The sequence below is a fragment of the Halichoeres trimaculatus genome, unplaced genomic scaffold, assembly GCF_033239565.1.
Source record: "Halichoeres trimaculatus isolate MK-OKI-2021-1 unplaced genomic scaffold, fHalTri1.1 fHalTri1_scaffold_4, whole genome shotgun sequence".
NCBI classification, from domain to species: Eukaryota; Metazoa; Chordata; class Actinopteri; order Labriformes; family Labridae; genus Halichoeres; species Halichoeres trimaculatus.
The window spans coordinates 19,215,122-19,452,324 of NW_027437182.1; the positions used below are offsets into that span (position 1 = coordinate 19,215,122).

The 237,203-nt window shown below is 41.2% G+C and overlaps 7 protein-coding genes and 2 long non-coding RNA genes across 21 annotated transcripts; 7 read left to right on the forward strand and 2 right to left on the reverse strand.

Moving 5' to 3' along the window:
* Positions 1 to 6,104: 6,104 nt before the first annotated feature.
* Positions 6,105 to 6,435, forward strand: LOC141788632 (uncharacterized). Its single transcript, XR_012598160.1, has 3 exons — positions 6,105 to 6,158; positions 6,251 to 6,295; positions 6,388 to 6,435. It is a non-coding gene; the product is annotated as an uncharacterized LOC141788632 (long non-coding RNA).
* A 1,054-nt stretch (positions 6,436 to 7,489) lies between these two features.
* LOC141788810 (uncharacterized) lies at positions 7,490 to 15,500 on the forward strand. The gene is made up of 22 exons (XM_074667891.1): positions 7,490 to 7,510; positions 7,625 to 7,678; positions 7,771 to 7,815; positions 8,104 to 8,157; positions 8,243 to 8,350; positions 8,434 to 8,487; positions 8,593 to 8,646; positions 8,770 to 8,814; positions 8,903 to 8,956; positions 9,310 to 9,354; positions 9,491 to 9,544; positions 9,960 to 10,013; positions 10,101 to 10,154; positions 10,289 to 10,342; positions 10,881 to 10,934; positions 11,037 to 11,081; positions 11,276 to 11,320; positions 13,670 to 13,777; positions 14,674 to 14,727; positions 14,952 to 14,997; positions 15,187 to 15,240; positions 15,393 to 15,500. Exons 1-21 carry the CDS (start codon positions 7,490 to 7,492, stop codon positions 15,210 to 15,212), a joined length of 1,128 nt encoding a protein of 375 aa, XP_074523992.1. The 3' UTR covers positions 15,213 to 15,240; positions 15,393 to 15,500.
* Positions 15,501 to 15,855: 355 nt separating this feature from the next.
* On the forward strand, positions 15,856 to 20,419 carry LOC141788811 (uncharacterized). Its single transcript, XM_074667892.1, has 19 exons — positions 15,856 to 15,978; positions 16,367 to 16,417; positions 16,857 to 16,910; positions 17,029 to 17,082; positions 17,371 to 17,441; positions 17,717 to 17,774; positions 17,976 to 18,029; positions 18,116 to 18,169; positions 18,261 to 18,314; positions 18,387 to 18,440; positions 18,537 to 18,590; positions 18,865 to 18,918; positions 19,001 to 19,054; positions 19,133 to 19,186; positions 19,274 to 19,291; positions 19,553 to 19,615; positions 19,776 to 19,928; positions 20,085 to 20,208; positions 20,301 to 20,419. Exons 1-19 carry the CDS (start codon positions 15,856 to 15,858, stop codon positions 20,417 to 20,419), a joined length of 1,320 nt encoding a protein of 439 aa, XP_074523993.1.
* Positions 20,420 to 20,546: 127 nt separating this feature from the next.
* LOC141788669 (uncharacterized) lies at positions 20,547 to 23,234 on the forward strand. The gene is made up of 3 exons (XR_012598162.1): positions 20,547 to 20,627; positions 20,728 to 20,934; positions 23,101 to 23,234. It is a non-coding gene; the product is annotated as an uncharacterized LOC141788669 (long non-coding RNA).
* Positions 23,235 to 25,126: 1,892 nt separating this feature from the next.
* soat1 (sterol O-acyltransferase 1) lies at positions 25,127 to 33,009 on the forward strand. 2 transcript variants are annotated; one of them, XM_074669051.1, is made up of 16 exons: positions 25,127 to 25,286; positions 25,790 to 25,935; positions 27,086 to 27,144; positions 28,076 to 28,224; positions 28,314 to 28,373; positions 28,466 to 28,573; positions 28,932 to 29,217; positions 29,321 to 29,399; positions 29,548 to 29,632; positions 29,717 to 29,762; positions 29,861 to 29,990; positions 30,101 to 30,198; positions 30,297 to 30,395; positions 30,545 to 30,680; positions 30,816 to 30,961; positions 31,065 to 33,008. In XM_074669051.1, exons 2-16 carry the CDS (start codon positions 25,791 to 25,793, stop codon positions 31,140 to 31,142), a joined length of 1,704 nt encoding a protein of 567 aa, XP_074525152.1. In that variant the 5' UTR covers positions 25,127 to 25,286; position 25,790; the 3' UTR covers positions 31,143 to 33,008. The 2 variants fall into 2 exon arrangements, with proteins under 2 accessions (XP_074525152.1, XP_074525153.1); XM_074669052.1 differs by having other exon boundaries at positions 25,142 to 25,319; positions 31,065 to 33,009.
* A 433-nt stretch (positions 33,010 to 33,442) lies between these two features.
* Positions 33,443 to 63,599, forward strand: abl2 (c-abl oncogene 2, non-receptor tyrosine kinase). 2 transcript variants are annotated; one of them, XM_074667877.1, is made up of 11 exons: positions 33,443 to 34,192; positions 51,156 to 51,320; positions 53,954 to 54,249; positions 54,359 to 54,631; positions 54,903 to 54,987; positions 55,114 to 55,291; positions 55,431 to 55,615; positions 55,705 to 55,857; positions 56,079 to 56,168; positions 56,995 to 57,177; positions 58,623 to 63,599. In XM_074667877.1, the coding sequence occupies exons 1-11, from the start codon at positions 33,976 to 33,978 to the stop codon at positions 60,437 to 60,439; spliced, it is 3,642 nt and encodes a 1,213-aa protein (XP_074523978.1). In that variant the 5' UTR covers positions 33,443 to 33,975; the 3' UTR covers positions 60,440 to 63,599. The 2 variants fall into 2 exon arrangements, with proteins under 2 accessions (XP_074523978.1, XP_074523979.1); XM_074667878.1 differs by having other exon boundaries at positions 51,159 to 51,320.
* A 1,158-nt stretch (positions 63,600 to 64,757) lies between these two features.
* On the forward strand, positions 64,758 to 102,108 carry osbpl9 (oxysterol binding protein-like 9). Of its 6 annotated transcripts, none has more exons than XM_074667960.1 (24): positions 64,758 to 64,909; positions 67,631 to 67,681; positions 73,679 to 73,757; positions 81,583 to 81,659; positions 85,186 to 85,281; positions 85,759 to 85,806; positions 86,626 to 86,655; positions 86,747 to 86,797; positions 87,313 to 87,351; positions 90,391 to 90,484; positions 92,123 to 92,227; positions 92,967 to 93,126; positions 93,353 to 93,465; positions 93,649 to 93,767; positions 93,976 to 94,061; positions 94,167 to 94,347; positions 95,944 to 96,028; positions 96,204 to 96,314; positions 96,405 to 96,468; positions 96,565 to 96,705; positions 96,810 to 96,888; positions 98,874 to 98,965; positions 99,097 to 99,232; positions 100,540 to 102,107. In XM_074667960.1, the coding sequence occupies exons 1-24, from the start codon at positions 64,799 to 64,801 to the stop codon at positions 100,612 to 100,614; spliced, it is 2,223 nt and encodes a 740-aa protein (XP_074524061.1). In that variant the 5' UTR covers positions 64,758 to 64,798; the 3' UTR covers positions 100,615 to 102,107. The 6 variants fall into 6 exon arrangements, with proteins under 6 accessions (XP_074524061.1, XP_074524062.1, XP_074524063.1 ...); XM_074667962.1 differs by lacking the exon at positions 64,758 to 64,909 and adding an exon at positions 65,270 to 65,351; XM_074667961.1 differs by lacking the exon at positions 87,313 to 87,351.
* A 9,952-nt stretch (positions 102,109 to 112,060) lies between these two features.
* Positions 112,061 to 127,014, reverse strand: rai2 (retinoic acid induced 2). Its single transcript, XM_074669070.1, has 2 exons — positions 126,871 to 127,014; positions 112,061 to 116,625 (listed from the first exon to the last, which is right to left on the reverse strand). Exon 2 carries the CDS (start codon positions 116,546 to 116,548, stop codon positions 114,947 to 114,949), a length of 1,602 nt encoding a protein of 533 aa, XP_074525171.1. The 5' UTR covers positions 116,549 to 116,625; positions 126,871 to 127,014; the 3' UTR covers positions 112,061 to 114,946.
* Positions 127,015 to 135,414: 8,400 nt separating this feature from the next.
* Positions 135,415 to 236,627, reverse strand: nhsa (Nance-Horan syndrome a (congenital cataracts and dental anomalies)). Of its 6 annotated transcripts, XM_074667981.1 has the most exons (9): positions 236,192 to 236,627; positions 153,260 to 153,412; positions 152,398 to 152,531; positions 150,540 to 150,602; positions 148,651 to 148,843; positions 146,020 to 146,151; positions 142,208 to 144,979; positions 140,585 to 140,708; positions 135,415 to 140,207 (listed from the first exon to the last, which is right to left on the reverse strand). In XM_074667981.1, exons 1-9 carry the CDS (start codon positions 236,469 to 236,471, stop codon positions 139,577 to 139,579), a joined length of 4,482 nt encoding a protein of 1,493 aa, XP_074524082.1. In that variant the 5' UTR covers positions 236,472 to 236,627; the 3' UTR covers positions 135,415 to 139,576. The 6 variants fall into 6 exon arrangements, with proteins under 6 accessions (XP_074524082.1, XP_074524083.1, XP_074524084.1 ...); XM_074667982.1 differs by lacking the exon at positions 150,540 to 150,602; XM_074667983.1 differs by lacking the exons at positions 152,398 to 152,531; positions 153,260 to 153,412; positions 236,192 to 236,627 and adding an exon at positions 151,081 to 151,318.
* Between the last annotated feature and the right edge of the window lie 576 nt (positions 236,628 to 237,203).

Sequence of the window (237,203 nt, forward strand, 5' to 3'; positions counted from 1 at the left end):
ACACAGACAGAGCATGAATCACTCAGCAAAGCAGAAACTGAAGACTTTACGGTCACTCAGAAAGACCCAGCCCAAAACTTTGGCGGAGAAGTACAAAGTGCCAGCCAAACTACTGCCCAGACTGGTTTTGTTTCATCTGAGATCAAAGAAAAAGAGGAAATCAAGGACAGATTGGAAATTGTTTTGCTAGAAACAGAAACAGAAACACAAAAAAGACTTGTTGCAGCAGAAAATGGTACTGGGAAGGAGAAGGGTGAAGATGAGATATATTTGGAGGTGGAGCAGAAAGTTGGGGGAAATAAAACTGTCCTCTCTTTGGATTCTAATCTGCTTTCGCCAGATTTGATCATCAAGTTTAGCACTGAAGACTCCCTCATCCAATCAGAGACTGAGTCTACTCAGAAAACTGTTGAGTCAGCCAATCAGCCAGTTACACCCACCCTGCAACGTCACAGAGCTGGATTCAGACCTGGGATCAGGGGCCAAAGAGTAAGACATTGTCCACATCTAAAAGTGTCTGATATTAGTTTTCAACACCTCAATGAAGCTTCCTTGAAGCTTTTAGGATTTAATCTTGCTAAAACATTAGATTTATTTAGGGTGACATTAAGGATAGAGAGTTAATTGGTGTTCAAAACATAAACAAACAAGAAAGGGAATTTTAATTACATTTGTATGATATTTTTATCTCATCCTTTTCTATGACCTTGGATGAAATTGAGTTAGCAGTGAGCTGATCTGATGTGTGTGTCAGTTTTAGCAGTTAAAGCTATGCATCTTTGTGTGAGTCTATGCCAGTAGTTAAATGGAAGAAGTTTAACCTGCTAAGCTAGAGGCTCCTGCCTTCAGCTATACTGTGGTACTGTAAAGCTTGACTGGGAAATCCAGCTGTTGTGCACTGCATACTATAATCATACTACTAGTTATCAATAAAAAAAAAGAAACTGGAAAAACATAACCCCAATATTATAAAATTAGTCTCAATACTGTTGAGGCAACCATATTTAACCATTTCAAACATGGGTTTACCCTTTTTCTATTAAATTACTACATTTCTGTTCATGAACTGTAGTTGTTGGTGATTGACCACACATAACTGTTTAACCTCACCTCACCTTCTATGCAGGGTTTGCAGGGTCCACCTGGACAAACAGGGCCACCAGGACCTAAAGGGGATAAAGTAAGTAAAGAATAAGGAATAAATCAAGAAATGATTTATGTTTTCGCTTAAGTTTCAAAAGATTGTGCTTAGCAGATAGCACCAAACCCGAAGTCTAATTTTGCTGCCTTACGCAGCTTGAAAACACTTTGAGTACAGTTTAAGTCATTTGGCTAAGGTTCAATTTTAGTTTACAGAATATCCGTGTGATCTTAAAGTGTAACGGAAACTAGCAAGTAAGAAGCAGGGTTGAGTTGGACAAACAGATGGAGATGCTAATGGTAACAGATCTAAGTGATGACAGTGCCATTGAAGTATTAACAGTAGCCTACTGTCAGATCAAAGTGATTCTTGGCTAAATATTTCACCAATTGTAACCAGTTAACAGTTCAAAACATTACCGAAGAGTAAAGCTCACTGGTGTCTTAAACTCTGATAAACGTTAAAATTGCTGTTAGGCCCTGAGTAGCTAACAGGGAAATACTAGAGGACGAAAGACAACAATGAAGCCACTGTATTACAGTAAAAACTCTTGCTGGTCATAAGAGATCAAATAAGAGTTAACATTAGCCTTATAATGACACTTTCTGTAGAAGCATTACTGGAAAAAACTCAGATTTGCAACCTGAATGTTAAGCTAAATGCTATCCACAGAGAGGGTTTTGGCCCCGACATTTGGCTAGTTGAGCTAAAGCTAACAGTCAGAATATGTGCTTAACTTAGCTATTAAGTTTGTGCTTAGCTAGGTGGCATGCCAAATAGCACTTTTCACACTCGGTGCTGCTGATATCTAGGCTCATCAGGGACAAAGGCAACTACAAATTCATTTTAAAGCAAGGTATTTATTTCTTTTTTCAATTATGTTTGCTTTTATTTTTTAAATAATGTAAATTCTAATGAATAATTTAGTCATGTATTCGCCAGGTACCAGTTATTAAATTATGCCATTTATGCCATATCAAAAAATGAAGATAAAAAAATATGACCCGTTTTATAGCCATATTCTTCCTTTCCTTGCATCTCAGTAGGAATCAGATGGACAATTTTCTTGTCTTGTTATGACAGTGGCCAGTAGGTACAGTTCCTGCCTCCATAGCACTGGTGTAAAACCAGGATTATTTTTACACATTATTGGAGGTTAGAATTTTTTTTTTTTTTTTTTATAAATGGGCTCTTGCCAAATTAACACTACTTGGCGCTAACTGAATATCACAGTAATCATTACCTGAGCTCAAAATGCAGAATGCAGCCAAACGTATTTCAGTTAATTCTAAAGGCAGCTTGTATGGAGTTTTTCTGCTCTCTAGTGGTCAAAACGACTTTATGCAGCCTCGGTCTGAGCTGAAGCCTTAAATAATATATATTTTTATTTCAAATGTTAGATTCTTGTCTATTAGTGTCCATGTAAAAAAAACAGTGTAACATTGAGCCTTTTAATCGTTCTCTCTTTTTTAAGGGTTATCAAGGCATTATGGGAAGGACGGGCAGGACAGGGTATCGAGGCCCTATTGGTCCTCCAGGGATGCCTGCCATTGTTGTGGTCAAAACCTCTGAAGAAGAGTGGGAGGCTTTCAAGGTAAACAGTTCAAAAGACTGTTTCAGTCACTTACTCATGTTTTACCGACTTGTCTGAATTTACAGTGAATGTGTGAATTCTTCAAGAATGGAACAAATAATAGTATGTCAATGCACTAGTTATTCAAATTAACTGAAAACATTCACAATATAGGGGAAAAAAAAAAAGAAACTCATATTTAAATGCTGCAGCTCAGACTGGAGTCCCTGAAAGGAAAACAGATAATAGTAACATAACTTCACTATCTGATATCTGATGGCATGTTTTACCACAGAGACCAATTGTTTGGTGAGACATTACTGGTTGAGTTATTGTGCTGGATATCTAATTTCACATATTAATAAAAACATTTTTGTCATGTCCTCCCAGAAAAAGAAGGTCTACAAAAAGTTGGTTTCTTCCTGGCCGGTAGGGGTTTGTCAAACAAAAGAAAGGATGCAGTTCTTTTCTTTTCAGTTGCTCAAGATACCTGAAACCCAGTTTGTTGAAATCATGCTAACCTGCTGAAATTCAACAAGTTGCAACAACAATGAAAAAGAAAGATGAGTAAAAATTAAATGAATTGTGTTAAAAACTCTGAAGACCTTTTTTAATCTATAGAAACGTAAGGGTAAACCTGGGCCTCCTGGACCTCCTGGTGACGATGGACCAATTGTGAGTAGCCAAAAACAGCGAACTATGTTAAACCTCACAATACCAAGACAATATCAGACAGGGATGGGCTGTCAGTAACCTTTTTGGTAACTCTGTGTTTCAGGGACCACCTGGAATTACAGGGAAGCAGGGACGAAAAGGAGTCCAAGGGAAAGTTGTAGGTATCTCCACTGTAAGAGCAGGTTTCAACAAAATTAACATGAAATATACAGCTGATGAAGTGAACTTCACAAGGTGAATGCCACTGTGTGTGTGTGAATGACTGGCTAAAAGTTACACGTAGCTATAAGTGTGATATTAGATGTGAGAATTGACCTTTTTTCAGTGCTTCCTGGTTTCCCAGTGCATTTTCCATTGTGTAATGAAAGTGTTGTTGTGGATTAGTGCTGAATCTATTTGGTGATAATCATTTGAGTCCTTGGTGGAAACAAAAGTACTAAAAATGAGGGACTTACCATGCACCATGCATCATGTATGATGCCATGTATTATGAATAAGTCCTCAAATTAGACATCATAATCTTTCTGACTAAACTTCAGCTACATCTTCATTGTTTTTTCTTCTTCTCTTTTTTCAGCCGAGCATTGACACGCTTTCATGTGGTGCTAAGTACTGTCAGACTTAAAGGGCCACAGCAGTGATTTAACAGATAATCATCAAGACTGTAGTCAGAGAGCACTCTAAGGGATGGCTAGCAAGATCTGTACCAACTTTTAAGCAACTCAGATGAGATCCTGATATTATTTTGTGAAAGACATCCTGATATCAGGATAAAGATCTGGATGACATTAACAGATGATATTTCTTTTGAAACGTGTTATCAGCAAGAACATTATCAACAACAAAAAAACACTAAACAAAGGCTTTAAACTAGAATATGATACAATAGCATTTAAGAAACTAATAAGTCTGTTGTCAGATGAGACAAACAGCTTTTCATAGCATGTTGTGTTTCAGGGTAGTCCAGGACCACAGGGTATGCCTGGCCCCCAAGGGAGGCCTGGAGGAGATGGGACCCCAGGACAGAACTCTGATCCAGGTCCTTCCGGCCTTCCAGGAGAGCAGGTACATTTATTGTTATAGGTTTTCAAACAATTTTTTTTTTACATTGTGAAGCATCAAGGGAAATCAAACCAACTGCTGCCCTTCCATAGGTTACTGAGTGCAGTTTTTACTTGTCCCCATAGGGTCCTGAAGGCTACAGAGGAGAGAGGGGCAGCAAAGGGGAGCTGGGTGAGTGGGTAAGAGTTGCCTGGATTTCTAATGCTATGACGACTTTAAAAAGAAATTAAAAAGATTAGTGCAGAGATATGTTTATATTAGGACTGGGATGATATGCTTTTCTCCCAATTTGATTCTTTTACTATTTTTGAGTGCCAACTCAATTTGAATTCTGATTCTTCGTTATTTCCAATTTTTCTGATATTTAGTTTAATTTTTTAGCACCCGGCCATGTGAAAAAGTTAAATGATGATGATGATAATGGTGTCTACAGATTATATCGGGAGACATATTTCTCCCCTAAAAAATCAGAAGGATCTGACATCTTAGCTTTTTCCAACCCAGTTTATAAACAGAGACTAAACCGAAGGATTGAAAAAAAAAAAAAAGATTTCTGAACAAAAAAAATCTCAAGTTCACATGTTTCTGTTTGTATGTCTGTGTGATCTGCTTTACAGTACTGTTGCTGTTAAGGCCTTGAACTGACCCATACTTTACGATATTCTTCAATTTCTTAAGCCCCGAGTATTACAAGTGTGCTAAGCAACATCAAAAACAAATTATGTTTCAATTTGTCACTACCCTGATGGACTGGATCAGGACTTAATTCAAGGTACTTAGAAGTTTGTCTTGTACACTGTCACTTTGTAGGGTTATCAAGGGGAGGCTGGACCGCAGGGAAACAGAGGACGAAAAGGAGACAAGGCCAGATTCTATGTTTGAAACACAGACACCCAATGATAGCCTCTGCACGAATGGGTAGATGATTTTTTTGTGATTCTAATTCATGTTTTTGCTGTAAACAGGGAAACAAAGGTGTCAGGGGAGTCATTGGTGTCCCTGGCTACATAGTAAGTATGGACAACTTTTCGGTTTAATGAGACACCACTTTGTTGATCAGTTCATGTCAGACCAATTTATGGTGGAACTTCTGATACACAAGTTTTTTTTGTTTTTGTTTGTTTTCGTTTTTGTTTTTCTTACTGTTACAAGCGCCATCTGTTACTTTTTGTTACGAATGGCTGCTGTATTGATCACTGAAAGACACTAACATGTCCAACTAATCACCACTTTTATTTGGAGTGAATTTTTGACACTCAACATTTCAACTGCTCTGTATTCACAGGGACTACCTGGAGCAAGAGGTCCTTCTGGTTTTCCAGGACCTCTAGGATCTCTGGTAAGATTCAGATGACTCCCCGTGTGACAGTAACCTGTAAACATATGATACACAGTTATGGACATATTCTCTGTTATGATCATCAAGCTCACATCTGTCTTTTGATAACATTGATTTTCATGTTTAATTTTGTGTTTTTGTTTTCTTCCAGGGAGAGATTGGATCTCTAGGTTTTGGTGGACCACCAGGCCCAGCAGTAAGTTCCTCAACCTAACATATGAGGGTATTCTCTCTGGAATTGCTGAACATTGATGTTGGATTAAATAATGAATTGCTCTTATTGTAAGGTTAACATTAATCTGTTTGATGCTCAGGGGAAAATTGGCCCCATTGGGTTAAAAGGTGTCGCTGGAGTTAAAGGACCTCCGGTAAGTTTACAGCTTAGCTGATGAAGTTTTTTTTTTCCTAACTGGCTCAAAGGAACATACATATGTGTGTAAACAAAATGTTTTACAATCAGGGTCATCAAGGTGAAATTGGTGCTAGAGGAGCTGCAGGACCGTTGGTGAGAAGACACTTTTTGACCTTAGAATTTAGTGAGAAGTTTATGACTTTTATCACTGAATGTCCAACCTTTTTATTCCTTTATTGTTTCAGGGAGAGCCTGGACCTGATGGAGTTGTTGGGTTTCCAGGGGTCCGGGGCCCTCAGGTATAAAAAGGCCTCAAATGCTTAGTATACAGCTGTCGATGGCGAGTCATACAGTCATGTTCAAAAATCAGTTTTCAATTGATACAAGATGTGTATTGAAAAACACATTTCTTTTTGGAGAGAAATATATTATCCCTGTGTATAACACGTACTACCAAGCCTTAGTACCTGGTACTTGGTTGTGGTTGGTCATCACAGTGCAACATTTTGGAGTAACAGCGGACTCTTGCTCCACCATTGTTTTGAAGAACAAAGGACACAGGGGACTAATTGCATTCATCTAATGAATAGAAGGAAATGTGGTAAATTTGACATTAGTTTGTTTATGGTGAGAACCAAGAAAGACTTACCCAGTGGAAAACGGCAGATATATCAACAAAACTGAAGCTAGCACCTGAAGAAAATACTTACCTGAGAACTGTAGGAGATAAGAGGATGCTGTAGGTTTAATTGAAAAGAAAGACTCACAGACCCCTGCAGTGATGAGGCAGAAATTCTCAATCACTGGCTGTGCTGATTCATGTGGTATGGATCACATTGTTTTACTTCACCACCAGTGGGAATGTTCAGTTTTTTGTGAGTATTAACAGCTCAAGAAGAATACAGTTCACTTCTATGGACACAGCTCATACAGTACTGTGAGAGTCACAAACTATCATCAACAAAAGAAGTAGTAGAAGTAAGGTATTTAATCAGGTAGTAAGCAGTATTTAATCAGTAAAATTTATTCAAAATTCCCACTTGGTGTAGAATAATAGATTCCTTTAGTAAATAACTTTGTGATAAGCTGGATAATGCAGTTTGTTGTACAGGATGAAGTCTATCCATTACATGAAGTAGTCTCTGTCAGGTGTGTTACTTTCATATAATTTAAATAAAGAAGTAGTTGTTTGAAAAAATATTGACAGTAGAGCCTAAAAAATAGGATGGTTTAAACATGCTGTATTGTTCAGTGGGTACACCCTCTGGTTCTGACTCATGAAGAAAAAAGTTGTTAATAAAGAAGAAAAAACTTTACTTACTTCCTCACAGGGAAACCCAGGACCAGATGGACCCGCAGGTCTCAAAGGTGACCCTGTGAGTACATAAAAGAACACAAAATAGAATCAAAAGTTGTAATTGTTGAATTTATTTTAGGACAGTTCTGTTGTCTTGATTTTGATTTCTTTGTGTTTTTCATTAGGGCGTTCCAGGAGATGAAGGGGAAATAGGGGGATCTGGACCGCCTGGACTTAATGTAAGACAAGACAGACATGCAGGGCAGTTTGCTGAGGTGGGTGACTTATGTTCAGACTTTTTTTAATGTGTTTTTTTCCTTCCTCATTTCAGGGAGCCAATGGGAATCCAGGAAACCCTGGACCCTCAGGTGACCCAGTAAGATTACTGAAAAGTTTCAGCATCGGTTGTTGCCAAAATATTCACAAATGTTTAACACTACATTTAGTCATTGTAATGATATTAGGCCATTATAGTAGAGCAGTCATTTGACTCCTGAACGCTGCACTAAATGTGGAAGTGTTTTCTATCTGGTGTGTGTGTGTGTGTGTGTGTGTGTGTGTGTGTGTGTGTGTGTGTGTGTGTGTGTGTGTGTGTGTGTGTGTGTGTGTGTGTGTGTGTGTGTGTTTGTGTGTGTGTGTTTGTGTGCGTATGTTTCTCTACCAGGGAGCAAAAGCCAATCGTGGCGAGAAAGGTGATTTAGGGTTTAAAGGAGACTTGGTGAGTTCAGTTTTTTTCTTGACTGTTGAGTTCATCGTCTTATTGATCTGATCAGTGAATCAGTTACCTGGTTGGGTTTGTGCAGGGACCCCCAGGACCTCCAGGTAAACACGGCCGTAAGGGGGGCCATGGTCCATTGGGACCTGAGGGGCATGGGGGACCAACGGGGCCGCCAGGACTTTTTGGACCCAGTGTGCGTGTACAGTACAGACAGTTATCAGTTTCATTAACACTTCTGTGATCATTCATTTTTTTAACTTTTCCTGATCGCTGCAGGGGCTTGATGGAATCATGGGAGAGCAAGGGAAGCAGGGAAATGATGGACTCAAAGTGGGTTTTATGAAAGCTGAATAATGTGCTATTTTTAGTTTGAAATCTACCCCAATTTTTTGTTTATGATCAAGTGTGCATATATTAATATTTGTGTTTTTGTAGGGTGATAGAGGACCAAATGGGGTCCAAGGACTTCCTGGGCCCCGAGGCGACAAGGTCAGGGCCACAGTAATTCTGAAATAGTGGCAACATTGCGCCCAAAGTCAAACTCCTACTTAAGTAGTTTAGTAGCAGTAGTAGTAATTTAATAATCCGATATGATCTTTTTTTCTGTCAAAGGGCCGAGAAGGCCGAACTGGATTTTCTGGATTGCCTGGTCCTTTAGTGAGTAAGAGTGAGTGCAGATTATTCAGCATGTAAGAAGATGTGCTGATCAGTTGTATTGATAAGGCTTTGGCTTTTATACTTTCAGGGAGAGATGGGAAAATCTGGAGAGCGGGGACCTGAAGGGGAACCTGGTATTAAGGTTCCTGTATAGCTACATTTTTTTTGTCATAGTTTATGTAACTTGGGTGTTCTGTCCAAACATTTATACTGTTTACATTTACAGTTTTGTTTCCTAGATAAATGATTTATTGGACATTCCTTACATGTCTAAAGCATTGTTGGCAGTTTCCAAGTTATTAAAGTCTTTATGTGACTCTATGGTGGAATCAGTCCTGTAGTCAAATTTTTGATTCTAAGTCTATTAATGCATCTTTTATTTAAGTCTATCCCTGACTGATATGTTAACGCACTGTACAGTAAAATCTGTTAAGCTGTAAATGCTGTTTCTGGTACAACTTTGAGTTTTTATATGTTTGCACATGTTTTATGCAGGGGAAACCTGGAGTTGTAGGAGTGACTGGACCCAAAGGCTTAAAGGTGACCAGAGTTAGTGAAATAATGTGAAGTTAAAGTCTTGAAATTTTTAAATCTTAGTTTTGTGTAAACTTGTACTTGAAAAATTAGAAGAGATTTTAAATCAAACCTGTTTGAACACCTTTTTGCACTGTTTTAGGGATTTCAGGGTCCTGTCGGTAACAAGGGACAGGATGGGCCTTCTGGAGCCAGGGTAAAATCAGCCAACAACAATTCCATATTTACATTTCTGTCATCAGATGGTTCCCTTACATAAACATCTTCACAGTATATTAACCTTGTTTCTGTAAATTTTCCCCTACCCCAGAGTGAAAATAAGCCTTTCTTTTTGAATTTGTGTGTGACAGACTTTTACCCAAACCCATAAAGAAACATCCTAAATTATGGCCATAGGCTTTTTTTCATGAAACAAAATAAAAATAAAAAGAAAGAAAAAAATAGGAATTTTCCGTAATTTGTCTAATCGTTCAACAAGCTACAGTTTACATGTTTTAAGTTATAATTCAGAGGGTTTTTTTCTCCCTCAGATGCTTACCTAACTCATTATAAGCACTACAGTAACAAGCACAGGGAATGATATGTGAAATAAATGTTATCTTTTTTATCAGGGACTTAATGGTGAAAATGGAGTGAATGGGAATATTGGACCCCCAGGACTGAAGGTGAGTCCAGCCCCTTGTAATAAACACTGACCCAATAAATTTACCTGCATTACTTTGTTATAAAGTGAAACGAAATCATTTCCTTAGGGCTTACCTGGAAAGAATGGAGCTGCTGGCCTCCAAGGACCTGTGGGAAGGAGTGTGAGTGTTAATCTCTCTTTGTATGAGTTTTTTTACTCTTTTCATCAAACAATCAATAGCACATGGAGTATAAGTGCAGGAACTTAAAATCGAGGGATATGTTGATAAGTTTTAACTTTTACGCCAACCAACAGGGAGAAGCTGGCAGCAGAGGAACAAAGGGTGCAACAGGAAAACAAGGGGAGAGAGTAAGTTAAGAAACTGTGTTCTGGTTTTGTTTGGATAGCTTGGCTCCGACTACTTATAATGCAAGCAAAAGAGAATCACACAGTAGGTCACAACACAACAGGAAACATACAGGTACGATATCATACCTTTTAGTACCATACCATAAGATATATCCATGATATATTGCCCAGGATTGTGGCAATAAGGTAATAGAGCTGTTCTCCAATTTACAGGATTTAAAGATAAGACAACCATACACTTATCATAATATTATATTGTCACAAGTGCCTCAACCTGTTAAGCATACTTGGAGGAGGAAAATATCAGTCATAGGCACTCAGTTATGATCACTGCCCTGCATGAGTCAGTGAAGTGGTGTGTTGCTAAACTTATATTTTGTCCAAACTTCCCAAAGCAGCATTACAAAATAAATTCATTAGGAGATAGGAAAAACAGTATGAGGATGACATACTGATTCAGGCTTTTTTGTTTGTTTGTTTTTACTGTTTTTAAAGGTACCGTGTTGTTGAAATTAAAAGGCTGTTGGTTTCATTTTAGGGTGTTAAAGGTCAAAATGGTCCCGGTGGGTTTCCAGGAAGTGAAGGTGTAAAGGTATACGTTTACTTAAAACATACATTAGGAAATATAAAAGTCAGTGTGATAAGGTGCAGAGTGCATATCTAACAATTGAATATGGAAACTTTTGTCTTTAAGGGTAAAAGAGGTGAGGAGGGACCAAAGGGTAAACAAGGCAGCCCAGTAAGTGAATAGATTGTGAGGCTAAGGATGAACTGCTGTGTGTGTGTGTGTGTGTGTGTGTGTGTGTGTGTGTGTGTGTGTGTGTGTGTGTGTGTGTGTGTGTGTGTGTGTGTGTGTGTGTGTGTGTGTGTGTGTGTGTGTGTGCGTGTGTGCGTGTGTGTAAATGTACTGATATGAGTCTTTCTGTGCACAAGGGTGAGAAAGGCATACCTGGGCCACAGGGATACAGAGGGTCCACGGTAAGTTGTTCATTTTGTTCATATCATCATAATGTTCTACTAAATCTTAGAGGTGCAGATGAAATTAAGAACTAAAAGAAGTATCTTGATATATAATGCCAATAGGATCAGTTCCTGTCATTGTTTGCTTGTGATGTCTTTTTCAGCATGTAGACATGTCACATAAATGAACTGCTATGCTAACTTCTCATTTAGAGGGAAAAATTCAGTTCTCTTCACAAGCTGTGCTTTGAAGGTGTATTCTTAGCAGTGGCGATTGCTCTAAGACTGCAAGGGAAGTTCAGCTTACCCTAAAATGTCCCCCAAAAAAGTGGTGATATGTTCTGCTGTGTGTACTTTTCATTAACAAAATGTGCACTACAGTTCCTTCATCTGTTGTTCAGAATCAGCTACCTATCACAGGTAACTGGCTCCACCTCCTTCTCATTCATTCCTGCAGCGTCTCAGTGCTTTAACACAGTTGGACGCTGAGCGTCTTCTGACTTCAGAGGAGAAGCGTAGAGTGGGTTGTTCCACTAGGGAAACTGGATGGTCACTGGATAAACGCTGGGCTTTGTCCTGCCCATCGGACACTCAGCGTCTCTGGGGGTCTATGAGGCAGTGGGCTGGCCTGAACGCTGAGCTTCTGCATGATGATTAGATGATCTGTCTGAGGCCAAATCCCTTTTTAATTGACAGTGAAATGAGCCAGTCAGTGATCTTGAAGTATAACCCTCCACCGGAGCATCTTCTCAGGTCAACATTCAGTTGTTCTGGACTGATCCGGAGGTTTAATCGATCCCCAGCGAGTTTACCTTTCTTAAAAACGACGAGGGTTGTGTTTAAAGATTCTCTCTCTTTTCACCAATAAGCAGCTACAGCTGTGGAGCTTCTCCCCCTGTCACTCACAATTACAGCCTGTTGTAGGCTCATATAGCAGCTCCAGCTGCTAACAAGCTGGCATGGTGGGTAGAATTTACGTTTAAATAAATAAACAAATTTATGATGTAGGCCAGAAAAAAATGAGCTTCCCCTCCTTGACTGACCAGCAGTTGCTACTGATTCTCTAATGGTGCCAATTCAGTTCATCTTCAGTAAGCAGTCAGTCTTCAGCATTATTCAGCTGCATGTGTGCTTCTGTGTTGGCCACTTTATCCTTCTCTTAAGAACATAATAGTAACTTTAGTCCTTTGATGGTGACGTCTGAATAGGTTTTGCCAAGTAGGGAAGCAGAAGGGGCCACTTCCCCAACAGAGGGGGCAACCTGGGTTCACCTCCAGCCTAAGGCCTCACCCCAACATTTCATTCCCACACTCTTCCAGTTACCTGCTCTGTCCACCTTCTCATCCTCTACATATGAAGGTGTAAAAGCCAAAATTTAATACTTAGTAAATTATTTTTAGAGCAACAGTTATTGTAGATTCCAAGACTATTTTTTCCTCTTTTTGTGTCCAGTTCCGAGCTTCACTTTCTCTTGGTATTACCTCTTGGGCTCAATACCTCACCCTAGTCTTTGTGTCCAGCCAAAGCTGGGGTCCCTAAACTTATCTTTGGCAAGTGGGCGGTGACTTACTTTACACCTCTGACCCTACATGGAAAAATAATTTCCACTTAAAATGTAATGAGTGGTGTCCTACACATCTGCTCCTAATGCACAAGAAAAACAGCAATAACTGCACATTCTAGCAAGTGGTTTTGACAGGACAAAGAAAATGTGACTGATATCTAATGGCCTATGCAAGCCCTTTGAGTCCTACTTTGTGCTCCTGAGTTGTTGGCTGAGGCAGTACGTAATCGCCTATTGCTGGGGTGGCCAACCTGTGGCTTGTGAGCCACATTTGGCTCTTTGCCTTAACGTGTGTGGCTCTTTGGTCCATCTATGAAAAAAAAAGTTTATCATTATGAGTAGTGGTGTGCAGATTGATCTAAAACATTGATAATTAATACTTGCATGATATGATCGATACTTCAGTTTCAGTTTCTCTTCCCTGCATGTCACTCTGGCCCTCTCCTTCCTCTCCTGCTTGTATGTAAGGGACCTCTACACAACAACGTTTTTTGGATAAAAAGCAAATGTTTTGTTGCGTTTCAGCCTCTGGTTTACATGGAAAAAGTGTTTTACCTGACCTTAAACGCAAACTTTGTGAGTGGATTTTTTCTGATACCCTGCATCCTCCGACATGTAAACAGCAATCTGGCATTTTCAGATAGCCATTCCTAACCATGTGTATGATGTGGCTCTTAGTTGTAACACCACAATTTGTGTGGCTCTTGGTCTCTGATTGCTTTGCCACCCCTGATCTATTGGGTTTGTTTTTTTCAATTTTTTCCATGTATGCCCGTTTTTTTTTTGTTTTTTTTGTCATCCAGGGTGTTCAGGGTAACATTGGACCATGGGGAGAAGTTGGACCTCGTGGCCCTCCAGGTGACCACGGACCAGTAGGACTAGTTGGTCCTCTTGGAGTGACTGGTTACCCAGTGAGTTTACTTTATAATTTTTTTTTGTGAGTTGTAAATAAAAATCCAAACCCAAATAAAGATACACAGAAGGCTAAACTGACTGAAAACGAAAAGATCCTAAAAGCAGGTTATAAAACTGGCCAAAATGACTAAGCACTTACATCTGTGTTCATGAGTGTGCCCTTCTTCTGAGACAAGCCGCTGCTTTCTTTATGAGGCCCACTTTAGAGATTATGTTTGCTGACGTCAGTTAACCACACCAGAGAGACAGTGTGATACAGTCAAGGCGAGGCAAATCAAATTAAACGAATCGAAATGGCAGACGTGAAAAAGGTCAGCTTTTATACAGAAGTTGTTTTTGGAGTTTTATTCATTCACTGGCTGCTCTTTTGGAAAAAAAAAACTTCCCATTGGATCTCATGAATTAACAGAAAATGTCTTTCTTGTCAGTTTTTTTTCATGGCACAACGGGGTTCTCTTTGTGTTAGTCAGCAGACCAGGTCAGGTTTAGTGCCAGGATGATGATGCTGCAGGCTGTGGTTCAAAGAGTCCAGCTCCGTCATACTCAGTTATTTTTCCCCAACACCAGGAGGTCTGAAGAATTCTCCATTTCAAGGGCACTTATATCAAGAGCCAATACAGAATCATATCGAGATCATGAAAATGTTTTGGGTTTCTTATCTCTGTTTTTCTCATTTTGAACAAATTTTATAAGTCCGCATCATTGTGTGTTAACACCTCTCTTAAAGGAAATACCACATTTTACACACTTTTTGATAATAAAAAACCAAGTAAAACCAAAGCATTATTGTTGAGTTTGTTCTGTATGTCCCCCCTAGCACAATTCAAGGGTAGTTTTGTAGGTAACAATGGAAGTCAGTCATGTTTAGATGCTTATTTTCTCTACACTCAAGGGTAAAGACGGACCTCAAGGATCAGTTGGACCAGCTGGTGTCAAAGGAGATAAGGTAAAAGTTAAACCATTCAGGGATCTTCACATTGTTTGTTAAAGAGCCTTTCAGAGAGGCAGCATGAAGAGGGGCCTCAACCCTTTATTATGTGGCATTTCCTGTCTTTCTTTGGATTTCTTGTCCACTAAAGATGAAAAAGCTTAAAAAGGCAGTGTGATGATGGCATGATCAGATTTTTAACTATCAACACTATCACTGTTTTTCTTTGCATGTTGTCCCAGGGTGTCAGAGGAGTTTTGGGTCAACCGGGAGCTGCTGGTCTCGATGGTGAGGAGGTAGATTGATTCGAATGTGATTGCCAAAGATTTTTTTTTCTTTTATTGATTTCCTAAACTGGAAGCAGACACTTGAATGTCTTATTAGAATGGTCTTTGTCTGCACGGTTAACTCTTCAGAAAAGCAGCTTTGTGGTATAATTGATCCTGGGCATGAGAAACTCTTTGCTTTTATATTCAGGGTGCAGTTGGACTAAGGGGAACTGATGGTCCAGCTGGACTTAAAGGCAAATCTGTGAGTAAATATCTATTTTTACATGTGTTCTTTTTGGTACATTTGTTTGATAGCCTTGTCTGTACTGCACAGTATATCAATAATATCCTGAATTAAGAAACATTGAGTTTTGATCTAATCCTAAAATCTGTTTACTGTACTTACATTTGAAGGGGGACAAGGGGGGCACTGGTGTTCCTGGACATGTAGGGCAAAAGGGAGCTGAGGGAGACAGAGGCGACCAAGGGCCACAGGGAACAAAAGGGCCTCCGGGAAAACATGTGAGTAGGAGTTGTTGAGATTAATAACTATAAAAAAATTATTCAAACTTCTTCAGACTTTTTTCTGTATAATTGACATACGTTAACTTCAGTTTAGACAGCCCTGCATAAAACTTTAATTTAGACTTATGAGTCACATGGACGTGTAGTTGAGTTTTTGACTGTGGAATGAAATATTTTTTTCCCCCTCTTTTTTGGCAACCTTCTTTTGCAGGGGTATAGGGGTGCACCAGGTGACAGGGGAAAACCAGGAGTTTTAGGGCTCAAGGTGAGTCATTCTGGTCACTCAGCAGCAAAGGTTGACCTGATCAGGAAAATCAGCTGTGAATCAAGAAATTAGAGTCTAAAATTTGTGATGATTCTGACACAGGGTCAGCCTGGCACCAGAGGTCTATCAGGTCTTCCTGGTCAGTTTGGACCAGGGGGGAAAACTGGGACAGCAGGGATTAAAGGTCAAAAGGGGCTTCAGGGACAAGCTGTGAGTAACTCAGATGGATTATGTGTTTTTAAAGGCTGTCTGATGGCTATTCATACAGATAATAAAATACTTTACACAACAATTAATATTTGTGCTTCATACGCTGAACAAAATCACCTTTTTGATGTTTGTAACACAAACAAAATCATGCTTAACCTTTACAGCTTAAACCGTATATTATTTGGGACCATTTTCACATTAAATTTCAAAGTTTGCACAAAAGGGCTCAGTCATACAGCAGCATATAGTCTTATGATTTCTTTTTTACTGTTTTATTTTATATTATTGGATCTATTTTATCTTTTTTTATTGTCTCGTGCCTTTGCTGTTAATCTTTGTAAATTTGCTTACCTGCGTCATACTCGCCCCTTATGGCTTCTCATTCCAGGGTCCCCCTGGCAGTGTTGGTCCTCCTGGACAAATTGGGCCATCATCACAGGTATGTTTTATAAAAAAGAGTTATCAGGATCTAATGCATTTCTGGCATAATATTCAAGAGAAACTTGAAGGGTGATGTTTATTGCACTTTGAAAGGATAGTGTTTAATTTCGTAAGATAAATGAGCAGTGTCCTACTGTGCAGCATGCAACACTTTGAAAATAACAGTGATAAGATTAAGCTAATTTTTTTTTATTTTTATTTTTTTGACCAAAGTATTAAAAAGTATGGGTTTTTTACTCTAAAATATACAAATACAACTTTTTTTAGGGTTTGCCTGGTAATAGAGGTGCTGATGGTAAAACTGGAAAACCTGGACCAAAGGTATAATGTATACATTTTTACTAAAATGTCAAGAAATGCTTCAGTGGTATATGCAATTATAGACTTTGAGTGCATAGGTTAAATGCTATCTTTTCTTATTTTTTTGTGAAACTCAGGGCACTCATGGTGAGATGGGGAAGCTTGGTCCTCCTGGCAGCAGAGGAGCCATGGTGGGATTTCTGTGTTTATGTGTTTCACACAATAAGCTTTAATAATTCTGTCAATCTTATATAACGAACAGCACAGCTACTGTAACAATGTGTCCTTGTATTTTTCCTGAACTTACAGGGAACCGGAGGTGAAAAGGGAACTAAAGGAGAGCCTGGGGCAGGAGGAAGATTGGTGAGATAGAATCTTTCCTCTCATAAGTCTTGGGTTTGAAATATTTTTAGCTATTGGAGTTCATTTGTAGAATAGAATAGAACTTAATTTGTCATTAAAACAAGTACAACAAATCTGCAAATTTATTTAGAAATTAATAAATTGATTAATCTACTTTTTAGTATCAGTCAATGGTATTTAAATGAAAAGTCAAATTTTTCTTTAGTAAGGTTTCTCAGGAAGGTGTCATTTATATGTTTAACTATTTTTAGGGGATAGTGGGAAAGGTTGGCTCCACTGGCACTCCAGGTGCCAAAGGCCCTGCTGGACCTGCTGGTCCTCCTGGTCTTCCAGGAGCTAAAGGAAGTCCGGGGTCAAAGGTAAGAGGAAGCTATTTATTTCTGATTAAAATTAAAAACCAAGAAAAAATGTAAATATGTGACACTGGGTATGATGCCTGTGTAAAGGGAAAAGGTGCCCTGCATGGCAGGAAAGGAAACAAAGGAGCACAGGGGAAAACTGTGAGTCTTACTGGTGTTTTACTTTATAATCTATTTACTTGTCGCTCAAATTGTCTCTGCAGTTTCCAATGTATGATTTTTATTGATGCAGAGTGCTGTGCTTTAAAGTCTCATCAATTGAAATCTTTCTGTAGGGATCAGAAGGCCTTCCGGGTAAACCAGGGCCAGCTGGAGGACCTGGAAAACCCGCAAGTATCCTCTTTGAAATTGGAATACACATATATATAATCAACACATCCATTGCTTCTGTCTGACACTGCAGCTCATTTCAAGTTATGACATTAAATAGCATGCAACCCAAAACCCAAGCACTGGTTAAACATAGACCGATCTGATGTAGTTTTTCCAGTAATTAATGTGACTACAACTGTTTGTTTGCTTGCTGATTTTCAGGGACAAAGTGGTTTGGACGGGTTACTGGGTGTTGAGGGTAATGAAGGAGATCCGGTAAGAAAAAATGTTGCATCATTGCTGTAAAAAAAAATTCTGCATTTGAACTTACACCGCCCCCCCTTTCCTGACTTATTTTTCAGGGTGACAGTGGTTTCACTGGAGCTCCTGGGAAACCTGGAATGCCTGGCAGAATGGTAAGCTCTAAAACAGACATGTATCATGTGAAACCCTGGGTGCTAGCTCCTCCCCAGGAATACATTTTGTAATATCAATGTACTCTTTCAGGGTAGACCCGGATCTGTCGGGATCAGAGGAAATGCAGGACCACCAGGCTTCAAGGTAAAGTATGTAATTTATTTAGTGAAACTTGCATATTCAGTATTTAACAAACTGCATGGTTGTGTCTTTAAGGGTAAACCCGGAGCAAAAGGTAAACAAGGGCCACCCGGACCAATGGGGCCCAAGGTATGAACCTTTGTTCATCAACCTGACAACAAGTCCAGTAATAGCTTTAAAAAACTTATTTTTTTGTGTCTCATTTGTCATTTATTGTCACTGCAGGGTATTCCAGGACTAAGAGGAGGGAAAGGAAAAGCTGGGATCACTGCTCCAAAGGTGAAGTTAGACACAAAATGCTGGACACCACTTCTCTGTCTTTTCTATGATGTGTGATTTCATATATCATTCTATTGTGTTAAAATCCATAATGTGCTGCTCTTTACTAAGTTATTGAGGTCGTTTTGTCATCAATTCTTTAAGAAATATCTTCTACAAAAGTCACTTGTAAATTAACCAAACCACCAGAAATCCAAAATATGCTTTAACCATGCAACACTTATTGGAGGGGTGGTTTTTAACAAGTTTTCATCCTTCTTCTCTTCATCTACAGGGTGTTCCAGGAGACATGGGAAAACTGGGACCAATCGGGCCACCTGGGCTTAAAGTAGGCTAAAAAATATGATCATTTAATACTTATAAGAAGACAACTGTTGTTAATCTACTTTATTTCTTTCATTTTTTTTCAGGGGAATCCTGGTTTGCAGGGGCTGAAAGGTCAGAGAGGTCCTAAAGGAAAGCAGGTAATATCTGTTTTAATTTTTGATCAACACTGTTTTGAACAGGTTGCAAGTTTTTAATCAAATGAGTGATTTTCTCAGGGGGATACTGGTCCTCTTGGTCCACGTGGGCAGAAAGGCTTTCTGGGATTACCTGTAAGTCACCGTAATATTCTTCCAGAGAAATAAAAAGTTTATCGCACAAATCCACTGAGATGATTTCTTTTCTGTTCTTTGTTACAGGGTCAGGCTGGAAAGAAGGTGAGAGACTGCTGATAAATTTTGGACTCATGCAGGTTTGCTGGTCCTCCCGGTTCTACTCAGGTGGCAGAATTGGATGGTTTTATTTGTTTATCAAAATAGCCATCAACCTCTCATTCAGAAAGCATGTTGGCTGACAGCTGTTGCTGCTAGCTTTAAGTTACTTCTGCATTTTATAACCGTCATTGTCTGCAAAAGAAAATAAATCTGTATGCAGAGATTTCTCAAGCTTGAGCCTTACTGTTTTTTGGGGCTTCACAGGGGATGAAAGGTGTCCAAGGCAGGGGAGGACCAAAGGGAGCAAAAGGAGAACATGGACCTCCAGTAAGATTTTTTTTCTCTCAAGCAACAATAATGAAGAAATCAAAGACAGCTAAACGCTATTGAAAATTCAACAGAATCTCACTTCAAAATTGGAATACATATTAAACTCGATGCAGAGAGGTTGTGCTGTACCCCTCAAGCAAAGTCACTTATTTTACAGGGGAAACCTGGTGCACCAGGAAAGCGCAAGTTTACACAAAAGCTGAAGCCAAAACCAGGTCAGAAATCTAAAACAGGGCAAAATTCAAGATCTGAATGGAAAAATGTGGCCAGAGCACCCAGCCTCCAGAATCAGAGCAGAAGACATCAAAAAGTATGTTCTTCCCAAGTACACATTGAGAAAATTAACCTTAATTGTTTTTTTATGCTGTCCCATTTTTTATTTATGCTGTGGAGCTTTGTTATGATTGATGCTGAATGATCGCATGTTCAGTCTGATTAGATGATGAAATAACTGATTTCTCTGTAGCGGCCCAGGAGAGGGTCTGATGGAGACAACTCTGAGGAGTCCTTCAGCTGGCCACAGGGAACTAAAGATGACCCTGCCACCACCTGCTATGAGCTTGGACTCATACACCGACATCTGACTGATGGTGAGGGTCTGGATGTGCTTCTACCCATGGTAGGTCAGTTCAGTTGATGCAGTGTTCAACAAAGAAAGGCCAAGTTACAAATTATCTTTCAGGTTACTTTTACATGGACCCCAACCAAGGCTGTCCCTATGATGCCGTGAGGGTTTACTGTAACTTCACAGCAGGAGGATCCACCTGCATTGACCCTTTACAGTCACAGGTATACACATAATCTGACCTGTGTGTACTAAATATGAGCACAGATTGGTTTTACTTTTTGTGATTTTGATTCATGTAAATTTAAAAAAACTGTAGCGCCAAACATACATTTGAAAAAAAATGAGTATTTTATTTTTCAGATTAAATTTAGTTGTGAGCCAGAAACGAGGTCATTGGAAATTCCTGTCCAGTGGAATATTCAGCATAATGGTGGAAAAAAGGTGAGATTGTAACACATTGCTGGATTTACCAATGAATACTGAGCAAATTAAACATAAGCAGGAATTTTCTCAGATTGTAAATAATTTCTGTCTCTGACAGTTTGACTATGCTGGTCTTGATGTGGTCCAGCTGAGGTTTCTACGATTACACAGCCACATATCCTTTCAGCGCATGACTATCAGCTGCACAGGAGACTCTGATTTGGATTACACATGTAATTTGTCTAAAAGAAGTATTCACCTTCTGGGAGACTCTGGCACTGAAATCTTATCACACCATACCACTGTGTCCAGGAATGGCTGTGGGGTAAGATTAAAAAACAAAGTTTATGTAACTTTACCCTCTTCTCTAGCTGTAAATAAATTAACCAAAATAACTATCACAGAAATGTGTTACGAGCTTCCTAGAGCTACCGTAAGGAACTTTTTCTGGATAAATGTGTACATCTTATCTCTTTGCTGATAAGTTAACCTTTGTAGGTCTCAAAAAGGCATTGCTATTTATCTAAATCAGTTTAATTAAAGACTTCAACTCCTCACAGGAACATTTAGAAATAAAACTAAAAACACAGATTCTGCAGCCTTGTTAAAGCTCACTGGCGTTGTATTTTCAGAGCCAAGTCCAGAGATAAGAAAACTCACACCTATCTTCACCTATCTTCAGTTGGTGCTTAATGTTCTCATTCAATCATTAATGGAATATACAGTGGGGAAAATAAAAATTGAACACGTCAACTTTTTTCTCATCACATTTATTTCCAAAGATGCAATTCAAATAAAATTTCTACTAGACATTAGTATTAATTCAAATAATCCACACATGAAAATAAATCACAACGTTCAGGTCCACAAATAATGATAATGTGGAATTAAGTGCAATAACACATGAAAAAAGTATTGAACACTCTAACTGAGACTCTATACTTGGTGGAGAAGCTTTTGTTTGCAATGACAGCTTCCAGAAGCTTCTTGTATGTTTCAACTAATCGCCCACACTGCTCAGGTGTGATTTTGGCCCATTCCTCTGCACAGATTGTCTTTCAATCTTGAATATTATTTGGTGCCTTCTGGTGAACCCTTTTCTTTAGTTCTTTCCACAAATGTTCAATTGGATTTAAGTCAGGTGATTGACTAGGCCATTCTAACAGATTGATTTTCTTTTTTGAAATCATTTGAGAGTCAATTTTGCCGTGTGCTTTGGATCATTGTCCTGCTGGAAGGTCCAGCCACGTCTCATCTTCATCATCCTGGTGGATGGCAATAGATTCATAACAAGAATTTCCCAACACATGGCTCCATTTATTGCTGTGTCAATTATATGAAGTTTGCCAATTCCATGAGATGAGAAACAACCCCATGCCATGATGCTTCCACCTCCAAACTTCACTGTTGGTTTAGTGTTTTTTGGGTGATGTGCAGTGCCGCTTCTCCTCCAAACATGGTGTGTGTTATGGCAGCCGAAAAGTTCAATTTTGGTCTTATCTGACCAGACAACATTCTCCCAGTATTCTACCGGTTGTCAAGATGCTTTTTAGCAAACTTTAAACGAGCTTCAACATGCCTTTTCTTGAGGAATGGAGTCTTGCGGGCTGAGCGTCCATAGAGGCCATGGCGGTGGAGTGCATTGCCTATTGTTTTCTCTGTAACAGTCGTACCTGCTGCCTCCAAGTCTTTCTGGAGCACTTTCAGGGTGGTCCTTGGCTCTTTGAGTACTCTTCTGACTATCTTTCTGACTCCCTGGTCAGAAATCTTGCAAGGAGCTCCTGTGCGTGGCCTGTTGATGGCAAGGTGGTGCTTCTTTCACTTGCAAATAAGGGCCACAACGGTGCTGACTGGAATATTCAGGTGCTTTGATATAAGTCTGTAACCAGTTCCATTCTGATGCTGAGCAACAATCAGGTTGCGAATGTCTTCAGAGAGCTCTTTGCCTTTACCCATCAACTGCTTGGTGAAAAGACAGCCTTTTTATAGGACCATCAATTTGCTCTAGCCCAACTGATGTTGGTTTGCACTAATTGGAAGTTCAAGTAATAATTACTGACAGTTTTCAGGTGGTATGGTGCATTTCCATGCCAAAGTATACAGCTTTTCCATGGTGTGTTCAATACTTTTTTTCCTGTGTTATTGTACTTAATTCAACATAATCATTATTTATGGACTTGAATGTCGTGATTTCTTTTCATGTGTGGATTATTTAAGTTATACCAATGTCTGGTAGAAATTTCATTTAAATTGCAGCTTCAGAAATAAATGTGATTAGAAAAAAGTTGATGCGTTCAATAATTATTTTCCCCACTGTAGATATGGAAAGTTTAAAGATCAAAGTTAAAACTGGATTAACGTTTTCAGATGTTGAAACCAACCAAAATATCCTTTTCTCATCATTTCATATTATTCTGCAATAAAAGTGTTGAGTTACCAAATTATATGACTCACATCTTCTTCTTATCTCTTGTTTCTGATCTTTTTGCAGTGGGAGATAAGTGTGACGGTTCAGGGGAGCACAGAGCTACATCGAGGTGATATGGAGTTACTTCCTGTCAGAGATCTGGGTTTAGACATGAGGTCACAACCTCAACTTGTCTCTGAGATCACCATTTCTTTGGGACCCCTCTGCTTCTTGTGACCCATGAGGGTTTTTTGTGCCCTTGAATACTGTAAATATCTATTTCATGTAATTTAATTCTGGATATATGGTATGTTTTTATTTTTGCTTTTTTTTATTTATTGAATTGTTTTTACCTGAATTGATTGTTGGATCTTATCATACTGGGAATTATATAAATAGTTATTAAATGTGTTATGTAGCAAGTGTTCCCATTGACTGTTTAAGGCGCAACAGAATCACTTCATCACAAAAAGGCCTTTTTAGATAAGAAAGAGCCTGCAGCCAGGCGGAGGTTCATATCATATTACATGGTATTATGTATGAGTTTTCATAAATGTATCCCTGTTTCTTTGAGTTAATAGTATTTGCTACAGTGAAGTCATAAGACGTATCAGGTTATGATGAGCACACACAGTGGCATTCATAACAAATTATAGCCCTTTACTCAGAGTGTGTTTCCAAACAAGTCGCTTTTATCAACACGAGTAACATCACAAATCTCAACTTATAGACCTGTGGTATAAAAATTTGGCACAAGATAGCCATATGTACAAAAATTACGTGTACACTGATTAAAATTCCACTTTCCATGTCATAAGTGACTACATATATTAACATGCTGCATTTGTCTTTTGAAACATTTGATTTTTTTCCCCCTGAATAATAAAAAAAAAAAGTTTGTTTTTGTTTTTCACACAGTTTATGGAAATGTCAGCTGTATTTCTTTCTCAGAGAAGACTGGAATACTGACAAGGCTTAACATGTAATAGCCCCAGGCTTGCTTGCTTCTCATGGTCTTCTGAGTAATAACTCAAGCAAGTCTCTGGATCAAAGTGTAATTTGAAGGGGTCATTAAAAATTGCCATCCATTCTAAAGCTTTGCACATGCAAGTTCATTGATAGATATAATCACATTCTCCAATATTACTCAATTTTACCAAGTACTTGTTTTTACTGAGAAGTGTTTTGAAATATATTCTTTAGGTTTTATGTATGTCAGTAGAAAGTATTGTGCTCAGTGAAATTCTGCAAAGCATCAGTATTTAAAACAAAAATAACTTCAGCTGTCAAGATAAGTTATTCCACTTACAATATAGAACATTGATCTGACAGGCCCTATTATTAATCTTGTTTAAAGATGCTTTAAGCCAACATTTTTATGATAAATTCCTTAAAATAAGTATTACATCTTGTTTTCAGAAACTTGCTTCATTGGCAGCCATGTATACTTATTACAATTAATTTATATTTCTGGCTTCCAACAACAGGCCTTCATGCAAGACCATTTACAAAGTGCAAATATGACAAAGAACTCTGCAAAACACATGTATAAACTTCAGCCTCTCTGAATAGGCACAGAGCAGAAACCACTTCACCCATCCGTTGTGTTGGGCAGATTATAAAAAAAAATCTTGGAAAACTATGCATTTGCAAAATTGGGAAGCATGTCTTATTCAACAACCTTCTCTGCCATGTGTAAAAAAAAAACACCAAGTACTGGATACTTAAAGTCTATATTTTAACAAAATTACATTACATTTCCTTTATTTGAAGAAAAGACTGATTATTTTCCCTTTGCATAAGTAAAGGGTTTACAAAATAAATGTACTTTTACTGAGGTAGACTTTTTAGTACTTGTTCTGCACTGGTGCAATTGAATGTTATTGGTGATCAATAAAATTAACTGCTTGGTTTTTTTTCGTTGTTGTTGTTTTTTTAATAAATACACAGCAATCCATAAATTCCATATTAATAAATAAAAATGTTTTAGATTTTATACAGCCATATGGTGCACTTTCTTTTTTAAAATACTGTCAACCACTCGTGTTGAGTCTCCTGACAGCGATGATCAACAGTGTGGGCGCCAGTGACGTCAGAAGGAGGAGAGACTTTCCACCAATCAGCGTGAGCTCCCGTGCTGCTCATCTCCCCCTGTTAATGCAATGGGAAAGGTGAGCGGCAGCACAGATTGTGGCAAATAAAGGAGTTATACATCGAGTGACCAACGTCTCCGGTGGACTCAAGAAGAGAGCAGCCGGCGGTAGAAGCGAGTAGGTTTCCTGTGCAGCAGTGGATATCTTGAGGTTTGCGTCAATGTCATGAATGTTTCTGTGAACCTGTTCGGGCAGCTGAGCCAGAGACGTCAACAAGTGAACTAATTTGACTACATGTTACCTGAGCTAGCAGCTGGGGGTAAACCAGGCAGAGGAAGCTTGGCTGTAAATTGAACTAAGCAGACATTAAACCAGACAGCTAATTAGCTCAAATCTGTGTGGTTGGCTGATAAATGACTTACCACCGGCCTCACTGCCTCAAGCAGCTGTGGAGAGCTAGCTCTCTGTTAGCTGAATATCTGATGGGTGACTGTGGCATCATGTGAGAGTGATTGCGGTAGACAACTGGATTTGTTTTCTCTGTCAGTCGAAATCCTTTGCATTTTCGTACATGAGAGAAAGCATAAGGGGGAGTAGCGTAAAAACCAGTCCCTTGACGCGCTTGATTTCCTCTTGCACTCTGATTCGTTTTGGCTAACCTAAGTTTACTGTTTCTGTAGGATGGCGAGTGACAGCGTCCTCCGGTCTCGCTGTCGAGCCATCCCTCAGATGCCCACCTTCTCTGACCTGGATAGCTCTTTGGAGGGGGAAGCTAATGAAGGAGAACATCAGCAAAGAAATGGGGACGCTCATATTACCAGCAATGGTAAGGAAATCTCAACTTCCTCATTTGTGTGGCCCAGACAGAGGACAGTGACCTCTTATGACACTGAAAGTGCGGATGTAATATGTACTAAGTTCAACCCTTACCTCACTTTTTGGGTTTTACCGATTTTCCACAGACCTATCTACCAATGATGCTGTGGATGATAAATTTAACTTGTGCAATTCTAACTGCAAAGGGTTAGAATAGAATAGAATAGTCCTTTAATGATCCTCCTTGAATGATTTTTTTTTTTTTGCCACAGCAGCTCACAAAAAGTGCAATAACAATAAAAAATAGAATAATAATAATAATAAGAATATGAAATTATAAATTTAAAGAAATATAGAAAAGTAGAAAAATAAAGATATATTAATATTTACAAATTTACATAGGAGCAAGATATGTACAAATTACAGTGAGTTACGGTTCTCATTATACCACGTCACAGAGAATAAGCTTTCATTAATTTTATCATCACAAGAAAAGATACTCTGAATGGTAGCCTATCATATCTTTGGACAAGCTTACCTGTCTATTTACTCAAAGTAAAGTTCAACCCATTGTTTCATAAACTTCTCTGTTTTTTTAGTCCAATATCTTCTTAGATGGGTGGAGTGCTGCTGCTGCCCATTTCTGTTTGTGTGACCCGGTGTGACCTCAATAACTTTCCAAACTTGTTCATCATCAGACAGCTGGCCCTACAGCAACCCTTTATATAATCACCTGAATACGTTCAGCTTTGTGGACAATACAGTGTAGCTGCTATGAACAATTATAGGTGTGTCTCTGTTTGGATGTGGCAACAGTAGTTCAAACAACCAGGATAAGTTGTTCCTGATTCTTTCTTGATTAATGTTACAGTGCTCTGAACACAAAGTCAAGCATTTGAACTTTTTAAAGTGTATCAATTGCTGTTGTGAAAATGGTCACTTATACATAATCTGTAAAATTATTGTCATGGCGCGAGCTGAGGTTTACATCTGTCAGGTCAAAGTTCTGCTGAATCAATGTGACCAGGCAACTCTATTTGCTCTGTTGTTAATTTAGGTGTGACAGCAGTAATTGCCATCATCATTTCCTGATGAGTGATGATCAGCATGTTGACATTTCATCCTGTTTTTGAACTTGCACATTTTTTATCCAATTTCAGGAAAAATTGAAGTGGAACAAGTGATAAGCAAAAAGCTTCAGCTCAAAAGGAAAGCAGAAGTAAGTAAGGAAAAAAAGAAAGATACGTCATATTTATTTTGTCATTGTGCTGTCAATGAACAGTTCAAGAGTAACAGATGATCCACCGTTAAGAAAAATGAAATGCTATTTTCTGTGTTTCTACAGTTTATGTACAGGTAAGTAGGGCTGCAGCTATCGAATATTTTAGTATTCGAGTATTATACTGAAAATCCCATCGATTAATCGAGTAATCGGATAAAATACATTTTTGTTTAGTTAAAGAGCAGTTATTTTTCAAAGAAAAAAAATTCTCTTTAAGAAATAGAATTTTCTGATACAGCATGTCAATAAGAGCACTTGCTTTGGTAGCTCCAAAGTTTGTAAACACACTTTGACACATTTTTTGTGCCTTGTACATCTCATCAAATCTTGCGGACCCAAATGGCACTCGTTTCGTAGAATGACCCATTAGTCTCCAAACTCCAGAATGAAGCTAGATTAGTTGCTAGTTGCTATTTTGTATAAGAGGTAGCTTGAGGGGTCTGAAAACTCTCTTAACATGGCCTCAGCTCTACTTGAAATACCACTCTATGATCTTTTTTAAAATTAAACGATTCCTCGAGGCGGAGAAAATGACTCGAGTAATTTTTGTAATCGAGTACCTCGAATCATTCGAGGAATCGTTTCAGCTCTACAGGTAAGTAGTAGTTGGTTTTTGTGAGTTACTCTGGTCTAAGTAATGCCCTGAAAAATCCTCATTAGACTGATATCAATCTCTCTTAATGTAAGATGTTTTTATGGTTCTGCATTTAATTTCCCCCCTCTGCCTTTAACAGCAATTTGAACCAGTGTTATGTGACTCTCTACAAATTGTCATCACGTTAACAGTGTTATTGTTTTTTTCGTGACCTCAGATGTTTCAAATTTCTCCCATGCTATCTTAAAATAATAACCCATTGCTTTTTCTCAGTACCTGAAGAGTGATCTGATGCGTCAGTTTGACAACCAGGTCAATGACTTCATGGACAGTCTTATTGAGGAGTCGGCCAGCCTGGAGTCTGCACCGCTACCTGCTGTCTTTTCACCTCGGCTGTCAGATAAAGAGAGGAGCAAACTCAGGTGCTTCTTTTAACCGTCAAAGCATATAAAGTTTGCACATTCTACAACAAGCTCACCGATGTGTTATCTCTTTTGTTTTTTCCCTTTAGGCATTTTCGGCCTCCCCATGGCCAGGGCAAGCAGTTTGTCAGCCGCAGGTCCCTTTTAGAGTAAGTCAGTAGATTAATACAGCACAGTGATAAATACACAGTGTGTATTTAGTGCTAATTTTTAGACTTCTGTCTGATTTTTTCTCCTGCAGTGAGCTGTTTGAGGTGAACCACATCCGCACGATCTACCACATGTTTATCGCCCTGCTCATTCTCTTTATCCTCAGTACACTGGTGGTAGATTTCATTGATGAAGGCAGGTAATGTAAAGGACTGCTGCAAATCAAGACTTTTTTTATTCCCCTTTAATTACTACTGACCAGAATTCAAAATTGGGCTTCTTCATCAGTAAACATCTAAATCATGGGATTATCTTTTTATCCTGGGTTTAAATACCAGTATTTCTTAACAACAGGTCGCACTACTTATCTGTAAATTAAGTGTGTCCCTCATGGCTAAATATATCATTACCAGTGCAGCAGAGATGCAAAACTGCTGTCAAACAACAACAAAATGTGATGTCTGAGTATAATTTCCAAAAAGCTTTAATTGAAGTTTTTCTCTTTACTGTCACTTTTATAAAATCTTTGATCTAAAACCTGCACTTTATCTCCTCAGACTGGTGCTGGACTTTGACCTGCTGGTCTATGCGTTTGGACAGTTCCCTCTGGTAGTGTGCACATGGATCTGTATGTTCCTATCAGTGCTTGTCGTGCCCTATACACTCTTCCACCTGTGGTCTCAGACTCAGTCTGGGTCTTTCAGTCACCCTGGGGTGTACAGTTTGCTGTTTGGCTCTGTATTCCTGCTCTACCAAGGACTTTGTCTTGGATTCCTGCCAACATATGTGGCAGTGACCAATGGTTTACCACCTGCATCCAGCTTCATCATCATCCTGGAACAGGTAGATGAGTGGGCTGTGTAGCTTTGCCAGAGTTGACTTTGTTGACTCTGTTGAAATGTTTCTGAGGTCACAGCGGTTTGTTTTCTAATTTGACTAATTCTAGGTGCGTCTCATGATGAAAACACACTCCTTTGTAAGAGAGAATATACCAAGAGTTCTGACCTGGGCAAAAGAAAAGACCAGTAAGTAACTTTTAAAAGGAATCAAATCTTTGTTTCTGTGTTTGTCCAAAACTGGTCCTTTTTTCCAGCTACAACTAATTTCTTAGTCTTTGTCTTTGTCTTTGCAATTGAATACTTTTCTCGATGTCTTTGTGCTGATCATCTTTAGGCCCTGGCCCAGTGGTCCCTCAAGTGTCTCAGTACCTGTACTTTCTGTTTGCACCCACTCTGATCTACAGAGACAAGTACCCCAGGTAGACAGACCTTCTTATTGTGCCTTTATTTTTCTATAAAGTAGCTCATATGTCTGGTAAGACCATGTTTCTTGAACAATGCAGGAATCCAATGATCAGGTGGAGCTACGTGGCTACAAAGTTGCTTCAGGTATTGACAGTTTTGTACCTAAAAGACTTTAATTCAAAGTTGCAAGAGAAAGGCGCCTATCTGTTTCACTCACAATTATATCCATTCCTATCACACAGGTCCTGGGAAGTCTCTTTTATGCCTATTACGTGTTTGTGCGGCTCTGTATCCCTCAGTTCCGCAGCATCAACCTGCAGCTTTTTGATGTTAGAGCCATGGTCCTTGGTGTCTTTAACTCCATATTGCCAGGTAAGAGAAGTCAGCTTTCCTGCTATGTTTCTCTCAGTGTCACTGTCAGTAGGATGCAGCAGTACTATTTTAAACTTATCTTCCAAAGTTATGTACTTCTTTCTTCACAGGAGTGCTGGTTCTCTTCCTGGGATTCTTTGCCTTCCTCCACTGTTGGCTCAATGCTTTTGCTGAGATGCTTCGCTTTGCGGACAGGATGTTTTATAAGGTACTAGTGCTGTCAAAGGTTGTACCGCTATTTTTAAAATAATGTTCACATGTGGTAGCAATTACTGTGACCTAAATATTTTTAATTTAACATTGCAGGACTGGTGGAATTCAACCTCTTTTGCCAATTATTACCGCACCTGGAATGTGGTTGTCCATGACTGGCTGTATTACTACGTGTACCGGGACTTCCTTTGGGTGAGTTTTTATCAATATGAAAAGCCACTTTCTGATGTCTTAAACATGTTTACCAAGTAGTTGTTCATAAAATACAAATGCATCAGACCAGACTTGTTTTACACCACTTTTTTTTGACTTGTCTGTTCTTTCTGTTATTGTATTTTCAGATTTCTCAGAAGCGGTTCAGACCGGCAGCCATGCTGTTTGTGTTCACAGTCTCTGCTGTGGTCCATGAGTACATTCTTGCAGTCTGTTTTGGCTTCTTCTATCCTGTTCTCTTCTGCCTCTTTATGTGCTTTGGAAGTAAGATAAACTTATTTTCTTGTTTGCCCTTTACAGTAACCATATGAGGGTTATTTGTTTTCTTTATGAAGCACACACAAAAAGGAATTCGTCTTGTCAGAATGCTCAATTTGTCTTCTCTTTGCTCTCTCTCAGTGATGTTTAACTTCATTCTGCACGACCAGAGGAAAGGTCCAATCTGGAACATCATCATGTGGACGTCCCTCTTCCTGGGGCAGGGAGTCATTATATGTTTGTACTCTCAGGAGTGGTATGCCCAGCGTTACTGCCCCCTGAAGGAGGTGACACCTGTAGTTGATTAAGTTATTATTATACCATCATTAAGTAAAGGGACAAAATCGGGTGCGTGGGTTGATGTGCTAATTTTTTTTCCTTTATTTTCAGTCATCGTTCTTTGAGTTACTAAAACCTCGCTCCTGGACCTGTGTGAGAAACTCCATACCAGACCTCGAAAAGCTGTGATCAATGCTCAAACTACCTGGGAGGACCATCACTGATTAATGAGGATAAATTTGACTCAACCTTTTGTTACCTTTCATTTTATTTTATTGCCTATTGGCCAAAAGATTCTTTACTCAGCAGCTCAGTCCAAGTGATTCCTGATGTTGTTGAGGTTTTTTCCAAAACCCATCTAAATTACAAGTTCACATAAAACCATATGTGAACTCTATGTTTAATAATTATTTATTTCTCAGAGGTATTTACTTAAAATTTGCCTTTTTCAACTGTGAAACTATTCCTTGTGCCAAACAGTGGCAGTGGCAAGCAGGATATGCCAGCTGAATATAAACATTTACAATGTCAGAATGGTTAGTATTTAACAAACGCTGCAACTCAAAATTTACACCACGCACATTGTGAATTCTTTAAAGTGTGATGTTTAGGAGACCTGTGGTCTAAGTTCTGTTCACTGCCAAGAAGATTTATTGAGAAAAAATGTTTTTGTATGAATGTATAAGAAGCAATGGCCTCGGCATAATATATGTAAGATTGCAGTCAACAACTGAGGAGGAAGAGTGCATCTGACATGGTGATATAGTTTGGGTATTTTTTTACAGTAATCTAAAACTTTAGAGAGTTTTTGTTTTATTTACTACAGATTGTGGTGCATTGTAACTGTACTGTTTTCCTAATCCCAAAGAGAATGCCTACTTTTCTGTTTATCTTCGGTTGAAAATGCACGCAAATGTTGGGTACTTATAAGAAGTCATGATACTGAACTCTTATTTTGTTGAAGAAAGTAGAAAATATTATTATTATATTATGAAAATTGTGTATTCTGTGATCGTTAAATGTGTTCTTTAAGACTTTTCCTTCAGTTGATATACTTTGAACCCATAGGGGGCTTTATTTTGATTATGTGACCTTATGAAGAGTTATGCAAAGGTGCAATAGAATTATTTGATACTACTGATACTGCTGCAGCTGGCTGCTGAAATGTTAAAACATTGAAATCATACTTGATTAGCAATAAGGGCTACAGTCTAAAGAATACACTAGATGAGACTGTTGGGATATTCAAATAACTCAAATATGATCTGAAAAAAAAGCAACTTGTCCAGCCAATGGAAAAAAATATTAATGTGTCTATGTATTTTTGTGTCTATGGTTCCTGTAACCTCAAAATATTGTATTTACACTTTTGTGCATTATAAAGGAAAACACAACAAAGCTAATGCACAATTAATGTTGCCAATTCTGATGTGCCGAGTTGCTGAGATGATGTATTTATTTGTAAATGATGAGATACACACAGTAAGGTTTAACCAGCAATCAAAACTCTGCACCTACAAAAACAATCTGACCACAAGAGGGCACCGTATCCAAAGCTTTTTTTTTTCATCCCCTTCCCGACTCAGTTTGGCTGTCGGCAGCAAGTGTGACTTACCCACGGGTTCCTTGTTGATTAAGTAGTATGTTGAAAAACATAAATACCAGCAACCCATTTTTTTTATACAGATTATGGCTTAGATATCGAGATCCCACGTGAATCTTGATGTTAACTGGTATCCTCAGTGGTTGAAGCTATTGGTTGAAGCCTCAATTTGGCTTTGAGATGTCATGAAAAACAATATTTATAGAAATGCAAAGTTTCATTAAGCAGAGACACTGTTGTGTTTGAACTTTTTTTTTCTTCATTTTTTGATGCAAAACTCACCACTTTTGCATTTAAATGTTCACTGTATTGTGCCTTTTTTTCTGGTATTGAAAAGCTCAGTGTGTCAGGTGGCAGTTATACAGGTTTGTATATTTTAAGTCATAGACAAATGTCTGATCTGTTCTTTATCAACTCCACAGTGTATGAGCTGAAAATAATAAATGAAGTATAACTCCTTTTTCTTGTGTTTTTCAAGTTATTTATAGATTTTATGTAGATTATGTATCTAATGATCCATGTTAGACATTAAGTACTGAAGTACTGCTATTTAAATTTTATTTACATACAACAGAAAAGTCACAAGTTGGTCTCACTGGTAAGGACTGAAGGACTGTTGTGACAGGTTCACTAATGTCTAAAATATCCTATGTCAAGTTCTAAAACCGTCAATTCAGTTTTTTTTTTCAATAAGACTTAAAATCTTACTATTTGTGGATTACTCTGCTTAGTTTCTGTTGTTACTCGGCTGAAATGTAATTACATTATGTTAAGAAGAAATAATTTAAATGTCTGTATTTGTGTTGCAAAATAAGAGCAAGGATTGGTTTCAGATATTTTGTGTTTTTTGGTGGGGGGACTTAATCGAGGCAGACAGTCCATACAGCGCCCCATCCAGCAGGAACCGGTGCACAGGGGTTGTTTGGGACCCGGTTGGTGCTGGTGAGGTGGAGGAGCACGGTGACAGGGGATCGCGGCGAACCCCCCGCCTTGTGCAACACATCTTCTGTTCTGCGGTAAAGATGGCGGCGTCAGAGGGGGCGCGTAGCGGCCGGACAACGGCAAAACGGTTTTGAAAAGCTCCGCATTTGACCGAATCCTACTCGCCGGGTGCTGTTAGTATCAGCTCGGATCCTATCTGGATCAGCGGGATTAAGAGAAACGCTGTCACGCGCCGGGGATGCGGTTTTATTGTTAAGGCAGGGTGGGTGGGTTTCACTGATAGCTGCTAACGTTAGCGAACAGGCTAGCTGAACGAGCTAATACGGGCTAGTTAACGTTAGCTCCCAGAGGAAGAGTGAGGAGAGGATTGAAGAAGTCTATTCGGGCCAGACTGCTCCAGCCTGTGGGAATGTGAACCAAAGGTGCGCAGGGGGTTTGCTCGCATCGTCCCAAACGTCCTTCCAACAAACTACCGCGATGGGACAGCAGGTAGGCCGCGTCGGTGAGAGCACATCGACCGGACTCCAGCCACCACAGCCCCACGCGCCCCAACCGCACCAAGGGAAGGGGAACCGGGGGAGCGGCGCCGGGAGGAGACCCCGGGAACCCGGCAGTAGCACCGGGACACCGCCAGGAAGGGCTGCTGCAGTCAACGTGCCCGATCCAGGGATCAATATATTTGTGCAGCATTCAGGTATGGAGGAAATTACATTGATATCATTTGGCGTGTGTGACTGGGAAGTGCTCCGCTTTACTTTGATATTTGTTTGCTGCTGTTTAGCATCTGTTAGCTCATTCTGTGCTAGTTTGACAACGACGCGTTAGCGGAAATAGCCAATCCGCTAAACCATATCTCCCATTTAGTGATAATATGTCTGTTTCTTAATGTACAGACAGGAGGCATTCCAGTGAAGACATAGATAACAGACTTGCATTGATTTATATCGGTATGTTGGAGCATATGTGTGTGCATGCATGTGACCCAGTGATCCCGAAGGAGAGACAATGTTTTCGTAGAGGAGTGCTGTTCCCAGCCTGGATGATCATGACAAGAAGTTAGCTAGTTGTGTTTTCCTCTGTGATTTACTTGGTAAACAGCGATTCGTGCCTCGGGAGGTTAAGCAGCAGTTCCACCCCATTAACTCACGACAGCAGCCACCACAGTCTCACATTACAATAGCTTGTGCTTTTCACATGCTCACTTACATCCTCTGTCTGATTGTGTCTACTGTTACAACGCACTCAGCAAGATGACTGCACACTTTGATCCGGGGGGAAGTCTGCGTGAATTATTAAAGTCACATTCTTTCAATACACGAATACACTTGTGAAGAATCAAAGATTAAAGCTTCCCTTTTGTGAATATGTTTTTATACCCTGACGGTTATACACGTGACCAGTGAATTAATGAGCCTTGTACAGAACAGATCACACATATACAGAGGTGTGGCACTCCCTACCATTTACCCATGTTCCTGCCACCAAGCACTAGCCAGGCATTGATATTGTTATCTGCTCTGTGAGTCACGAGAAATGGCCCAGCAGTAACCCCTCCATGCTCTAAATGGCCTGCCTCCTTCCTCCCTTTAAGCATGCTTTATGAGTGGCTGACATGGGCTTCTTACTAATGGTAATGACAGGACACCCACAAGGTGATGCATGTAATCTCTACTCTCTCACTATTATGTCTTCTACTTGAAAAGGACTTCTTTTCATTGAAACTTCAGTTTGATGTGCATGACAATCTCGCACTTGTTCACACATCACTGACCCTTACACCTCACACTGTGAGATCCTGTGCCCAACTTCATCCGATGATTTTATTCCTTGCCTATTTGTGTCCTCCTGTGGAAGGTCACTGCACATGTGCTGAACTGATGTAGAACTACTGGCTTACCTTTCCTTGTTTCCACTGATACCCCAGCATTGGTTATAATGCCCAAAGACACACATAAAGGTTAAAGCTTAAAGTTTAATGTAACACATGTTTAATTCCTGGCTGCTGCATCTGTAAAGTAGCTTTCTTCTGCTTGAAGCACATGCACTGTCAGACGAACCTACTAAGTGCCCAACCACTCAGTGGCTGCATCGTTGCATTTTCTCAAATGTTCAGGCAGGAGTGGCCTTTTTATAGCAGCCAAGATGCAGTCACATTGCCACTCTGCTGAGAGACTGCTTCCCTTCAAAGCTCACAATAATAGAACAAAGATTCTGGAGTGAGCAAGCTTGGTGCTGTGCACTTGGTCTCATTACACTATCAAAGAGCCTTTTTCTCAGGTAGTCAAGTATTTTATAATGATGCATCATCGTCTTAGCCATCTTTGTGGTGGACACTTGGACATTTGTCTTGTTTTACAAATTGATTTGGTTATAAAGAATACAGTGCCTTTTAATTACAGTGTTGTTTATCCACTGGTTACTTCCCTATGTTAGCCAAGTGCCAAAAAAATCAAAAATTCTTCAAAGTTACAAATTAAACCTCGCATTTTTCAGCTGCAGTGAAATCCACACAACATTTTTCTTACCTTTTTTTGTTTTTCTTAGTATAGTGTGTGATATAATGGGTAAATGGGTCATTTAAACAAGCTACAGGATTGAACTTACATTCTTTTTTTTTGATTAGACACTGATAACTATAGTGTTAGTCGAACAGATGATGGGGCTTCATCATTGTTCTGTTGTTGATCATACAGTGAAGCCATGTGACCACATCTTGTACAGAGGAAGTTAAGATAAGAGGAACTCCACTGATTCCTTGCAGGGAAGTTGAAGTGTCACATCAGCAAAAGGAAGTACAAGAACAGGAATCAGACCTTAACTTGTTAAAGTGATTTTAATAATCCTGCTTTATAACTGCTCCATAACAGACTGGCATACTTCTGAGGCTAAATAATGCCTTCTTGGTATGTAATTGAAAGGTGCCAGTCTATGAGGAATGTGTTTTTGTCTGTTGAACTCGAGCCCCTGGGATCTGCCTGTCTTTTTAGTGCATATCAGAGGGTATCATCTTTGCACGTGTCTCACACTAGTTTCTTTCAGTGGTTCTGAAAACTCTGAGTCATTATAGGGGCCAAATTAGAAGATGGAGACCATCAGTGTAACTTGGTTGTAAATGTGTCTTCTACTCTGGTTTTTACCTCATCTCACTTTAACACCTTTGGACTGTCTTTTTGCCCACTTTAAAGGAGGTGAATCATGTCTTCTGTGCAGGTGTGCAGCAGTTCTTCCCACCTACCCTCCACCGTAGCCTCTGATTTGTACTAACTGAGTTAGGCAGGGACAGACAGAGAGCGCTGAGCCCCTAGGCTAATTTAATGAGTATCCTACCTTTGTAAGTATTGACAAGGGTGCAGAATTGGTGAATCAGTGGCAGCCACAGATTGATGGCCCCACCTCTTAAGCCCTGTCAGGTGTTGAGGGAGCTCCATCCGAGCAGTGGGTTCATCTTATACACACGCTGCAGTTGAAAGAGAGAAGAGAATGTTGTGAAACCATGAACATGTATGAGGTTTCACTGACGTGTCTCATCACATGCTTTCTTTTTTTTTTTTTTAAATATTTCTTTTATTAGGGCTATCAACATAGCACATTTCCATTACAATGTACACAATACCCTTTTTTTCTGTCCCCCCTGAACAACCAACATGTTAACCCGACTCCCACCAAGATATCAAAATAACAAAAATAAAACAAAATAATAAGAATAAAAAAAAAACCATTGTGAATACTAAGTAAAATAACAGTGAAAAAATGATAATTCTTATAATAAATTACACTTAAAAAGATAAAAATTAATAAATAAATTAAAAAAAATAATAATAACAATAAAAATGAAAAAAAAAGGGTACAAGACAGCTAAGCACAGAAATAAGATTTGCTCACTGTGATTGTCAAACAGTACATTAGTCATCCAAAGACCTTAGAGAGTCCATCACATGCTTTCTCAACATAGCTTGTGTCTTGTTTGTTAAAAAATCTGTTTGTCACTTGATGGGTAAATTGACCGTACAGAACCAGCAGCAACTCTTCTTAAGGTTCTTTATAGCAACAAAGCAATGAGCCAATCTATTTTCATTCCAAACAGATCGTAGAAATTGGGGCAGATGAGTGGGTTTGAGCACGTCTTGGCAGCTGTTTTGACAGTATATGTAGAGCCAGCCGCCGTACCTAAAGTGCGGCAGTGTTAAAGCTGCCCAGAGGAGAAGAGAGATGCCTGGATTCAGGATCCAAAGACCTAAGCTGATTTGCATCATGGGTGAAATTAGATTAGAGACAAATCCACTTTTCTGTGGACCCTATGTGCTTAAACCTCAAGTGCTGAGATAAGTCACCCAGCAGCCACTGTGATATCGAGGGAAAATCAAGGTTTGGGTGCTCTAGCTGCTATTGATGAGATCTAAATAAGCTTAATAGAGAATATCCTGGGGTGAAGATGATTTAAAAGTAGTTTGTGAATGCCTGCTATTTACCACTAGGAGGAGCCATGGCCACACCTCCTTTGGATGGAACTGGCCTGAAATTAGGGCAAAACTGATGAGTCTAGCTGATAGTCTCCTAGTAGGAATAAATCAGAGCTAATGGGTGTGTTGAGGGGGCATGACGCTTCTGTGCAAATCATTTTAACACATCAAACATGTTTTATGTCTGGAAACTGCATGTAGCATTGTGGATTTCTTAACGGTTGTTAAATAATTTACATCTCTCTGTGCCCTCTTCCAAAGCAAGGTCTGTACCACTACAGACTGCCAAACCTCTCTGTCCCCAGCTTGATCCCTGCTCTTAGCACTTACATCTTACCTGCTTAGCCTTGTCTGTTTGAACCCTGTATGTTGCAACAAGCCTCAGTTTAAAACCTAGAAAGCTGTTAAGTCATGACTCCTCCTTACAGAATGTCTTAATGTTTCTGCAACAAACGCACATATGAGAGATTTGTCTGATAAGTTTGTGATCATATTAATAAAATGGATGCAGTAATTAAAAAAGGTTAGCTTTCTAATTGTGTTGTGACTGCGTTTGTCCTCACCAAAACTTTCAGTTGTTGTCTCAAACTTCCGCCTCTGCTATCACCCAACCCTTCTGTAGTTCCTTAAACCATAGCCCCAGTTTGTATTCCCTTGCCTCCACCTTCTGTGTCACATATCACCATACAGTGAAGAATTATCTGAACAGTACGCAATTGGCTGTGTGGATGGTGAATCTATCCCCTGCATCTGTCAGCTTATAAACACCAACCGTTTTAAACTTAAGTAGGGAGAAGTCTTGCCAAATTGTTGAAGTGGCTTCTGGTCAAAGTCACAGTTTTTACTCTGAAGCTGCAATAGTGCAGCAGTGGAAAAAAAAACTGTATGAGCTAGAAAAAGGGGGGTGCTCTCTGTGCCAAGCTAGTTAAGCATTGATTTGCTTCCAGGATCAGTCTTTTGCTGCTGGCATTATCATTGCTGCTTATCTGCTGGGTTCCAGGCTGGAGACTTGGCTTGAAACACACACTTGTGCACACTAACGCTAAACACCCACGCATGCATGCTCATACACACACACACACACACACACACACACACACACACACACACACACACACACACACACACACACACACACACACACACACACACACACCAATGCTCTATTTCTTTCTGTCTACTTGTTTTGGTGGTGCAGCTCTTACACAGGATTATCCAGAATGTCCTCCTTCAGTGTAATCATCCGACAGCTGACTGGTCAATCAGAAAACAGTAATCTGAATGCTTTGTGGGGCTTCTGTCCTTAACTATCCTTGAAAGACACAACTCAAAGTGTAGCAGTTTAACAATGACATTTAGGGCAAGAGAGAATTTAGATTAGTATCGGTGTGTATGCTTGTTTCTTCATTGATAAGTTGATATATATAGTCCCTTCTTACAGAATGTATATTGCAGTAAAAACTGCTTGTCACCTCCGCAGAGGAGGTTATATTTTTTGGAGTGAGTCTGTCTGTTTGTGAACAACATAACTCAAAAAGTAACAAACGGACATAGATGAAATATTCAGGAAATGTTCTAAATGGGATAAGGAAGAAGTGATTAAATTTGGAGCTGGATCCCAGGGTTGCACAATATACCAATACTGAGAAAGTATCACTACTCCCTGTTTTCAAAAAGTAAACAATACCATGTGTTTTAAGTATTGATACTCCCAGGCAGTTTTTTTTTATTTAGACATTTTGACTCAGGCAACTTGTGAGTCTGCAGCCACCGAGCTGGGTCCTCTCTCCTCTCTAAGGAGAGGGCAGAGACTTGCTCTCTTTCCAAAGTGTGTGTTTTGTTGTGAAGTTAGACAGTGAGCCAGTATTACCTTTGCATGTCAATGCTTGGCTGTTTTCAGTCCGACGAAATTGTTAACGTGCATCTTAATTATCAGATCTTGTGCTGGCTACCTCACAGTTTGATTTTTTTGAGCTGCTTGCAAACATACTGACTGTAGGGATGCACAATTTTGGATTTTTGCCGATACTCGATATGCCGATACATCGAAACCCCTTTTGGCCAATACCGGTACCGATAATCACGAGTTTGTTTGTTTTTTTCACTGTAAAGAAAGCTAAGTCTATCCTGTACTGGAATTTATATGTTACTCTAATTGTGACGGTCTTATTTGTTAAAGAAACACACATAAAACAAGTCAAAAAAACATTTGATTTTACCATGAATAAGAAATGTATTATTACCATTATTACCATACCAAGTTGCTTTTGATTATTTTAGAGCTACTGTAACAACCTGGTGACAGACACAGAGCTCTGCAGTGCAAATAAATGAAGTGCTACATTTTATTTAAGGAGCTTATTTTTCAGATAGAAAATAATAATAATCCTAACTGAATAGCACCTTATCTGCTGTGCCTATTGGCAGAAATTTTCATATCTGCCGATACCGATAAACGTGTTTTTAAGCTTTTATCAGCCGATACAGATCTTGTGCCGATAATATCGTGCATCCCTAACTGACTGAGTTACAGACATGGCTTCATGTTCCAGCGCTCCTGTGAACCAGCCGCAGCTTGTTGAGAAAGCTGGTGCACGGAGCAAAATTTGGCATTACTTTACTTTCAAAGTCAACAGTCGGGGCAGCTTCATCAGCTAATGCACATCTCAAAGCCCGTCTGTAACGCATACTACTGACACACAAGGAGGAAACACTACAAACATGATGCAGCGCCTCACCGTTCAGCATCCTCACCTCCTTAAAGAGCAAGAGTGACAGATTCAAACAACGTGCCCAAACACAAAAGTCATACGACTGTCAAATACTTTGTGATAGCAAACTAGTTCACTACTGCTAGTAGTTGACAAATAAATAGTGTCATAAACACACAAGCTACATGGAGCACACGCAGCTCTGAGTCACAGAGCTGTGTGGTGTTGACACGGTTTAAATAAGTGACAAGTAGTTTTCTAACTTTAACGATAATAGAAACCTGTTGGAGACGCTAGAGTGTTGCATCTGTGAAAGAGCTTAACGCTAAACACTTTTTTTTAGAGTATTCATTAGGGATGGGTACCTTTCACATTTGAAACGATACGATACCGATGCCCGGTACCTGGCAACCGGCACTGGTAGTCAACGGTACCAATTTTTGGTATTTTTTTGTGTTTATGTGGTAAAAAAATATCAATTTGTTTAATAAAAAATGTGTTTTTTTTAATCTAACATATTTATTCTTCAGTATATAACCTTGCAATGTTGTGTTCATGTCTAGCATGGAAAATCTCTTACTCTTCCACTCCCTCACAGTGACAAGGATGCATTTAGGTACCTAAACATGGTACCTTTTCATTTTATGTGAATCGGTACCAGGTACTTTTGACAGAATTCGGTCGGTACCTATAAAAGTACCTAAATCGGTACTCATCCCTAGTATTCATGTTAAAAGTATACACACACAGTGTAGGCCAAACTACTGTGTGCTGAGCATAAAAATAATAGTCGGCTGTTCAAGTCTGGCAGGGTAATTTTACCTCCTCATTTTTGTACAACAATTACTATTTTCTGGTTTTCTATTTAGTTGAATTATTCTTGAGAGTAATAAATGAGTTCAGGTTCCCTTCAGGAATTGATTCTGCATGTAATCTATAAAACTACAAATCTCCCTTAGCCCCACAGACATACAAACAGATGTCAGAAAACTCACCTGAGGCAGCCTTCCCCTCAAGCTGCTTATTCTATTCATTTTCTAATGTTTTAGGTTTGCCATGGTATCGATTAAGTATTGATATCGGAATATTTTAGGCAGGTATCGTAACGAATCATAATTTTGGTATCATGACAACACTACTGGATCAAGGATTTTTTAAAAGGATTCTTTGTCAATGTGAGATAGGGACATTTTCACCATATGTGTATATAACTCCACGATAAATGGTTGGATTGCTTTGCAAAACAATACAAGACAAGGTCACCATAATTTCTGACAGATGTAAAAGTACGATCTAGATCCTAGCAATATTCTGGAAACTAAGATCTGGAATATGAAATATGTACTGGGTCATCATAATTTTCAACACTGTCAGGAAACAAATTATCATACAAACCTGCAACCTAACACAAAATTAAAGCAGACAGTCTGCCTCAAAAAAGGATCCTAAAACAGTCAAGTTCTGTTTGAAAGAAAAGTCGATCTTAAACCTTGGCTCTGGTCAGTCCTTTAAGCCAATGTCAAGCAGCTTTAACGTATACCCTGCGGTGTTTATACACACCACACAGATAAACTGCTGACACCCAGATTAGTCTGTCTAGTTCTTTTGTAAATCTCAGCTGAAAGAGGGAAGAAAATCAAGCAGGATGCAACAAGAATAGTTACTCCAGGCCTTGGAGATATCACTGTGTAGAACACACCTTTTGTAAAAGCAGGGAGTTGTCTGCATTGATACACACCTCTGCTCGGCATCAATCACATTCATGACATAATACACTGGACAAGAGCAGGCAGATTTGTAATAGACCATGCTCCGGCATCAAATGTAATCACACTGGCTTAATATTTCCATTCTGTGATCTTTTGTGTGAATTTGTGATTAAAAGGGAAGGATTTCTTCTGTTCAAGCAGGACTAAAGTGATAAACCATGTACTCAATCCAAAAAGCATGTTTCTGCTTCTTCTGTGCAATGTTACACATCCTGAATAATATTTGAACCTCAGCTGTTTTGTATTCTCCATCAGTCAGAGAGAGCAGAAGGAACTCAGGTTAACTGTCCAGTGTAGTGTTTCCCATATGTGTGAAAATGACCACTCTCGTCTTAAGCCTTCATATGCCATTCATCCTCGCTGCTGTCACATAAAGGGGTACTTAGCATTGTTGCCAGCACATCTAAAGGAAAGCACTTAGAGCCCATTATTAACCCATAACAAGCCCTGAGAGAAGCAGGGCAGGGTGAGCCGTGGGTTAGGGCTCCATTCCTCTCCATTGGAGGATGATACACAGATCCCTTAGGTCCACACTGGTGTTTGTCCACTCTCTTACTGGTGTATTTTCATGTAGACAGCAGACACGGAGGCTGTATGCACAGAGAACATTCACAGGTGTTTCCGGCCGTGGCTTGTTTGTGCATGTTCCCTCACTTACTCAGAGAGGTTTGCAACACCAGGATGTGTTAAAAGACAGAGGTCTGACAGACATGGAGACATTTGAAGCTGAACGTGTTGTAATGCATGAACTGGGGCTACAGGGCAAGTTCAAACATGGAGGTGGTTATGAAGAATTACGTAAATAAAGTTGAAAAGTGTTTCAGAGGTGATGTATTTCTGTAGAAAATTTTCTGTCCTCACAAACGGGAATATCTCTCTGAGCCGGCCTCTTGCCCCACGCCACCCCCCACACACGCACTTGTGATGTTGCATTAATGAGGCTATTGTCCTTTGTCCAGTCTCCATGAACAACAACTGTCTCAAGTCGCTCCTCTCCAGCCAAAGATTCTCTATTGACCCTTCCTCAGAAGGACTGACTTAACATCTTTTTAGTGACATGTAGACGCCACAAGTATGTTTCCTAATCAACAGTTAAACAAATATTTAATCATGTGGAAAAATAAAAATGTAAAAAATCCTAAGTAAAAAATCTGTCAAAATTGACGGCTTGAATTCCTTTTTCTTAGAGATGGACAGTGTGGAACATTTTCTTTATGCAACACTGCTTTGAGTGGGTGGCTGAAGCTCTTGTGTGGAAATAAATGCTACAAACAAAGGAATAGCATCCTCTGTAAATAGCATCTTTACATAGCATCTTCTTCTCATAGCATCTTTACTTAGTGTAGCTAAGGAGGGGTGCACCAATCAATTTTCTGGCTGATCACCGATCACTGTCTTTAAAAAGCCTGACCTGTCAATACTGATTCGGGCCAGTATCAATTTTAATTTTTTATAACTGGCAGCACATACCTTCAATGCTCCAACCTTATTTTATTGAAAATCATTGAACAAAACCCGTGAAGCAATAAAGTCGCTATGTTTTAGCTTAAACAACCAATAAAGTGTCCTGAGTTTAAGGTCTCAGAGCAAAAAGCAACAATGGCTGGCTGTCAGACCTGTATGCAGGGTGTCCGCGGGGTCTTAAAAAGTATTAAAAGTTGATAAATCAGTTGTAGGAAAATTAAGGCCCTTAAAAAGTATTAAAAAGTCTTAACCCTACTGTTACGATGTATTAAATTTTATTGGTGTTCAAGCTTTGACCCCAAAGACAGACAGTTCCAAATATCTGCCACGGAAAAAGTCCATCTCAAAATATTTCTCTCTAGATCACAAGAGTTTCTCAAGCCTCCTGAGAAAATTTCTCAGACTTTTGATGACCTGAGATCTTGGATTCCTAAGATTTAGAGAAAGCTTCCCCAGATCTCAGTTGTTTTGGAACAAATTTTCTTTGTTCAAATCACCTTTTTACTGAATACAACGCGATGAGATAAGATATTTACCGATACAGTTACATAGCGCTGTTGTTTGAGACGTGACAACAAGCAAAGTTGTAATTTTGTGAGGCACCAGCTATGTGTAGTGCTAGCAGCCCAACAGGCGGATCTCGTGATGGTGTGATGGTTTAGAAACCGCCAGTAGCGCTGATAGAAAGCAAATCACACAATCTCAAACACATGTCCTAAATTTTGACAATGATGAAATACAATTCTTGTTTGTTTGTTTTTCTGCAAGTTGGCCTTGAATAACCACTGTTACTTTTTATGAGAATGTTAATGTCAATTAACCTGCCTTTAGTTTCATTTATTCTTTCAAGCTTTATTCCTTCTCAGTTTACCTAATTTATTGTGAAATGCAAACTACAACTGTCAAAGATTGGTTGCTAACAACAGCTTATTGTCATGACAAGGTCTTAAGACTTTTTGAAAGGTTTTTAAAAAAGTCTTAAAAAGGTATTGAATTCACCCTCAGAATATCAGCGTATACCCTGTGTATGGAAATTGGAAAAATATCTTGGTTTAAAAGTTTAAAAAATCTAAGAGAGTGGATTCAGAGCTAGAACCAACATCTTTGTGATGGCCATCACATTTTCTTTCTTTTAACTAACTGGCAAACATGAGCTGTTAAACAATATTTTTGTTCTTTTAATTAAAAATTCCTCCACTCTCTTCTTCAGTATGCATTTGTACTTGTAATCTCGCCTCTTGTCTTTTGTTTAGTTCTTTTTCTACAGTTTCTCCCCAAATCTTTTTCACTGGTTCAAGAGTGACTTTCACAAGACAACTGAACAGAAATAAACTGAAACAATTTGATCTTGAGTGAATATCAGAAGATAAACAAATACTGGTGTTGCGTTACATAGTTGAGTCTATCTGAATCTCCCAGGCTCCAGCACTCCTTCTTTTGTAAATATCGGTGACTCTTCACCTTCTCTGTCTCTGACTCTGCCACAGGATCTGGCCAGGCCTGTCCCGTTGCCTTGTGTAATGTCTTGTGTATGTGGGTCTCATCCGCAGCATTGTCTCAGGTTTTTGTCTGGGCTTCCTGCAGGCAACCAGCCATCTCTCTCCTCACCAGCAGCACCACTGCTGTGCTCTGTGGAGTTATTTCTAGATATCATGCTGTAATGTTTTGTTCCCTAGCAGCTAAAAATACACACTTACCTCGCTGGTCACAGGCGTCAGATATGATCCGTATTGTTTTTGATTAAGGTGTGTGAGTGATGTTGTGTTGTTTAATTCACTGGCACAAAGTGGTGGGTGTTTGAGTGAAAGCTTTATGGACTCATGGAGTCACAAACCCTCACACAAACAGCTGCAGGAGAAGCAGCAGCATTGTAGGGTAGCCGAAGAGATAGTGTCACCATTGATGTGTGTGTGTGTGTGTGTGTGTGTGTGTGTGTGTGTGTGGGAATGTCTTGGGGCCAGGGTCACCTCTGTCCCAGCTGTCTCAGGGGGCGCAGGCTTAGCATGCCCCTCAGACTCGCACATACCCTCTCTTCTCCGTTCCACACAAAGCCGTAGTTTCTTCAGAAGGCACATGTGCTACACTTCACAGCGCACACACACTCAGAGGCACCCGCATGGGCACACGACATACCCAACGCACACCAAATGCTCGCTCAATCAAGCGGCTCAGCACATGAGGTCCGAGCTCCATGAAGTGGAACAGCATCTTGCTTTTCTTTGTGGGATAAGAGGGATTAGGAAGCAATTAAAGAAATGTGATCAGCGTAATGAAACTGGATCGTGTTTGAAAACTATTGAGTGTGATTAGGCGATTGGAGCACCAGATGACTTCACTATCTGTGTTTGAGTTTCTCTTTGAGTCTGTTTGTCAGGGATGGCAGGGTTTGAGGTCCTACAAACACGAGACCTTTGACAAATGCATTATATCTCTATTTCATTAAAGGGGACATATAATGCTGATCAGTGATTTAATGCTTACATATAAAATGATAAAGTTGAAAACAAGACCTTTCACCCCCTGAATTTTCAAAAAATGAGATATTGTATTTTTCCGATATCCTAGAACGAGATTTGATGCCTCTGAAAATAGGTCATTGACATTTGGCTTCGAGATTTCGACCTTCATGACGACACAAGGATCCTCTCTTTTTATTGGAGTAATCTGATAAAGCAGCTTCTCCTCTGTGAAGTCAGTTAGTCACACAACCGCCACCAAGGGATACACCCACCAAGAGCTGAGTATAAATAAAGCTCCCTACTAGCTCTGGCTAACTTGACTGAGTGCTAACATAGCGACGAACTTACAGTAGAGGCGATCTTTAGACTACACTTTCAGCATGATGGATAAAACAGACAGAGAAAAGTGAAGGAGCAGGATGGAGCCCTGTTATAGAAATAGTTTATTGGTGAAGTCTGCCTATATTTCCACGTATAAACTATACATGTTACAGTACCGGTTTGACTCACCTGATGATCTGTGTCGAGGTGGATTTTCTTCCTCCTGAGCTGCAGAACCGTCCGGGTCTGACTCGGGGTCCAATACAAAAGGACGTATCCTGCACTCTGCCATTTTATTAGTGCTATCAATGCCTTACGGTGACATTTTGGCAAACAGCAAACTCGCTCGGTCTGCTCCATTCAATGTGGCGATTTTGTAAATACTGCCATGCTGCAAAAACCGCCCCCTGGCTCTACCCCCTCCGCCCCTCTGATAGAACTGACCAATCAGAGCACAAAGGGCTGTGACGTTGCAAGGTTACTGGAGGTCATTCTCGAAACAGAGCGTTTCAACGAGATCTTCAGAATGGCCTAAAATGAGGATATTGAGAACGCTATTGTGGGGCAAGGAAGTAACTAAATGACTTGTGCTGAGGGCAGAAATGCTTTACAGGCATCCTAGTCTGGCACAGTGAAAAGGAGAAACAAGCATGATATGTCCCCTTTAAACACATTCCCGAGCAGAGTGCTGCTGCTGTGATATGAAGCCGTGTGAGAGGAGCAGTTGGCTCAGGCTGCCTACAGCAGTTGCAGTCATGCACATTTACACACATTGACTCATACACACACACACACAGGAGAAAAGCGTTGGTCAATAGGAACCCCCCTTTGCCCCCTTAAGGGAACAAGACCAGCCATCTGCTGTTGGCCACAGTGCTGGTCCAGGCCTCACGCTGCACATAAACACACACGCACACACACGTCATGTTCATCTCAACTTTCCCCCATGCCATACATACTGCCCTGCCCCCCAACCTGTGTATATACATGCCCCCCTCTTTACCACACAGCTTCCTTGCTCTCCTCTCTGCCACGTTTTGCCATCTTTTACTGCGCATTAAACCACAGAGAACATCAGTCATGGATGTCTGTGCTCTCCAGATGGACCCTGGAAATCTTGACTCCCTTAGGCCACATCAAAGCTAGCCGGGAGTTCCCAGCAGGAGGCTGCAAGTCGCTACCATTACTTCAGAGGTTTAAGAGGTTTGATTCAAGGACGGCGTGGGTAAATACTTTGTCTGGGGGGTCTCTGTCTCCTTCAGCTTGCCTCACATTCAGCAGTTGTATTCCCACAGTGAAGAGGATGGTTCAGAGAATTGACACATGCTCCTTCAGTCTTTTTTTTTTTCTTTGCCACCAGAATGAGCATTTGTGCTTCTCAAGCTCCTTCATCTGTGTCTACGTAGACACAGTCATACTTTAAAACATTTGTGCTTCTCAAGCTCCTTCATCTGTGTCTACGTAGACACAGTCATACTTTAAAACAAACAGATCAGTGTCAGCACTGCGGATCAAGGAAACCATATTGTTTCTTTTAATACTGGGACTAGTAGCTGACCAGACCAGGAGAGGAGATGTACTGGGAACTGTGGCTGAGCCAGGTGACGGCCAGTGCTGCTCTGCAGTGCATGCTGGTCCAAAACAAAGGTGGGAAAATCTTAAATGCAGATATAGATTTGATATAAGAAAACTGAGCATAACTGAGGTTGAGGCTGATTTGTTGAAGATTCCTGCTCTTGTGCTTGACATGTGCCATCCATAAGGTGTCAGATAATGCTTGAAATGCTTGATTTCTTACCACCCTTAAAAACAGGATGACAAAGTATTAAGAAAAAAAACAAAGCTTTGGACTTGTATGATTTCCAGTGAAGTCCCTGTGCCTTGTTCATGTATTCACTTATTCTTGTGTGGTGAAAAATGTCTGGTGTCTGAAGTTTATCAAGTGTCTGCCCTCACTTGTTGATGTCTGATCTGCGTGCAATTGTTCACTCACAAGCTGAGTCTAGTTTTATAGTTGTCAGATTTGTGACAGTTTTTTCTGCACTTGTTTCATGTCATCCAAGAATCCACAGAATGAAGTATGTTATGTAATATTACCTCAGACTAACTGTTCACTGATTTTAAAGGGGCTGTGAGGAGTTTGAAAGTGATCTTTAAAAAGCCTCCCTCCTAATGCCTAATGGTAATCCACACTTTAAAATGAGATTATCAGCACCAATATTGCTGGTTTCAGGTTATATTAAATTGTTGCTTCTTAGCTTCCAGTTCAGGTTGAGCAGGATTGGATTGATTTATGGCACGTCTTGGTCTCTATGACAACACCACGCCAGCTGACGAAGTTTAGTAGTGAGAATGATTTCTTTGATTAATTTTATAGTGATGGTAGACACAAGAGCCTAACTGTCAGACAGAAAAAGAACAGAAGAGCAGAAGAAGGCTAAACGAGAGAGTGATACAGCCTGAGCTAAAGGCTAACACAGTGGCTAAGCTGTTTGTGATGAAACCCACATGCTACAGTTATTCTGCAGTGGTCTGCTCAAACTTTAGAGTCTATCAATAAAATGAAAAGTGAGGTTATGTTAGCTCTGCTTGGTAGACTGGCTGGATACAGCTAACCAGGATTTACTAACTTTCCACATTACGACATGTCTTAGAGGACTGGGCTGTCAGCTGTGCTAAATGTAAACAGCTACTAAACTACATACAAACTGACAGTGTTAACTTGATGTCACATTAGCCTATAGATACGTCTGAGCACCGCGCTGCTGTTGTCTCTAACATGTTTGCTTGATGTCAAATAGTTTCAAACCGTAGCGCTACGTAACTGTACCGATAAATACCTTACCTCAGTGGGTTGCATCCAGTAAAAAGTTGTCTTGAACAAAGAAAGTTTTGATTCAATCTCAATTTGATTCCAAAATAAACACAAGCCTCGCTAAAAATAATTTACGACAGTGTGAGGAGACTCCGGGCCTCAAGGTGGCGAGGGAGTGCAATTAAAACAGATCATCTTCATAGCATCTTTAAAGACTGGAATCCAGTTGTTTCATTATCACCAACAGGTCAGACTTTACTGATTATCACAAGTCGGGAAAGTGTCCTGAGATGATGCTTGTTATGATTTGGCGCTATACAAATAAAGACTGATTGATGGTTTATATTTCATGCTTCACAGCGTACTTTGATCACAGCAAACGAACCAGCAAAATATGGTTTGAGGCAAAAAGAATGTTATATAAAAATGCATGCTAACTTGTGCTTGTGATTACAAAAATAATTTATATTAAAATTGGGTGGTACTGGGTCAGGCTCGCCAGTGAACACAATGTCATGCAAATGCTGGAGGACGAAGAGAGTGTGCGAGTCATTCTGCTGTTAAAGCTCAGCCTCAGTAAGTCCACAGCAGATGATGAGAACCGGAAGAAATAGTTAACAACTACTAAGCAGATTTGTCTTTTGATGTGGGTGTGTGAGTGCAAATTCATACTCATATTCACATTATTGTTTCACTATCTGAATCTTGTTGGATGTATTTAAATGTAATTTTAGCCGCTGTTTAAACATAAACAACCGTATAACCTCTGTTCACAGCCCTCATGTTAATTTAGTAATTTTTTCCTCAAGATTGCAGAATGCCCTCAAACTAGCCATAGACATAAATGAACATTTCCTTTTGCATTTTGGATTGCATTTTATTTTGTATACTTGTCATTTTAGCCTAGCATCTTGACGTTTTTAGGAACTTTAAAACACTTTGGCTTGGTGAGTCTCTGTGTCCACTCTCACCTTACTTTGAAGCAAGAAAATAAACGTTTAATCACAACGTTCAGAAATGATGTCTAAGTTTTCTGAACCTCAGTCCCAGATCTCCATTCTCCATCCCCTCTCTTCCACCACCCTGCTCTCCCACCCGCTCAGCAGCTGTTCAGACATGCAGGGACTTTGGCAGCAGCTGTTGAGTGTAGCCCCGTGTTAGCTACGCATGTAGTCGTTCATCATTGTGTGTCTGTGGGTGTGTGGCATAGCTATGGTAATCACTTTGTAGAGGGAGAGTCTAGCTCCTCCCTCTTTCTCTTTGTATATACACTGTTACAGACACCCTCCCTCTTCAGATCTTACCTGACTTGAGTTAGACACGTCAGGTTCTGTATGAAGTGGTAACAGTTCTCTTCAGAGAGTAGTTTAGTTAAAGTAATGCTCTTGAGGTGCCTGCAGGCAAATAGCAGTTTTGATGAAGAGTGGGCGGCTCTAAGTGGTCGTGGTCTCCACACAGGACACAGGCAGGGGAAACTTCCTGGACAGACAGGTAGATCATCTGCCAAATGGACTCTTAAAATTGTGCTAAATGTAATCTTTACAATTTGGCTGGAGGACTTTTGCTTTACTACTTGGTTAACCTTGCAAAGAAATCATATCTCTGTCTAATTTTCTTCTCTGTCTTTCTCTCCCTGGCCCTTTTCCCTTCATCTCTAGAAGCTCTCCACCGGCCGTTCGGCCTGGACTCTGCGGCCCTGACAGAGGCGGTGCGCTGGAGCTCCAAAGAAAACCTACTGGGGGCGGCTGAGAGTGACCCGAACCTCTTCGTTGCACTTTATGACTTTGTCGCCAGCGGAGACAACACGCTCAGCATCACCAAAGGTAACTTGTTTCTGTGTTTTGGCTTAGATTCACTGTAAATTAATTCCACAGCTGATTTATTTATAGTTTGACTGTTATTATATCATATTGCTTGAACAAGTCTTGTAAAACTCGTCTGCTTTTTTTCATCACTGAGGATTGTTGCTAAGCTACATAATCATACTCCTGTTTCCATTTGTCATGGATCATCCACACCTTCCTGAAGGAAACTGTTGATGTGTTGCAACAGGACAGGGGGAACCTGAAAAAGCAGTGAGGAAATGATTGGCAGGTCAGCTACTCCTAGGATTTTAGTTGAATGGGTAAAAGTGTAGTTATGCTACAGGAATGTGATGTGTCAACAGAGCCAACACCATAAGTTTACCACTGTTGTGTGATGTCATTGGGTATCAGGGCTCTTGGCTTCATCACCCACCCACATACACGTCACATTCCTCTGTCATATCATGCTTCATATTCATTTTTCTTTTTCTTTATGATCCACCTGCCCAGAGGGGGAGTGATGTCAGGCCTTTAAAGGACTAATGTTGCCTGAAGGCTGTTTACTCTGTCACTTTACATGAATGATGCTGAACTGTGTCCCAGACCTGTCACTTTTATTTCTCTTATTTCCTTTACTTCATTCTGAACCCACCGTTGTAAATGGGTCAAATATGTAAGTGTAGGCTTGATTAATGATCCAGGCTTCTCCCCAACAGATCTAAAGCATCAAATCTGCCATAGTGTGAAAATTATCCATCATTTTAAGACTGCCACTGCAGCTGTCCAGAACGGAAATGATGTTTAGACCCTGACTCATGAACTGAATCTGAGATTTCTGCCCACATGTATGCAAGCACATGTGCACTCCCAGGCTCAATGTCCTTTCCTTTCTGTCTAGCTTTTTGCTATGGCACTTGGAGACACCATGGCACGTCTGTAATCCTGTATTAATATGGAATATTTTACACTGTGATAATAACAGGTGAGCAGGCAGAGGCTGAGCACAGAGAGGGGGGGCTTGGCAGGGAGTGTCCAGGGTTGAGCGCTTCTTCTTAATCTTGCTGAGCCAAGCCAGAGTTTTTGCTTTAAACATTAATGGCTGCTAGTGTGAGGCAGCAAGGTAGCTAGCGTTTCCAGTCCGACAAAACCTTTTTTTTTTATAAATGTATTTATTGTGCAGACTTTAAAAGACATCATTAACAGTGTACAAGTATATCTCCAAGTGAGAAGTCTGACATTTTTTTTCTTTTCAAGACATTACTCCAAGATCTTAACAAAATAATACTGAACAGAACCTGAGTGACAGACAAAACACAAAATATCCCTCCATCCCCACTAACCCACCCACCCAGGTGTGCTATGCTCACTATACAAGATAAATAGAAAGAAATGATAATTTAAGGAAAATAGAAAGAAAAAAGGTATATATATAAATAAATATATATAGAAACAAATAAAATAAGGGGGCGTGACAATGATAACAAAAGTCTGACAAAACTTAAGCAGTAGATGTGATTGACAGGAGGGCTTCTGTCTAACCACTGCCTTAGCTTTAAATGTTTGGTTTTTTAGAGCTAGACCTGATGCTCTAGTTTGTGGATTTATGTTAAATGTCATTTTAATCAGGTTTAGAACGAAAACTGCTGCCACTTCACTCATTTGGTTAAGACCAGTCCAACTCTGTGTTTTCTAACACAGAAACTCCATCTGTTGTCCAGGAAACAAACAAAAACCAACCTGGTAGTGCTGTGACCATCAAAAAACATTATTCACAAGCTGCTTTTGGATTGCTGTGTAATTTGAACCGTTGGTTTTAACTCATCACCTCGAAATAGGAAAAAAAAAATCAAGTCCTTGGTGTGATAGCTAAAACCCTGACTGTTATAAACGGCTTTGAGTCTGTTAAGCCTTTAAACACATTAATCGGTTGCTAAACCTGGATCAAATTGAAATGTCTGAACCAACACGTCTCACAGCTAAAGTCTCTAGCATTCCTCTTACATATGCAGTTTTATCTAAAACAGTAAAATGCCACGTAGTTGTAACATAGGACATAAAAGGGGTAAAAGTTTGTGATGAAAACAAAAATAAAGAAAGAAAGATAGAAAATGCATGTTGGTGTGCAGAGGTAGGTTTCTGTCTCCTTCATCCTCTTCCTCCTGTTCACTGCTTCATTCACTGTCTCCGACAGATCCGCTCCTGCACCTTCATGTCTCCTGATCTGACGTCAGACAGAGACAACAGACCAAGTCTCTACATGCATGGTTTTGCCTAGCCCTCTATGACAGATATGCAGTCCACCCAGCTCTGTCATTGCCTCACTGCTTTTGATCTAGTTTCACCACGACCAGTTTCTCCCATTTATGACCTCTTGTTACGGCATTATGACCATCGATGTGACATAATGAGATATTTCATTGCAGTTTTGGACTTCTTGAGGATTTTTAATGAATGCTAAGTTAAATCTCATAGCAGATCTTTAACTTAATCATTTCAAGAAAGAAAAATAAAGAACTGTAATTTTCTCCTAAATGAAACCAAAGCAGTTAAAATCTGTTCACTTTTACACTTTTAATCCCTTCTTTTCATTGGGCATTTTAATCGTCTTCACCAGAAGAGCTTTTCTTACGAGTTGTCCCACCTTTGTCCAGGTGAGAAGCTGCGTGTTCTAGGCTACAACCAGAATGGAGAATGGAGTGAAGTGCGCTCTAAGAACGGCCAGGGTTGGGTGCCCTCCAACTACATCACGCCAGTCAACAGTCTGGAGAAACACAGCTGGTACCATGGACCCGTGTCACGCAGTGCCGCAGAGTACCTGCTCTCATCCCTCATCAACGGCAGTTTCCTGGTCCGGGAAAGTGAGAGCAGCCCTGGGCAGCTGTCGATTTCTCTCCGCTATGAGGGGCGAGTCTACCACTATCGGATCAACACAGCTTCTGATGGAAAGGTAAAAGATAATGAGAGTATGGGGGAAATTAAGAGTTCCGTGTTGAGGCTCTGTTTACTGGTGTTATGATCTTTACATAACTTACAAAAACGCTGTCCCTCCTTCTTAGGTGTATGTGACATCTGAAAGCCGCTTCGCCACCCTAGCCGAGCTTGTACACCATCACTCCACTGTAGCTGATGGACTGGTCACCACCCTGCACTACCCAGCACCTAAATGTAACAAGCCTACAGTGTACGGCGTGTCACCCATCCATGACAAGTGGGAGATGGAGCGCACAGATATCACCATGAAGCACAAGCTGGGAGGAGGCCAGTATGGGGAGGTGTATGTGGGAGTGTGGAAAAAGTACAACCTCACGGTGGCTGTGAAAACACTAAAGGTAAGACGACCACTTCATTAGCACCTGATCTTACTTAACTATTAAGATTATTTTTATTATTTGTTGGGTGTTTTTGATGGTTGCTGCATCAGCAGCTGTTTTTTAGTCAAGTACTGACATGGGCCTAATAGTGGTTATGGATTGCCACCTGCTGGAGGACTTAGGCACTGCATCTGGCTGTCACTTAATGATGCTGAACATTCCCAGCTCTCCAGTGTGTCCGATTTACCAATTATACTCTTCTGTCTCCCTTTTTTTGTCATCATGGCAGGAAGACACTATGGAAGTTGAGGAGTTTTTGAAAGAGGCAGCCGTCATGAAGGAGGTGAAACATCCAAACCTCGTTCAGCTGCTAGGTCAGTATCTATGAGCAACACTGATTGTATGCCTCTCTTTAACCAAAACCAACTTTGATTAACTACCCTGAAGTGGCTTGGCAAACACACTCAACCACCAATCACTGACTTCTCCCCCTCCCACAGGTGTGTGTACGCTCGAGCCACCTTTCTACATCGTGACAGAGTACATGCCACACGGCAACCTGCTGGACTACTTGAGAGATTGTGACAAAGAGGAGGTGAATGCTGTGGTGCTGCTGTACATGGCCACACAGATCTCCTCTGCCATGGAATACCTGGAGAAGAAGAACTTCATACACAGGTATGGGGTTTTAGATGAGGTTTGTTTCTGTATACATGCATACAGGTCCTTGGAATTTTGCCCAACTTGTGTGTCAATAATTCTAACATCTGTCTCACTTTTTCCTCATTTTTTTCCTCTTTTATCTTCATTTTTTCAGAGATCTCGCTGCGAGGAACTGTCTGGTTGGGGAGAATCATGTAGTGAAGGTTGCCGACTTTGGCCTGAGCCGGTTGATGACAGGTGACACTTACACTGCACATGCTGGGGCCAAGTTCCCCATTAAATGGACTGCACCAGAGAGCCTTGCATATAATACTTTCTCCATCAAGTCTGATGTTTGGGGTAAGCAAAGACACACACACATAGTTTTGTTTCTTTTTAATCTTGTGGCTCATTCCCAAAGTGCTAATTTATGACACTCTGTCTCACAGCGTTTGGAGTGCTGCTATGGGAAATTGCCACCTATGGCATGTCGCCATACCCTGGCATTGATCTCTCTCAGGTCTATGACCTCCTGGAGAAAGGTTACCGTATGGAACAGCCTGAAGGATGCCCACCAAAAGTCTATGAACTCATGAGAGCATGTGAGTTTTAGTTCTCTTACCTAACTTACACATGCTAACAAAATGAAGCAAAGTTATTTCTTTTGTGGTTTTTTTTGTTCTCATACTTTGCATGCCTTATTGTCTGTATATTTACAGAGAACAAATAGATTACTTGATATGCAGGATCTGTACTTGTTTTATGACTTATAATCCAATACGATACATGTAGAAACAAGTGCCTTTGTCTGTCTCCATACCAGGCTGGCAGTGGAGCCCATTAGACCGGCCTTCATTTGCAGAGATCCACCAAGCCTTTGAAACAATGTTTCATGACTCCAGCATCTCTGAAGGTAACATAACCTGCTCTTATTCCCCATCTGACACAGCAATCTCAGCCAGTTTTGCAAAGCAACAGAGTTTTGTTTAGTAAGGATGTCCCGATCACGTTTTTTTGCTCCCGATCCGATTCCGATTTTATTTTGAGTATCTGCCGATCCCGATACTTCACGATTCAATCTTTTAGCAATGCATTAAGAAAAAAAACTCCTACAAGTTGTCCTTTGAGTTTTTTTAAAATTTCATTTAAATGAAGGTATCATTCTAGCCAACATAGATATAGCTTTTTTCCTCCACTTAGTGCAGCATTGGATCAACAAAATAAAAACAAAGCTTCTCAGTGGTGCACCACAAGATTACCTTGTGTGTGTGTGACAACAAGGTTGCAATTTCTGTGTGCGATTTTGTTGTACTTGTTATAATTAGGGTCCGAGGCCTGAGCTGAGGACACCTTCTAGTGACAAATAAAGTTCTATTCTAAAATGAATGATGATGAGCTATTATACACATTTTAATTAAAAACAAGAACTAATTCAGATTCCCTCTCCCCCAATCTCCGATTGTAAAAAAATGCCCCGATCAGCCCTGATTCCGATCACGTGATCGGATCGGGACATCCCTATTGTTTAGCCATATGATGTCCCAGTGGAAACAACATTTATTATATTGTCAGAACAAAGAAATGTAAAAAAGTACAATTGAATAGTTTATTTAAACACAAGACCTATGTACTAAGGATTAAATAATAAAATGTAAGTCTGTTTCCGAGCCAAAAATCTATGTGCTTGACTTTTCATGAACTGCTTTCTTATTGAGTTTTCCCCTTTTTGTGCTTCACAGAGGTGGCAGAGGAGCTTTGTAAGACAGCCTCCTCTGGTCACTGTGGACCTCTGCACTCCTTCAGTCACGAAATGCCCCTATTGCCTTCCAAATCTCGCACACTCCACAAGCACACGGAAAACAAGGAAAACATCGAGGGTGGACTTGATGGGCGGTCTGACCACGGCACGCAGAGTCACTCAGGTACAGCCCAGCATGCCTTCCTTGCTGCCATCCAGTCAAATGCACCACATTATAGTCCTGCAGGTATGCCGGAGGAGGTCCCTGATGCACAGAGCACACTGCAGCGTCGCCAAGCTCGCCGTCTAAAAAGAAGAGCCCGCATTTTCCTTCCCAACTGACCACCAGCATCCTATCATCATCATCACAGTCCTGGAGTTTGAGGCTTCTTTTTGTTTAGTCATCTTAGTCCTAATTTAAACATCATTAAACAATTATTAATTATCATCAAAAGATCCTCTGTGCACTGTATAAAAAGAGATAATATACTTGTGTTAACGTTTATATTTTCCTGTTTCCTGAAGCATGGCAAAGTGGTTTCATTCACTGTGTAATCCATGTGGTTTTTAAGTATTTTGCTAACACTTCATTAAGTATATACATTTTATAAATACATTTTCAGATCATGTAGCTCTCAGCTGAATCATTAGTCCTTGTAAGAACCATGTCACCGATTCACCGATTATATATAACGGTAATAAATTTTTTCCCCCATTTCTTACACCACAATTTTTTCATTTTCTTGATTTAGCTCATGTATTTATATTTTTTAACCCCACTATTAAATTTCCATCCTGTTGTCTGTTGTTTGTCTTGTCTTGTTTAAGTTATTTCCTATTTATTTCAAGAATAAAAATGTGTTGTTGATTTTTCTATTTATTGAAGACCTCTGTCTGCCCCGGTCTTTGTCCTGTCCTACCATCTTTTCAGTCTCTTCTGCTGCTGATTCCAGTTTCTTTAACTGTTTTGTTGAACTCCATGAAAATAAGTACTGCCCAAGCATACACAGCTCATTGACTCATAGTCCTTAAAAAGGTTTGATGTCAGCATACATAATGTCACAAAGCACAAAATGTTACAAACACATCAGGCGAAGTACTTGATGAGTGTTCAATTCTTATCTATTTACTTTGTGTTCATGACTAAAACAAGGTGTTATTTATTTGTTTGTGAGCTTGAATGAATTTGTTCACTATTCCTCCTGATTTAAAGAACAGAAACACAAAACAACTAAAATTATCTTACTTGTTGAGCAACAGCCCTTCTGGTCTTAGGGGTTTGCTGTATCTGTAACACATGCTTGAATAAGTATGAGTGTTTTGTCTGACTGGCAGGTCTTAAAACTTTTCATCCATTTTTTTCTGAAATGCTTTTTCATTATTCAGAAGAGTTCTCTTGAGTATTTCCTTGAGAGGAGAGAAAAGCTTTGAGAGAGTAAGAGAATAGTCTGTCTCATTACTACAGTATGAAACTGTCTACAATGAGTGACATAAATGCAAAGTGTAATGAGAGTGCTCTTATAACTTATGAGATCTTTAGCAGCCTTTTAACAAAGATGGATGTAGTTTTGCTGACTTAGGCCTAGATGTACTGCATAGTTTTAATCAGGTTTTCTCTTCTCTTTCCAGGATGGGCTGCTACGTTGTTAGGTGGGGAGGGTCGATCAGGCAGCTCCCCAGCTCTGCCAAGAAAACAGCAGCCCCGGGATAAGTCCGCTGCTGGCCTTTTAGAGGATACACAGGATATGGGCACATTTACACGAGACCGCAAGACAGGCTTCTTTAGCTCTTTCATAAAGAAGAAATCCTCCTCATCATCCTCCTCTTCATCATCACCATCCTCTCAGCTACAACAAAACCTTCCAACACCACCCAAAAGGAGCAGTTCATTCCGGGAGATGGAAACACAGCCTCATAAGAAATACGAGCCTACTGCTGATTTCAGCGCCCCCCCTCCCCTACCCCAGTCAGACAGTCTCAGTGGCTTTTCTGCCTCTCCCTCTCACTCCCACGGGGAACCCCCCCAGAGCCAGTCACGTTGCTGTGGGGCTGCTTTTGGACAGAAACCCTCCAGCGGGGGCTTTGGTTCACAGGTGTCCGGCGGCAGCAGTTGGAGTGGGTTGGCTGGTTTTTTCACACCTAGACTTATCAAAAAGACCCTGGGGCTACGGACAGGAAAGACAGCCTCTTCAGAGGAGGGTGGAAGTATAGCTGGAGGGTCCAAACCCTTCCCTAGGTCCAATTCTACCTCCTCTATGTCAGCCGGGCTGCCTGACCTGGAGCGAATGGCTCTGACTCTACCCAGAAACCGTAGTGCGAAACCTCCTCTGGAGAGGACTGCCTCCACAACCTCCCAGCCGGAGAACGGGGCTGCACGGCCCTCAGAATCTCTGCTGAGGAGGATGGATGAGGGCACCGCACAGATCAGGGAAAGGCCCAAAGCCAAGCTACTACCCCGGGGCACTGCTGCAGGGGCAAGGGCACCAGGGGTTGGAGGGGAGGTTGGGGATTCGGACAGTCTGTCTCGGGTCAGGGAGGGCAGAGAGGAGGGCCAGGGGGGTCTGGACAGGCAGCAGAGTTGGCCGTCCCCCTCTAAGACTTCCAGTTCGGCTGGTGCACCGACTCACAACCACAAAGTTCCAGTCCTTATCTCTCCTACGCTGAAGCACAGCCCAGCTGATGTGCACCTTGTTGGGTTAGACTCTCAGGGGAACCGCTTCAAACTGCTGTCCGAACACCAACAAGAACGGGACAGGCCCCGGCTTGTGAAACCTAAGTGTGCTCCTCCTCCGCCTCCCACCTTGCGCAGCCTGCAACACTCATACAGCGGCGATGGAGAGGAGCAGGTTGGAGGAGCACCCATAGAAGTAAATGGAGACACATTGAAAGGTCATAGGTCAGGGCGGATGTCAGGAGGAGCAACGACGGGCAGACCGTCTGTGCCACCACCACAAGTGCCTCCAGCATCTTCCTCCTTCTTACCCACGTCCAGCTCCACCACGACTCCCAATAAAATGGCCAACGGAGCCACCACCACTGCCTCCGCTGCACACACAGCCCTGTCCGCAGGTTCCAAAGTGGCTCTGCGGAGAACCAGGCAGCAGGCAGAGCGTGTGCCCTTGGAGCGTGTCAGCCGTGAGGCCCTGCTGGAGTGTGCCGAGTGCCTGAGCAGCGCGCTCCACGCCAGTTCTGAAAGCCCCGCCAGCAGCCAGGTGCTGGACGCTGGCCACCAGCTGCTCGACTACTGCTCAGGTTACGTGGACTGCATCCCTCAGATGAGGAACAAATTTGCCTTCCGGGAGGCTGTGGGGAAGCTGGAGCTCAGCCTTCAGGAGCTGCGGGCCTCGTCATCAGGAGGTGGAGGGCTGAGCAGTGTGGGGTCCAACACTGTACTGGACAACCTGCACAGCTGTATCAAAGAGATCAGCGAAGTAGTGCAGAGGTAGCCACTGTGACACCCACTGTCACCTTCAACTACCCAACAGATTACTTTTATTCCCTTTTTTATGTTTCCGCTTTTATCAACAGCTTTTTGGGGGAGGACATGAGACGAATCTCTTCAGTACCTCAGAGAAATCACTACAAAATGTAATCTTTTCATTGTTTACAAACAACAGTTTCATAAAATGCCAGTGTGGACACTAATTTTGCTCTGATATGTACATATTGAGAAATGTTTATACCAAACTAAATGTGGTTTGAAATGTTTGGACCCATGTCTCCACCTGGCTGTGTTTAAGGCTTCTATGTTAAATGAATGTCGAGTGTATCAGCTGTGTGTAGCCAGCACACAGAGACTAAAGACTAAGCTCATTCTGCTAATCTGTCAGTCTGTCACATACTGAGTGAGAAACATGCTGGTTAATCCCAGATTTACTGAGAATACTAAACTGTTTTTACTGAAGCTTGGCTGTGTTTCACAAGTGAGTAAGTCATTTATCATTTGTTTCAAGTATTCAGCTCGGTGTCTGGGAAACTGAGTGACCATAAGCCATTTTTAAGCCATAGCAATCTCAGAACAATTACATAACAACATTAATATCAGCATTCGTTATGATTCAAGGTTATGAGGTCTCAATTTAAACTTTTTATTTGTGAAGTTATTTTTTATTAATTCAATAGACTGTAACTTGCAGTATTGTTAGGTGGATAAACAAAATGAAAAATTTGGCCAAACCTGCTTGTGCTGCTACAGATTAAGGCTTTGTTTTAAGAAAAATCTTTAAACTTTTTAGATGTCAACATTCCCACAAGTCCACACAAGGTGAGACTGCTCAGAAGAGAACTGAAGGGATCATATGTAGTTTAAAGTCGTGTGCGTTAAAAGCATGTAGTTATGATAAAATGAACTCGCAGAATTACCAAAAACAGGCTGATTATTAAAGAACCCTTCATACTGTATTTTTATTTATTCCACACATATCTAAAGAACAGTGACTGAATGTGAGCTGTCTTATCAAATTCACAGCATTTTTCTTCGCTACAGTGTCACAGCTGATGCTCACAACCTAACACAGTGCCACATAAAGTAGGGGGAAAACCCCCAATCCCCTTCAGCATTTCAGTAATTGTGTCCAGTCGTCCTTGCACACTACATTTCTTCCTTGTATCATGAAGCGTAAAAGAGGGGAGAGCACAGGGTAGCGCATGAGCAGGTGAACTGGGACAGTATTTCTATAAGTGTCCTTTTGAGTATGGACAGTGCTGGATTCCCTGTAGCCTTGTCATGGCCTCAGTGCCTCTAATACTTCGAAGTATGAACACTGCATAACGCAGAGACCTACTTTACATGAATCACACAGTACTGATCTTTCAACAAACAAACTGCAGTATGTCTTCAGCACATGAGCAATTTGTACATTATTTGATTCAAAGAGAAAAAATGCTTTTTAGAATGTTGATGTATGAACTTGAATTTTAAATTATTCCTGTTTTTTTATTAAAAGCACAGACCTATTTTGAGAGAAAAGTTATGTAAATATTTGATTTATTTCACATCCAGGAAACAAAAGATTTATGTGTGCTTATAGCATAAAGAGCAATGTTTTTGACAGAAGAGATGTATCACAAGACTGAGGCTCATCCACCCAGAACTGAATATCTGCTTTATGAATGTATTATTCTTCCGTTCTGTATCCGGTTGAATTTCCATCTGCATGACTCTTGAATATCTTAAGGTGCCATTTAATATTTTTCTTTTATTTATTAGAATCTTTTATTGGCCCATACTTTCTGATTTCGGTCACATCAGTACTTTATTCCAGAAACAGCTGCTCTGTTCTTTTGAGCAAGAAAAACTGTGTACAGAGACACATATCACAGATGTTCTTATTTTCTTCACTTTGGCTCACATCTTAATGTACACTGGATAAGGCCTCAGACACATCGCTTCTTTGACACATGTAATGACACACAATGTAATCTGTTAACACTGCAGGTCCATAACACTTTCAAAATGCCTGTTAATGACACTTGATTAATTGCCAAGTAAACTTGTTTTTTGGTGAATTTCACATCATTTCATGATATTATGTGTCAGTATAGATGTCCAGTTTCTTGCCAAACAGTATCTTTTCAGACAAACTTATCATTCATTTACTTCACTGTGAGTTTCAATGAACACAGACTGAAAATGCCATCATGCTTTTTTGTGATTCTTGGTGCCTTTTTGTGAAAAAATAATTTATGTACAAAACACTTTCACTGCAAAATCTTGCAGCTATAGCAAAGTCAGTCATCAGAACAGTAGTTCATTTTTTATCATCTTAATCTGGAGGTTTTTACATTACATTACACTAAAGATCAGATGCAAACTTGAAACCAGAAGGTGCACTTTGTCAATTAAGATTATTTTTTTCTTTAAGTTACTAAGGCCATACACTCAAGGCCAAAACACTGTTAGCTCAGCCACACCTGGTTCCTGTCCTCTCACACATATAAGTCCGCTGCACTAAACACAAGCTGCTCTGTTTTTGTTTTTATCCGACTGCACAGCAACATTTGTTGAAAATCTTTCTCTTCATAGATGCCTAGCACCAGTCTGGCCTCTTTGGATGGCAAGTTTCTGTTGATTTGTCATGCATATCTGCAGCAGGTTTCCCAAAAAGCCTTATCAAAGACAAAGTGTCACCTCACAGAATAGAACACATTTTCCATCCTAGTTCTTTTTCCTCAGAAATAAATTTTTTGACCTTTATTAAGTTAACTTAAAAATAACATTGTTTTTCCCCTGCAAGTCGAGTATGTCATCCCATACTTGATGCTTAATTCAACCACCAGTTTCTGCTTGTTCTCATCAGTCTTCTGCATTTTCTGTCTTATGTTGCATGTATCTATTTTGTTTCTCTGTTTTCCGTCTCCCTGTTTTGGAGAACAGCTCTGAAGAAACGTGTGTACACGTCATTATACCAAAGGCCACTTCTTCAGTTGTACGAGTGCAATGTAAACAAACACATACAGCAAATGGAATATGTGAATCTGAACAGGGCAAAGATGTTAACATTAACTTTTTTATTGTACAAAACATATATTTTATGTTTTTTTGTTTTTGTTTTTTTTTTTATTTAAAGTTCACGTTATATTACTGTGAAGTTTTGCTTATCAGTGTTAAGCCTATTGTAAATAATAAAGATATTGATGAGTACATTTTTGGTTTTTCTTTGTTCCACATTTAAAAAAGAATTTTTGGTCCCACATTTCAAAACCCAGTCAGCCCTTTAAAAACACAAAGCACTGGGGCATTTACATTTTTTTAAGCTTCAAAAAATAAAAACTTGCACATAGGCCACATGACCCAAACTTCCACAGGGGGCTAAAATTACTGATGGTAATGAGCAATGGTATTGACTTATCAGCCATATCTGCTTTAACTCAGCAACTCATACCTAAATATGAGCCAGAGCTGAGCTAAGATATTACAGAGATGAAAAAAATGTTTTATATTTAATTTTGCTGCTTATTTTTAATGAATGAATCTAAAAATCTTTATACTGAAAACAGTAATATTTCCAAGAACATGGTAGACAGACTTTTCTGAGTAGGAACCTGTTTCAAACCATTTTTGATGTACGCTTCATCCCAAATGTTATTTGCAGTTTCTTTTAGAGGTCACCTGATGTCATCCTACAGTAGTTGAGTGACATTCTAATGAGTGGACTGTCATCCAACTTAGTCCAGAGTCGTTTTTGTCGTCTGCTGGTCTGTAGTTTTGTTGTCTCCATGTCTGCTGCTTGATCTTGTCCTTGTGAAAGACCATCTTTAAGGTTTTGAGGATGGAAGCTATGTGACTCTCACTGTATCCCTCTGTTGCACCCTCTTACCCTGAGTCAATTTTTATTTATTTATTCATTTAACTTTAATCGTTTTGTTGTTGCTGTTGTTTTATCACTTTTGAGGTACGTTTTTGCCATCCAGCCAGTACCATTGCAAGAGTATTGTAATGACACTGCAGAGTTTTCTTGATACTTTTCCCTATTAAATAAGGTGATTGTCTAATCAGTTCCTCATTAGGTAGAATTGGGTGTGCTTTTGTCGAACTTCAACAGATATTGGGATGAAATGGCTGTCACACATGTAAAGATGCTGTTTTCATTAGACAAAAAATGCAGGTTTTTTTAGCTTTTTTTTTTTTTTTTTTTTTTAGCTATTTACGGCATAGGAAGCGTCTTAGTACTTATTAATTTTTTTTTTACATTGAATACAAATTGTATGGGACATTTCATTTATCAGTGATGGGTGCAGCATCCACCCTGTGACGCCTGCCCGCACCTTATCCGACTCCTCCCCACCCGGAGCGTATTGTAAAGATGGCGTCTATCATGGAGGGACCGCTTAGCAAGTGGACCAACGTTATGAAAGGTTGGCAGTACCGCTGGTTCGTGTTGGACTACAACGCCGGTTTGCTATCATACTACACGGTAGGTTTGCTTCCACACCTTATAACGCTGACCTAACCCTTGGGTAGGTTTGACTGTAAAAGTGGGCTCTGGTTGTCAAATCAAAGTAGGATTAAGGCCTTGTGTTTGTCAGGAGTTGGGAGTCTCAGCTGGCACAAAGGGCGGGTCTCTGTGATGACAGAACCTGACGTTGACCAACAGCAGCGCTCTTTGAAGACCAACTGACGAATCAAATGACGTTATATTTTCCACTCTTCCGCTAATGAAGTTAGCCTGCTAGCAAAGCTAAATCCTGAAAAAACAGACTGGACAAAACGTTGTCGTGAACAGTTTGCTAGATTACATGAGAGAGATTTTTGTGTTTGAATGTTGCTGAGACCACTTTAGACTGCTGTTAATGGAGAAGGGGCCCAACACTGACTGGTTTGTTAGCAGAAATAGCTAACAGGACACCGCCAAAGGAGTAAGGGGCTCCCAGTTCGTCATTGATGTTTCCACCGACAACCAGTTCTCTGCATTATGTTTCTGATTAGTTATCAGTCAGATAATGCCGAGGGAAACGAGACGTGCAGCTGTCATTTTTATTGGTGACTGAGAAAGTTATTTTAGGGAACTCAAATATTCTTTCTCAAGTTAGAAACTTCAAGTGTAAAAAGCAATTTGTCTTTACTCTTTCATATCAGACAGAAGCAGGTTGAGATGATTTTATTGTTTGATAGGAATGTATAAACTGTAAGATAGTAGCTTGTGTCCTGACTGATAACTGCCCCTATCTCAAGTATCTGCTTAAAAGTGACCACTGTGATGGTTCAGAGACAGGGATCTTTTGAGTTAAGGTGTATTTTTGGGCAGGTCCCTGGTGCTCCATGTGTCACGTCAGCTTTGTCCCAGTTCAGACTCAAACTGCCTGAAAGCACAAGTCCCAAAAATGTGATGTGAAGTCAAGCCAGTCACAGAGTCTGGAGTTCAGACAATGAAACCGATTATTAGACATTGGTAGCTTTTGTTATACTGCGACTGAATTATTCTCTGAACGCCAACATCTCCGGACTCCGAGTTTGAAAAGTAAGGATCACATCCTTTTCTCTTTTACCTCTGATAGTTATCTGAATACCTCTGAGCCTTAGACTTTTGTTCAAACAAAACACACATGTAAGTTGTGATTTACATTGCTTGGAGGCACTTTCTCTGTCTTTCCAGTAGAGCCTGACCGATATGGGATGTTTGGGGCCGATGCCGATACTGATACTGGGGGCAAAAATAAGCCAATATCTGATATATCGGCCGATGTCCAATATATCGACCAATATCCAATATATCTGCAGATATATATATATATATATATATATATATATATATATATATATATATATATATATCTGCAGATATATATATATATATGGAAAATTAATTGATATGCAGAGTATATATACTGTATATGAACACAAATTATTATAATACCCATACGATTCAAGACAGAGACAGAACACAATTAAATTAAAACGAGGTACTTTAATTATAAAACTACAACATACAACATAAGAACTGTAGTGTAAAACAATTATGAATAAGAACAAGCTGTATACACAATAATAAATAAAGAGGTCAAATTGTAAACACCTTAAATAAAGAAGTCAAACTTAAAACACAGTAAGTAGAAAAAAAAGTCAAACTGTAAACACATAATGAGCAACTTACACGACATTAAAACGCCGTATTATGGTCTTACAGTAGATAATGGTAGACATGTGAATTAACAATAGCATTTATCTCTGTTTATCTCACAAAAAAGTAACTTTTGGGACGTTAAAACTTAATTCTATGGTCTTTCATTAGATAATAGTGGACGTGTGAATTAACAGTGGCATTTATCTCTGTTTATTTCAGCCCAACACTCAGACACACAGGAGCTGGAGCGACAGAATCTCAGCAGAGCAAAAATTCTTAGAATCGGCTACATTTTGGCTGATGTTGATTAATTGGTGACAGGCATAATCGGCCCAGGCTCTACTTTCTAGTGTATGACTTTCATTCAAATCTTATTGCCTATTTTAGTCATATTATTTTCAGAGTTGCTAAATTACAATACAGGATAGGATATACTACAGAATGGGGTTGTTTTATGCAACCGTTCAGGATAGGCTTGGACTGTCAAAATCCCTACAAGTGTTTGTGTTAAATGTTGCCTCAAAACAAAAACTTAGTGCTGCAGCTGTGGCATCTGTAAAAGGCCCTGTTGCTAAAAGTTTTGAAGACACAAAAATTGTCAATGATGGCTTTGTCCCAACCGAACAGTCACAGTTGGCAATGTGACTCCCTCCCTAAGCCCTGAAACCAAATATAATTCTGAATTGAATAGAGCAAAATGGAAAATGATGTGGCGTAATCCGTGCTCTTCAGAGATAAGGGACAGAGGTCAAACTGCTTGAAAAATCAATGATCATCCTGGTTATATGCAAACAAGGTTCATAGTAAATGCTGGCAGTCTAAACTGAAAATCTGAGGCACTCTGAACCAGTAAAGCGATCTATTATTAAAAGAGATAACATACCTGACATAAATGTTTTAAATGTTATCTTTTATCTACTGCCGGTGGCTTTCCTAAATGTCATTCTTTTTCACTCTGATGCGACAAAATATCCAGTCACCTGTCTGTCTGCTGCATAAATTAGAAATATTATTTCTATCAGACCCAGCCTGGAGTTTTGGTAACCTCTGATCTCTGCTGTTATTTCTTTGCAGTCAAAGGACAAGATGATGCGAGGATCCAGAAGAGGCTGTGTGCGACTAAGGGTAAGACTGTAATTATTTATAAATTAAACATACAATTTGCTGGTTTGCAACCCTTTTCTATTTGGAAATTGTGCAAAGACAACTAAAAAACACATTTTTATTGTTTTATGACAAAGAAAAAATACCAGCATGCTCATGAAGAAGAACATTTTTTTCTGAAAAGTTGGGACAGGTGCATGTATACCATTTGTTGCATCACCTCATTTTTTTAACTAGGGATGCATGATCCAACTTTTCTGGTTCCGATACTGATACAGATACCTGGGTTTTGGGTATTGACCAATACTAATACCAATCCAATACCTGCATTAAATAATAATCTGCATGCCCTACTGTGAGATAAGACTGGTACAGGTACATCTTGATCTGTAACGGTACATCCCTATTTTTAACAACACTCTGTGAGCATTTGGGAACCCAGGAGAGTCATTTCTGGACTTTTGAAAGTGAAATTTTGTCCAGTTCTTGCCTGATATAGAACTTCAGCTGTTCTAAAGTTCCTCCTGATGTTTATAATGGATGACCACACAAGACTACAGACAAGCCAGTTTAGCCTCAGGGCTCTCCTGCTGCTGTGATATGTACAGAATGTGGTTTAGCATGGTCTTGCTAAAATATGCAGGGTTTTCCATGAAAAAAAAAACATTGTGTGGATGGTTGCAATTGTTCTCAAAACCATTTAATTTAGCATTAAAGGTACCTTTTCAGATGTTTCCATATTTTTAACCTGCATTAGAGCCCATTGACCTCAACCATTCATTTCTTTGGTGTCATAAATAAGTATATTGTCTTTGCTCTGTATTTTCAGTTAAATATAGTCTTTTAGTTATTTACAAACCATCTAAATGTGTCTATCAATCTTTATCAACTTTTTTGGAATAGGTTTGTACTAGCTATTGTTGCCTGCTCTTTTGGCTATTTGGAAGAGTTTCTGTTGTAGAATATCTATACAGAGTATAGTCAAAAATATTTGCACATTTTTGCTTTGCTACTGCCTTCTCCCTAAACAGTATAATGCTGTTTCTTGCAGCTGCATACTCGACTCTTGAGCCATACTTTTTAGAGCTCAAAGTATGGGCTTTTACAATGTTTTCAGTATATTTTAATGTCCACTAGATGGCAGCAGTTACTCATCTTCTTCTGGGGACACAAATGGAGGGTGTTTGCAGGCCCTGAGGATGTTTATAGGACTGAGGGAAATTTGCTTTGACTGAAAGAATGAGCTCAGTTAAATGATGCTATGCCGTGATTCCTCCTTAATTATATATATTTTTTACTTTTTTGATTGTATGTTTTGACTCTCCTCTAATATATCAGATACTCAAGATCATGCATGTGAATTTTCCCACAGTATCAGTAAGGGAACTCATCATTTCATGCCTCAACACCTTTGCGATACCACAGGGCTTGTAAAGTACCCTGAGATCACACCTTTAAATTTCACTGAAGAGAGGAAACATACCCTGAAACTACCTGAAAAGAGGATCCAGTGTTATGTGTGGACACTGGGCAGGTAGTCATGTGTTGGAGGTTTCTGTTGAGATCAGTGTGACTCCATGCATTGTTAAAACAATTTGATGAGATACATCACTAAGCTGAAAAATCATTCTGTATTGACAAAATCAAGTCAGTCTAAGAACTTCTGAAAGCATTTCCTTGCTGACCTTGCTCTGGTCTTTTTGTTTTTAGCTCAGACCCTGAGAAGGAAATACTTTCGTCAACACATCTATGGGGCCAGTTTAGCTTAGCGGTTAAACCTTTTGTCCACCAACATACAGAGGACGTGGGCTTTACTTGTTTGACTTCAGAACACAACGTTTTAGTGCTTTCCATCTTTCATTCCTCTCTTTCTTTTATTTCATGTCCCTCTTTGGCTTTTATATCGAAATATGAGCATGAATGGTCAAAAACAAGTTGGTAACCAATGTGTAACTTCACCTTGAAACCCTTTATGTTTTGCCTCAGTTTAATTAAGGATCATGTCTGTTAAAAAGTTACTTTGTTCATCCTTATTAAGAGTGGACAGGACAGTGGAAAGAGAAGGAAACAGCATGAGAGTGGGGTGTGGAAAAGAGCCACAGATTGAATTCAAACCTGGGTCACTGCTTGAGGGCTTTTCACCTCTTAGAGCACGACACCTCAAATCATGTCTGTTTCAAAGATTAAAACAAAAATGACTATCTATTCTCGGATTTCAGTCATGTTTTTATACGTTTTTACTCTAGTGAGCTCTCATCTGAAAGTTCTAGTTTTTAACGTTTTGCCACAAGCAGCTGTCTATAGTCCTGCTGAACAAGGCATGTCTTGTCTTGTTTAGATGAACAGTTACTTTCAATGTTATGCTGTACTGCTTGTTTTTATCAAGTGTAACTGGGTTATTTGTTGAGCCAAAAAAATGAAAACACATTAGAAATAGCGACAGTGTATGAGATGTGTGCTGTGAAGAATTATTGAACTTAATTTATGTACGAGTTCATATTTTGTTGTCAGCATAAAGCAGCACTCTTCAGAAACTCTTGAAGCTGAGCAATATCAGCATTAAAGCTGCTGACTGGTTTGGAGCTGTCAAGGTGAGGAATCAGGGCAGGAGAATATCTTACTCTACTACACCATATGCTATTAATGTCTGAATAATTTAGTGGAGGTAATCACCATTCCATCACAGGCTGAAAGACAATGCAATCTTAGCTCAGTATGATTTCATAAACTTTAAAATAATGACCTCATTTAAGATCATGTAGACTTTTTGTCAGTTAAGTGCTTTGTTTAAACAAAATATGTATCAGAAAACTCAGTGAAAGGTTAAGACTGAAGAAAATAAATTTAAGACTCAAGACTCAATTATGAATCATGAAAGAGTAGAGATGGCTTGTAATATGTAATGTGTATGTAAAGAAGTGGAAACACTAATGTGATGATAAAAAAACAGAACCGTTACTAGATTGCCCTTTAGGAATGGGTACCTTGCACACTTGAAACGATACCTGGCAATCGGTACCGGTACTCAACGGTACCAATTTTCGGTGCTTTTTTAGTGTTTATGTGGTAAAAAATAACAATTTGTTTAGTAATTAAATATACATTTTTTTCAACTTAAGATATTTATTCGTCAATATGTAATCTTGTAATGCTGTTTTCCTGTCCAGCATGGAAAATCACCTACTCTTCCACTCCTTCACAGTCACAAGGATGTGTTTAGGTACCTAAACATGGTACCTTTTGATTTTACGTGAATCGGTACCTGGTACTTTTGACAGAATTCGGTCAGTACCTATAAAAGTACCTAGTTTGGTACCCATCCCTATTGCCCTTTAGACTGCCCTCCCTCTGAAGTTTGGCAATTTGTGTTTGTGAGATTATTTCTTTGTTGTAAAAGTGCTTCATGGCAATAAATGTTATAAGGTGTAATATTCTGTTTCTTTCTTTAAATGGTTGTAAATGGTTTGTAATAGGGATGCACGATATATCAGTATCAATATCGGTATTGGCCGAAGAGTCAAATAGTATTGTTTTCTATGACTATGTAAACACCAAAACAACGTAAGACGAGTGGACCCTCTTCTTTTGTGTCTCTTTTCTTGTCTTTGATCCAAAAAGCAAACAAAAAGTACTTTTTGGATCGTGTTCACCTCGGACACTCCTTCCTTTGATCCTTTCCATGATTTCCATCATCTTTTCTCACGACAGCGCCACTCTCTCTCTCTCTCTGAACTACCTTGACACATCATCTGCGTCAAGATTGTTTTGTTTTGTTTTTTTTAAACCAATATTGATATCTGTAAATATCAGTTATCAGCCATAACATAAATAATAATATCTGATATCAGTATTGGCCAAAATTTTCATACCTGTGCATCTCTAGTTTGTAAAAAATATGATTTTGTGGGACGAGCAGCAGAGCCCAATATGTGGGTTATGCCAGTGAAAGTTTTGCCAAATCTTTTTCTGCCAATGCCAGAACAGTTTCTTTTGCCCCCTTGCTGCATGTCATTCCCCTGCCCTCCCTCTTCTGTTCTTGCTCTGTTCACTGTCCCGTCTTCCCCAAACGACGGTATAAAAAGCTAAAAAATATAAACTCAAAAACAGTATAAACATAATTAACCACAAAATTCCACTTTGTATATTTCATCAGAGCTTTAATCTCATATTATTATGATTGAAATATTAAAGTAGTGTGACTGAATTTTTTTAACAGCCTCATTCTCACAGGATCATGGGTATGTTCCGTCATATTTAGGGCTGAATGATTTTGGAAAATAATCAAATTGCAATTTTTTTGGACCAATATTGCGATTGCAATTTAGCATGTGATTTTTTTTGGGGGTGTTTATCCTCTACATTATTTATGAAACACAAACAATAAACCGTTACATAGTATGACCAACACAACAAAGGATACTATCAAGTTCAACATATAATCAAGTCTTTCCTGTAGGCCAGGTCCACATGTTATGATGAAATGAGATGAACTGATGCATGAATTGATATGAACAACATATCTTCAACTATTGCAATCACAGTGGAATATTGACTGATTGATTTATCTTTAAGCAGAACAAGAGGCCTAGTATAAACAATAATCTAAAAAGTAAATATGAATCCTTTCTGTTATGAATCTCACACTAAATAAACTGCAGAAATGTGAACAAGACCAAATCTCTGGCTTAACCATTGAAATATGTCAACATGTGGAATGCACTGCTTTATAAAATGAAAAAGAAACACTGTGTGAACACGCATATCAAATGTATTAAAATCTTACTGTCTTTCATCAGTAACAAAACACAAACTTAAGTGAAGAAATGTAAATAAAAAAGTTTTGGCTCAACTACTGAAATATGTAAACTTTAGATTGCTCTAAAATGCACTTAAAAACACTTTTTTTTTTTTAAATTGCAGCCTCTTCGATTTGAAAATTGCATTTTATTATATTGCAATGTTGGTTTAAATTCGATTAATTGTTCAGCCTTAGTCATATTACAACTTTATACTCAAAAGCTCCAGTGTTTTTGTATTTCTCAGATGGCCATAATACTCTGTCATAAAAACACAACCATTGGAACAATTTACATCAAACATTTACTCTAACAATCATGACTTTCCATCTTCCTCCTTCCCTTTCATATTACTTATTCTTTTAACCATCAGCGTTTATCTGATTATATCAGAGGCCTTTCAAATAAACAAATGAACATGATAATCTTTTGTGGGGCACTTCTAAGCCTGGCTATATCTGTCCTGTGTAATAATGGCAGAAATAACCAAAAACAAAACAACGTTGGAAATTAAATTATCCTTTAGCCCTTAGCTTGTTTTACTGATCATATATGGTGTTTCAATGTCAAAACTTAATGAGTTTTATTTGAAATGAACCATCTCTCAGAGTTTAATTGATGTCCCTATGAGAGTCTAAAATGACAAGTTTCATTGCAGGTCGCATTTATGCAATGACCATGTACTGGACGGCAGGAAATGTTCTTCTGTTTGTATTTTTCCTTGCAGCTCCCGTAGCTGCTCTTTTATTATTTGCAGCTTTTGCTCTATGAGTCACACGCCCTGTTTCTGTTGCTAGGAGCTAATGTCCCGGCTAGCCAGCAGCCCGTTTCTCTGCAGATCTTTTCCTCCTGCTAGCTGCAGGTCCCCGGTGTCTTTTTCTCTCCACCTCTCTCCTCCTTCTCTCTCCCAAATCCCACCTCCTCCTGTTTCCCCTCCTTCACTCTCATGTTCCAAAAGGCTGGTCTCAGAAATGTGTATGTGTGTGTGTGTGTGTGAAAGACACACAGACGTGTTGTATTAGAGACATGATGAGGTAAGGAGACGCTGATCTCTTAGGGGAGTTATTGAGGTGCTCAGATGAAGCACATGAAAGAGGAACAGTGAGGAAAGAACATGTGGAGGGGATGAAAGGAAATGGAAAGTAGAGTATGACGTGTCCCCCTCACTGCCTCGCTCTCATGCGCTCTGTCTCACACACACACCCTCTCTCTGTTTGCCCAGGGAGCTGTGATCGGCATCGATGACGAGGACGACAGCACTTTCACCATCACTGTGGACCAGAAGACTTTTCATTTCCAAGGTAAGCAGCATGCCTTCTCCTGGAGCTCTCTTCACTGCCCTGGTTGCAGTCTCGGGCGCTCATCCCTCACCGATCTATACCTGCTCTTCATTTGCTCCCTCACTCTCTCCCTCACTCCCTCTCTCCCCGCCTTTAAAGACTTGGATTGGTCTGCTCTAATGCCAGGAAACACATCCACGCAGGCATCCACACAATGTCAAAGCGTGTGGTTAGAGTCTGAGCTTTTTCCTCCCCTCCTGGGGTTCTCTGAAGTTGGACCGACACGTTTTTCTGTAGATAAATGCGATTTGTTCCACTGCAAGCTGCACAGATTCTTCTGGAACAGAGAGAGCAAGTAAGGCTTTTTTTCCACTCAGTCCTCCTGACTGTGGCTAAGGAGGAAGATTACTGCTTGTGTGTCTCCGCAGTAGAGCCTCTGGGAATAATGAGGGAATACTGCTGAGCTGGAAGCTGAGCTCAGGTCTCTTCTGCTCTTCGACCTTCGCTACATCGCTGCTGCTTTCTCCGAACCGACTCACTTCATAGGGACACGATTGGCTCCTTGCTACGGCATCGCTCCCCCTCCCTGTCTTTCCTACCCCTTCCCTCTTTTTGACAGGGAGCAGTCCAGTCCAGTACACCGCAGACACCTTTTTTATTACGCTATCACACCACCAGGTCTTTAACTAACCTCCTCCACCTTTCCTTCATCTCTGTCCTTCCATCTGTCCATTTGTATCCCAACCCTGAACCCCCCTCCTCCTCACACTTCCCTACCTGCACCACCCACCGTGCACCTCCTTTCTTGAGGGTCACCAGCCACAGTCCATGGGCTCCGCGCCCCTCTCACCTCCTCCATGCCCTCTCCCATGTCTGTGTTCCGAAGCTGTATGCTGTGGTTCTACAAACGCAAGGGTAAGGAGAAAACCGTGCACGTCTCGTGCTTCGCATGCATGCCAGTCCCGGGCAGAAAGGATCAAGAGGAGCCGTTTGTTTGTTTGCCTTCTGGGATGTGCAGTTTTAGGGTGGAGCAGTTTGTTTTGCAGTTCTCTGGAGTTTATCGGTTTGCTATCAAGGTTAGAGGGCAGCCTAGAATGTAGTCATCATGTGGTCTGTCAGCTTAGAGGAGGGTGTGAAGAGTCTTTAATCAGACAAATGTTTGCAGAGATTGGGTGCGTTATTAAGTGGAGGATGTTTGTTGATACTGGTGTTTGTCCTGTTCTTTACTGGTATTGCTGGTTTGACGAAACATTGGTGGAATCTTAGTTTGATTAAAAAAAAAAAATCCCCTGTACTTTAATATGGTTTTAAGGATTTTTATGCAAAAGTCTTGAAATTAAAAATGGCATAATTTAATGTCCGGGTCTTTGAGATTTTCTGTACCACAGTTCATCTTTGACATAAGCTGTTGGTCTCAAAAAGCCTCAAAATATTAGTTTGCATATTATTAGATTTGTGTAATTGGCTCTTGATAGAAATTGTCAGAAATTTCCTGGAGTCACTCTAGATAAGTTATGAGTTATGACTAGAGCTGAAACGATTCCTCGAATGATTCGAGGTACTCGATTACAAAAATTACTTGAGTAATTTTCTCGAGTAACGATTCTCGAGGAATCGTTTAATTTTAAATTTCAAATAGAGCTGAGGTCATATTAAGAGAGTTTTCAGACCCCTCAAGCTACCTCTTATACAAAATAGCAACTAGCAACAGATCTACCATCTTTTCTGGAGTTTGGAGACTAATGGGTCATTCTACGAAACGGGTGCCATTTGGGTCCGCAACATTTGATGAGATGTACAAGGCACAAAAAATGTGTCAAAGTGTGTTTACAAATTTTGGAGCTACCAAGGCAAGTGCTCTTATTGACATGCTGTATCAGAAAATTATATTTCTTAAAGAGAAAAAATTTCATTTAACTGCTCTTTAACTAAACAAAAATGTATTTTATCCGATTACTCGATTAATCGATGGGTTTTTCAGTAGAATACTCGAATACTAAAATATTCAATAGCTGCAGCCCTAGTTATGACTTTAAAAGAAAAACATTTTATGATTAGTTGAATTGAAATTTAAGAGATTTGACATTTCTTGTGTAAGAGGAAACAAAACTTTCTGAGTAAGTTATATCAGCAGCTTCTCTTTTTCATTGTGGCATACTGTGACCTAGTCATCATCATTTCCTTCTAGAGAATACAATGAAATGTCTCCATAAGTCACATTTACTCCCCAGATTTCCCAAAGGAGCCTTCTACCATCTTATGTTTCACTACAACTGGAGGAATGGCCCCAGATGAAGCCTAGATTGTGCTCTAAACATGAGCTCTTGACGCATCCACTGCTGGCCTGGATATTAAAGGATGCACAGGATGCTGAGCAGGACAGGAGGAGGATCTCTCTGCTGCTGTAAACTGATCCTAGGACCAGTATGTTATGCAGTCAATCCCCCAGGATTCACATATATTTATACTCCATATGCTTGTGTGCTTTTGTGTATGGACCTGTGCTGGTGTGTGACTCAGGTTCAGAGTCAAGAGACCGGCTGATACCAGGTTTTTAATACCAACACGCCTGCTGATACACGGCTCAATATCAAAGTTTTCTTCACATGTTGGAGTAAAAGTTCATACTTTTACCAAAGTTGAGGACAGCTCAGTTCACAGGTTGAATTTAGTTCAGACCGGGCCACTGTGCTAGCCCGGAGTGCAGCTCTGTGCTGTCTTTCTATTTAGAGGAGCATTCATTATTCATCGGCCCCTCTCCCCCGGCGGTGCATCAGAGTTGCCTGAGAGCTTTTTTGCTTCCCATTTCCCTCCTCTTTCACTTAGCTTCTCTTATATACAGTAGCTATCAGTCTCCTTCCTCCATGTCAGATCAGCCTGTCTGCTTACAGCATCCGCTTAAGAGGAGAGACCCTACCCATGCTCTCTCTGCTGGTGTCCTCACCGTGATATCTCCTGCACTGTGTTCTTATGCTTTTGAAATGTCCTACCATAGTCATGTCTTTCCAGGTCTTCTGTATTATGTGAAATTGCTCTCAAGTACAGATCAAATCAATTGAATGTGTTGAATTTTCATTTTGTTAATTTATATCAGAATGTGAAGGGTCAAAGTGCTAAAAAAAATTGAGTTTGTCAACTAGGACTGCATATTACAGTGACCTCTGAGTATGTTCATCCTGTAATTGTACATCTCTTGACACCACATGAATTTGGATGCTACTATGATGACATGTTGCAGTCCTGAGCATCAGATCCTCCTGCAGCGCAGAATGTACTGAAACATTTCATCAGCCTCCCTGCAGACGACTGTCAGGAGGAGACAGAAGAGGGGAGGGATGAATAATTCACAGGGACCCTTTGGAGAAAAGACAAGCAGCATTATGGGGGGTGTTATCGAGGGAAATCTTTGCATTTGTGTATAAAGTAACACCTCTGGGATAGAGGGTTACTCTTGGGCTTCTTGTTTACACCACTAGTGCTATGAGCTAAAGGTGTAACTTCTCTGTTTGTCTGAATGTACACAGTGACACCAGCTGTCTTTGTTTACACGTCTATGACAATATTTTCTGTAGCCTTGGTGATGCAAATTCCAGTAGCTTTATTTATACCAGAACTAGAAAAATGCATGTCAGTCAGAAGAGCATCATGAGGTGGATACAATAACTTCAGTTATTTACTAATTCGGCTGCAACATGAAATGTGTCTCATGCAGAATGATCAGAAACCAAAATAGAAATAGTAACAGTGCCAGTGTAACTTTTCATGCTGGCTTAAGCTGCCAAAACAACATGTGGGTGTATCTAGAATTTTAATTTATAATAAGAGATCAGACAGTAAAATACATGCAATCAAAAGAATATGATCCTGTGCATAAAAGTTAGGAACCTCTCCAGAGGCGAACATGGAAAACTTTAAGCCATGCATTTACGAGAAAGAGTTCCAGTATTTCCTAATACTCTCTATATTTTTTTTTACATATATAAGTAAAATAGTAATTTAGTTTCTCTCTGGTTTACAAAGAGAGTCTTCAGTTGATAGCCTTTGAGATATTAATATATCACTACCTCTGTACTCTAATCCTCTTAATATATCATTACTAACAAGTAACTTTGAGGTTGAATCATTGTGTAAATCTGTATCTGTCATGGGTATACATTCAGAGACTGCTGGGGTCTGCTGAGGATCCAAGACTTCAGTTCAGTCAGGGGTTCAGTTAGCACCCATATGCTTTCTGTGCTATGACTGTGTTTAACAGATGGGACTTCCACTCTCAAAGGGTGGATCCTGGTGAATAGAGCTGAAACGATTCCTTGAATGTTTCAAAGTACTCGATTACAAAAAATACTCGAGTAACTTTCTCTGCCTCGAGGAATCGTTTAATTTTAAAAAAGATCAAAGAGTGGTATTTCAAATAGAGCTGAGACCGTATAAAGAGAGTTTTCAGACCCCTCACGCTACCTCTTATACAAAATAGCAACAAAATAGCAACTAGCTTCTTTTCTGGAGTTTGGAGACTAATGGGTCATTCTACAAAACGGGTGCCATTTGGGTCCTCAACATTTGATGAGATGAACAAGGCACAAAAAATGTGTCAAAGTGTGTTAACAGATTTGTGAGCTACCAAGGCAAGTGCTCTTACTGGCATGCTGTATCAGAAAATTATGTTTCTTAAAGAGAAAAATTTTCATTTGAAAAATAACTGCTCTTGTACTAAACAAAAATGTATTTTATCCGATTACTCGATTAATCGATAGGATGTTCAGTAGAATACTCGTATACTAAAATATTCGATAGCTGCAGCCCTACTGGTGGATCATATACAGTAGCTCAGGCGTGTGCTGATTCCTGTCAGGATTCAGCAGCTATAGGGTGAGATATGAATGTAATGACTTTTATGACTTTTAGACTTTTGTTCCCTGTTAAATTTGATAATGGGAGTAGTATAAGAAGCACTTTGCTCTCCTCTACACCACATAACTCATGAGTGTTTTTATTGGAGGTCAGTAAACAAGGAAATAATCAGCAATGCTGAAAGTATAGATACTTTTAACCCATTTAGAGCATCTTCTTAGGACCGGATCCTATCACAACTGACGTCTGAGTATCTCCAGACATGCTTGTAGCTTGTTCTGTTTCTTATTATATGTGCACTGCTCGTCTTCTCCTTCTGAAATACTTCAGTGGAAAAACATTTCATCGCTTATTTGAATATGTTTACTGCTAAAGAAAGAATGTTTCTGTCAGATGACAGCTGCTGTCATGGTTTGTGGTGCATTACCACAGGCTAACTGATTCTGCTAATACCCACCATTGTATTTAGATCATGGTTAACATGTGAGCTGCAGATTAGCACCAGTATTGAACTATGGGTCACACTTGGTACAGTTACAGTATTTGTTTTTGTTGAATGGCCCTGCCTCCCCCCCCCCCCCCCCCCCCCCCCCCCCCCCCAATCCCATCATGAATAGAGCTAAACAACATTAGCTGCAGTAATCTGTTCCTCTGGAGAGTCTGTTTGGCTGAGGGGAAAGTAAGAGGCGCTGTCTGAGTGGATTGGCCAGAGCCTGGGCTGCCTTTTAATGTCTTTAAAAGCTTTTCTGCTGTAGCGCTGCTCAGCCTCTGTGCTAGCACAGCCATTCATCTGCTCCACTGTCTTGTTAGCAGCTCTATGAAAAATGACTCTTGCACAGGATATAGTTTGCCGGCTAATTTGATAGCATATATCTTATTAAGTCCTTCTTTCACAGCTTTTAGAGCCCTTTTTTACACACCATGGTCCACATCCACAAGCAGAGTTGAGCAGGAGTGAAAACTTCTCCACATGCACTGACTGAAAACCTCTAACCCTCGAAGTATTTCCTGTGATTAAAAGAAGAACTTTGACCGGTGTTATAAGTATTGACAGTCTGTGCATCATTGGCCTTTGAAGTTTGTGTGTGTGTGTGTGTGTGTGTGTGTGTGTGTGTGTGTGTGTGTGTGTGTGTGTGTGTGTGTGTGTGTGTGTGTGTGTGTGTGTGTGTGTTATGGTCCATGCTGGTCCATTGTTTAATGTCACTGGCAGTCTGTTTGTTCCCTGTCTTTGCTGTGAGGGTGCAGCATTGCACAGCTCATTTTCGCACTGAGTTCCCAAAAGCTTTGTTTAAAACAACTATGTGAGAATTAGAAATTTGCATCACCGCCTCAAAGAGTCTATAACTTCACACTTTAAGAAAGCAAATTGAATATATTTTCTTTCTAAGTGTACATCTTACAAGGAAAAGATTTCAAAGAAATAAGTTTGAGTGCTAAGCTAAGTGTAGTGACTTGTTTGGATCTGCTTTAATCGTGAGGGTTACTGAAATCAGCAGAAAACAGAGTTCCCAACCTTGAGGAGCTTTAAGTAGTGGATTTGCTTTCTCTCTTTTTTCCATCTTTGATTTCTTCCTGAAAATTAGATTGAGGAATGAAAACTACTTCTTTTGTATACTGTGAGTAAACCACCTTTAGATTCGGGTTGTTGCTGTGATATCTTCCTGCCGTTTTTTCTTCCAGATGCTTAATTTATACTGCTAAAATTGCCTAGCTCAAAATGCGATATCCACAGTCCTTTTTCTTTCCAAGAGAAAAAAAACAAGGAGGATATGGTTGAATTTCAATTAGAGCCCGACTGATATGAGATTTTTTGGGCCGATGTCGATACCAACCTGATATCCAATATATCGGCTGATATCCGATAAATTGACTGATATTCTGATCTATCGGCTGATATATGTAATAAATTCATTAATAAATACTGTATATGAACACAAATTATGACTATCTATATGAATAGCTATTTCATCTACCATTTAATGCATGGGACTAAACTAGATTTTAAGTAACACTGTCGCTGCTTTCGAAACATGCAATAAATACAATTACAACAAAATACATTGAAACATTTTCAAAAATTATTTCAACCTAAACAATAATTTGTGAATTTACAGGCCCAGGTTAATCCTGCATGGCATTATGAAGTGAGACGCTGTGAAGTAGCCTTATATTAATTAACACACAGGAGCAGGAGCGACAGAATCTTATAATTGGCTATATTTTGGCCAATGTTGATTAATTGGTGACAGGCTAGGTGACGATTAATCGGCCTGCCCGATTAATCGGGCAGGCCGATTAATCGGGCAGGCCGATTAATTATGCAGACCGATTAATTGGTCGGGCTCTAATTTCAATGTGCTTTAAATATGTGGCTTTAAGGATTCTGTCACCTTGATAATTTACACCTTTGGGCTAGATTAGTCCTCTTCTAAAGCTTCAAGCCTGTACATGCTAAGCTAACTAGCTGCTGGTAGTTATTTGATGTTTTGCAGAAAAGAAGCCAAACAACAATTTCTCATAGTGCCTAAAGAGTTTCTTAACAGGAATTGAAGGGAATCTGTGTGGAAAGTCTCTAAATGTTATTTTGCTTTTGATTCCAGTCTACAAAGTGTCACGATCCTGTCTAAATCTGACTTCTTTTGTTCCTCTGATTTGATTTTACTGTTTTGTCTGGGTTCTGGCATCTGTGTTGTTTATGCAGCTGTAAAGCAGATTATGTCTTTCCTAATATATAAAATGGGCTCTTCAAATGAGGCTTAGCTGTTTGTTGAAGAAGCATATATGATGGATTGTAGATATTTTTAGGCCCAGCAGAAAATTAGCTAAGGATGAAATACATTTGTGTGGTTTTGTAGAATACACAGCCTCCATCACTGTATCCCCTGTACTCATGTCATTTCAGTGTTGTGTCTTGATACCATTTGTGTGTGACACGTGTAGCAGCTACTGACTGGAAAGCATGGCTCACTGGGTGTGTCTGTGCTTCTGCCCTCAGCCCGAGATGCAGACGAGCGGGAGAAGTGGATCCATGCCTTAGAGGGAACTATCCTCCGTCACACCCTCCAACTCAGAGTACGTAACCCGGCACTTTTCTTTGACAACGTTGTCTCTGAATTCACTTTCTTCAGTCAGAGGAAGAAGTCGTTTTGCTGTAGGGCTTCTCTGTGTTTGTCAGGATCTTTGAGGGTTTTTTTGTTTATTCTCTGTTGTCCTAAACAAACATGCTTCATACCTGAGCTGCTCACTGGTGTGGTGTGGGCAGAGTCCGAAGGTGAACAAATGTGCAAACTGTAAAGAGATCATGAATCTGTCTCTGTTATCAAAGCTTTCCCCTTAGATTTTTATTGCACCTCTGAGTATATACATTTGCATACTTTGAAAATCATGGCACAATAAAACGACTCCAACAGGCATGTCTTGTTTAAAACTCTGTAGCTGTATGAGATTGTTTTGCTGTACAGAGTCAGTGAAGCGTCTTGTCAGCAGAAATAGAAATGATGGTGACACTCATGCCATCATAAATTGAGCATGTTATGGCAACATGCGGCTGATTTGGACCAATGTCAGGAGCAGGCTACATTTAACGGAAAGACCGCTAACTCTTTGATTTACTGCGGACCTGCTGTCAGCTCGTGTTGTCCCTTTTTTATTTTTGTGTTGCTTTATTTACACTCCGAGCCAGCTCTTTCTCCTTTCCGTCCTGCCCTCCAGTTGTTTTCTTTCTGGCTAGCCTTATTTCCAGCTCTCCTCCCCTAAAGCAAACCTCCCTCCTTTTCCTCCTCCCATCACCCATGTCCAGCTCCTTCCACCCATCTCCTCCTCCTCCTCCTCCTCTTTCAACCTTATGACCAACCTTCTCATTCCCTCCCTCCCTCCCTCCTGCCTTTTCCTCCCGCCTCCCCTCCCTCTCCCTGTGGCAAATCCTTGTGACGTGCTACGTGTGCTTGGACACACAGACACACACACACGCACTCTTGCAGTGTTAGCGCGCTGCTGTCATTGCACCATGTGACTCAGTGGTAACAAATCTGAGACCTGCTTGTTCAACCAAACATCTGCCTGTGCTGCCTCAGCCAATCGGAGTGGCTGTTAATGCGTGTCCCTGTCAGCACTTGCTGCTGCTTTTGTGTGTTTTCTCTTCTGCCTGCGTTAGAGGAAGTGTGTCTTTCCTGCCAGGGGAGGGTCCTGGATTAACTCAGCTCTGTCTGCCTTCATACCACACCAAACGCTCAGCTGCTGCCGAAGGATCTACCGTAGCCACACTGGCTACTCTGCTAACTAATGGTCTAAAGGCTGCTGTACTTTGTACTAGCACACTGCAGTGGAGACTAAGAGGAGGAGAATGTTTTCAGTTTCTGTGTGAAGAAGAAGAAGAAGGAGGAGGAAGGGAGGAGGGAGGAAGAGCACCAACTTCACCACAGCTGCTAGTTTGGTTGCTTAAAGGAAGAGAAATACAATAACAGAGACAGAAAGAGAGAAAACAGTTTTGTGGCAGGCTGCATGGCTTGATGGTAGTGATATACACGGTTTAACGCAGCATGTCCATTGGAGCAAAGCACCCAGTAAGTAAACACACACACACTCATACACACACACAAAAGCCACTGCACCACAGCGAGGAGAACTTTAACGGCTGCAGTGCGCTGCTGGGGCAGCAGCATTTTAAAGTGGGTCACACTGCGTGGAAAGACAAATAGAAACACGAGGAGGGGGGAGGGAAGTGTTGTTTGTGGAGTCTGGGGTGATGGGGTGGGTTTGTGTGTGTGTGTTTATGTGTGAGACTTTGTGGGCCGCCCTTAAACATTCCCACTATGTCAGTTTCACATACACACGTAAGGGCGCATGGTCTGTGTGGTGAGAATGAGTGGAGGTGGAGGTGCAGACGTCTGGAAATATTTCAGGGACAGAGATGAAGTGAGGAAGACTGTGACGTGAGGAGACACTGGATGTTCATAAAACAACACCCTTTCCTGAGTTTCTGCTTCCAAACTTGGTGTGCATTATGTGTGTTGACAAAACATAAGTTCATGTCCTGGAGGTAATGATGCAGGAGCTGTCTTACTTCTCTGTCCTTGTCATAATGTGTGCAGTGTAACTCCTCCATGATGTATAAGGACTAGCTTTGATGTGGTGTCACATTGTAAAGTGCTATGATGTAAGATTGGAGGCCTTGAAAAGTTAATCACTCTATCAGAAGTTAAAATGACATAACTTTACAAAGAATTATAAGGATTATAAGATTTACAAAGTCTACACTTTATATTTAAATTCACACTTGTGAGAGTTTTTGAAATCTACTAATTTGGCAATTAAAATCTGGAGTGTTAATCTAGATTGATACGATTTTCCAGTCTAATGTGAGGAAGCAGGAGAGGGGAGTGAGTTGCTCACACAGGCAGAACTGTGCAAATCTAAAATAGAATTGACACTGTCTGTAGACTTCTGTGTCGGATTGATTTTTGATTTTCACTCAGGCCTTCGACTGGCCAGCTATATCCAGGAGTCATGCCACCAGTGAGAGCACCTTTGATCCTTTAGAGGAAACCTGACCGGTTAAATGTAGACTGCTGAGCTCACTCAGACTTTGTTCTCTATAAAGCTAGTATGTTTTTTGCTGTTTAATGGCTTTTCTTCACATTCCTCTTAGATCGTCTGTAGCTGCTAGGAAAGCTTCCAGCAGGGAAATGAGACGCCGCAAATCCAGAGCAGCAGTAGCGCCCAAAACGGTTTGAGAAGAGCTTGATCTGCTAACAGAGTTCTTACAGGCTTACTGTAATCTCAAAACTTTTTTTTTACAGATGTTTTAGTCTGTTTATATGTCAGATTATAAAGATAGCATTACTTGTTGATTCTCTGGGTGAATGGAGAGCTAAATGGCTAAGTTGACAGGCTACACATTTGGTGTTTTTCTTACTTAAGGAAGTCTGGTCTTTCAATACATTTATCCTGCTTTTGTTGTGTCTCAGAAAATCCTAATTATTCTTGGTTTCCGAAAAAGACAGATGCATGTCCTGCCTTTATTCCACTGGACTCTTTGTAATGAATTTGTCTGTGCTTGAGTTTCTGTGTGTGTGTGAAGTCTGTGTTTCACATCGGGCCTGAAATGCGGCTGGCTAATTAGCAAACAATGACTTCAAAGTCACTTCAGCTGGTTTACACATATGCTTATCTGTTAGTGACTAAGTCCCCTCCAGCCCTGAGAGACTTGATTCAGTTTTGTTGATGCCTGAAATACGCTGGCCTCCAGTCAGTCAGTCAGTCAGTCAGTCAGTCAGTCAGACAGACCTGCTGCTCTTTTATGTAGGCTCGCCTTTAAACAATAGTATTCATATCTCTCCCAGTACACTGCTGGAAGATTCTCCTGCACTGTTGATGTTTCTGTCGCCCATTTTGTGTAACAGTTCACACAGCTTACCTGGCCATGAGGTGACAGAGGCGAGCTCTTTTTTTATGAATGGCTAATATGAGATTACATTGCTAATATCAGCAGTGGTTGAGTGTTTTTTTTTTCTAACTTTGAATATGCAAACACTTGCATGGCGTTTGATGTGGGCAGGGCGGCACTAATTTTCTGCTGCATTTGTCTTTCCATCTTCAGGAGGCTGAGACAGGATTTGTCCCAAGTGTACAAGACTTTGATAAGAAGTTAGCTGAAGCGGACGCCTACCTGCAGATCCTGATTGACCAGTTAAAGGTAGGATTCAAGGATACACTTCATTTCTTAAATGTAGATATAAAAAAGTTAAAGACTCTTGGTGGGGGATATCTGCCACTCATTTAACTTAAAGTTTAAATGATATACAGCAGATCAAACTGTGACCTATCTTTGACTTTTATGATACCCTTTTGAATTTGTCATCATCACTGCATGACTTGCAGTTTTTGTCCTCTTGTTTAATCTCATCTTGACCTCACCAACTGCCCACCTCTTTAACAAAGCAGAAGTTATTAAAATAAGACTCGTGGCAGCATGGTGATAAAGCAGAAACGCTCCTATTTTAACAAGCAGCACACCCTCCCAAACAGAAAATCCAAATGGAATCAATGCAAGTGCCTTCCTGGGTGTTAGGAGCTGTCATGTCATTATCTCACTTGAAAAGACTCACCTTCTGACAATAACCAGCCCTCTTTCTTTCTCCTTCTCATGTCTCTTCTTTTCTGTGTCCCACAGCTGTTTGATGAGAAGATCAAGGAGTGCAAAGAGGATGAATCACGCAGGGTGAGTACCAGCAGTGCTGCTCTGTCCTTGTGCGTGTCAGCTCTCCGGTCGGCTGTTCTTACTGACATTAGAGCCGAGGCTAACGCCACGGGAGGCAGGCTGACACACAGCGCAGGGAAACAAAAATGATATGTGTCAGCGTGGTGCAGACAAATGATATCTGTCGCCATCTTCTTCTTGTTGTATTTGTTTTGAAATGACCTGTTTCTTCAGGAGAGGGTTTGAGAAAGGGAAATAAATCTGTAGGTTCAACCAAAAAGTGTCTTATTTTATCAGGAAAGTGTTGCTTCATACCAGTTATTTGTTCAAATAACTATATACTTCCTGTTTGGATTCATATCATTTGTCATATATGACTGACTTTAGCTTGATGAGATGTAACAGTGCTGATGGGTCAAAGTATAGATCGAGATTAAGGATCTTATTGATTCAAGGTTTAAACAAGAGCACTTCTTTAATTTTCAAAGCTTTCTGAGACATTTGTCTTCAGTAAAACAGTTATTTTTTGAATACACTTTTATTTCTGAGAAGTTATCAAGCAGTTCCCTTTGCTTCACCAGGAGCTGTGGGATTCACTTCCTCCATTACAATAATGTTGCTCTTTGGCCACTTCGACTTGTTTGTCCCTGATTTCTGCAGTGTAGGAAACAGTCGTGTGGATTTCCAAAGAACAACACAGCTGTTTTTGAGACACTGTCACCTTGATGTTTTCTACCAGCTGTTCTTTATTTGCTGTTGAACCGGTTGCATCAGCACTTCTGCTTCTGAACTTTGTGTGTTTCATTTGAATCTAACAGCTGGCTTTCTTTTTGTTTACAGAAAATTGAAAATTTGAAAGACACAACTTGTGTAAGTCCAAAGTGTACACGTTTACCTTCCTGCCTTTGAGTTTTTAAGCCATTTTGCTCATAGTTGAATTATTTCTGTCTTATTCTTCCAGAGCATGGTAGAGTCCATCAAGCACTGTATTGTACTGCTGCAAATCGCCAAGGTAAACACAACTTCTGTGCATGTTTGATCATCCTCTCTGTGGTTAGACTCTGCCTCCTCACTTTATTCAGTCTTCCTGTGGGACCATGTCACTGTGCACTGTGTTGGCCTGTGTGTGATTGTCTCTGGGGTAGTTCCCTGCTTACAGTTGCTATCTGGGTCGGTGGTTGATGAGGGTGTAGCTCAGTACTTGTTTCATCACATGTTCCATTCAGCTTTCAGAGGAAGTGGAGCAATCATTTCTGCTTCATGTGGTTGTTAAGTGGGATGTGTTGTTGAATTGAAGACTTTGAACACTCCTGAAAATGATTCCAGGAAACAACAACATTTCCTCACAAAAGTGCAACCCTGTCCTTTTTTGATCATGTGATGAAGGGATTACTGCATTTTGGCAAGTTGGTGAATATTATGAAGCACCATGTGGTGAGAGGGGTGGATCTCGATGCTACACATGACTATGATTTTTCAGCCTTACTACAAATATAGTCTAACATTGTCTTCTTTAAAAATTTAAAGGACCAAAGTAACGAACAGCAACACGCAAACGGACTTATAGTAAGTTTGACGTTCTCCGTCCATGACAAAGAAATTTAAATCAAATCAAACTGCTAACTTTCTCTTCCTGCTAATTTACTCTCCACTTTAGAATGCCAGATGAATCAGATCTGCTCAGTGCATGCACTCCAATGTGGATATAAACTATCTCTCTAGCTCTTTCCCTTATTTCTGCCAGCCCTTTCCTGATTTAATATCACCTGAGATCTGATTCTTTTAGTAATGGTTTCATGGTCAGGAACTATTCTTTTCCTCATCAGGTTACAAATGATTGTGTGGATGTCTGCCAACCTTTAGTACAAATACTTGCATGTTCTTGTAGGGCTGCAACTGTTTTTAGTGCCAACCAACCTGGCTGCTCTTTGCTTTCTTGTTAACAGACGAGAATAAGACGCCAGACATTACTCATGTTCAATTGGAGAGTACTGTCTTTATATTCTCTTCATAAAATGACTCAAAATGAATACAAAATCCATGAACAAATTGTGGACAGTAAAATCGTTGCAGCTCTACATCAGTGCAGAATGTGTGTATGAATGTCGAGTGTGATTTGTTTGCATGCCTGAATCTGAGACTATTGTCCTTCTCTTCACCTAATGATTAGAGTCAACTAATTCACTATTAAGTTGTCTTGTACACACACTGTCTGCTTATTGAACCGTACAGTACTAAGAGCTGAAAGGCTTTCTGCAGAGCACTTTTAGTGTCTCAGAGAAAGTCCTGTTTTTGTGTCTAGAGGAGTAACACTAGGAATATTGCATGTTTTAAACTATTTGCAATCACTGATTTGCAGATAAGTCACTCACAAATATTTTCCAAAGCTTTCACCACAAGTTTTTACATCTTGCTCACTTAACTCTTTTGGTTTTTACTATCACTGTCTACAAAAAATGTCCACAACTCAAATGAAGGTTAAACTGAAGGTAACATTGAAGTTTCCCCTTTTACATCTTTTAATGCTAAGGTTATGCAAGGATTGAAGAAGTGGTTAGGTCAAAAAAAAAGAGGTGAAGGAAATATGAGCTGATAGTTTAGGTCGCTGAGACCTGGACCAAGTCTTTCACCCAAAAACAAAAACTTTGTGTTTGTTTTGGACATTGTATTTTTAAGTGGTCTGAATGTTGTGTGGGTAACAAACCAACAAAGCATGAATCTCATACGAGCTGTACAACTCAAAGTCCTGCGCTGCTCCTGTAACTGACTTAATCTCACCATCATTAAGTACTGCATTATGTATTATAAATAGCACGGCCTAAGCTCTTTCTACACATCTGACAGCACATGTTTCTAGATGCTTTAATCTTGTGTGAAAGATGTATTTGCAGCTTTAGAACATGTGAATGTCTGTTACCTTATCCATGTGTCCCTAACGTGATGATAAAAGCTCTGAAGAGCAGCTTGTTTGATTGACCTGCTGCTCCACAGAATCCCTGGTGAGTGCAGGAATCACTTAAAACCAAGCACACTATGGACTTTATTGATATTATCTTAATGTGCAATGATTGATCTGAGCATGGCTGCATTTGGAGCTATCTACCACATTAATATTGTAGTTTTAAAAAATGATATGCGGATGATGACACAGCACTGTAAGCTGTGATAGGCTAACACTGTTTCATGCTTCATCTTTCATTTGCGAGGCCATCGGTTGGTCCCACAATGACAGGGCAATATTTCTATAATTGGCTATAATTAGTAGCCCTTGCCTTACTTTTTTAGAAGCACGTGGACAAAGGAAGCATCATGCACTGTTGAGGGGAGAGAAGGAGAAAGAGCGAAAGTAAGAACAATAAAAGAAGACGTGTGAACAGAGCAGAGAAATTTGACCAAGCTTAACTGCGTGAAATGCTCCACATTTATCATGAGTGGACTTTTTGTAGGGTGTTAAAATATTTGGCTGCACCTTTGGATACAAACATCTAATAGCTAACAAGATTTTCTCTGTAATCAGTCACTTTTTAAGCAATCTGCTACGTGTTGTACCCTGGGATTGTTCAGATCTGTAGTCCCACTTTGGCACTCTTTCAAACTTCTGCATATTTGTGTCTGATCCTGTTCTGACTCACTGTGACTGTTCCTGTTAATCTGAAACGAGCCCATCACAGCTTGCTGAGGGGAAAGAAGCTGTAAAAATCACAGATCACAGGTCAAGTTTGAGTAATAGGTTACACATAACATCGACTGGATCTCATTTCACAGCAGCCAAAAGCCCTGAGGGTGAGCTGTTGTGGAATACGGTCGATATAGTTTAGCTTTAGCTCCTGTTGTTGTTGTTGGTGTTCTGTCTGTCGGGTCAGTGGTTCCAGTGACCTCATTTCATCACGACTTCATGCTAATTTTTATTTGTGTGTGTGTGTGTGTGTGTGTGTTGTGAGTGATGCGGCTCTGCAGGGAGCAAACATGACAGTCCCCGCAGGTTTCACCGAGGGGAAATCAAGAGCCAGAGAGTTCAGACATGTTGCAGGTTTAGTCTGCAGCCTGCTGGAGTGAATTAACTCCTTGTTTGCTTGAGTTCAGGAGGTGCTGTTATTTATGTGTGAGACTTCTGCTGGTGTCGTTGCTTTGGTATTGATTTGATTAGGGGAAAACCTGAAAGTTCTGCTCTATAGCTTCTCTCTCCAGGAAATGGGCTGAAAGGAAATTGATCCGCTCAGGCTGGGTGGTACATATTTGATTTCACTGTTCTTGCTGTCAAGTGGGTAAACTATTATGCTGATCTAAAAGCTGCACAGAGGCCGTTAGGGTGAGAACTAACCTGAAATCTCATTTGGAAGTTGAAGGAAAAGGTGTCTAATTGTAGTGTCTCTAAGATCTGGTTTTGTGGTACCTGGATTTTCAAGCCTAAAGAGAGAAAATGCTGTACACCGTTTATAACCAACCCAAGAGCTACACTCTTCTTCACAATTTTGTTCTCATTAAAAACCCATTGAGATCAGCAAAGCAGGCAGTGGTGTAGGTATCCTAATATTGCAGTGTTGTATCTTTAAGAGAGGTGTCTTTGTTGTTGATAGCCATGCTGTTTTTGTTTGTTTCCCCCAGAGCACCATTAACCCAGTGGATGGGATCTACCAGCCCCCTCTGGACACTCCTGTAGACAACACCACGATGCCAACACAGACCACACTACCCACAGGTTCTACACATCATCCTTTTCACCTTTCATTTCACACTTAAAAGACACAGACCTATGTGCTTGATTTGTTTGCACCCCTGTGATATCACTGTGACAGGTTGACAACAGCTCCCCCTGTTGTTCATACCTGACAGATCTGTTCTGTGCTCCTCAGGAGATGAGAATAAAAAGCAGGGAGAAGGTTTTGCAGGCAACACCCTAGAAAATCTGTGACAATTTTTGGGTTCTTTTTTTAACTTGGTTTGAAAGAGTGTGATGAAACTTAATGCAGTTCTGTTCAAGGTTGTAATAGTTAACTAAAACGAAACTAAAAGGAAAACTAACATTTAAAATACATTGCAGTTAACTCAAACTAATAAGAACTACAAAAGAAAACAAAAACGATAAGTAAACTAAAACTTTATTATGTGTTCACAAAACTAACTAAAACTAACTAAAATGATAGACAAAATTTCCTTAGTTATTGTTTTTGACAATATTAATAGCCTTTAGGATTTAAATTAATCCGACACATTTTCCCAACCAATTTTACAACAGTTTTCGGCAGTTGTTAGCCCCATACGGCACCATCACAGCGACGTACTGGGACCTGCTTGTTTACTGCACTGACTGGCTGTGCGCTGTGCTGCGACAAAACGAAGTGGAGCAATGAATTAGAGCATCTGTATTAGTTTAATTTCATGTGAGTCTGACTTTATTGTTACAGAGTCCAAGTTTCTAATTATTAAAGCTCATATTAAATTGTTTTATATAATTTATGTTTTTATTATTTTTATTTAATTCATGTTGACATTATATTATATAATTTATGTTTATAGTTTTATATTAAGTTCATATTATTTTCTTGTGTTTAAGGCAGCAGCCAACAGTTCAGTATCAGCATTGACCGAGCAGTGAGCACTATGTTGGACTTGAAAATAAACAGTATGACAAAACATTTACTCTGACTTTTTTTAATCCTTCACCTGGTTAATAAGGTATGAAAAAACTTAAACTAAACCAGAACTAAGCCTTGTTGCAAAAATTAAAACTAAATAAAAACTAGAATGCCGGCTCTAAAACGACTAAAACTAAACTGAAATGAAAAAAAATGTCAAAACTAAATAAAACTAAACTATAATGACAAATATAAAACTATTTTAACCTTGGTTCTGTTACAACTTAGAGTTTTTACATTAAATTTTTCTTTTGATGTAAAATGATGCAAAGATGCCAAAGCCCTTCCACTTTATAACTGCTGTGGAAATTAAATGTGTTCAAGATATTAAATTAAAAAAAAAGTATCATGTTATTTATTGACGTGTTGACACAGATTCCATGTCTTTGATTTAATAATGTTTAAAGTCATTTTGGTCAGCAAATCATCGACTAAATTTAATACCTGTTCTCAGATCTGACTTTATTTTTGAGCTATTTCTGTCAGATAACTGTGACTAGACAATTTATGAAATGCTGCAGAAACAAACCATGCAAAGTAGGCCAGTCTAATTTGGGTCTCTTAATAGACTGTGTAATCCCCCTCACAGATGAAGCCTTCGTCTGCAGCATCTCAGAACATTTTCCCTGCATCCTGAGTTTGTGATTTGGCTCCATTGCGAAGCTTCCTTTTTAACTGGTGCCATTTTTCTCTCTCCAAAGACGCTTCTCAGGTGTGTAAATCAGACCAACGGCCCTCCACGTTACCTGTTGGTCCCGTCGTGACAGTGATGGGCAGTCTGCAGACCCCTACTCCCAACAGCACAGGTAAAGGTTCAGTCCACTTGTACATTTGTGAGCCATATCTTCAAAACTTCAAAGTCAGATATTAATTGAGGGGACAATACCTGCATTAAACATTTCTCTAGGATTTAAAATGATAATATAGAGAAGTTTTTGTTGCTAAAAAAAAATTACTGATTACATCACATGGTCTCCACCAGGAGCTAAACAGAGATTGTTTCGACAGTTGCTGCTTTTGTTACAAAGAATGAGCTCAAACGATTTATTTTCTTCACAGTTTGTATTTTTTTCCCAGCTGTACAGTTTGCATGCAGTCTGGTATCACCATTAGTTTACAGGAGCAAAAGTAACAGCATCAAAAAGATTAGTGCACTCCTCCACACCGAGCAGAGCTTTCAGGAACATAAAGTAAATAAAAAGCAAGTGAAGGCAGAGGTACATGCCTGTTTGTCTTCTCTGCTGAGGCAGCAGTGTGAAAACGCTGCGCTGTGCACTAAAAAGAAGCTGCTGCATGCTTGAGTGTGCTGTCAATATACTCTGCAGAGGAAGCCGTCCCTATGTTACTGACAGATTGATGATGCATTACGCAACCTGCTGGACTGCACTCAGAAATGAGTTGGCTGCAGTTGAGTGACGTTATGTTAATTTGTTCATGAACTGTGTGCTGTGCGAGTGAAGACGCAGGCTGAAGAGATCCATAAGATTTAACGGATGACTCCACGAGGGAACGCTCACATGTCTCCATTTCTTTTTCCTCTGTCAGGGAGTGGCCCGTCTGGCCCCAGCAGCGGCGTTGCCTCCCCGGCTCACATGCCCCTCCCCTCACACACGGTGCCAGACTTTTCCTATTCTTCCAGTGAGGACGAGTTCTATGATGCTGATGAGTTTTCCCAGAGCAGCACTTCCCCCAAACACTGCATAGAGTGAGTAAAGACTCGACTTGCACACAGAGAATCTAATACTTCTGAAATAATTGCATTTAGCTGGTCAGGTGGGACATTTTTGCTTGGGGCAAATATAAATCAAGCTGCCAGGGTAGCCTCAGTCTGAATGGTTTGTGAAAATACTGCACAAGCAGTCCCTCTTATTCTTTATCTCCACATCTCTTTTGCTTCCTGCCTGCTTCCTGCTCCCCTCTATCCACCTCAGTCCCTCAGGGCCTCCCGCTGCCTCACTCCTCACTAATGAAGAAACAACGTTGAAGCGGCCAGACACCACAGAGTCCTTGAACTCGTCCATGTCCAACGGCACCACAGATGCAGGTAAATATGGAAATGAAACAAGACTAACATAAATACGTAACATCTTTACAACTGATTTATTTGAGCCTTTTAGTGCTTAGCTGCTACTAACCTTACAGCCTCCCGGCAGTCTTCACAGCATGAGAACAAAAAAGTTAAAATTACACCAACCATGAAAAACCCATTATCTGACTCTGTCCTCAGATCCGTTTGATAGTCACGATGACCGTGATGACGACGGTGAGGGCGAGTCTGTGGAGGAGCACAAGAGTGTCATCATGCATCTTCTCTCGCAAGTTCGGTTGGGCATGGACCTCACAAAGGTAACCACCCCTGGCCACCATGTTTGGTTGCTAAGCCCAGCTTTCTCTTGATCTCAATCCAAATATATTTCTCTGTTCTGTCTGAATCTCTCAGCACGAAGGTCCTTTCGTCCTTTTACTCTGTAACATCATTTGTGCAAGCTGTTTCTTTTGAACAGCCCACACAGCTACAGTTTTACAGTTTTTCTCCTTCGTTATAATCCCACAGGTGGTCCTGCCTACCTTCATCCTAGAAAGGAGATCTTTGTTAGAAATGTACGCAGACTTCTTTGCACACCCTGACTTATTTGTAAGGTAATGGTCATCTCTTTCTCTCATAGATGCAAGCTGTTACATTACAGTGATATTTTTAGACTCCAAAAACTGAGAAAGTCAAGTCATTTGTGTTGCTTCCACCAGTATTGCTGAGCAGCCCGAGCCCCGGGAGCGCATGGTTCAAGTGGTGAAGTGGTATCTGTCAGCTTTCCATGCAGGGAGGAAAGGGTCAGTGGCCAAGAAACCTTACAACCCAATCCTGGGAGAAGTTTTCTTCTGCCACTGGGATCTACCCTGTGAAACAGAAGAGCCCTCTGTGAACACGGTGAGGATGCATGGTGTATGATTCTTCAGGAGTAAAACCTGCTGTGGTTGAGCATTTTAACATTTACCTACCTGGTCTAAATTAGATACTTTTTATTTTCTAAATGCGTCTAAAACATGCATTGTTTGTGTTTATTAGGGCCACAAATGTTAATCTGCTCCACAAGAAACTCTGGGCCACCAGTTTTATTGTGCATGGCTCCAGCTGAATAAACCAAAAAGCACATTTAGATGATAATCTACATGCTGTTTGATTAGTTTTATCTTCATTCAGAACTTTAACACAAGCCTGGATTTTCTGCTCTGAAAGAGCAGTGTTTTCTGTTTGTAGTAATTTTGTAGTGGTAGTACAGTCCTGTATCATAGGCTGTATATAGAGTGGACATCGTGGCTCCGCCATTTATCATTGTACGGTTTTGAAGCCAAATACCCCCGCCACTGGCACAGCCATTGTAGCAGTTGGCAGCCAGAGTCTGCGCAGTAGAGACGATGAGGGATTTCAGGAGAATCTGAGTGGAGCTGGGTGACAAAAATAATATTTTTTTTTTGTTCTTTCGAGAGTCTACTCACTTCTTGACTCTACCTCCTGACATTTTTTACAGTCCCCGAAAAAAATACACGAAAACAGCAGCTGTCAATCATCGTTACACCTTACGTAAAGCCTCATTTTTAACCTGGTATAACTACTGAAAACGAAACTTCTCAGAAAAAAAGAGGACTTGAATACAAGACAGCCAAATGATATCTTCAAATCACCACAACGATCAGACGTGAGAAACATTTCTACGAGGAGTATTAATTTTTTAAAGTTTGACCACAGCCCATCTGGTGTGGCTGGAAAGCCAGATTTTCTAACCTATACTGCAGCCAGCCACCAGGGGGAGCAGTTTTTGTGGAGACCTCACTTCGAGCCGAGCAAGCGGACGTCCATTTTTTTTTACAGTCTATGCCCTGTATCAGCAACCTTTGGTATTTGCTGGGGAAACAGTCTGTGAGGGGAGCAGAAGCAGGCAGAATGTAGACCACCAGAATAATATCACAGCCCCCATCAGCAGTAATTTGATGGTGATATCTTAGTGAAGATGCAGCTAACAAACTTTTCTAAATCAAAACATTCAACTTCAACAATCTGCCCCCCATCAGCAGTTAGATTTCCCAACTGCTTTGAATGTATCTGAAAATATGGAGCCACCTTTTGTCAAATAACAAGTAGTTTAAAAGACTTTTCCACCTTCTTTTTACTGACAGACTTGACAAATTTTGCACTTTTAAAAATGGTTATCATGATTGTTTTTCTCTTGCAAAGAAAGGATCCACAAATTGACAGTAAATTAAAACAAATAGATTTCTTCATGAGGCTAATACTTCTGAAGTAATCCAAAGTGAAGCAACTGGGCATCTTCTAAACTGAGACCTTTTGTAAACACTTCACTGAACAAAATGTCTTCTTTTGGGTTGTTACTCCTTTCCTCTTTTTGTTCAACTCTGTTTTGTTTTGAGTTAACACTGGACTGGAGCACATTAGTGTACAGTTTTAACTTTCACTCATGTTAAAAGCTCTTTTCTTCTCCTCCTTTCCCTCTCTTCTACACTCCAGGACACAGTATCAGACGGTCCAGTTCCCTGGTCTTCAGCCAACAGTGTGCGTTTTGTGGCAGAGCAGGTCTCTCACCACCCACCCAGTGAGTGTTGAATCCTCTTCTTTGAACATGTTTACACAACACTGTGAAAGCTGTTTGACAAGCAGGCTCATTAAACAAGTAAAGGGAAAGATATATAGTAAGGCAAATTGTTTCATAGACATCACCTCACTGACTTTTCTACACTCTTTTACACCTTCCTCTCTCCTTTCTCTAGTTTCTGCATTCTACGCAGAGTGTTTAAATAAGACGATCCAGTTCAACGCTCATATCTGGACCAAGTCGAAGTTCTTGGGCATGTCTATAGGTGTCCACAATATTGGCCAAGGTACTGCAGACAATGCTCTATACGCTTAAAAAAGATTACAACACTTTGGATTCACAATTTCCCCATGATCCACTGCTTCTCTTCTCTCAGGTTGTGTATCATGTTTGGAGCATGATGAGCACTACATTCTCACCTTCCCTAACGGATATGGCAGGTGTGTTTTATTGTTTTTTCCTGTCTGCATCATCCCTGAAATACCTTCTCCCCAGTCTTTGAAATGTGCGTCGCTGAACCAAGTCTGTGTGTGCAGGTCGATCTTGACTGTGCCATGGGTGGAGCTGGGTGGGGAGTGCAACATCTCCTGCTCAAAGTCGGGCTACAGCGCTAACATCGTGTTCCACACCAAACCTTTCTACGGAGGGAAGAAGCACAGGATCACCGCTGAGATATTGTAAGAGAAAGCAATGTTTCTCATTTCATAGGCTGATTTAAACATTGATGACTGTGACCTTGTTGACTGAAAATACATAAGTAAATCATCTGTTTTTAATTCAGTGCGCCCAATGACAAGAAGTCCTTCTGCTCAATTGAAGGGGAGTGGAACGGCGTGATGTACGCCAAGTGGGCGACAGGAGTGAGTTCATTTCTTTTTTCTTATCTTTTATGCTCAGTGAGATTTTGAAGGAACAATATCACATCAAGGGCGCCTGATTAGACTAACATTTCTTTTGACAAATAAAAGTTTGCTACTCTGAAGATAAACGCTTATTTTTCCAATACATTTCTTTTCTTTGTGATGCTGTTTTGATAATTGAAGGAAATATTTGTGGACACTGAGTACCTCTAAAACAGTAGTGAGTTGAATAAAATTGACTCTCCATTTTCAACAGCTGTAACATACTAACCAACAATGACGTGAAATGATCTGTAATGATCGAAACTCTTTACAAGAAGAGCGGGTCTCTAGATCAGCTGATGTTTTGTGAACAAAAATCAAACATTAAGATAAGTTATGGAGTCTGATCTCATATTAATCCACCATAAGTAGAGCACTTTGTCGCATTTGGCAAGTTACAATGGCAAGAAAAACCTGGAGAGAGATTGACTGACAAATAGAATAGAATAGAACTTTATTGTCATTATAACAAAGTACAGCGACATTGAAGTCACAGCAGCAATCAAGAAAACAAAAGTAAGAAAGTGTATAGAAAGTGAAAAAAGGTCCATGAGAAAATAGATGATGACAGCTTGTTCATCATTCTCCAGTTCAGCCAGCCTCCACCTCCACAGGGTCCAGGACTGAGCTTCTTCAGTCATGCTCCATCTCTGTCTCCTAGATCCTGTCTGTTCACATCAGGTGAAGCTCTTCCAATGTGGTGTTGGTGGCTGATGTTAGCTCTGTTAGCCATGTCTGTGAATAGCATGATGCTACTCTGCCTTCTGGTATTCCCTCTGTTGCTGGGTTAGCACGGCTAGCTCGTCCATCTTATTGGAGATAGATCTTACGTTCCCAATAACGATGGATGGAAGGACAGGTCCATGTCGTCACTTCTCAGCTCACAGCTGAGAACCAGCACGTCGTCCTCACCTTGTGGGAAGACATCAGGCCTTGCACCAGTTAGCATTGACTTGCTACAGGCTGCTAACAGCTGAGTTCACATGTAGACAATGTAGCCATGGTTACATGTAGGATCTCCAGACAAACACAGGAGAAAAAGTACTAAAAATATCACTGAAGCCACAAAAAGTTTGGTGTCCATGACCAACAAATGAGCCAAACAAAGTAATGATCCACTCCAAATACAAAGATTACGAAAAAGAGACGAAAAAAATTACAAGAAACAGACAAAGAAGAGAGAGCTGCTGCATAAGGCAGCCATAGCTAACAGGGTGGCGCCTAGCAACCCAATAATAATAACACAATAAAGACAAGGGATAAATAATAAGGACAATAAGGACAAAGGATCCGACAATGGTAGATGGAAAAACAGACAATAAAATTTTTTTTTAACATGAATCTGCTTGATTTTGTTTTGTACAGTTATCTTAGAAATTTTGTCTTAATTAATTTCATGACTGCTTTAAATGGTGTTGTGGATAGCCAGCACTGCTTATTATATATCAAAAGAATTTTAATATAGATTAATTTTTTCGGCTGCACGGTGGTGCAATGGTTAGCGCTGCAGCCTCACAGCAAGAAGGTCACCGGTTCAATTCCCCACCTCGGCCGGTGGGTCTTTCTGTGTGGAGTTTGCATGTTCTCCCCGTGCATGCGTGGGTTCTCTCTGGGTACTCCGGCTTCCTCCCACAGTCCAAAAACATGCTTACCAGGTTAATTGGTCACACCAAATTGTCCCTAGGTGTGAGTGTGTGCGTGCATGGTTGTCTGTCTATGTGTCAGCCCTGCGATTGACTGGCGACCAGTCCAGGGTGTACCCTGCCTCTCGCCCAATGATTGCTGGGATAGGCTCCAGCCACCCGCGACCCTAAAACAGGATAAGCGGTATAGAAAATGGATGGATGGATGGATTAATTTTTTCATTATTTTGTGTAGTAACTGCTCTACAAAGACTTTTGAAAACATGAATGCATGAAAAAAATGTGTTCTTTTGTTCCCAGGAGAACACAGTGTTCATCGACACTAAGAGGATGGGCATCATTAAGAAGAAAGTGAGGAAGCTGGAAGACCAGCTCGACTATGAGTCCCGGAGGTCAGAAAACAATCTGCTCCATTTGCAGGTTTTCATATCATGGAATGAATGATTCTTAAACAGACACATGCTATAGGAAAAGACCCTGTCATGTCCTTGTGTTTTTGATGTTCATCCTTTAAATTCACCAGATTGTGGAGAGATGTGACGTTGAACTTAAAGCTCAAAGACATTGATTCAGCAACAGAAGCCAAACACCGGCTGGAGGAGAAGCAGCGAGCTGAGGCTCGAGAGAGGAAGGAGAATGAGCAGCAGTGGGAGACCAGGGTGAGACTACCTGTGCTCTTAATGCATTAGAAACATTATCAATACAGTTTAAAAAAGACTACATATATATATGATACACTTCTGAGATACTACAACTTATCCCTTTACTGTAATAAAGCATTCAATGTTAATTTTTTTCATTGTTAAACTGCTAAATCCTGACAGAGCATTATGGGAAAGGACTGTATGATCAAATAAGTGGTTAACTAGAAATCCATGGAGCCAAATCAATTACTTTAATGTTTGGTATTGAAAATAAAATTTGGCATTGATAAACACTCTATGAAACTGAAAAAAGGAAACAATTTCATTGCAAAATGTGTATTATAAAACATTAAAATGGCATCAACACAGGTCATGGCATTGAAACGTTTTGCTGAAGTTAAAAACACAGACATCAAATGTTACTTATTATTTCATTTTCCAAACGTTTAAACTATATTTTTGATTTTAAATCATGTAATATTTATTTGATCAAACTGTTTTATCAATGACAGTTTATAATTTTAATGAAGTTTTTCCTTTTTGATCACACCTTTTTTTCCCCTTACTGTCTTTTCTGTTGTGACTTTCTGTCACTCCTTTGGTGTGAAGGGGATGGTTTAGGGCAGGGATCTCAAATTTGTGCCACGGAAGGTCAAGAGGCTGCAGGATTTCTTCCCAACCAAAAACTCCACCAGCTGGTTTCACTGACTAGTCCCGCTCTCTGCTCGAAGGTGAGGTAATCAGTGAAATCAGCTGGTGGGGTTTTTGGTTGGGAAAAAAACCTGCAGCCTCTTGGCCCTCCATGGCACGAGTTTGAGAATCCTGGTTTAGGGGAAGGGCCAGGTGGGCATGATTAGCATATTTGCATACTGTTAGCAAATAAAGCAGTACTTATAGCGGCCATAGACTGTATTTTACAGTTGATCAAAAAGGAAAAAAAAAAATTGAAATTATAAACTGTCATTGACAAAACAGTGAGATCAAATAAATATAATATCATTTTAATTCAAAAGCATCAAAATAAAAAATATATATAAAAAATAAAACATTAGACAACTGTGTTTTTAACCTTAGCAAAACTTTATTAGTACCATCACCTGTTTTGATGCAATTAAATTTTTTTTATGATACACATTTCTTTTCACAGTCTCAGGATGTGTTTTTCAATGCCAAATTTTATTTTCAATACCAAACTTTAAAGTCATTGTTATGGCTCCGTAGAAATCAGATTGAACGTAAAGTGTTTGAAGTGTCTGATAACTTTCAGGGTTATTTTGCGACCAACATTTCTGAGTGTTATCATTACTTGTGTGTTTCTGCAGCTATTCCACGAGGACGGGGAGTGCTGGGTCTATGACGAGCCTCTATTAAAGAGATTAGCCTCTCAGAGGCACTGAGAAGATTACGCACACGCTGACACACACACATACATATATGCATAAAGAAATGCACACACAACAGAGTCTTCATAAGAACTCTTTTGCAAAAAAACACTTCTTTTCCAAGCCTTGGAATGACTGATGATTGATTATGTATGTACACAGCTTTGCATTTGACTGTAAAATAATGATACGGAAATGATTGAAATCAAATGGAACAACATCTAAGATGTATCATGAAAATTAGTAAAGCTCCTCTTCTTATTCGGGCAATGTTGCTTCCACCGCCACTGACACCCACCATCCGCCAACATGAGACTCAGCAGTGCCGAGTGGACACAAGAGTGTCCGGTCTCATCTCACAGCCACACCCTTCATCAGCTCCACAGGACAAGCCAGAGCAGCACTCGTTTCCCAACATACACAGTTTTTTTGGGGAGGGGGCAGAGGGGGCAAGGGTGTGTGGTAGAAAATGTTGTAATCAAACAAACCATGATGACTAAAACAGCGCTCTACATCTCAGGGAATCTGGTGTCTGAGGAAAGAAAGCTGCTGCCCCCTCTCAGAGTCTGACAGCCTTATAACTGTGTGACGGATGAATCTTAAAGGGGCGGGGGTGAAAATCTCTGCCTGCCTGCAACTAGTTGTAACTGTTGTTTATATATAAATATACATATGATGGATATATAAAAATATATTCTTTTTTATTTTCAATGCTTTTTGTTTATTTTTCTTTCTGGCAATAGTGTAAAATATTAGAGGATATGAACATGGTGGCTTTACATCTTTAGGAATCATTCCATTTCAAGTTAATTTTGCAGCCTTTTTTTGTCTTTCATACTTTTCTGTGTTTCAAGTGTAAATTAGAGGCCAAACCCTACGCAAGCCATAGCATCTTATCACACTGATTGGGAGAGTTGTGGTTGAATTGTTGAATATATGCAATATATAGATCATCAAAGGACAAATTTGGATGTCCATTATGCCAAAAAAAGGTTTAGATAAAAGGCTAAAGGGACTTTCATTTGGGCGGAGAACAAACAATCCTCTGAAAATGTTTCCATGTTACCTGAAGGCATTAATGAACAAATGATTGTTTACATATTCTGACATCCGGCTAGAGCCGAGTCTGTAAAGTCGTTCTTTTTGTTCAATGCATCATGTGTCCTTGTTCCCTCTCTAAAACCACAGATGACAGAGTGCTCTACATCGATGGCTCAGTCTCGTATTGTCAGGACGAGGAGTGTGAAATAAATCAACGAGTGTAGACTTTTGAAACAGTGCTGCTGTTTCAGAGGGCTGCCAGACTCCAGCCTGTGTTCCTACTGTTCATGTTCTTGTAGATTTTTTTTGTTAAATCTCTTTCAAGATAAACAGTTTAAGGCAATATTTATCTTACTAAACACCACTGCTTTTTGAACCATCATCCACTCTCTTATTTACAGCTACATAGGTTGGAACTACATACAATGATATTTGGATGAAATGCAGAAATAAACTATTTTCACCTGAAATTACCCAAGAATCTCTCGGTGCTGTTGCTTATAATAGAAGCTTGTGTTTTTAAATGTTTTAAGGAGTAAGAATTTAAAACTTTATAACCATGTCTTAGATAAGTTTTCCCTGTGAAACATGCCTTTTGAGCTAGGGATCTATAAAGGTAAAGATATTTCTGGTGCAATTTGCTCATCGAATCCAAAAATCTGTTATATGTACCTGCAGCTCTTGAATCAAACTTCTTCCTAAAGCTGACAATTGAGTTGAATTGATAGTTATCATTATATATTATATCTCCATGGTTTTATTCCTGGACATGTAAGATAAGCCTGGCTGAATCAGACACCCCTGTTCAGAGACCTCTGAGGATTCCCAATATCCCCCAAAATCAGTTACGTACCGGTAATCCATTCACATTTGTGATTACATCAAGTAAACAACACATGATTTGGGTTCTTTCACATTTAGTTCACTTTTTTTTCATTTAAAATATTTAATATTTCCTACAATTGGCTAACCCTGTTATCTCAGACAACTATTCAACAAGGTGTGACTCACTGCTTTTCAGTTGATAAACATCACTCTGCCATATGTCCAACATGTTTTACAGTTTCCCTTGTATATGGTTGTCAAAAGATATCGCAAACAAAAGAGATGTTTTTATGAACCCAAAAAGTTATAAAGAGGACATAAAACCATTAGTACTATGGTAAAAAGCTTTTTTTTTTAATATATATGGAAGCCTATTTCACTAGGTATTTTGATTTGTTTGATTAATTCATTCATTTATTGTTTGTTTTTGGGGACAAGTCATCATTTCTAAAATGTATTTATTTATTTTATTTATTCAGTATATTTATCTGTTTTATTCATTTTGTTTATTTATTATCAATTTTTGAGGGGGCAAGTGTCCCTATTTTAGCCCTTAATATTTTTAAGTTCATTAAAGAAATTTAACGTTTGGTTAAGTTCATCTCAGTATTTTTTTCACTAACGACCAACAAGAAGTCCCTGTGAGCGTCCCCAGTGGGTATTCTCAAAACTGAACTTGGGGTCCAGTTTTGAGGTAGCCCAGTTCTTTGGGGGGGGGGGGGGGGGTTTCAGGGCAAAATACAATTGTTTTTTGCCTTTCAGCAAATGGGCCTTAACTTCACAAAAGGTAGCCTGGGAGCTCTATAACCTCTAGGATGTGTCAGTGAGATCCCTAGGAGCATCCCCAGTGGGTTTTCTCAAAATGGGGTTTGGGGTCCAACTTGCGGGAAAACCCGGGCTATTTTCTTAGGGCATAATAGGTCTGTGTTTGGCCTTTCACCAGATGGGCCGTAACTTCACAAAAGGTAGCCTTAGAGCTCTGAAACCTCTAGGGTGTGTCTGTGAGGTCTCTAGGAGTGTCCCCAGTTGCTTTTCTCATAACTGGGTTTGGGGTCCAGCTTTTGTGGGCTATTTATATATTTTATAAAAATTAGTGGTCTTGCTAATTTGTTAGGCACTGTTTGTAGAGACACTGATGTTTATTCAGTCAACATGTCCTCATATAAAAAGCTCCCTTCATACTTGAACTCACTACAGCTAAAAGATTTTAAAATGACAAAAAAAGGAGCAAATGATTCAGTCATTGTAAAAAAAAGTAATGCAGAAAAATAAGAAATTGCTTTATGGAAAAAAAAATTCTGCTGGAGACAAACACATACTGTAATTCAACTTCAAACATTATGGCGTTGGAGGAGTAATTCTTTCTTTCTGGACTGTCTTAATTTGATAATATCTTAGCAGAGCTCCGAAACACACAGGGCGCATCTCTCAACTCTGTCCAGCAGAGGGGGACTGTGTTCTATACAAATTACTCCTCCCAGTTTATATTGGTACATGAGAAACAATCATTCATCCATTCATTTTCTGAGCTGCTTATCCTGTGCGGGGTCCCCGGTGGCTGGAGCTTGGAGAGGTGGGGTACACCCTGGACCGGTCGCCAGTCAATCACAGGGCTGACACGTAGACAGACAACCATTTACACACACACTCACACCTAGTGGCAATTAAGAGTGTTAAATTTACCTGATGAGCATGTTTTTGGACTGTGGGAGGAAGCTGGAGTACCTGGAGAGAAACCATGCATGCACAGGGAGAACATGCAAACTCCACACAGTAAGGCCCACCGGCCAAGTTGGGAATCCAACCTGTGACCTTCTTGCTGTGAGGCTGCAGTGCTACCCGTTGCACCACCATGCAGCCCTGAGAAACATTCAGAGAAAATTAACGAGAAATAATGGCATTTGATAACAATTACCAACATTTTATGTTATGGCTGCATTCAGGTGATTGTACATGTGTAGAAAAAGATAATTCCCTCTTTCCACCAGGTGATTGTCTTCTGCAGAGAAGATTAAATTTTTCACCTTGTGAGACTTCAGGAACTCTGAATATTTGAAGGGATTTTTTTCCTGCTCTAAAGTCTTTGCCAATCCCATCTGGGTTAAGAGACAGCATGGTGTATGGACAGGTTGGTCTTTTATTAAACATCTGTCTCAAATGATGATTCAATTTCTAACCCTTTTTCTACAAAGTGTGTTTTACAGTGGCCTCAAGAATCCTTGATATCTGAACTTCAAACTGATCACTTATGATATGACTGTTGTATATCTGATGAGACTGACAGTTATATGAAAACAAACATGACTGGCTAATAATAAATAATAAAAACAATGATAACAATAACCGAAACACTAGCCCTAACCCTGACTAACCCAAACCATTAACCTAAATGTAACCCTAACCCTAACCCCTAACCCTTAACCCTAGCTATAACCCTAACCCTAACCCTAGCCCTAACCCTAACTAACCCTAACCCTAACCCTAACAGTAACCCTAACCCTAACCCTGACTGTAACCCTAACCCTAACCCTAACTGTAACCCTAACCCTAACAGTAACCCTAACCCTAACAGTAACCCTAACCCTAACTGTATCCCTAACCCAAACCACAACCCTAACCCTAACCCTAACCCTAACTGTAACACTTACCCCTAACCCTAACCCTAACAGTAAGCCTAACCTTAGCAGTAACCCTAACCCTTACAGTAACCATAACCCTAACCATAACAGTAACCCTAACCCTTACAGTAACTCTAACCCTAACCCTAACCATAAACCCCTAACCCTAACAGTAACCCTAACCCTAACAGTAACCCTTACTGTAACCCTAACCCTAACCCTAACAGTAACCCTAACCCTAACAGTTACCCTAACCCTAACCCTAACCCTAACAGTAACCCTAACCCTAACCCCGGACCATAACCCTAACCCTAACAGTAACCCTAACCCTAACCCTAACACCTAACCTTTACCCTAAACCTAACCCTAACAGTAACCCTAACCCTAACAGTAACCCTAACCCGAACAGTAACCCTAACCCTAACAGTAACCCTTAATATAACCCAAACCCTAACTGTAACCCTAACCCTAACAGTAACCCTAAACCTAACCCAAACCCTAACCCTAACCTAACCCTAACCCAACCCTAACCCTAACCCTAACTAACCCTAACCCTAACCTAACCCTAACCCTAACAGTAACCCTAACCCTAACAGTAACCCTTACCCTAACCCTAACCCTTACCCCTAACCCTAACCCTAACTGTAACCCTAACCCTAACAGTAACCCTAACTGTAACCCTAACCCTAACCCTTACAGTAACCCTAACTCTAACAGTAACCCTAACCCTTACCCTAACTGTAACCCTAACCCTAACACTAACAGTAAACCTAATCCTAACCCTAACCCCTAACCCTAACCCTAACCCTAACCAACCCTAACCCTAACCCTAACCACTAACCATAACCCTAACCCTAACCTAACCCTTACCCTAACCCTAACTGTAACCCTAACCCTAACAGTAACCCTAACCCTAACAGTAACCCTTACCCAAACCCTAACCCTAACCCCTAACTCTAACAGTAACCCTAACCCTAACAGTAACCTTTACCCTAACAGTAACCCTAACCCTTATAGTAACCCAAACCTTACCCTATCCCCAACCCTAACCCTAACGATAACCCTAACCCTAACAGTGACCCTAAGAGTAACCCTAACCCTAACAGTAACCCTTACCCTAACAGTAACCTTAACCCTAATCATAACCCAAACCTTACCCTAACCCTTACCCTAACAGTAACCCTAATCCTAACCCTAACTGTAACCCTAACCCTAACAGTAACCCTAACCCTTACAGTTACCCTTTCCCCAACAGTAACCCTTACTGTAAACCTAAACCTAACCCTTACCCTAACTGTAACCCTAACCCTAACAGTAACCTTAACCCTAACAGTAACCCTAACCCTAACAGTTACCCTAACCCTAACAGTAACCCTAACCCTAACCCTAACCCCGGACCGTAACCCTAACCCTAACAGTAACCCTAACCCTAACCCTAACAGTAACCCTAACCCAAACCCTAACCCTAACCCTAACCCTAACCCCTAACCCTTACCCTCAACCTAACCCTAACAGTTACCCTAACCCTAACAGTAACCCTCACCCAAACAGTAACCCTAACCCTAACAGTAACCCTTAATATAACCCAAACCCTAACTGTAACCCTAACCCTAACCCTAACCCTAACAGTAACCCTAAACCTAACTCAAACCCTAACCCTAACCTAACCCTAACCCTAACCCAACCCTAACCCTAACCCTAACTAACCCTAACCCTAACCCCTAACCGTAACCCTAACCTAACCCTAACCCTTACACTAACCCTAACAGTAACCCTAACCCTAACAGTAACCCTTACCCTAACCCTAACCCTTACCCCTAACCCTAACCCTAACTGTAACCCTAACCCTAACCCTAACAGTAAACCTAACCCTAACCCTAACCCCTAACCCTAACCCTAACCCTAACCCTAACCCCTAACCCTAACCCTAACCTAACCCTAACCCTAACCCTAACTGTAACCCTAACCCTAACAGTAACCCTAACCCCTAACTCTAACAGTAACCCTAACCCTAACAGTAACCCTAGCCCTAACAATAACCCTTACTTTTACTTAAACCTAACCCTAACCCTAACTGTAACCCTAACCCTAACAGTAACCCTAACCCTCATAGTAACCCAAACCTTACCCTAACCCTGACCCTAACCCTTACCCTAACCCTGACCCAAACAGTAACCCTAATCCTAACCCTTACAGTAAACCTAACCCTTACAGTTACCCTTACCCTAACAGTAACCCTTACTGTAACCCTAAACCTAACCCTAACTCTAACTGTAACCCTAACCCTAACAGTAACACACAACCCTTACGGTAACCCTAACCCTAACCCTAACCCCAAACCCTAACCCTAACCCTAACAGTAACCCTAACCCTAGTAGTAACCCTAACCCTAACCGTAACCTTACCCTAACCCTAACCCTAACAGTAACCCTTACTGTAACCCTAACCCTAACCCTAACCCTAACTGTCACCCTTACCCTAACAGTAACACTAACAGTCACCCTAACCCAAACTGTAACCCTAACCCTTACAGTAACCCCAAACCCTAACCCTAACCCTAACAGTAACCCTTACCCTAACAGTAACCCTTACCCTAACAGTAACCCTTACCCTAACCGTAACAGTAACCCTAACCCTAACTGTAACCCTAACCCTAACAGTAACTCTAACCCTAACAGTAACCCTAACCCTAACAGTAACCCTTACTGTAACCCTAACCCTAACCCTAACTGTCACCCTAACCCTAACCCTAACCCTAACAGTAACCCTAACAGTAACCCTAACCATCACAGTTACCCTAACCCTAACCCTAATAGTAACCCTAACCCCAACAGTAACCCTAACCCTAACTGTAACCCTAACCCCAACAGTAACCCTAACCCTAACCCTAACCCTAACAGTTACCCTAACCCTAACCCTTACCCTAACCCTAACCTAACCCTAACCCTAACCCTAACAGTAACCCTAACCCTAACAGTTACCCTAACCCTAACCCTAACCCTAACTGTAACCCTAACCCTAACCCTAACCATAACAGTATCCCTAACCCTAACTGTAACCCTAACCCTAACAGTAACCCTAACCCTAACCCTAACCCTAACAGTAATCCTTACCCTAACAGTAACCTTAACCCTCATCGTAACCCAAACCTTACCCTAACCCTAACCCTAACAGTAACCCTAATCCTAACCCTAACAGTAACCCTAACCCTAACCCTAACCCTAACAGTAACCCTAACCCTTACAGTTACCCTTACCCTGACAGCAACCCTTACTGTAACCCTAAACCTAACCCTTACCCTAACTGTAACCCTAACCCTAACAGTAACCCTAACCCTGACAGTAACCCAAAACCCTAACGGTAACCCTTACCCTAACCCTAACCCCAAACCCTAACCCTAACGGTAACCCTAACCCTAACCGTAACCTTACCCTAACCCTAACCCTAACAGTAACCCTAACAGTAACCCATACTGTAACACTAACCCTAACCCTAACCCTAACTGTAACCCTAACCCTAACAGTAACACTAACAGTAACCCTAACCCTCACTGTAACCCTAACCCTTACAGTAACCCTAACCCCAACATTAACCCTAACAGTAACCATAACAGTTACCCTAACCCTAATAGTAACCCCAACCCTAACAGTAACCCTGACCATCACAGTATCCCTAACCCTAATAGTAACCCCAACCCTAACAGTAACCCTGACCATCACAGTAACCCTAACCCTAACCCTAACAGTAACCCTAACCCTAACAGTAACCCTAACCCTAACTGAAACCCTAACCCTAACAGTTACCCTAACCCTAACAGTAACCCTAACCCTAACTGAAACCCTAACCCCAACAGAAACCCTAACCCTAACAGTAACCCAAACCTTACCCTTACCCTAACCCTTACCCTAACCCTAACAGTAACCCTAACAGTAACCCTAACCCTAACAGTAACCCTAACCCTAACAATAACCCTTACTTTTACTTTAACCTAACCCTAACCCTAACAGTAACCCTAACCCTAACAGTAACACTAACAGAAACCATAACCCTAACTGTAACCCTAACCCTTACAGTAACCCTAACCCCAACAGTAACCCTAACAGTAACCCTAACAGTAACCCTAACCCTAATAGTAACCCCAACCCTAACAGTAACCCTGACCATCACAGTAACCCTAACCCTAACAGTAACCCTAACCCTAACAGTAACCCTAACCCTTACTGAAAATCTCACCCCAACAGTAACCCTAACCCTAACAGTAACCCAAACCTTACCCTAACCCTTACCCTAACCCTAACAGTAACCCTAACAGTAACCCTAACCCTAACAGTAACCCTAACCCTAACAGTTACCCTTACCCTAACCCTAACAGTAACCCTAACCCTAACAGTAACCCTAGCCCTAACAATAACCCTTACTTTTACTTAAACCTAACCCTAACCCTAACTGTAACCCTAACCCTAACAGTAACCCTAACCCTCATAGTAACCCAAACCTTACCCTAACCCTGACCCTAACCCTTACCCTAACCCTGACCCAAACAGTAACCCTAATCCTAACCCTTACAGTAAACCTAACCCTTACAGTTACCCTTACCCTAACAGTAACCCTTACTGTAACCCTAAACCTAACCCTAACTCTAACTGTAACCCTAACCCTAACAGTAACACACAACCCTTACGGTAACCCTAACCCTAACCCTAACCCCAAACCCTAACCCTAACCCTAACAGTAACCCTAACCCTAGTAGTAACCCTAACCCTAACCGTAACCTTACCCTAACCCTAACCCTAACAGTAACCCTTACTGTAACCCTAACCCTAACCCTAACCCTAACTGTCACCCTTACCCTAACAGTAACACTAACAGTCACCCTAACCCAAACTGTAACCCTAACCCTTACAGTAACCCCAAACCCTAACCCTAACCCTAACAGTAACCCTTACCCTAACAGTAACCCTTACCCTAACAGTAACCCTTACCCTAACCGTAACAGTAACCCTAACCCTAACTGTAACCCTAACCCTAACAGTAACTCTAACCCTAACAGTAACCCTAACCCTAACAGTAACCCTTACTGTAACCCTAACCCTAACCCTAACTGTCACCCTAACCCTAACCCTAACCCTAACAGTAACCCTAACAGTAACCCTAACCATCACAGTTACCCTAACCCTAACCCTAATAGTAACCCTAACCCCAACAGTAACCCTAACCCTAACTGTAACCCTAACCCCAACAGTAACCCTAACCCTAACATTAACCCAAACCTTACCCTAACCCTAACCCTTACCCTAACCCTAACCTAACCCTAACCCTAACCCTAACAGTAACCCTAACCCTAACAGTTACCCTAACCCTAACAGTTACCCTAACCCTTACCCTAACAGTAACCCTAACCCTAACAATAACCCTTACTTTTACTTAAACCTAACCCTAACCCTAACAGTAACCCTAACCCTAACAGTAACCCTTACTGTAACCCTAAACCTAACCCTAACCCTAACTGTAACTCTAACCCTAACAGTAACCCTTACCCTAACTGTAACCCTAACAGTAACCCTAACCCTAACCCAGAACCCTAACCCTAACCCTAACAGTAACCCTAACTGTAACCCTAACCCTTACAGTAACCCTAACCCTAACAGTAACCCTAACCATAACAGTTACCCTAACCCTAACAGTAACCCTAACAGTAACCCTAACAGTAACCCTAACAGTAACCCTAACAGTTACCCAAACCCTTCCCTTAACCCTTACTGTAACCCTAACCCTAACCCCAACTGTAACCCTAACCCTAACAGTAACCCTAACAGTAACCCTTACAGTTACTCTAACAGTAACCCTAACAGTTACCCTAACCCTAACAGTAACCCTAACCCTTACAGTAACCCTAACCCTAACAGTAACCCCAACCGTAAAAGTAACCCTAACCCTTACCGTAACCCTAACCTTTACAGTTATCTTACCCTAACTGTAACCCTAACCCTAACTGTAACCCTAACAGTAACCTTAACCCTAACAGCTACCCTAACCATAACAGTAACTTTACCCCTTCCCTAACAGTAACCCTAACCCTAACAGTAACCCTAACCCTAAACGTAACCCTAACCCTAAGAGTAACCCTTACCCTAACTGTAACCTTAACCCTAACCACAACCCTAACTCTAACTGTAACCCTTACTCCTTACCCTAACCCTAACAGTAACCCTCACCCTTACAGTAACCCCTAACCCTAACAGTAACCATACAGTAACCCTAACCCTAACTGTAACCCTAACATTAACCCTAATCCTAACACTTACCCTAACCCTTACCCTTACAGTAACCCTAACCCTAAATCTAACCCTAACCCTAACAGTTACCCTAAACCTAACAGTTAGCCTTACCCTTACCCTAACTGTAACACTTACACTAACCCTTACCCTAACTGTAACACTTACACTAACCCTAGCTCTAACTGTTACCCTAACCCTAACTGCAACCCTAACCCTAACCCTGACCCTAACCCTAACCAACCCTCACCCCAACTGTAACCATACCCTAACCCTACCCTAACCCTGACCCTAACCCTAACTGTAACCTTAACCCTGTGTGACCCGGCTCAAATCCCCACCTTGGCTGGTAGGACCTTATGTGTGAAGTTTGCGTGTTTGCCCTGTGCATGCAGGGTTGCCTTGGGTCCTCTGGCTTCCTCCCACAGTCCAAAAACATGCTCACCATGTTAATTGGTCACTCCAAATTGTCCCTAGGTGTGAGAGTGTGAGTGAATGGTTGTCTGTGTCTGTGTCAGCCCTGCGATCAACTGTCGACCAATCCAGGGTGTACCCCGCCTCTCGCCCAATGACAGCTGGGATGGACCCCAGCTACCCGCGGCCCTAAACAGGATAAGCGGTATAGAAAATGAATGAATAATAATAATAATTAGAACATTTCTAAATGAGATGTCAAAAAACAGACGGACACAGATTCAGGTTTTGGAGCTTTTAGTTCCCCTCCAGGTAAAAAAACACAAACACTGTACAGACATCAAACTGCTGCACATCTCCTCTGCTCCTTCTTCACTATAAAGAAATGTTTTTAGAAGCCACAGTGCTTCAGCACAACACTGGTTAGAAAGGAGACGGTTTCCACTGACCACCAGGTGACTTCAGAGACTGTTTAAATAAAGATTCACAAAGAATAAATTAATGTGGGATCCTGTACAAGCAAAGAGATCAGTTCATGGAGTTCTCTGCAGACGTGACTTGAAGAATTATTTAGTGTTTCTCTTTCCTCCTTTGTTCTCTCACAGTCTGCATCCAGATGTTTGTGAGTGCTTGGCCTTTAATTCACAGATTTCATAAATGCTCAGATCACAAATGGGGGAGCGCAGTTTGAGCAGAGTATGAAGCCGCACCCTGTTAATGCTTCAAACTAAACTATGACAAAGTGCACTCGACAGGATAAATAAACACACAACGACAACATTACTCACACATTCACAAGTCTGATCTAATCATGGGACAGAAAAATGTCCAAAATGACGGCAAACCACTTTGAGTTAATGTTTCACACGGACGTAAAGACAGGGTGGAGACTCATCGATACTGGCTCTATTAACAGACTAATAACACATTAACACACACACACACGCTCTCTTTAATCTGTTTCTCTTCATCTCCTCTTCACATTCTGGACTGACTTCACAGGTGAAATAAACATTTAAACTTTCACTTGATTTGATCTCATTCCTCTGTCAGAAAGTCATTGCATTCATTTTGGGCCTCTGGTTATATGACTAAAAAGTTTTTCAGTTTTGGTCAAAGAAACTGTAAAAGCTGTGTTGAAGACTCTGTGGTGTGTTCACCAATATTTGGGAGCTCAGATGTTACTTAAATTTTCTAAAAACATCACGGAAAGGATCCTCATTGACGGATACATCTCTGTTTTATCTTAATGAGCTGGTTTGAGGGCTTCTTAGTCTGCCAGTGTTTTGATTCCCAAAAACAGGATTACCAAAACAAGCTGACAGTTTGAGGCAGTGATGGGCCTGGAACCTTTGTGCCCTGAGGTTAAAGATGCTTTTCAACCACAGGAACTTCACCCTGGAACAAGGGATCTTTTGAGGAACTATGTGCTTTTTGACCATGGGAACTAGGATGTAAAATTAGTTTTGGGATCACTGATCTACCCCTTGAAAATACCTTGCCAGGTTCTTTACAAAATGTCCAGTTCACAACAGCTGTTCAAACAGGAAACAAGTCCTCATGAATGCATCCTAGTTTAGTTTTATATACACCTGTAAAAATTTCATTATCTCCTCATCAGATAAGTATCTAACAATGATCTAAAACCATTACCAGAAGGATGCAAGTTGTAAATGAACAGGCTTAATTTTTTAGCTGAAACACTGGTTGATCTTTGCCGTCTTCATGCTTTAAAAGCACAGCAGTCAGGGTTTTGAATCTGGTCTGGTGTTTCTGAAACCACATTTATTTTAAAAAATCAGTCTGCAGTAAAATTAAGCCCAATCGAAACATGGACATGAAATAAGCACAGTCTGAATAACCTTAATGCTAACAGGCTAACTGTTGTGCTTCACATAAAAAGGCCTGTTTTCTCTTTCCATGGTGTCATTTTTACTGAATGGCTTTTGCTGTTGTCTTACTGCCCTCTACTGGTCTAGCTATGTGCTGCAATTACCTTTTTTATTCTCCTCTATGCCTCACTGGACCTATTTGTCTGATCTAACTTGGTCTTTGGCCTGTGGTAGAAACTAAACGGCAACAGGAACCATGCAGTTTCTGGAAATGTTTTACCAGGAACTTAAATTCATGGACCTCCAGGTTGTAAAGCACCTTTTGTTTCCAACAGAGCATGTTTCTTTTTCTTCATCTTTCTAAAACAGAAATTCTATCTTTGATGTTGATGATGGAAAACTTATCTGAGCTGAACAGGATGATATTGCAGTCACAAAAGCCTGACATCCTCTTCCTTTTAGTCATGTGGACAAAACTGTGTTAAAATAAATCCTGGTCTACATATTCTAAACGTAGTCCTTAATGGAAGCAGAGGGGGGGTTGTTTCAAACACCTGTAGGAAGCAGCTTCTTGAGAATTAAAAACAGATAATTCAGCCGTTAACAAAAGCTGTTTTCCATCACTTCCTTCCTAACATGACTAGCTCACAGAAATTTCTGTCAGAAATGCAAAGACATTTGTTTTTCCCACTGCTGCTTCAAAAGTAGTAGATGTTTTCTGTCCTGGCTGACCTTTATTTTCCAACATTCACTTAAATGAAAATGTGGCTCCAGCTCCTTATAATCGTTATGAGCCTGTCATGCTAAGCCCCCACCAATCAGAGGAGAGTAAACGGTTCCAGTGAGCCGCTGGAGACGATGGGACATGTTTTTACAGCCTCAGTCACGTCCTGCCAGCACAAACTGCTCTGATCTGAACAGTCAGTAAATCAAATATCATTTTTGGGGTCTTCAGTGTACTTCAATCAGACAAACTTTGGGAAACAAACTGTGATGCCAGAAATGGAAAAAGTGAACCCATGTGTCTTTGCATGTTCTGTGATTCATTAAGCCACATGAAGAGGCCATTAAGCTGCCATCCTTAGAAACATCTCTGGTTTAATACGACACTTTGGAGTGGGGCATTACAAAATAACTCGATAACTAACGGAAAGCTTTTCTCTAACAACTGTCAGACATTCATGAGCTCAGTTTCTGCAACATTTGGATCCAGACTCAGTGCTCGGACTGGACGTGTATGACTCTGATTACAGACTGTCACTCTCCACATGTTTTATGTTACTCGCTCTGGAGGGGAGACCAGTGAGCGCTCCAACAATTAATCCCCCACCGCCGGGCACGTTTACTTCCTGGGAAGCAGCGCTGCGAGTCTCTGCTTCTTCACGGGCAGAAAGTGGATCTCCTGTGAGCTGACCTTCTTCAGTTTGATGGCCCTGTTCTTAGGGACCTTTTTCAGCGGGTTGTTGGGGTCGTGTGGCTCCGCTTGAGACGACGATGGCATGGCATAAATCTGCTGCAGAGATGCCCCCTGGCTGCCATCGCGTTTGATGGAGAAGTTCTTGGTGGAGACCCCTGAGAGGCCTTTAATCTTCCCGCAGAGGATGGCAGGAATGGCGTCCTTCACTGAGACGATGACTTTGGCTGTCTGCGAGGTGCTGAGTATCTCAAGGTTTCCTGCCCCGCTTATAGAAGCCTCCTGAGAACCAGATCCACCTGGACTGCTGTCCACAACCCATTTGTGTTGCCGGCTGAACTGCAGGGAAGCCAGACTGCCCAGGAGTTTGGAATCTAGACTTTGGGAGCATTGAACACCCAAAGACAGAGAGGTACCACTTGTATCCTGACTGGAGTGGAAAGCTACCGCTCTGTCACATTTCTTCCTCACTCCAGGCACTGACAGATCCAGCACGCTGTCCTGCTGTGGGCTGGGAGACTCCTGTTTAAGTTCAACAGGACATGCCCTCAGAGAAAGGTCCAGAGCCTGCCCGTCATCTGCAGGAAGCGAGGAAGGAGACACATTTTGCGGCTGGAATGAGGGTATCGATCTGCTCGCAGGCGACACAGTAGAGGTAGTATCTTTCGGAGATGTCTGAGTGCTTTTACTCACAGTGCAAACTGGTTTTGGCATGTTCCCCTTTGAGTCCTCCGTCTGAGGCACGGGAATGGGGATAGGAAGGGGGACTGGCAGAGGCACTGGCAGAGGGATGATGACAGGATAGGGGACCAGTAGTGTGGCAGGAGGGACTAAAGGGGCCAGAGGAGAGGTGTAGGGAGGCGTGAGCGGAGGCAGTGGGAAGAAAGGCGAACCTGGGGACTGACATGTGGGTGACCCACCAGCCTGAGAGGGGAAAAGATCCTGCAATATGGCTGCAAAAGCTGGATTCTGCAGGAGCGAGAGCAGGTTGGCTTCTTGTGTTTGTGCTGCTGCTTTCTGATCCACAGGTGGAGGTAAACCAAATGCCAGAGGGTTCTGACACAAGACGTTGCTCTGGATCTGAGGGCAGTTGGCGTTCTGAGGGAGCACAGCCGGATTCATGTGCTGGAGGACCTGCTGGTCCAAGACCAGGGGGAGCGAGACCGGGCTCTGGCTGGTGATCAGGTACGGTGCTGCCCCCATTTGGCCGAGCTGAGGAGCAGCAGCCCCAGCCATCTGCAGGTGAATGGGCAGCATCAGCGGACTCTCCCCCAGGCACACTGGGTGCAGCACAGTTGTGGCGACTTTAAGAGCTACCCCTCCTGGAGATTCAGTGCTAGGACTCACCACTGTGGGTGCAGGAGGATCCACCAGGTTAGAGAGTCCACCTTTAGCGTTACTGCTGCCACCATCAACAGCTTCCTCAGTTTTACTGGAGACCTCTCCTCCTCTGCCTCCCTCCATCTCAGCACTGCACACCTCAGTCTGAGACTGGGTTGTAGAAACAGAAACATCGTCAGCGCCCTCCATCGTTCAGTCTGAAGAGTCAGTCCCAATCTTCATCAAGGGTTAGAGACAGTCCTCATCCATTATTCTTCCAGACAGCCCTGAAACACAAAAACAAGAACGTTCAATGACGAGCTGAAGATGGAGAATTTCACACATGAAGACAAACTGTACAGAGACAGAGGGGACTGGAATTTGAAGGAAGAATTCGAAAGAGATTCGACTTGAAAGACATTTGAAGGACATGGGCTGACATTAATCTCTAACCCTGAGCTCATAAAAAGAGAAATGTTTTTCTCTTCTCTTTTCATATTTTCTACATGCGTTGCAAACCATTTTTAGTCCTCATTTGTGCACCTCTTGCTGTTCCTCCCCTCCTCCACTCGTCTCTCCGGGTTCAGGTCCCCGGCTGATGGAGTTAAGCCTGAGGTAATAAGCCACATGCAGCTGAAGGGACGGAGGCTTTTCATTTGCACAACCAACGACCCCCTGAGCTCACATTTACATAGAAAAGGTCAGAGTGGAATAAATGAGCCTGTTTGTCATCTCTGATCAGTTTTCGTCCTGCTGGTTATGAAGCTGTTTTTGAGGCTGCCTGTGTTGGGTTTCCTCCTCACTACTTGACACCTCCACACGACACATGTCCTGCCTGCTCAGCCTGTCAACCTTCATCCATCTGAAGTGATCAAACATCCCGTGGGTGCCCGAGGACACAATGTGTCCAAAGTCAGCGCGGTCAATTATTCATGCCGATGGGAGCAGCAAGGATAATGTGGTGGAGTCAGAAGAAGAGGAAACCTCCAGACAACCTGAACACACAACAAACTTAGGATGAACTCTGAAGTGAAACACTTCAGCGAACACATGCAGTTCCAATTTTCTTCAATGAGCGTGACACTTCTTTCCCTGAAACGCCTTCATGTGGTGTCTGGTTGCCTGAGTGTGCAGAGAGGAGGACCGCTGTGTGCCCCCAGGCTGGCTTTATATTGTTCTGTAGCATAGATGACACATTGTAATGCAGCTCTGATGGATTACACGGAGGATTCTGAGGCCAGACAGTCGCCTGATAACCTTGCCGCTGTTTCACACACGAGGAAAGGTCTGGGAACCTCGTGTGTGTGTGCACCTTGGGAATTATAAAACAAGCTTTTACACACCCTATAAAAACCCAATATCAGCTGTTGCATTAATAGCTTCACATGTTTGTTTACTTTTTCCCCTGAAAAGGCCTGCTTTCCTAAAGACTCAGTTTCCCATGAGCGCTATCACCTGCTGTCATTAAGCCATGATTCTTATCAAGGCATGCATTTGTTTTGGAATCAAATGAATGGAGATGAGATCTTCTTTTTAGCTCCAATTTTCCTTGTTCAAGACGTAAAGCAATGAGGTAATGTATTTACTTACACAGAGCTATTATTTTGAAACTCAGTGTGTAGTTTAGTGTCCAGAAGTTAAGCGGATTGTCTGTTACTGTTGACGTGCCTTCAATGTGAAACGTTAGTGAATATCCTGCCAGTCATCTACCAAGCAGAGCTAACGTAACCTCACTCTTCATTTTATTGATAGACTTATAAGTTTGAACAGACCGCTGCAGAATAACTGCTGACTGTGAGTTGGAATGAACATTATCACAAAAAGTTCAACCTTTTTTTTTTTTTTACTTTTGCTGTACCACCCCCCTGTTTCTCTTTCTTCTGCTCTTCTATCTATTTCTGTCTGACAGTTTGGCTCCTGTGTCCACCATCACTACCAAATAAATCACGGAAATAGTTTCCAGCAGAGAAAAGGTCAGTTATTGCTTTTCTGATGATGATATAAAACTGTGGTCTAGTGTAAATGACAAGTGTTAAGGTATAAAAATATGTGCGGTTTCTTAAGCCGCGTTTCCACCCAGCAGTCCGGGTCGGTTCGTCTCGGTACGGTGCGCTTTTAGCGGCGTTTCCACAGACTCATCCCGGGACGGATCCCTAAAAACCGAGACGAGCCGTCCCACTTTTTTGGGACCCTTTCGTATGGGTGCCAGACTGAACCGATCCGCTCTCGGGAGGTGGAGCAACACACTGCAGACGGATGATTGGTCAAAAGAATCGTCACTCACCCCGACAGCGGCTGCATTTCTCCTTGCGGCTCACAGACTTCTCTGAAACGAAGCTTGATTGCACTTTGTAACAGAGAGTTTCATGAAAATCACAGAGAGGACGAAATGCCTGCATGTCTTCCATCCGTGCTCTTTGTTTACTGTGTCGCGTTTTCTTCTTTGTTGGATTTAATCGCGGGGTAAGCTGCTACAGCGTCGCGCTAATGTTTACCAGCTGTGGCTTCCAGCATCCGGCTTACACGCCACCCACCACGAGAGGGCACAGTTTGCTGTGGAAACGCAAACGGGATGAGACTTAACTGTCCCAAACCGTCCCAAACCGTACTGAACCGACCCGTACTGCTTGGTGGAAACGCAGCTTTAGATACCCAGTTACATGTGGATATGGCCTCAGACTACACACCATAAGTAGATATGTGTTTGACCTAGGCCTGTCACGATAACAAATTTTGCTCGACGATAATTTTCCAAAATATTATTGCCGATAAACAATATTATTGTCAATATTATTTTGATTTTTTTTCCATTTTTTCATTGATGTAATTATGATAAATAGGATAATAAAGTGAGTACACCATATCAAAAGCAAGAAACTTTAATTTCTTAAGAGTATTTAACTGTAATTAAAAGGTCAGGATCTTTTAAATAAAATAAATTAAACAAAAAATACAATAAATTTAACAAACAAGAAAGAGAAAAAAAAACAATGAAAATGAAATGGACTCTCTCTAGAAAAAATACATGTCAATGAAAATAATTAATACTAATCAAAAACACTAAAACATAGACCCTGTCTCTAAAGAAAAAAACGAAACTCCCCAAAAAAACCCAACAATAAAAACTACAGCCTAAATTAAAGGGAGTTTATACAGTTCCTGAATTGTTTGTAACATGTCCTTTTTCCCAGTCAATCCGTACTGTCTGTCAAACATTTTTAACATTTCTGGCTTTCAACCGTATTGAAGGGCTGCATTTCTTTGGCAATGTAGCTGTCTTTGAGCGCCCACTATTTGGCGCTTTTATTTCTTTTTACTTTGCAGACCAAAAGCCTCAGTAAGAGTGGATTGTCAAAGAACAAGGATCCGCTGCACCTCCCTCTTCTTCTTCTTCGTCGCCACTATTTTCAAACAAATGCGACATATCAGCTCGTTGGTGTTCATGAGCTCACACTTCGTTCATTCTGATAAAAAACAAAATATTCCCACACTGGGACTGTGGCAGGCGGCTTAAGAACCGTATCTTTCGTGCCATCACTCATATCAGCATGTTTCCTCCTTACCCCTCAGGACGCTCGCTTCAGCTCTCTGTGTGTACGTGCAAGCAGCCCCGTCTTCACCCCAAAGATTACATTTTTGACAGATGCTCACTCCGCTATAAATCCGCTAAATCTGCTATAGAACCTATGCACCCCAATGTTGGGAAAGATAGACGTAGTGAGCCATCTTCTCATTCAGCCTCTTTGGTCAAAAGAGAGCAGGAAAACAAACATGCATGCACATGTCAGTTTATCGAGGCTGGCAAACTTACCGAGGACGTTTTTATTTATCGTTTGGTTAATTGATTTATTGATTATCATGACAGGCCTAGTTTGACCTGAACGTGGATACTGAGAAATAACATTTATACTTAACCAATTTTCATTGCTGATGATCTCATTTCAAAAAGCAGATTATCCATCCATCCATTTCCCATACTACTTATTCTATTCAGGGTCGCAGGTGACCGAAGCCTATCCTAGCTGTCTTGGAGCGAGAGGCCTGATACACCCTGGACTGGTTGCCAGTCAATGGCAGGGCTGACAGATAGTCAACTTTTCACACACATACTGATGTGGATTATGAACAGTCAAATACAGAAAAATGAGACGACTTCAAGATTACTTATAAAGTCCTTACAGGGACTTAAATTACAGTGGCCTCATTTTAAAGTTTTACAAATGCAGAAATGTGTTAAACTGCAGTCTTTCTGGTACTTGTACTTCCTGAAGAAAAAGATCTGATGCTTTCAAAGCAGAAGATATAAAAGTCCGTTCCTTGGGTGATTAATTGACTTATCAAAGAGATTCATGAAGATTTTGATCCCTGTTCATGATCCGATGTTAAGAAAGATCATTCATCCAGGACAGAGAAGCAACTAACACTGCTCCATTAAGATGACAAAACACTGGTTCTACTTGAAGCCGTCATGTTTTCATCAGGCTCATTTGCTTTCCTCCTGACAGGCTTTTTCACTTGAACATAACTGATGGTTGAACATGATCCAAACTGAATTTTTTAAGGGAAATGAATGCACGTAACAAAGAAAGAGTCTAATGCTAATTCAGAATCACCAAACAGCTACCAGCATGGAAAAACTGGGTGGGTTTCTCTCTGAATATGACGACATTTGCACTGCATAGCTGCTTCCACTTTGTTTACGTTTACACTGTCCCATTAAAAATAAACCATAAATATCCTGCAGGACAAGTCTCTTCATGAAAGAGGCTCATCCTGCAGGGTGTGTGGGAATACAGGCGGCTTCAAACGGACGAACCATGGAGGAGTCCATGCAAAGGCCTGGGAACTACTCAGTCACATTCACATTTACCAAGAGAATGTGACAGCTGGGGTTTCTTCGATGCTTTCTGCTTCACTCTGACTTTTGATTCCAGCGTCTAAAAATAAACATAATACAGAAAGTGAGTTCCTGTGTTCTAAATTAAGCTTAGATAGGAAGTAAGCGACCATTCATGTTTTCCACTGTTTGATGTTACAGTTTTACTTAAATTCCAGGAAGTCTGAAGCAAGACATTTCCTGCTTGATAACACGGTCATGAGGTCCATGACTCGATACAGCCTCGCCAGCTAGCATGAATGAAGTCTTTCTTGGTTAAAGCCCCTGACTGTCTCCAATGTATTGGGCAGACTGTGCACTAATAAACCCAATTCTAATCTTCCCTCTGAATCTGGTGGTCTGAGGAAAATACCGCCCCTGTTTTAGCTTCAGAGTGATGAAAAGGAATAAAAAATGGAGTGGTTAAGAATTAGTCTGAGCTCTCAGAATGCTTGGATGTTAAGCAGTAATCAGCTGCAGGGTGACACGTCGTTCTCCAGCGTGCTTCACAGCTCACTGCTCCTCATCACATGAATCATGTGAGCGAGATGTCAAACTCTGCAGAGGGAAGTTTAACCAGCAGAGAGTGGAGGGAGCCAAAGTACACAGAGAGTGCGTTCATCTCTGTTTCTTTCCTTCTCACACTATCTCAGTGTGCGACTCTGCTTTGTCTTTGTGTTATCACAGGGGGAGAAGGTCATGGAGTGGAGTCACGCACAAGTCAATGAACCCTCAGACTCCTGTCAGTGTGCCAAAAAGTCAGCCTGATGTACATGTCTGGAAAATATGATCAGAAATATGAGCCCGGAAAGACGAGCTGTGTCCAAATATATTTAAGAGTTTTACATTATAGTTAACTAAATACTGAAACCTCATTATGACCTACAACAGCAATCCAGACCATCAGATCAAGGAGAGGCCTTTGTTTGCCAGTCAACTGTAAAACCTGGACATAGCCTCAGTGACATCACCTATTGGGCTCTGAAGAGGACTTTTGTGGCTCGAAGCTGGTGGTTGCCATATTTAAAGAGCTGACTAAAAGTAACCCATTATCTTCAAAACCTGAAAAAAAGATAAGTAAAGGAAGCTGAGACAAGTCCTGGGCCTCTGTGAACAGCCACACAGTTCTTACATGTCATTAAGCTGTTCCTCTAATAACACAAATCTATGCTCAACTCTTGGTCTAAATATCTTCACACCAGCTGAGTAATGAAAAAAGAAACAGTTAAAAAAAAAGATCAAATTTTGTATTTTTTTGAATGAAAAAAAACAATGCTATCCATCTTGGTATTTTGACATGGGTGTTAATGGAGATTCGTTTGGTTTTGGAGCCAGCCTCAAGCAGGCGATTTAGGAACTGCACTATTTTGCACTAAGCAGAAAATAGAAAACTGCAGCAACAACCTTATTCAAATTCAACAGCCAGAGTAACTGAAGAGGAGGCACTTAAACATACTGAGAGGAGGATCTGTTTTAATTGGAGTGCAGTGCCACCTTCTGGCCCAGAGTCTCACACACACTGTTGTGAAGAGAAGACTTTAAACAAGGAGTGTGTTTGTTTTGGAAGTGGAGATTGGGTGAAAAAAAAAAAACTTTGCTCAAGACAACTTTTCACCAGACACAACATTACGAGGTGAGCTATTAATCAGCAGTTACGTAGTGCTATGGTTTGAAATGTGACAACAAGCGAACATTGCAAGTTTGTACCTTAGTTTAGTAGCTGGCTATATTTAGCGCAGCTAGCAGCCCGGGACTCTGAGATGTGTACATAATGTGTAACATTAATGAATCCTGGTTTGCTATGTCCTGCCAGTCATCTATCAAGCAAACCTAACATAACCTCACTCTTCATTTTATTGATAGACTCTTAAGTTTAAACAGACCACTGCAGAATAACTGCTGCATGTGGGTTGGAATGGACATTATCACAACCAGCTTAGCCCCTGTGTTAGCCTATCGCTCAGGCTGTATCCCTCTCCCGTTTAGCTTTCTTCTGCTCTTCTGTCCTTTTTCTGTCTGACAATTAGATTCCTGTGTCCACTGTCACTACAAAATTAATCACAGAAATCATTTCAGCAGAGAAAAACAGATCTCTTTTCTCCCTACTTAACGTCATCAGTCAGCATGGTGTTGTCATAGAGACTTCGACTTGCAGTATATCAATCTGGTCCTGCTTGACCCGATAAGGAAGCTACAAAGAAGCATTTCAAAATAACCTATGTTATTGCTGCTGATAATCTCATTTTAAAGTGTGGATTACAATGAGGCATATCAAGCATTTTAAGATTACTTAATCACTGATTACTGTTGAAAAGTATGTGCAACAAAGCTGACTTTCTTACTCTAAAAACTGCACACCTTTCACACTTCATGTGTGTTTTAACAAGTAAGACATGGGCCTGGATTTTAACTCAAGTAAAAGAAGCAGCAGCAGAACATAAGGTGGGACAGAGTGGTGAATGAAAACTGACCTCAGAGAAAGACACACCTGCAAGAGAGCTGAATCAGCCAACTTAATTAATGAATAAAGAAATAAAGGCTGATAACATAACTACTGCCAAATGATAATATTAGCTTTAGCCTTAGTCCATTGTTCACTGAGTAAATAGTTTATTCCATCGACAAAATATCCATAAGAAATAGGCCTGCATTTCAGTCATAGTATCTCTGATGCTTTTACTGGTGGATGGGATGTTAGGAGGGGCTGCCAGCTGAGCTGCAGCAAACAACCACCAGTTTTCATCTGTGTTCACTCCAAGGAGGCTTTTACTGAAAGATGAATTAATGGCACAGACGTAAGCAACTGCACAAGGTAAACAAAACCAGTAAAAGCTCTGCACTGAGCTGTTTCATGTCACTTTTACATTTTTTCTGACAGGATCCAAAAAGTGCAGAACAGGAAAGATGCCAGTTAATGATTCACTTTTCTGCATGCAGCTAAAGTGCTGACTGTCCGTTTGTTTTTACATTTCTTTCAACTGTTTAATTTAGTTTTAGATTCGTCCATATTTGTTTCAATTAGTCCAATAAGTGTATCTTTCTTCTCAAGATGAAATTCATCATGATCTGGTATTGAATGTGTGTCACTTGTCATGCAGACAAACATCTCCTCAGCACTCTGTTGTGCATGTGGTCGAAGAAATGTGCTACCACCTCCTTTGGTTCAGACAACAGCAGGATGCAAAGCTGGACACTGGATCAGATCCAGAATATTGGGCCTAACAGTTACACACAGTACTATCTCCAGAAGCAGCTTTATTCGTCTTCCTGAACAAGCTTGCTGACAAAATCAAACTCTCTCGTTTGCACTTGATGATAGAGTCTGAGTTTGGGTTGTTTCAGACAGCCTCAGTGTGATGCAGCTTTCTTTTAAAGTGAGCTAATGTTACAAACATGCAATACTAACAGCCTCATCGTTACATGAATGGATGTGTTTCTTCTTCTCTGATGAGACCGGCAAGTAACATACGTAATGCCGTCATCTGTTAGAGGTTTGTGTTCACCAGCCAGAAACAGTTAATTGTGTAAATAGTCAAGAAGAGACCAAACAGAAAGCCAAATGAAATCCCTCCATGTCCCCGTTACAGTAATGATTTCCACATTTCCTCTTTCTTCCCCTCCCTCGCCCTCGCCTCATTGGTGGAATGCACGCCGTACTAAGTCAACAGCAGACAGAAAACAACAACGCCTCAATTTCAATTGCATTAAACCGCACCGTGGTCCAAAAACATCACAAGCACCACTCTCCCTCTCAGCTCGCACTATCATTCCTGATTGTGTGTTTGATTTAGAGTTCAGAGCAGGAGGGAGAGACAAAGAGGATGGATGGAGCATGGCTGATGATCGAAAGGTCATCGCCCCCCAACACCCCTCCGCTCCAATAGCCAATTACATCTCATTAGTGAGACACATGGAGCCTCATCATGAGCTTCACGTCTTTAAACCCACGCAGGCTGCTCCCACATCGCTGCAGATTTTCTCTTGCTGCTGACAATCCCCCAAATCCCACAGCAATAGTCAAATGTGATGAATAATTTAACACGAATCTCATCACACAGTTTGGATAATCATCGTTGTGTAACCAGTAAATGTTTCCTCCTGTTTGTGTTTGTGAAGTTTTCATGGTGAGATATTTATTTAATTACATTCATACTCTAGGCTTACAACACAGGTCAAGTCATAATCTCCCCTGTAATTATTATCAAAGAGATTTTTGAGCCAGACATTGAATATTAGCCTGCAACAATAAATCAGATTAGAAATAGAAATAAAAATCAGACTAACAGCTGCTTTGTATAGGTTTGATGGAGACAAAAAGAGAAGTCTAAAACATAAATTTTCTAAACTTCTTGCCTTTTCGTCAGAATAAACAGCAAAATAACTTGTTAATTTCTGTTTAAAAAAATACCAAAACAATAAAATGAAAGATTGAAAGGTATGGTTGTCCTTATAAAATAATGTCAGCCACTTGATGCCGAGTGCTTTAACAGTTTAGAATAACAAAACTAATACAGGAGAGTCAGGTGCCCCTGGAAGGTTTAGGTCTTTAAGGGTTAAACCACATAATTATGAAATGATGCTGGGAGTGTTAGAAGCTGGTTTCACAGTTTGGTTGAAGGAGATCTTAAAACACTCTCAGCACTATATGCAGCATGAAGTAGATGCTGGAATATGATGATTTAATATTTAACTATCAAACTTCTCTAAAAACAGCCGTCTTCCTTCCAAAATGGTGTAAAAAGAAAAATTCACAGGTAAAAGATTTTACTTGCTCTATTGTTTAATTTTTCCCATCATTGACAACAAATCATTGATGAACCGGTACCGGACACCTTTCGTCTTCGATATTAAAATACCACATTATCCACACTTTAGGAATAGCCTAATTAATAAACCTCGCATGTAAATACACAGAGAGTGTAACTGTTAAATAGTGTTTTTTCCTCATTCTTGTTCTGACATTGTTCGTGTGACAGGACACCGATGAGTGCAAACGCTCAATCGGAGCCCAGTCCACTGTACCCGGCCCTGTGTGACCCTGCTGGGTTCATCTGAGGGTTAAATTCCTTCCTTTTTTCAGCTGGGGACATTTTTATTTCCCCACAGACGGCGTTCCAGTCCTCCCAGACTGTGAATCCGGTCTCTGGCGTGTCTGGTCCCCCTAAAGCCGACGGTTCGCCATGAAAAGCTGCGCGAGGCTGTGCGCCGCGGCGTATGCGCCCGTCTCCACACCTCACACGGTAACGTGCAGGGCCGGTGGCGCGTGACGCTCCGCTGACATAAAGACCGTGAATATACGGCACAGAGAGGGGTCCTCGTGCCCAAAACGCTGCGTGTTATGTCTAAACTTCCTGTTTTTCTGGCGTTATTAAGAAAAGGAGCTCGCACTGACAGACAGTACGCGACACAAGCTAGCTGCGCAAATCATCTTTAAAATAAAAACATCTTTCTAAAAACGCGTTTAAACCAAAAACCGAGGCACCAGCATAATAACACCCAGGAATTCACACGTTTCTGTGAAAATGATTCTACGTTTCAGTGTGTGAATGACGTAGAGATTAGAAAAAGCCCTGGCTCACCCCGTTTCATCTCCTTCCCTTTAATGTGATTCTCCTTTTAGATTCCAGTTCAGGCACAAACACGAACATTTACTCACCTTTAAAGCAGATCAGCGTGTGAACAGCTCTCAGCAGCAGCTGCTCCTCCTCAGTAAGCAATGAATGATGTGCGTTAATACTTTAAAAATAAATAGATAAGGCTTCTATTTATCTCCTCATTGCGGTCCGTCGTAGCGACTCCAGACTGAAGCTGCGCACGCAGCTCCGTCAGCGGGTCCTCCCTCCCCCTCTCCCTCCCCCCCGCACGGGCACACATTCACACAAATAAATAAATGAATAAATTATTTCTGAACCCCAATATTTTCCAAATTTAAGACACTCCAAGTCAATAAAAAGTTTCAAGATTTACTTATTTAAATCAGAGTAACTAATTAAATCTAAAATAGCAATTCCTAAAAACAAAACTAAAGAACATTTTCAGTCGCTAATCCGATTGTATACGGAACATAAATCAAGGCGGTATTTAGTGATAAGATTTCCAATTAATTAACGCCACTAAATTAGAGTTAAAGCCGGTGATTAGTTCCCAAACTGAGGGTTACAGCACCAACAATGGTCGCAATTTAATTTTATATGGTCATGTAGTCATCAACAGAAGAGAAAAGCCTTGAAACAATTTACTAAAACACAAAAAAGTCCAACTTTTCCATCTTGTTTCTCTTAAAAATAGTTCAGAAAAGAAAGATTTTTAATTCACAAGATCTATTTCTTAAATACAATTAACATAGATTACAACAAAGATGATTACCTTTGTGTTATCATTTAAGGTTTTAAAATTAACTTTATCCATGGACCTCCTCACTGTTCCTACCTGACCTGAAATAAAAGGCAGTGTGGACCGTGCAAACACTGCAGTTTGGATGGAAAGAAAAGGGTGTCACCACAAACTCTCGTGAAATTGAACTAAATAAGTAACCCGAACCTATCCTGATCATATAGACCTCCAAAAACCTCAGCTCAGTGAATGGGATGACTTAAAAACATAAATTTGAGATGAAGATATGTTTTTTAAATCCACAGTAGGTACAAGAAACCTTAAATTCAGAAGGTATGACCAAGAGGGAATATAAAAACATGATTTATGTGTTTGAAATCCCCTTAAATAATTCTTTATGCTTCCACATCAGACAGTCCAGTCATGAATGATTTCCTGGTGAGAGGGTGATGACAGAGGCGGAGGAGAATTAGTTTGGCAGCTGGGGATGAAAGTCTGGCGGTGACAGGCCCGGGTGAGCAGGATCCCTTGGGTCTCTGTATCAGTCCTGGCCAGCCTCGGGCTCTGCCTCCAGGCCCCGGGGCCTCTCATTGTTCCACAGGGAGGCTGTTTAATGCACTATAATGAGCCTCACAATATACCCTGGTGGCCTGGTGGTGGCTTTGGTGTGGTTCCCTCTTCAGAGTCCCTCCCCCCTCTGTGTCTGCAGCCCGCATCACTCAGATATGGAAATACAGCTCCGATTAAACCTGGAGGAGGAGATGAGGAGACACGAGTGGGCTGAAAAATGCCCATCCTGTGCTGAATGGTGACTTTCACATGTCACTGCCACTAGAAGGCCCCACTGACCAGAGCATACCCAAGTGGCAACCTCTGACCGTAAATGAAGCCCATGCAGAAATGCTGAAAAACCGCAACTCCTCAAGAGTCCACTTGAGGTTAGCAACAGAAACACTGGAAACCACATACACACCAAGGCTAGAAAGTAGATTTATAGTCCTGTACAAAAAAATAGGGATGTCCTGATATTACATTTTCACTTCCGATACAATACCGATACTGCAGCATTGAGTAGTACCGATATTAATACAATACGATATCAGCATTAAACATGCATACTTTTATTACTTATTTTGTAGTGTGTCTGTCATGTTAGAAAAGGCTTGATTAAGTGATATTATTCAAACAAAGAACAGTAATCAGCAACAGAAGGTATGAGGAAAAACTGACCTATTTATTATTAGCCAATGGGTAACAGAAACTGCTTATATCGGAGATTTTAGATGCATTCCGATACGATACCGATACTTGTTTTTTTGCTGATATCGCACCGATATCCGATATCAATATCGGACTGGGACACCTCTACAAAAAAACAGTCAGCACACACCGTATCCTCCTAAGACCCAGCATCCACATATGTGGACAATACATTTCTGCCTCTCAGACCCATGATACTTTGTTTTTTAAATTTTGACTTACAAGCCACATTTAGTGACGTTGCCCACATCATCTTTTGGTGAAATTTAAGTACAATAACACTTGACTTAACTAATAGCGAACTCATAACATAACTAACTTAACTTCCCGTACAAAGACCAAGTTAAGGAATTATACATAGGTCTTACTTAATCTAAATAACAGGGTGAAATTAAAAAAAAAATGCGCACCAGACAAAAGTTGGGTCTCAGGAGGATATGGGGACAAATTATTTTATATCTCAAAGTTATTTCAGAGTTACTTGTGAGTTTTTCCCATATGACGGCATGGCTGACTTGAATGACTGGCAGGAACCCTCTATCTGTCTGTAAAGAGGCTTAAGGCCCAGCTCTTTGCCTCATATGAATTCAAACTACGTTAGGTTGAGTCAGTTTTTCAATCATGGCTCATGTCAACAATGGGCTTCAAAACTTGAAAACAAAGTATTTAATAAGTTTACAAATGGAGTTAAAGGGATATTTTAGATAAGAGACACTGGGTAATTTAATTGACCTCTTGATGCCTGTTGTTACTAATTTGAGACACACCCTGTCAGGTCTTGATGCAGCTGAGATGACCTTTTTATCCCACTAATGCCTATTGATTCATATTCAACTCATACCAAGGTATTGTATCTAATGCAGCTTGTCCCAATATATCGGCCAGATGGTGAACTTAGGCAGTACAGCAGTTAATTTGAGAGGCTTTGACCCAAGCCCTCATCGTGGTTTAGGAGCCAGTCCTCACTGAGGCCTACAGTGATATTGCCAGAGGTGTGCGCTCCTCGTCCTGGACTATGTGTCACTAGTTTATAAAAAGCCAAATACAGAGCAAGTGAAAGTTACCTGAAAGCAACTTCACTTGAACAGCAACCATCATCTGTAATTATATTAACGACTGAAATGACAAAACGCCATCCGAGAGTCTTTTTCCTGGCTCTTAAGTTCAGAATACAGTGGTTGTCATCAAGAGGATAGAGGAGTAAATCAGTTCATCACATAAGCTTGGCTGCTGTATAAGAACGACCTCATTTAAAAGATGAGAGATTGTTCTCCAGCCACATTCTAAATCTAATTTTGGATGCAATACAATGAGACTCAATCAATCACCACTAATTAGCCTCATTTGCATTGCCTTTCTCAGCACGGACATGAAAAGGAAAGGTCAGATGATGAATAAACGTGGAAAATGTAATAAACCTCTCCTTCTAAAACCCTCATAAGAACAAACAGGAAAAATGTGAGGACCTGTGAGAAAATCAATGAGGAGAGCTGATCGACTACTATGATTACACACTGGCAGCAGATAGTTGTTGTCTTTATTGGCTGCTGTGTTTTTAATGTGTTTGTTTGTCCGTTGTGTCACAAAATGCTCCTTTAGAGATATTAAAGTTGTCTTAGTCTAAGTCTCATTGTACTCTCCAAAATCAGTTACCTCTTTGCTCCTGTAAAAGTCAAAATAACACTACCCTGCCTCTAATTTACCTGAGCTGTACTTTCTTTTCATCAGACCTGAATCATGGTCCCTGATGAGAGAAAGCTGTGTGTCTTTCTTTCTCTGTATATTCCCACATTGATAAAAGTCACGACTGGCTGACATTTGCTTTAAAGACTTGTAAACCGTCTACTGTACTGCCTTTAGAGGGTAAATAATGACACAAACCCTGAAGACAAACACTGATAAAAAGAAGTCTCTGTTGTCTGCTAGCTTCAAAGCTTGTGGGATAATCATGCATGCTTTTATTTTGTAAAGCTAACACTAGTTTTTCTCTTTATCTGGTACATTACTCTCTTTGTAATTCATCCTGAATCATGAGAACCAAACCCTTGATTTCTGCCCCACCCACCCACTCCACTGTGATCTGGGGTCAGAGGTCACGGTCAGCGTGGCCTTTGATGGGAGCAAAACAGTCCGCAGCTTTGTTTACCTTTTAGCTCAGTTGACGTTCACACACGGAGAACAAGGCGGTTTTGTCTGTCAACAACGCGATGGACATGAAACAGAGCTACAGGGAGAGTTCACCCTGTCTGTGGAGCTGGAGCACAGCCATGACCGTGACATCATACATGCAGAAATAACATGTTCTCATGGTAACACAGCTACACCTAGAGTCCATTAGATATGCAGAGAGGGAGAGGAGAGGATGGGACAAAGGAGACTGATTTGGATCTATACTCAATTTGCATTAAATTACCCAGAAACCATCTTGCTGTGGACTTGGTTGAAGGGTGCCCTCTAGTGTTCATCCTTAAAAAAGTTGTGTTTAATGTTTTTTTATAAGACAAGGTCAAAAAAGCGAAAAAGAAAAAAAAGAGATTCATGTGTGAAACGTCTGACGCTGTGAATCCAGTGTACAGAAGAGAAACTTTTTTTGTTTTCAATAATTCCTTCATCCTGATTTTTCCACATCTTTCCTTGTTCAGATCCAAATATTTTTTTTAAGTTTTCTCTTTGAGATTGCTTTAAATTTAGTCAGGAAGAGTTTAATGATTTAAATGTGGAATAAATGAAGTTTTACTCAAAGAGAAATGTATGTGTAAAGATTATTGTGCCTTGTTTGGAGCTGTTGCTGTTTTTTACTGTTTTACTTCTTTTACTGTTTCGTCATGTCTATTGACAATTAAGACTTAATCTTACTTCAAGATATCTCTCCTGCAATCAAAACAGTATTGTGAATTCTACTGTAACCACACAATAGTTGAGAGATGAGATTCCAACAAACAGTGTTAGACCAGAATCTTGTAATGCAGTTAGACCCTGCTACTGATGCACAATAGTCACAGCAGTGGGCAGCAATTTGAAGTCATTTTCCTCAAAATGAAATGGTTCCAGTGGTGAAACTGCATGTCAGGCTTTCTATATTATGTCATTTTGCCTAGGGCATGGACTTTTATTTCGATGAAATATAAATTGCCCAAAGTTAAAAAAAAGAAAAAAAAAGAAAGTGTGAATATGTTAAAATGTTTTGAATAGCATAATAGAAAGAAACAATTATTCAAGGATTTACCAAAAGATTTATAAATTCAGTCCATACCCTTTTATGCTAAATACTTAAGCACATGTACTTCACTGGCGTAGACATGTCTGTAATTTTTTTGAAAAGATCAGATATTTGAAAAAAAAAAAAACAAAAAAAACAAAAACAAAAAAAATAACTTTTTTTCCCATGGCCTAAGGAAAATTATAAGACAACGAAAAAAAATTGTGGGCACTGGCTTGCATATTTTGCGCATCTGAGGGTTAAGCTGTACTCAGAGAAAAGATATCGTCCCCTTCATTGTAGTAAGCCAAGATGTCCTGCTAACATTGTATCCCACTTGGAGTTCAATGCAGTCATCTATTTTGCTCTGTCTATCTATCAAACGAAACGTAAGATTTACCTGCAGGCACAGAAAATAACCAACCAACACAGCACACACTATCTGTACATACTGTTAAGTCTGTTTTTAAGAGCCTCTCCTATGGCCTCTCCCCAGTTTTAACAAATGCAGCGCAAAATATTTCATAGGCGATTGTAGTGTAATTAAAACAAAACGTAGCCCCATAGACTGTAAATCACGTAGCAATGTATCCTCGGATTCTCATGATAAAAGGTATTGAATTATGGCGTTATACTTTTCAGGAATTTAAAATATACAGATCGATCAGTCGGACCGTTTTCTTCGTTGATAAATTATCTTTTGTGAGACAAATCGACGGTCAAAATACCAGATTGTGTGGTGGACTTTGAATTATCTCACTCTGTAGCTTTGCACTTCAAATTTTAACAAGTGCGAAAAATTAATTATTCTACATTTAAATCCGAACACATGCCAGTATGCTTTTCAATCATAGATTTCCATTAGCACTGCCTGCATGTGAGACTTGATCGGCAGTTGAAAGCGACCTCAAGCTACAGAGTTAGCTGGCTAACAGGTTCAAGTAATAAGCCGTGGGCCGTGAGCAGTCTACGGCATAGGTGCAGAGCTACTAGCCGGACGGTTTGGGTCAGGTATACGTGCTAACACCTGCCAATAACGTAACACAAAAACATAGAAAATGAATTACTCACCGAAAAAACTGCAGCGCCGACTTCTTGGACAGTCTGTCAGTAAATTCCAAGGCACAGCGGGACATTTTCTGATTCTTTTATGACGAAAACAGTTCAAGCTCAACTACACGATCTGTAACCTAGCCTCCTAGCAAAAAAAGCTAATAGCTCAGTTGTCAGTTATGTCAACCGGGCCCTCATTTATGCAGATATGGGAAATCGATAAATGTGGATATAATCAAAAGGGTAAATATTAGAATTTAACATGGCTGTGTGGCGATGGTGAAGCCAACTTTTAAGACTGAAGCCGTTTGTTGAACCAGGCTGTAAATATGCTTTTTAATGCCGTAAAAGTCCGTTTTTTTGGCTGGGTGTCTACGTGACTTCTGGTCTTTCTGCAGCCAGCATCAAGTGGGTTCTCGACGAACAGAGCCTTTTAGCACTTCCGCATAGGCTTCATGTTGCCTGGATGTTACCCCTTGGTTTTAGTCGGGATGTATCTGGGTATCCACCTTTGGTCATTAGGTGAAGGCTGGCTACAGCCAAAGATAAGGCTCTGATCCTGCTTACTACAGTCGCAAGAAAAAGTATGCGGAGCCTTTGGAATTAGTTTTATTTCTACATAAATTGGTCAAAAGATGCGTTTTGATCTTCATCTTAGTCACAACAATAGACAAACATAGTCGGTTTGACCCTGTATTGCTGAACGTATCTCATTTGGTACATGAGTTTCAAAGACCCCTGCCTCATCAACATGATATATTATTTCCTCAAAACCTGTAAAATATGTGACCAAAAGTATTCTAGCCCTGTGAGGATTGTTACTCACAGGGCTCACAGTTGTGTTTTGGCCTTTTTAAAAATGGTTTCACTCATGAAATAGCCCACCCAATTTTCAGGAAGTTGCAATAAGAATAACATTGAAATCATAACTGTTTTTTTTTTAAATAAGTTTGTTCTGCACTGAGAGAATTTATATTTGCAGATAAAAAGTTGCCAAAACTGCCCAATTTATCAAATATGATGTAGAAATATATCTGTGAAAAATATGTGAAAAAAAGTACAAAATATCACAAGACAGGTCCAAAAAGATTACAGTTTTCTGGTTAATTTTAAATGTGTCAGGCTTTACGAGGTTAAACTAATGTCACACAAACATCTACAAGTTTTCATGTTTTTTTCAACACTCCATGGCAATTTTTAAACCATTTCTCTGAACAAAACAGTTTTAGTTCTTTGATATTCTTGGTGTATTGGTCATGTTGTAATGTGTATGATCATATGATCAGGTTGTTTCTGTTTTTTAAAGGGCAACTCCAGTTTTTTGACACCTTGATCTTATTTATAGGTGTGTGCATGCTCATATACTCACTCAGACAAACATCGTGCAGGTCAGAGTCCTTCAGAAGTTATTTAGATCCAACCGATTTTAGCCGCACTTAGCGGGGGCCACGGCAAGGGAGCTTCAGCACGGGACATAATTTCTGCAAAATCGCTTATTTTGGCTATATTTTTTCATCCATTGCCAGAGTAATCATAAAGACAGCTCGTCTACCGTCTTCAGGTGGGCCGACCCATCTGAAGACTAAATAACTTCTGAAGAACTCCGAGCTGCACGATGTTAGTCTGAGTGAGTATATGAGCATGCACACACTTAAAAATAAGGTCCAGGTTTCAAAAAACCAGGGTTGCCCTTTAAAAGCGGGGTAATAATCAAAGCTAACAATCAGATCTTACTTTTTTTTTTTTGTATAATCAAAAAAAAAAAAAAACTTTCTTCCCTTACAAATTTATCTGTGTCTGCTTCAGGGCTCTACTTCTTCACACATGGACTAAGGACTAACGTCTGCTTGCTCAGGGTGAATCAGGTGATTCCTTACTTGTTCCTGTTTGGAGTAAGTGTTACAACTGACCACAGCTATGACTGTCCCCGATTTCCCCTACTGGAGGGTCCAAAAATTAAAATTCTCAATGTAAAAAATGTCACCACAGAATTTAGCTAATGGTAGGTTAGCTGATTATAATGGTGCCTGTGTTGAATTGAGCTGCTCTTTTGGAGTTTTCAAATATATCTGACTGAACAGCCCTTACTGTAGAAGTACACAGAGTCGAAGTTTGTTTGCTTCTCCCTGTGTTTACACTGTTCAGCATTCCACCTTACACTTAGATTTCTGCTTACAATTAGACTATAAAAACTGTGAACTCAAGGCTGGCAGTGAAGTTTGCAGAGAAATGAAAGTTTTCATGAACTTGTAAGGCAGCAGAAAAAATGATGAAGATGGTGAAACATTAGAAAAATGACCGCCACCTCTGATCCAAAGAGTATTTTCTAAAGCAGTCACATTTATTTCTTTCTTATACACAGTTGCTAAGCAGCTCGTTGTGCTAGCTTTGATAGGATTTACTATGGGATTTCCACAATGCTTACTAAAAAATAAATACAAGACAAAGTGTTCCACAGCTCAAAAATATACAAAGGTTTGAAATTAATGTAAACTTTGAAAACATTTGTGTTTTTACATAAGAGACAACTCAACAAAAGTTATCATATTTACATGTTTGTACAAAAAAAATACAAAGTCGGTGGCTACAGTACACAGAGGAGGATGAAAAACATCTAGTACCACACTGATCCGTCTCTAGTGTTGGTTTCATGTTTCAGGAACATTTCAGTCAAGTAAATGGGAAAAGAAAAACAGCAACCACGTGTGTGTGTGTGTGTGTGTGTGTGTGTGTGTGTGTGTGTTTGTGTGTCAGGCTTTGGCAGAAGCATCTAGTCCACTCGTACAGCATACTCAGAGTGTGAATATTATTCAAGGAAAGTCAAACAGCTCGGTGTAAAAATGTGTATAAATATCTCCAGGTACAGCGAGAGAGCCGTGAAACTTCACAAACTTCACTGAATCAGTGCAACAAAACAGAAACAGTCAGAAAGAACGGGTTGGAATCAAGGCTCACAGACATTATTAAACCAAGTGTACCCTGTTATGTGACGATGCATTAATACGGAGTCTCATTAAGGCCAAAGTTATGTCAATATTTACAGAACAGCTACAGGGATATATGGCTGCAAAGACTCCTATGGGTTGACAGCATCACTGCAATAACAAAAGTGAAATATTGTTATGGGATAATAAAAAGCCACTGTAGCTTATAATAACCGCTGATGTCATCTTCTAACGATGCTAATTATTGAAGTTCATGTTTGTCTCTGCAATCAGTGTCTGAGATTAGATTTCAAATTTTTTTTTTATGAGCACAATACATATCTGAATAAAACATGTATTTATTAATAATATCATGAATTCATTGCATACTCAGGTTAGTGTAAGGGAGCATCTAGAGATGTTCTGTGTCAGTTATAAAAATATATATATTTTAAACTGTGTAACACAGAAACTATGAACCTGTACCTGGTTTTATTTTAAAGAGGAGTAAAAAAAAAGGACAAGCATCTTCTCAATCCAGATTTTCTACTTGTCATCACCTGCTTCTAAATGAAACCCTACCTCTCGTCAAACACAGAATAAAAACAATCAAACAAAAACATGAAACTTCTTCTGCAGCTGCTTCATCACCTGTCGTCTCTCTTTTTTGTGTAGTAGTAAAAATAAGGCATTTAAATCCTACTGAACACTTCCCTCTTGCCTTTTTCAACAATTCATAAACACACCAAGTCAGCAAACCAGTAATGAACATTATGACTAGAGCCCAACAGATATTTGATCTTTGAGATTAACGTGAAGACCAGGATTAAAATCCCTCCTCTCTTTCTGGATCTGCTCCATTGTTACACCAACGTGTCAATGCAGAGTAACTCAGGGGCCGTTTACACGACATTTAGGATAAAACACACAAGTATTGTTCTGTTTCAGTCACTCGTTTACACGGAAAACGTGTTTGGGCCAACCTAAAATTTTCAATTTTTCAGCTCAATTCTTCTGAAACACTGTTGCTGTTTAAACCACACACACACACACACACACACACACACACACACACACACACACACACACACACATATATATATATATATAACAAGCATTCAAGCCAGAGTTTAAAGTGGAAGCGCTGACGTCATGCTTTGCTTTGGGCATGTGCACACAGTAGTGCAACGGTACTGTTGTCACGGTCGTTGCGGACTACCGTGTTGTGCCTGTGCTGCTGATCCAGCTGGATCTGCTGAGTGTGGCTGTTTTCCAAACCACCTACTAGCCTACTATTGTGGCTGATATTCAGTATGTAGTAGTCAGTATGCGAAAACTTACAAAATCTGCAGTATACTAAAAATCCCTGGATGTCCTACTGATCCAGGAAAATTTCTCAGCATGCAACGGACCAGTCTACCTGGCATACTGTTTCCCACAATACACGGCACTAACGCTGTTAGTCTTTGCGAGTGGCAGGTTTTGGTGAATTACCGCCATCTACTGGAATGAGTTGGCAATATAACTACAACACAACACTGACATTAGACAGTACAGGAGTGAAGCGATGCGAAGAAACACCTGTAAATCTTGTCACTTCCAGTCGTAAAAGAGATGTTGACTTATACAAATGTATTAGCCCATTTAAACCACTAATTCACTTTTTGAACCATACAGGGATTATATGGAAGTGTTTTTTCCACCAGCTGCAAAAAAATAAAAAATCCTTTCAGATTTATTTTCAGTAAACAATATAACTCTTGGTGTAAGATTAGAAATCAAGAATGAAGATTCTATGTGATATAATTAGCAAAATCACTAAATGCCCATTGATTGTTTTGTATATTTAAAGGCAAAAAAATATAAATATATCACCCGTAGCTCCACCTACCGAGCCTGGAAACCAGAGTAGTACACTACAAAACAGACCCAACAGATCAGTCATACTACATGCAAAAGCAGTAGGTAGTATGCAGTGCCTACCACATACTGTCTTCACATGTAGTATGTAGTAGGCGGTTTGGAAAACAGCGAGTGTTTCAATAAAAGTGCACCTTTTGCACCACTTCAAAAATAAGCATTTGCCAGTGGTTTCAGCTCTGCTTTGGTGGAGATCTACCAAAAGTGGCCTCTGGACGCGACAGTCACAGCGCCACCTACAGGCCTGGCATGCTTGCTACAGCATTTTCAGTCCCTCAGCGTTTCCGTGTCAACACAGATTTTTTTTTCACTGTGTTAAATTGCATTTTTGAGTGAAGCATCGTGGGTGAAAACGGGGCCCTCAGAGGACTACGTCATCACATATTGGTCAGCTGTGATGCTCTTCTACAGACTCTGCAGCGAGTCCTGTAAACCACAAAGTCCTGTGTAAACAAACAAAACAATGACAGTATTTCTGAATCACCGTGAGCACTGTTTTCTGCATTGCACGTTCTGTTTCACAAACATCTGTTGATTTAGGGTTCTGATAATAAAATATCAGTTGGGCTCTAATAATAATGTTTTTCAAAAATGACCTCCTTGTTCTTTTATAGCTCTCCGTTTCCACAACCTCACACTTTTTGTACACTTTTTCATCTCCCATAGTTTAAACCTGCTCGCTTTAACCTGCTTAGATTGTCAGGTAGGTGTTTTTTTTACCTCCTCATCATTATTGCGTGTGAACTCTATAAATGTACTAATAATCTTTCTGTGATGGATTTACAACATGCTTTTAAAAAGGATCCATTTAAATAAACAATCATCTCTATAAAGTGATGCTTTGAGACTTCATGATCTGCTTCATAGAAATGTAAAGTTGTGTCTCAATGCATAGGTATTCACAGAATACAAGCAGCTTGATTTTCTATCGTTTCACTTGATGATAAAGTGTTAAAAAGTGAGAATTCTTACAAATCTGAAGGTGAATCCTGCAGCACTGAGTTAAGATTTTGCTAAGTGGAGAAGAAGTGAGGAGTTGGAGCTTTTTGTTTTCTTTCAGTGAGATCAAATAAAAGTGTTCCCGGTTTCAACCACTAAGTGTTCATTTTATAAATATACCTGTGAAATACTGTGTCTATAAAACTTGTTGAAAATGGGTGAAAAAAAAAGAAAAACAGCTATGAAACTCAGCCACAGTTACTACATCTGTACGAAGTCACAGGAGTGTTAACGAATAAATCTGTAAAAGGATGAGGAAATAAAGATAAATCACTTCAAACATATTGTTAGATCTGTTTCATTGATTTTCACATTATTCATTTTATAAATCCAGAAAAGATATTTATCTACTTTTTTAAGTGTGTATGAGTTAGTCTTTATTCCTCTTGAGTTTTAAAAATATATTATAATTCATTCATTCTGTACAATAAATCGTCACCAAACCTCACACCCTCCTCCTTTTGCTCTCATACTCTCTTTTCTGACTCTTCCAGATTCATTTGTTTAAAAGCACTCCTCTGACTCCATCCATCTATGTTTTTGTTTTATATATTTATATAATCTGTGAACCACATTTAACCCGCCATCACAAACTCCCATGTGTATGATAAATCAGTCTGGTCCATTTGTTTCATCTGTAAACTTAAATCATTTCACACCGTCCTGTATGTTTCCTACGTGGAGCCCTGTGACGAGCGGTCGTCATGAGGACTCCCGTCGGAGTTCTCCGTCTCGCCCTCAGAGATCGCCTGCATGGGCGCAGAGAAAACTCGCCCTCTCATGCCGTAGCGGCTGCTGTTAGAGGGCGGTGGGATTCTGGAGCGACCCTGCCTGGACGCTGAGGACACCAAAAAGGATTTTGGGGAGAAGGCATCAGCGTTGGCTTTGGGATACGGGCTGGAAATCTGATCTGGTCCTGATGGATTCTGTTGCTGTTGCAGAGGGGAGGTGGGGTCTTCAGGCTGCCTTGGGGAGTCTGTGAGAGACTCTGCTGGAGATTTGGGAGTGATGGGGCTCTTGAGGATCTCTGTAGCCGACATGCGGTAACTGGAGTCCGATCGGCTGCCCTTCTTGAGCAGCAGCAGCTTGAACTCCTCGTTGGAGGTGCTGGATTTCTTTGCGTTCCTGTAGATGGAGCCGGTGGCTCTCTGTGAGCTTGGTGGGGTCATAGCTGGTAAAGGGGACACCAGGGAGACCGGGGAGCTTACAGTGCTGCTGGGTGGTGTGGTCCCGGATGCAGCACAGAGGCGACTCCTCACTCCTAACTCTGTGGAGTCCTTCCTGCCCAACACTTTCCTCTTGGACCTGAAGAAGAAGAAACACAGGTTAAGAGGAAACCTGGTAGAAGGACCCTAACAGAGGTAAATCTTTCTGCTGAAGCACTTTCTTTTATTTCGATCAGAAAAAGTGCTCTGTACAAAACCCTTGGACGACTTTAAAAAAAAACAAATACAGAGATTTCCTCTCCCTGAGCACAGCATTTGCTGATCTTGATTGATAAATTCATTTATAAAATCATGTGACTTTAGTGTTTAAAATGGTTGAGAATTAACACCACTTCTCAAACTAACTGCTGGAGCCTTAATAAACTGTGTCAACCAAAGAGAACATTGTAACACATTTCTGAATTCTGACTTGAAGACTGTAAACGTAACGCTGAGGTCATTGTCGGAGCTTCTTACCTGTGAATCATAGCGAACAAATCCTCTGTGGTCCTGCTTTTTGTTGGGGAGAGGAACACACTGTCGTCCTCTGGTTTGGACTCATCACCTGGAGGAGACGCTGAAGTATCAGAGGGAGCAGAGTCTGTGAACAGAAAACAGTCGACAGTGAACATCCTGCTGGTGTTATTTCCTGCAAACACAGTAACAACCATTCAAAAGATGTACTGTTACAGAAAATAAACTCAAAGCTTCTTTTCATGATCACACTTTTCTGAGTGAGTGTTTTAGGAGAAAAGGCCTCAAATGTAAAATCACTATTGTGTAACTTTATAACTTCAATGTGCTAAGGAGGGTCTGTTTTAATTGGACTGCAGCGCCACCTTTTGCCCTGGAGTCTCACCCACACTGTAGTGAAGATGTGACTTTTGACGAGTCATGTGTTTGATTTGGAATTAAAGATCGTACTGGAACAAAGTTTTCGTGCTCACAACAACATTTTACTGGATACAACGCCCCAAGGTAAGGTATTTATCAATGGTCATTTGAAATTTGACAACGAGCAAACTTAGTAAGTTTGTATACAAAGTCGTATACAAAGCTGCCAGTAGCAGCTGTATTCAGTGCTAATGGAAGCCTGGTGCTTCAAGATGTATCTATAATGTGTAACGTTAGGAAATCATGGTTATGTCCTGTCAGTCATCTACCAAGCAGAGATAACGTAACTCTTCATTTTATTGATAGACTCTCAAGTTTGAACAGACCACTGCAGAATAACTGCTGACTGTGGGTTGAAACGGACATTATCACAAACAGCTAAACTCGTGTTTTAGCCTTTAGCTTGTGCTCTACCACTCTCCTGTTTAGTTTTCTTCTGCTCTTCTGTCCTTTTTCTGTCTGACAGTTCAGCTCATGAGTCCACCATCACTACAGAATTTATCACAGAAATCGTTTTCAGCAGAGAAAAACACGTTATTGTCATAGAAACTTTGATGTGCCGTAAATCAATCCGGTCCTGCTCAACTCGATCAAAGAAGGGAGACTTTTTAAAGATCACTTAAAAACTCCTCACAGCACCTTTAACTATGTTAGTTTGTTGAAACTTGATTGAGGGTAAAGTATTTTCAGACTGTCAGTGCCTCAGAAACGTCAAGTTTTACTGATTTTCCTGATTTTTTACTTGTTGCAGTGAGCTAACTGCTCAGCTGAGCTTTCTTTGTGTCTGGAGTAGAAGCTGGTAGTTACAGGGAAGTGTTTGTGGTTACACTGCTGACACCGGAGCTTTGGTACAGCAGCAGGAGAAAGAGGAGGAGGAGGAGGAGTTTTCAGGAGGAAAAGCAGCGGGGAAAGATGGTGGTGAACTGCCAGAAACACCAAAACAGAGAAAGAGCACAAGCAGCACTGCTCTGAGCAGCCTCTCAAGGCTTGAGCCAAGTTTTCAGGAGCTTTGCCTCCAAACATTTTACACTTCTATCAACGTTACATGCAAACACACGCACATGTGCAGATATCTTTGATGAGATCCAGTTCCGTATCTCTGTAAGAGCCTCAGAAGGGGCTGTTTGTCAGCTTTAAACTAACCCTTAGCTTGATGCACAGTAATGGTAAAAATAACAGAGTTAAACCCAAAGTCTGACATGGTACCTTTCCTGCAGCTCTCCTCTGACTCTGCTCTGGACTCCTCCTTCTCGTCCGGAGAGGCACTTTCAGCTGAAACACCTGAGGACTCAAACTCCAGCGCTGAGCTGCTCTCATCGCTGACTGAACCCTCCAGAAGCGTCTCTGATTGGCTCTCGGCCTCAGCCACTTTCTCCAGACTGTTGGTTGAACTGTGCTGTACAGACAGGTCAGGACCTGGATCTACCTCACACAACTCTTCTTCTTCTTCTTCCTCTTGAGTTCTTTGCACAGTCTGAGAGCTGCTAACTTGCGTTTCCTCTGTCTCCTCGTATGTTTCTCCTTCCTGACCGCTTGTTCTCGCTGAGAGGTCTGCTGACAGCTCTGCCTGCAGTCTGAAAGCTGTATGACTTTCTAAAGACGCCTTACTATCCGCTCTCGTCTCGCTCTGACATGCTGCTTCTCCATTTTCAAGCTCTTCGTTTGAGGTAAACACAGATTCACAGAAGCCCTTTGATGCCGTGTGGTGTTGGTGGTTTAACAGAGGACTTCTGAGCTGGATGGATTTGCTACAGGAGAGTGTGTTTGTTGAGTTCACAGTGGGACATTTCACTCTGGTTTTGTCCTCGTGTCTTCCTTCATGTTCCCTGCCGATGGATCGGAGCTGCACGGCGCTCAGCACTGAGGGGGTGATGGACATGGAATGAGCGTTAAAGACCTCAGAGCTCTGCGGTGCCACAGGTTTCTCTGCCAGAGAGGATATTTGTCTGTTCTGCTGGATGATCTGAAGCGGCTTTGTGTCACTAGGAAGGGCACTTAAATCGAGGTGGGGGGGCGGGATGATGGGCAGCTCCAGGTCTCTCTTCGAGGAGGCCGACTGCAGCGACAGCGTGGAAAGTGAGGACTTCCTCTCCGGGACTTTGGGCTTCCTCTTCCCACTGGAGGGGGAGAGCGGTCCAGGGAAGAAGGCGGAGGGGAATGAGGAGGTGGGGGTTTCTGACTGACTGGAGTATCCACTGGAGGGGCTGGCCAGGCCGGCCAGCTTCTCTGGAGATGTCAGCTTGAAGTCTCCCTCCACTGATGGAAGAGACGGGGTGGTGGCTCTGGAGCCAGACTGGGAGGTCTGGGATTCAGAGCTCTCCTGTGACTTGATGCACTCAATGACTGTAGTGCCTGTCGCTGTGCTGGAGTTGGACAGAGATCTGTACGGGTCGCTGGATTTGAGATCATTCAGAAGCCACAGATCCGCATAGTCTGACTGTACGACTCCATCATCTTTAAACGAATGTGCATCTGTGGAGCTGAACACGCCTAAGTCTGGCAGATCAGCTGAGCCCTCGACACCCCAGACCACCAAAGGCTCCCTGATGAGTGAAGAGTTTTCCAGACGACCTGGAGAGGCAGACAGGAGCAGCTGCAGGTTCCTCTCCTTGGAGGACAGAGGCGGCTGCTGCCCGCATGAAATCTTTGGTTCCTTTTTGTCAGGGGTGTTTCCCTCACTGCACAACTTCCTCAATGATGAGCTCCTCTTGGGTGGACACGGCTTGGCCTTTGGTTTCCGTAAGGAGAGGCAGCGTCTGCCCAGAGTCATGTCTGACAGGCTGCAGTCGGAGCCCGGGGCTGCGTAGCTGTAGGTGAAGCTCCTGCTGCCTTTCAGTCCACAGTCAAAGTGCATGGATGTGTAGTAGCCTTCAGTGTCCACAGAGTAGTGTGAGACCGTGTCTGCTTTCTCTGACGGGGGTTTGTCGGAGAAGCTGCTCTCACAGGTGGCCATGCTGGTGTAGCTCGGACATCCCAAGCTGCTTTCCGCCTCCCTGCTTGGCTCAGGGCTGAAGTCCTGTGGGTGTGGGGGATCTGGGAGGGAGTAACTCCAGCCTCCTTCGATAGGTGTGCTTCCCCCTGCCTCCTCTAGGATGTCCATCGCCGTGGAGGAGAAGGAGCCGGTCCTCTGGGTGCGCAGGCCCGGGTAGTGGTCCAGCATGAAGCTGGTGTGCTCTTCATTGTTGTGGTTGGCAGCGTTTAGCGAGAGCTCAGAGTCACAGTGTGAGGAGCCGGTCAGAGGAGGGGAAGCGGCAGGGGGGATGGTTTCTGAGGTCTGAGAGGGGCAGGTGGAGCTGCTCCCGCTCCAGTTCCCACTTGAGGACTGATGGTCGTCTTTGTGGTCCATCTGGCCTCCCAGCATCACCCCAGCTGCAGAGACGGAGTGGACAGGACTGCTGAAGGTGTCCGAGCTGGACGAGATCTCACAGCTGCCCATGTCTGACTTCCTGGGCAGCTGGGACCTGGTCCTCTCCATCCAGCCTCGCTCCGGACTCTCCGACAGCTGCTTGTACTTCAAAGCCAGCGTGTGTTCAGTCATAGCCTGGTCGTCCGTGCTCTCCTCTTCGTCTTTCAGAATCAGCTCTCCATGTCCTGGCAGGAAGTCCTCAGCGTCAAACGGGGAGAGCTCCCCCTCATCCTCGCTGTCCCGATGCCCGTTGTCTATCACCCGGTTCCCGTCTCGGGGCAGACTCCGGGAGCGCAGTCGAGCACCCAAAGAGGCGGTGAACATGGCGTCAGCGCCGTCCGGCAGACAGGAGATGTTTCCTGCAGAGTGGGACAGGGACAGAGAGACTCCCTGTCCTCTCTGGGCCCTGATCCTCCTGCGAGATGGTGCTCCTGAGATCAGAAAGTCTTCAGTCTGACAGCCGGAGTCTCTAGTGCTGAGGTGGCTGGACAGCTCGTCACGGGAGGGAGTGATGTCGGGACTTGTGTGGACGATCACTGTGCGCTCTCTGGAACCAGGAGAGTCGTCAGAGTCTGTGAGGAGAGAAGACACAAAACAAACTATGATGCAGCGATAGAAAAAACTGAAAGGAGACACTTCACAGTGCTGACATTGTGTTTTTCTAAAACTGGGGGAGGAAATTTTGGAGAAACCAACGACATTTAGTGAAATTTTGCAAGTTTTCAACACAGACAACGCCAAAACAATCATCAACCACACAGGCACACCCCCACATCTTCAAACTGCTGTTGTAAGAGAAACCCTGGGAACATCAATCCTTCAATTATTAACGTTCTCTACTGTTCAGGGGGTTTTTCCTGCTGTTGTTGAATGTTTGGTTTGCTGATTTCTTAAGGATTTTTTTTTAAAATTTTTTATTAGATTTCTCTTTTTCATTCAGGTATTGCTTAACTCAAATGTATTAATTTTTTCTTTCTTTGCTGGGATTTGAAAAATATGTTAGACAACAGTAAAAATTGGCTGAATTTCACTATTTCTGTCACAGGGGTACAATACTTATCATATTTCTCCTGAGTGTAAACTGCACCTGCCCAAAACACCTGATTTAGTGTCATTAAAGAAAGAAGAGAAGACACTCTTCATCCGAAGATGTTTTTGCTTGAAAACTTTTAAAATAATAAAACAATGATGGAAATATTTGTTGTTCTGATGATCTTAATTAATTGGTTGATACTGTAAATCTCTGAAGCATGCTGCCCTCTTTGTCTGGGAATTTTAGGACCTCTGCAGTCCAGCTCAGAACTTTTGTCCTCATCTGATCCCTCATCTCTTTCTCTCCTCACATTTTCTTTCATCTTCTACTCCCGTCCTCTCATAAAAAGCTTAAAATGCCTTAAAAATATCTTTAGACCAGAACAAACTGGCGCTAAAAATATTCCTCCTTTTACCAGTGATGTCTTTCTTCTTCACACTCACATATTTTACACTTTCCCTCTGCAGTTAAAGGGTCTGGATAAGTTTTTGACACCTCATTCAACGGACAGCTTCCTGTTACAGCTCTCGTGACAAACCACCGTAAACTGTAAGAAGTCATAACAAAGAAGCTACATACCTAAATCTTGCTGCACCTGTCTGGGAACTCCTGCAACCGTCCTCCGTCTCCTCAGCTTCCTTCTCCTCTGCAGCACGGACTGCGAGTGGACCAGGGAGCAGCGCACACTAGCTTCTCTGTCAAAGCCGATTCCTGAAACAGAGAGGGGACATGTGAGGAATCTTTGTTTCGAGGCAGCGGCAGCGATTCCTTCTTTAACTCTCTGAGTGTCTAATACAATAAAGAGAGACCACTGACACACACACACACACACACACTCAGCTGTACTATATTTAAAAAACAGCAGTCAGAACAGGACAGATGGTTATACAAACTGGGATTAAAACTGTGGAGTTATTTAATACTTGCTGTATTATCTAAGCTGTTAGATTATGAAATGCAGAGAAGAGGGTTAACATTGTTTGACCCGAAAACAAAACCTGCAAACAGAAAAACAGCAAACATTTGATGGCTTTACAAACTAATCAAACACTCGTCTTTCTGACTCAGTTTTGTTGTTTCCTGTTGTTTTTCGGCTGCCCCCTCCTCCATACGTTATGACTATCATGTGATAGCAGGTCAGGCCTTTCAGCAACATGGCAATCCCTGGACTGTGCTTACAATGTACATTTTTTCCCTCCCTAAACTGTCTCTGACTCAGCCGGTGTTGGCGTTAAACTCCTCTTCAGAGCCAGACAGGAGTAAATAACATCATGTCGGCCTTTTCAACACTTTGGACAGAAGTAATTAGCATTCGTGTCACAGCCGCTCGCATCCAAATCACATGCACAAAGCAATGAGCTGAAGCATGAGAAAGACAGTGAACGCTGCACAAAGCATGACTTGCACATTGAGAGTAGTTCCCTTTGGGGGCATCATGGCCTTTGATGATTATGACGGTTCATAATTAACAGCAGGATTTCCAAACTTCTTGTAAAACAGGACTATTATAACATTAAGAACACAATAGTTGTATAGTACTAATGAAGAGGACAGTGTGTGCAGACAGGAACTTGTTTTGAATCTCTTCAGCCACAGAAAGTCTTGAAAAACAAGTTTGAGAAGCAACTTCTTGAGGCTCTTACACCAAATATCAAACTATGGTTACTTAACTTAGCTTAGCTTAGCATAAAGACTGGAGGAGGATAGCTAGGCTTGGTTCAAAAATATGCCTGATCAAAAATTTCAGTTTAAGTTTGACACAATACTTAAAGTTGTTCTACACTTTGGGTTTGGTGCATTTACAAAAAGCACAAAATTACATCAACATAACTCACAAAATGACATCTAAAGCTTCCCCAGTGACTTTGTGGCTCAAAGATTGTACTGACTTTATTAGAATCATGCAGCAGGTGGAGTTGTGCTTTGTGTTTTACCCGATAACTTAAAATGTGCTAGCAGTTTTAATTTATTTCATATTTTTTTCTACCATAGACTCAATAAAATGTAGTCTTATGTTTTCTCAATTTTTTTCTGTCTCTTTCCGACAACTCTATACACTGTCCAGGTCTTTGTCATAGGGCATGATTGGCAAACAGCTGTAGCATCATGTGTAACTCTTAGCCTTAAAGGTAGAGTCTGCAGGATTTTCCCAAAAAATAAAATGTCAACTACAGGAATAATCCTGCTCAATCTTCTCCTATGAGCCTATTTTCATGTGTGTTAGCATCTGTGTCTGCCTCAACACCTCCTCTGCCTTAATCTTTATGTTTTTGTTTTTATATCTTTATCTTAAGTGGCTACAATAGTGGATGTAGCACGGAAGAAGAAAGGTGAAACCAAACAAGGTTGAAACTTGGCTTGACTTTCACTCGCTTTCTGGCACTTGGCGAGCAGCATGGGACAAAGAGCATTGTGAGTTGGTTTTCTGCTGAGCAGGTATGCGCCAAATACCTGTTAATAGCTTGTGCTAACATGCCAAGTCAGGTGCACGGCTCTAGCATCACTCCCAAGTAGAAACATGATGCTACAAGCAGTTGCCGGGCTAGTGACTTTGTTCATGTAACTGTAGTCGGAGGCTGTGGGTGTGCGCTGCTGCTGGCACTGAGCCAAGGAGGAGGAGCCCAGTTTAAGTGTTGTGTTTCGCTAACAAATAACAAAAATCCCTTTAATTTGATGAAAACATCCTGTACAGTTGTTGCAAATATAGAAATCTACAACAGACCGAAACCATGATTTATATCTTACTGTAAGTATGCTATATCTGGCTGGAAAAACAGGCATTTTAATATGGTCACTAGTTGGGTTTCCTTTGCTTTTGAAGTCTGCCTTAAGTGGACAATCAAGGAACTGCACAATTTTGCACATGCACTAAGTTTTTAACAGTTGCTTGTTTAATGCCTTTTGGATGATGCTGTGTTAGCTGTTCTTCTGGTTTTCAGAGCTTTCTCAGACTCATTTCGTCCCCCGCTGTGGCGATAAACAGAACATAGAAACAAAAGCTATTTTGAGCCTTGTGTCTGAGTGTAAGGACAAGAAAAATTACTGTATGTCCAAAAGTGTCAAACTTTCCTTTCAGAAGAAGAGGAGCTGAGCGCGCTAGCATAGCACAGGACACATAGTTAAAACATCTCCCTAAAAAGAAGTTTCAGAGACATTCCTGTCCTGTGACAACAAACAGATTCAGACATAAAACATGAAGTTTTAATTTACCGGTCACATTAATGGGGATGACACATGAGTTGATGACTTGTGAGCTGCTTTTCATTCTCTCCTCAGGGGTGGGCAGCGGCAGAGCTTTAGACCAGTTAGTCTGCTTGTCCAGGGTGGAGGGGATGTTAAGGATGGGAAACTTAGACCGGTGACCTAGAGCCACCCCGTCAGTGTCGGGGTCAGGGGGCACAGCCTGCAACAGATGGATATTTGCATGGTTAGGTTGTTAAGGTAAGCTGGTGAGAAAATACGGTGCGTTAGAGTTAGAAATGAACAAACTCAGCTGGAAGAAGAGGAGGGCTGGGATTAAAGTGGGATTACATTATTTCATTGTAAAGTGTTTATCTAGGGAATAGCTGAGGGCTTCATGTAGAGATTAAAGTCGTATTAAACTGCAGCAAAGACTGCTTACTGTCAGAGCAAGAGGCAAATCAATACACATCCACTCCCAGGAGCTGAGTATCCAACAAGTGATGGGAGTAAAAAGCATGCTTTAGAGAAAGAGCACACTCAGGGAATCTTTTCTGTTAGTTTCATGCAGAATGAGGAGGATTTAGAGGACTTGAAGGCAGGAAATATCATCAGACAGGATGAAAAGTTCCTCTTTCTGAACCCAAGGCTGTTTCCAAGCTTGCAAAAATTCCCTGCCAATGAAAAGTTGGCACAAACTGAGCAGCACATGTCGACATAAATACAAACCCTGCTTCACTCAACAGCAACAGCGCAGCACAAAAATGTGACAAACTTAGTAAACAGTCATTTTGAGTCGCTGCACGCCGGTCTGGAAACTCTTCCCTCATCCACGGAGTATCTGCGGCACTCAAAGTGACTCCCCTGCATAATAACGAGTCTCCGGAAATATACGAGAGGAAATACTTTACGGCAGCATTCCTGCGTCTGAACGGCAGCTTCTGTATCAATCAGAGCTCAGTCCTCCTCGGAGTCCTCCAAAACTCCTGCTCCTTTTTCCACAGGCCTCTTTAGACTCCAAACAGCAGATCCCCTGTTTCTCATACCTCCGTGTTTAATGAATTTAGCCTCTTACCTTGAGATTCCTTCAGAGGGATACATATGAAACTGGGAGTGATTCTCAGGCTGAACTGGTTCCCACCTCCACAGCCCGACAGCCTCCCACCCACCCCCCATTTAAAACCACAGCTTTTGTCCTCTCTGTTCCCAGCAGACCAATGAGACCCGGACAAAACCTCGGCCACAAAAGAAACCGGTTTCCTTGGAAACTTCTCCCAACTACTCGAGGAGGAGAAATCAAAAGGGGAGCATTTACAGCTGATTTGTTTTAAGGACAGAGCGGCACTCTAAGTGTCCTTCAGGAAAGATGAGTGAGACGAGTGGACAGGGAAAAGGAGTGGCGTGATGAGTGTTTGGTGTTTATCCACATGGGCTTGTTTCTTTCTCACGACGGGCATCGAGGAGATTTATTTGGTGAGAAAACAGAGAAACATGAGGCTGTCAGCTCTTTCCAGGATGGGTGCAGCAGGGAAACCACAGCACAGAGGGATCATGGGTAATCACAGACGTAAGCTCTAAAAGTCAGCCCTGTCATTAGTGAAATCCTGGCTGCTGGGAGGCTGTGACTGAAGCTCTCTCACACACACATTCCTCACATACTGCACGCTCAAGGCTCGACCCTGCACGTGAACTCCAACAGCAACTGTCTGCGGATCAAAATGCAGGAATGCTTCACTGGTTTCGCCAAAAACTCGATCCAGACCGGCGCAACCACTGCTAGCGGCTAGGAAGAGGCATGCATTTAAATGGGATTCATCATTAGAAGGAAATACACAGGTAAAGAGCTGTGAAGTAAGGTGTTAGGAAGAAAGGAGGAGCACACAGGTGTCAGGAAGGAGGACGGAGGAGGGGACCACTACCTTTCTGCTCCAGGGAGAGAAGCGGCAACATTCGGTGGGGGAGGAGGAGCGGGTGGATTCGAACTAAAATACAGGACAAAAATCAAAACAGGACGAAGAAACAACAAATGACAACAAATGAATAAATATGGGGATATTCAACTGAAGCTCAGACAAATAAGACAATACATGATGGTAGGGAGGGAAATGTTGAAACTTATGAGTGATTTGTGCAACACTTATCTTAGAGGGCACACAACAAACGGCTGTCAAACATGAAAAACACACAGCAGTTCCATTTGAAACACATGTACTTGTACTTATGGACTAAGTAGTTGCATACAGCGCCTCTGGCTGTTTGTGGTAAAAAAAAATGCATTTTGATTCCAAACTGTTTTTAATAAGTCAAGTAAAGTAGCACATAATTTAAATAAGGGTGCACCAATCACAATTTTCTGGCTCATCACAGATCACCGATCTTTGTGTGTTAACTTTAACAACCAATAAAGTGTCCTGAGTTTTAGGTCTCATAGCAAAAAGCAACAATGGTTGGCTGTCAGACCTTCCTGGAGGTATAGAAGCTCAGTTTCATACGTAAGAATGGGCCCACCACTGATCCCACAAAGTTAAGGAAATCGGCACTGATGGATTGACGATCGATGCATGTTCAAATTTAAAAGTATTAATAAGCTAACTGACCTGCTGAAAGCAGTAACGTCTGGTTGACTACACTATTTCGACCACCCTTCACTACTCGGCACAGCCACCAAACACTAGCCAGGGATACCGTGTGTAAAGTGTGTGGTTAAACTGGCACTAAAGCAAAAGATGAATAAATAAATATATAAGGTGAGATAACTAATAAAACACGGAGAAATGTGTAACCAGCACCGCCATGATGACGTTAACCGGTGGGGAGAATTGGTGGCTCGTGCTCGCGACCGCGACGCTAGCTCAACTAGCATTAACACGGCAAACAATTTGACATCGTAAAGACACGGACTCTGTGACCCTGTGGTTATTCTTAAAACACGTTATGAATACACTATACAAGATTCTGACTGATTTTTGTGTTATTTCTTACCTTCGACTTGTTGGTTAATTGGAAATTTCAATTTCAGTTTCCATTAAAATGACGTCAGTGCTTTGTAACGTCCCTATGCAAACATAAGTTCCACGAGCTACAAAATACTTTTATCAGCTAAATATTTCTATTTCAATTTAAATTTGACATTTATTTGATTTTAATACTATTTTATCAAAAGATATCAATAGCTTTTAGGGCGTTTTTGTTACATTAATTTAATCCTTAAATATATTTATTTCTTAGCCTACTCTTTGGACCTACCCGTTTTACTTTCCTCCCTTAAGGAAGGAGACACATTTTAAGAAAGTCTATAAATTCTACATAAAAAGTTTATCATTGTCTTTTTAAATATGCATTTACATTCATTTCATTCCCCATGTTTGTGCTTTTATGTGTTGCACTTTTACATTTTTATTTAAGTCTCTGTCACTGAACTTTGTAAACCCTTGTTTTTTAAGTTGCTCTAAAGATAAAGTATTTTTCTCTATATAATAATAATAAAATTAAAAATAATAATTATAATAAAATAGCAATTATTATTATTATTATTATTATTATTATTATTATTATTATTATTATTATTATTATTATTAATAATAATAATAATAATAATAATAATAATACTTATTATTAATAATAATAATTTATTATCAATGTTACAGTTGAATGTTTGTGTATTCATCATGATAAAACCAAGGGCCCCCTCACCCCTCAGTTGTTTTGACTGTAATGTCTGACAGGCTAAAAGTCATATTCAGATGAACCAAAAACGGATAAGGGCTGTAGTCTCACCGTTGAAAGATTGATGCCTTTCTTTTCTTGCCTCGGGGTGATATGGGGAGAGGGGTACATGGGCATCGGGGGCAATGCTGAGATGGAGATGGTGACTCTTCGCTCCCTGCTGCCTGATCTTCTCCTCTGATGATCTACAACATGAATCATATTTAACACTGGATTCAAACTGTGTATAAACTGCAACAGAAACCCTCTGATCAGACACACCTGTAAAACCAAACACTGACAGAACTATGAATGATTTTGTTGTCTTCATAACAGCAGTGGAAGTTATATTGTTTCCCAACACAATGATGAGAGTGGTCATTAAATACACAATTTACTGCTATGAACTGGAGCAACAAGGTGCAAGTTGGATTTTACACTTAGCTATCTATTAAAATGACTGTTGTTATGTTTTCAGGCTGAGAGAAAAGTTACAACAACCTCCAAAACTAACACTTTGATTGTAACAACAGCTGTAAAACACAAAATCTTTAATTAAAACAACTAAGCACAAAATATGTGACTGATCAAAACTGTGTTAAACTGCCTTGGTGTTCTTTTTTTTTATCAGTGTGTCCATCCCTGAAGTCACATTTTCATGTTGTGAAATGGATTTGTTTTTTAACACTTTAAACTAAAATGCATTTGCAAAATATGTCCACTAGAGGGCAGGACAACTCTAGATTGGAAGAACACAACAGGCAGTAGAGAGGCTCCCAGAGGGGACTTCAAACTCTGAACCTCAACAAAAAGATGACAGTACTTTTTAACAAACAGTCAAATTAAATCAGAAAGTTGGATAAAAGACAAATCAAACTCTTCTTGTGTGTTTTGGTAGCATAAAGACTTTGGGGGGATGAAGTCGAGGTCTCACCTCTGTGCAGGGCCCACAGGCTGTAGCTGGCTTGTCTGTGGAGCTCGTCCACACATACTGGCCGGGTGGAGTGGTGAAAAATGTTCCTCTGCTGGTGCCACGGAGCTTGGTAATGTGCTGTCAGCTTACTCTCCACATCCAGGTTAGAGACCGCTGTGTATGACAAGAACAGACCATGTCAAACAACGAGTTAGGGCTAGGAACTGGGCAGAACTACCAAGTATTTACAATAAGAATGCCTTTTGACAGTTTTTTAAAATTATTTTTTTCTCCTCATGCATCATTGAATTTCAGTGCAATCACCTTCCTTCTGTATGACTGCACAGACTAACACAGACTGGACTCACATAACCAGTTAAAGTACTCTTGAGAGCTGAAACCATCAGTTGGTAGCAGGAAAATGAATTGCCATCTACTTTAATAATCAATTAAAAGCTTATCGAGTACAGATGACGTATGTTTCCTGAAAGTCTGCTGAATTTCCTGCTTCCTTTTAGATCCTTTATTAAAGTAAACTAGGCACTTAACAACTGGTTTATAGATCCAGAGCTAAACTTTCGTTGGACCCCGTCTACTCTTTATCACATGTATATAATTAAGGCTGCAGGACATGTCACTGGATTGCCTGCAGAGATCTTTGCATTCCCACAAATGTCATGGAAAACTGCGAGGCAGCCTGCAGAGCTCTGGTATTGAGGCCTTTAAATTTCCACTCTGGCATTTTTGTGGTGACACGCTGGTTAGGATCATTAAGGTGAAATCCACACTCTCAGACAAATGTAACTAATGAGCTTTCCATTTCAGAGACAATGTGGTGCCATGAGGGCAGAGGAGGGGGATCTGAGTCTCATTCTTCAGCCGCTTGCCTGGGCGAAGGAAGCAGGACACTCAGAGTCAGCCTGTTTGCTGAAGCTATTACCTGCAGCTAAACAATGGATTCTAATGTAACCTAAGACTGTGACTGTCGTCCTCTAAACATTGACCAGGACCTGGATTAATCCCACTACCGCCCCCTCCCTTACACCTCCTCAGGTTACAGAGAAGGAGAGCTTAAATCTCACATTACCCAGCACACATGCTTCAGTTATAGGAAGGGAAAGTTTGGATTGAAAAGGAGCTGTTCACTTTTAGGCTGGTGACAGTTTTTGATCAACGTAAAACAAATATTTACAGTGGTGAGTTATTGTTACTCATAAATAAAACACCTTCCTGAAAATTAGGGCATCGAAATGATCAGTTTTATGCCATTAATGAATAAATAAACAGATAAAGTTCACAGTACAGCGAGACAATAAGGCTCAGTCAGGCTCTGCTGTGAGACGACGTTACACATCTGAAGGAAAATCCATCCAGAGGATTAACACAGCCGAGTATTTCTTCAGCAGACAAACACATCTGTCTCTCCTCACCTGTCTGCCACACGCCCTTGACCTGAAAGCTTTTCTTAAACAAACTGTCTGGTCTTTACATCTGTCTGCCAGCGAGCAGCTGTGGCTGGGTCTGTTGCTCCACATCCAGACAGAGGCTAACTTTAGCCTGTTTCACTCAAAACAGACACAATTCATCTTCAGATCACAGCCAGTGAAGGTCAGGAAGATACCATGCAGCTCATCCTGCTGCAAATCAAGCTGAAAGTGTTTTTTCCTGCAGCTCATCTGTTGTGTGACTTCTCTGACAAGGCCTGCTCGACAAGCATGGTGCCATGCATGAAACCCCCAGGAGGGGCAGTTTGTTTACCCGTCACTCAGAGATAAGTTGATGCTTTCCATAAAACACCCTGGAGTGATGTGAAAGCCCTCTGAGGCGACCCTGATGACCTAAAAACAAACTCTGTGCTCTGTCTGTGTTCAGCTGGAGCAGCCTGAGGAGGGATCAGCAGTGAGATTTGAAAAGGTGGAGCAGTGCAGCTTCCCTTCATTTCTTCTGTGATGAAAAAGTTTGTCTTCAGGTCATGTTTTTGTCGTTCGTGCATTGCTTTTGACATCTTTTTGCACCCCCATTTCACTTTTTATTGAGAATACGGAGCTGAAAAAATTTATTATGTAAAGAAAAAAAGATTGGTTTACTTTGCTCAATGTAGCTTGGCATAAAGACTGCATGTAAGTAGACACTACTGATTTTTTTTAGAAGCAAACAGCCACTTTGATGTCACTCATTTGTTTGTTGACTATTGTTATGACAAGGTGATAGAATGGATATAGACTACTTAAATATTCTAGTTTTACCCTCAAGTAGAAGTTCCTCCCAGTTCAATTCTCCATATTTTCTCCAGTTCTGAATCTCACAGTGGCACTTGTGTTTTCTCATGTTATTAGGAATTAATTATGTTACAATGGAGGATTTTTTTTTGTCATTTAATGGCAAAAATCAAACAGTTTTCAGAGGCCCAAGAACAACTGTCTGACACTTATACAACGTGACAATCAGGTGTGAATAAAACCATTTAAAGATTTTTAGGGCAAGATAACAATTACATGAACTATTCCATTTTTATTGTTATTAATGAATAATAATGTGTATTCTATCCATATCCTAAATCACGACTCATCCCTGGAATAGTAATCACCTGGGCCCTGTTCTACGAAGCAAGTTTAGCCTAGCGAGATAGCCTTGGAGATACCCCGCTGAACTGAGCGCGGTAGCCGGCGGTCTCGCTACACGGTTTGACGACGCTGGTTACCAACCTCATAAGTGGATCCAGCTAGGCAATGAGCGCGTGCACACATATAAGGCGGAGCCCGCTGCATCTGACCAATCGCGAACATGGAGCAGTCTGGAGCGTCAGAGCAGGCCGGAGACAGAAGGACCGCATACTTTACACAGGAGGAGCAGGAGGTGATCATGAGGAAGTATGACGAGCTGAAACATGTAATTAACGTTAAAAGCAGCACCGTCGCCGCTGCTAAAGCACGGAAGGAGTGCTGGCAGAAAATTGCTGACAGTCTAAATGCGTAAGTGTAGTGGTGTAGTGCAAAAAAAAAAAAAATCTTTTGTGCCTTTATCATCCTGAAATAGCACTGTTCACCATGCACTTTTACTGTAACATGCAACATACCTAATTTATTTCTTAGATGAATTTATTCATTTGTTCATTACTATCGTGTTTACATTTTTTGTGTGATATGTAGCCCACATGAGCCCCACATGAATTCCTGTCACAATTTTAATAAGGGCAATAAAATATTGTCATGGAACAGAAGTGTTGGCATTGAAGATCTTATTACGGCAATGAGAGTTCTTCATTCCTTTTAATTACCTGCAGAAAGTGTTATATACTACCAACCCCTTCCTGGAAAACCGGTAACTTTCACAAAGGTGGTCATCCGAAAAACAGTGTGGGTCGGGCTTCGATGTCCACGGGATCCTCTAAGAACGGACAAGCCATTTTTTTGTGAGGGCTCATTGGTCAGTGGGCGGGGTTTTTATAGTCCGTGAGTTCAATCTGGAACCTAACCTGCCCCGGAGCAGGTTAGCCGTTCAGCGTATGTTGCCATGGAGACTCGCCTCGCTGAGGAGTGATCCCGTGTCGTAGAACAGGGAATCTGGAACCTATCCTCAAAGCTACCTCGCTAGGCAGTAATCCTGCTTTGTAGAACAGGGCCCAGCTCAGCCAGTAACAGGTCTGGTAACTATATGAACAGATCTTTAAGAGCACCAGTATCGAAAACCCAGCAGAAGTGTAGAGTTCAGTGGCTCCACAAGTGACATCAACGTAAGCACAAGTGACACCTACACCTCTAAAAAATGTTGAAACCCTTTACTATGCATGAGTTTAAAACTTGATAAAAAGTTTCATGGAAATGAAGCCCGTCAGAGTTGGTATTAGCGAATAAATGAGCAGTACAAACTAAAAGCATTTCTTTAACCAGGCTGTAAATAAGTGTCTTTCTGCTGTAATACAGGATAATTTAACATGAGGCTCGATGGAGGTTGACTCACTTTTGGACAGACTCAAGTGGCCATTTGAGGAACTGCAGTTTTCTGGAAGCCTTGCTGTCATCACAGTGAGGGAACAGCACTGGATTTTTCAGTGTTTTACTGGTCATGAGGTTTTGTTGTCACTGTAGCTCTTAGCTGGCTATAAAACAGGCTGGGATAAACACCGACAATTCTTACTTCTTTTTTTTAAAGCTGCTGTAGGTGTTGGACAAAGTGATTAACAGCAGGCTGCAGAAAAAACTGCTTCTTATATCTATGATGATAAAGATTTTCACTGAGTGACACAAGCCATTGCTAAAAGACAACAGGATGAAATGTTTTAAATATAAAAAAACGTAGTCATACATATTCAAGACAAATCCTGCAACTAACTCTGTGGAATCACTTAGTAGTTCCAATATTCTGATTTATTCAGTAAAAAGACGGTTATTACTCACTTTTCCAAAATGTTACACCACTCATTCAATTAGCCATATCAACTCACACCATCCGACCCAGCCCTAGATTCTGTTGACTTTGGGTGTTTCCTTTCATTTGTGACACATTTTTATGTGTGTAGCAATAAACCTTGCAACACAAACCCACAATATTTCAACTCTGGAGCAGCTGAGCACATTAGGATGTCTGCAGTGATCTGTGGTGAGATGATTGAGTAACCATGTTGTGTTGTACGCTGTAAGACACGAGCCCTGTGTCAGTGTTTGTCCGCCTCTCCCTCCCTGCTGTGAGCTGAACTGCTGGCCCTGCAGTGACACCCAGCAAACTGAAAACCCATCTGACAACAATAACAGCAACTAGGACACATACTGCCCGCTCTGCCTCGGCCTGTTTTTGTCCGGCCCCGCCTTAAAAACACATCAGTACTTCCTTTCACAGTGCTCAGTGAGATCAGTGACTCTTGGTTCAGTGAGGATGAGTGTGTACAACAAAGCATGAGGGGCCTGTAAAGAGGTTTTCATGTAGTCCGAGGTCCATCTGTGGTCAGCTGTTACCTCAAATAAAGCCAAAGAAAACACACCAGCCTTCAGTCATCTCACTGACCTCGCAGCAGCTTTCTCTGTCTGTCACATCCAGGCTGAGTGATGGTCAGCACACTGACCACATGGCCTCAGGTGAGAAGAAAAACAAGACTTTCCTTTCTCCTTTCCCCCCGTGTGCTTATGTGCCCTAAAACTTCTCCTTTCTGAAGTTTTACTAAAGTAACATTTGTCCAAGGCTGAACCCGACCCAGAAATCTGTCAGCTGAATTGGATTTGGCGGTTCAGCATAAAGAGTTAGCTACTGTTTCCTTTCTTTCAGGTCAGTGCCACCCTAAATTCTTAAATCAGCCTACATGAGTCTTTTCTTCCTTAAAACCGACTTTTATTCAAAAGTCACATGTTTTTGTTGGCTGGACATTAAAGTATCCAGCCACCTGATATCTAAATCATGTCAAAATCATGCCACCCTCATTTTTGTCCATATTGTTTAAGTGGATGATAAGTTTTTGTTAAATTACAGCTAAAGTTTGTTGCAGCTCAGCTTGCAGCCTTTATAAAAAAGCAAGTGAGACACCAACATAAGAAGCTGATTCTGTCTGCATTTTTTAAAAGGATTTTTTTTATAAGGACCTTTTTTTTTTCATGACAAACTCAAAGGGACAACTGAACTAAACACTTAAACCAGATAAGAGCCGAGGAGTGGCAGCTCAGCTTGCAGCCCTGATTTCCAAAAGTCAAAATTGAGACGGCAGCCTTTTCTGATTCATTCATTTCCAAGGGTTTGACAACCAGGCAGATTACTTTTTACAGCACTAAACAATAAAGAAATCCTCAACTTCAATTTAAAACATGTCAGGAGTTACTACAGGGTAGAAGCTCAGCCTGCAGTCCTGATTTCAAACCCTGGATACAGATGCTAATTTTTTTCTTTTTTGATACAGTGTTTTTCCAGAATTTTATATTAATCTATTGCATACAAATTTATTTCATTGTTATTCAATTTTGGTGAGACAAAGTAGGGATCTTAAACTTCAGATTAAAATATGCAAAATGCCTGAAAAAGAACTGAATAGCAGCTCAGCTTGTAGCCCTGATTCCAAAATGTTTAAGGAGACACGCTGATCAAGACTCAAACTTATGAATACTGTATTTTTAAGGATTTTTAAAAAATAATTTAGTAAACCTTAATATATTTTTTCACTTTTTGTAGAGATAAAGTAAAAGAAGGGATTTCTAACTCAAAAGATACCGTGTACTGAGAGGCAGACGAGTGACAGCTCAGTGCATAGCCTCCCCAGCACTTTTTTATTTTGTATGCAGATTTGTAACATAACCCTGCTTCATTATTATTTTTATCACCTCTTCTCTTTGATTATGAGGATTCCTGATACTCAAAAACAACAAAAATGCTCACACAGTATACCAGATAAGTTGAGTTTACTTGAAAAATGCTTGTAAACCGGTTCCCTTAAAAAAAAAAAATCATGCTATTTTGGCCAATTTTGAAAACGTAGAAAGAATTTTTTTTTTATTCTTGACACAGACGCCAGTCCACACCATGCAGAGCTTAGACAGCTGATCAATGCCCCAAAACACAAACAGTTTGTGCTATGTGAAGCACAGACAACCTGTGTCTTTGCTGCACGTCTAAAAGTACAGCAGGGTCTCATATTCTCTGCGCCCCCTCCTCACTCACGGTTCCAAAAGGCAGTCTCAGAAACTAATGATTTAAGTTGTGCTTACTTTAACAGTAACAAAAGTCAAATCTACTCAGACATTGGAGCAAATTGGACTTACTAACAAGTTTTAGGTTTTTATAGCTTAATCCAATGGAGTAATTGAATTTTGAGGTTTACAGTGCACAATTAAACTGACAAGACGTGAGCTGAAAAAGTAGTCAAAACACCTGGAAATCTGGCCCTGGAAATCTCGTAGGCTGCAGCCCTGCACCGGCTGTTGTGATTCTTCTTAGAACATCATTTTCCCTGAACTTCCCAGGTAATTCGAATCAAACACTGTAATTTCTGACCTTAACCCTGAAGAAGCCTATCAATCTCTCCTCCTTCTCCTCTTCATCAACAGAGGGATCATCCCTCAATAACCTCACCCACAGGGATCAGCTCTGCCAGCAGGCCTGCAGGCCAGAGGCAGGAGGGGGGATGAAATGAGAGCCTGAATCCTCAGACTGCCTCTGCCTTGTAATTTACTCTACATTGGCCCAGACAGGAGCCAAACCCCTCACACCCACGCTCACACACCTACAATTTGCCAGCGGCCTGGGAAAACACAGATGTCCATCATTAGGTCACACTCTGATAAGAAGAAACGCTTCTGGAGTTCAGGGAAGAGGAAGACCGGTCAGCAAAGAGTGAGCTCTGTGTGAGGAAGATTGTTTAACTGGAGACACGTCCAGGTGAATAGGGACAACTGTCTTTTCTTTCTTTCTTTCAAAATGTTTTAATGTCTAACCGATGAACAATTACCAAAAGTTCCAGTAGATTGCATCAGCAAAGAAGCTTTTTAAGAGCACAATCCTTCAGGGCAAAGGGGCTAAAAAGTCCTCATCTTTGCTCCTGACAGGCACAGATATTGTAGAAATAACATCCTGCAGAGACAAGGGGTTTTGTTAAGAGTGAGAAACAATAAATGCAACACTGTCCTCAAGGCCCCTGATGTTTTATCTTGCAGGAGGCAGAGGATTCATCCGACTAGTTTCAGCTGCGAGCAAGTTTAGAAAATTTTTGCTGAAGTTTCTTTTCAGGTCAGAGGCACAAATTCAAATGTTTTTGCCCTGAACATACACAAAAATTGAAATCTGCTGAACTGAAAACGCAGAAAGAACTCGATATCAATGTAATTCTGTTCAAACCAAGAAAGACAAGTCAGCAAATGTCTCTATGCAAGTCAAGACATAAAACCCTCACTGGTTACAACTTGTGACAGTGATCCAACAAAGTGCAGACATGTTTGTGGTTTGAGATCAGAGGTTGTGCATGCAGAGCAGAGAAGAAACGTGAGGTTACGTGAAGCTCAATCAAAGCCTGAGAAAATGACACAGTACCTGGGGATGAGAGAGCGAAGCAGCATCCTAACGCCATGATGGCTCCGTGTGGTTTGTTCTCTGAGGTAACATGAGATGAATCTGTCCCTCGATCACTCTGTGTCCCTCATGCCCTCATGGCAGCGTCCTCGGCCGGCTCTGCTGCCACACTGACCTACAGCTCCACTGCAACATCTGCTCCCCCCCTCCCCCACCTCCTCTCTCATGTCCCCCTCTCCCACCCAGCACTGGGTGCAGATGGTCCAGCCATTGCTCCTGCTTGGTTGACCACTAATCTGTTTATGGTCTGCTCCTACAGGAGAGCAGCAGTGTTAAGCTGAACCGCTGAAACAACACTGACCCTTTAACTCACCATGCAGGAGCACGCAGGCTGCAGGGGAATGCCAAAGGATGCAGAGGAGAGCAGATACTCCAACCTCTGACTTAAATATAACTGTTCATCAAAAACTGTGCTACTATCATTCATTTTTTTGATAGACCACAGTGTTTTAAGATATAATTTCAATCTAGTTTAGTGCTGCACATCATAGAAGAGCTGGATAAAAGCAATAGACACACACAACAGCGCGAGACTTAAATACACTCAAGCCCAAATGCTCACCTGACTCTGCAGAGGAAAAGCATGCAAACAGATGCACGTCAAGTTGCAAAGAGAAGAATCCACATCCTTCCTGTTTCCAGAAATCTAAGGTAACATGTTCCTGGCTTTCACTGCAGTTTAGTTGGAAAAAACAAACGGTACAATACCGCCGCTCCTCTGCTGGAGAAAGTCCCCTCAGATCTGACACAAAGAGCTGAGTCCTGATGCCAGCCGGCACAGAATAATACCATCTCTCCGGTAATCCGCTCTGAGCCCACATCCTCCCAGCTGATGGTGATGTCGCTGCCACTGACCCACTGCAGCAGGTGGAGACTGTTTACATTTATTTACAATGAGAGGTTAAAGCTGCAGACCTGCTGGAAGAAGTGCACCAACTGCAGCAACTTTGTTTAGGATCACAGCTCCTGAAACGATAACTACAGCATCAGGAAGCAAGCCAGCTGGGTTTTCTTTGCTCAAATCAAATTTCTTGGTTATTGCGGGTAAAAAAAAATACTGTTCCATGCAAAGGTTTTATCTGCTCAAGCTGCTGTTTCATAAAGATTGAAGCTTTTTAATCAGTAATAGAGCAGCTTCCATTTATATTAAAAGGAGAGAAGAGGCAAATCCTTTTGTTTAAGAGGCTATCAACAAAAACATTTGGTATTTTTGCTTCCTAATAGACTTAAAGAATCCTTTTATTAATTTTTTTGTAATGCAACATCATAGTTTCATAACATTTTAACAATGTGTCCTGAATTTAGAGGCAAAGTTATTCAAATCTTTCCTTTAAACAATGCTTGAAGTTTTTCTACACAGCAAAAAACTACAACCATATTAAGCGTTTTTGTCTTATTTTCAGTCAAGAAAAATGTCTTATTCCAAGTTATTTTAAGACAAAATGAGCTCTGAAGTTAAACAAAAAAAAAAATCTGCCATTGGGATGAGAGAAAAGTAACATTAAGATATTCTTCTAATTTCAAGAAACTCAATGAGCACATTTTACAGTGTAATGCTTCACTGACCTTTAACAGGCAGGATGAGGTTTTTTCATTTACGCTTTGCACACTGAACTCCCATTTTTCTTTTATTCTGTAACTTTAGGTAAAGGTGGTACATCGTCACATCAAGATGTGGGTAAAGAAGGTCTCGGCTTTTAAAAGCATGGAAGGAAAAACTCTCCAGTCACTGATCTGAGCTCAGAGACGAGGATGAAGATGATGATGACAGAAGGTGACGGAGTGAAAGTGATGGGGCAAGAAGCGGGACAGGAGCAAATCTTAGATCAGCTCTTTAGTCGTTGACTGATTCAATCTGATTCTGTGAAGCAACACTCACAAAAAAACACTACGTCTTTTAGGGTCCGTAACTAGAGAGACAAGCATGAGACCCTGTAGTGTCACATGATGGAAACCAGTATCTGTAAAACTCAGTGCCCTACTTTCAACACAACTTTACATTTACCTCTACTTTATTCCTTTATGCTCTCTTTTTGCCCTTCCTTTGATTCATTTAATTTACTTTCTTGTGTGTAATCTTCTTTATCCCTCCCTTTTCTCAGCTTTTGGGTTGAGACAGGAGGTCAGTAGAAGTCATTTACTTCGAATGATGGGGCTGCACAGGCCTGTTTCAGGCTCTGTGGCCAGGCAGGGCCTCTCATGAACAGGTCCCCCCCGGTCTAAAGACGTGTTTTTTCAAACCCTCAATTTCCCCACAGGTGTGACTGTGACAGGTTGTTTGTCTCTATGTGTCTGCTCAGTGATAGACTGGAGACGGATGAATGTTGGGTTTGGCTTTGACCCCTTGATCAATTTGAAACTTGATTCAAATCGAATGAGTTTGTCTTATTTCCACTCAAAACGTTTCACATGACATGATGAAAGTCACAACATAGTATACCCCATTATATAATAATAAAATTTACATTAATAAGTTTCACGAAATTAGTCATAACTCTTATATTTTTGCACTGAAACAGGTATCTTATATGAAACACCTTTTTGTCAGTGTAACTTTACAGGAAAGCTCTCCTCTCTTGTAGACGGTCTCTTCTGCACCAGCAAATCCAGATCACAGCCCTGATATATCTTAAATAAGCAAAGTGTGACAAACATGAGTCTCTCCTTCCTCCCTCTCCATCTCTAAACTGCATCTTTATCCCAGCACACCTTTCCAAACACACCCCACCTGGAGCTTTGATGTGGGGGAGCAGGTGGGCCCTGTGACCTCTGGGAGGAATGTGATGCTGGGAACCAGGGGGGGCTGAGGGGGGTAAATGAGCCTTTGTTTCAGCCTGATGCTGCTGAGCTGTAATCAAACCTCTGCTCAGTTTCCTGAAGTGCTTTAAGCGTCCCTCACCACCGAGTGTTTCATTACTGGGAGATGAAATGCAGCAAAGTCTATTTATAGGCTCGTAAATTTTCCTTTCAATTCATTTTTTATCTCTTCAATGAGTGAGACAGGGGATGACATCAGCACTGCAGAAAACGTAACGCAGGTGTGAAGCTGCAGCTCTGCTTTAATTGCAGATCTCCAGACTCGGCCTGTTTTCTTGGCTTTGGGTCACAGCTTCAGCGCGAGCTGGCAGAGAAACAAGCCCACACACGTAAAACTTGTCTGCTGCTGCCGAAACAAGCCGAGCTTCAGGAGACTTTTCTTTAAGCTCAGATTTTCTGGACCTGAGCCTGAAACCGCAGAAACGTCTGTGAGCCTGGAGGTACGGTGAGGGCGGAAATGAGGATGAAGAGGGAGAGTCCCATCTGATATCACAGTTTCCATTATAAGAGATACAAAAGATTAGTTCTTAATAAACACTGAGATTGGCTTTGTGCTGTACGGAGGCCCTAAGGGGCCAAAAAAAAAGGAAATCCAGAAAAAGATCTATTTTAGTAAGTGCGTTGACTGTTTTTTTGTGATCTGAGCATTGCTCCTTTGTGTTTTTGCTGGCATTAATGTATCTCTGACCTGTATTTGTCTTAATGTGTAAAAAAGTAAAAAAAATCATTTTTCAGGTGGGAAAGATACTTTTCTGTGATTGAATATCAAACTGTTTGTTTTCATTTGTGAAAAGTTGAAGTTAATGATAAAAAGTTGGTTTGTATCAGTCCACTAAAGATATGTACATTAATTTACTCAGCAGTATATGTTGTTGTAATTCTCACTGTGTCCACTAGAGGCTGTAGTGCACTACTCCTGCACCTTTTAAATAGGAACCCAAAGCATTCTTATTTTCTTACCGTGTGGGTTTTAATATCCACACACTTTAAAGATAAGGAAGCTGTTTTAGGTGTGGGCTAGAAGTTATCTCACACCAATGTCTTGTTTTTCTTTCTCATGACCCAAAACAGAGTGTAGTAGACCCAGAAAGGCTGATTGATCAACCTTTATTCTAGATACTTTAGTTTTTTACACAGCAGGGCTGTATGGAGAGTTGAAAGGTCCAAGAGTCCAGAGACTGATGAATCCACAAAAGTTAAGGACATTTTGTTCTCTGGGTGGAGTCCTCTCTTGCTGACAGAGGACAGATGTGGACGCGCCTGCCAAACTTCCTCCATATCTTGTTTTCCCAACATGAAAATGATATGAATAATTGTCTTCATCTACCCTGGATAGGATACGCCCTCTCCTCTTCTTTCTACATCAGGTATGAAGAACAAATGAACCTCAGAAGATTATTCAGACAAAAGCTATTTTGTCTCTGTTCGTTGGTCCAAACACAGGAGAAAAGTATTAAGATTATAAATATAAAAAAATGGATTACAGTTACTTTTTTCTTTTGCCTCACAGGCCTCCCATAAACTGCAGCTCTTCAGTGTCTGAATCCAAACAAAGTAAGATAAAAACACATGGCCCTTCATACTCAGAGCTCAGCAAACCCAAATTTACATTTCAACAGCAGGAGAAAAATCTAATCCCTCACATCTTGAACCTCAAAGCTTCCTTCATGTGACGGGATTCCCAACAGAGCTATAAAGTTTCCAGTGTTTATCTCTTTCCTAAACACACGCATGTGGCTGAAACAACTTGGATTCTGAATTATTTTGGATGATATCTGAAATATGCTGCCGCACAGGGGACGTCGAAATCCTCCTGAAGATGCAGAGGACGAGCTGCGTAATCGTGCTGGGGCCTGTTTTCTCAGCTGCTTCTCATTACCAACTACAAAGTTACACAGCGGGCTGCGGTGGCTTTGAAATACTTTCCATTTTGAAACCTTCAGAACGTTTCATACAGCAGGCAGACACGATACCAGAGAGACAGAGAGAAAGAAGGGAGCAGATCCTGGAAGTTTTGGTAAAGTTCGTGTTAAGTGCCGGTTAAAATGTTTGACATGCTCGGAAACATTTCCTTCATAAAACTTTAACTGCAAATGGGCCGTTCATGAGAGTGTGTGGAGTGTTTTATTGAACAGTTAATGTGCAGCAATATCGTTTTGACTCACTGTAAGGGACATGAATGTCACATGGGCATGTCGCTGAGCAGAGAACGAGCTTGTCAGTGACGTTATTACTTAAGGGTGATCACGGTTTACAAACTTTACATGTGTTAGAATCCAAACCAAAATATGAAAGACATCTACATCTTTATCATTTAGTCTGCATGCCAGCTGGGTTTTAGGTCAGTGGAAACTTTTTTCTCTGTAAGGTGCAGATTCCCATACCTCCTGTGTGTACGTGTGTGGACAAAGTTAAATGTCTAGTATTTATTTTAAACTGGGAATAAAACATATCTGAAAAGAGATGCAAAAATTTTAATCACAAAACACCTGTTTACTAATGTAGCAAAAGCAAAAAGATCTAAACTAGCTGTGGCTCTAAAGGCTAACTCTGCAGCTAAATAAACCCTATATCTCTTTATATAACACCTTTATTCCAATTACTGGAAAATTTAACACAAATATCCACATCTCCAAATAAAAATTACTTTCATCATGGACTCATCTACTTAATATTTTTGGAGTATTTAAAAATGGAAGGTAAAACAGCAGTTTCTCAGGCTAACAATGATTTTAAATTGCTAATCCAGTATGGTCTGAAAAACAGTCCAGAAATGCTCAACTGGGTGCTGGTTCGCCCTATGTCTGACGCATTTAAGGACCTCCAAACTGGTCCACACACCAGTCTGCCTATAGCCTCGCCTCCAACAGGCCCCAAGAGGGCCGGCCAATCAGGGGGAAGGGGGTTTGAGGAGCCTTAAGCCCCGTTTCCACCAAGCAGTCCAGTTTAGATCAGTACGGTTTGGTACGGGTTGGCTCACATAAGCTTTGTCTTGTTTTGCGTTTCCACAGCCAAACGTGCCCCCTCATGGTAGGTGGTGTGTAAGCTGGATGCCGATAGCCACATCACTAACATCATAGTGTGACGCCATAGCAGCGCGACACAGTGTACCCTGCTAATAAATCCAACGAAGGAGAAAAATGCGAGACAGTAAACAAAGACAAGGAACACATGCAGCAAGACATGCAGCAATTCATCCTCTTTTGGACAAATGATTGGCATGTGGCTCTTTGACACAAAGTGCAATCATCAGGAGAAATGCAGCCGCTGTCGCACGGTAAGTGACAGTTCTTTTGACCAATCAATGGTCTGATCCGAATGGTTTGGTCTGGCACCCATGCGGATGGGTCCCAAAAAGTGGGACGGCTCATCTCGGTTATCTGGGGATCTGTCCCGGGATTAGTCAGTGGGAACGCTGTAAAATGTGTGCTGAGGAAAACCAAACTGAACCACTTGGTGGAAACGGCTTAAAAGAGACAGTAACTGAAACAAAGCACTACTTAAAGATTTCCTAAAACAGCAGCGTGAGAAAAATAGGGACTTTGGGGGCTGTGAATCATCTAAAGCCACTGTGGGGGTACCAGAAAAAAATTAAAAACTAATAAAAAAATTGAAAACCAAACAGACAAAACAAAAATACATACAGCAGACTGAAGCACATCAGTCTGGATTAACACACTCACATTTAGAGAGGGTTGAGTCTTTCTTTCAGTTACAAAGTGCAGTCATATTATAATTCATTTATCATATTTTACAGCTCAAATAAGACAGGAGGGAGTTTCCTGCCTAACTCACAGTTTATTATTATTAAACCTAATTCACATTTGTGGAAAACAATGATGAAATCTGCTTGTTGATTATCAGCAGCTCCACCCTGACCCAAACCCACTGCCCTCTCTGCCCATGTGTGAGTTTAACTACGTCCACTCTCACAGCCTGACCTCTTGTTCACTCTCTGTGTCACACTGGCTGAGTCATCAAAAGAAAGAGTGACACATGACAAACACCGAGCGAGAACACTGAGCTCCCTGCGTTTCACAAGGCGGTCCTTTACACATACACTCAGCGGGGTCAGCGCGGGGCAGGGTCTGCATTCAGCAGCCTTTTACCTCCTGACCTGCAGACACCTCATTATGAGGTCTGCACACAGAGCGGGAGGTCAGCCCACGTCAGCAAACACTGGAGTAAATCAGCAGCTCAATGGCCACTCATCCACTCCACTTAACCTTCCTCTCCATTGGGACAAATCCAACATTAGCTGAATCGGAATAAAAAAAAAAATCACAGTTAAACTTTTCCTCATTTATTCAGCTGTTTGCAGTCAGTGAATCAGAAGAAATGAAGCTAATGTTTTTAATCACCACCTTAAGAGGACATTTCATAGGACATTTTTACCAACCTAATGGGAAGCAGAAGCTCAGACTGCGCCCGTGTGTTTGTGTGTGTGTGTGTGTGTGTGTGTGTGTGTGTGTGTGTGTGTTGCACAGTCACTGACAAAATGCATGTCTTTTTTGTTGTTGTCTTTGAAAACCTCTTCTGCTTAACGTCTGCATGTATTCATCAGCCCAGATGAGAAAATAAGTTATCGTTATATGCAGATGACACACAGTTATATGTAACAATGTGCTTTTCATGTTTTTCAGGGTGCTCCTGTATATTTACCTGCTGCAACTGTTCCTCTTAACAATCGTTTAAAACAACAAAAGGGGTGCTAGCGGGCTGTGTCTGGCCAAAACGACTTAACAGAAGCCAAAAAGTAACAGTTGTAGCCACGTTCTCTGTGTTATCCGTTGTGTTGACTCTGATCAGACTGTGCGTCTATTAAACAAATGTTTCATGATGACATAGGTGGGAAACACGTGTTGTATTACCACGAGATAAGGTCTGTACAAAAGGGAATCATGCTAAAGTCTGGTTCAAATTGGAGTAGTGTGGCTGTGGGCCGTACCGGCCAGTGGGGGAATGGTGCTGCAGGAGGCCATTCGTGCTTGAGTACAGCGCCATAAGGATGGCCAGTGTGACCATGGACTACGGTAGTTGCTAGTTTACCTCTGTGCTGATTTGTTTGCATTATTCCTGTAACTTTGGGTCATTTAACGGTTAGTTCTGATCTAAAACAAAAGTTGTGGAAACCAAAATACTCAATGATGAAGGCTGCAGAAAACTAGAAGACTAGCTCCTCTGTAATGGAGGGTCCCTTTAAATCTTTTGTTGATGGAGTCTGGTGGCTTTGAAGTGAGAAATTTAAATTGCAGTTCTTTGGTATTTTCAATATTAGTTTGCTTTTTTAAAACCAGACAATGTGAAATAAATGAATGATGGTGTTTATGTTTGTTTGGAGAGTCAGTTTTTAAGATGTATTTAGGGGATCTGGCATCTCAACTTTTTCCCAACCCAACTTAAAAACGGCTAAAATAAAGGATTTAAATGTAGAAAAAAGATTTATTCTCCCACCCTTTATGTGGCACAGTTTTTTATGTTGGAGCTGACTTCTTGAACACAACTATCTTCTCATATCCAGACCTTGGATCGGCTGTAATGGTACCACTGGCTTGTGACCAGTGGCAGAGTTGGAGAGGGCTTAGTAATAAAAAGTGTATTCCTTTCAGCAGTGGAGTTTTGTTTTTGTAATCATGAAACAAAAATGGTACAGATCACATTGCCGTCTCTGCAGTTATTGGGGCCACAGCCGGAACTCTTGTACTTGTCATTCATTCAGCCCGCAGAATAAATCTGGCCTACATGTGGTAACAAAGGATATACTCTTTATTATGAAGCCTTAAAGAAAAACACAGAAAAACTGTAAAAAAAGCACCAGGCCAAGCCTCATAGGTGCACTTCAACTTTCTCCACCTTTTAACTCAGCGAGGAGTTGGTTTTACAGCCCCGCTCCCCTGATTGGCTGCAGAGGTGTGTAGGAGGCTGCAGCACTCCCTCCTCGTATCACATCATTTTACGGTCTTTGAGGTCACAGCTGACTCCTATTGGGATGTAATGGCCCTCCTGCTGAGTTTGGCTCGAGTTCCTGCTTTCGTTACAGCTTTGAAGTGCTCGTACACACTCTGCCCCGCCTCAGCACAGGAGGAAGGGGTGTGTCGGGGCTGCTCCCTGCTAAGAAAGCCCTGTGGGCATCTCTACCCCGCAGGTACACCTGGCCTATTAGTCTGACGAATGAAAATGACTGACCTTTGACCTCCTGCTTTAGCCATGTCTGTGCTCTGTGTCCTGAAAGTAAGAGCAGTACAAACCAGGAGGCAAACTAAAGCGAAATATGAGCTCAGTCAACATGAGCCGAGGGCTTACGGGAATATTTCTGCATTTCAAAAAGGTGAAACAAAAGAGTTTTCTGTGTGGTCAGACAGGAAGAGCGGCCCAGGATTTTACCTTTTCTAAGAGTGAAAAAAGCCAAGAACAACAAGAGAAGAAGAGGAGGTGGATTAAACTTTCATCAAGCGGGTTTCTCTGCCAGACCCACACGCTTCACAAAGCTTTTGTTCCTGCACGTCACTCACCCCAGAAAGACTGTATCATGCTGGCTCCCCATTGTAGATGTTACATAATTTCAAAACAACTGTATGACATGGAAATGAAACACACGGAGGTGTATCCCAGCTCATGTCTGTTTTTTATTATGTAGACCTTAGTATAAAAGACTGACTGAAACTAAAATAGTTTAAGTGTGAGAGCAGAATGTTGCTGAAAGACGAAGCAGAAAGAATATGCAGCAAATCTCCCTGTCCTGTCAAGACCTAGGAGATGTAAACGATTGAAATGTTTGTGAACAGCACATGAAAGACTGTGATTCCTTCAGAACGAAAGTCGTCTACAACATATAGTTTGATAAAAACAAAAACAAAAACCTTTCTATGTTTCTGAAAAGTCAAAGATTGAAACCTTCAGTCGAGATTAACCTAAATCATCTGGCATCTCCTCAGTCTGTACTTTCTGTCCCTGCATCAATGTATAAATTCATGTAGGATCAGTAACATTAAAGGCTGTGGCCTCCACGTATAGAGTCTAAAAATGACCCTCACATCTAGGGACACACTCGCTGTTAAACCTTCATTCCTGCATCTGCCTACTCGACAGGAAGACACCTCTGGAGGGCTCAGGCCCTATACAACAACCAGATTTGAGAAATGTAAACAACAGACGATCAGCACTTCCCCATTGAGATTTTCCAGCTTTTTACCCATTCTCAGACACAACAGCTGTTTCAACAGACTTGTTTCCATCTCCATCCTGCCTGTTTTGGCGGGCATGTTTTTGTTGTGCAGTGGCGATGACACGTTGTGCAGATGAGGATAATTGTAGACTTGGTCTATCAGCTTCTCTTTAAAACATGCTGTCATTGTTGTCCTGACTGCTGTGTTGACGCACCGCAATGACGGGCAAGTCAGTTGTAAGGAATGTGTGGCAGCCATCATCTGCATGAGTACCCAGTTAAAAGCTAGAGTTCTGTAAGGAGCTGTGAGCTGATCTGCCAAAAGCTCATTCTCAAATATTTGGATGGGTTTTGGCAAAAGTTCTACATTCCTCTTATTATTTTAATTTCTGCCAAAAGCCAAATAATTTGCTGAGATCTTTTCCCCCTTCAAGAAGTTTGGCCAGGGTTTAAACTTGTTCTAACACAGAAGGAAATTTCCTTGAACAGTGCTCTCCTGTGGGGTTTGAGGGGCTGTGAGCTGAGCAGCTGCTATTGAAGCCCAGTTTGATTCTACGGTAACTGAAGATCCAGTCTCCTTACAGTAACTACAACTGTTTTTCTGCACACTAAAAACTGCTGGGTTGTGAAATGTTAAACCCATTATGGGTTATTTACATTAGGCTTTGGTTATTTTTGTGCAACTCAAGCACTGAGTTTAATTCCCTCAACTCAACATACATCGGTTGACTCAGCACCTGGGTTGATTGTAATACGGATAGGGGTGCACCAATCACAATTTTCTGGTCCTTCACTGATCTTTAAAAAGCTTGACCTGCAGATACCGATTTTTATTTTTTATAACTGACAGCATATACCTTCAATGTTTCAATCTTATTTTATTGAAAATCATTGAACAATACCGGTGAAACAATAAAATCTTTATGTTTTAACCTAAACAACCAATAAAGTGTCCTGAGTTTTAGGTCTCAGTGGAAAAAGCAACAATGGCTGGCTGTCAGACCTTTCCCAACGTATATAAGATCAGTTTCATATGAAGGGATGGGCCAATCACCAGTCCCTGATCATCTATCACTGATCCCCCAAAATTAAGGAAATTGGCATCTATCGATTGGTGCATGTCTAGATTCGGACCTTACATGTCATCACGTCCTAACCAGACACTGCACCAGGCTTTACGAACTGAGCACTGATGCATATAAGCACCTTATCAATTAAATATTCAGTATTAAATACAATATTCTCTGTAACCAAACTTCAAATAACTGTTCCTTCACATCTGAAGACAATGGTTTTAGCAAAGTAATTTTTTTGTGACTATGTTTTATAACTGTGAGTGAGGAGGGGTTGCAATGGATATGAGACCCAGTTGTACGGTGCAATGTTACGTGGGGACAAGCTCCCCGCGTCACTCATACCATGAAATGACTATCTGTGCTCCACGGCACTAACCAGTCGTCTGTGTTTCTCAGCATGGACTGGCTGTCACTGCTCCAAAATATGTTTAAGGACACGGTCACACTGGCCATCCGAACTCCCTGGACAACAATCTAGACTAAAGGCACACGTATGGCCTGCCTATGCCACTGTGAAGAGTCTGTTTGCAGCCAGTGTGATCTCTTTACAGTCAGCACAATGAGACACAGAGAACACTGCTACAACTTCAGTAACTTTTTGGTTTATGTCAAGTCGTTTTGGTCTGACTCAGCCCTATCACGAGAGGGAAATAAGTCAAGTGGAAAACTTAATGTCCACCTCACTCATAGGAAACCTGGTAAATGTGAATCTTGGAGGGAAATTGTCTAACTTGTCTGCTACAGGAGTCTGGTGAGGAGCTTAACAACGAATTAGAACCTGTTTTTTTATCTTCAAACTTAAAAAAGATAAAGGCTTATAAAATCTGTCTCAGCAGCTTATGATCTGGCTGGTTAGTTTTGGAAAAGAAAAGGTGTTTCTAGCTCTGTTCTGTTTATAGGTGTTTTGAGTCACTGCAGGATGTTCCACAGAAGAAGATATTTATTCATCTCCTGCATCTAAAGCACATGTTTTTGTTTGGCAGTGATAACAGCAGATCACACAAACACCATAAAAGGTGTCTGTGCTGAAATGGAGGCGGAGTAGAGGACACAGAAAGAGACCTGTTTGTACAAACACATAAAAACTGACTGACCAAGCATGTGTTGTAACACTGCTTTGGAGTCAGTGGGCCCAAACAACACAACAACACTTTGAGTCACACCCTCCACACAGTGAGTGCCATCATAAACAAAAACCGACAACAGCAGCACGTTCAGCTTTAGTCCAGCCGCTCATTCATCAACTTGTTATTTAGTGTGTGACAGGCAGAGGGGTCAGAGGTCAACAGTATGTATGGCATGCTGGTCTGGGGTCACAGACAGAGCCTCAGAGGTTATGGAAACACAGAGCAGCACATGTAAAGTGAGTGAAGGACTGCAGGTGTGTATGCACAGTGGACAGAAACCTCACACTTTCAAACAAAAGCAGAGAAACCTGAAGGTGCAGCAGAATATTCAGACTGTTATATAAGAGTCTGAGCGGCTTAATCACTGAAGGTTTTCTGCTCACAGTTTCCTGTGTAAACACTGGGCTGTGTGCGCTCAGACTCTGGTTTCTCTGGTTTACTGGCATCAGTCAGCGCTCACATGGCGCACAATAAGCAGAGCAGACAGACTGTGAAGGGAGAGAAACACAACCAGGGGAAAAAGGAAACCCAAAAACGCAGACACGGGGGAAGGTGTGGTTTGGAAAGATACAACCAGGGCAGGATTTACGCCGGACGACTGCAATGGAAACCTTTCTTTAACTTCACATATGGTCAGGCTGAGGTCAGCTTCACTGGGCAGCGACCTGCGTGAGTCTGTGGGAAAGTCATTATGAGGGAGTGGCACCGGGCTGAGCTGGGCCGAGCTGAGCTTTGGCGATCTCTCACACATCTCTGCCTGTTGGGATTGAGCTCAGACAGAATGAACTGAAGGCCTGGCTGCTTCAACACAAACCCAGAGCTGGCAGGACGGATGGATACGCAGAGAGCAGACCCAGCAGCTCTTTGAGTGGAAACAATGGAGAGGATCAAGCCATACAGCAGCTCCTGGTGGCTTTCAGCACCACACCCTAAAAATATCTTCCAAACAAACTCTGGATGAGGTGTTGGAGGTTGGCATTGTCAATGCACAGAATTATAGCTATAACTGACTCAGGATTGGGTTTTTCAAACACAAAACTTAGACAATTTTTACCTTTTTGAAGTTGAAGAGCCACACCAGTCAGACTCTATGACCTTTAAGATTCACACTAGCAGTCAGCCAGTTACAAAACATTTCAAACTGACTTATTTCTTTTGGTTTTCAGTCATGTCACATCAGTTTTGAACTTTATGATCTGAGCAAAAAAGAAGTTTTAAGCTCACTAGTTAGCTAGAGGTAACTCAGGAGAAAAACTCAGGGAAGATAAACTGAAAACTGTTTTAATCAGTGTGTAAAGTAAAGAAACTTTTAGGCCAATTTTTGATGAAAATGAGTGGAATGCTCAACTATAACTTCAGCCAAACAAAGAAATATTTTTTGGGTAGTGTGCTAGAGTAAGCCACTGCTCTCACCTTGCTAACATCCAACAAAAATCAGGTCAACTGTTTTTTTTAAACTTGGAAAATATATTTTTTAATTGTTCAATTCTTAGATTTGTTTTAGGAAGGGATAAATCTCTCTATGATTTATATGGCATCAAATGATTAAAAAAAAACATTATGAAAAAACAAAACACAAAACGCTGTAGGAAACTTAGCTTAAAGCAACACAACTGAAGCTCAGCTCCCAGTCTCCTGTTATTTATCCAGGATAACGTTGAAGAGCATTAGACGAATAATAATTTTACCATGGGACTGACACTCAGTGCCTCACAACATGTAAAAGTTGGGTCTGTATTTTTCAGGAAGTATTACTTAAAAAGATGCTGACTATGCAGCTCAGCACACAGCTTTCTCTGTTGTCTGATAGTCTCAAAGGAATGATAGTGAAACTATAATTTTACAAATATTTCATTATTCTTTTTAAACTTAAATGAATGGGATATTTTTTTCAAGGAGGTCCGCCAACGCATATTTATTTTTGAATGAAGTAAATATTCCAGCTCTCTATTTATTTAGAGAGGACAGGACATTGGTTAGAGCAGGAAACATCCAAAAGTGAGGAATTACATAGGCAAGAGGCTGAAGGTTGGATTTGAATCTGAGCAGTCTGCTTAAGGTTTACATTCACGTTAGTTCTGATGGGCCACATCGACGCCCAAGACATGGAACCTAGAAGACAAGAAAACTGGAGGAATGAAAACCTTGAAACAAACCAATCAAGCTCAGCTCTCAGCCTCCAGGTTTGTTCAGAAGACAGGGAGAACTCATCCGCAAGTAAAAACCTGGAGGGATTTTTAAACTTAGTTTATCATGTTGTCATTCCTGTATACCTCTGAGTACAGTACACCAACTAAACACACGACTGTGGAGACTAAACTGACTAAATATGGGGCAATTTTGCCTTTTTTTATTTAATAGAGAATTTAGGGACCAACCAAAAAGTAGGTATGAACAATTTTCTAAAATAATCCAATTGTGATTCTTTCTTGTAGGCAAGGCCCACATGTTATGATAAAAGGAATAAACTGATGCATGAGTTGATAAGAATAAAATATATTTATGTAACTTAAAAAATCATAGAAGAATACTCAATGACAGATTTAACTTCAAGCCTTTTAGACATGATATTTTTGCCAGAAAACTAGCATATTGACTTTTGCTGGATTTACTATTGGGATTGAGAGTAAGTTACTATATTCCCTCCAGGTCTGTGTACATGAGCTGTTTTTTTTTTTTTTTTTTGTATTGCAGTCTATTAAATTGCGATGTTGGTTTCAGTTCGATTAACTGTTTAGCCCTACATAAAAGAGTAATCAACTATATGAAAATCATGAAATCCTCATGAAGCCACACAGAGTCTTGATCAGTCTCCCACTTGTTTCTCATGGTCCCGCTGAGTGCCCCACATGTACCTTTCTATTGTTAGTCTTTGTGAGTCAGCACAACACCAAACACGTACTCAAACATAAACAGTGGGAGATGAAACTGCTAAAGTGGGGACCTGCTGTGTGACTGCCAGTGTGTGTGTGTGTGAACCAGTGTGTCAGTGAACAGAGAGGTGTGTGTTTGCTCGTTAGCACAGCGGTACAGAAAGCATCAATAAGCCTGAGTGCAGAGTCACTGCAGGGCTGTCAGCGCCACGCTGACTGCTCCACCAGCAAACCACAAAAAGGACACCATTGTGTGTGTTATTTAAAAAAACCTGCTGTCATGGAAATGGGCACATATGCACTGAGATATGCAAAGGGTTTCCTCCCTCACAGCTCATCATACCTCAGCTGCAGAAAGTGTAGCCAGGCAGTGAACCTCTGAGCTCTGCAGATGTTTGCCTGAACAACTCTGAGGAAAGTGACTACCAGAAAATACAGTTATCATTTAAATTCACTGACACAGATTGGTTCCAGATGGAGCCCAAATATAAATTCAACTGGTACTTACCTATTGATCAGGAGCAGGAAGCCAGGGCGGACATGGAAAAGAAAGAAAGTAAACACATTATTAGTTGATTTGCAGCAGGATATCAGAAAAACATCTTGTTTTAATTTAAAACAGCGCTACAGTGCTTTTTCAGCTCCATTGAATCTTAGAGAGCAGAAAAGCTTGAGTGGAACTATTTCGTTTTTCCCATGTCTCTGAAAGCTAAGGCTGCACTCATGAGAGAGACAAACTTTTGGTTTTAAAGGGAAAAATCCAGAAATTACTCGTGTGTTCACAATTTCTGTACTGATTTGACTTTGGATAAAAGTAGCGAACATCCCCTTAGTTTTATGCTGCTCATGAGTGCTATTTAATGTCTTTTGTATTTCTTTCTTTGTTTAATCTATTTTTTTTAATTTGTTTTTTTTGTCCTTCTTTTCTCTTTTTATGTTTCTGTTTTTCACATGACTGTTTTGTTATGAACTGTTGTACACATATGTGGATGCTTAAAACATGAATTCTTGATAAAACAAAAACTAATCCTCGATGAGCTTCATTCTCAAGTAGGTATATTTTCTGGCATCAAAAATGTTTGTTAGTGCTGTTTTGAGGTTAATAAAACTACAGGGCAGCTGTTTTGATTATTTCTTTTTTTGCTGGAACAAAAACAGACTCTCTTTACTAACCAAGAAGCAAAATTTCCATGAAAATGTCCTTTGAGGGCGTATTTCTTCAGCAAATATCCGTATGCTGCAAGGACTGGGGGCTGATAGTTCTCTGCTAGTGTTAGCCACACTCTGAAAACCACTTCAAACTGGTTTACCTGCTGACTCTTTGATCTTGTGTTTAATGTGTATGTGTAAACCACATACAATTATGACACATTTTTTTGTTTTCCTTTTTTCAACTGAGTCAAATTCTGCTTAAATTGCTGTCAATTCGTCTCCAGAGCATTAGCAATGTTTGTTTAGGAAACAGGATGGATAAAACATACGAGGATAGAGAAGGAGGGACATTCAAGACTAGAGCTGTGAAGGCGTCTGCACATCTGTCTGTTTGCATGCAGCACTGATAAAACTGCAAACTCTGTCATCATAGCATTTGAGCTCACAGCATTACACTGTGGTTTTCCCAGCATGCTTCTGATGTTATATCCACCCAGGACTCAAATCCCCGCCCACCATATGTGAAAGAGGCTCTGCAGGGTTTGTAAAGGCTGCAGACTTTTTGCATAAGTTAAGCTTCACATTTTCAACAACAGACAGCACATTACAGACTAAAGGGTTTTCATTTGAGGCAGACCTGTATGAGGCTGTTTACAGCTGCAGTTAGCTTTGATAGTAATGCAGTTAAAAAGTCAAAATCCGCTGTGACAGAATTTATTTATACCCCCTGAATGGACACAGATCTGAGACGCCTGCCTCTGACTACCCTCCTCTTAAATCAGGGATCCAGTGTTTTCACAACACAGCCATGAATTTCAGTCATAAATCTTCAGGTTGAGCTCAGAGGAAGAAAGAAAGCATTCTGTAGGATTTTTTTGAGAATAAACATGATTGATTCTCTTTTTCCTGTGTTTGTGTTTCAATCAGACTTCTCCAATCACCGGCCCCGCTCTAATCAGTCAGAAACTCATTCTTTAACATCAGCGCGCTCAGAGAAGCGGGAGTTTTTCGCTCGTTGCTGGAGACGTCCTCCATGTCAGGCACAGAGAGAAAAGATTGGCCCACTTTCCTGCGGGCTCTGACTTGCGTAAAACTGTCACCACATACCCGACCGAGTGTGTCACGGATGCCATGTCATTGGCTGCCTGCTGCACCCACTAATTTTACATCGTGACATAACAAGAGGACCCCTTATTACAAACTGCTGCTACTGCAATTTAGTGGTGGGTAAAGTGGAGTAAGGAGACACAGCTCCTGAGAAATGACAGAAACAGAGTAAGGATATGACAACGGGTTGACTAATACTCAATCCAGAGGGCATCCCTGCTCCTCACACTCACGGTTTAAGGAATATTTGTCCTTTAAGCCTGACAGGCCTTGTGTCTCTGGGCATAATGGGCCAAAAATGATTTCAATGCTTATTGTCATCCAGTCCTCAGGCCGGCCATTCATGGAGCACTTACACAGGAGAGGCCTCCAGGGGCAGCAGGAGTCAGGCCTACTTTCTTTTCTAAGCTCCGACCACGGACCGCTCTTTATTTATCTCACAAACTCCCCCAGGACAGAGCTGCATTCAGAGCGTGGCTGCAGACACGTGCACGGTGAGAGGCCTGAGTCGTGTCAAAGAGAAACACTCCAGGGAGCTCACATGAAGAGATAAGAGTGATGTGAAGAAGTTTGGTTCCTGTTCAGGAAAGTCTCAAAACCTGCAGGATGATAAGGTTTTTTTTCCTTTGGAAGTTATGCAACACGGTTTGAATATCGCTGCTTTTACCACAGCCTCTCATGGTGAAGTGACTTTGTCTGGATTGCAGGACGGATGTCACTCCTCTTTTCTGCTGCTCTCACATCTGTGCCCGCTAAAACTGTTGTTATCTCCCCACTTTGAGACCAGGGGAAGAGCCGACAGGCAGAGGGAGAATGAGACAATCAGGTTGTTCCTGGTCTCGCTTCTACTGTTTACTATTTTCACGTCAGGTAGCATCAGCTCGTCTCACCGCTCCAGATTCTCTGCCACTAAGCGTCGGACAGGATTTTAGGTGAAGCTGCTTTGATCAGTGTAATTCAGGTTTTGTGGTTTTAGATTCTTAGAGTCCATTTGTTGTAGAGAAGAGAAGAGCTGAGTGAAATCCAGCAACAAGGAAAGAGTGAGTACCCTGAAGGCTCGCTTTAAGGCTTTGGTCTCTACAGTTAACTGCATAAATTTTTGGCACATGTTTTTGATTTCTTTAAAGAGGTGCTCCTTTGCTTTCCCATAGTTCAAACTTGGATATAAACTAACAATGCTGGATGCTCAAACTAATCCTGTGCAGATTTTAAAACCTCTACATGTCTATATGTTGTAAAAATCCCTGAATCTGTCCGTTAAGTGATCAAAATGGTCCGTTCTAAAGTTAGAAAGAGATCTTTACGAGACCTGCTGAAATGATGAGGTCATCACATACAGATTTCTTAACTGGTCTATGACATGATGGAGAGGTGGGCCTCAAACACTAAGGTCTGTATGCAGCTTTACCCCCAACAGGCCTTCAGAGGGGTTTATGGAGTGGCCCCCTTGCGTGGTCCTTTTCACGTGGAAAATTTCAGCGCCGTGCACACCTGAAAATTTCTAATCTGCTAGACATGGCGGACAGGGTGGTGGAAGAACAGGATCTCCTAGTGGTCAAAGTGCAGAAATACAGGCATCTGAATTCTTCACACATAGATCACCGTGATAACCAAATGGTAAATAATTTGTGGCGTGAAACTGCGGCCACTCTGGGCAGAGAAGAAAAACCTGGAAATACTCTGGGACGGTTATCTTCCATTGTAAACAAAAGGCAAACTTCTTCAACTCTCATTTGGTACTCTGGTAGACATACGTTTGTGATACACTGCCCCCTGCAGTTTGGGAATGGACACCAACGGACGCCGCCAGTGGTGTTAAGAGCATAAAAGCCCCAAATGTTCTCTTGCACAAAACCCAATGTGTCTCATTTCCGTGCATCGCGTTCGGGTAGAAAACACAACACACCTTTTAAAAAGACAGCAGGTAAAATAAAGTGTTACAGACAAATAAGACTGAAATTATGGATTACCAAAAAAAAATACAGTAGGGCTAGTTTGAGCTGTAAATCATGAACAGCTACCCCAGGGGTACCAAAGGGACAGCATAAAGCCTGAAAATAAGAACAAGCCCTCTTTAATGTTTTGTTTTTAGCTAAGAGAATTTGACCCTTTCAACGCCACACATTCATGCTACATGAGCTTCAAAGAACTCTATCTCATGATCATCAGAATAAATAGTTTTCTTAAAAACCTGTTCAAAGGAGTCTTTTAGTAAATTGTTTTCTTCCCACTACAGGCTAGCTGCTCTTATGAAATCATCCACACACTTTTATTCAGGAAAATCATTGATCACTTTCAAGAAGTAGCTGTAAGAATCCCATCTTAATTGTCGCTCATTTTTTTAAAAAAGGTTTCTGCATTGACAGGATGCATATTGATTAAAAACTTTACTTAAAAGTTATCAAAACTGCCTAATTTATCAAATGTGATACTAAAATATCATAAGCAAAATGATATTGCCATATTTTTTTTGTGGATTTTGCTTCCAAAAAGTTAGAATTTTCTGGGTAATTTTTGAGACTTTACAGGATTAAGTACTGCAAAACTTACAGTCACAAACAAACTAAAGATCTGTGCATGTTGCCTCTACATGTCTAAAAATACATGTCTTGACAGACTTTCTTCTGCTCAGTTATGGCTACAGAACTATGACTAAAACGATTGCTTTTGGGATCATTATAGCCAAAGTACCAGTCTAAAAAGAACCCAAACACACATGCCAGAAATACTGCTGTAGAAAACATCATATAATCAGGGACAAACAGAGAAAACACACTGCAGTGTTTCAGCTCTGAGGTCTGTTCCTTCAGGACAAACAGCCTGAAAGATTGATGTGTGTGAAAATACGTCTGGATCAGTATAAAAGTCAAGTTGAGTGACATAAAAAACACACCACTTACCAAAGCAAACACGAAGGAACAGGAAAACACTGTTTAAAAGCACTTTATAAACCTACGGACGCTCACCTGACAGCGTCACCAGCAGAGCTTAAAGCCACGGCCACAGTACACACATCATCCAGCCCCAGCCCTGAGGGTCAGATTACTCTGAAGTCATTAACTATGTTACCTACCACCTCACAAAGAAATCCCCTGCTGGAAAAACCACCGTAAAGCATGTTTTAACCCATCTTTCAAAGCTTACATAACCCTGGAGTAAACGCTCATTTCTTTATTTGTTTTAATGTCAGAGGTTTCCCCTCTCTGCTCCATGTTTGGGGCGTGTGCTCTCCACTCACTTTGGGTGGCTGCACACACAGGGGACCACCGGCACAGCTGAGGTGAATGGGAAAAAAGTTATCTCCATCCAGACAAGCTGCTTCTAATGAGCGCCAAACTCTAACAGATGGATTTCCTCAGCAGATACAGGCAGATGCAGACCACAGAGCGGGCCAAACGGAGGTTAAACCGTCTAAGAATGAAGTTAAACTTTACTCTAAAAACAAGGCTCACATCCACATCAGGTCAGCTCTGCAGAGTCCACATGAATCTGGAGCTGCACAGTTACTTTTTCCAGGAGAAATTCAAGCTGAACTCCAGCTGTGAGCAGAGTGTGTGCAGTGAAGATAATAAATGACCCTGAGTGAGGCCGAGCCGTTATCACTGACTCTGGAGTCTCCCTTCTGTATATTTCCTGTCATTTTACTCCCAGCTTGACCAAAAACACAACCAAAACACAAAAAAAATCCTCAATCTCAGGAAGAGTCGTGTTGAAATCATAACAAGCAAGTTCCCCTAAAGCACCTGTGGGAGCTGCAGCCAAGTAATAAAAACACACAAGCCCTTAAATCTACTCCACATTGCTCCCGAGGTCTCAACCCCGACCAGCAAATCAGGGCTGAAAAATACAACATCTGTTTGCTGTGTGTAGCTGCTCTGAGTGCCCAGACCCCTGAGAGGAGTCGGTAAAACGCTGGAACTTAAGTTCAGTGCTCCTGAAAGAAGAGGAGGATCTGCTGTGCAGCTGAGCAAACAGCTCACAGCCAGTGAAAAACAAGGACGCCGCGTCTGGTTGAGCCTTGTTCTGACCCGCTGTTTTATTTATTGTTTTTACGCTGATATCCATGATCCACTGTGGTTACTATAAGTGTAAAAAATATCCGTACAGCAATAAATCATGATACTATGACCTCTGATACAATATCATTATTTTAATAAAATGAAATTTTAGCTGAGTTAAAAGTAAAATATGACTTCTGCACCTCCACTGCAGTAGATGGCGCCGGATTTTTGGGTCAGTTGGTTTTAGATCATTTAAGTTTAACTTTTACAGTGAAGTAGACTGTAATTTTTTTTGCGCAATATCAGATTTTTTTTATGATAAACATTGTTACACCAACCTGTGAAGGCCTCCTGCCACTAGGGCGTGCTGCGGTTCATGTTTATCCCGTTTTCTTTGTTTTGTATGACCTTGCAGGCCTTGTGGGAGGCATCTGTACACCTGGGTGGATCCCCCAGGTGTTGAAGCGCACTGGCTGGGCTCTGTTATTCCTCATTTTGCACTTTGTTTTCTGTTAACCATTTCCTTTGTTAGTTTATTTGCCTTTGTTTGAGTTGTGAATCCATTTAAACTTACATTTTGTTACTAATTTATTCCTTTATTGACTGAAAACCGTACATCTCCTCTTGTTTCTCATGGCCTAGAGCCAGGGCCGTAACGAACCAATATTTCTCAGTTACCCCAACTGACCACCTTTTTCACTCAATAATTTCTTTGCAACATTAGTTTGATGTCACAGTGGTTTAAGTGACAAACTTGGTGCTTTTTATGTTTTTAGACTATGTGTATGTATCTCTGTGTTTGACTTTCAGTATTAAAAAAACAGTAAAATATAAAAAAAGAAATTTTAATTCAAATAATTTTGACCTGATTTGTCCCTTAAATTCATGAACTTCATCTCTATTTTTTCTCTGTTAAATGTGTAGAATATCACACTATATCACAATATTGTGATATCGTGATACTATCCTGTTGTGACAAAGCGGCAACCTCCGGTCTAAGAATATGAGACAATGCGGAAGTGATAAAATCTGCTGTTTCTGGAGTGCTAGCTTGAGGCTGGCTCCAGAAGTACTGGAAGTCACATACACACTAAACAAAAAAAACCCGATTTACTGCCTGGTTCAAAAAACATCTCCTGTCTGAGTCGCTAATTTTACTATCAGCACCCACTGTACAGGGGGTTAATTTTTTTCTAACTCTGCCATTCAGAGGATATCAAGATCGCGAGCTCCCCCAATAAGAGGCACAGCTGAGGGTCACGTGACCAACAGGCGCCCTATAGCTGTAGGCAAAACCCTTGCTACTACCAATATGGCCGCTATAGCCGAATTGCTTCATTTTCCATTTCAGAAACAGTCGGGTGACGTCAGCGAGACTACGTCCTTGTTGTATACAGTCTATGGTTGTGACAAAGGGCCAGCATCTGGTTTGGAAAAATGAAGCCTATGCGGAAAAGTTGCTGTTCATCGAGAGTCCTCACGAGGCTGGCTGCAGAAAGACCGGAAACCACGTACACACCAAGCCAAAATAACAGACTTTTACAGCATTAAAAAGCATATTTACAGCCTGGATCAAAAGTGCTTTGGGCCTGAATCACTTATTTCACTATCAGCACACACTAGATCAGGGTTTCTAACTATGGTTTAAAAGATATTAGGATCGTCTGATAGTCCAGAGACACAGGTCATCAACAGACAAGTGACGCTGTGGAGACTATGTCCATGTTTTAAACACTCTATGGTCGTGACACAAGTATCGTGATGGATATTGTATCGTGAGGTTCTTGCCAGTACTCACTCCTATTAGCTACTGCTTACAGTTGACATATGTTTATTCATTTGATTTATCTTCCCAATGTGCTCTGACAAATAAAAAAGGAGATATAATCAGAGAACAATGACACGTCTGTGTGCAGGTACCAGTTTGTGACACTGATTAACAGCTGAAGGTAAGTTCACCCAGGAGCAACTTGATGATTGATGAGATTATTTCTGCCCTGCAGGAACGAATGAAGGGCCAGCAGCCAATACAAGCTCAGGTAAATCCCTCTCTTGTGTATTACAGGTATAAATTCTGCTCTGACTGCCATTGTATCTACAAATCATATCAAAGGTGAAGCGTCTGTTACTCTGCTGAGATTTCAGGTTTCAGCTGCAGGCCTCCTCTCAGAGAGAGCTGCTGAGGCTGCAGAGTCAGAGTGACGCTGCCATTCCAGTCTGTCACAAACAACTGGGTATCCCTCCAACAGCCCCCGGAGCGTCAGCCGCCCTGCCCGTCTGAACATCAGAAGTCAGCCAGAAGCCTGAGATCAAAATCCTCCTGCAGCGTTGAACCCTATCTGAGCCGCTGCTTTGTGTTTTACACAGAGACAGGGTTGAGTTTCCAGAGGTGGAGATTCCCAGAGAGGTTGAGTTTCAAGTGGAGTAAGATGTTCCCCTGCTTGACAAGTTTTTCCTCGTCTAAACAAATGCAAGTTTGATGGACATGGCTTGTTGTCTCACTGGGAAGAACGTCTCCTCAGCATTAATTTATAAACCTATCAGTTAGGCTGGAAAGTCCCTCATCAGCCTCCCTCTGTCTGCCTCATTAACCCCCTATAAACACAGTGATTGCGGTGTGTAGGTTACATTTGAGTAAAGCCATTAGCTGTTTTTTTTTTTCAGATCCTGCAGGGCAGCAAAGCAACCTTTAAACTTATTTGATGTATTACCACAGATCAAGTAATCATGGTGTTCAGACATAAGCGCGCTAACATGCTAGATGCTTCCTGTTGGCACAGCTTTTTAAAGACACTTCTTTTTACCTTCTGGGACAGGAAAGCCAGGGAATTTGGGAAGAAGAGAGAGGGGTAGAAACGTGCCAAAAGGTCGAGGCCAGAAGTCAAACCAGCAGCCAATGCATTAAAGACTAATACCTCTCTATCCCCAGTCTTCAGCTCTTCTAAAGACTGAGCTGGACCAGCGCCCTCTTTAACCTCTATTTTTGTTCACGACAACTGGGCATTAAACTGAGCAGAACAGAGAGACTGAGCAGAGGGTAAAGGTGCTTTCGTGAGACCAAAACAAAGAGCTGAAAAAGGCTAAAACTCTCTGAAAATGATGGAGGCTTTCAGTGATTTAACACACTGTTTTACACATGTAGCATGTTTATGTCTCAGCCAAATATCCCCTTTTTAAGAAGACACCAAGAGACTTTTTAATGTGCTAAACAATGTTTGGTTCCTTCAGCTTTAATGTTTATTGTATGTTACCTGTGTCTTGCACACAGGGTGATGAATGGTACTCACATGTTTGGTACCTCTGTGAGAAATTGGTGCTTAGTAGATTATTTCTTTGTCAAATTAAGCCACATTTGTTCAGGAACATGCATTTGTGGGATGAGCAGCAAAGCTAAGGGTGTGAATTGCACCCATGAAAAATTAGCCAAATCTTCTCTGCCAATGCCAATCAGCTTATAATATCATTTACTCCTGTTTTGAGCTTTTAGTGCTGCCAATCAGACCTGGCCTGGTGGCTGGCCTAGCAGATAAAATGTATTCCCATATCATGATGTGCAGTTTAACGTCTTTTTAATGACATAAATTTGCCAATAAAACCCTCATTTCACATTGTTGAACAAGTTTGCCATGTCATTCTTTTAATGCCGTAGATGGCTAGGCTAACAGACTAGCTACGGGTTACAGCTTAATTACTTTTATGCTATTATGTTTATCAAACAACCAAACTTTTAATATACCAGAAAACAAAGAGTTGGTTCTCAATTAATGGATTTACACCCTTTGTTGCATTCAGGTAAAACAAAGAAAGAATAAATAAATAAAAAAACAAACAAAAAAAACAAAACAAAAACAAAAAAACCTTTATAACAGTATACTGGAGACACATCAATAACAGCAGTCAGGTGTCCACTTTGTCCATTTTTAACCACTGTTTTGTTCCATGTGCTGCAGCATTATGTAGCAATTTTACAGTCTTCAGTTCACTCCTCCCTACATCTTTCTCTCATCACGTCTTATTGACACTGAATCGAGGAAATACAGGGATGATGACCCTGTTTCACGTAGCCTCCATGAGTCATGGGATCTCTTATTATGTATAGAGGGATTATTTGTTTATCAACAATGCCAGATGTGCGCGCAACTTGGGTGCAGAAGCACTGCGGAGTATAGCCTAATGGTTTGTCAACTGACATAAAGGAGTTAACCACCAAAAAATGCATTTTTAAACTAAATGTTATCACTTATATGGATGGTAAACGGATCCCAGGTTTGTGAAACAGCAGCAAGTGAACAGATATTAGGTGGACAGCGGAGAAATCTGGCGTGTACCCACAGAGCAGCTGAAACACACAACTGTCACTTGGACACTTACCAGACTGTGACAGACCAGGATGTAAGCATGTGTAAACAAATCGGAAACCCTCCCAGTCCAAAAAAGCACACAGACTGCTGAGTCTGAGACCTGGTTCATAATGAAAAAAACAAAAAACTACGTCCAGAGTTAATTATTTACCTGCAGATGCCGCTGGTGTTTTAGTGTAAAGTGTGCCACTGTTAACTGGTGACTCTCGGCCGTTAATCACTGCTACTGCTGAGAGTCACCAGTCAGCGTGGTCGCTATCAACTCCAAAACACCGGTTGCTCTAAAACTTGATAGACGTTGCCTCTGTTGAATAGTATCGTTTCTAAAAACTGACCACAGTACAACCATATATTTTGATGCTGATAACAGGTTGAATAGTGTTTAAGAATGCATACTCATCTGAATGAATGGAGCTAAATGCTACTACTGCGGTCAAGATGCGTGTGCATTTTTATGATGATGTAGGCTGATAATCCCTCTATAGCCTTTAAATCTTACTCAACTCATCAAAAAAAAGAAAGAAAAAGAAAAAAATGACAAAACACAATGAATCTTTAACTAGATTCACTGCTTGACACAGCAAGACATTAACTTGAAGTCAATAATAAATAAATAAAACTTATTCACAAGGACAAATGAAGAAGACTGGTTCAGTTTCTTGTGCTCTTATTGTGAAAGGGTTTTACAGTGATGACCCTTCATGCAGAGCGGAGGCCGAGAGGTTGAGAGGATCTGAGCATGTGCACATCAAAGGTGTGTGTCAGGTCTTGTGTTTATGTTTCATTTTTCTTTTATCTGCTGATCACTCGCTCTGCCTCTCTTCATCTCTCCCCCTCTCCCTGATCCAGGTTTTACTTCCTTATATAGGAAACTGTCGGGTCCACTCAGAGCTCCCCTTCTCATGATCCAGGGCTCGGAGGACACTCCCAGGAGGACTGCCTGTCCCTTCCCATAACACGGGCATTAGGATAAAGTCAGCACAGGGGGCGCTGAGGGGGGAGGGGGCATCTACAAAAGGCAGAGAGCTGCAGGGATCAGCAGGCTGAGAGGAATTTCTTCATTACTTTCTCCAACTTCTTAAGCTCTGCTTTGCATTATCTCTGCGCCCAAAGAAAGTCGACACACTCGTCCGTCCTCTCTGACTCCTCCTGGCTGAATGTGTGGCGTCTTTGTGTACTGTGCTCACATTAACACAAACCACCACTTAGGCCACTGTAAATTTACATCTCACAACCACACAGCAGCTTGTTGACAAACAGCTGCATTCTCGTAAAGATGCACGCTGTGCTTTAATGAATTCCTTGGCTCGGGATTCAACCCAGCGCGGGCTGAGGATGCAGGACTCAGCAGCAGGCTAACCGCACATTTCTGCAGAACGAGCCCAAGGAGGGGCAAGCCCTGACAGGAGAGAGGCCATGTCTCAGCTGTGAGCTAAACTTGCTTTCTACATCAGGATGCTGAACTCTGAGCAGTTTGATAAACAACAGCGGAGACCACAGAGCCGCACATGCTCCCTCTCTCCGAGGGGATGAGCAGAGTTTGCCCTTGGACTGGGTGTGTGTCAGGTTGACCTGTGTTCATGTTTGCTTTTCCCCAGATGGTTTCTGTTTTATCCTCTCCGCTCCACATCCGGTCAGAGAAACAAAGATCTGAGCCCCCCTCCCCATTGATCTCTTTGATCACAGACTCTTCCAGTTGATACTGGAACAGCGACAGAGACCAGGACAGAGAAAGCACCAGGCACAAACTCAATCAAACCATCAGGGCATCCTGCAGGATTACGTACCAAACAAACAAGCATCTTCTTCATTATCTTTTCAAAGCTAGAACTTAACCTGTGCAGGAACAACAAATAAAACTGACGCTGACTCAAAATCTGGTCACTCAAAGCAGATGTGGCTGCTCATTACACACTTGAGCCGTTTGAGCCTTCTTTCAGAAACATTTCTTACTGTTTTAGGACACTTAATTCCTTCTTCAAGTTGAATGATTAAGAGCATAACAGTGGAAAAAGCTGGTTGCTGACTTAGTTAACTGCAGCTCAACTCACAGCCTCCAAAACCTTCAGAGTTGTCAGAGAGATGTTGATTTTTTGGCATGAAACACCTTCAATTGTTGATTTTACTAACTCAGGGGCCGTTTACACGACAACAGTTTTAGGGTGGAACGCAAAAGTTTTGTTGCGTTTCAGCCTTGCGTTTACACGGAAATGGCGTTCCAGCCGACCTAAAGCACAGACTTTCGAAAACGGCCTCCAGAGTGGGCTTTTTCTGAAACGCTGCCGACACGATGTAAACAGCAAGTCGGCGTTTTTTCAGTGGAAAAGCTGACGTCACACTCGGCTTCGCAGATTTTTTTTCGCAGCATTTTCACTGCGTTTTAGCGTTTGCAGATGAAACGTTGTCTTGTAAACAGGGCCTCAGTCACTGTACAGTAAATTTTTTTAGAAACTTTGTGTAATACTGAGCTCAAAACAAGCCAATAACATGCAACTGTGCTATTGGCAGCTCAGCTTGCAGCCCCTCCAGTTTTGATTTGTCTTGTGAAAAAGAAGAAAGACTCACAGTGGATGATGGACATGTGTGCAGTCCTGAACTACAAGCTTCAAACAAGCTACGTTCATCTGACTGAGCTATCAGCAGCTCAGCACCCAGCCCCCTTCTGAAGTGGGGAGAAGAAACGGTTATAAACCCTTTGAGACCTACCATACCAAGTCTGCCAGAGTGTATCTTTAGATATTTGCCTGCTGTAGTGTCATTTTTGGCATGAAACCTTTGCTACACATCAATACAACTCTTAAATCCCAAACTTGAAGACAATACATAAACTTATAAGCCACACTAACTAAATAAATTGCTGAGAACATAATAAGCAATATAAAAATAAACTTTAACACATATTTTTTTTAAATACAGAAATGTCATGGCTGTATACCTCAAAAATGTCAATGTAAGAAAAATGATGGTGTTTATTCAGCAAAGGAAGTGATGTGAACGACAATGGTGTGGATCATAATGTTTTTGTTGTTGAAGCTTTGTACTGGAGTTCTGAAAACACATTAGTGAAAGGGAACAGGGCTCTTGGACATGTTGGAAATCAATATGCAATTTAATACACAACAAGAACAAACAATCTATCTTATCCAGTTTGAAATCTACCACCAACTTGATATTCAAATGCTGGGCTCTGACCATTATATTGTGAATAATGAACTATAAAAGCTCATTTTCAATCTCTGTATACTGCTGTGGCTAATGATTATGCATTCGCAAAACTACACATATTTAGCTGAGACAGGAACAAAAATCAACCTGGTTCCTCTTGGCGGAGACAACTGAGAAACTTGAGGATGAAACCCCAAAGTTTGCAAGATGCGCTCAGAATCCCTCTGGGCTCTCCGTAACATGGCTCCTGAAGTGCTTTAGTGCTCCACACTGAAGAGTCACAGCTCAGAGCTGTTTAAGGCCCGGTGACGACCACATCGGAAAGTGGCTATTAAAGTTGTTAAAGTTATTAAAGTGCTGCTTCCGTTAATATTTCCCAACACTAAAGTCAAGCTGCTCCAAGAATGGGTTTGTGCTTGAGTGACAGAGACACACAGAGCAGGGAACAATATGTGTGAAACTGGTTCTTATAGATCCACTCCATGATAGGAAGGAAGGAAACTCTATATGCTGGCCTGTGGGCAGCTGTAGTAATGATGCAATCCTCTCTGCTATGGTGTTATAGAGCTGGTATGTTTATGCTGAGATTCTGGTGTTTCCCAGGAGGTCAGCTCAGGTTTCAGGGAACACCTGCAGGGGCTTGTAACATGGGTGTACCTGTGTGTTCAGAATATCAAATACAGAAAAAAATCTCACCTCCTGGACCTCATACCTGCTGTCAGACCCAGGAAAGATGTTATCAAGAATCAGCATTTGGCCCCAAGGTCTCTTCAAATTAATATCTAAGCATGACTGGCAGCTGAAAGCGGCTCTCTCTTTGTTCTGTTGTTTGCTTTAAAGCTTATGAAAAGATAAAAACTTAACATACAGCTTGAGGGGAATTCTTGTATTGTTTGTACATTTCTGCTTTGGATTCAGTCACTAACTGTTAAACAGGCAACAATGGCTGCAACTTAACCTCCAGAGCCAAACCGTCAAAGTACAACCATTAACTTTAAGAAGTATCACTCCACAAATAGACCCTGAGATAGAGACTGACGCTTTCACAAAGACAAAAACAGCAGTTATGTGTCTCTCTTCAAAACAATCAGACCCACTGTGAAAAACTGTGATTTCACTACACAGAACAAAGCATTTGTTCATCTCTCTCTGCCTCAGTCAGTAAGTTTATTATTGCATGGCTTTGGTTTGTTAAAGGCTCAGTCTAGATCTTACACAACTTAACAACACAAACAAATTAACAGGCCGAGGCAGCTGAAGCTTATCTGTTCAACAAAGTGTCTCAAAGAGAGTGATGGAGCCTCTGTCTGTGGTGAAAAAAAGGATTGTGCTCCTTAAATGCTTTTTGGTGCTATGATGCCTGAAATATCAGAAAACTCATTTAGTGTTAAAGCTAAAACAAATGAGAGGGTCCAGCTGCAGAACTCCTCTCTTGGAGGCTCCAATCCTTCACCGACAGAAAGAAGTGTTGTCAGGACGTCAGCATGTCAAGATAAAAACAAAACAAAACAAAATTAAAAAAAAACTGGCATTTTATTGAGTTTACAATTAAATAAATATGAAATTTGTCTCCGGTTCTGGATATCTCTGGACATAATTGCATGTCACCTCACGTCAATGTATGGTTTGGTATATGCTGTTGCCTTGAAGTGGTTAGAGCAATAGCCTTATAACCCTGCACCTAACTTTTCTCTTCCTGTTGGAAAACATTTGCCTGTTAGTGTTTTAACATTTGGAGTTTCCAGTATTGTTTACAAAGAGTAATTGTGATATGTTTCTATGATAAAAGTTAGAACTCTGTTGAAAAACCAAAGTTCTACTGATGTAGGCTTACCACTATCATATCAGTTCAATTTCCTATATACATTAGCATCAAGCTAGCGCTATTTTTTCCACTATTGTTTTTGGTCCATTAGGAGATGTATTACATGTTGAATGTAACAATAAGAATCTAGTATGAGAGAGTAATGTACATTTTTTAGTGTGTTCAATGCTCTTTCAGTTACACCATAGACTGTATAAAACAAGGACATAGTCTCGCTGACGTCACCCGTCTGTTTCTGAAATGGAAAATGAAGCACATCGGCTATAGTGGCCATATTGGTAGTGGCAAGGGCTTAGCCTACAGCCATAGGGCGCCTGTCGGTCACGTGACCCTCAGCTGTGCCTCTTATTGGGGGAGCTCGGGATCTTAATATCCTCTGAACAGCCAGGCTGTAAATAGGTTAATTTCTGCTTTGAAAATGGCTTTTTTAGGCTTGGTGTGTGTGTGTGTGACTTCCGGTACTTCCGCAGCCAGCCTCAAGCAAACACTCGAGAAACAGCAGATTTTAGCACTTCCACATTGTCTCATATTCTCAGACCGGAGGTTGCTGCTTGGTTAAACTTCAAGCAGAAAATCCTGTACCAGAGTTTTCTTGGGAAACTGTAATCTAACTGTTAAGCTAAGGTTTGGCTGCTCCAGTGTGATGTAAATGATTGACCATGAAATAATGGAATCATCAAGCATTAAGGCTAATGGCTGTAACACACTAGAAGTGTCTCCAGTTTGTCTCTGCTCTGTCACAGCACCTGATCAGATAGGTCAAGTCAATTTGTCAACTTATACTGGATCCGCTCTGTTGGATATGTAGCCATCCTATTTTTGCCAGATGTGGAGCTGTGACACTCAAGTTCAGCATAGGGAAGGTAGAGTGAGTGACTTTCAAAATAAAACAGACTGTGTCAAATCAGTTTGTATTTAGCTTGACTATGACGACAAACGGACATAATGAGCGGAGCCAGACCAGGAGTCAACAGGTTTGAGGTTTTACAGCCCAACATGAATGACGAGAGAATTATCAATGGAGTGGGAAGCACAGGACTCGTGACTCCAGCTGCCTGTCAGTCATACGGTTTGTTAGACTGAACACGCAGCCGGTGAGAGTTGAAGAACAGTCAACACTCAACTGAGCAGGGCTGGACTGCAGACGCATCTGGTGTATTGGAGGCGTAATGATATCGATGGATCGAACCATTTTCAATCAATTCTTAACAGGAACTGGTTATCGGTACCCATCCTTACGTTTACCTCAGTAAATAACAGTATACCTCAATGAAAATATTCACTGCTGCTGCTATATGTCATGAATCCAATATTGAACAACTGAGGAAACGGCAACGGTCAAGATCATTATGCCCACCAATATATGTTGTTCTAATGATGTGCATCTTATACATGTTCTTTTTTAATGTATATCAAAACCACAAAAAAATCAAAAGTGACTACCCAACGTTACTTTGAAGGCAACTGTCTATTTCTTTTCTTTACTCATTATCTTGACGTCACTTCCTTCTGATGGTGGAGGAGAGGAGAGAGAGTGGAGGTCTGCAGCTGGACTGTCTTGAAACAAATGCACAGTAACTAAGTCATGAAACTAAATGTTTGCATTATTAGAAATGCAACAAGAAGGCTGTAGGTGGCTTTAAATGATTTTTCTGTATTGTATTGATTCTAAAACAAAAATGACCTTCCACATTTCAGTGCGTAGTAACACAGATATTACACTGATCTTTGTTAGCATAAGATGTGCTTCCAGAAACCCCCCCCACATTACTCTGTTTCTCAGGAGGGCAGAACATCACACCGGCCAGCTTTTAATCACCTTCATATGTCCTCCTTGCAGACTCAGGCCCTTTTCAACCCCTACTTTAAAAAGTAAACTACTCTCTGTTTTTGGACCCCGCACCTCGCTCTGCTCCAGGTTGTAAAGGATTACATGAACATTTCACCAACACTTGAGTTCTATAAGGTTACAAAAGAAAACACATCAGTGCTCTGTTCATATTAGGACACATTTTCAGAACAAGCTTGTTCAGGCTTTTCTCAGCAGCTCTCAGGTTTCAAAAGACCATTAAACTTTCCCAGAAAACACCTCAGAGGACGACTCGCTCTGCCAAAGCACCATGAAGTCACTGAGGGGCCTCGCCTCGCTCTGCTCACGTTACGTAAGAGGGAGTTAGAGTAAAAGAGCCACATGACATCAGCCTGGACGTGAAGCTGTGTTCAAACATCACAACAACACTCAGCTCTTCTTCTCATCTGACGGTGTCATGTCAGCAGGTTATCAATGAGATCAGGATGAAGGTTTGTTATCAGCTGTCAGACGAATGATGCTCTGAGACCGTTTCCTGCTCTTTGAGCAGATTTTACTGGGGGCAAAAGAAGTGTTTAACCTGTTATTTAAAAACTTACTTTCAGTTTATTCATATACCTTTCCGAAGCTCTTTACTTTTATTTGAAGCACTTTGTGTGTTTATTTTCTCATCGTCATTTATCTGGATTGCTGTATTTCTGCTGTCTTCTAATGTTTTACCATGAAACTCTTTTTGACCTTTGCTCTTGACAGGGGATTTATAAAAACATTTTGCATATTTTATCCCACTGCAAAAAAATGAAATCTTATCAAGAGTTTTTGTCTCATTTTCAGGAAAAAATAAGTCTTTTAGACACGATATGAGCCACATTCACCTGACCAGTCCAGAACAATGTCTTATTTCAGCTTATTTGAAGACAAAAATGAATTGCTTGTAACAAGTCTGCCAATAGGGTAAGAGAAAAGTTTCTTGTTTTAAGACTTTATTCTAACTTCAAGAAACTTGTTGAGCTGATTGTTCTTACACTCTTGGCAGATTTTTTATTTTTTTTTTACTCGTAAAAAAAAATTCAGACCTCATTTTTGTCTTTCAGTGTCTTGAAGTGAGACATGATTCTGGGCTTGTCAGTTGAATGTGGCTCATATAAAGCATAATAAGACAATTTTTACTCAAATTAAGACAAAAAAAAGCTGAGATTCCAGTTTTTTGCAGTGTAATCATTTGTCTTTAATCCCCTAATTTTTCCTCAGCTCCCTGGATGATGAAATGCTGAGTCTGTTGTGTTTTTTTATGCAGATGGAGCATTTTTCTGAATAAAAATCACTTTTTGTGATCATCTTGGTGTGTATTTGTCTTTTGAAACAGCACGTCTGGTTGATTGTTTAAGATTTGAAACCTTTTAAAAAAAAAAAACACGTTGTCCCTTTTGAACATTTTAGCTTCCAAGTCCTAAACCCAGTACAGACTTCACAGTTTCAGATGTACTGAGACTTCAGTTATACTTATATCTTATCTGAAAATATTGAGTGGGTTTTGTTCTGGATGAATATTTTGATCATCTTTATACTCAGGCAATCAGTTTAATGTAAGGCACATTTAAAGCTGATTTCTCCACAAACAGGGCTGAAATGATGAAGTCTCTCTGTGTTTTTATTTGAAACCATCTGAACCAAGCAGCCGCTCCACGTGTGCACATTTTCAGTTGTTCCCTGAAAGGCTGCGGCTTTCCTGGAGTTCAAATAAAACCCTCTCTGAATGGGTAATGACTCTCTGGGGCTCAAATACAGTATCATCTCCTCGCCTGCTGCTATTGGCTAGAAGTGCGTGGTCAGCCAGCCAATAGGGCTGCTCTGCATTGTTACTGCGTGTGAGTGTGTGTTCTGCTGTGGGGGTGTGTGTCTGTGTGTGCATTGGGGGGGGGCAGCTCAAAACTGAGCCGACCTCAATACTGAAGCCGACCAAGCAAGAAGATTTCATTGTCTCCTCCTTTCACTGCCCTTCCCCATTTAGGGGCATAATTTGTAAAGTAAACAGGCTTTTCAGGGACACGTCACATGAGCACTTTCTCCTCTAAAACACAAAAATTAACTCTTAGATTAATTGTTTCCCACATACAAACACCAACCAGAGAAATGGAGGAAATATCTCAAACAAAAACAACCAGAATCTTTTTTTTCCTCAGTGTTTTCTTATCTGGCTCTGAAGCATCATGATCACTTTGCCTCCCTCAGCACAAACACTGCTTCAGTATAAATACAGCTTTGGCTCATCTTGCCTGGCAACACCACTCTTAGGATTTCCCCTGCCCCACTCCGCTCCCTATGAAATCCACTCCTGAGTTTTCCTCCCTCCGTCCCGGCCCTACTGAAACCTCCTGTAACTCCTCTGCTGGAGAAACCTCTCAGACTAAACTGAAGGAAGGTCCTGTAAAGTAGCAGCTTGGACAATCTGGGTACAATTACTCCCACCTTCACTTTAAAATGAGCGTCTTTTAACAGACAGCTGTAATTTTCACTGACCTCGCAGCTCCATCAGATTGCTAACGTGTGCTTGGATGCCACTGAGTGTTTGTCCTGCCTTAAATCTGGTGTTTAAACTTATCTTGATGGATCACATTACAGGTTTGCCCTAGATTCTCTGAATTATGCTCCACACCCTTCACTTCATGCCACACCCTCTGAAGCCTGGACAGCAGATTGGTCAAATGTAAGAAACAACGAGTAAACTGATGCACAACATCACAAAGCATGCATGAAGACTGAACTTCTGTATCAGGGCGATGAAAGCAGCGTCACAAACCTTAAATATTCACTCAGGATGCTTTACCATTAATCTTTGATCATTTAAAAAACAGGAGACATATTCTGCCAAACCAAATTCAGCTCCTCTGATGGAGGGATGCAGAAGTGCTGGACCTGCACTTCTGAAAAGATCTCTGAAACAACATTGATGACTCCAAAGATTTAAAGTTAGTGAATGAGTCACACAAACACCTGATATTTGTATTCTGAAGCTTTCAGAAATTGCAGACAGGTTTCTAAATGAGACAGTCTGGAGCCGTAAAAGCTTATTTGTAGCCTTTTGTTAGCGTTTTACTTCTGTTAAAGGCGGCTGTGCTTCAAAATTTGTAATAAAAGCATTCTTTGTGAACACTGCTTCAGCAAATCACAAACTTAAAAGTTTGGTTTACAGAAATCTAAATCCCTAAAATTAACCTGCGACACTCAAAACAACATTACAGAAAATATAATCTCTAAAGAAAACAATAATAACGGCACAACACCTGCAGCAATGTTTCTGTATGGACACATGCATATGGGGCCCTGATTGTAAAGTTGCACACACAGCAAATAACAACATTTCTCCACATCTAGCTCTAAACTCTGAACTCTAACTTTTTCTGCAGATTCAGACAAATATTAAATAAAAGAAATAAATTATATATATTATATAAATGTTGAATGTTTTATCTAAATGTTATAAATGAATGTCCTGATTCTGAAAATAAACTCAAGATTTCTGAATCTCGAGGTACGATTTCTAAATATTGAAATAACATGCAAATTCACACTCCCATCCACCTGTAGTACTGAAATAAAAGTTTGAGGACGCAATCCAGCCAAGCAGATTTTGAGAAAGTCAAACACAGTTGGCTAAATCAGCCGTTGAAAAATTAACATACTAAGTGCTGTGATGGCGCTGTTAAAGGTCCTGTGGCCGACATTGAGGAAGTAGAGCTTGACATTCTCAAAATTGCTTCCTCGAACTTTTATTTCGGTACAGCCTGGCGGGCAGGAGTGTCACGTTGCATATCAGCTAAATATTTGGAAATCTCAGCTGAGAACTTAGACCCTGTCCTTTAAGATTTAGTAATCTTGACTTTATATTTAGAAATCTGAGCAAATATCTTGAAATCTTTGCAAAAGATTTATAAATCATGACTAAATATTTAGTCTAAGCTAGATATTAAAATTGAAATTAAATGTTTAGAAACGTAGCTAAATATTTAGAATCAGGACATTCAATTAAAACATTTATAAACATTTAACATCAAGATAAAACAGTCAATATTTGACACATATATTTCACATATATGTCTCTGAATCTGCAGAGAAAGTGATGTTTTAGAGCTAAATGTGGAGAAATGTTGTTATTTGTAGTGTGTGCAACTTTACAAACAGCGCCCCATTCATCAAATTAACACTTAAAACATATTACCTATGACACATTGTGTGATACTAGCTTCCTCCTTCTAGCATTACTAAACACACACACAATTTAACACAAACTCTAAAGTCTTTACAGCGTTGGATAAATAAAATATATTACCATTAGAACCATTTCACAAATGCACCAAACTCCTGAAGAATTCACAAAATGTTGGGTTTGGTAGCATGTGTGAATGCAGCCGACAACTCTTTTCTGCTCACCAACATGCTCTTTCTACTTGTTCCTCGACTCCGTAAATCTATTTACATGTAGCTTCAATATAAAAACAAAAAATGGTCGTGCAGTACCCTTTACACTCATATCCTTCCTCCTGAGACCCCAACTCTTGCAGAATCTAGAAATACTGCCTTGAAAGACACGTGTGAAAGGATTTTGAAAATGGTGAATGTGAGAGTTTCCCTGGTTTTCTTGTTTTTTTTTTGGCAAACTGGATCTTGAACTATGGGTTCAACAACTCTTAAGTAGCTCTGCTGGACTCTGAAACTGTTCTGAGCTATTTTCTTTTTCTTTTAGGTCCAAATATTCTTTCCAACCCTGTGCTCTCTCCTTTCCAGCTCTTATTTCGTAATTGCAGTTTACTATTCAAACGATTTGCATCATTAAACAAACAACTTTTCTTTGCTTGTATATGCATGGTCCTGTTTCATTTCATTTCTCTTTTTCATGGCGCAGCAGCAAAGTTTCTTGAGTGCAAACTCAAACCAAGTAGCCAAAAGTTTTCCATCCCATGTGAAACTCCAGTGCCGACTCTGAGGGAAGGGGTGACTTTTAGGACTTTAAGGAAGGCCTCCAAACCTGAGGATTAGACTTAAGTCAGGGGAAGGAGAATCGTGAGGGGGTGGGGACAGATGAGGGGGGGTTAGAGATGCCCTTTCTCCACATGTGAAAGACCCCAGACTCCGCGGCCATCACTCAGTTATGCGTGACCACCGGGCCCTCCCTTTCAATGAGCTCTGATCGCGTGGAAAGACTCATCAGACTGTTTGTGTCATTAAGTCCTCTCAACAATAACTGTAAATTAAACTCTAATCCCTCAACTTCCGACCATCGGGGGATTGACAGACGTTCATTATTCTCCTTCCTGATGTCTCAGACTTTCACCGTGCCAACTTGCAAACACACGAATGACTGCTCAAACAGCAAATGTTTGATAACAGGCAAACTCCCCCTCCTCTCCCTGCTCTGTGTTCTCCTTCTTGTGTGGTCAGGAGGCTGCTCAAGAGAGCTGCAGGAATGCGAGCGCAGAGGAAAGCCAACAATGCTTTTAGAGCCACCAAAAAAACCCTCACACACACACACACACACCAGCCTGGTAATGTTCCTGTGGTTCTTTAAAGAGGAGGCACAATGAGATAGAGGCTTTAATTCACACAGGTCCTTCACTCACTCTGAGTCATGTGCTGGTGTTTTCGCTGACTCTAAAGTCATTTTTCAGAGTAATTTTATATGCTTCACATTCCCTGAATCCAAACAACCTATGTCAAAAGTTATTTTTGTCAAAAGCCTGTGTTATAAAGTGAAATTAATTGAAGATTAAATTAAAATCACAAATCAGTCTGGCAGTCTTCTTAAGTTTAAGGAGTGAATGCACTGTAAACAAGTCTTAATCTGAAAAACACCAAGAATCTCTAAATGATCCAGAATTCATCTGAATTTAAAATTTTCTCAATTTGATCGCCAGGGTGCAAAGATATTTAAATCCACCTGCAATAAAAATACAAAACCTTTGTTCATGATTATTTGACTGTTTTTTACTTAATTCTGTTGGAGAGTATCTTAAAAGTTTTATAGCCCTAAAATCTGTTCAAGCTAAATATTTTTCTCATGGTCATTTTTAAAAACACGTCATGCTTTTATACTCTTTTCTATTTTTATGCTACACACTACAAGATATTCGGACTGATTCTGGGCCTGAATTTTCTATTCAACAGAAGTCATCAAAGTCCAGTCCTTGATAGACGAATAGGGTTGCATCGAGTTGTAAACGTGCATATCAAACATGTCAACCAAGGCCCTGTTTACACGACAAAGTTTCACTCCAAAAATGCAAAATTGCAGTGAAAAAAAAATCTGCATTAACACAGATTTACACAGGCCTGTAGGTGGTGCTATAACTGTCTTGCGGATTTTGGTAGATCTCCACTGTAGTAGAGTTGAGTTGATCATCTGGTGTATTGGTGAATGCTAAGAGCAGAAGCAACAGATGCATATTATGTTGAAAGACAGTCAGCAGATTCAGTAGTACAAGCACAACATGGTAGTGTGTGATGATCGTAACAATGGTACTTTCAGTGCGTGTGAAGAGGAGCTTGACATCAGCATCTCAAGTGATGTCTACATGGCTGTGCTGTTTTGGAAAAATCCACTATGTAGGCTGTTCTCAAAAGTTTTCATTTTAGGTCCGCTAAAACGCAGTTTTCATGTAAACAAGAGGATGAAACACAACAATATTTTTGTGTTTCATCCGAAAATTGTTGTCACGTAAACGGCCCCCAGTTGTCATCAGACAACCTGTTATGTGAAGGAACCCTGAAAATAGCCAGGAAGGTGCTGTGTGTACTTCGATGTGGGACGGGATGGTAATGAACCAAGGAGCCAGCTCACTGAAGAAGGAAGTTCAACAAATACAACTGTGGATGCCTAACATAAAGCTGGATGTCAAATGGAGGACTAACTTGTTGAACTGGAGTGGCAGCAGCAATGTTTACACAACATGTCTTATAAAACATACCACAAACCACCTGACGGGTAGAGGAACAGATACTACAAACCCTAAATGCACCTGAGAGCTATGCAGCTACAGACGCTAAGCTGGACAATCATCCTGTTAGCTGTCATTTTTGTTTACACTGAGACCCCATTTAAGCCTGGCATTAACATCAGATGACATGCCTAAACTTGGTAGCTGCAGAGTGTGACAATCATTCAGTGCCTGGTTTACATTAACAGATGATCACATCATGATACATGCTCATTTGCATCTAACAAAGAAGAAGAGTGAGATCTGATCACTGGAAATCCATGGTCAATGCATGCTCACACTTAAAGCTGCTCGTCCCCATCACTAAAACCACACGTTAACCCAAGGTCTACACAGCTACAGTGTTAACTTCTGGATTTCCAGCTCAGTATCTGGTAGTGTGTACTGCGTCAGTCATGTCGTAGCTCTGTGAGAACAAAGCTAAAGCTAAATCTGTTTGTTTCTCAGCATGTGTGAGGTCTCTCACATTTTCAACATCTGTGAAGGTTTGAAAAATAAGACATTAATAGTATTTTGCACAAAAGCCTTAAATATATTTTGGTGTAAATGGGGATGATGTAAAACTGACAGCCTGTTTTCCCTGGGAACCAAAAAGGGTGGGGTCCAGTCCCTGAACTAAAAAGTGTTTATTCTGACATTAAAACTCAACTGAAGACCTTCACTAAAGAGAACAGAGTCTGTCTCCCACTTCTGTGATGTAACTAAGTAGAGACAGCCCCATGTCTGGAGAGTGAATGTCTCACAGTGTGTGGGAATGATCCTGGGAAGTGACTGTGATTAGTCCGGCTCCACTGGGCATGAGATCTCAGCGGGTGAACCTGGATGAACAGAGACGCTCAGAGACAGAGAGGGCGGGGGAAACATGCAGGGTAATTTGGTCCTCCACAGTCTGACAGTGGTTTCCACGATGGTGATCACATCAGAGTTTTAGCTCTGGCAGAGTGACATCACAGCGAGCTGAAAGTTTATCCCGCCCTGGCAGCTGGTGATGGAAATTTAATATTAAAGACCAAATCTGTGGCTCAAAAACTTAAGTGTGGCTCCACAGACTCTCTGATCATGAACAAGAGGATTCGGACTGGTCATCATTTCTCTGCTGCCATCTTGGGGGTCATTAGGAGGATGTCTTTCACTCAGTCAGATATTAGGTCACACAGTACAATGAGGGGCCGTTTACACGATAACTGTTTTAGGGTGAAACGCAAAAGTTTTGTTGCGTTTCAGCCTCGCGTTTAAACGAAAACAGCGTTTCAGCCGACCTAAAATGCAAACTTTTGAAAACGGCCTCCACAGTGGGATTTTTCTGAAACGCTCCCGACACCGTTACTGTGTAAACAATAAGCCGGCGTTTTCAGTGGAAACGCTGACGTCACACTCCACTTCGCGTGAGCACATACAACAGGACAACAGTACCGTTGTTACGATTGTCGCGAATTACCATGTTGTGCTTGTGCTGCTCAGTCCGCTGTATCTACTGACTGTCTTCATACAAAATGTTGCTGTTGCTCCACTTTTGCACTTAGTATTCCCCAATACATCAGATGATCGGCTCAACTCTACTTCGGTGGAGATCTCCCAAAAGCTGCTTCTGGACAAGACACTTATAGCACCATCTACAGGCCTGGCATGCTTACAACAGCGTTTTCAGTCTTTGGCGTTTCCGTGTAAAAGATGAAACGTCGTGTAAATGGGGCCTGAGATGATAAATGAATGAATGAATGAATGAATGAATGAATGAATGAATGAATGTCTTTGCATTAATCTTAGAAGAACTGTGTTAGTTGCACTTTTCTATTTTGAAAAATGAGATGGGAAATTTGAAACACTCATGTCTGAAGTCAAAATACAGAATCACGAGACCATAGCTTAGCTTAGCTTAGCATAAAAGATTAGAAAAAGGTAGTCTTTTCACAATAGGAAAACCTAAAGGCTGAAATGCAACAACACTTTTGCGTTTCATCCTAAAACTGTTGTCATGTAAATGGCCCATAAAGATTCAGCAAATGAACCTCCTTGAAAATCAAAGCCAAGACTAAAGTGTCAAAAACTGCAATTCCTCGAATGACCACTAAAGGCTGACTCTAAAAATGAGCTCTTATTGAAATACTCAACTTTACAGCTAAACCTTTAGCGTCCAGTCAAACCTCATCTTAGCAGGTGTGTCTTTATTTTGGAGCCTTTTGAAGCTGTTTTACTGAAAATGTTGGTTGATGTTTAATTACTAAAACAAGTCATCCTGAAAGGCTGACACCACTTTTTTTTTTTACAGTCAAGTGCTCAAAGATACCAACACTGCAATGCCCATGAGAAAAACTTCATTGTTTCTAGATCCAAATATCCAACAGAAAACAGCAGATGTTTCAAAGTGACTGACTTAAATTCTGACTGACAAGCTAGAAAACATACAGAAAACAGTCAAACTATAGCACGGCTTCTTTAGCTGATTGTTGAGGGGATCATCACACCTCTAGGTTAATAATGTCAGGGTGGTTTACTGAGTGTGAGTGAGCACAGTTAGCACCTCAAGGCTTCAGCATCCATTAACTGGAGATAAACCCTCTGCTAGAGGTGAGATGCTGCACTAAAGCTAAGACTTAAATTAATAAAACTACCAATAATAAGTTTAACTGACTTAAAAATCTAGCGCAAACTGACAAGAGTGATGACTTTCAATCACTGATCTGGCTCCAGGAGGATTATGTTAACTTCCCAGACAGGTTTTTGGGATTATTCCTCAGACTTCTCCTGAGCCAAAGCAGTGAGTTTGTTCATCACTTTGAGGTTATGTAGCAGTCAGAATTATTAACAGAGCTTAAAGAGGCTTTGTAGGTGTGTTTTGTTTTCTCAGACAGAGCCAGACTCCGTGTTTCCTATTATTCCTGGTCTTAATGTTAAGCTAACCTTTGCTAAATGTTGTTTAAATAACCTGTGCAGACATGAGGGTGGTAGCAATCAGTCATTGCGTCCTCAGTTAGACATCCCAGTAGCTTCTATCAGTAAATAAATCATTGTATGTGTCTCTATCTGACTGTGAGCTGGCAGGTTGTGTTGTTATAAAAACATATGTGGTGTAAAGGCTGCATGTTTGGGTCAGAGACATAGGCTCCATCACACCAGCTGTCAGTGAATATTAATGAGAAGAAAGCAGGCTTCTCCACATGCTCCGCCTTTGTCCCAGCGAGGGTCAGCAGCAGTGACACCCAACTTCACAGAGACAGAAGTGTGTCACCTCACACAGGATCCCCTTTAACCCGGAGATTAGGGGCGACCGTGTCCCAGATTACACAGAGATCTGTCTGAGGTCAGGTACAGGTCTGTTAATAAATAAAACAGCCTCAGTGTCATGAAATGAGCTTTGTGTTTTATATGATCTGTCATGTGAACTGTGTAACAGAGATCTTTTGGAGAGGTTAAAGTTGGTTTTGACACATTTCATTTACTGATAAGCCTATCACTGCAGGTTAGCGTCGCTGTCAGATGTTAAACTGGTTTGTGTCTCATTGAACTCGCCAAATGTACCGTGACTGTTCTGCCTGAGCTCTGACGGCAGGATCCAACCTGATCTGAGGAGATGTTTGGATAATAACTGATACAGAAGACTGACACAGTGTTTTTGTTATTACAGTTTTCTTATCGACCACATGCTTCCTCCCTTCTCTCTGAATCAAAGCCTGTTGGGAAAACTCAGCACATACATGTTAAGAAAACACTCTTTAGTTTTGCTTCAGTTTACCTCGTGTCACCTCAAACCAGGCCCCGCAGTGACGTGGTTGTGTGCTGAACTTGAAGTGTACTGAGGGACTTTGAGTGATGTTGGTGTAGACAGGTTCCTCTGGAGGCCCTCCACAGTTTGTTTATGAAGGGAAATGAGCCTCAATGGATGTGGTTTGGGCTGTCACTGTGTTTGGTGTGAAGACTGTGTAGTTGTGGTGTGATTTCTGACAAGGAACACGAGCAAAAAGACAGACTCACACCTTCAGTTTCCTCTGTTTCTCTCGGCTCTGTGACCTCGCAGAAAGTTAGCGTCCAGATGGACGGGTCACATCTGTGCTCAGAGGAATGTTTCCTCCGTCACCCTGATACTTCTCTCACCCCGAGGACTCTGGGAATGTCAGGCCCGTAAGGTTATTCTCCTTTCACTGCACTCTCTAAATTTTCTGGACTCACACTGATGACTGTGACCAACACAGGCCATGTGTGGACTCTCTACAGCAGCAGCCAGAGGCCGTGAGCTTCAAAATAAAACAGCGTACACTGGGTCATGATAAGTGCTGCAGATGCGCAGAGTTAGCATTGATAAATATCAAAATTATCCAGTATGTTAATAATTCAGCAAACCATGGTTTGTCTTTCCAAGAATTTCGAATGATTCGGTTCAGTTTGTAAATATGCAACTGCTGGTTTGAAATTCAGCATAAAACAGTTTGAAAACTGTAAATAAATGTGTTTTCACTGCAATAAAGCAGTGGAGAGAGGAGTTTTACATATGCAGCATTCTGTAAAAAATACACACATAAGGTATAATAAATGTCATACATCTGACTGGCCTTCAGAATAAAGCAGACAGACATCTTAAAACAAACAAACAAAAAAACTAACTGATAAGTTCTACTTTACTAACCAAGCAGCTGAGTTAGAGATACAATTACGCAGCATTAAGTTAGACTTTCAATAAAGAGGTGTGGTTTGTACGACCATCACAGAAAAAAAAACACTTTTTTTTTTTGCTGACTTCAATACATATGGGGACTTTTAAAATAAAAGTGTCCAGAGGTGAAAAATATTTTAAATTGGAAAAAAATGGGCAGATTTTACTCAATTAAAGGTAGGGTCTGCAGGATTTTCCTTTTCAATCTCAGAATGAGTTAAACCAAATTTTAAACAGACCAAGTAGATTACAAGACTGTAGAAGACTGTAAAAGACTGGCTTACTTTCACCCCTGGTTGTAGGCTGTGGGTGTGTGCTGCTGCTGGCACTGATCCAAGGAGGAGGATCCCAGTTTGAATGTTGTGTTTACCAACAAGTGATGAAAATTCCTGCAGACCCTAACTTGAAAAGCTCCTGTGAGGAGTTTTTAACTGGTTATAAAACAGACTAAAATCAGTTTTGATGCCACTACATCACCTCCAAAAGAAAACAAGACAGTGAGTATAAAGACTATTTATTCCTTTATACTGTGTAAAACCTCTGTCAGGGTGTAGGTGTCAAATGACATGATTTACTGCACACTGTCAGAACACGCCCAGTGATACTGATGAGATACTTTGTTCAAAACCATCACTTTCACATGTCCTGGAAAAGACAACCATGAAATGAAGTACTGCACTGACCACAGGAGGCGCTAAAGTCGACACAAGCCAAAAGTTCCTCACAGGAGCTTTAAAGAAGTCGGCTCTCATGAGGGTCAATTGCTTTGTTTGAGGTGTTCATCAGCACGGACTGTTACCCAAAGCAGATTTAACACTCATCGGACTAAGTCGATTGACTCCAATACAGAATCAGAGCAATAAGCCTGCAGCTCACAGAAATGATCAAGGCTGTAATTTTTTTTTAAAGCTGCTTGTTTTGGGGAGTAGGAGTTCAAACCCGCTGGAGCTATGAGGGACACAAAGAAGAGATAAGAAGACAAAAATGTCCTGGATGCATAAACTTGAAAAAGCTACTTATCTTGAATCCCTGGCGTCATAAAGATAGATTAAATAAATATCAGGGGTAATCCGGGGCGTCAGGCGAATATGCAAATTCATCCCAGTGACTCATCTGTTCTCCAGAAGCTCAGCCCAACCTGATTCTTTCTGAACTGAGCCCTAACGTTACAGGAACACTGCAGCTTCCTCCTGTTTTTAGAGCTCTATGTGAAATTCCAGGAACTTGGCCCTGACCTCGGTTTTGACATGTTATCATCAACGTTCTGTCTCCTCTGAAGCGCCGGAGAAAAGCTTCTTTGTGTCATCGCCCCTCCCTCAGAAATCCCTCCATGTCAACATGAGCAACAGCAACCACAAACAATCCGCACTGTCACCGCTGAATCCTGAAACAGCCCGGCTCTGCGGCGTCTGAAAACCTCACTCGTGTTGTGTTTGCTCCACTGACACTTCCACCAACAGACGTCAGCACATGTGAGTCAATACACAGGAAGAAGCTCACACAGACTGTGTGGGTAATTCTGCAAAGTGCAAAACTATTTTTATTTGATTTTTTTTAAAGGGTGTATTTCTCCACATACCACAAATGGGGCAATAAAAGCTGCTGTAAAGACATTACCTCCACAGCCAGAAAGCAATTTATCCTCAACACCCAAAGAAATGACCCAAGACAATCAATGAATCCACGTAAACCAAACAGTTTACTGCAACAACTGCTGCCATGACAGCAGCTAACCCAAACCCAGACGCCTGCAGTCTCCTAAGGGTGACCTCTGCTTTCTAACCGTCCTGTGAGAGGATGGATGGAGCTGAAATACCAAACACAGAAAACCACCTCCACTCACACGTCCGCAGAGGAAAACTGATGATTCAGATAAACCTGAGAAGCTTCAACATTTTGCTCCTCATGGTCTTTCCAAACCATTAATGAGCCCTCCTGGGGATTTGGTGGATTAATATTTTAATTCAGCTGCACTAACTCCTGACCTGACTGTTTTTTCAGCTGTAACCTTCATCTGAACGACCAGCTTCTGTTTATCTAGACAAAAAGTTTCTATGAGAGCCAAAAGTTATATTCACTCAGAATCTGGTTTATCACTGGGCTGGGAGCTCACACAGGGGTCCTTTAAATGATCTTTGAATATTTTTGCAGAGAATAACAATCATTTGTAATTTATCAATTATGCATAATGCTATCTTTTTAAAGAAGAAAAATGTCAATGATTCTGGAAAAATTATGAGACAAACAAACTGAGCTGAGTTTTGGTGTCAGCTAACGTTGCTCAGTTGTGATCTGAAAGACACACGGAGAGCAGGAAAGCTGTCACAGGAAATCAGGTCTATTCCCCCGATTGCTGAGGTCTGTGCTTGACTGATATCCAAATATTTGTTGCCCAGAAATGGAAATTAATTTCTCTTTGACACACTATATAAAGAAAAATTTTTTTTTTGTAGTTTCAATGAGATTGTTTTTGTAAATAAAAAGACCAAAATGAGAAAATATTAATTGAAGAGAATTGATAAACAAAAATATTTTGTTTAGTGGAACCGTTACAAACACATTTCGCAGTGCTCTCTTATTCATACATATTTCTAAAATTAACATTTATTATTTCATATAAAAGATCTTTTTCTAACATATTGCCTGTTTCAGTACAGTTGATACTTAGCTGATGCAGTCAAACACAAAGAAGTTCAGGTTTTTGAGATTATCAGCTTTTTTTTTTTGTTTGCATGATGTCAAAATTGAAAAGTGGCTGACGTATTTAAATCAGTTGATTCATAATGAAAACAGTTTCACTATGGATAATTATGCAGCTAAAAAAAGCTGTCACATTTGAAATACAAACAATATCAGTAGAAAAGACAGTTAGCTTGTTCAAGTCATCCCCAGACTTTTGTTCTGTTACAAGGAGACATGAGTATAGTTGCATTAGTTTATCTGGTAGGGTTTTTTTTAAGAGTGAGATAGTCTAATTTATGCTGTTTTTGTTACTCTATGTGTTATACACAGCAGCTCTTTGCAGGAGCACCAGTTTGGTAAATGTGTTCACAAACACTCCCTGGATACAGAGGCAACAGTCCTCGATGCAGGAGTCACTGGTGCCATCCCCCTTTGCTGCACGTCTCCCCAAGCTCTCAGCTCTCCTTGTTTCCCTGCCTCAGCTGTCCTGTCTGATAAAGGCAAAAATGCTCCAAAAATAACTCTGTTGTTTTTGTGTTTGACTGAAAAGAAACTTTTAAAAGGGGTACAACAATCAGAAAAGTCTCAGACCCACCTGTTTGAACCGTGAAATTAAAGTTTTGTGAACAAATGAAACAGAAACTGAATCAAACATAGAGGGTTGGTAAACAGCAGAGAATGCTTTTTACATATTTTTAGTTTTTCATCATGATGAAAAACTTTTATTGCTGGTGCAGGAATGCGAGGTAGTGCAGAGGGAGTGTGCAAAGTTGACATTATGAGAAAGCAAATAAGCTAAATCTGCTTCACAGGCTGCCTGAACCAACTGTGAGGCATTTCTACATCACTAAAAATACACAAACATCCTCCTTTAGGGGCCTAAACAACAAAGTGTGCATCCCTCACACTCCCTCTGCACACACACCGTGCTCCGCTGATGACTTCTCTGATATCACAGCCTCTGTAATGAAGCCGTTGGTTTGACACCTGGTCCTAATTAGATTGCATTAAAACACAATGAGCATGCATATTTTCACAATGGGCAACCACAGTGGGAATCGAACCCCTGACCCTGGGTCAGTGCCATCGCCCACTGAGCAACAAAGGCCGTGTTGAACGTATACATTTCACAGATGGAGGACGAGGAAGCAGCTGCCCGGTGCCTTTCAGAGACGGAGAGGCTGGGCGCTGTCTTTGCATGCAGCCTGACTGTGTGTACATGACATCAGTGGAGAGGCATGTGTCCCTGTGTGTGACTGTTACACATGTATTGTTGTCTGTAGAGCGGCGTGACGCCTGAAGCTCAAACATGATAGCAGCTCAGAGATGGAGGAGTGAACGAGATGTTAATGGCTCTTCTATTAAAGCCTTCTTTTATCGTCACGACTGTTTGGCTCTCCATCTGATTTGGCTTCATATGTGGTGCAACATGATCTGATCAAAAGGCTTTAAAAGCTCCCGTGGCTGACTCCTCACATCTTGAAGATATTTTTTTTGACCATATTTCACAGTTAAACCTCATGTTCTTTGGCTTTTATTATAAAGATCTTGTTCTGTGGATGAGAACTCGGAGCAGGACTGACAAAGGAGAGAAAATTGATTCAAGATCGTCCAAGACAGACAAATAAATCATACTTCATTTGCAGTTCTGATGTTAAGTTAGATGGTCTTCTCTGGATGGAACTGTGGTGAGCAAAGCTTTTTTTGATTTCTGACAGGAATGATTGATTAATCAAATCATTGTTTTTTCAACCAAAGAAAGAATATGTGGGATTATCACCTTCAAATTGTGGCTTCACAGTCAAACAGTTGCACATTTAGGGATGGGTGCCTGTCACGTTCAAATGATCGGTACTCAATGGTACCAATTTTTGGTACTTTTGTGTGTTTATATGGTAATATATATATATATATATATTTTAAATAATGAAATCCCAAAGTTTTTCAACTCAACATATTTATATTTCAATATATAAACATGTAATGCTGTGTTCATGTCCAGCATGGAAAATCACCTACTCTTCCACTCCCTCACAGTCACAAGGATGTGTTTAGGTACTGAAACATGGTAGCGTTTTATTTTGCGTAAATCAGTACCACTGACGGAGTGGACTTGGTACCCATAACAGCACGTAATTTGGTCCCTATCCCTACGCACAGCAACTTTCTTCAGGGTGAATCATGTCTGTTTCATCTTGACAAAGCACACAAAAAATCATCATCATCTTTTAATCATTATCTATCAAGCTATTTAGATGTGACTTGGTAAAATGCAAATTAGAAATAGGGCTGAATGATTTTTGAAAACAATCTAATTGCCATTTTTTTTAGACCAATATTGCGATTGCAATTTAGCATACGACTTTTAGGGGGGGGACTGCATTGTTCACTCAACACAAGTTTTAAGTCATTTTGCAGTATGACCAACCAACAAAAGATACTGTTTAAACAAGTCTTTTTTGCATTTCTTAATTGAAAACAAAAAGGAACACTGTGAATTTTTACTGACCTCCAGTTGTCAGTAAGAATAACAAACCATACAGAAAAAAGTTACCAAGGGGTACGACTCTACGATCTACTGGATAGATCTCTGTAGCCCACAGGGGTTATTTTTGCCAGAAAAAAACAGCATTATGACTTTTGCTGGTTATAAGGGAGAACAAATACAAGTTACTATATTCCCTCCAGGTCTGTGTACATGAAACTTTTTTTTTTTTAAATTGCAGCCTTTGCGATTTGAAAATTGCATTCTATTACATTGCGATGTCGGTTTAAAATCAATTAATTGTTCAGCCCTAATTAGAAACCTGACAGGGCGACCCTGAGAAGAGTTGTCTCCAATTCAGTATAACCACCTGCTCACAATACACTAACCCTCATGGATCAGTCTGTTAGTTCTTTAAGGTGCATCCTTCTCGTCTGACCGAGCTGAGCAGGTCCTTCTTAAAAAAGAGCTTCTTGAACTCACTTAGACTTTTCTCTGTTTTAGATTTAAGTTCAGTGAAATATGTGACAATAAAATGTTACAATAACAAACCCTCCGATTTATAACTGTTTCCCTGGATGATCTCATTTCTGTCATTCAGGTCCAGAAGTCACGCTTAGTGTTTTTCTGGGACGGCTCCACTCCCCTCACATGAAGTCATAAATCTGACAGTGTTTCACGGATGAACAGAGTTTAAACTAAGAGGTAAATCACTCCTGGATACCTTCACCTCAGATCATTCCCAACATCTCAGATTTCTGAAGCATTTCTCTGGGCAGAGGTCATGAAAACAAAACGCTGTGGGAAGAAGAACCAGTCAGGTGATTGTTGTGCAATGACTGTGTCTCCCACCAAATGCCAAGATACACACTCAGGAAGAAGCATATATCCACTGAGAGCCTGTTAATCTACAGGTTCATCCCACAGATTAATAACTTTTTACCCCCACCCACTTAAAAAAGCAAACATGGAGCATTTCAGTCTGCAGCCAAGTGTCTGACTCAGCCTGGTGCTTCACACTCTCGCTGGCCGACACTTCCTTAATGAGATCAGGCTGAGTGCTCCTTTAACTTGTGGACCCCCTGGGGAGGAAGAACAGGAGGGGAAGCGTAAACCCGGATGTACACATGCACATATGTCATCAGCAAACACCTAAATCTATGAAACACAGCCTCCTGTTGGGGTGTGCTTGTTCACTGTGGAGCCAGCAGAGCAAAACGACCAAGAGTTTAAATTTTCACTGAGTTTTTTGCCAGAAATTAAAGTTAAAGAAAAGTTAAAGCCTTCCTTCATGTGCCTTTCACACAGCACGGTATCTCCTGCTCTATCTGTCACAGTGCAGCCCTGCAGGTTAAACACACACACAAACAGATCTTTTTTTTGGCAGGGCACCAACATCAACAACTTTTTAGACACAAGGAAGACCAAATAGGGTGTGGGAGTGTTCGCTTCACAGAGCAGAGCTCACCTCACACAAAAAGGGAAAGAGAAACTGAACCTTTGTGTCTCTGTAAATGATCACCACTCTCCTAAAGTCACAAAGAGCTGCCATAAAAGAGGCACAACAAAAGGCAGCGCGAGTGCCACCGAAGGACAAATGGCAAACAAACAAGGAAAACCAACAGGGCAACAATTGAGGCTTGACAATCCAAAGTAGATTCACAAACAGGAGATAAACCCCGTTCTGTAAATTCACGGCACCAACAGGGCTCCACTCGCACTGAGCTCTGTCTTCTAATTCCTTGATGTGGGTAAAACAACAGTGGTGCAATGCAAAGATGAGGGCGGCGAGCCCCTCCCCGTGTCCCGCAGTCCTCAGACTGTGTTTAAACCAAGAGATCAGACATCCGTAATCTCCATTGTCCCGTCCTGGGCAGACGACAGGGTCCTAGCATGGCCCACTTTAACAAGCAAGGCCATCTGCAGAGTCACAGATGGTCCTCAGCATCTGCAGGTTCCCACATTTAGATAGAGGGTTAACCTGATACTGGAAAGAAAGATCCAAACACACACCGGCAGAGAGCTGTTACTGCTTCTAATAAGTCCTCATAATCTGCCTTGGTATGCAGTTTATTATGTTTCTGAGTCCACAATAACACAGCGGCTATTTTTCACACCATATCTGCGCCTGCATCGCAGCGCCCCGCCTTCAACCTGGATCTCCTTAAACACGCTGCATATGCTCCTGATTATTCCTTTCTCTCAAAGTGAAGAAGTCTTTGATCCACCTCTATACACTCCCTGTAGAGCTACACCTCTGAAAACAAAACGCTGCACAGCACAGCTCCCCTCACGTAGGAGTCTACCTTCTACAAACTAACAACAAACTGAACACAAAAAAATCACACAACGCCTTTATGACGAGCACCCAGGTGATGAATGAGCTATTGCTGTCACAAACTGGTGCCATCGGGGTGTATAGTTCGAGAGTGAACAAACAGAGGGGGCAATAAAGCCGAGAGCGAGACAGAGGCACACTTTAAGGACACATGTAGTGAAAGAATCTGGATCAATGGGCGTCAGCGGCTCCTGCCAACAGGGACATTTCTGCCTTTAGAGGAACGGCTGCCGAGGTAACAGTCCAGACATTTAGAGAAAGCACCGACTTCCTCCCATCAGCATCATTCAAACAGGTCCCATGACCCAGATCTCAGCTGCTGATTGGCTGCTGGGTGGTATCCCAGCATGAGGGCCTTGACCTTGACCCCCTGTTAAGGTATCTGGGAGACTCTGAGGTCTGATAGTGGAGTGTGGTCTGGCCTTTGTGTCCCTCAATGGAGACGTAATGAGACACACAAACTTCCCAGCAGCCCGCCAGCTGGCAAACTGCTCGCCCGCACAAAGAGATCTGCGAGAGGAAACCTTCACCCATCGTGGCGGCCATTCAATCCCTGCTTTCCATTTTCATTTGCACGAGTGCTTTTATGTCTGGATCTCGAGTCCGGCATGTGGCTCTCAGTGCGTGTTTGTCTTTTTCCAGAGGGATCATCTGACTCTTGTGATGATCGCCTCTCTGTGTAGTGTGTCTTTAAATGCTTTTGGGTTACCATGGTGATGTATAGACGTAACGACGTAACACACACACTTCGAGTTTTCCCGGGATCGACATGCTGTTGAACTTTTTGTTTTACCCTCACAAAAGTGTGCTTAGAGGATCACATGAAGGATGTCTGATCTCTCCTGCAAGCAATAAACGTGCAGTGTGACGGCAACGAGCTGTTTTGAGTCGTTTTTTCGACCCTTCTAACCCGGGGAGACCCCCTCCTCACTACACTCTCCTCCCCTTCATCTTCTATACCGACTAGTGGAGCTTTAGATCTGGTCGGTCAAGTTGATGCTTCGCCCTGAAGTCAACAGTAGAGTGATTGTACTGTTGACGCAACAGGATGCACTGGACCCTGAGTTTCGCTACACAAACTTAATAAGACTCTACAAAACAAAGGTTTGACTATTCTTTCAGTTAATGGCACATATCAGTCTTTAAAGTTTGACTTCTAAGAGTCATGTTCTCAAACCTTTCTTCACCGTCTGTGCAACCAGAGAAAATAAAAGTTTGCTCTGGCTCTGATCTAAAACCAGGGTTTATCTCTGATCCTCTGTCCTGCCTGTGGACTTGATCTCTACAAAAAAAAAAAAAAAGGTGTGGCTGATACCACTGACAGTCAAAGCTGGAGCAGAGAGCAGGTTGGATGTTTTCCATTCTAGGTGTTTCTTAACTATCTCTGATCTGTTGCGCTTGGTTTTGAGTCATGTGGATAACTTGAGAGTGTGTTTGCTTCATCATTTGTCTGTTCTCAAATACAAAAACTCAAGAGCAGCAATATGGTCGTCCCAGCGCAAGGTAACTCTTGATCTATTTGACTTAGGAGGAAACTGTCCCACCCCCAAACCAAACGGTTTGTCTTGACACCAGCGGACCAGTTCTTCTTTAGCACAATGTAAACATCATGTGGTTGAGCCAACTTCATCTTTCATCATTAACTGCATTGGATAAATATTTTGTGGTCACTCTGAGCCCCAGTTTGTACTGTTTCAAGACTTCCGCAATATTCATCCTGCGTTGCCTTGTCTTTGACTCTGTATGGGAGGTAGTTTGAATGCCCAGCTCCTTTGAAAGACAAATGCGTGGTGTTTGAATAGCAGGATAAACCTCCCAAACACACATGGATTAAACAGATTTTCTTATTCCAGAGTTTTGAGAGAGGCTTGTACCTTGGCAGGAACAGGCCATCTTTTATAAACTGAGAGGACGAGTGGAGTTTCCCACAGTTTGGCACCGCGCTAACTGAAAATTTGTCCTCTTAATCCAGTTTCCTGAGAGGAACCGAAACAAGCCACAGTGACAAACACCAAACCAGACATCAGGCTCCAAATTCTGCCTGTCCAACTCAAAATAACACATACACAAAGGTAAACTTCTGCGTTGTTTCCAGCTGGTGGGCAGGGTTCTAGGTTTTATTATTGAATGTTAAATAAAGGTCATGTCTGACACTGAGTGGAATTACTTGGTGATGTTCGGCCACGTAACGACATTACACAGCTGGAAGGAAAAAACATCGCACACAAGGAAAAAGTTACAGATGCACCGAAACACACAAACAAACCCAGGAGTCTGGTTAGAGTTGAGCCGTGTTCCCCTGAGTATTCACGAAGGAGGAGAGAGTCAAAATGAAAGTCCGTGCCTCTAATGAAAGACACCTTCCACAGCGCTGCAGGCTCACAGGCAGGCTGACGGACAACAGATGGAGCGTCTCTGCTGCTAACAACACAGCAGCAGCCTGAGGTACTTCTCCCCCTCGCTCCAAACATGTCCCACTACCATTTTAGACACAGCCCGAGGGAGGGGAAAACACTGATGGGAACAGTCCACAGTGGGCTGACCCTCCATTAGCTCTGTGATGCAACAGTGGCTGACAGCCCTCGCATTTCCCACAAACGACTCGTCATAAAAAGTTATTTCCAGGAACTATTCTCCAGAGTCTGACGTGGAAAACCAGATGAAAACACAAATAACACAGAAGGATGTGTTAAGTAAAACTCCAAATCATGAACAGATTAATGTGTGAACCAACACGGACGACTTCAAACAGGAAACTTCAAGCAAACTGCTTGCACAGAACCTGAAGTACACACCTGCAGAAATCTTTTGTATTTAAAGAAAGAGAGAACAGGTTAAGTTCAACTACTTTTAGGCCTGGACCATGCATATATGGGTATTTTTGACTGGACATCTCTGTCCTCGTGTAAAAAAAAAAATCTGTCTACACCATAGAAATATCTCTGTCCATACAAAGAGGCAAAACTGAAAACGATCACCTCCGAAGCCTGCAATGCCATGCCTGGCCAATAAGTGGCAGGTTAGCAAAATGTGAAAACCATAGAAGAAGAACGTTATGAGCATGCACAGTCAAAAACAGAAAGTAGAAGCAGCCAACAGAGAAGCGGAGATGGCGAAAAAAACAAGTACAAAAACATTATATTCATCTGTTGAGCTGTAATGAGGGCAACAAGTGCAAAGAATACAGAAATAGCGCAGTAAATGTCAGCCATTGTTCTTGTCGTTGGCAATCATTGCTACAGTGACTTGTTTAACACTGCTACACGGATCCACTCAACCAAATATTTTATAACTTCTTCACTTTTTTATCCGTTTTTAAAAATCTCAGTCTATGTGGGTGAAATCGCTGTTTGTGTGGTTGAGAGGCCCAATTAACAAAAATAAAATGTGCGTTCAGGAATATATCCATATTGGTGTGGTCCAGGCCTTAGATGTCAGTCTTAGCTGTGAGAGGGAGAGTACTTTAACAGGACGTCATAAAAACCCCATTAGTCTCTTTTTACTCTGACCTTTATTTATTCCCTTGAGATTTATTCACTCTGTTCCATCTCCAACAACAATAACCAAAACATCCTCTGAGACTTTTCCTGAGGACTGTAGGAAGTCATTAATGGGTTAAGCAAAAGTCTCCTCTTCCCACAAGGTTGCATTTCATGAGGAAACAACAAGTTTAAGTGGTGCCAGCTCACCTGACCTCTGGCATACACCTTGCGCCGTGGCATCAAAGGATTATTCAAACACCGTCTCCTGTTTGAAGTCACCTTTGTTCCTCTTGGCTGCATTCAGACTTTGGTATTCACTGTTGATTCCTGGGTTTCACTTTTGCCCACAGCATTCATAACTTTACCAAAATAACTGAGGAGAAAAAAAGATTTCCAGGCAGTTTTCCACCCGTCCTGTAATGCGGATCATGTTTAGCGCTATGTCTTTTTAGTAAGATCGGTTTGTCCTCTACAGCAAACAAAGCAGACAGTTCAAACTCACGGGGTTGAAATCTTGATATGATTGTTCCTTCAGTCGAAGACAAACATGAAACTTCTTTTAATCTTACATTGTATAAATACAAATGAAACTCTGGCAGTGTGCTGCTCTGGGATGGCTTCCTGCCTGGTGGAGAGCGGTTGCCAGGACAGACTGGGCAGACCATCATAAAACCCTGACAGCAGCTATGATCAGGGAAACTGGGTTTGTCCCAAATGTTATTTCATTCTAGTTCTTCCAGTGTTTCCATCCCAAATAGTTCAGTGTTCAGGGAGTGTAGATGTAGGGAGGGATTACACACTGGGAGCTGACTAGACTTACAAGCTCTCCCAAAGCCAGCCTTACACCAAATAATGTTTTACATCTTGGCTAACAAACAAAAAAAAGAAGTACAGAGACGTAAACGTTAGCAACAGCCAACAAAGGGAGCGCTCACTGCTGCACAGAACAGGAGGGGCAAACTGGGCAGACTTTACACATGGGCTGGGTTTTAGTTACTCAGTTTGGCACAACAACCAGACTGTTGGTACTGTGAGGATTCTGTGTTAACACCACTATGAGATTTATCAAACCAAGGAAAGACAGAGAAAATGCTAAACTAGCAGACTCATGACTCCCATCCAACCACTTCAACATGACAAAAAAAGACCAGCCACTGTTTCTCCGTCCACCTCATGGCTTCTTTTACTTCTTGTTCCTTTCCACCAGACGGCTGATTGGAAACAGTCTCAACAGAAACCAGTAGTGGTCTTCTATAGGGTAACTCTACATGGATACCCTGTCTTTGTGAGGTCTTATGTACCAACACGTTACCCATCCATATGTCTGGGATCATCTAGTTTAGGCACATAGTGGTTCACCGTTATGTCTGCTTCTACTTGAGGTTTCAGGCTGCTAAAAGGAAGCCTTAAGGCTGGATCAGGCTTTCTGCAAGAACGTGACATACGGAAATTAGATGCGTAGAATCAGCAAGTGAGAATGCGTATGGCTTTTATACTTTTATATTTTCAGGGATTCATGATGCAGAGATTTCCGCTTGAAAAAAGTCCTCAAACATGGACCTCACAGACGTGTCAACCATACACTAAGCTTTGCTGTGTAATTGTTTCCAAGTGCTTTCTTGTTGAATTGTATATTCATTTTTGGCATGCATCTTATGTTATCCTGTTGTATCATTATATACACACTATACACCAACACATATATGATAAATTATGTGCTTTCATAACATATCTTATTGTAATATACATTTCTGTGTACTTTTCTCACTGTATCATAGTTTATCCTATCATTTCAATCCTTTTCTTATTGTACTGTAATGTGATGTTAAGTAACTTCACGTTACATAATACTGGTAACTGAACATTGTGTTATAGAACGTAAAGTTTTTTGTGGTATCAGATCATATTGTGTCAAGTTGTATTGTTTTTAATCTTAACACCTTGTGTCAAATATGTTCTCTAATTTCATTCATCATATTGTATTTTCACTTATTTATGGCATAGTATGGTATGGTATAGTATATTATACTGTGCTCTATTGTATGTATGCAACATTGTACTTTATTGTATTGTATGCTATCATATGGTATTATATTGTACTGTATGGTACTGTACAGATTTTATCTTCTGTTATCTTGTATTGCTTCCTCTCATTTCATATGGCATCCTATCGTATTTTACTGTACTGAATTGTATTTTATCATATTGTATCATATCTTTCAGTGTGTTTCTCTTAGGTTTGCAGCCTTGGGGGGAGGGAGGGGGGTAAGAAGACAGGCATTGTGGTGCCCTGGAAACACTTTAAATTTTTTTTATTTTTATTTATTTTTCTGTGTTTCGTGTGGTGGTTGGGACAAAATTTATCCCAACTCTCTGTTGGCTAATTGGAGTGCGCTTCTGTGTATGTGTGTGTGCGCATTGGCGGGTGTCTGTATGTCTGTGTACCTGCCTGGGCGGTATTCTGCTATGCATAAAACTGAGAGCAGAGGAGAATTGTGAACATGACCATGTAGAGACAGAAATGACATCCTGTCCTGCAAAAAAGATACATAACACAAGACTACTAAGTCTGTTAGATAAAAGAACAAGATATAAACCTGATCTATAAGAGAGGTAACCTTTAACCACTTCTGATTTGACCTGGTGCCTTTAGTCATGTGGTAATTCCCCTCCCTAGATAAGACCCCTGGATACGATCCCATTAATAAACTAAGATATGTATTGAAGCCACCCAGGTTTACTCAGTGCTGTTGTTTGCTCTTGAAGAATGACACCTTTGTTTCATTGAGACACTTCTGAGGGGTTTTTTCAAGCACACACAGGTGTATTCAGAAGGTTTTAACCATTTCCTGGGCCTTCATTGTGGAAACACAACAATGCAGCATCTGACTGAGTTCATGCATTCAGCGCTCAGATGTCAGTGGAAGTTCCCCACAGGTCCCCAGTCAACAGTCCAACCTTTACACTGGAAACTGGATCCTTCTTTAGGTCGAGGAAGAATCCATTTCTTGGAATCATGGGGATGGTTGGTGGTGAGCAATCATTTCCTGTTTCCTTCATTACCAAGTTGAGTCCCTTCGGTACGACTGAGTGGAAGTTTGATGAGTCATGTGATCAGTAACTTAGGCCACAACAGAAACCAAAAGGATTTACTTGGAAATCAAATCAACCCTGCGACGCCCCTGGAACAGGGGACATTCGATCGCCTATTTGAAGTTCAACAATCTCAGAAGACAAAGAGCTCAGTCAGTGTTTTCCAAGAAATTCCCCTCATTAAGGAATCAATGAAATATTAACCCGTATATATGTTTACCCAGAGAGGAGGGCATTAATTCTGGGTTGATTATTGGTGGGTTAATGTTTAATTCAGTGAATAAATAACTAAAACACAGGCCGTAACAGAGAGCAGGTCATCCGTTCTCATAGTAAAGCACTTTTCTGCAGCTATAACAGGACAGCCTCTCCCCAGTGGGGCTGCTGGGAGCGGGTCTGGCTGAATGTCAAAATAAGAAACTGGGATACAGAGATGGAGTGAGAGGAAAAGAGAAAGAGAAAGAGTGAGACACCCAGAAGCTCAGAGAGGAGGAGAACAAAGTAAACCAAATGCCTGAGGGAGCGGGCAGGCACAGAAATTTACTGGCGAGGATAAAAGATGAATCCGGATGGTGAGGAAGCGTCCCAGAGGAGGAGGGGTATGAAGGGGGAGGGAACAAAAGCCAGATCTGTAGGGTGAACTCGCGCGTGCTTGGTTGCACAAAGTCGAGCGGAGGAGGCTCGTCTACTCACGCTGGCCTGTGCGAAGGCCTCAGGTCATTCTCAGCACCACAACAGTGTTTCTGGGAACAGGACACCTGACACAAAGTCCTCGCTTTAAAAGTAGAGTGCCATACTCGCTGAAGGATTACCAATAATCTAGGTGAAACTTGGTGTTTTTACTGATGCAGATCTACTCATGGGCCATGTTTGTAAAGTCGTACTGAGAACGCCGGCCTTAGGAAGACATAAGTAAAGAAAGACAATCATGGTGTCAAAGCAGTGCCGTTCATTGGTGGAAATGTGTTGAAGTGATGATAAGCAGACCACCTCAAACATCTGTATCCAGTCCAGAGACGCCTGTTCACTAACACTTTAACAGCCTGATACTGGGTGCCTTCCTCCACTTGCACTTAAAGTGTAAATCTGTGTGACAAGTGAGGGCCCACAGGACCGTACAAACACAGCAGGGACCAGATAAGACCACAAAGAGGGAGTCTGGTCGGAGCTCCAGAGAAAGCAGAGGCTTCATTGAGACATGGACACGAGATGCATGGAATCAGCACAAGAGAATGTATGTGGTTTAAATACTTTTTAACACTCTGCGACGTGCATTCCCAAACTGCAGGGGTGGTGTATCTCAAATGCACTCTTGTAACAGCACTAAACTAGAGGAGAAGACGCTGTTTTCTTACATTGTTTAAAGGATAATTTTTTTCAATTCCTCTTCTCTGATGAGTTTGGCCAGAAATTCACACCAGGATTTTTTCATCACAGGGTTATCACGGTGATCTCTGTGTGATGAATCATATAGATGCCAGTGTTTTATGTACTTGGGACCAAGGGGCCAAATCTGGTTAGAAAAATTGATGCTTATGTGGAAATGCAAAAAGTTGCTGTTTGTTGAGAATCCGCTTGAGTCTGGCTGCAGAAAGACTGGAAGTTACGTACACACCAAGTTAAAAAAAAGCAGACTTTTACGGTATTAAAAAGCATAATTACAGCCTGGTTCAAAGAACGGCTTGGGTCTAAAACGTTGATTTCCCTATCGGCACACACTGTACAGTGAGTAAATTTTTTTCTTTCTCTGCAGTTTAGAAGTTATTAAGATCGTTTCATTTTCCAATCAGAGGCACAGCCCAGGTCACGTGCTCCCTGTAGCTGCTTGAAGAAAAACTCACAGCCTGCTTCATAGCGAATGTGGCTGCGTCAGTGGATTGGCTTCATTTTCACAGTTTCCGAAACAGAAGGGTGACGTTGAGGAGGCTACATCCATGTTTTATACAATCTATGCTTGGGACACTAGGAGCTCTGGTTTGTCCACGTGTCCCTGTGCAGAAGTTAAACATTTTTAGAAATATCTTGCTTGAAAAGGACCATGTGAGGGGGTGAGGCTACAAAAATGATGTCATTCACAAACCGCACCTTGCAGACGTGTCACACATAAACCAAGATGCAGTCACAACAACAGCAGAAAGTGGTTTTGACAGTTGTGATGTCTTATCACGCTGAAGTAGAGTCTGGACTTCCAGCCAGAGAAAGGGAGAGGACACTGCAAAAAACTGAAATCTTTTAAAGTGTTTTTGTCTTATTATACTTTATATGAGTCACATCCAACTCTTGTTTCAAGTCGTTCAAAGACAAAAATGAGGTCTGAATTGCTTGTAATAAATAACTTTATTTTTTTTGCAGTGGAGACATCAAAGTCATCATGTCTTCTTTTGTTTCTGGTGGTTTTCTGTGCATGCAGTCAGGGTGGTGCAAGGGTTTTCCTCTCTGTGTGACAATGATCCACCAAAACATGCCCACACTGTCAGTTCAGCAGCAACACCATAGCTCTCAGGCTAAGCTAACTGACCCCAAACTTTTTTGGACAGGCCTCCCTCTTTGGTAGATGATAGCACTTTGAAGCTAACCACACCTCACCATCGACAAAACAGAAATGATAAAAAAACTTGCTTCCAAAAAAACAGAACTGCACCTTTAAAAGCAAATAAAACTCAGAAAATAAGCCTTATTTACATAAGAAAGCATTACAAAGTGATTCTGCAACACAAAAATTCAACTTTTCTTTGGTGTGGATGGCGAGCGAGATGTGTTGAGATTTTTTGTATTTATTTTCAACTGAGGGAGATAATGCAATCAAAGCCAATGCACAGTAAAACTGGAGAGAAGCAACAAAACGTGTAACTTTAAATCCAAAAGACCTGTGGTCCATATCCTGAACAGACCATCTCAGCCTCGTATCCACAGGTGCTTTCCTCCCTGCATCCCTCCTGTGATGGTGGGATGATTGATGAAAAGACTCTTTGAGCTCAAAAGACTCCACCGAGCTGATCCGCTGGCTCGCACACAGAGGAGAGGTGAGGGGAGTTCACATTCCAGTTAAATCCCAGTCTAAACACCTGCATGGCACACTACTTCACATGTGTTTCCTTCCTGTTAAAGTGCAAGGTCATCTTCAGCTCACATTTCCCACCGCTTCAAGTCTAAACCCCATGATAGCTCCAGGGAAGGGTTTCTTTTAAAAGTGTCACTGGTAAAAGTTTGATTCCACGTATGTGTCTTTTATAGACTGTGGGAGGATTTTCTTAATAACAGCCGCTTTTTTATATGCCTGTGACTCACTCTCCGCGTCTCAGATCCTTCATCTCTCGGTTCCTGCTAATCTCTCCCTCCAGATAGCACCATCTCTTCTCCTGCAGTCATAAAATAAAAGTTTATAAGATCTTTGTGTGACTTTTTTATCAGCTCTTCCAGCAGATATCCCAAGATGCGTCTTAACATTTCTGTGGGAATTATTCTCTTGCGTAACGTTTAAGTCGCCCTTTGTGAGGGAGCTCGTCTGGGAGGAGGGACCGTGGCCGAGCACAAAAGCCGGGCGGGAGATCCTATCATTTAAAGAGCGCGAGAGGAAACCTACGCAGGTGGCCCTGAAATGCTTCTGGCTAACAGCAGCAGAGACAAAGACCAGCTGACAAAAGTTTTACAGCCTCTGAGCTGTCAATATTTCTGCAGGTTTCCACAGGAAGGAATGTGGGGAGGTGCTGTAAACTGCATGCTGCAGGAAAGCAAGTTTAACGTAAAAGTCAGGTGTTTGTTTTAACTTTAGGAAAATCAGGTAACCTTGGCTACGGCGTTACAAACACGAGACTTACATGAGGGTGCAGGCAGAGGCTCAGCAGATGTTTCAGGGTGACAACAGAAGAACATCAGCAGAAAACACAGGTGAGGTTACACCCAGTGTTTTAGCAGGCTAACTCTAACCGATTAACTCTTTGGAGCAAAGAGGAGTTGTACTGTAGGGACCAAAAGCCACAACAACTACAAAGATATATAATCAAATATATTGTGTAGATCTAAGTTTGATTATTTAAAAGTTTAAGGCGGAAACACTCTCCAGACTGAAAGAGTGCTTCCATGAGAGACGTTCAGGATCATCAGCACGGCAACAAGCAAACAACCAACATGAGTCTTGACTGTGCATCACTTGTTACCTGCAGAGATCTTCTCTCTTATGACCTTGCATTGATTCAAAACTGCAAAAACACTTATTAAAGCTGTTAAACATCAAAGACCAGCTTCTCTCTGACACTACTTAGCTGACTTTAACTGGAGAGGGGGCTGCACATTGAGCTGGCTTGTTTTAAGGGCATGATTCCTTAATTTTATGAGGTCATTACCATAAAGTCTTTCACGTGGCCTCATCCTGACAGAAACACACAAACCTGCAACCTGTGGCATTGCTTATCTGACCCAGGAAGGTGGAGCTGGAAACACTGCAGTGTGCTGATTGGTCGAAAGAATCGTCACTGCCTGTGCGACAGTGGTAAATAACAGTGAGTTACGTTAGGAGTCAGGATTTTTGATTGGGAAATTTCGACTGAAAGTCGGCAGATCCACACCAACCCCGTTTTTAGAAACAAAGATGGCTGCCCCGGGTTTAAACAGTAATTCCAGGGTTCCTGCGGATCCTTGAAAAGTCTTTAAAGGCATTGAATTGATAACTCTAAAAATAAGGCCTGAATTGGCATTAAAAAGTCTTAAATCCAAATTTCAAAAGTCTTAAAAAAATGAACACATTGATAAGATTTATGTTAGTTTGAAGTAAAAAAAAAAGAGAAGTTACATTTATCAATTTTTCTGAATAATTTCCTGATTTACTCTCATGGTAACATCGCGTAATCACAATAGCGGAACTAACAAAACGGTGATGTGGTTGCACCAGGAACTTTAACAGCAGACACATGTCTTGGTTCTACCTAGGGCGCCTGGAGATAGAAAAAAATGAGGAAAAATTGGCAAAAAAATCCAAAAGTGGCTTTGGTAAATTGATTATGGCAGCAAAATTGAGAATTAAATTTGACATTAAATTTCAAAAACCATGTAAAAATTCCAAAAATGGTTGTGACAATGGCCAAAAAAGATAAATGGGGGCAAAATAGGCATAAAGTTGTAAAAATGGGGTTAAAAAGGGTAAAAAGTGATGTTTTATGTAAAATAAACATTGGGGTAAAATTGCCTCTAACCCAGGTAATTCAAGTGGTGTTTTGTTTGTTAGTTTTGTTTGGTTCAATTGTGGTTTGTTGTCGACTTGTTTTTAAATTTGATTACCAACGTCATTAAAAAAGTCTTAAAAAGTCTTAAATGTAACTTGCCTTGAGCTGTAGGAACCCTGAATTAGACTCCTGTTATATTCTGTTTATTTTAGCATTTCTGACTAAGAATAAAACTTCTTCATTGGATTTACTTGCAGGGTACACTGTGTCTACCTGCTATGCCATCATGCTATTACGTAACTGATGTGGCTATCGGCATCTGGCTCACACGTTGCTGTGGAAACACAAACAGGATCAGGCTTTACCGATCCAACCTGTACCAAACTGTACTGATCCAAACCAGACTGCTTGGTGGAAACGGGAAACAGACTTCCAATGACCATTATCGATCATCTTTTGAAGTAAAGAGGTAGGAAAATAGTTTGGCAGCTAGCACTTTTGGTAATTCATGATGAATGTGAGACTTGACTTGAACAAACGGTCTAACCTTCATCATTAAACAACAAGAAGTAAAAAGTTCTTGAATTGACTCTGATGGTCTAATCACCCCTGGTCCAGGTCTCAGCTGTGCCGGTCCGCTGACCTGTGACTGTTCAGGATCATGTCAGACGTTAAATCCACTCTAATTGGCCGGTCAAGTCTTTAGGGCCAGAGTGATAAGCAAGATGAGGGCGGCTGTGTTTGCTCTTTTGTGTTGTGAGGGGGAGTGTAAAACAAGGAGGGGTTGGGGTCACCAGGCTTCTGAGGTCAACCCCCCGACACACACACCTTCCTTACAGGACAGGCCCGGGTCGTCCTGTTGGTGCCTCAGAGCTCCTTAAAGAGCAAAAACTGCAGGGGACTCAGTGATGTGTTGGAGACAGTGTGTGAAAACCACAAACAATACAAGTTTTCTTCTTGCAACAAACAAGAGTTGAGTTTTGGTGACTCTGGTTTATTGGTTAAGTTTTCCCTCACGCCGTTCCCGTGTGAACGTGAGGCTGAAACGCATTACTTCTGTGTTTCACCCTAAAACTAGCTGTGTAAACAGCCCCTAAAAAAATGAAATTGCTGAGATTTAAATACAATGTTTCTGTAAAGGACACCAAAATAAAAATACTTTTTCTGTGTTTTTCAGACATGCGACACACAAACAACTTAAAATGCTTGTTTTCAACCATCAGGTGGTCAGATTCACAATGTGGATATGAATAAGCGATACAGCCTCACACTAATTGTTGCCTCAAGTTAAGAAAACACAGAAATCTGAATTTGTGGAATGTTTGCACTGATTTTTACGAGATTAAAAAGTGCAAAAGAAACGTAGATGGTTTCGGTTTGAGCATACCTTGAGACACAAACATAAACCTCAGGGCGAAGAGATAGCTGATATACTTTCCCAATATTCCTGCAGCAGAAAAAACAACCCTCTCACACCAACAACAAACTAGAGCTTAACTCCGTCTGGAGGAACCTAAGGATACAAAAACAGGAACCTTTCACACACATACCTTTAGCAGAGAGGCCCTAACCACACTCAACACATTTGTTGGTCCTTACACCTGAAAATATACAGAAGAAGATGAGCTCGGGGACTTTAGGTGAGTGTGCTGACGCCTCCACTCAGGAGCACTTGCTCTCATGGAGGGTCCCACCACAGGAATGTAAAGTGTAATCACTCACACATTTCCCCGGAGAAAACTAAGCAATGAAAAAGCTTCCCCTTAATTTTAACAAAACGTCTCCTTTCATCAGCAAACACAGACTCAACCCTCCCTCCCCCCTGCAGCTCCAGGTTCCTCCCCTCCATCTCCCCCTAATCACAGCAGCCCATCCAGGGCCAATTTAAGGAGCACGCGTGGGGTGAAGGTCCCAGAAGTGCAAGCGAGCACTGTGGTTTCCTGGTCACTGGTTTTTAGGAATGCTTGACTTGACAAGACGGCTCAACAGAAACCACTTCAATCACAAAGCGGGTCTGCCCGCCGAGGGCCGAGGTGCTGAGACACACATGAAGTTAATGGAGCCCAGCGAAGGGGAAACCTCGAGTACACCTCTGTACACCTCTTATTTTAATATCAAACCACACTGTTATAAAGAACAACACACTGACAGTGATGTGTTTATGTCTCATTGTTGAGTTACAAAGACGTCGATGTGCTGGTAGTTTGGGACTTTTCCTCAAACTGGTCCTAAATCTGCAGAGTCAGAGTGCCGAACACGAGCTGTGAGGAAGTGGATCTGACTCTGCAAGGACAGGATAAGGCATCAAGGCTGTCTGGGACTTCTCTGTGTCTGTCTGGTACGAAGGGAAGGGGGGGTTGGTTGTTGCAGGAATAAATGAGGCAGTCTTTGAAACCTGCTCTATAATTAGCAGGGTACTATATCAGCGGCAGGTTGTCTGGACCTGCAGAAAAATGCTCACAGTTCTGATAATGAAAGAGGAAAAGAGGAGGTGATCCTGCTTTTAAGGTGATTCAAGATTTACTGATGCACTTTTCTTTTCTTTGGGGGATGTTTTTGTTCGTTTCAGGGAAAGGGAACTAAGCTCACTGCATTTTCTAAATCTGTTCCCAACACACAGGTTTTGTATGATCAATACTTGATAAATGGATGGAGTTAGAAATAAGAAAACTTTAGGGTAGAGACTGATTCAGATTTTGCTGACTGGTGGTTTACTTTTTTATACAATTTTCACAGTTTTTTTTTTTTTTTTACCCTTTTTTAAAAAAAAACATCAACCAAACCACAGTTCTCAATGGTTTCTTTCCTTAAAACATTTCCTGTTGAACACTTTCCACAAGTGTCATACAAAAACAACACTATTTTTGACTTGTTACTGTTAGATAAGGGTAAAGTCACTGATTGTTTCATTCATATCAAGTTATCAACAAAACAAGATGAGTGAAAGTCGTGGCAGCTCAGCTCCAAGCCCCCATGGTTTGCCACTTTATTTTTAAATTAGAATATTGAATTACTATTCTCTGATTTGGATATTGGAAACATTGATAATATGACCTCTGGTAAAAAGATTTGTGAATACAAATTAAGAAATCCAAACCCTTAAAACTAGAGATGGACAGAAATGTTTTTCTAGGGCCGATACCCATTATTAGTCAACAAGGAGGCCAACAGCTGATATTTGGAGCTCATATTCATTTGCAGTGAAGGTAAAAATATTGGAGTCAAAATTTGAACAATACAAACTCCAACACTTAACTTTGATCGCCTTTAAGCTTATGTTAATGAAACAGCTCCCAGGCTCAGCGGCATGTTTTACAAATTTGTAAAGAATGTGAAAATAACTTCTTTTTTTCTTCACATTAATAACATGAGAACTATTCCCAGAAATTGTATGGACCCCAAAATTTGTGAATCACCAAAAAGTCAACTGCCTGTGCTGTTACTAAATATTGTAAAACTGAGTAAAAAGTCTAAAAAAATCCCCACAGAGAATAATACCTCAGCCAGTGAACTTTTTTTGTGTAAAAACAATTTTGATTCTAAATATTAATGCAAGAAAACCTTTACATTCAGTAAAATAAGGTAGCAGCTGCTCAGCCTGCAGAGAAACACAATCACCTTTACTCTCCTGCAGAGGACTCCACCCACTCATTTGGCCCCTAATAAACACCTTTTGACTGATTAACACAGAATGGTTGTTTTGGGACTCTGTAAAGTCTGCAGCCTCCCATGCTGTTGCTTCTATGGCGCTCTGTGGGTAAAGGGAAAAACTAAAGAGCAGAAATTACTGAGGCTCAGCAGATGATTTGAAATGTCAACTTTAAAGTGGGTCGATAAAAACACTACTAATGTCCACTCACTATCACTCCTGCTTATCTAAAGCTCTCACATGACTCCTCACATCAGCAGACCTGGTGTGGAGTAGAGTAGAGTAGAGAAGAGTGAGCATTGACTCGTCCTCTCTCAGTACAGTCAATCCCAGCCGCTGTAACAGCCAGACTGGGTCAATGAAACGCAGAGAGGAGAATCTGACAGCACACTAATGTGGTTTCACGGTCTGAGCTGCGGCAGTGGAGTCTAAAGTAGCATCGATAATGTGCAGAAACTTTTATTCCAGGCCACGAGGTTCGCTGAGCCGCATGAACGTCACAGAGCTGAAAAGAAGAACGACTCTCGGATTGAAATCAAGAGACGGGGCGTTTGTATGTGGTGCTTTGTCTCACTCAGGGCTTGTTGAAGTGAGCAGAAAGGCATCACAGAGGAGAGCTTAGAGAAACTTAAAAGTAGAGTCTGAAGGATTTTCCTAAAAAGAAATGTCAACTTTTACAGGAATAATCCTGGTCAATCATCTCCTACAGGCCTCTTTACATGTGTGTGTCAGTGTCAGTGTCTGCCTCAACCACTTCCTCGGCCTGTTTGTTGATGTTTTAGATGTACTGGGACATCTCTTGGTGGAGAGTAGACATGGTCACCTCAGCCAATCACAGCCCACCCAGTGCACAAGTGACTTTGTGTGTTTTTCATAGCAAATGCAAGATGCTATCCAAACCCTAGCACAGAGGACGAAAAACAGCCAAAGTGAAACAAAACACCAAGCAAATAAAGCTTTTTGTAAACGAGGGTGAAGCCTGGCTCAACTTTCACTCACTTTCGGGAACTCTTTGAGCAGCACGGGACGAAGAGCGATGCAAGTTGGCTTTCTGCTAACCAGGTAAGTGTCAAATATCAGTGAGTAGCTTGTGCTAACATGCCAAGTCTGTTGCATGGCTCTTGAGTCTCTCCCACATAGAAATGTGATGCTACAGGTGGTTGCTGGGCTAATGAGTGTGTTCATGTAGTCATGGTCAGAGGCTGTGGGTGTGTGCTGCTGCTGGCCCTGAGCCAAGGAGGAGGAGCCTAGTTTGAATGTTGTGTTCACTAACAAGTAACAAAAACTCCTGAAGACCCAACCTTAAAAGCACAGTGAGAATTTGTCTTTGCTGAAATGTTGCATAATTTGCAATAAGAAAGAAACACAGGAGTGGACAGGCTGTGCCAACGGCACGTCACAGTTGCAGGTGTACGGTCAGCTGTTTAATGATGTGAACATGGAAAATCTGCCAGTAGATTCTGCACACAAGCACAATTATTCATATCAGCTGTAGCAAACAGAGTGCTTATCAGTGAGATAAGCTATTGATTCTGTCTGCTCTAATACCACAGGTCACCTGCAAACACCTTTTCTATTCTCTCTAACTTGAAGCTGATGCACTTTAGATCAGCTCACAACTTTTCGCAGAAGTTTTGCTTGGGGGCTGGAAAGAAAAAGTCTGGATAGAGTTGGAAAAGATTTAAGTTAAGTGCATTTGTGAAATGAACTCCAGAGATACAGCAGAACTTTTATACTAAACAGTCATTTAGACCCCAAAACAAGACCCAGGTTTCACATTCCCCCTCAACTATTCATAGCTGCAGGATATCATGTAAACGTGCACATTTTGAAGCATAGTACTCAATGGTTTTAGCATATTCTGGTTTTGTATCCATAATGAGCAGTGAGAGCCTGACACACTGCCAAGAATGTGACCTGTTACTCTCCTGGTGTGTTTTAAACGTCTCTCACAGGATCTGAAATGAAGCCTTTTCTTTTTTTGGTATGGTGAGGCAGTCTCTGGCTCTGACTGAACGAGGAAATCAGGAATGTGTTGAACTGCCAGCCATGTGCTCCAGGACCAGAGAGCCAGAAGGCCACTTTCAGCCACAAGTATTACACCCCCCCACTCCCCTGCCTGTCCCCCCATCTTACACGAAGCCGGTGTAACTTAAAACCCAGCAGAGTGCTCAAACACAGCGCTGTTCTGCACATTGAGGAGCCGTGGCAGTCAGACTCTGATGGGGTGTCACAGGAGATCTGTCCAAACACAGAACAGAGGGATGCCAGGCCTCTCTCCTGTACATGTGTGTGTGTGTGTGTGTGTGTGTGTTTGAGAGAGGATAAGAGAAAGTTTTCACACACACAAAACTTCGTCACACGTTTCACCCTCACACAAAACATTTTAAAAAGTTTGCTGCACAGCATCTCTGGAGTTATTTCCAGAGCTGACTTTCACAGTATAAATAGAGAGATCAGTCTAACACGGACAGTAAAAGCATCACTCCACTATCTATATATGGAGCTGCTTGTGTGCTAAGTGCAGCTCTTGTGCAGCTGGTGTTGTTGATAAAGAATAAAAGGCTGGATATGGGACAGAGTGAAAGTGAAAGAGAGACTTTTAGAGAACCAAACAGATGACCTGAATGTGTCAGCACTAAGCCAAGCTTTAAAAATATGCTGCATGCAAATATGGACACAAAGAAACGACTTGCAGTATTCAAAGATGCATGATGCTGCAGATATGTTTGTTTGTTGGCATTTGTTTGTTTACGTATGAAGGTAAGAGAGATGAAGGTGAGGAAGCAAAAATGGAGATGTTTTAACTAGGGATGCACTGATCCAACTTTTCCGGTCCCGATACCGATACTTGGGCTTTGGGTATCGACTAATACCGATACCAATCCGATACCAGTGTTAGATAATAACCTCCATGCCCTACTGTGGGATAAGACTGGTAATGTTTTATGTAAAAGGCAAAACATGAGTCTATGGAGTCACTGAAGTTAATATTTATTTAAACAATAAAATATTTAAATGTTTACCATCAGTTTGGTAAAAAACATTCTTCAGAATGTGCAGAAATTAATATTCATTTCTAATATTTTTTACCCTATAGACTGGTAATTCAGCAAGACTGTATAAAACATGGACGTAGTCTCGCTGACGTCACTTGTCTGTTTCTGAAAGGGACAATGAAGCACATCGGCTATAGCTGCCATATTGGTAGTGGCAAGGGCTTCACCAACAGCCATAGGGCGCTTGTTGGTCATGTGACCCTAAACTGTGCCTCTAATTGGGGGAGCTCACAATCTCAATATCCTCTCAATGGCCAAGTTAAAAAAAAATCACCCCCGTACAGTGGGTGCTGATAGTAAAATTAGCAACTCAGACAGGAGACGTTTTTTGAACCAGACTGTAAATAGGTTAATTTCTGCTTTGAAAATGGCTTTTTTTGGCTTGGTGTGTATGTGACTTCCTGTACTTCCGGAGCCAGCCTCAAGTGGACACTCGAGAAACAGCAGATTTTAGCACTTCTGCATTGTCTCATATTCTTAGACCAGAGGTTGCCGCTTGGTAATTCAGCAAAAAACAAAGAAAGTGCATCAGAGGTAACATTTCAAATCAAGTATCCAAGAGCCCTTGTAATAAAAAAAAAGAAAAGGGAGAGAAAGCTGGTTGCCTGGATCGGCACCATGGATCGACTCCTTCCCACCGATGCGGATCCAGCTTTGAGAGGCACTGACACACAGATATCCGATACCAGGATCAGTATCTGTGCATCCCTACTTTTAAATGGCAGAACTTCACAGTTTCACTCATACTCAAGATACGTTTTGCTGCACTATGGCCTGAACACACGGGTCAGGTTACAGAGCCATGTCACTGTAAACAAATTATTTATTTGCTTTTATAACAGAGGTTTTATGGTCGCTACTTCCTGCTTCAGGGGCCGTTTACACAACAACTGTTTTGGATGAAACACCCAGGTACTGTTGCAATTCAGCCTCTACTTTACACAGAAACAACATTTTAGCTGACCTTAAACAGAAACTTTTAAAAAACAGGGTAGAATGGTTCTGAAACGCCCCGGCCTCCGTTGCCATGTAAATGGAAAGCTGAAGTTTCTTAACGGAAATGCCAACGCCGTGCTCAACTTTGCGCTTTACACAGCAACACTAATATTAACAATGGCAGACTGCTGTGTACAGCTTGTGCTCCTGAATCTGCTGACTGCCTTTCCACCGAATGTGCATCTGTTGCACTTCTCCAGTATTTTGCAAAGACACATTTAATATAAATACCGGGTGATCAGCCCACCACCAACTCTACTTCCCCAACCAAAAGTTATATTGCCAACTACAGGCCTGGCATGCACACTACAGGGTTTTCAAGCCCTCATTATTTCCGTGTAAATGCAGATTTTTTTCTCACTGCATTTGGGTCGAAACACTGATGTGTAAACAACCTCAGGCCGGAGACTCCGGCAAAGATTCTTCCTTTGCGTTTCCAAAAGCCACCCGCGTTTACATGAGGACGGTGTGAAAACGATCCGCGTTCATACGACTCCAGGAGGACAAGTCACTTCTTCTGTTCTTTCTTTTTCTGCCGTTTTGTTGTGTGAGACAGTCGGCAATCCAACCATGACGCGCATTACTGCCACCTACTGGACCGGAACGGCTCAACTGGAAATGTGGCTGAGCGAGGAGCCTTCACCTGAAACTGCGAGTGCGCATGCGGTGACGTCAGCGTTTCACCCTGAGACGCTCCGCTCTGTGTTTACACGAAGCTGGATGGAGGAGCGGATTCAGATCTTTCCACTCTGGGGAGCGTTTTCAAAAGATTGCGTTTTCACTGAAAACACAATGTGGTCTCATCTAAATGGAAGGCCAAAACGCAACGAAATGTTTGCGGAATTGACAGTTTTCGGCGTCATGTAAACGGGGCCTCAGAGTGCTGAAGAAGGTGTAGTTTCAGGTAAATTTCATGCAACAAATGCCAAACAAGAACATTATGCTGCAAGCTTACAATACACTGCTGAGGGCAGTCATCCTGGCTTTACTTTTTTTCTGGCCCCTGGCTGAAATTTCTGGAAAAAGATGATATAAGAGCTGTGCAGGAAAAACTTGGTTGGTGCAAACCTGACAGAGCATCACTCAACTGAAACTCAAGACAACACCAGAGGAGATGTCTGCACATTCATGTGTCTTCGCTTAGTGTTAGTATAAATGCAAAAACTGCCTTCATGTGTCAAACTCTGTATTTGGCAGCATGCCTCTGATGTTCATGACTCCATGCATCCCTAACACCGTCACATTAGGACCACTCTTTCACTGCATCACCTCAGGGTCAACATCTTGTTCTGCACAATCCAACATGGCGTCTGCAGCTGTGTCCTACTGCAGTCGTCTCAGGGACAGAGGAGTCACAGCCACATCATAAAAAACCCACCCCACCCACCAAGCCCCCCACATGCTTCAACTGCTCCATTTACACTAATTGTCATTCAGATTAAGGGGGGGTCTGTTGTTTGAGGCTGCCCCTGACACCATTCAAATGAAAAGCACAATTAAGAGTAATTAGGCTTTTCCAGGCGAAGAGGGGGTTTATCCGATAACAGAGCACGCAAGATCGTCTGCAGCACGAGCAGGTCCCACATTTCCATCACATCAGGCGCAGTGAGTGAGAGTTTCAACACAAATCAAGCAAACTTTTTTACTGCTGATCCCCAGAGTTTGGTCTCATCGCTTCCCAAATGTATTCACACACGCTGTGGCTGAACACAGAGAGCCGCAGTCAGAGAAAACTATGAAAAACTCCAAAGTGTCACTTGTTATCATGCAGCGATGCTCTGTGTTGCATCCCTGCTCAGAGAGAAGCTTGATCTCACAAATGTGAACTGATGGAGCCTCTTTAAATCAGGCTCAAACTGACTCAGGCTGCCTCCGACTTAGAAAATCAAGATATGAGCAAGATGACTCAGGAGAGTTACAGGCATGCTGCAAATCAGCTGATTGTGACGGGCCAAGAAAACTAGTCAGCAAGAAAACAAAAGAGCAAACAAAAGTTGCTCTGCAGATGTCTCCGAGTTTTAAATCAGAGGGGTCAGGGTCCGTTTTATGCAGATAAATGCCTTCAGGCAGTCTAACCCACTCAGCCCACAGGAAGCAGGGTCTGAGGAGCATGCACAGACCTGCTGAACCTCAACCAACGCAGGGTAAATCCAGCGGAGTATGTCTGAGCTGCAGAAAGGAGTGCACAGGCCTCCTTAAATTGCTTCCTGGGGAGTTGGTTTATACATAAACACACACCAATATCACATCAGCCCTCTTAAGACAGCCGGGGGGAGGGGGCGGGGAGTAAAAGGGCCAGGCGATGGCCCCATGCTGTGTTATCAGGGTCATGAATTCTTAATAGTGGTCAGGTAGAGTTCAACAGATGAAGAGGCCAACACCTCCGTCAGGGGGGCAACATGTTTAACCAAGGGAGAGAGAGGGGTCAATGTTCAGCCAGATGATTAGCTGTTTGTTCTAAAAGTGACAAAAAATGTCACATCAAGGCTTGTGACAACATTTTCACATGTTGCATTCAACCCAGGGGAAAAAAGGAATTCATATTATTCACATCAAAGAAGCTACACTTAAGATGTATTGCTTGTAATTTAAATCTCAGATCAATTTTCAAGAGGAGGGGAGGGGTGCAGATAGCTGCTCATTCTCAGGGTATTGTTGTTCTCATGCTCTAACAGAAATTAGTAGATGATGCACAGCTGCAACTTAATACATTAAAAGTTGGTCATAACACACCCAGTTTTTCTCTCTGATCCTAAAGAGTTTTTTTCCCAGGAGTCTCTCAACAAGTCTTTGGATTTAAAACTCACCAGCACATTGTGATCAATGCAGACGAACGCAAGCTAACACAGTTAAGAGTAAGTTTGATAAGAACTGGAGGAAACCTTAGCCGCCAAACTTAAAATGCAGATTGAAAAAGTTAGAGAAACTTTTGCAATGGAAACCTCCCTGTGAGATTTAAAGGAGAGCAGCAGAAGAGCAACAACAGAGGACTCCAACATGATACATGTGGAGCAAGGTGTCATTGTTGATTCATTTTGTGTTTGTATCCCAGTTTTGTTTATGTGCAGTGTAAAATATGACTGAATGTGTAAAATAAAATAGTTACAAAAAGCACAGGTGAAATCATTTCTTAAACTCACTGTAAAGTTTCAAAGTCCATATGAAACATATTCCAGCTACACTCTGAGTTCTTTCATTCCGTTTGTTACTGTCTCTCTCTGTTCAGTTTTTTATTAAAATCGTGAAAAACTTTCTGACAGATCTTGTTTTCGTATATCTTTTTCTCTCTTCTTTCTGTGTTTTTTGTTTTGTTGCATCATACTGGGCTCCTGTAATTTGGAAACCTCAACATGAGAGTGTAGTTAGAGCAGAGTTCAGAGGCAGCTCGGGACAGTGAGGCTGTCACACACGCCCCTCAGCGTGGGAACACACACATGAACACAGCAGCGTGTGGAAGCGGTGCCCGCAAGAGCAGCATCTTATTTCACGATGATCTCGTGTTAGAATAACTTATATTAATGAAAAATGCAACTTTACGGAGTCTGCTTCTCGTCCCTGAAGCTCACGAGTGACTTTCTCCTCTTGTCTTACAGCTGTTTTAGAGTAAATGTGACTTCTCTACGCTTTAAACACTTGAGGTAAACTTCCCTGACTTTATTTTTATCCCATTCACAGAGCGAAGCTGAAGTCCAGCCCGCTCCTCCGGGGTGAAAAGTTGAGAAGGAGGACGGTTCCTCCTCCTCGTGTGTTTTCCTCGTGCAGTTTTCTTTCAGAGTTGCGCGCGGGACACGCACCCGCAGCTCATGTCTGTGACTCACGCTGTAATAATGATAACAGAGCGGGGTACTCACGCACTGCCTCCTGTTTGGGGTCCAACTCGGAGCAGGTCTGCTGCAGCCCGCTGATCTTGCCCTGCAGCCCCCGGACCCGCTGGTTGGTGGTCGTGAGCTCGAGCTCCAGCTCCTGGAAAATGGAGCAGGCGTGCCGGGCCAGGTCCGACAGCTGGCGCAGGGTCCGGGATAGAGCCACATTACTGATGGAGACCAGATCCTCATAAAGCAGACCCTCCTCGTTCGGGATCGGATACCTGCACAGTAACTGAGGTTCCACGACCCGTTTGGCAAAAGGCATGTTGGAGTAAACCCGGGATAAATCCAAGAAAAGTGACCCAAAGTGAGTAGAAAGCGGCTCTTCTCCCTCCTCGGGACCCTGATCCGGTTCTGGTGGCTTTAGCTGCTGTTGTTGACCCCCATCCTTTCTTCAGTTAGAGGACTGGTGGAGGAGTGGTGTGCTCCTGGCCGCGGCGCCGGGTCATCTGCTGCCCCTGATGCTGCTGTGTTTTTCCCTGCTCCAGAGTAGAGGTGGTTTTTAAAAATAGGAGGAGGGGAAACCCGGAGCGGATCAGCGGGAAGCTGGATCAGGACTCTCTTCATCCTGGGCTGCAGTGCTGGCGTCACAGCCGGGAAAAAAGAGATTCATATCTGAAACTCCGAGGAGTACAGGAGAGGATTGAGAGCACGGGAAAGATTTATAAGCGGTCTGACTTGACCAAAAAATGGTTGGAAAAGGATGAATGAAAAAGTCAGACGAGTAGGGAATTTGTCCAAAAACTAGCTCGATTTGTGGAGGGAAAAATAAATTTGAGTGAAACGTCCAAAATAGAAACGTCAAACAGTTAAGTAAATAATATCAAAGTGAAATAAATAAATAAATAAATAAATAAATAAACAAGTTAAATTCAGAGATTTAATGTCTGAGATGAAGCTGTAGATTTACAACATACAATGTAGATTGAGAGCAGAAACAATCAGCTTAGTAAATGTATCTGTTAGTTATACTACCAGAGCTGCACAATTTGTTGGT

Coding starts and splice junctions, on each gene's coding strand:
- LOC141788810 (XM_074667891.1), top strand. CDS start 7,490: ATGGACCCGCAGGTCTCAAAG. Junction 7,511..7,624: donor TGGACCCGCAGGTCTCAAAG/GTGACCCTGTGA, acceptor GTTTTTCATTAG/GGCGTTCCAGGAGATGAAGG. Junction 8,815..8,902: donor CTGGATTGCCTGGTCCTTTA/GTGAGTAAGAGT, acceptor TTATACTTTCAG/GGAGAGATGGGAAAATCTGG.
- abl2 (XM_074667877.1), top strand. CDS start 33,976: ATGGGACAGCAGGTAGGCCGCGTCGGTGAGAGCACATCGACCGGACTC. Junction 54,988..55,113: donor AAACCTCGTTCAGCTGCTAG/GTCAGTATCTAT, acceptor CCCCTCCCACAG/GTGTGTGTACGCTCGAGCCA. Junction 55,616..55,704: donor CATCAAGTCTGATGTTTGGG/GTAAGCAAAGAC, acceptor TCTGTCTCACAG/CGTTTGGAGTGCTGCTATGG.
- soat1 (XM_074669051.1), top strand. CDS start 25,791: ATGGCGAGTGACAGCGTCCTCCGGTCTCGCTGTCGAGCCATCCCTCAG. Junction 28,574..28,931: donor GATTTCATTGATGAAGGCAG/GTAATGTAAAGG, acceptor TTATCTCCTCAG/ACTGGTGCTGGACTTTGACC. Junction 29,633..29,716: donor TACAGAGACAAGTACCCCAG/GTAGACAGACCT, acceptor TGAACAATGCAG/GAATCCAATGATCAGGTGGA.
- osbpl9 (XM_074667960.1), top strand. CDS start 64,799: ATGGCGTCTATCATGGAGGGACCGCTTAGCAAGTGGACCAACGTTATG. Junction 93,768..93,975: donor TGGGCATGGACCTCACAAAG/GTAACCACCCCT, acceptor ATAATCCCACAG/GTGGTCCTGCCTACCTTCAT. Junction 96,706..96,809: donor AGGATCACCGCTGAGATATT/GTAAGAGAAAGC, acceptor TTTTTAATTCAG/TGCGCCCAATGACAAGAAGT.
- rai2 (XM_074669070.1), bottom strand. CDS start 116,548: ATGGAGGGCGCTGACGATGTTTCTGTTTCTACAACCCAGTCTCAGACT.
- nhsa (XM_074667981.1), bottom strand. CDS start 236,471: ATGCCTTTTGCCAAACGGGTCGTGGAACCTCAGTTACTGTGCAGGTAT. Junction 150,603..152,397: donor AAGGCATCAATCTTTCAACG/GTGAGACTACAG, acceptor CCTGTATTTTAG/TTCGAATCCACCCGCTCCTC. Junction 146,152..148,650: donor CATCCCCATTAATGTGACCG/GTAAATTAAAAC, acceptor TCTCTGTTTCAG/GAATCGGCTTTGACAGAGAA.
- LOC141788811 (XM_074667892.1), top strand. CDS start 15,856: ATGATTCTGACACAGGGTCAGCCTGGCACCAGAGGTCTATCAGGTCTT. Junction 16,418..16,856: donor AAATTGGGCCATCATCACAG/GTATGTTTTATA, acceptor TGTGAAACTCAG/GGCACTCATGGTGAGATGGG. Junction 18,315..18,386: donor CAGGACCACCAGGCTTCAAG/GTAAAGTATGTA, acceptor TGTGTCTTTAAG/GGTAAACCCGGAGCAAAAGG.